The following is a 224,976-nucleotide window of genomic DNA, read 5'->3' as shown; positions in this document are numbered from 1 at the left end:
AAAGACCAGCAAAGTATCTTTAGAACAAGAAACACGATCGGGGGCTGAAGCGACAGCAAGACAGGCTTAAACTGAAGCTATGAAAACCCGAGGAGTCCTGCAGGAAGCAGATCTTTATACTGAGGTCATCCAATGGGAGCAGACATGCAGATTCCCACACAGGTGAATGATAATCAGTCACAAGCTGACAGCAGGGAAAGGCAGACAAAGCTATGCAGCTTGCATGGAAAGAGATCAGAACTGCCTGAGCTGCAGCACTACTACTTCCAGCAAAACCTGCTGCAGCAGCGATCATTACATGCCCAGACTGAGCTCCCATAAGCCCTTGCTACATGGGTCTCAGAGTGCCTAGGCGCTGGAGGAGCTGTGGGTGAGGCTTGTTTAATTTAATAATTTCACTTAACGACCAGCTAACGCCCATAGGCGGCAGTGGGTCGTTAGTGGTATAGCATGGAAACTTTCCATGCCAGTTCACGGAGGGTGTCTCCGTGAACAGCCGGAGAGCCACTGATCGCGGCGCGCCGGGAAAATGTAAACACGCGGGGAAGAAATACCCACTGTTTACATCATACGGCGCTGCGCAGCAGCAGCGCCGTGACGTAGATTGGCGATCCCCGGACTGTGATTGGCCGGGGATCGCCGGCATCTGATAGGCAGAAGCCTATCCTATCAGGCGCAGGACGGATATCCGTCCTGCGCCGCTCTGAGGGTAAGGGAGAGGGAGGGAAAGCCGGGGAGGGCGGAAAGCGCTCCGGAGTGGGGCTTTGAAGAGTCCCCCCGGAAAGTGCGGGCAGCCGGCGGCGATCAGACCCCCCCAGCAGGACATCCCCCTAGTGGGGAAAAAAGGGGGAAGTCTGATCGCCCTGGCTATTTCCTGATCGGTGCTGCGGGCTGGAGAGTCCACGCAGCACCGATCAGAAGAAAATCCCCTGGTCCTTAAAGGAGTACTATCGATTGAAACGACTTTTTTTTTAATACTCTATATTAGTGTACACATTACCACTAGTGCTAGGGGCACTTTATTTATTCACCCAGGTCTCTCTCTCACTATCCCTGCTTAAAAATTCATTTCTCACACAGCTCATAGTAGTTTGGGTCACCCTGAGCTGCTTGGTTACTCTGTCACACAGCTCACAAATAATTTCACTGTGTCACTCACAGCATGCAGGAGACATGAGGAGAAATAGGCTGATCTGAGGTGGTAACAGGTAACTAAATGAGCTGGAATATTGCTGGAATATAACAAGCTATACCAGGAGTCTGTGTTTACACTCAGACTGGCTGCCTGCTTGAGGCATTCACTCCAGGCTGCATCCACTTTACAAGCTGCTGAGAGGGGCAGACCACTGCCTACAATTAGCATTATTAGTATCTTTATCAGTAAAGAGAAGCAAAGATAATAAACACACATTGCTAGAATCTTTAAAGCGGATCCGAGATGAAAAACTAACTATAACAAGTGACTTGTCTATATATCTTATCTAAAGTTTAGATAGTTTACACAGCAAATCTATCTTCAAACAGCTTCAACAGTATATTAATATTTTTTCCTGTGATACAATGGGAGCAGACATGTTTTCTGCTTGTCACTATTAAGGGACCCATACACTCAGCCGATTTTCTGGCCGACCGATCGATCCCGATCGATCGATCGATAGATCGATTGCAAATCAGTTGGCCAATCGACCGATCGATGGCCGATTTCGATCGATTTCGATGGATTTCCATCGAACTGGCAGGGTGGAAAATTTAGGTCGATCTGATGAGATTGCTTATCAGTTTGCATTGGCCTTAATGGAAATCTGATGGCAAAAAAATGCCATCAGATCGAATTTCAATAGATTTCAAACTGAAATCTATTGGAATTCTATCCTGGTAAAAAAAATGTTCTAAAAACGCATCAGATAGATCATCAGATGCATTTCTTATCTATCTGCTGCCAATCTGACGAGTGTATGGGCACCTTAATTACACAATTACACACACAGGCAAGCTTATCTGTATCTAGGCATGCTAATCTGCATATTCTGTGAAAACTCCACTCTTATCTCCTCCATTACACAGGCAACTGATCTGTATCTGCACTGCAGCTCTCAGATTGAGAAAACTCTGCCTCTGAAATCTATAGCTAGTAACACCTTTTTCACCTGCCCAGACTGGAATCCCACAATCCTTTGCAAGCGCCAAGGCACTCTGGAGAAGCTGTGGGTGTGGTTTGTTTAGTTTATAGGAAATTAGGGTATTAAAACAAAACAAAACAAGTATTTGGCTTGAGGAATGCCCTATAAACTATATGTAAGGAACACAATTATGCAAGGAGTAAAAGTTCATCTCGGATCCACTTTAACCCCTTACCACCATATCAACAAGATTCTTTCAGCAAGGTGATAATTAAACTATAAACTGAGGAGTTGATAGCATCTCCCCTTTGCAGAGACATGGTCTAGCCCTCTGGGAGCAGTCAGTATTAGATACATTTTGTATCCAACACTGACGCCAAAACTGACGAGGATTTTACAGCTGAGAGGAACAGCTGTGTGAGGAATCAAATTGCTCCTAGTACTTGCCCTAATGTGTGCTACAACATACAGCATTTAAAAATAAATGCATACATCGATAGTATTCCTTTAAGTGGTTTTTAAAGGGAATGAGTGAATTAAAGGGAACCAAAAAAAGTATTTGGCTTAAGGAATGCCCTATAAACTATATGAAAGGAACACAATTATACAATGAGTAAAAGTTTATCTCGGAACTACTTAACCTTCTGGGGACAGCCTAACGCTGATGGGCGTGGCCACGGCGGCAGCCCCAGGACCGCCTATCTCCGATTGGCGTCAAGTCCTGGGGCTGTAGTTTCCCAGGGAACGGCCGCGCGAATGCGCGATCGTTCTTTGCCACTTCACGGAACGGAGTTCCGTGATTAGCCTGCTAGCCGCCGATCGTGGCTAGCAGGCTGTTTGTAAATGAAAGGGGAAAGAAATCCCCTTTGTTTACAACTGTACAGCGCTGCGGTCCTCTGCATCGCTGTACGAGATCGGCGATCCCCGGCCTCTCATTGGCCGGGGAGCACCGTCCTCTCATAGGCTGATGCCTATGAGAGGCGGAACAGGACGGATCGCCGTCCTGTTCCATAAAGATTACGGAGGGGAGGAGGGAAGGGGAGGGAGAGAGAGCCTCATAGAGGCCTGGGGGAATAAAAAAAAAACACGGCCACAGCGATCGGACACCTCCGGCAGCATGTCCCGTTAGGGACACAAAAAGGAGGTGAGTCCGATTGCCGGGCTCCATAGCTGGGCTGTGCAGGAGGCTGAAAAGCCTGCACAGCCCAGCGTCACAAAAATGAGCCTGGTCATTAGGGGGGGTTAGCACTGCGGTCGTCAAGTGGTTCAAATGATTGGTGGCATGCTCCGTGTACGGCTCCTGGCGTGTCAACTGACCTGCTAGAGCTACAGGAAGGTTAGAAGACACCGCCCAGGGCCTCGGTAAGTATTATATGCCCTACAAACCCTGCAAAGCACTGTCCCCGGTTAGTTGAGACTTCCAGTTACCTGAGTTCCAGATAACAGGGACTTTTTGTATGTTAAAATTTATTGAGGGGACATTCTAAAGGTGTGGTCAGGGTGTGTCTTAGTGTCTCGTTTTTCTTGCCCCAAAAGTTGGGAGGTTTGGCCCAGGCAGGTGCCTGGGGATTAGTGGGTGACAAGGGGACAAACTTCCACAAAGGAGAGCCAAAGTTACTACTATCTTGCCTGGGGCCCCATTTCATTTTCATCAGTCTCTGGCCTCCTCCCCGAGGGTCCTCTGGTCACAGCATTGGCATAGTCTGTTCTGTACGTCGTTTGACTTGATGATTTCCAGGTTGTGATCGCTCAGTCTGTAGATGGGATTTTCCTCTCTTGAGAGTTTTGAAGATTTTCCGAGTAGGGTGCCAACTTTTATTCCCTCTGTAGGGACTGCTATACCAGTGATGGCTAACCTTGGCACTCCAGCTGTGACAAAACTACAAATCCCATCATGCCTCTGCCTCCCCAGATTATGCTTAGAGCTGTCAGACTCAAGAGTATTGCAATGCCTCATGGGACTTGTAGTTTCACCACAGCTGGAGTGCCAAGATTAGCCATCACTGTGCTATACGGTCAGCCTCTGTGACTGTTTTATTTCGATCCTCCATTTATCCACGAGGTCCACTTTGCACTTGGCTGTGGTGTGTATTATATCAGGATGTGATTTATCACTTGCGCTCTCTCTCACTCATTTTTCCTCTCCCTAAAGCAACTACGCCATCTTCTGTTCATAGTTATGTATTACAAGACAATTCATCATTTTGTTGCAGCAATCATCAAGTGACACTGAAGCGAAAAAAAAAAAAAAAAAAACCTTATGATATAATGAATTGTAGGTGTAGTACAGATAATTAATAGAACATTAGTAAAAAAGAAAAGAGTCTCATATTTTTATTTTCCATTCTACAGCTTTTTTTTAATTATGATTAAAGAGAATCTGTATTGTTAAAATCGCACAAAAGTAAACATACCAGTGCGTTAGGGGACATCTCCTATTACCCTCTGTCACAATTTCACCCCTCCCAGCCGCATTAAAAGTAGTCAAAAACTGTTTTAAAAAGTTTGTTTATAAACAAACAAAATGGCCACCAAAACAGGAAGTAGGTTGATGTACAGCATGTCCACACATAGAAAATACATCCATACACAAGCAGGCTGTATACAGCCTTACTTCTGAATCTCAAGAGATCACTTGTGTGTGTTTACCTTCTGTCCCCAGCTTCTCTCATGCACTGAACATTACTGGCTTCCTGCAGACAGCTCTGCCTATGTCGTTAATTCCTTAGTATGTGACAGACCAGCTCCTTTCACAGCCTCCAGAGGAGGATTTTTATCCAGCTCTCTTCTATCACTGATAAGATAGCAGAGAAGCTGCTGGCTTATGTAAATAAAACACACACTGGAGTGTGCATAGAGGAACAGTTCAACACTGAAGAACTTGGCAGCCTTCCAGACACAGGCCGACAAGTCTGACAGGGGAAAGATACATTGATTTATTACAGAGATGGTTATAGTAGAAAGAGCTGCAGCAAGCCAGATCACATTAGAATAGGTTTAGGAACTTGTAGGATGGTAGAAAAAACGTTGTAATTTTTGTTACAGAGTCACTTTAAATTGAATGATTCTGTCATATTTGCAGTTTACCTAATACACTCTGTGTTTTACGCTATAAAGCAAAGCAGAAATAATGACCCTTTGAACTTTCTTGCAGTAAAACCTTATCTCAAGCGGTCTCTCACTGTTTCTTTTGATGTATAAGTGCTTCAGAAAATAGGACTGTCTTACACCCGGTGGGTCGAATAGCTCAGAAAAGCTCTTTTGCATAGATAACAACTGAAGTTTCTTAAAGTGTAACTGTCAGGCATAAAATCAAAATTCGATTCTTTATTTTCATCTGGTAAACAAGTAATAAGGATGCTTGCTAACCAGGCAATCCAAACGTTAAAACCACTAGGAAGCCTCCTTCCCTCCTGTTTTCCCCTCCCACACCTCTCTTCCTCTCTGACTGGCCAATATTTCTCATGCTGAGACAATGCACTTTCTATAGTGAAGCGCGGGCAAATCAGGCAGAGGAGAGTAAGGGAGGAAATGACATCAGGGTTGGCTTCAAAATAGCCACACTTAAAATGGGAAATGCTAAGAAGGATTTTCTCTTTTTTTACTGTATAAAAAGCACTAAAATCAAAACGTAGACAGTGCAATACATATGTGATGTAAGTAGAGCAAGTATTTATCTATTTATATATATGTGTTGTTGTTTTTCTGAGATAGTATGGCTGACAGCTCCTCTTTAACTCTTCCTGTACTGGAAAACCATATGAGACTCTTTTCTTTGCTGCTAATGTTCTATTTCTTAGCTGTTCTACACATACAATTCATTATCTCATAAGTTTATTTTTTCTTGAGGTTTGTCTAACCCAGGCATGGGCAAACGTGGCCCTCCAGCTGTTATGGAACTACAAGTCCCACAATGCATTTGCCTTTATGAGTCATGACTGTGGCTGTCAGACTCCTGCAATGCATTATGGGACTTGTAGTTCTGTAACAGCTGGAGGGCCACGTTTGCCCATGCCTGGTCTAACCCAATGTACATGCTACAATCACATTCTTTGATGCGTTTTACTTTCTTGCACATCTATTACCACATAAAATATATTAGATACACATGTCTGAGAAGAAAAAGCAGTGTACTGTCCCCCCCCCCCCCCTTTTTTTATATTTAGCACAAACACCAAAATGCATTAGATGACAGGGCCATTCATTAACATGGACTGTTGGTGCTAACGCGTTTTAGCACTGCGGAAAAATACACCAAAAAAGCATGTAGGGAAGTGTGAGGTTGTATTGCTGATACAGATCAGTTTCATTATTGGGATGCTGGAAAGATATCTTTAAGTTTTTGCCTACCTTGGAAACTCTGACCTAGAATGAAGGCACTAAATTCAGCACTTACCAAAAGGGGCCACACACAAGAGGATAAAAGGATCCAATTTCACGGCAATTCGATGAAAACGATCAGTTGTCCCAAAAGATTGAAAGCTTTTTGTGTGTGATTGAGAAATCTGATCGGATTTCCAAGTGTTTTCGATATAAGTCAATCGGGGGTGGTGAATTTTTCTGATCAATTTTTATGAATGGTGTAGGGTAGATTGTCAATGTACTAATGTATAGACCCGAGCAATTTTCACTTTTTTTTTTATTATTGGGGAATAATTGAACACATGTGTGCGGTACATTGGTAAGATTTTTTTAAATGTTGCAATCAATACAGAAAAATTTATTGCAATTCTTAAATAGAATTTTTTAAAGAAAATGTATGGTGTTTGGCTACCGTCAGATAAGGTTGTGGAAGAAGAATATAGCTAAAGGTGCCCATACACAGTACAATCAAATAGTTCAATTTTCCTTTTTATTTAAAGGGAACCTAAACTTAGAAGGATATGGATTTTTCCTTTTAAAATAATACCAGTTGCCTGACTCTCCTGTTGATCCTGTGTCTCTAATCCTTTCAGCCACAGCCCCTGAACAAGCATGCAGATCAGGTGCTCTGACTGAAGTCAGACTGGATTAGCTGCATGCTTGTTTCAGGTGTGTGATTCAGCCACTACTGCAGCTAAAGTGATCAGCAGGACTGCCAGGCAACTGGTATTGTTTAAAAGGAAACCTACATATCGCTCTTAATTAAGGTTCCCTTGAGGCTACTTACACACTAAGACGTTGAGTTAGGTGCTACGTTAACCACTTTACCCCCGCCCGTACGGATGTCTCCGTCCCTTTTTCCATCCTTTAACCCCCAGGGACGGAGAAATCCGTACTTTCCGCGTTCCCAACGCTGTCCGCGCTCCCGCTCGTAAACACGCCGCCCGCCGCTAGTAAACACGCCGCCGCCCGCTCGCCCGGAGATCAATGAACGGGAAAATCCATTCCCGTTCGTTGATCTAAGCCCCGCAATGATCCACTGCTCGCTGATGAGCAGCGCGATCATTGTGAAAAAAAACTCACGTGTCCAGCCTCCTTGTACTTCCTCCAAGCTTCCGGCAGGACGCTTGGAGGTCGCATTAACCACCTGGGCGGTATGGACGAGCTCAGCTCGTCCATCACCGCCGGAGGCTGCCGCTCAGGCCCTGCTGGGCCGATTTGCGCCAAATAAAGAGCAGCACACGCAGCCGGCACTTTGCCAGCCGCGTGTGCTGCCCGATCGCCGCCGCTCTGCGGCGATTCGCCGCGAGCAGCGGCGAAAGAGGGTCCCCCCAGCCGCCTGAGCCCTGCGCAGCCGGAACAAAAAGTTCCGGCCAGCACTAAGGGCTGGATCGGAGGCGTCTGACGTCAGGACGTCGGCTGACGTCCATGACGTCACTCCGCTCGTCGCTATGGCGACGGTGTAAGCAAAACAAGGAAGGCCGCTCATTGCGGCCTTCCTTGTTTATTCTGGGCGCCGGAGGCGATCGGAAGAACGCCTCCGGAGCGCCCTCTAGTGGGCTTTCATGCAGCCAACTTTCAGTTGGCTGCATGAAATAGTTTTTTTTTAATTTAAAAAAAACCCTCCCGCAGCCTCCCTGGCGATCTTATCAGAACGCCAGGGTGGTTAAAACAAAAAGTTACTGTGGCCATCTTGTGGCCAAATAGTAAACTACACCCTACACATTTTTCACATACAAATAAATAACTTTTACACAAAAAATTAACTCATTACCTCCCACACTCCCCATTTTTTTTTTTTTTGTAATTAAAAAAAAATTCAAAAATGTACAATTAAAAAAATACATAAATAGTTACCTTAGGGACTGAACTTTTTAAATATTTATGTCAAGAGGGTATAACACTGTTACTTTATAAACTATGGGCTTGTAATTAGGGATGGACGCAAAACTGAAAAAAAATGCACCTTTATTTCCAAATAAAATATTGGCGCATATAGGGACATAATTTAAATGGTTTTATAACCGGGACAAAAGGGCAAATAAATTTCATGGGTTTTAATTACAGTAGCATGCATTATTTAAAAACTATAATGGCCGAAAACTGAAAAAAAATTATTTTTTTCCCCACATTTTTCCTATTTTCCCATTAAAACACATTTAGAAAAAAATAATTGTTGGCATAATGTCCCACCTAAAGAAAGCCTAATTGGTGGCGGAAAAAACAAGATATAGTTCATGTCATTGCGATAAGTAATGATAAAGTTATAGACGAATGAATGGAAGGAGCGCTGAAAGGTGAAAATTGCTCTGGTGCTCAGGGGGTAAAACCCCTCAGTGGTGAAGTGGTTAAGGTCGCATAACGTGCCCCTAACGCAACGCGTGGTGGTGTTGAAGTTGGACGTCAGATTGAGCGTTATGCAGCTCTCAAAGCAGCAGGTTAGTGATAGGAAGTCCGGATCTTTTCAAGGATTCGAATCATTTGAATCGGATCATTGAAAAGATCCGGATCTTTGAACCGAATAATTTGAATCATTTTACTAGGGAAGCAGACTGGGGGTGAAATTACTAGCAGGACAGGACTTTCCTTGCACTGTACATTCTGTATGTTCCTGTTTTTCCAGACAAAGACATCCACTGTGAACTGAATCTTTCATTGTGATGATCCGGATGATTCGACTTCAAAAAAGATCTGGATCAAATGAACGATTCGTTCATAATCCGACAACACTACAGTCCCACCAAGAGTCTCTGCAGTGCAGTGAATATTAATTAGCCATGTGGCTGGCGGAGGAGGAGGGGAGACCTCCTCCTCCAACATTACTGAGCATGTGCAAGCAGTCTAATGCTGCTTAGTCCAGTATGACGTACAGCATGCAGCACTTTCCCAGAACGTGCAGCGTTACAATGTAACGCAATGTGGGCACTGTGAACAGCACAATTGATTTTTCATTGCTGTAAATTAGGCTGCGTTACTGGCTGCTGTAACGTGGGGCTTTAACGTCCCGCTGTGAAACCAGCCTGAAAGGGAACCCGAGGCGAGAAAAAGTTGGAGGCTGCCATATGTATTTCCTTTCAAGCAATACCAGCTGCCTGGCAGCCCTGCTGATCTTCTGCCTCAAATATTTCAACCATAGACCCTGAACAAGCATGCAGCAGATCAGGTGTTTCAGACATTATTGTCAGATCTGACAAGATTAGCTGCATGCTTTTTTTCTGGTGTAATTCAGACACTACTGCAGCCAAATAGATCAGCAGGGCTGCCAGGCAACTAGTATTGTTTAAAAGGAAATAAATATGGCAGCCTCCATATCACTCTCACCCCGGGTTCAATTTAACCAAAACAAGCAAATAAATATTATTGATTATTCAGGTTTTTTTTTACAAAAATGTGTTGGAAAAATCAGGTTGAGTGCTTTGAAAATTGAATGGTGAATGGTAGGTTTGATAGAATTATCTAATAGACCAAATCTTCTACAATTTTTTTTTAAAATTGAATCGTGTATAACCACCTTTAGGGTGGAGACAGAGTCGGTGCTTCAATTGGGTCAAACTAGACAATTATCCAGGCCCCAATCTAGTTAGGGACCTGACAAGTCACGAACTGTAGAGGTCACAAGTTACGTTCATTTTTGCCCATGGGTCCATTTTACCTAAAACTATCCCTGGGTGGAGAGAAATGAATCAACTAAATTAAAGTCATACAAGCATAATACAATGTTAATATCTATAATCAGCAATACGTTGATGGTAGCCTCCTGCTCTGCTCCCCAACCTCCTCTCACTCCGTAATGACTTTTTGTGTCATATAACAAGTGCAGCAATCATAGCCCCCTTTCCTCCATAAGAAATGTTGCTGCCATTTCCCACCCCCATTATAAGTTTTCCCACTCTATTCCAACACCCCCAACAAATGCAGCCACCATATCCCATGTTCCCCCAATAATAAATGTTGGCGTCCCACCCCTAATAACAAATTGGAACACTACCATTTCCTGCATAGTGAGTTTATTCATGTTACCATTACCCCCTCCTACACAAATGTGGCCACTATGACAAAGTGGCCACCATTCCCCTCCCCCACTATGCGCCCCATAATAATTGTGGTCACCAAGAGAGTGCCCTCACCTATGCAGAGCAGGCCAGCAGTGGGGTAGCTAATAACTGCTCCAGCACCAATAGACCCTTTTCAGTGCAGCCACCTGCTGTCAGTTGCTGCTGCACTGCTGTTGAGGCATCTTCATCCTTCAAGTGACAATACGAGGGGGTTTGGATCCCAGAAAGGGGCCATGTGCTAAATTTACTTGGGTCCTGTAGGTTATTGCTCCACCTCAAACTGACAGTGTCACCAATGCTCTCCTTTGGATGGGATGTCAGTGTGCTCTCGTTCTATAGACAAATATATGCGCGCTGCATGTTCCAACCATGACTAAGGCTAATTTCACACCAGGACGTTGCATTAGAGGGGGCGTTAAGGTCGCATAACGTCCCCCTAACGGAACGCCTGGTGGTGTTGGATGTGGACGTCACAGTGAGCCACGTTGTGCAGCTCACTCTGGCGTCCGTGATGCCGTGATGCGCACTCTTGTGCGCATGCGGCATCACGTGGTCCCGCCGGCCAATCGCCGCACAGAGCGGCCGCTCCAGGAAGTAAACACTGCACGTCACAACGTGCAGTGCATATTAATTAGCCATGTGCCTGGCCGCTCTCCGCTCCTCCACAAGATTACTGAGAATGTGCAAGCAGTCTAATGCGGCTCAGCCGGGTCTAAAGTACTGCATGCAGTACGTTGTCCTGTGACGCAGCGTTACAATGTAACGCAACGTGGGCACTGTAAACAGCCCCATTGATTTATCATTACTGTGCGGTGGGCTGCGTTACAGGCTGCTCTAACGTGCGCCTGTAACGTCCCACTGTGAAACCAGCCTAAAGGATATTATGTCCAAAGTGAATCAGTTCTCCAATTCCAGTGTCAGACAATTTAAGGAGGAAAGGTAGCTTCCAGTGCAGCTCTCTCAGCGGTGGGAGTTGACAAATGTCTGTATCAGAAAAAGGAGAGAGAAGAGAGCGCCTCTATGGTGCAAAATCTTCAATTCAGTTTGCAGATTGCAAAAGAAATACATGTACAAGATCGCTCAAATTCGCAAGCACATCTCACATGCCCAATGTTCCACTCTTTGGACGCCGACCGTGGCCAGCGGGGGACACCAACAAGGGTAGGTCTGGAGTCCAGCCAAGCTCCGTGTGTCAGGCAATAATGACGACGTGTTTCGACATGCAAGTGTGTTTTTGTCATGTCAGGAACTCGACGTCCGAGGAGTGGAACATCAGGCATGTGAGATGTGCTTGTGAGTTTGTGCGATCTTGTACGTGCGTGCGTTTCTTTTGCAATTTGCAAACTGAATTGAAAGTATTGCACCATAGAAGTGCTCTCTTCTCTCTCCTTTTTCTGCTCTTGTTCTTTCACTGCTTACAGACTAGTGATGCGCATTTGAGGGCCACATAAAAATGGCCTGATCCGCAGGCCTCGAGTTTGACACCTGTGCCCTAGATAGTCCAGGGCCTACACCAATCCTCCCAAAGCCCACAGATCCAAGACTGGGTTTCAATCTGTAAGCATATTGGGTAAGGGGTTGTTGGCAGCAGGGCCGGGCCGAGGCTGGAGAGGCTCCAGCCTCAGGGTGCACTGTAGGAGGGGGTGCACAATTCATTCAGCTGTTCTTCCCAATTGTGTTTGAAGCAGAAAGAAATAAGAAAAGGGGATACATGGCAGTGACTGCTAGCCAGATAACTAGAGATTAAGGTGTTGGGGAGGTTGGGGGCCCTGGGGCACCTCTTAGTCTAATAGCAATCCGTGTGTGACGGCTGGGGTGGGAGGGATGGAGGGGCGCACTTTGCTGTCTCAGCCTTGGGTGCTGAAGGACCTTGTCGTCCTGGCTCTGGTCGGCAGAGTCCCCAACCGCCCTGTTTTCATCGGGACGGTCCCGATTTGGGGGGCCCCTCCTGCCATCCCGCGCTGCCCCCCTTCTGTCCCGGCCGCTGGGCAAGGGGGGAAAAAACTGATCGAGGCACCAGCCCCGGGGATGCCGTATGCTATGTGGGATGGGTGGCCGCTATTTTTCCCTCCCTCCTAATGTGCCCCCCAGCCTGCAGAGTTAAATGCGCAGAGGAGCTGTCATTAATCTTACCATTGCCTCTCCGTACCCGGATCTGGCTCTTCTAGGCTTCCTGCTTCCTGTGACATCACAGGAAGCCGAGAAGACCAGATGAGATCCCGGTACGGAGAGGCAATGGTAAGATTGATGACAGCCCGCTCCTCTGCGCATTTAACTCTGTAGGCAGGGGGGACACTGGGGGGCACATTAGGAGGGAGGGAGAAATAGCGGCCACCCATCCCCAGGGCCGGATTTAGGCCATGGTCTAGGGCACCACAGGAGTAGGGGCACCAAAGCAGCAGGCTAAACTTATGCAGCATTTGCAAGCTTGCAAATGCTGCAGTGCAGGGAGATCAGGCGAGTGCCTGACTGCAGTACTCTGCTGCCAGCGGCCTGTGCAGCAGCCACCTTGCTCTCTGTGCACGTTTGCATTGTGTTGGGCAGCTATGGACTTGGGCAGCATTGGAGACGGAAAGGAAGAGGAAGCTTCTGCACTGGAGATGAGGTGAAATGAGTGACACTGATGGCTGCTGCAGTGTGAAGGCGAGCTGGCTACCTATACTGAAAGGGGGGGGAGTGAGAAAAGGTTTAGGGAGTCATGTGGCTACCTATACTGGAGGGAAAGAGAGAAGTCATCTGGCTACCTATACTGGGGAAGGGGGGGGGGGGGGGCATCAGGTTACCTATACTGAAGGGGGACGGCTGGGGACAGCGGCCTTGGGCGGTAAAGAGTACAAATCCGGCCCTGCCCATCCCACATAGCATACGGCATCCCCAGGGCTGGTGCCTCGATCACTTTTTTCCTCCCCTCCTCCCCACCCACGGGCACCCTCACGCCCCCCCCCCCCCCCCCCCCTTTTGGGAGTAATATTAATAATATTAAATAAAATAAAAATATATCTTTAAAAAAAAAAAAAAAAAAAAATTGGTGGGCGTGGCTTGGGGGGGGGGTGGTTAGGGGGCATGGCCTAAGTGTCCGGTTTTCAAAAATTAAAATGTTGGGAGGTATGGTTGTCGGATATGCTGCCTTTTGTGTATGAGGCAGGCAGTAACACAAGGCTTCGTGCTACTATGCAGGCGTGGACAATACTTGCGCATGCACAGCACAGCCGCGCTTGTACATGGAAGGGAGCATGGCTGCGAAGAAGAGGGACCTGCACAGCAGCAATTGGGTCACAGAGAACATGGGAAGCCTCTGGAGCACCCAGAGACTTCCCTCTAGGTATAGTATCAAACATTAATGTTTTTTCTACTTGCAGATTGCTTTAAAGCAGTAGGATAAGCCATACTATGCCAGGGAAAAAATGCATATACAGTAAGTAGATAAATACTCAATCTACTTGCATAACACATGTATTGTACTGTCCACATTTTCATTTCAGTGAATGTTATATAGTAAATGAAGAGAATTCTGTTCCTGGAGGGGGCCATGTCTTTTGCCCACAGTTTAGGCAAAATCCTGATGTCATTTCTGCTCTTAACTTTTTTCTTTTCTCCTCCAATCGCCGAGTCACCTCAGCCTTGCTTGTACTGTAAACAGAAGTGAGCAGAGGATTGTGTTTCAGCTAGGCAGGGAAATAAATGGAAGAGGAGGAATATATTATAGATAAAAAGAACCCATAGCATGCAACTGTTTGGCAAAGACTATTAAAGGGCCAGTACTCCTTAAGTATGTGATAACTCCAAATCATAACAGCAGAAAAAGTTTTGCAAGTTTTGATTGCAGGATTAGCATGTTTATCACTTATTACACTCAGACCAGTTGCTGTCGAAATTAGATTTTTATGGTGACAATCCCGCTTTAAAGGAAACCAAGCACCATTGTTTCCCTACAGTTTCTCCTGGTTTCTAATAGCAACAGGAGCTACCAAGTTCCTCCATCCCCTTCTAGCTGCCCTTATCCATCCAGGGGCAGGTGTGAAGATAGCATATGTGACTTCTCTAAACTCTTTGAAGAACATTCCCCCCCCCCCTTCTGATGAAAACTTTTTTATCTCTGCTAATATGTGCAATAAAATAATTACATCATTCTTTATCTGCCAGGCCCTGCTGTCTCCAGTAGGGTAATAAAAGCGCCTGCTAAAGATTTAAATGTTAAAAGAAGAAGAGTTTTTATCAATGAGCCACATTGTTAGCATGCATTTTTAATGTGCTATTCAGATGCACTGGGAGCTAAAAATGGTGCTTGGTTCCCTTTAAAGGATACCTTAGCGCTGTTCAAAATGTAAAAACGGGGAAGTTAGCCGTGAGCATAAGTAGAGCTTCCTTCACATGCCTGCTCCCCTTGTTTTCACATTTTGAACAGTGCTTAGGTATTCTTTAAGATGACCATACACTGATCAAACTACATCTTTTTTTTTTTTTTACTGTCAATCCAACAGTCCAGGAAGTGAGTCATAAAGCCAACCTTTTTCTGTGCTCCACCCAGCCAATGACGCGCATGTTCAGAATTGCTGAATCCATCAAGATATAACCGAAATGAACAATTCTTGAACAGTCGATGGGAATTTTCCATCCTGCTTGAACATGTGGCCACCTTTAAAGTGAACCTAAAGCCGGGGGAAAAAAATGAGCCAGCGAGCACTTCCGGTTTGGCCGTCACCGGCCGACAGGCATGGGAACGAGAGCCCCAGGAGGCCGCAATAGCAGCATAGGGGGCGATATACAGGCTAGGAACGCGAACAATCACTCGCGTTCCCATGCCTGTTGGCCGGTGACGGCCAAACCGGAAGTGTTCGCCGGCGGGTCCTGGAGCGTCAGAGCGGGGCTGCGAGGGCACCGATCGGCTGCAGGGGGCTGAGAGAAGCCCCAGGTGAGTTAATCTCATTTTTTCCCCCAGCTTTAGGTTCACTTTAAAATACACTAACATAATTATAATTATTAACCACTTAACGACCAGCTAACGCCGATAGGCAGCGGCTGGTCGTTTGTGGTTGTACATGGAAACTTCACGGAGGGTGTCTCCGTGAATAGCCTTTGAGCCTCCAATCGCGGCTCGCAGGCTAATTGTAAATACGCGGGGAAGAAATCCCCGCTGTTTACATCAATACGGCGCAGCAGCGCCGTAAAGATAGTCGATCCCTGGCCTCTGATTGGCCGGGGATCGCCGCCGTGTGATAGGCTGAAGCCTATCAGAGGCGGCGCAGGATGCATCGCCGTCCTGTGCCGCCCATGGAGCGAGAGGGAGGGAAGGAGAGGGGGGGGGAGGAATCGCACTGCGGAGGGGGGCTTTGAGGAGCCCCCCCGCTTGGCCACACGGAGCGGCGACGATCAGACCCCCCAGCAGGTCATTCCCCTAGTGGGGAAATAAGGGGGGAAGTCTGATCGCCCTGCCTGATCGCTGGAGAGCCCACGCAGCACAGATCATTCAAAACAGCCCTGGTCCTTAAGTGGTTAATATGATAAAAATCCATTTGAAACTAGGATCACATGATTCTTAGCTGCTTCCTCCTACAAAAAGTTGAACATGGACCTAAACTCTTGCACGGGACAGAAGGAAAACACAGAGAAATTCACAATGTATGTATTTAGAGATTTTAACCTAATTCCCACTCATCTGTGTCAGCTGGCTAAACTGGTAAACACAGGATTGTAACCCTGTGTCTACTTCCATGAAAGCAGGAAGTAGACAATTCAGATTTATTGCAGGATTTGTATCAGCTGTAACAAAGAAATGTTTTTCTTTGAAGGTTATTATACTGTTTCTTATTTTTAAGAGCAGAGAGGAAGTTCTGAGTTCAGGTCCGCTTTAAAGTGGATCCGAGATAAACTTTTACTCATTGCATTGTGTTCCTTACATATGGTTTATAGGGCATTCCTCGAGCCAAATACTTTTTTTAATACCCTGATTCCCTATAAACAAAAACAAGCCTCGCCCACAGCTCCTCCAGTGCCAAGGCATTCTGAGACCCATGTAGCAAGGGCTTATGGGAGCTCAGTCTGGGCAGCAGGAGGAGGAGGTTACTAGCCAGAGATTTCAGAGGCAAAGGGGAGGGAAGGGTGGAGGAGTGGGGAGTGAAGTTTTCATAGGCTGAGGGCTGGAGATGCTAACAACTTGCCTGTGTGTAATGTGACAAACAGAACATGGCTGCTCTCATTGTATCACAGGAAGAAGTAATCATATACTGTTGAAGCTGTTTGCAGCTAGATTTGCTGTGTAAACTATCTAAACTTTAGATAAGATACAGCATATCGACAAGTTACTTGTTATAGTTAGTTTTTCATCTCGGATCCACTTTAAGCTGTGTTTGTTAGTGGTCGTTCCCACAGAGCAGAGCTCACTCAGTGGGGTGGGTGGGGCAGAAATCCAGCTCGCTGTGCTGAAACTTCTTGACTCAGACATGGGTTTCCTACACAGGAATCTCACAGAAAGGATCATATTACCACACTCACATTTTAAAATCTATTTTATGAAACGCTGGTGGTCTTTCTTACAGAGAAAAAAGAATACAGACAACTCATGAAATGTTATTATAATGCTTATTACACAAGGATCATGTATAAAGTTCTGAGGATCATCCTGCTTTGATACCTACATTAGTAGAGTGAAGGCTCTGGATTCTATAAAGCATTCCCGGTACCCCGTCTGGCCTATAGTACCTCCGCTGTCCTCTGCTTTAGCAATGCAACCTGCTGGGTCAAAAAGCTCTGCGGAATTATTCACTTCCCCAAGTAGCTCCGAAGACAAGTGCATCCCCTACTGCCAATGTGCAAGTCCGATCCGCACATGCACTGTAGGGATGTGCTTGTACACGGGACTACTCGGGGACACATGTAATTCCAAAGACCTATTGGCCGAATAGCTACAACGGTGGACAGGACAGATGGAGGAATGAGAGAGCTCCATACTACCAGAGCCTTCCCTCTACTACCTAAAGAGTACCTCCGGTAAAACTGACAGAGCTCTGTCAAAATGATGGAGATTTGGGGGTTGTTAGGGTTAAATACCTACCTGTCCTGGCGTCAATCCCCCAGGCAGGTGATCGCTCTGTCCTACCGCTGAGATGGGCTTAGGCAAGGGTTTTTAAAAATTTCAGCTGACACTCTGCCCACAGCCCGCCCCCAGCTTGGCAGCTGCAGCCTAATTGGTGGCTGCCAAGCTGGGGACGGGCTGTTGCAACGCAGGTGTAGGCCTCTGAAGAGCTTAGTCAGTCTTTAGAAACATGGCCATGATTGCACTGCCGTGGAGGGGGATGGAGCGCCACCTGTGACCTGAAGACATTGGGCCAGGTAAGTGCAGGTGAGTAATGCTGAACCCTTCCCCCGTGACCTGAGGACTTTGGGCCAGGTAAGTACAGGTGAGTAATTAATGTTGAACCCCTCCCCCCGATCCATTCATGTCATTTTTACCGGAGGTACTCTAAGTATTGAACCTAACATGGTTTTGCTTTGAGAAAGGAATGCTGACTGTCTGGCAGACTTATTATCACTTTATGGGCTTGATTCACTAAACCGTGATAACTCAAATATCACACCTTATGAAAGATATCACACCTTATGAAAGATATCACACCTTATGAAAGATATCACACCTTATGAAAGATATCACACCTTGGCCTCGATTCACAAAGCCGTGATAACTGCCATCACCGGGATAGCCCATGTACAGGTTTGCGAGCATTAACTTTCCCCGTTCACTCGCTAACCCATATGTTAGCGCTTGAACGGGAAAGTTAATGCGCGCAAACATTTTACTATTACATGTGCCAACCTTTATGCGCGCTAACCCGCGTGTGCTAAGTTTATCACGGCCGTGATAGCATTTATTATCAAAAATATCACACCTTATCAAAGTTAACACGCCTTATCAGAGTAGCATAGCGAGCGCTACGAACCCGCAGGGGTTCAGGGCAGGACGAGTGCCATTGCCAATTAGCAGGCATAAGTTTGTAGCGCTCGCTATGCTACTCTGATAAGGCGTGTTAACTTTGATAAGGTGTGATATCTTTGATAAGATGTGATATCTTTGGTAAGGTGTGATATTTGAGTTATCACGGTTTGGTGAATCAAGCCCCATGAGTGAACTGCAAACAAAATAGCAGTTATATCACAGCAATCCTGATGTTATATTTATGGAAATAAAATTTAGCCTAAACCAGGCTCACAGGACAGATACATCAGAGACAGGCATGTACGAAGGGTCATCCAGATCTGATGTCATTTGTGCTTTTCAATAACATTGAACTGTCTTCTCCCTATAGGGTGCATCTGGTTCAATCAGCGGCATCAGACCTAAGCTTGTTGTATACGGAAAGTTCCTCTGTGAAGTGCCCAGAAGCATGTATAAATTAAACAAACTAGAAACTAATAATAAATCGAAGAGATCAACAGTTTAATCTATACTCCTACTCCTAAAGAAGACTTACTTGTTGTCCCGTGGTCTTATTTTCTGTATAAAGAACCACTCCAGCTAAAAAAGTAATCAGTTAAAATCTAACAGTGCCGACAGATTGTAGACTAGGCCATCTCCTCATGGAGGATTCTCAGGGTTTTCTTTGTTCTCAAAAGCATTTCCTGAACAGCTCTTATTATTTTGGCAGTTAGACTTCAGCAACTTCCATTCAAGAAATGCTTTTGAAACCAAAGAAAATCTCAAGAATCCCCCATGAGGAGATGGACTAATCCAAAACCTGTTGGTTCTGTCAGATTTTAACTGCTTACTTTTTTTGCTGTAGGGGTCCTTTAAAAGCTAAATACATATGTTTTTTATTGTCTCAGGTGAATAATTACAGTTGTAGATGTTCACAGCTCCAGTCTTGAACTGTTGGTCTTTTTAACAGCCCCCTGCACTCACGTGTGTTTCTGTGCCATACAGGAGCTTTATAGCCTATAATTAGTTATTAGCGAGAGTTTGCTGCAGCCTACAGTCAGTGACCTGTGCTACAGCTAGCTATTTTCTACTGTTACAGGAATGCTGTCATTTCCGCCATCTTTCTGCATGTACAATCAAGCCACCTATTCATATTAGCCAATCGTGGGCTAGCTTAGGTAACATGCACATCTACAGGGATACAGGAGATGCTATCTACTATATACTGTAATATACAGATAGACTACTATGACTAATTTTAGAGAAGAGAAGAATTGCCATATTCTTGTTCACTGCTTTTTAAGTGTCGAACAAAAAAATTGTCTCTCTGATCTTGCAAGACAGCATATGGAGTATAACACAGAAATTTAGAGGCAACATGTGAAACTTGCATTTAAACATAGAATGTAATAAGCAGCACCCAGTGAAAAGGCTTCTGGTTCCATCTCTCTTTTTAACATTGAGAGATGTACAGTATCCAGTATATGAAGAAGAAAACTTGCATTTAACTAGTTAATGCAACATGAACATTTTAAATGAATTGTTCGGCATTAGCTGATGATCACAATATGCCAGTGGGTGCTGCGCACGTATACAAGCATGCGTGCGGATTCTCAGGGTGTTCTTTATTTTTATAAGCATTTAAAGGACCTCTGTCGCGAAAATCTTAAAATTTAAAATACATGTAAACATATACAAATAAGAAGTACGTTTCTTCCAGAGTAAAATAAGCCATAAACTACTTCTCTCCTATGTTGCTGTCACTTACAGTAGGGAGTAGAAATCTGACATTACTGACAGATTTTGGACTAGCCCATCTTTTCATAGGGGGTTCTAAGGGTTTTCTTTATTTTTAAATGCACTTAGTGAATGGCGGTCGCTCCATCCAACTGCCAAAAAAGTGTGCAGTGAGCAGGGAGGCTGGCCAGCATCTTTATGTAAATCTTTGCAGGGAATGTCTTTATAAAGAATAAAGGCCATGCTGAGAATCCCCCAGGAAGAGATGGACTAGCCCAAAACCTGTCGGTAATGTCAGATGTCTACTACCTGCTGTAAGTGACAGCAACATAGGAGAAAAGTAATTTATGGCTCATTTTAATCTGGAGGAAATGTACTTCTTATTCGTATGTGTTTTAAATTTTAAGATTTTCGCAACAGTTCCTCTGTCGCGAAATCGGAAGCTAAAATAATAATTAAAAAAAACACACATAACTATGGAGAGGGAAGGGTCTGGGACCTGTAGAGCCTTAGGGCCTGTTTCCACTACACGCGGATTCTCCATGAAGAAAAACTGACTCCACTGAAAGCCTATGGGCCTGTTTCCACTAAATGCGATTTGCAGATTTATACATTATGCACTGTTTCCCATACAATGAACACGTTAGTGGAAACAGGCCCATAGACATTCATGGGTGTCAGTCTTTCCGCATTCATAATCTGATGCAGAAATCTGCAACATGCCATCCCTAATTTTTCTTCATCAGAAAAATTGTGTTTAGTGGAAACCAGGGGTGTAACTAGAAATCACTGGGCCCCCCTGCAAAACTTTGGATGGGGTCCCCCCCCCCCCTCGCTTTCTGCACAGGTAAACTGAGAACCAATGTTCTTCAATTGGCTACAGACAACAGTGAAGCACTGCATGCATTTTCTCCCAGTCCCAGCTTCTTATTTCACTCACTCTGTCCATCTCTGATGGAGCAAAACGGGCTCTGAAGACTCCAGCATCACTACAGTTCACAGCAATTGGGAAGGGGTGGGGAGGCTGGGGCAGGGCGCTGTTCACAAGACCCTGCTGCATACTGAATCAGGACTATCTACAAATCTTTATCTGCAAAACTTAGTTTGATTCCTTATCAGTGACAGAGCAAATGCTGACATTAGAACAGTTGTGCAGAGAGCAGGAAGCTTTTTATTTTTATGCCCTTAGTTGTCAGTCTTTCAGGACAGGGAAAATAATCTATTCCTCTCATGGGGCCCCCTGCAGCTTCTGGGCCCTCCTGCAGATTAATCCCTTGCAGGGTCTATTGTTACGGTGCTGGTGGAAACAGGTCCATAGGCTTTCATTGCAGTCAGCTTTTCTGCATCCAGAATCCGCGTGTAGGGGAAACAGGACCTTACCGTTCCTCTCCTGGTCCCCTCGTTCCACCGCTGGCTCCTCCGTTCAAATCTCCCGCTACAGGAGGCTTTAGGAGTCCGAGCGCACCTGAAGATGGGTGACTCCGTACTGCGCTCATGCGAGCTCACACATACACTACATGGAGCCACCCGTCATTGGAAGCATTCTGCTCCCGAAGCCTCCGGCGGCGGCAGAAAGCATTATTCAACCTGTAGGTCGAACACTGCTAATAGGGGTGAGCTCTGAGCTCGGGCTAAGCCGCTGCGGTGGGTAGCTCAGGCCCTGGTGGGCCGATTTGCTCACTTTTTACTAGCTGCGTGTTTGTTCCGATTGCCGCCGATTCGCCGCTACCCGCCACGTTAGAGGCCCGCACCAGACCCCTTGCGCAGCCTGGCCAATCACCGCCAGGCTGCGCTATGGGGTGGATCGGGACTCCCTCCGACGCCATACGTGGATGACGTCATCCTGATCGTTGCCATGGCGACGGGGAAGCCAAACAGGAAATCCCGTTCTGAACGGGATTTCCTGTTTGCTCTGATCGCCAAAGGCGATCAGAAGGGGTGGGGGGATGTTGCTGCACAGCGGCTATCATGTAGCTAGAGCTAGGCTAGCTACATGATTTTAAAAAAAAAAAGTGCTGCGCTGCCCCCTGGCGGTTTTAATAGATTGCCAGGGAGGTTAATGAATAAAGAAAACCTTAACCTATTGAGGACCAATGGCATAGATCCTACGCCGCACTTGTTGCCGCATAACTCTGATGCGGCGTAGGATCTACGCCACCCACCAATTCCGCTCCCGACGCGATCATGCGCACCCGAGAGGCGAGAATAAGCTGTCATATGACAGCTGACATCTCCCCTCAGTGATCAGAAGCCATCGTGTATGGATTCTTATCACGATTCCTGGCGGATCGTAATGATCACCATAAGAGCTGCGGCGGTAGGGGGGAAAGAAGAGGATCCACTCACCTCCCTGTCGTTCCCACCACAATCGGCGCCCCTCCTCTGCTCTCGCCAGCATCGCCGCTTGCTCTTACGTAAGTCCCGGGTCGGGGCTTAATGACGTCATCAAGCCGCGACCCGTAACTTAGCGGCAGTACTAGCGGAGATGTCGGCGAGAGCGGAGGTGTCCCCAGCTGCTCAGCGCTGGAGCCTGGGAGGTGAGTATAGGCTGCCAGCTACAGGGGGACACATGGCTACAGGAGGGACGCCAAGTCTACCCGCCCACAGTAGGGATCTGGCTGCCTGACCCCCCCTCCAAATGTGCCCCGTCCCCCCGCATGAAAAACCGCCTGGTCCTTAAAGGGATACTGTAGGGGGGTCGGGGGAAAATGAGCTGAACTTACCCGGGGCTTCTAATGGTCCCCCGCAGACATCCTGTGTCCATGCAGCCAGTCACCGATGCTCCGGACCCGCCTCCAGTTCACCTATGGAATTTCTGACTTTAAAGTCAGAAAACCACTGCGCCTGCGTTGCCGTGTCCTCGCTCCCGCTGATGTCACCAGGAGTGTACTGCGCAGACACAGACCATACTGGGCCTGCGCTGTGCGCTCTTGATGACATCAGTGGGATCGAGGACACGGCAACGCAGGCGCAGTGGTTTTCTGACTTTAAAGTCAGAAATTCCAGAAGTGAACCGGAGGCGGGGCCAGAGCATCGGTGAGTGGCTGCGCGGGCACAGGATGTCTGCGGGGGACCATTAGAAGCCCCGGGTAAGTTCAGCTCATTTTCCCCCGACCCCCCTACAGTATCCCTTTAAGGGGGGGGGGGGATTAGACAGCCGGTCCTCAAAAGGTTAAAGGACACCAGATGCAAACTAAGTAGTAAAAACAGGGGGAGCAGGCATGTATTGGCAGCTGTCCTGATGCACACCTGTCCCCCCATCCTCCTCTCTGCCCATCCGATCCTACCTAAATGCCCCCTGGCAGCCTCTTCTGGGTCACTGCAGTTGGGCGTTAGTGCACGGCACTGGCCTGGCTGCGTGCGTTCTACAGCAGGTGCCCGCGGCTGGGAGCGTTCTGCGCATGCGCATGACGTAGTCGTGACATCATGCGCATGCACTCCCAGCCACAGGTGCGATGTAGGACAAGCGCAACCAGGCCAGCGACTGTGCACTAATACCCGACTCCTGTGACCTGGAAGAGGCTGCCAGGGGGCATTTAGGTAAGATCGGAGGGGCAGAGAGGATAACGAGGGGGAGTGATGGGCATTAGCACAGCTGCCAGTACATCCCTGCTCCTGTAATGTTATGCCTGATACCCACCATGCAATTTACCTGTCGAAGCGATGGGAAAATTGCCATAGTTTGATCATTTCTAGCTTGTCCCAACTACTTCCGGTCGAGTTAGGGATCTATTTTGTGCAGAACTGAACTCAAAATCGATCCTTTTCTTGATCAGAAGTAGATCATGCTGGAAATTATCGAATGACTGGAAATTTCAGAACATTTCAAAAATAACTGTTTTGGGTGTACAACTCTGAAGGTATGCAAGAGCCTTATTCACATGTGTATCTTAGCGCTCATTTACTTGGTAGTTTGCCACACGAGACGGTCACTTTGCTTCTAGGGAAGTAAGGGTCGAGATGAAATGGGCCCCTAATCAAAATAGTAACTTGATAAAGTCCAAATGTTGGAGCTTGTGCTCTATCGTGTGTTCCTGAAATCAAATCCTAAATTAAGTTCCAACATTCGGACTTCATGTTTCTGCAGTCAGTAAGCTGAGATCTTTGGACTGCAAATTAGATGTATTTAGATAAGTGTATAAGCCTAAGGTAATTTGAGGTGGGAGAGTCAGAGAAGGTGGCAACTGAGCCCCTTCACACCAGTTAGGCCCCAGGCACTTGACTAGGTTGCCTGGTGGATAATCCTGCTAAGAGTAAAACACCAATTGCATCTCAGAGGAACGCCTTCTAAATGTGCATGCCATTCATTGAACATGTTTTCGGATTTGGTCTGGCATTCTATATCGTGTTTCACCCTGGCGCCTGTATGGGGTTTCTGAACATCAGGAAAGCGCTAGGACCAAGGCTAAGAAAAGGCAGCAAAACACTTAAAGAAATAGCTTTTGTGCCATAGGTGCAGATGGACCCTGACCTCCCCTTCATCCACCTATTGCCCAAACATTAGCCCTGCTTGGAATGGTTTATGGAATCTTGGAAATGGATTCTGATACAGATGTCATATGTTCCATCCAATGCGTTTTTCTTCCTCCATTTTTTACCACTGCTGTTGGTGATAGATATATGAAGAGGGAGATCCATCCTGTTCATTTCAGTCTGAGAGTTTCTAGTGTGAATATAAATCACCTCTACCTGACGCTTCTCTAGAGTCCCAGGAGGTGGGACAGTGATATCACACAAGTCTGTACAGTCATGTTTGGGCTGTATGCGAACTAAAGAGCCCAGCGCCACATCTGTAGAGTCACATGCCCCATCCCAGGTCCAGTAGGTGGGGCAGTGACACGTGACATCACACAAGTCCGTACAGTCATGTCTGGGCTGTATGCGAACTAAAGAGCCCAGCGCCACATCTGTAGAGTCACATGCCCCATCCCAGGTCCAGGAGGTGGGACAGTGACATCACACAAGTCTGTACAGTCATGTTTGGGCTGTATGCGAACTAAAGAGCCCAGCGCCACATCTGTAGAGTCACATGACCCATCCCAGGCCCAGGAGGCGGGAGAATGACACATGACATCACACAAGTCTGTACAGTCATGTCTGGGCTGTATGCGAACTAAAGAGCCCAGGGCCACATCTGTAGAGTCACATGACCCATCCCAGGCCCAGGAGGCGGGAGAATGACACATGACATCACACAAGTCTGTACAGTCATGACTGGGCTGTATGCGAACTAAAGAGCCCAGCGCCACATCTGTAGAGTCACATGACCCATCCCAAGCCCAGGAGGCGGGAGAATGACACATGACATCACACAAGTCTGTATAGTCATGTTTGGGCTGTATACTAACTAAAGAGCCCAGCGCCACATCTGTAGAGTCACATGACCCATCCCAGGCCCAGGAGGCGGGAGAATGACACATGACATCACACAAGTCTGTGCAGTCATGTTTGGGCTGTATACTAACTGAAGAGCCCAGCGCCACATCTGTAAAGTCACATGACCCATCCCAGGCCCAGGAGGTGGGACACGTGACATCACACAAGTCTGTGCAGTCATGTTTGGGCTGTATACTAACTGAAGAGCCTAGCGCCACCAATAGATCTAATGATGGGAATGTGTGCTCAGCCAGGGCCACGAGTCCTGGAATATGAAATAAGTCTCTTCCGCTTAAATAATATAATTTAACAGATTTTTCATTGTTTTCAAAAGATATAATCAGCTTGTCCTTCTGAGGTTATTGGTTTTCCAAATTCAGCTTGAAGAAAATTCATTCTACCTGTAAAATGAGGAGACAATCATCAGCACAGCGTACTCTACGGGGCATAATGATAAAAAAACGAAACATTAATATCGCCTCTTAACCACTTAAGGACCACAGTGTTAAACCCCCCTAAAGACCAGGCCTATTCACCAAATAGGCCACTTCAGCTTTACAGCCTTGCTGCAAGGCCGCACAACTCAGCACACAAGTGAACAAGTGATTCTCCCCCCCCCCCTTTCTGCCCACCAACAGAGTTCTCTGTTGGTGGGCTCTGATCACTGGTGGGATTTTTTTTTTTATATACAAATATTTATTGTATTTATTTTTTTTTAAAATGTTGCTTTTTTTTATTATTTCCTCCCACCCCTCTCTCCCGCCAGCCAATCACCGTGATCGGCTGTCATAGGCTTCAGCCTATGACAGCGGATCACTTCTGAGTCACCCAGGGGAACAGCCATGTCACATGGATGTTTATATAGAAATCACGCATGTCTTGCTGCCACAAATATTATCTGTGAAGTTCCCACTATGTTCAATTATTTATCGATCGCCATATTCGTGCAACCCTGATCAAACTTATATAACAGCAGTACAAACATTGGTCTATGCACACCTTTTTAAGTGAACAAATTTCGGGAAATTTTATTACACAATTAATCTTGGTGATACAACACACTAGAGGAGTCACAACTCAGTACAAATATTAAAAATATTTTTCTGCGCAGAAAGATAATTAAAACCACTTAGGGGCCAACAATTCACCGCAGTATATTTTTCTGGGCTATACTTGCTTACAGGGGCGGCGGTCATGCAGACTCAATGTCCCTGCAGTCAAGCGGCCACACACTGCTCAAACAAACAGTCACCCATGCTAACTCCATGCATACAGCAGCTGCCTCCCCCTGATGGGGATAGAGTCCATGTGTATTCTCAACTTTGCTTTTGTATATAGCGTTAGCCTATATAACATCCGATATATCCTTGATTTTCAACCTTCCAACTGCAGATGCACAGGAAGCAGAAGCAAGTATGCTGTACAGATCAAGCAGCAAATGCTTGTTACAGCCTAACAGTATGCGAAGCAGCCGTGCCTGGTATGATACATGCACTTCCAACTAGTGATAGTCCAACAATTTGCACTGTGGCCGGACATCAAGTACCTCTTTCACCCGCAGTGAAGACCAGTCATGCAATTGGCTGTTAGCAGCAGCAGCGTTATACTGGCCTGGCAGTGGATACAGCATCATACCTCCCAACATTTTAAAATTAGAAATCGGGACACAGGCCACACCCCTAACAACACCCCCAACACACCCCCTAGTGACGCCTACCATAAAGTTTTTTTGAAGATTTTTTTTTAAATTAATATCAATGCACTTATATTTTTTAATAAATATATCCCTCATATACCCTGCCCTTGGGTGGGGAGGAGGGTGAGGGTGCCCTTGGGTGGGGAGGAGGGTGAGGGTGCCCTTGGGTGGGGAGGAGGGTGAGGGTGCCCTTGGGTGGGGAGGAGGGTGAGGGTACCCGTGGGTGGGGAGAAGGGTGAGGGTGCCCGTGGGTAGGGAGGAGGGTGCCACTGTAGAAGGTAAAAAAAATGATCGAGGCACCAGCCGCGCCTAAGTGCGATGCGGGATGCCGGCAATGCATTACTACCTCCCTTCCTCCCTACCTTGGAATCTGCCCCCCTGTGTCCCCCCCATTACCAGAGTGCACAGCGGAGCGGGCTGTCATCTTACCGGCGTCTATCCATGCATACTGGCATCTGGCTTCCTGTGACGTCACAGGAAGCAGAGTGAAGTCGGATACCGGTACGCATGGATGGACACCGGTAAGATGTCAACCTGCTCCGCTCAGCTGCACACTCTGCTAGCAGGGTAGGGGGAAACAGGGGGGCAGATTCCAAGGGAGGGAGGGAGGTAGTAATGTATTGCCGGCATCCCACATCCCACTTAGGCGTGGCTGGCGCCTTGATCATTTTTTTAACCTGTCTGCCCACTGCCGCCCGGGACTTGGGGGGATCATACCGGGAGAGCCCCCCCAAATCGGGACAGTCCCGACGAAAACGGGACGGTTGGGGGGCATGCAGCATCAAAGCATCATGTGTTTAGCATATACCTGCGATTAATGGCATCGGTTTTATCACGTCACTTGGGCACTGCACTTTATTCCTCCAGTGTAGATGTAGCGATGTCCACTTAGCTGCCCTCCAACATCTCCAGTTTGTGCAGCCCAGATGCATGTGCCCATGGTCTCCGCACGGTGATGGTGTTGGACGGTGGCCGGATCACACTTATTCCGGCATGGATGCGTGGTAGGCCCGGTGGGTCACGTCCTCACTTAAAAAGGTGTGCATAGACCAATTTTTGTACTGTTATATAAATGTCACATGGGTGTCCCCAGTACAGCACTGCCTTAGATCGCAGTGCTGTACAGTCTTAATAGATGGCGTTTTGCCGTCTAACAGACTCCTAGCGGTGATCGCCGATAGGACACTGAAGGCGGAGCAGAGCTCCGTCATTAAAGTGGGGATGCGTGCGCATCGACGCGTGTGATACCCTGCAAACTCCGCCCCCAGGACTGCACGCCGATTGGCGTTAGGCGGTCCTGGGGCTGCTGCTGCGTCCACACTGATTGGCGTGGAGCGGTCGTCTAAAGGTTAAAGGACACTGAAAATGAGAAGGATATGGAGGCTGGCATATTTATTATTTCCTTTTAAACAATGCAAATTGCCTGGCTGTCCTACTGATCCTCTGCTAATACTTGTAGCCATAGCCCCTGAACAAGCATGCAGCTCAGATGTTTCTGACTGAAGTCTGACTGGATTAGTCGCATGCTTGTTTCAGGTGTGTGATTCAGACACCACTGCATGAAAGATCAGCAGGACTGATGAGCAAATGGTATTGTTTAAAGGACAAATGTAGTGAGAGAGATATGGAGGCGGACATATTTATTTGCTTTTAAGCAATACACATTGCCTGGCTATCCTGCTGATCCTCTGCCTCTAATACTTTAGCCATAGATCCTGAACAAGGATGTAGCAGATCAGGTGCTTCTGACATTATGGTCAGATCTGACAAGATTAGCTGCATGCTTGTTTCTAGTGTGACTCAAACACAACTGCAAGGTAATGTACAAAGCCTTAATGCTGCAACCCAAGCTTAACACAGCACCAGGGAGACAACCAGTCCACACCCGTATCCACCAGGGGTGTAGCAACAGTCCAAAGCAAAAAAAAGACTGGGTTTCTACCTGGATTTATAAGCACTTGAAAAAGACCATCAGGTCTAAACGTTGTGCTTTTGCACTGCGGTATTCGCAAAATAAAATTGGCCAATTGGCCTAAAAATCCAGGTAGAGACCCAGTCTTTTTTTGCTTCAAACAAAACTGCAGCCAAATAGACCAGCAGGGCTGCCAATCAACTGGTATTGTTTAAAAGGAAATAAATATGGCAGCCTCCATATTCTTCTCACTACAGTTGTCCTTTAATAGGAAATAAATATGGCAGCCTCTGTATGCCTCCCACTTCATATGTGCAGGGTTCCTATTTCATATATTAGTTTCACCTTTTAAGTCAATTTATAATTGTAATTCCTGTATTGTCATATTGCTGTATGTCACCCCTAAACATTGTCTGTAACCTAACTAATGTCCAGCGCTGCGTAATATGTTGGCGCTTTATAAATACAATAAATAAATAAATAACTTACTGAAATAAATTTATTTTTGCACGATATTCTAATTTTTCCACTTTCACCTGTATGCTTTAAAGAAAACCTGTAACGAGAAAAAGTTCCCCGGGGTGGGGAAGCCTCCGGATCCTATCGAGGCTTCCCCCATCCTCCTGTGTCCTGTGAGTTCACCTCGGGTGGGGAAGCCTCCGGATCCTATCGAGGCTTCCCCCATTCTCCCATGTCCGAAAAAGCTACCGGAACGGCGGGAATGTAAATATTTACCTTCCCGGCTCCAGCGCAGGATCGTCTCTCCGCTCGGAGATAGGAGGAAATAGCCGATCTCTGTCCGTCCGCAACAGCGCCACCCGCCGCAACAACGCCACCCGCTGGAGCCAGGGAAGGTAAGTAAGTGTAGCTTGTCAAGCCAGGATTGCCAGAGACTTTGGGGGAGCCAGCGTTGGATTGCCTGCAGCTACAGGGGAGGGGGAAGCCTCATTGAGACCCTGAGGCCTCCCCCTACCCAGGTGAGTACGCCCCAGGGGAACTTTTTTTTGTTACAGTTCTCTTTAAAGGATACCTAAGCAGTAATTAAATTTTAAAAAGGACACTTAATGTGTGTATGCGGAGTTGTGTGGATGCTTACCGCACCTCCCATGACCCGGCGTCTCCCTCTGTTCTCCAGCAGTGATCCAAGTAATCTTCTTCCTGGTCGATGCCCTCTGACCTGGGCATGCTACGCTGAGCACGCACAGTATGTCCGCTTGGGCGCCTTGCTACCGTGCTTATGTCCTATAGCATGGCTGGGGAGCGCAGTGCTATATGACTGCTCTGCACGGGTTTACTGCTCGGGTTTTATATGTCGGTACTGAAGTGGTTAAGAGCATGTGATCAGTGCTTACCGTGTGCAGCAGCAAATCCCGGACACATCCTCATATTCTCTGTAGGCGCCGGAGGTCGGCAGATCTTTACACTCAGACACAAAGCTGTGAAGTTCCGACTCAGGAAAACCGTCTTTCTGGTAACTCTACAGAGGATAAAAATGTCACATTGTTTTGGTGTTTTGTTGTCAATTTATTGAGTAATAAAGTTTGGTATTTTCAAAGTAATCAGTTCCTAACATAACTTAAAGTGTACCTCTAGACTAAAAATCCACTCAGCAGCACTGAAAAGGCTTGGTGTTTCTTTAACAGTTTCACAGCATCAGAACTTTGTTTTTCTTACATAAGCCTTATTTTTAGCTGCACAAAAGCTTAAAGGAATACTTAAGTCATTTAAAAAAAATGACTTTTACTCACCTGGGGCTCCCCTCAGCCCCCTGCAGCTGAACGGTGCCCTCGCCGTGTCCCTCCGATGCGGCTGGTCTCGCCGGCGGCCACTTCCGGTTTGGCCGTCACCGGCCGACAGGCTGTGAACGCGGCTGATTATCCGCGTCCCCGGACGCAATAGCGCCTTCTACATTGCTATTGCGTCCGGGGACGCGGATAATCAGCCGCGTTCACAGCCTGTCGGCCGGTGACGGCCAAACAGGAAGTGGCCGCCGGCGAGACCAGCCGCATCGGAGGGACACGGCGAGGGCACCGTTCAGCTGCAGGGGGCTGAGGAGAGCCCCAGGTGAGTAAAAGTCATTTTTTTTAAAATGACTTAAGTATTCCTTTAAGCTCCGCCCCATCAAAGAAAACTGCCCGGGCTTTTTTCCCTGATGCTGTGCAAAGCATGATGGGATTTCCTATGTTGTTATTCACGGTGCCTAGCAACTGGGAGGGGTGATCAGCACACAGGACAGTTGGAACTGTGTCTCATGCTTCCTGTCACCTCCTTTCAACCAAAAAGATGGCTGCTTCATGAAATCACAAACATTTGCCTGTTCTTTTAAAACAAGGTGGAGAAGAGATTATATTACCTATCTATTTTAATTAACATAACTAATGTAACTTAATGACTCTATGTTTGTTTAGGCTGAAGTTCCTCTTTAAAGGGGTTCTCTTGGGGGGTTTTAAAATAAAAACAGACACTTACCTGGGGCTTCAACCAGCCCCCTGAAACTGTAATGTCCCCCACCGTCCTCCAACGATCCGCCGTTCTCCGCCGCCGGTCCTGGTCTGATCGGTATCTGAGACCCACTGTGGCTGCGCGGCCGTGCCTGCGCAGTAAGCTCCCGATGACGCGTGGGAGCGAGCATTATTCGTCTTGTTAGGTGAATATATTACCGGGCCCGGCGGCGGGGAACCGAGGATTGTAGGAGGACGACATGAGACATTACAACTTCAGGGGACTGGTAGAAGCCCCAGGTAAGTGTCCGTTTTTATTTAAAAAAACCCCCAAGAGAACCCCTTTAAATTCAGAATAGTCTGAACAAAATACAGATAGTGCGGTTCCACCCCAAAGCAGTACACAATATATGCAAAAGCCCAAACAAGAGAAGTGGGTTTTTTAAAGGAACAGTTTCACTCTTTATTCTTTAGTATGTTGGTAGAAAAAAACAAAGTCTTGTAAAAGTAATACCTTTTAATGGCTTACTGATAAAGTTAAAGTAAGTAAGCTTTCTGGGATCTTGTCCCCTTCTTCAGGCATATTTCCAGATGTTAGCTGAAGTAAAACATTGATGCAGGTAAATAGTAAACACGAAGAGGACAGTTGTGCTGGTTACTGGAAACATATTTACTCTTTATTTTTCAAATCACAAGTCTTCCAGATTGTGGATACAAGGCGTAGACATAATTCAGAAATCCTATTCACAAAAAGACTGCCTAACGTGTTTCACCGCCAAAAGCCGCTTCCTCAGAGGCACACAGTGTATATAACATCAGGTGCAAGTCATAGGAAAAATGACAAACCGCAATCTGTGATGGAATCAAATAAGAGCGATCTGCGACGTATCCGTACTGGCACAGGCACGGAATGAGGATTTCTGAATTATGTCTACGTCTTGTAACTTAAATTCAGCCGCAGCGAATAAATAACAGTGAGGTCTTCCCCCGGGAACAAGGCAGAGAAGATGAAGGACAACGTGTTCCGCCCTTGTGTACGATACAAAGCTGACCTCAGCACAGTCATGTTTATTTAACCGGGGATGTCAGTGATCTGGGTAATCTGGCCATGTGTGTTCCAAGCTCATTTATAGAACAAGTCCAGGATGTTCACCTGGACAGATTTTGTAAGTAAGAGGAATATCAGAATCAGGATCATTTATTTTGCCAAGCATGACTGGATCATGCCCGGAATTGGGTTTGGCGCATACATAGCTCATATGTATACAATATACAATGCAAAACAATAACGATAAGTCTGTGCAGACTACACACCAAAGAGGTAGTGACACAGTAGAGGTACAGTGCATTTACAGTGCTTCGCAGTCAGATTCTCCATAACCTAAAGGAAGGGGGGGAAGAGACACAGGTGGGGGAGGGAGTGCATGGATGGCGTTCAAGAAGTTGACAGCAAAGGGGAAAAAAAGAGTTTCTGTGTCTTACAGTCCAGGTGGAGTTGCCCCGGCCTGATAGGAATGATATACAATCTCTGCTGCGGCTGATTTCCTTTTAGATGATGTGCCAGGAGCAGGAAATTTGGGCACCGGAGTTGCCATGGAAGATTGGGCGCTGCCATAGGTGCCCATAGTAATATTGGCTTCTGCTACTCACCTATTCCCTGTACTCTCCGGGTCCTCTCTTTCCACCACTGTCCCCTGTTCGATTTCCATCCCTTCGGGACTCCTGAGAAGGTTTCAGAAGCAGTTGCATCCGCAAGTGCTTCCGAAGACAGGTGCATCTGTATTGCGCATGCCCGACCGCACTCGGGCATGCACACTGCAGATCCAGTCAACTTAAAGGGGCACTATTGCTAAATTCATCTTTTTTAGACCCTTTAACATACATGTCTTGTTAAAGTAATGTTATGGCACAGTATATAGTCTAATATAAATGTAATTGTTCACTGCCAACAATGATTTATAGCCAGGCAGTCACGTCAGTAGCTTTAGCTTGCCGACGCCAATGCAGACTATTCCATTGTATAGTAGGGAGGCATCTGTTATTGGTGGTAGAGCTGCCGTTATTTGCCTCCCCTCTGGCCAGCTCATTTACCTTGTTCCACCTTGTAACTGCACTAACGTGCAGTTACTCTGCTCACAGCAGCCGCCGTAAAGCGTAGGACGCAGCCTCCTCCGTACAGCGCTGGCTGTGTGCGCTGTGTGTTGATACGCTGCCCGGCCGCCAAGGACCCCTTTCGCTAAGCTGGCAATGAAACGGACACCTATTGTTGTCCGTTTCTATGGCAACCCGGCCGGCTTCTCAACTGCGCAGTCCTTAGCGGCCGGGCAGCGTATCAACACACAGCCAGCGCTGTACGGAGGAGGCTGCGTCCTACGCTTTACGGCGGCTGCTGTGAGCAGAGTAACTGCACGTTAGTGCAGTTACAAGGTGGAACAAGGTAAATGAGCTGGCCAGAGGGGAGGCAAATAACGGCAGCTCTACCACCAATAACAGATGCCTCCCTACTATACAATGGAATAGTCTGCATTGGCGTCGGCAAGCTAAAGCTACTGACGTGACTGCCTGGCTATAAATCATTATTGTCAGTGAACAATTACATTTATATTAGACTATATACTGTGCCATAACATTACTTTAACAAGACATATGTATGTTAAAGGGTCTAAAAAAGATGAATTTAGCAATAGTGCCCCTTTAAGAAGGACACAAGCAGTGGCGTACCTACCACAAGGCTGCAGGTGCTCACAGCCCCAGGTGTAGCCATGGCTAGAGGTGCCGCTGTGGTGCCCAGCCACTGTGTTCTTCCACCTGGGACCTTTTCTCATAGTTTGGGCAACATTCAGAAAGACAGCAGCAGGCAGTGCAGGGGACTGTACTACTTCCTGCACTAGATGTAGCACCCCTCCCCCTTCCTGTCCTGTGGGGGGCAATGTGTCTCCTCACTCTCTACATACAGCCTGCAGTGAGTGAGTGTGCAGAGCAGCAGGGTGAGTAGAGAGAATGATTGCTGTGCTGCAGCTGGGACATTAGCAGGGAAAGGTGGCAGGATAGTTACATAGGTATTTGGGTCTTAATCACTCTAAGGGCCCTTTTCCACCAGCGCGTTTGCGCTGGCTGAATCGCAAAAACGCAAACCGCTAGCGATTTTACAATCGCTACGGTTTGCTTTTTAACATAGGAATCGCGGTAGGTCATTTCCACTACCACGATTCGCTTTTTACGGGAACGCGAACGCGCGGCGGAGCTATATTTGCCGCGATTTTGCTATGCCGTGCATAGCATAGCAAAATCGCGGCCGTGAACGTCGGGGAATCGCCGGTAATTGTGATTCAGCAATCGCTAGCGTTCAGCGTGAACGCTAGCGACTGCAAGTGGAAAAGGGCCCTTACTGTATAGAACCCTTTCCTAAATAGGATGTGTTTAGTGCTTCAGAAGTTGCCTGTCATTAGTAGCCATGTGCACTGGCTGCTGGACTGTTAATTATTTATCCTGATCAGAGTAATTAATCAATAATGCAGGGCAGTCTGTTGTTGCAGAAGCCAGTGATACAGGTACTGACAGCCTATTTCTGTATTGAGCAGAGAAACAAGCTCCAGGCAATTTAGATTAGCTTGATTGCAGGTAATCTTATCTAATCTTTTCTTAGCTTCCCCTCCCACCCTGTTGTCTTCCCCATGACCTTTTACTCTTTTCAGATTCCACTGGCTTCTTTTAACAGCATGTCCCTGCCAAACAGCACTGGTGATGTCTGCAGTCCTGGTGAGAGGTCTTCCTGCCATTTCTCTTCTCCCACCAGGTTCTCTGTCTTGTGCATCTACCTCTTTATCGCCCCTCCTCCCATGTATCCCCCTCTTTTGTATGTCCCTCTTTTCTGACTGTCCTCAGAGGAGCTCACAATCTAATCATAACATTGTCATAGTCTAATGTCCTACCATATTATTATTGTGTGTTTATATAGCACTGACATCTTCTGCAGCACTTACCAGAGTACATAGTCATGTCACTGACTGTTCTCAGAGGAGCTCAAACGCTAATCCAACCATAGTCATAGTGTAATGTCCTACCATATAATTATTGTGTATTTATATAGCACTGACATCTTCTACAGCACTGTATAGAGTACAGAGTTTCATAACGGTTAGCTCCATCCACATCCTGATGACACCTTTTCCCCTAAAATCCCCCAAAATCTGCAGCATGCAAACGCTCGGTGCCCCAACCCATCAACTCTCCCATAAAAAATTGGTTGTTGGGGGGGGGGGGGAGGGGGGGGGGGGTCTGTAAATAATCAGCACCGGGTGTCAAATTTCCTAGGTATGCTACTGGTCACAAGTACTTTTTTTTAAAGAGTTCTGAGGAGACATGAAGGCGTATTCAAACATTCTACTTGGATTATTTCCCCAGGAGGACAGTGGTGGAACGAGCAGACGGAAGGAGGATTGGGGAGCCACTGTGGGATCCAGAGCCTTCCCTATTCTTCGGTGAGTATTTGAAGGTGGCCATACACCGGACATAGCCAGCAGATAGATCCCTGTCTGATCTCTGATTAGAGAGGGATCTATCTGCTAACATCTCCTCACTTGGCGTCATGGGTGGGCCGGGCCTGAAAATACCATACAAGTGGGTATTCTGAACAAGTTACTGCCTTCTGCTATGTGTCACTACAGTGCCTCTATAATTCACCTCTGTAACATGCAGAATACCGCTTACTTTAATGGTATCATAGGTGTCTGTAATGAGTGCGATGAAGAGGCTGAGGACCATGTAGATGAACAGACTGATGAAGGTGTAGAGGTAGATCCGGCTGAACAGCCACACCAGGAAGCTCTTCTGCTGCATGATGGAGAAGGTGGTGTACATGTCATCCCCGTTCATGAGGGAGAAAAGGCATTCAGACACCATATTCAAAGAGCGGAACTGCAGGAGAATAAGAGGGACTGTCATTAGAAAAGCAAAGCCGTACTGGGAGCCAGCCTTGCCTTACCATGCTGCTCGCTCACCTTGGTGTGATACGGTCCCAGGACAATCCAGCCGCAGAAGCAGTAGCCCAAGTAGATCATGGCCACACAGCAGCAGAAGCGCATCACGTTCGGCAGGGCAGCTCTGAGCGTCAGGATCAGGATCTGTGGCAAACAATGGTGTTTAATGTAAAACTAAAGCGAGGGGGGAAAAAAGTCTAATACTTGCTGGAGCATATTGTTTTGTGCACACAGATAGGCACCCGGTATAACAAGTTAGAACTGTTTACTGAAGAAAAAAACATGCAGAGATATATCATACAACACCATCAAGAAGTGCAGCTTGCTTAGAACAGAGAGAATACAAAGTGAATACAGGAAATAACAATCCCATAAAGATTAATATGATGTTTTACACACAGTGACCTATTGTGGTAGTTTTACTATACTGCAGCTTAGGTAGTAATCCTGGTGATACTCCAACAATACTCACCTATGGAGAGGGAAAACTAGATCCTAAGGAGCCTTCCTGGTCATCTTTCGGCCTCTTCAGTACAGTGCTGTCACACCCGTTGAATACATATAACTAAAGAGAAACTCCAACCAAGAATTGAACTTTATCCCAATCAGTAGCTGATACCCCCTTTTACATGAGGAATCTATTCCTTTTCCCAAACAGACCATCAGGGGGGCGCTGTATGACTGATATTGTGGTGAAACCCTTCCCACAAAAAACTCCATGGTACGCCTGGCCGTTTCCTGTCTGTGAACCTTGTTGCATTGTGGGAAATAGCTGTTTACAGATGTTTCCAACTGCCAAAAAAGCATGCAGCAGCTACATCACCTGCCAGCAGTAAAAATGTCACCATGTGATAAATGTCAGAATGTAAATCAGGGATTTAAAATATTTTACATTAGGCAAACACTGACTAAATCATTTATACATAATTATTGTAAAAATGAAGCACTTTTTTTTATTACATTATTTTCACTGGAGTTCCTCTTTACCTAACTGGTCGAATGCGCCTTCGGGGACCCTCGGAATGCTTTGTGAATGCTCCTGAAGACTGGCAGCTCCGTAGAGCGCATGCAAGAGCCTGTACTCGCACGCATGCGCAGTATGGAGATGCCCATCTTCGGAGGCGGCGTAACTTCATCGGGGAACAGCGAGGGAACGACAACATCGAGAGAGGACAGGGAAGGCTCAATAGGAACCAGAGCCTTCCCCCTCCATAGGTAAGCAGCTGACTTTTTTATCACTACAGATTTGCTTTAATTTGGGTGCTTTACATAAAGCAAAAACATACAATAAAGGGGAGCTGTTCAACACACTGTACAATCAGGACATCCAGTGAAACGAGTACATTGATGTGTAGTTTGAACATCTCCAAAACTGAAAGGAAACACAAGGGGGAGGTTCCTGCTCTTATATTGCCCTTTTCTCCTCCTGAATAGGTGAATAGATGCTGACTTAATGAACAATGTGGGGAGGAGAGAGAGAGAGAGAGAGAGAGTGTGCGCAGGGCCGGATTTGTACTCTTTACCGCCCTAGGCCACTGTTACCAGCTGCCCTCCTTCAGTATAGATAGTGGGATGACCCCTCTCCCTTCCCTCTAGTATAGGTAGCCTGATGACCCCCCCCCCCCCCAGTATAGGTAGCCAGATGACTCCTCCCCCTTCCCTCTAGTACAGGTAGCCAGATGACTCCTCCCCCCTTCCCTCTAGTATGTGTAGCCAGATGACTCCTCCCCCCTTTCACTCCAGTATAGGTAGCCAGATGACTCCCTTAATCCCTCCTTTTCCCACACCCCCACCTTTTTGTATAGGTAGCCAGCTGGCCTTCACACCGCAGCAGCCATCAGTGTCACTCATTTCTCCGCTCGTCTCCAGTGCTGAAGCTTCCTCTTCCCCAAGTCCATAGCCGATGGCCACAATGCAAACGAGCACAGAGAGCAGTGTGGTTGCTGCACAGGCGGCTAACAGCAGAGTACCGCGGTAAGGCGCTCATCTGATCTCCCTGCATTGCAGCATTTGCAAGCTTGCAAATGCTGCACCAGTTCAGCCTGCTGCTTTGGTGTCCTTGCTCCTGTGGTGCCTTAGGCCATGGCCTAGGTGGACTTGACCTAAATCCGGCCCTGTGTGTGTGTGTGTGCGTGTGTGTGTCTACACTACCCCATTCATTTCATAAGTGAAACTTGTGAAAACATCCTCATTGCAGAGTGGTGTATATGGCCCAGTCCACTTGTGCTGCTACGGCACTGATACCAATTCCAAAATGATAAAACAGCTGAGCTCACAGAGTTCCAGGTATGTTATATGATGTTTGAAACCCCCAGTGTGCTCCTTTCCCCACCATGGCTACACACAGCACACTGTCAGCCTGGTTAAAGGTGCGAATAGACTACACAACTGTTTTCATAGATTAGACATTTAATAAGCATGGAATCTAATGAAAATCTATTGAAACTAGCATTTCTGATGGAAATCATGAAATTTAGATCGTATATAGATCGGAAATACCAGATCTTTAGCGCATCAATCCCACTGACAATTTGGATTGTTAATAGACACCTTGGGCCTTGTTCACACTATACGCGCTGTTGTGCGCATTTCGGCAACGCATATGTAGTGCGTCCTGCATGATGTCCACACTACATGTGCTGCGCAGCTGTGTGATGCCTTATCGCACTGTTGCATGCATTTTTAAGCAATGCTGACCCATTCACATTTCCGATCGCACGGCCATTTGCGTTTGCAAGTGTGAAGGAGGCCTTAAAGGATACCCGAAGCGACATGTGACATGATGAGATAGACATGTGTATGTACAGTACCTAGCACACAAATGACTAGGCTATGTTCCTTTTTTTCTTTCTCTGCCTGAAAGAGTTAAATATCAGGTATGTAAGTGGCTGACTCAGTCCTGACTCAGACAGGAAGTGACTACAGTGTGACCCTCACTGATAAGAAATTTCCCTTTTTATCTCTTTCCTGCTTTCAGAAGCCATTTTCTGCTAGGAAAGTGTTTTATAGTTGGAATTTCTTATCAGTGAGGGTCACACTGTAGTCACTTCCTGTCTGAGTCAGGACTGAGTCAGCCACTTACATACCTGATATTTAACTCTTTCAGGCAGAGAAAGAAAAAAAGGAACACTGCATAGTTATTTTTGTGCTTGGCACCGTACATACACATGTCTATCTCATTATGTCACATGTCACTTCGGGTATCCTTTAACCACCCTGGCGTTCTGATTAAATCGCCAGGGTGGCTGCGGGAGGGTTTTTTTTAAATAAAAAAAAAACTATTTCATGCAGCCAACTGAAAGTTGGCTGCATGAAAGCCCACTAGAGGGCGCTCCGGAGGCGATCTTCCGATCGCCTCCGGCGCCCAGAATAAACAAGGAAGGCCGCAATGAGCGGCCTTCCTTGTTTTGCTTACATCGTCGCCATAGCGACGAGCGGAGTGACGTCATCGACGTCAGCCGACGTCCTGACGTCAGCCGCCTCCGATCCAGCCCTTAGCGCTGGCCGGAACTTTTTGTTCCGGCTACGCTGGGCTCAGGCGGCTGGGGGGACCCTCTCTCGCCGCTGCTCGCGGCGGATCGCTGCAGAGCGGCGGCGATCAGGCAGCACACGCGGCTGGCAAAGTGCCGGCTGCGTGTGCTGCACTTTATTTGACGAAAATCGGCCCAGCAGGGCCTGAGCGGCAGCCTCTGGCGGTGTTGGACGAGCTGAGCTCGTCCAGACCGCTCAGCAGGTTAACAAAGAGTACTTACGTTGTATTTCCGAAAGAATCCCAAGTAGCGGATAACTCCCAACCAGACCAACATGGTGGAGGTCCCGAGCAGAATGCTGCACACATCATAGCTGGTCAGGCTCTGTTAGAGAGGGAAAGAATGCAGGTAATAAAGATGATCAATTAAAGTGGACCTGAACTCTTGTACAGGACAGAAGGAAAACATAGAAAAATGCACTCTGTGTGTATTTAAAGAGTTTACCCTGTCTAATTTTCCCTCATTTGTGTCTAATCACAAGTCATTTCATCTCTCCCCTGTGTCACCTGACTGCCACGGCACATAAGCTCATTTGAAAGCACAGGATATTAACAATATGTCTGCTTCCATAAAAGTAGGAAGTAGAAACAGAACAAATTTATTTCAGGATTTGTGTCAGCTGTAGCAAAGGAACGTTTTTCTTTAAAGGTTATTATGCTGTTGAGAATCTTTGAGAGTAGCGAGGAAATTCTGAGTTCAGATCCGCTGTAAAAGAAGCTACAAGGAGAATTTGTGGAGAAGCACATGATCGAGTGATCAATGCTAATACTCTGATTGGCTGATCACCGTCACATGGTCCTGTCCAACTTTTGCTTCCTGTGTAAGCTGATCAAGACAAGCCACTTAGAAAAGTCACCTGATAAATCAGTCAAGATCTTCTTGCAGGAAATATTCTCATACATAGACCAGTTTATAAGGTATGCAAACTTATGAGCACAACTGTATATTATATTGTGTCTAACCTACAAATCTGTCCAAGCTACATTTCTGATCTTACTCAGAGGTACACACCTAGCCTCTCACTCCGCTCTTCCAATTAACTTCGCCTGACTCCCCCTCCTCCTCGCATCACCCAATCCCATGCATGCCTCCAAGACTTCTCAAGAGCTGCTCCAACACTATGGAACTTCCTACCTCTCCGCATTAATGCAGCCCCTTCCTTCAACATCTTCAAGAAGGCCCTCAAAACTCACTTTTTCACTCTTGCCTACCCCCCCCCCCCCCCCTCAAAAGTGCTCCGAACCCGCAGCTGAACTCTGGTCCCCTACCTTTCGTGTCCCTACCTCTCCCTCTAGATTGTAAGCCTTTGGCAGGGTCCTCCTCCTTGTGTGTCCTACCTGAACATGCACCTGCATTACTGTGCACCCATGCTATGCATTTGAGTGAACTCGACTTGCCTAATCTCCATGCTCCCCTCCAGTGACTGACTATGCATTACCTTGTACTCTTACTGTGCTGCATGATCTGTTTTTTCTTGTATTCCTATATTGTCATATTGCTGTATGTCACCCATAAATATTGTCTGTAACCTTAACTAATGTCTAGCGCTGCGTAATATGCTGGCGCTTTATAAATACAATACAGTGGGATGCGAAAGTTTGGGCAAACTTTGATTGTTGATTGTTACGATAAAAAATGTCCGTTAAATATATCATATATACACACAGTGATATTTGAGTGAAATGAAGTTTATTGGATTTACAGAAAGTGTGCAATAATTGTGTAAAGAAAATTAGGCAGGTGCATAAATTTGGGCACCACAAAAAAAGAAATGAAATCAATATTTAGTAGATCCTCCTTTTGAAGAAATTACAGCCTGTAAACGCTTCCTGTAGGTTCCAATGAGAGTCTGGATTCTGGTTAAAGGTATGTTGGACCATTCCTCTTTACAAAACATCTCTAGTTCATTCAGGTTTGATGGCTTCTGAGCATGGACAGCTCTCTTTAACTCACACCACAGATTTTCAATTTTATTCTGGTCAGGGGACTGAGATGGCCATTCCAGAACGTTGTACTTGTTCCTCTGCATGAATGCCTTAGTGGATTTTGAGCAGTGTTTCGGCGCAGCTTCAGCTTTGTCACTGATTCCTGGACATTGGTCTCTAGAATCTGCTGATACTGAGTGGAATCCATGCGTCCCGCAACTTTGACAAGATTCCCAGTTCCTGCACTGGCCAAACAGCCCCACAGCATGATGGAATCACCACCATATTTTACTGTAGGTAGCAGGTGTTTTTCTTGGAATGCTGTGTTGTTTTTCCTCCATGCATAACGCCCCTTGTTATGCACAAATATCTCAATTTTAGTTTCATCAGTCCAGCACCTTATTCCAAAATGAAGCTGGCTTGTCCAAATGTGCTTTAGCATACCTCAAGCGGCTCTGTATGTGCTGTGGGTGGAGAAAAGGCTTCCTCTGCATTACTATCACATACAGCATCTCCTTGTGTAAAGTGCACTGAATGGTTGAACGATGCACAGTGACTCCATCTGCAGCAGAATGATGTTGTAGGTCTTTGGTACTGATCTGTGGGTTGACTCTGACTGTTCTCACCATTCATCCTTCTGTCTAGCCGAGATTTTTCTTGGTCTGCCACTTCGAGCCTTAACTTGAACTGAGCCTGTGGTCTTCCATTTCCTCAATATGTTCCTAACTGTGGAAACAGACAGCTGAAATCTCTGAGACAGCTTTCTGTATCCTTCCCCTAAACCATGATGGTGAACAATCTTTGTCTTCAGGTCATTTGAGAGTTGTTTTGAGACCCCGATGTTGCTACTCTTCAGAGAAAATAAAAAGAGGAGGGAAACTTACAATTGACCCCCTTTCTCATAACTGGATTCACCTGTGTATGTAGGTCAGGGGTCACTGAGCTTACCAAGCCAATTTGAGTTCCAATAATTAGTTCTAAAGGTTTTGGAATTTATGCACCGCCCTAATTGTATTTAAACAATTATTGCGCAATTTCTGTAAAACCAATAAACGTAATTTCACTTCTCAAATATCTGTGTCTCCTATATGTTATATTTGACTGACATTTTTTATCCTAACAACCAACCATGTATACCGGAAAATCATGACGATTAACAAAGGTTGCCCAAACTTTCGCATCCCACTGTAAATAAATTCTATTGGTCACTGCGTTTAAAGTGACACTTAAGTCTGAAAAAAAAAGAGTTTTACTCACCTGGGGTTTCTACCAGCCCCATGCAGCTGTCCGGTGCCCTCGCAGTCTCGATCGGATCCTCCTGTCCCCTGCCACCAGCTACTTTCGTTTTCAGCTAAAGGCCCGATAGGCCTGGCCACGCGTCTGCTTCTACACGTTCCTGTCCGCAATAGCGCCCTCTATCCTGCTATTGCGGACAGGAACGCGAAGAAGCAGACGCGTGGCCAGGCCGGAATTCGATCTGAATTCGATTCGATTCAATTCGATTTTGCAATGGCAAATCGAATTGAATCGAATCCCGATCGGACATGTCGGATTTAATCGGATCGTAAATAGAATCGTACAGTGTAGATGGGGCTTTAAGCATCCCTTTAAGTCTGTTTCTAAATTCTTTGTAATCTGTGTGGGTGACTGCTGGTGGTCCTGACCTGGCATGGAGAAGCTGGGAGGCCCATCCAAAGGTTGTGTGGGGAAAGGGGAGGCTCAGCAATTTATAGTTATGCTCCTGATAGCAGATTTCAACAATTGGCCAGTTCAATGCTGTCTCTATTTGGTTAATAAAGCGGGTGCTTATGTGAGTCATGCATGGAAATGACAGCTAGGAACGATAACTAGAGCACATGACAGCAGGAGGCAAGCAGAGTGATGAGACTTATCAAAATGCAATGATACAGGTGGCAGGGGGAACCAGTGACAGTAATGGCAGCTATTATCTGCTATTAGAAGCAGTACAGTGCTTAATCAGTAGTTATATAGCAAGCCATTAGCCGCAAACACCAAGAATAAGGTGTGCTCCATTACTTCTGCATATGTCACTGTACGCAGGAGATATGGGATGGGGAGGTTGGTAAATATCCCAGTTCTAGGGAGAACAAACTTTTATTATATGAAAAGATTCCATGTTTTGTACTAATACAAAAGCCCCATCTGCTTACACAACCTCTTTTGGCCTGAGGTAATATAAAAAAAAAAGTTAAAGAGGAACCCAGGACTGAACTTCATCCCAATCAGTAGTTGATACCCCATTTCCCATGAGAAAGTGTTACCTTTTCTTGAATAGATAATCAGGGGGGTCTGTATGGCTGATTTTGTGGTGAAACCCCTCCCATAGTGTGATGTCAGCACCAGGGTGCTGACATCACACTGTGGGAGCCTTGTTGCAGGTGGGAAACAACAGCTGTTTCCAACTGCCAAAAATGCACCATCTCTTTCCACTGACATCAACTGCCAGCAGTAAAAATGTCACCATGTGATAAATGTCAGAATGTAAATCAGGGAGAGGAAAGATTTTACAATGGGCAAACAATGACTAAATCATTTATACATAATTATTGTAAAAATTAAGCACTTTTTAAAATTACGTTATTTTCACTGAAACTTTCGTTTTTACCAACTCCTAGAAATCTATCTACTCCAGCGATAAAAATTTCCGCTGTCCTCCAGGCTGCCGCTGTCCCCTCCATAAGATTGCCGACCCCGTGGGCTTTTGGACATGCGTGCCTCTCGTGACCAAGCTCCAATAACCGGGATCACTCTTTACTTGCACTGATATTATTTAAAGGGAAACTGTAGCAAGATTGCTATGAAGGCTGACATATTTATTTCCTTTTAACCATTTTGGCCTTTTGGACGTGACTGTCACGTCCATAAGGCTGCTGCTGCGCGCTCCCGCGCACGCCCGCATGCTCCCATGCCACCCCCCGTTAACCCGGTGATCAATGAATGTTCCCATTTATTGATCTAAGTCCCCGGTAGAAAAACCGACAGGCTGCGGTCTTTCTGAACAAAAAAGAAAATCATGTCCTCCTTATACTTCCTGTAAAAAAAATGACTGTGGCCAAATAGTAACTCTATATGTACATACATTTTTTTTATCACAAAACACAAAAAAATTACATTTAAAATTAACTGTTTACCCCCCAGAAAATCATGTCCTCCTTATACTTCCTGTAAAAAAAATGACTGTGGCCAAATAGTAACTCTATATGTACATACATCTTTTTTATCACAAAACACAAAAAAATTACATTTAAAATTAACTGTTTACCCCCCACACCCCAAAAATACCCAAATAAAATTTTTAACTAAAAAAAAAAAAGATTACAATTTTAAAAAAACATAAATAGTTACCTAAGGCCACAAGATCATTACATAGTTATTTGGGTTGAACTTTTTTAATATGCATGTCAAGAGGGTATATTACTAATATTTTTTAAATTATAAGCTTGTAAATAGTGATGGACGCAAAACTGAAAAATGGCACCTTTATTTCCAAATAAAATAATGGCAACATACATTGTGATAGGAACATAATTCAAATAGTGTAATAACCGGGAAAAATGGGCAAATAAAATGTGTGGGTTTTAATTATGGTAGCATGTATTATTTTAAAGCTATAATGGCCAAAATCTGAGAAATAATGATTTTTTTTTCAATTTTTTTGTTAATATTCCTGTTAAAATGTATTTAGAAAAAAATAATTCTTGGCAAAATGTACCACCCAAAGAAAGCCTAAGTGGTGGCGGAAAACATGAGATATAGATCAATTCATTGTGATAATTAGTGATAAAGTTATTGGTGAACGAATGGGAGGGAAAAATTGCTCTGATGCATAAGGAGAAAAACGACTGAAGGCTGAAGAATGCAATACCAGTTGCCTGGCTATCCTGCTGATCCTTTGCTTCTAATACTTTTAGCCATAGCCCCTGAACAAGCATGCAGCAGATCAAATGTTTCTGACATTATTGTCAGATCTGACAAGATTAGCTGCATGCTTGTTTCTGGAGTGATTGAGACACTACTGCAGCCAAATAGACCAGCAGGGCTGCCAGGCAACTGGTATTGTTTAAAAGGAAATACATATAGCAGCCTCCACATTCTTCTCACTTCAGTTGACCTTTAAAGAGGATATAGCTTAAAAGGAACCCTAGGTGGGTTTGTAGAATATTATCTGCATACAGAGGCTGGATCTGCCTATAAAGCCCAGCCTCTGTTGCTATCCCAAACCCCCCTATGGTCCCCCTGCACTCTGCAATCCCTCATAAATCACAGCCACGCTGCTAACAAACAGCTTGTCAGAGCTGGCTGTGTTTATCTCTATAGTGTCAGTCTGCTGCTCTCCCCGCCTCCTGCAGAACTCCGGTCCCCGCCTGCATCCCTTCCCTCCCTGCTGATTGGAGGGAAGGGAGGGGGGCAGGGACCGGAGCTATGCAGGAGGCGGGGGAGCAGCTGAGACTGACACTACAGATGTAAACACAGCCTAACAGCATGGCTGTGATTTATGAGGGATTGCAGGGTGCAAGGGGACCTTAGGGGGGTTTGGGATAGCAACAGAGGCTGGGCTGTATAGGCAGATTGTTATGATCATGTCTGCAGCTTTTACTGCTGGCTGCAGTGGTATTGCAAACCAAGCAGTTCTAATGTCATTACATGCATTTGCTTGCATAGTTTGGTTTGCACTTAAACTAGTTGCTGATTCCATCTGCAGTCGCTCTGAAGTTAATGACAGTTTAATATGCTTTTGTGTAAACAAACATTGTCTGCTGCAATGGAGGGGCAATCCCTTTCCTGCAGGCTGCATATCATTGTCTGCCTTTTCCTGCTATCAGCCTGTGATTAATTACCATTCACTTGTGTGGGAATCTGCAGGTCTGCTCCCATTGGATGACCTCAGTATAAAGAACTGCTTCCTGCAATGCCTCATGGGCTACCATAGTCTCAGATTCTATCTGTTACTCTGCTCGTGCCCCACCTCGTTCCTGGTCCGTGTGGACTGCGCTGACTCCTGCGAAGGGGTCAGCGAGTCCTCCTAGTTCTGCTCTTGTTCTAGAAGTTGTTACTTGCTTGTCTTGTGTCATATATTGGTTCATCGCCAATATATACGCATACTTGCGCATTTTGTTATTTTTCTTGTATTCGTGTTACGTTGATACATCAGTGTCGCTGATATATACGTACACGAACTGTTTATATCCTGTGTTCCGTTAGTCAGCGTTCCAGCACGCTGAGCTAGTTATCCTGTTCCTGGTCCTGTTTGCGGATTGCATTCATCTCTGCGAAGAGATAGCGAATCCTTCTGAGTCCTGTTCCCTGTATTACTCCAGCCTTAGTCAGAGTTCCTGCTTATGTCATATATCGGTTCATTGCCGATATATACATATGTTAGTCAGACGTTACAAATAGTTTCATTGATAGCTGTAATTGTAATACGCTAGGAAATCATACTTATTGTATATTTATCTGTGTTACGTTCATCTATCTTGATCCTGCTATTTCCTGACTATCCTGTCCTGTCTTTGTGAGGCACGCCATTGCTGCAAACGCATTGGCTGCCTCATTCCAGTCTGTTTTATTGTGGACGCTTGCTGTCACTAAGTAGTGGCTAGTTAAGCAAGCGTTCATTCTGTCTACCTGTCCTGATCTCCTCAGTCCTGGTTTATGCGCTCAGCGCTACTTTGCGCTGAGACGTTATTACGAAAGTGTTGTTTGTGGCTGTTCGGATCTGCACCGGCTCTGTGCACCACAATCTCCTATTGGAGTCAGTCCTCTCCTCCACTAAACTGGGGATATCCTGATCCCTTGTGCTGGTGTGTGTACCTCCTTCACGTCAGCTTATGTGTTGCATGCTGACTGTGGAGACTACACCTCCAAGCTTAACACAGATCCAGCCTCTGTATGCAGATAACAATCTTTAAACACACCTCGGGTTCTCTTTAATGAGTAAACTTGCTTATTTAGTTAACTCGTGGCACATATAGCCAGCGCACGGTGTGGGGCTGTGTGTAGTTTCATTCGTTTATCCACACTAGAAGGCCTCCGCACTAGAAGGTATATTAGACAGGGCACTGATGTGTGCATGCATACTAACCTTTGCCTGGATCTCCATCTTCAGAACAGAGCCCACAATGGATAATATATCGCTCACAATGATCAAGATGTACCAGCCGTTGACAAACTCCATCTGATCAGACCATGGGACAGGCTTCGAGTATCGCTGCTGTACATATGTGACATACTCCTGTACATTGAAACCACAAATTGTGAGGAACAAAAACAATATTCAGCTTTTATAAATGTCTCAATTATTAAAGTGAACCTGTATCTTTAGATTGTAAGCCTCTGGCAGGGCCCTCCTCCCTAGTGTTTCCAGCTTGATTATGCAATCTTACTGACAATCACCCCTCTTGTGGACTAGAACAGTCTCTATTTTGACACTGTATTGTTATCAAATCATTTGCAGGAACTTGTTTTGTTGTGAGTTTCCGATGTTCTACCTTGTATGTTAACCCATTTATCTATTGTGCAGCGCTGCGTAATATGTTGGCGCTTTATAAATTCAATAAATAATTAATAATATAATGTATCCAAAAAATTATAAATATATACATACTGTATTTCTAAGATTATTCTATACAAGGCTAACAAAGAACAGTAGTCCCCTTTAAATACCGCACCACTCCATCAATTGTAATCAATTCATCATCTTTATTCAACAAACATAAAAGCACTTAAAACCAATATGAGCAGCCATGTAATAATAATAAGATAACAGTTCATGATTAATGTATAAATAAATCTCCACAAGAGTATCAACAAACAGTAATGCCCCTGAATACATATAAAGTAAAGATACTGATGTAAAAATCTACCCTGCTAAGCAAAAAAGTGATCCAGCAACAAGGACAGTGAAAAACATGCTAAAAAGTGACCATAGTGCTTGAAGAAGAAAGACCAGTACCAACCAGTTATTACGCTGATTATATGCACTGTATCACTTTCAATTTATCTGGTTGGTACTGGTCTTTCTTCTTCAAGCACTATGGTCACTTTTTAGCATGTTTTTCACTGTCCTTGTTGCTGGATCACTTTTTTGCTTAGCAGGGTAGATTTTTACATCAGTATCTTTACTTTATATGTATTCAGGGGCATTACTGTTTGTTGATACTCTTGTGGAGATTTATTTATACATTAATCATGAACTGTTATCTTATTATTATTACATGGCTGCTCATATTGGTTTTAAGTGCTTTTATGTTTGTTGAATAAAGATGATGAATTGATTACAATTGATGGAATGGTGCGGTATTTAAAGGGGACTACTGTACTTTGTTAGCCTTGTATATTAATTTGTTCCTTTCTGCACACTCGTGTAATTTTTCCCTTATTATTGGGAAATGGTTGATGGTGCTTGCCCATTTATGTTTTTATAAGATTATTCTATGTCTGACTTCAGTGTATGTATTTCTATTCTAAAATTGCCTTTTTTTCATCTGTGGATGTGAGTAAGACTCAGGTGTCATAAATTGTACCCACCCTTTCTGCCTTACTAAACTGTACCTTCCCCTTCCTGCCTCATTAAACTATACCCACCCCTTTCTGCCTTACTAAACTGTGCCCGCCCTTCCTGTCTTACTAAACTGTACCCGCCCCTTCCTGCCTCCCTAAATTATACCCACCCCTTCCTGCCTTACTAAACTGCACCCGCCCCTTCCTGCCTCACTAAACTATACCCGCCCCTTCCTGCCTTACTAAACTGTACCCACCCCTTCCTGCCTCCCTAAATTATACCCACCCCTTCCTGCCTTACTAAACGGCACCCGCCCCTTCCTGCCTCACTAAACTATACCCACCGTTTCCTGCATTACTAAACTGCACCCGCCCCTTCCTGCCTCTCTAAACTGTACCCATCCCTTCCTGCCTTACTAAACTGTACCAGCCCCTTCCTGCCCTACTAAACTATACCCGTCCCTTCCTGCCTAACTAAACTGCACTCGCTCCTTCCTGCCTTACTACACTATACCCGCCCTTTCCTGCCTCACTAACCTGCTCCCATTGCCCATCTGGCACAAGTTGTAGTCACTTGACACCGGTGACAGGCTTAGTGGGCACCAGAACAGCATACATGTATAAAAAAAACGCGGTGGTAATTTGAGCTCTGGGAATAGCCGCTAGTAGACTATCTGTAAAATTACTACTATGATACTATTGGGCAATGGTTAACATGATACTAGAATATCGGTAACTTTTGTTTTCAAAAAGTTTTATTGGTTTTAAATATAAAATAACAGTTCAACAGTGTGAATATCAAAGTGCATTTTACAATCAACAGCTTATTGCAAATTTATATGCATCGTAAGGTATAACAGAATCTGCAAAGGCAGATTATATTACATGTGGAAACATTTTGGATGTCAGCAGCTCGAAGGCATCGGTAACTTTTACAGTTAATTTACTATCGCTAAACCTAACCCTATTCTCACACGAGCCCTCCCTCTACCAATACCCTAACCAACACCCCCCTCCCCCCCCCCCCCAGCCAGCTGGTATCTTACTATTTTGGCAGTCTGAGGGCTGGTGCAAACCAAGAGCACTTCTGAGCGCTTTGAAAAGTGCTTGGCTAATGTATTTGAATGTGATGGATCACACCAGAGCGATGTGTTTTTCTCACAAACGCAGGTCCTGCAGCATTCCTGCTGATTTCTGATGCGATTCAGCCTCACTGTTAAGTATAGGAAAGTGGAAAATCACTAGATAGCACTATATCAGAGATTTTCCAAGCGCTTTTGTTACAGAAGCTGTTCAGTTACAGCTCTACTGTAACAAAAAATAAGAAACGCTACAGCAAAACACTCCAAAAATCGCTAGACATGATTAGAAAATCGCTAGGCACATGCCAAGAATCGCCTAGAAAAATCACTTCAAAAAGCGCTAAGCGTTTGCAATTACGCCAGGGCTGTGGAGTCGGAGTTGGAGTCGAGGAGTCGGGGCAATTTTGGGCACCCGGAGTCGGAGCTGGAGTCGAAATCGTTGATTTCATAAACTGAGGAGTCGGAGTCGGGAGTCGGATGATTTCTGTACAAAATCCACAGCCCTGTTAAGTATTAGACTAAGGAGTCGAGGAATCGGAGTCTGAGCCATTTTGGGTACCCGGAGTCGGATTTGGAGTCTGAGTCGTGGTTTCAGAAACTGAGGAGTCGGAGTTGGAGTCGGAAGATTTTTGTGCCGACTCCACAGCCCTGGATTACACTAGCGCTTTTCGGTGTGCACTGGCCCAAACTTAGCAACTGCCATTCAGGAAATGTTTTTGAAAACAAAGAAAAGTCTGAGATCCCCCATGAGAACTAGTCCAAAACCTGTCAGTTCTGTCAGATTTTAGCTGCTTACCGTATATTTTGTTCTTCCTAGTGGTCCTTTAAATCCTGACAAGGTTTCTGCATATTAAGCACATGCCTGACACAGGCTCACCACATTCTATCACACAACTACAACATGAGGGCTACTTTACACAAACTCGGTAAGACAAGACACAGCACATTTATATTGCGCTTTTCTCCAGGCGGACTCAAAGCGCCAGAGTTGCAGCCAATGGGGAAAAGAGGCAGCCAAGGTAGGCAAAACTGGGTGAAAAACACATAAAATAAAAAAATGAGAGGTGGCTTACCTCCAAAGATGACACTAGGGGGTTGATTCACTATCACTATAGCTCCTTATTAGTGTGCCTTATCAGAGTTAGTGTGCCTTATCAGAGTAGCATAGCGAGCGCTACAAACTTATGCCTGCTAATTGGCAATGACCAGAGCTCCATTTGTCCTGCCCTGAACCTCTGCGGGTCCAATCACTTTAAAGGACATTTTTCCTGCACTTTGATTGGCTCAACAGGCTGCCTGTCACTTGACAGGAAACTTGACAAGCAGCCTGTTGGGCCAATCACAGTGCAGGGATAATGTCTTTTAAAGTGATTGGACCTGCAGGGGCTCAGGGCAGGACAAATGAAGCTCTTGTCATTGCCAATGAGCAGGCATAAGTTGGTAGCGCTCGCTATGCTACTCTGCGCTAACTCTGATAAGGACAGCTAACTCTGATAAGACACATCAACTCTGATAAGACACGCTAACTCTGATAAGGTATGGTACTGTTGCTGTAAGGGAAGCTATAGTGATAGTGAATCAACCCCTAAGTAAATTAAGAAAAAATGTTTAATAAACAATGGCAACGCGTTTGTGCGCATGGGCTGTGCGCCTCTTCCGTCGTGCTCCCATGACCAAGAGCGTTCTGCGCAAGTGCAATTACAGTCTTAATGCAGAATGGAGCTAGCTGGGAGCCAGCTACAGTAGGGTGATCGGATGGTGTGTGGCCTGGATGGCGCATGCACGTAATGCATGGACTCTATGGGGCTAAGAGTGGCACAGCTAAGAGGAGCATGAAGACAGCGAGCAAGCAGACCGACTACAGGGGGCTGAAGGAAGCAACAGGTAAGCAAAAATACTTTTCATCAGTTCATCACAGGTACACTTTAAAAAGGTGCATTGCTACAGCTTGAACTTGCAGGCCTTGACTTACTCTTTGCAGGTGGATCCCTTTAACCACAGAGCGTAAGCAGAGGCTTAGAGAACCTATAGAGGTCAGGATGATGATTGAGTCAAAGATCATCAGGTAGTGCGTATTCTTCTCTGCTGTAAATAATCACAAGATCATTACATAGTTATTTGGGTTGAAAAAACATCCATCCATCGAGTTCAACCAGAGAACAAAGTACAACACCAGCCTGCTCCCTCACATATCCCTGTTGATCCAAGGGAAGGCACAACACCAGCCTGCTCCCTCACATATCCCTGTTGATCCAAGGGAAGGCGAAAAACCCTTACAAGGCATGGTCCAATTAGCCCCAAAGGGGAAAAACATTCCTTCCCGACTCCAGATGGCAATCAGATAAAATCCCTGGATCAACATCATTGGGCATTACCTAGTAATTGTAGCCATGGATGTCTTTCAATGCAAGGAAAGCATCTAAGCCCCCTTTAAATGCAGGTATAGAATTTGCCATAACTACTTCCTGTGGCAATGCATTCCACATCTTAATCACTCTTACTGTAAAGAACCCTCTCCTAAATAAATGGCTAAAACGTTTTTTCTCCATGCGCAGATCATGTCCTCTAGTCCTTTGAGAAGGCCTAGGGACAAAAAGCTCATCCGCCAAGCTTTTATATTGCCCTCTGATGTATTTATACATGTTAATTAGATCCCCTCTAATGCTGGGAATACACGGTTAGTTTTGAACCATGTAATCGAGCCGCTGATGACTCGATTGATAATTTCTGACCTGTCCGATACTCCACCGGATCGATTCCCCGCTAGATACCTCGGGCAGGACAATAGTAAAAAACCACCGGAAGATAAGAAGCTGCCCACGGGGATGAGCGGGGACGCGCCGGAATCTATCGAGCGGATCGATACATGGTTCAAAACGAACCGTGTATTCCTAGCATAAGGCGTCTTTTCTCCAGACTAAATAAGTTATCTAACCTTTCTTGGTAAGCGAGACCTTCCATCCCACGTATCAGTTTTGTTGCTCGTCTCTGCACCTGCTCTAAGACTGCAATATCTTTCCTGTAATGTGGTGCCCAGAACTGAATTCCATATTCCAGATGTTGCCTTACTAGAGAGTTAACCTCCTCAGCAGTAATCCCGAGCTGAGCTCGGGCTAAGCCGCCGCAGAGGATTTCTCAGCCCCTGGTGGGCCGATTTGCACGCTTTTTGCTTTGTTACACGCAGCTAGCACTTTGCTAGCTGCGTGTACAATCCGATCGCCGCCGCTCCACGCCTATTCGTCGCGTTAGAGGGCCCCCCCCCCCCACCCACGAGACCCCTTGTGCAGCCTGGCCAATCACCGCCAGGCTGCGCTGAGGGGTGGATCGGGACTCCCCCAGACGCCATGACGTCATCCCGATCGTCGCCATGGCAACAGGGGAAGCCAAACAGGAAATTCCGTTCTCAACGGGATTTCCTGTTTGCTCTGATCGCCGGAGGCAATCGGAAGGGGTGGGGGGATGCTGCTGCACAGCGGCTATCATGTAGCTAGCGCTAGGCTAGCTACATGATTAAAAAAAAAAAAGTGCTGCGCCGCCATCTTGGCGGGTTTAATAGACCGCCAGGGAGGTTAAACAGGGGCAATATTATGCTAGCATCTCGAGTTTTTATTTCCCTTTGAATGCATCCCAGAATTTTGTTAGCTTTAGCTGCAGCGGCTTGGCATTGAGTACGATTATTTAACTTGTTGTCGATGAGTACTCCTAAGTCCTTCTCCAAGTTTGATGTCCCCAACAGTATCCTGTTTATTTTGTATGGTGCTAGACCATTAGTACGTCCAAAATGCATGACTTTTATGTGCCCATATAGCCATCCTATCCAGATCCTGTTGCAGTTAGGGCGCTTTTCCACTTGAGCGAATCGCAAGATCGCAAACTGCTAGTGATTTTTAAATCGCTAGGGTTGTTACTTTATCATAGAAATCCCAAGAAGTATTTTCCACAACAGTGATTCGATTTGGAAATCGCAATCGCCTTCTGGAGCGATTTTTACAATGATAATGCAATGCAAATGAAAATCTCAAATCGCATAACAGAATTAAAAAATCGCAATTGCAAGCATTTGTGATTGCGATTGCTAGTGGAAAAGGGCCCTAAACGCTTTGAGTCCTTTGCGAGAAAAGCACTATAGAAATGTTATTGTATTGCATATGTCACTATCTTCCACTGGTTACTGGGACTCAAGCAGCAATTTAAGTACCCAAGTGGTCTAGTCCAGCAGTCTGCAAACTGTTGAGGAAATACAAGTCCCAAAATGCATTTGCCTTTATGAATCATGACTGTGGCTGTATACTCCTGCAATGTATTGTGGGACTTGTAGTTCCTTAACAGCTGGAGAGCTAAGTTTGCAGATCACTGGTCTAGTCCAAGGCTGGATAACAGAAGTCGTCCAGCTCAGCGGGATTTAATAAAACATATAATCGAGCAATCGACAATTCAATTTGATATTATTAATGAATTGGATGAAAAAAGGGAAATGTCAAATGTATTGATCGGACAGGCTGACAAATCTGGAACTCTGGGTGTTTCAAGTCCTACCCCATATAGCTACATTAATCCACGCCATGCACTGATGAGGATCAGCCAATGCGAAACAGTCTGTATGCATGTTGGATTATTATGGCTCTGTACAAATTCAGAAGCTGACACATCATTGCATTCCAGCGGTTCTGGAGGTGTGTAACTCTCAGGGACAACAAAGGGATAATGTGCATATTCAGCAGTGATTCCATATGGGTAAAGGAGGCAATTTGCCCCAGGGCCATAGCATCTGTAGGGGCCCCCAAGTGGCCCTCACCATTTCATTAGATTATGAGGCAGCCAGCTCCCCGCCCCCGCCCTCCCCCGCAGCGTAACGGAGGCAGCGGGGACTGGCACCCACTCACTTCCTCCAAGTTCCAGGCGGTGCAGCTCCCATCTATCTCCCCTGTAGTGATTCTGTCCTGTACTTCCTGCTGCTCTGTTTAGGCTGAATGGAGAAGCAGGATGTGAAGGACAGAATCCCTACAGGGAAGGGGAGACAGACGACAGGAGCTTTACCGCCTGGAACTTGTAGGAGGTGAGTGAGTGCCTGTCCCCGCTGCCTCTGTTAAACTGCGGGGGGGGGGGGGGGGGGGAAGTGTGCGGGGGGAGGGGGGCTTGGGTAATGAGCGAGGGGGGCACATCATGCTACTACTAGACTGGGGGGAGGGGGGCACATCGAACTGCTATACTGGGGATGGGGGGCGGGGAATTTGGCTAGTTTCTGGGGGGGGGGAATGAGAAGGGGAGCACATTTGGCTGTGTGTGTGGGGGGGTGGGAGGTTGTGTCATTAGGGGCACATCTGACTACTATATGGGGGGGAGGGTCAGGGGGGGGTCCCAGGCTACTCTTGCCACGCGATACCATTGTGGCTAGTACCGGCCCTGCAAATCAGCACTGTGGATGCCCATCAAACAGTGGCTCCAGAAGTAGGTCTACACTGAGAAATCCTGCAGGATTGCCGTCAATGAATTAGTCATAAAATGTACACTTACAGGAGCCAGAAATGTGCCACTCTCTGCATTCCTGGATGCCAACATCGTTATCCAGAGTTATCTTAATCTGCCCACTGTGTGCCTTATTGTCAAATGTTATCTGAAAATAAGAATAAAGTATGTCAGTTATTACAGAAAGGGAGTCATTATCGGACCAGGACCGTACTTAAAGCAGATCTGAACTCTGACCTTCCTCTCTGCTCTAAAAGATAAGCAGCAGCATAATAACCTTTAAAGAAAAACATTTCTTTGTTCTAGCTGATACAAATCCTGCAATAAATCTGCAGTGTTTATACTTCCTGCTTTCGTGAACAAAGGGTTAATATCCCGCATTTACATTTTAACTGTGTCTGCCGAGGACTGCCAAATTTCTGTGCTGACACAGCTGAGATATCAGATTACACTTGTGATTACGTAAAGCAAACCTGAACTGAAAATTAAAAGTCAAAATAACCATACACATGTTATATTTACCTCCTGTGTAGTCCACTCATTAATCTCTTTCTCCTCTCCTGCGTCCTGTTTGTCCACTGTGATCAATGGAATTCTCTGTCCTCCATATTTAAGATAGCCATTACCCCATAACAGCTTTCTGGTCAGCACACTATTAAACTGTAATATCACCCACTTGAGCCATAGGGAAACATGGACATTACCTTACTCATTAGGGGCTTGATTCTCTAAAGAGTGCTAACTGTTAGCATGCCCGTGCTAAACAGTTAGCCAGCGAAGTGCCGTGCGTGCGTCTTTGCGCACGCAAAGGTTTGCACCTGCGCTGTAACTACCGTTTGTGCAATAACGCGGACTTTGCATGCGAAAGGGCGCACGATTGCGCACAAAAGTCCACGTTATCGTGAGCATACGGTAGTTACCACGCGGGAGCGAAACTTTGCGCGCGCACGGCACTTCGCCTGCTAACTGTTTAGCACAGGCGTGCTAACAGTTAGCACTCTTTACAGAATCAAGGCTCAGGTGTCCTTTCAGTTATAGCTGACAGCAACTGATATATAGTACACACACCTGATTTAAATATTTAAAGAAAAGCTGTCAGCCATACTATCTCAGAAAAATAACACAAGTATCAGTAGATAAATACTTGCTCTGCTTACATAACATATGTATTGCACTGTCCACGTTTTGATTTTAGTGATTTTTCCACAGAAAAAAAAAAAGAGAAAATTCTTCTTAGCATTTCCCATTTTAACTGCGGCTATTTTGAAGCCAATCCTGATGTAATTTCCTCCCTTACTCTCCTATGCCTGATTGTGTATGCATTGCCTTCATATTAGTAAGTGCATTGCCTCAGCATGAGAAATATTGGCCAATCAGAGAGGAACAGAGGTGTGGGCAGGGGAAAACAGGAGGGAAAGAGGATGCATTAGTTTAAAGGGATACTGTAGGGGGTCGGGAAAAATGAGTTGAACTTACCTGGGGCTTCTAACGGTCCCCCGCAGACATCCTGTGTTGGTGCAGCCACTCACCGATGCTCCGGCCCCGCCTCCGGTTCACTTCTGGAATTTCTGACTTTAAAGTCTGAAAACCACTGTGCCTGCGTTGCCGTGTCCTCGATCCCGCTGATGTCACCAAGAGCGCACAGCAAAGGCCCAGTATGGTCTGTGTCTGTGCAGCACACTCCTGGTGACATCAGCGGGAGTGAGCACATGGGAACGCAGGCGCAGTGGTTTTCTGACTTTGAAGTCAGAAATTTCAGAAGTGAACTGGAGGCGGGTCCGGAGCATCGGTGAGTGGCTGCGCCAACACAGGATGTCTGCGGGGGACCATTAGAAGCCCCGGGTAAGTTCAATTCATTTCCCCCCGACCCCCCTACAGTATCCCTTTAAAGGATACCACAGCCCAAAGGCTGTGGTAAAATCAAAGTTGCAATGTGGAGGGAAAGAAAGATACATACTTACCGCTTCCCTCGTTCCCTGCCGATGGGTCCCGCTCATCTGTTACAGCTCCCGGTACCGACCCGACTCTCCTGACCCTTCACCCGGACATACTGTGCTGCGCATGCGCAGTATGTCACTATACTCTTCGCTTCTGCCGTCGCATCGTGACGGCAGAAGTACGGACACTCCCCCGCCTCCTCCTCTCCCAGCGTGTGCGCTCCAATCTAAAGCTAGCGTGACATGCTAGCTGGAGTTCGCACTGGGACAATCGATGTGGAGAGAGCGGAGGGGGAATAAGTTAAAAAAACCCACACTGCCGGCTGGAGGGAGGGAGCGAGTGAGGGAGGGAGCGAGTGAGTGGGCGGGCGAGTGGGCGGGCAGGCAGTGAGTGGGCGGCGAGCAGGCAGCGGCAGTACAGCCCAAGCATTCTGTACATAGATGCAATGACATCTATGGTACAGCAAGAAAATTATCCCCACATTTATCTCTGCATATGTGCATGTATACACACATGTATATACATGCACATATGCAGAGATAAATGTGGGGATAATTTTCTTGCTGTACCATAGATGTCATTGCATCTATGTACAGAATGCTTGGGCTGTACTGCCGCTGCCTGCTCGCCGCCCACTCGCTGCCTGCCCGCCCACTCGCCCGCCCACTCACTCGCTCCCTCCCTCCAGCCGGCAGTGTGGTTTTTTTTAACTTATTCCCCCTCCGCTCTCTCCACATCGATTATCCCAGTGCGAACTCCAGCTAGCATGTCACGCTAGCTTTAGATTGGAGCGCACACGCTGGGAGAGGAGGAGGCGGGGGAGTGTCCGTACTTCTGCCGTCACGATGCGACGGCAGAAGCGAAGAGTATAGTGACATACTGCGCATGCGCAGCACAGTATGTCCGGGTGAAGGGTCAGGAGAGTCGGGTCGGTACCGGGAGCTGTAACAGATGAGCGGGACCCATCGGCAGGGAACGAGGGAAGCGGTAAGTATGTATCTTTCTTTCCCTCCACATTGCAACTTTGATTTTACCACAGCCTTTGGGCTGTGGTATCCTTTAAAGAGAACCCGAGGTGGGTCTGAAGAATGTTATCTGCATACAGAGTCTGGATCTGCCTATACAGCCCAGCCTCTGTTGCTATTCCAAACCCCCCTAAGGCCCCCCTGCACTCTGCAATCCCACAGTGTGTCGCAGCGGGCTGTGTTTATCTCTATAGTGTCAGTCTGCTGCTCTCCCCGCCTCCTGCAGAACTCCGGTCCCTGCCTGCCTCCCTTCCCTCCCCACTAAGTAGAGGGAAGGGACGGTGGCAGGGACCAGAGCTAAACACAGTATGCACAGCGCGGCTGTGATCTATGTCTGATTGCAAAGTGCAGGGGGACATTAGGGGGGTTTGGAATAGCAACAGAGGCTGGGCTATATAGGCAGACCCAGCCTCAGTATGCAGATAACATTCTTCAAACACACCTCGGGTTCTCTATAAGGATGCTAACCAGGCAATCGAAAAGTTAAAAGCGCTATTACTTTTTTTGTTGATAAATGATCATTCCCCAGTTTACCTGACTCTTATTTGGTACACACAAAATTTGGTACACACAAAGGAAGTTGCAGGGCATGCTGGGTTGTTCTTTTTTGCTTCTCTACTTTCCCCTCAGACTTATTACTTGTTAACCAGAAAAAAAATAAAGAATTGATTTTTGATTTTCTGCCTGACAATTACACTTTACACATAGATTAGCCTTGAAAGAGGCAGAATAAAAATAAAACATAACTTTTAATGAAAGATCAAAGATAAAAACGTAGCTGCGCTGCTAACACATACTAGTTTAGTGACAAAACAGTGGAAGGTGATACTAATGAATGGTAATATCCTCAGCTTACATTGCAAGGGATAAAATCTCTCTTCTCACTGCACTGATACATACAAAATCCACCCCCCTACATTAACAACCTGGCATGTTTCGGTCCCTCTATAAATGGGGACCTTCCTCAGGTTGGGTTGTTAATGAGGGGGGGGGGGCGGTGATTTTGTATGTATCAGTGCAGTGAGAAGAGTGAATTTATCCCTTGCGATGTTAAAGGGACTCAGAGATGAACAATTAAAAAAGATTTTATAAATACCTGAGGCTTCCTCCCCATCAGCTCCCACGCCGCAGTCCTCCGCTGCCCGCAGCTTCGAAGCGAATGCAGATGGAATCAATGAAAGTCCATGAACCAGACAGTTAATAAAAATACACCTGCACATTTGCTGCTGGCTCCGCCTCTCGGGTCCACTCCACGGGAGAAACGCTGATACACAGATCTGAGCCCCACCAGAAGCATCAGGCTCCCACTGGAATGCAGCAGACAATTAGAATCCTTTCTGGTTTGAGGGAGGATTCCCATTGGTCTGTTACTATCCAACGGGGAGCCTCAATGCTTCTGCTGGAGCTCCGATCTGTATACTGGCACTTCTCCAATGCAGTGGACACAATCCCTGGGCGAGAGCATCCCTGTTGCGGCTTGAAGTCATTTGCACGCTGCTCAGCAATCACTCTGCCCCGTGCATAGCAAGAGAATGTGCCGCTAGCTAGAGGCTAGCGCCATGTCTGTACAGTGACACCGCCTTATCATAGTGTGTACTGGCAGATAGGGATGCAGTGGCTAGCTACAGAATCCATTGAGGCCCCTTTTACACTTGCATTGTGTGTTAACTTACCTTGTTTTACCGCAGGGTAAGCAACGGCAATGCAAGGCATTGGACCCTGGCACACTTGGGGCTTGATTCACTAACGTGATAGCTCATAGCAAGGCCCCGCTAGCGTTTTGCACGCGAAACGCACTCGCAAATTTTCACACACAATCGTAAATTTGCAATTGCGCGTGGAAACACAAAAGCATGCGCCAAAAACGGTAGCGCAGCCGTGTTATGAGTTATCACGGTTTAGTGAATCAAGCCCTTAGCGTATTGCGGCGGAAGTGCCAAATCTGCCGCCGCAAAGTCAACAGTGCGTTACACCCGGATTTTCTCGGCGGAAGTAATGTTAGTCAATGGGCGACGCTTAACTTTTAAACGGGTTGGCCGTGACATTGCTGCGCTCATGTGTTGAACAATGGGAATACGAGGGGGATCCCAGTTGCGTACTTCCTGTCCAGCAGGGAGTACGTCACTGACTGAGGAACTGCAAGGGGCTTGCGGGGGGGGTTGGGGATATTCGGGGTCACATGTTTGTGATTTTGTGCGTTGCGGTAAGATGCTGAGGGGGGGGGGGGTGAGGCTTTGCACCGCAAGCGCACAAATCATGTGTAAAACCGGCCTTAAAGGACTACTGCAGGGGGGGCGGGGGAAAAAGAGTTGAACTTACCTGGGACTTCTAATGGTCCCCTGCAAACGTCCTGTGCCCGCGCGCAGCCACTCACCGATGCTCCAGTCCCTGCCGCCGGTTGCTTACTCTCTTCACTCCCACTGACGTCCCCGGGAGCGTACTGCGCAGTACGGTCCCGCAATGTCAGCAGGAGCAAGGAGAAGGCCGCACAGGCGCAGTGGCAAATTTCAGTGAACCGGCGGCGGGGACCGGAGCATCAGCAAGTGTGCATGGAATGTCTACGGAGGACCATTAGAAGCCCCAGGTAAGTTCAACTCTATTTTCCTCTTTGCCCCCTATAGTAATCTGAACGTGAGACGAGGAGGCATAAAAGTTTTATACATACCTGGGGCTTCCTCCAGCCCCCTCCAAGCAGAATGCACCTGTGGCCTAAAGCTTCATAGATTCCTCGTAGCGGCCCCATCCTTGCGCAGAACACTCCCAGCCGCGGGAGCAAGACGGGGGAGTGCGATTGGCCCCACTGCGTCTGGGCCGATTGGCCCCCAGATAACGGGGGATGCTACGGACGAATCTACAAGGCTTTAGACCGCGGCGAGAGAGTGATCTGCACGGAGGGGGCTGGAGGAATCCCCAGGTATGTATACAACTTTATTGCCCCCTCATATCAAGTACACTGATGCAAAGTCCTCAATAGCATTTACATTTTTATAATACTTGTGAGGGAAATGTGCATAACTGGAATGTGTGCCAACACTGTGCACCTTCATAAAACAGTCCCAAAATGCCCAGCCAGAGGGCGCTCATCCTGTGTACTCACTGTCACTGTGAAGTCATAGCAGTCAGGCAGCTCGTGGTGGCGGATGGTCTGCACATTGATGGCCTTCAGCTTGAACTTGATCTCCACTGTAACGAGTCTACAGGAATAAATAATTCACATGTTTAAAAGCTCCTGGAAAGTGAGAAGGCAGGCGGGCTCAGCCGAGATCGCTCACCGATAGAAGTCCAGCGTCATGTTCCAGAACTTCTCCTGCAGTGCCGGGTCATTGATGGGGGTCATGGGCTTGATGGTAAAACACTCTGCAAGTAGAAACACAGCTTGTTGTCACCCTGGCTGTATTCACATAGAGAATAAAATACCATTCTAAAGGGAAAGGTTACATTTCAAATGACAGCACACAAACTGAAACCTATAACTATAATACCAGTCTACAGATGCCCTGACATGGAAGCTGAAAGATCACTGTGACAACTGTCGTTTTTTATATTACAAGAATTTTGAACAGTATTATTTCAAACTCATCCTATACACTAACCGAAGGTAGTAAATATGCGCAGACCCCGAAGCACCTGTGGGCGGTGGCTTAGAGTGGGTGGTGGCTTAAATGAAAACATGCTACTGTGGATAAAACCCACACATTGTATTTGCCCATTTGTTCCAGTTATTAAAACGTTAAAACTATGCCCATAGCACAATGTACGTCAAAAACGTTTTATTTGGAAATAAAGGTGTATTTTTTCAGATTTGCATTCGTTTATACTATATCGCTAATTACAATCCCTTATTTGCAAAAATAACAGTAATATACCATACATACATATTAAAAAAAAAAAAAGTTGAGTCCCTATTGTTACTATTTATGTAATTTGTTTTTTATGTCACTTTTTTTTTCTGATTCTACACCAATTACCTTCCTTAATCTTTGGATCGATGTCGAAGGTGTCATTCCCAGGGAAGATGCCGCCCTGTTTATAGAACTTCTTACACACGGTCATGCCAGACACTCCTTTTGTCCCCTTATCATAGGCGTGATTGCCCACTGAGATGTCCCTGAGCTCCAAGTACTGCGGAGACAAAGTTTAACCATGACTCAATGACAGAAAAAAACAGCAGATGATTATCAAGATTGCTTCATGTGTAGGAACTGGGATGGAGATAATCGGAAATGAAGGTGCGGACAGACGCACAATTAATGCTGCCGGCAGGAAATGGGATCTGATTAGGAATGTCCGTAAATGTGGATTCCGCAGAATTTCCAATTTTTTTATTTTGTTTTTCTTTTTTTACCATTTCCAATTTTTTTTATCTATTTCTGATTTTCCGGGTTTTTTTGATGACCGATTTTTTTATTTTTTTTTTACTAATTTCCAGAGAGTCTTTTTTTGTAATTTTTTTTGTACTCAGTGATTGATTGTATACCTCCTATCTTGTTCAGCTGCAAAGGGAGGGCTGGTTTACACTCGGGCGATTCTTCAGCACTTTGGTCCAGTTCTCCCGAGCTCTGTGATTAGGCTAAAATTACCGAGTCACAGTAATTAGGAATCTCCTAGCTCCCTTTCACGATCATGCCGATATCTCTACCCCAATGGCTGGGAACAGCCATTGATTGTATACCTCCTATCTTGTTCAGCTGCACAGTGATATGTTTTAGGGCCCGTTTCCACTATAGCGTTGCGGAATCGCCGGCGAATCACCGCAGGCAAATCGCATGCGGGTGCGATTCCGCATGCGTTTTTTGCCGCGATTTCGCATGCGATTTCGCATAGGTTAGGGTGATGCGATTTTAACCATGTCACTGCCTGTGTGAATTAACATGGGTACCTATGCGAAATCGCATGCAAATTCGCGGCAAAAAATGCATGGGGAAAACGCATGCGATTTCCCTATTAAATACATTGCGTGCGATTCGCCTGCATTCCACACGCAGGCGAATTCTGCAGGGTCTACCATGCAGAAAAATCCTGCACAGAAAAACGCAAATGAAAACTGACAAGTGGAAACAGTCCCATCCACTTGTATTGCTTATGCGAATCCGCATGTGTTGTCTGCATGCGGATTCGCGATAGTGGAAACGGGCCCTTAGGGATCAGTAGTGATGTAACATCAGTCATCCAGATAAGATCCCCGCTATGTTTGCTTTTTAAACAATGTTATTTGCTGCTGGCTATACTTCAAAGAACAAAAAAAGGGAGGTGGGGGGGTGGGGAGAGAAGCAGGCACAGATTACTGCCAACACAACATCCTGATAAGATAAGGTTCCAGGAGAGAGTGAAAGTAAAGGTGGGTACACAGGCTATACTAAACTTGGGGGGATATTTATGCTGAGAGTCTAGTGTGTGTACTGCCACCCCAATGCATTGCCAAAAGATCTGGAGTGACGGATTATCTCATAGCAAGCACATTGTTCCCCTTCTTACTCCGCCTCCCAGAAGCCGTTCTGTTGTGCTCTTGTAAGCTGTTTGAAACATTAAGTGGTCTTACGTCGGATGAGGAATGGAATTGAAAAAAACATGTTTATTGGACGCAAATGACAATGCGTTTCACAGGCCTTACCCCCTTCTTCACGTCAATAGAACAGTGTTTTTTGGAGAAACACAATGGACTAGAAGCGCCTGTCTAGGCAAGGCACTACTAGTCTTTAGTGTTTCTCCAGAAAGACACCGTTCTATTAATCAAAACTGAGCTGCTGCGGGTGACCAGAGGATTGTTCCGTGACGGCACGGGCACAGGACGGCTGCAGGTGGCTGGTAGAAGCCCCAGGTAAATTCTTTTTTTTAGGTTCAGTTTAGGTTCCCCTTAAAGCAATCCTGTGACCAGAGGGAGGGTAAGATTTTGATACTTACCTAAGTAATAGAAAGACCAGAGAGCACCGCTGCTTCCCGGGAACCCTTTTCTCCTTCGTGGTCACGCCCCCGTCTGTGTACTAGACCATCGAAACTGAGCATGTATGGGTAAGGTCCGCGGATGCCCAGTAGAGCAAAACACTCATGAATGGAGGAAAAAGCCTTGCATGGGAAGCTGCCTTCTACTGCTGAACATGCACAGACCTTGTTAATGTGTTCTGAAGAACCCAGCACTGGAACCGTAGACACTAGGGAGGATCCAGATACTTTCCACTGCTTAGGTAAGTATCTAATTTTGTCATTAAATATCACATCAGATATGCTTTAGAGTCATGCCAGGCTCTGTCTTAGTGATAGAGGACTGAGGGGGTCTCAGACTTAATACTTACCCAATCAGATGTAATTCCTCCAGGCATGTGATAGCTACAGCCCCCTTGGAATTGCAGCCGTGGCAGGTCAATCCTGTGACCAGAGGGACGGTAAGATTTTGATACTAACCTAAGTAGTAGAAAGTCCAGAGAGCACCGCTGCTGCCCGGGAACCCTTTTCTCCTTCGTGGCAATGCCCCCGTCTGTGTACTAGACACTCCAAACTGAGCATGCATGGGTAAGGTCCGCGGATGCCCAGTAGAGCAAAAGCACTCATGAATGGAGGAAAAAGCCTTGCATGGAAAGCTGCCTTCTACTGCTGAACATGCGCAGACCTTGTTAATGTGTTCAGAAGAACCCAGCACTGGAACCGTAGACACTAGGGAGGATCCAGATACTTTCCACTGCTTAGGTGAGTATCTAATTTTGTCATTAAATATCACATCAGATATGCTTTAGAGTCATGCCAGGCTCTGTCTTAGTGATAGAGGACTGAGGGGGTCTCAGACTTAATACTTACCAAATCAGATGTAATTCCTCCAGGCATGTGATAGCTACAGCCCCCTTGGAATTGCAGCCGTGGCAGGTTTTTTTCAAACCCCTGCAGAGGCTCTGCCCACTCTAACCTGCATTTCCATGGCCTGCTCCAGCTTGACAGCTGTGGCCTAATTTGTGGCTGCCTGGCTGAGGGCAAGCTGCAGCAACCAATGCAGAGAATTGGCAGACTGTGAAGAGCTTCAGCTTTGGAAACACTGCGTTCCTGGGGACACGATATGTCAGATCACGTAAGTATTTAACCCTATGATCCCTCCCCCAATCCTGTGGCCTTTAGGACAGAGCCCATCATAACCATACTTTAGGTAGTCTTTAAGGGAATTGGCTCTTGGTCACATCTTGGCTTTAGAGATACAACCGAAAGGCTTTACCCTTTGGATGGTGAAGGTGATGTGGTTGTAGACATCTTCCTGTCGATACACGGCGTAGGTGTCTTCTCTGGCATCCTTGTAGTCCTTTAGAAACAAGTGTTTGAAGGCCACGGTGTTCTCCTCCTTGAAGGTGACGACCATCTCATTGCTGAGTCCAAACAGCACAAGCTGCAGCAGAGGACACACAGAGAAGAACATTCATGCCGTTATTATTACGGTAATTGCCGTAACACGACAGTGATTCTAAAAAATACACTGCAAAATGGTAGCTTTGTTTAGTGTTGCCTCCTAGCTGCCGGCTTTTTAGAAAATACTAGATCATCCAAGAAGGAAAATTACTATGAAAAGTCAAATAAAGTCTTTGTCTTTTCACTGGTCTGTGACTATTAATACCAACTCCGAGCGATTGCTTTCCTGTTTAGGCACTCAGTGGCAGGAATAGTTTTTATGATGGTAGGTGCTACTTTATTACTTCTGTAAAATGTATAAGCTACAGGCTCCCTATACACCGGCAGTCCTGGATGTGCAGCTTTGCTTTTGAGGGCATAAAGAGATTATTTGCATATTCATGAGTGGTGCATCATGGGAAACCACAGTTGCTCACTTACAACTGAATTATCGCAAATACCTTCTGTTTTAAAGAAAAACCATAACCAAGGATTGAACCTTCATCCCAATCAGTAGCGGATACCCCCTTTTCCATGAGAAATATTTTCCTTTTCACAAACGGATCATCAGGGGGCGCTGTATGACTGATATTGTGGTGAAATCCCTCCCACAGGAAACTGTGAGGACCATGGTCCTGGCAGTTTCCTGTCTCTGAACCTCGTTGCATTGTGAGAAATAGCTGTTTACAGCTGTTTCCAACTGCCAAAAGCTGTTTACAGCTTCTCCTTCCACTGACATCACCTTCCAGCAGTAAAAATGTCACCATGTGATACATGTCAGAATGTAAATCAGGGAGAGGAAAGATTTTTCAATGGGCAAACTCAAACCATTTATACATAATTATTGTAAAAATGAAGCACTTTTTGTTATTACATTATTTTCACTGGAGTATCTCTTTAACCTCCCTTGTGGTATCCCCGAGTCAGGCTTAGGGTGAAAAAAAGCAGCCAGGAGCAGTAATCCCAAGCCTGACTCGGGGTAGCCGCCGGGAGGCTTGTGTAGAGCCTCCAGCGCAGCAGGGGTTTTAACTCCCCTCCTCCGGGATCCAGACACTGGCAGACATTCTCCTTCCTGTCTTCGGAGGCTCTACATCCCTCTGGTGAAATCGTCGTCTGTTGTCATGACGACAGACAGCGATATCACTATAGGGTTACAACACCACACGGAGGATGGAGGGATAATTGTAGCGCTGGATCCCAGGGAGGTGAGTAAATGCTAGGCTGCCGCAGATATTACTGCGGTGTGATTTTTTTTCCCCCCTGATTTGCAGGCTAAAAACCCCTATCCCATAGAGCGATACCGATCCTTGCCATTCACTGAGGAGGATCAGCGCAACACCAGGCCGCCTCTGAATGGCCTCCATCAGAGATGCGCTGAGCCCCCCCAGGAACTACAAACGCACCTGGGGCTTGCACTCTTTTGCAGGTAGGCACTAGTCTGTTTTTAAGTAGCGCTGCTCATTTCCTTGCTGTGTACTAATGTAATTCGTTTTTGGTCAGCTGCTCCCACTTAACAGCCATGCTTTTGGTGTATATGCAGAGCTTCTGTTTGGGTTCAAGGTGCGTTTGTAGTTCCTGGGGGGGCTCAGCGCATCTCTGATGGAGGCCATTCAGAGGCGACCTGGTGTTGCGCTGATCCACCTTTTGCGCAATTTTCAATTTTATTTGATTAGCCGCACCCAGGCTCAGTGGCGTAGCTACAAACCTCTGGGCCCTGATGCGGAATCTGGATGTGGGCCCCCCTCCCAGCAACACTCGACGCACACACATATCCAAATCCCTATAGCCAGCTATAGGTCCCCCCAGTATAGGTAGCCAGGCATAGGTAAGCCAGTATAGTTGCCCCCGGTATAGGTTAGCCAGGTAGGTGCCTCCAGCATAGGTAGCCAGTATAGTTGCCCCCAGTATAGGTAAGATAGGCAGGCGCCCCCGGTATAAGTTAGATGGGTAGGTGCCCCCAGTACAGGTTAGCTAGGTGGGTGCCTCTAATATAGGTAGCCAGAATAGTTGCCCCCATCATAGGTTAGATAGGTAGATGCCCCCAGTATAGGTTAGTTAGGTAGGTGCCTCCAATATAGGTAGCCAGTATAGTTGCCACCTGTATAGGCTAACTAGGTAGGTAGGTGCCCCCAATACAGGTTAGGTAAGTAAGTGCCCCCAGTATAGGTTAGATTGGTAGCTGCCCCCCAGTATAGGTTAGATAGGTAGCTGCCCACCAGTATAGGTTAGATAGGTAGGTGCCCCCAGTATAGGTTAGATAGGTAGGTGCCCCCCAGTATAGGTTAGATTAGGTAGCTGCCCTCCAGTAAAGGTTAGATTAGATAGCTGCCCCCCAGTATAGGTTAGATTAGGTAGCTGCCCCCCAGTATAGGTTAGATTAGGTAGCTGCCCCCCAGTATATAGTTAGATTAGGTAGCTGCCCCCCAGTATAGGTTAGATTAGGTAGCTGCCCCCCAGTATAGGTTAGATTAGGTAGCTGCCCCCAGTATAGGTTAGATAAGGTAGGTGCCCCCCAGGATAGGTTAGATTAGGTAGCTGCCCCCCAGGATAGGTTAGATTAGGTAGCTGCCCCCCAGGATAGGTTAGATTAGGTAGCTGCCCCCCAGGATAGGTTAGATTAGGTAGCTGCCCCCCAGGATAGATTAGATTAGGTAGCTGCCCCCCAGGATAGGTTAGATTAGGTAGCTGCCCCCCAGGATATGTTAGATTAGGTAGCTGCCCCCCAGGATAGATTAGATTAGGTATCTGCCCCCCAGGATAGGTTAGATTAGGTAGCTGCCCCCCAGGATAGGTTAGATTAGGTTGCTGCCCACCAGGATAGGATAGGTAGGTGCCCCCCAGGATAGGTTAGATTAGGTAGCTGCCCCCCAGGATAGGTTAGATTAGGTAGCTGCCCCCCAGGATAGATTAGATTAGGTAGCTGCCCCCCAGGATAGGTTAGATTAGGTAGCTGCCCCCCAGGATAGGTTAGATTAGGTAGCTGCCCCCCAGGATAGATTAGATTAGGTAGCTGCCCCCCAGGATAGGTTAGATTAGGTAGCTGCCCCCCAGGATAGGTTAGATTAGGTTGCTGCCCCCCAGGATAGGATAGGTGCCCCCCAGGATAGGTTAGATTAGGTAGCTGCCCCCCAGGATAGGTTAGATTAGGTAGCTGCCCCCCAGGATAGGATAGGTAGGTGCCCCCCAGGATAGGATAGGTAGGTGCCCCTCAGGATAGGTTAGATTAGGTAGCTGCCCCCCAGTATAGGTTAGATTAGGTAGCTGACTCCCAGTATAGGTTAGATTAGGTAGCTGCCCCCCAGGATATGTTAGGTAGCTGCCCCCCAGGATAGGTTAGGTAGCTGCCCCCAAGGATAGATTAGGTAGCTGCCCCCCCAGGATAGGTTAGGTAGGTGCCCCCCCAGGATAGGTTAGGTAGCTGCCCCCCAGGAAAGGTTAGGTAGGTGCCCCCAGGATAGATTAGGTAGCTGCCCCACAGGATAGATTAGGTAGCTGCCCCCCAGGATAGGTTAGGTAGCTGTCCCCCAGGAAAGGTTAGGTAGGTGCCCCCAGGATAGATTAGGTAGCTGCCCCACAGGATAGATTATGTAGCTGCCCCCCAGGATAGATTAGGTAGCTGCCCCCCAGGATAGGTTAGGTAGCTGCCCCCCAGGATTGGTTAGGTAGCTGCCCCCCAGGATAGATTAGGTAGCTGCCCCCCAGGATAGGTTAGGAAGCTGCCCCCCAAGATAGGTTAGGTAGCTGCCCCCCAGGATAGGTTAGGTAGATGCCCCCCACGATAGGTTAGGTAGCTGCCCCCCAGGATAGGTTAGGTAGCTGCCCCCCACGATAGAATAGGTAGGTGCCCCCCAGGATAGGTTAGGTAGCTGCCCCCCAGGATAGAATAGGTAGGTGCCCCCCAGGATAGGTTAGGTAGCTGCCCGCCAGGATAGGTAGCTGCCCGCCAGGATAGGTAGGTGCCCCCACCCCTATAATGGAGGGGGGAGCCTCAGCCGCGGAGAGGGCAGACCGACCTCTCCCTCCCTTCCTCTCCCCGGGCTCCCCCCTCGAAATTCTGAGTGAGCGTGCAGGGTAGCGGCGCTATACTAAACTACTCACCTCCGTCTCAGGTTCCAATCGTCGCTGGTCTCCTCCCGCTCCGCATAGATGCTGATACACACGCTGCGTACACGCTGACGCAGCGTGTGTATCAGCATCTATGCGGAGCGGGAGGAGACCAGCGACGATTGGAACCTGAGACGGAGGTGAGTAGTTTAGTATAGCGCCGCTACCCTGCACGCTCACTCTGAATTTCGAGGGGGGAGCCCGGGAAGAGGAGGGGAGGGAGAGGTCGGGCTTCCCTCCCCGCGGCTCCGGCTCCCCCCTCCATTACAGCGCACACCCTCATTAGCATTCAGGGCAGCGAGCGGCACAGGCAGCACGGCTCTGGAAACAGGCATGGGCCCCCCCGGGCCCCTCCCCCGCCTCTTCAGGAGCCGGGCCCGGTCGCGAAGGCGACTGCTGCGACCCCAGGCCCTACGCCCATGCCCAGGCTATGCATATACATAGGTTAGGATTTAGTTAGTGTTAGGCCCCTCCCATGGAGGATTGACTTCTTCGCAGTGGGAGGGACGAGTACTTAATAGGTTGCATGCAAGCTGTTAATGGAAACCAACATCCTCCTCTAGTGGTAGACAGGTCATGTGTATGCTCGGTGTGTATTCGACCCCACAAGTGGGGCTTGCACTCTTTTGCAGGTAGGCACTAGTCTGTTTTTAAGTAGCGCTGCTCATTTCCTTGCTGTGTACTAATTCACTGAGGAGGACCAATAATTCTGGAACAAGTTGTACGTGTGTTGGATTGGTGTGGCTCAGTAAAATGTATTAGCTATAGGCTCACTATACACCAGCGGTTCTGGATGTGCAGCCTGGCTTTCAAGGGCATAAAGAAAAGGGCGTTCAGGTCCGCTTTAAGGCACGCCCCATGGGTGACCAGGATCATTAGGGAGCCTTGTCCAAAGACTCCTTACTGTTTTACATACTGGCTTAAAGAGACTCTGAAGTCTCGTAAAAATCATGTTTTTAATTAAAAAATGTGTTTAACATCTTTGCCCTACCTAAAACGCCGCATCTCCGCTGCTGTACACTAACTAAATCCCCCCACACTCCTCGGGGGGCAATCCGGGCAGCGCTTCCGTGAGAGGCAGGGTACTATGAGCCGCAGCTCTGCCTCTCAGCGCGTCTGTCAGCCCGGATTGCCGCCTCTCCCCCGCTCAGTCTTCCTTCACTGAGAGGGGCGGGGAGAGGCGGGGATACGCGGCTGATAGACACGTAAAGAGGCAGAGCTGCGGCTCATAGCTCTGCCTCCAACAGCAGCAAAATCCACGACCAAGAAAGTTGTGGATTTTGCGAGGGAGAGGGAGGGGGGAGTTAGGAGGGATTTAGATAGATTTCAGCGGCGGGGATGCGGCGGTTTAGGTAGGGCAAAGATGTTAAACACATTTTTTTATTTAAAAACATGATTTTTAGGAGACTTCAGTGTCTCTTTCAGCCGAGATTCAAACCCTAGTCAAAGGGCTCAGATTCCTCATCCACTGCAACAGCCTCACCAGTACGCTATCCAGGTACTTTATTACTGTGTACAATAAAGGCAGCCATACACCTGACGATTATGGGCAGAATCGACAAAGAGACAAATTGATCTTTAATCGAATCTGATTAGAGATAAATTTGTCTCTTGTCGATTCTGCCCATACACTACAGGCCGATTCCCGTTTGATTTCAGCATGAAATTTTCAGGGAATCGGCTGAGCCCACTGCGTCCGCCCTGCAGCTGCCCCTGAATGTATAAATGTGCCCCTGTGTGCAATTAGGGCCCGTTTCCACTATAGCGTTGCGGAATCGCCGGCGAATCACCGCAGGAAAATCGCATGCGGGTGCGATTCCGCATGCGTTTTTTGCCGCGATTTCGCATGCGATTTCGCATAGGTAAGGGTGATGCGATTTTAACCATGTCACTGCCTGTGTGAATTAACATGGGTACCTATGCGAAATCGCATGCGAAATCGCGGCAAAAAACGCATGGGAAAAACGCATGCGATTTCCCTATTAAATACATTGCGTGCGATTCGCCTGCATTCCACACGCAGGCGAATTCTGAGGGCACTACCCTGCAGATTTTTTCTGCACAGAAAAACGTGCAGGAAAACGCACAAGTGGAAACAGTCCCATCCACTTGCACTGGCTATGCGAATTCGCATACGGGCACCGCATGCGAATTCGTGATAGTGGAAACGGGCCCTTATACGTTACCTGTCCTGTTGCAGCCTCCGCATTGTGTCCCGTAACCTCCGGGCAGTTTTCCGTAGGCGCTACTGGCACATAGCATCTGACGTCAGACGCTAGGCACCAGTAGCGTGTACAGATAGCCGGAAATCATGCGGAGGCTGCAACAGGACAGGTAATGTATAAATGCACGCTGGGGCACATTTATACCTTGCGGCAAGGGGTTTCGATGTCTCGTCGCTCCTTCCGGAAATCGCCGCCGTACCGCCGCACACCCGACCAACCGACTTTAGCCTGACATCTTGCAGCATCCGCGATAGACAAAGTGACCATTTTTTGTGCCTGAAATTGGTCGCTTTGTCGGTCGGGCATGCACTTGGTGGCAACGATTTTCATCCAATTCAATTATAAAAATCGAATTGAATGGTTGATCGGCCGCCAAGTCGCCTGATGTATGGTCACCTTAAAACTTATGCTTGGTCCTGAGCATATAATACAGAACCAAGCACTATAGCACTGCTATTTGGATGGGCACTATGGCTGACCGTGATGAGGGCCAGGCTGATGCAGTCAGACCAGCAGGGGTAGAAAAAGATAAGAGAAAAGAACGGGCAATAGGGAAGATCACGTCAGGAGTTCAGCTAAGGTGGGAAGCTTCTCTATCTTCATTGCACCACTGGCAGCAGAATACAAAAACTGGCATATGCTTGAGGTAACCTCCATTTCTTAAAGCGGACCTGAACTCAGAACATCCTCTCTGCTCTAAAAGATACACAACAGCATATTAACCTTTAAAGAGAACCCGAGGTGGGTTTTAAGAATGCCATTAGGACACAGAGGCTGGTTCTGCATACTATCACTAGCCTCTGTGTCTGTCCTGTGTCCCCCAAGTCTCACCCCTGCGTTCTGCTGTTCCCCATAAATAAAACCACCACAGTAGCGACATGCACTTTGTCACTAGCAGGCTGTTTACCTCTGAGTGTCTGTCACCGCTGCTCCCCCGCCTCCTCTATATCGCGGCTCCCCGCCTGCGTCCCTTCCCTCCCCGCCTCGGTAAGCTGATTGGAGGGAAGGGATGCAGGCGGGGAGCGGCGCTATAGAGGAGGCGGGTGAACAGCGGTGACAGACACTCAGAGGTAAACAGCCTGCTAGTGACAAGGTGCATGTCGCTAGCATGCCCTCCCATAGGCAGGCACAGGACGCTACTGTGGATGATAATATGTGCAATGATACGTGTGGCAAGTGTTGCGCAGGTGCAGTGGTCTGCAGGCTCCGCGTCGGTGAAAACGAAACTAACCCATGGCGGGGGACCGCAGCATTGGTGAGTGGCTGCGTGGGCACAGGACGGCTGCAGGGGGCTGGTAGAACCCCCTGCTAAGTGAAACCCTTTTTTTTCAGGTCACTTAACCTCCTTAGCGGTAACCCCGTGTGTGACAATGACGTCCCGACGTCGCTGACGTTGGTGACGTCATCCCGCCCCGTCCCCATGGCGACGGGGGAAGCCCTCCAGGAGATCCCGTTCTTTGAACGGGATTTCCTGATCGAAGCGGGCGGGGGGATGCCGCTGCCCTGGGCTTGCTACATGATTTAAAAAAAAAATAAAAATAAAAAAAACTGCTGCGCTGCCCCCTGGCGGAATTTTTCATACCGCCAGGGGGGTTAAGTATCCCTTTAAAGAGGAACTCCAGTGAAAATAATGTAATAAAAAAGTGCTTCATTTTTACAATACGGTAATTATGTATAAATGATTTAGTCAGTGTTTGCCCATTGTAAATGATTTTAAATCCCTGATTTACATTCTGACATTTATTACATGGTGACATTTTTACTGTTGGCAGGTGATGTAGCTGCTGCATGTTTTTTTGGCAGTTGGAAACAGCTATTTCCCACAATGCAGCAAGGTACGTACTTTTCTTGTTTCTTGTGGGAGGGGTTTCACCACAATATCAGCCATGCAGCGCCCCCTGATGGTCTGTTTGTGAAAAGGAATAGATTTATCATGTAAAAGGGGGTATCAGCTACTGATTGGGATAAAGTTCAATTCTTGGTCGGAGTTTCTCTTTAAGAGAAGGAAGCCTCAGGACCCTATTGAGGCTTCCCTCGCTACTCCGTGGTCCCTTCGTGTTGCTGAGCACGGGCCCCCGGAAGATGAGTGACAATGCATTGTCGCTGATCACATCGTTGCCGCGCAGCTCCTCTTCCTGAATCAAGTGGGCGCAATGGCCGACTGAGCCTCCCGCGCATGCGCAGCAGCATTGAGCCGCAGGTTCCGTACTAATGCACATGTGCAGGCGGGTTAGCACGGTCATTGCGCACACTTGATCCAGGAAGAGGAGCTGCCCTATGTAAAGGGGGGGCGACGCTCAACAACGGGGAGCCGCGTTCAGTAACGGGGGGGGGGGGGGCTACAACCGAAGGAGGCCTCATTAGGATCTTGAGGATTTCCTCTCTAAATAGTGAGCTTCAGTTTGGGTTTCGCAAAATTAAAAAAAGGGGTTAGAGTATTTTTGCAGTTAGTATAATGAGAATTATACATGGCTTTTATGAACACCCAGGGAAGGATTAAATGCTTTATTACACAGTGAGAGAAAAAGTACTGAACTGAACAGGAAAAAGGTAAGACTGCTGAGCTGCAGTGCAGGCCGTAAAGAGTTTCTCAGCAGCAGAGGGATGAGGTGGGTGGGGTTAGGTGACAGGAATTGAATGCTGTTCACTAACTGGGGATTATCCATTCTCCTGGCAGCTGTCAGTATTCATGTGTTTTGTGTCCTTTCCTTCTCTCCTTACCTTATTATTATTATATTCGCTCATTAACCTGATTGCTATAAGAATTTGATATGTACAGTTTGGAGTTTGGTTGAGCTTAAAGGGGCACTATGGCGAAAAAATTGTAAACTTTAAAATATGTGCAAACACAGACAAATAAGAAGTACATTTTTCCGCGTACGAGAGAGAACGGCGCCGGAGACTTGTGCGCAGGACACAGCCAGTATATGGCTGATCCTGCTGCCGCACAAGTCCGGGCCGTGTTAATTACTATTCCCCCTCCAGGCCGACATGGATAGTGGGGGAATGAAATAATTCGGCTTCCAGCAATCGCTGGAATCCGAATTATTGTTTTAAAAGCAACTTCAGGTCCGTCTTCTGACGGCGCTGAAGTTACTCCCTGTGCCTGCGATAGCCGTAGTTCCTATTACGGCCTATGGTGGCGCCGGCTGCGCCCAAGTCTCCTGCGCTGCTGCGCCCAAGTCTCCAGCGCTGGATTTACCGTGTTCGCATTTTTCCAGAGTAAAATGAGCCATAAAGTACTTTTCTCCTATGTTGCTTTCACTTACAGTAGGTACTAGAAATCTGACAGAAGCGACAGGTTTTGGACTAGTCCATCTCTTCATAGGGGATTCTTAGCAAGGCTTTTATTCTTTATAAAGATATTCTCTAAAAAGGATTTAAACAATGATGCTAACCAGCTTCCCTGCTCGCTATACAGTTTTTTGGCAGTTGGACAGAGCAACTGCCATTCACTAAGTGCTTTTGAAAATAAATAAATCCCTGAGAATCCCCTATGAAGAGATGGACTAGTCCAAAACTTGTTGCTTCTGTCAGATTTCTACTACCTACTGTAAGTGACAGCAACATAGGAGAAAAGTAATTTATGGCTCATTTTACTCTGGAAAAAAAAGTACGGTACTTCTTATTTGTAGAAAGTATGTTTGCACATATTTTACATTTTTTAATTTTTTGCCATAGTGCCCTTTAAAGAGAACCAGAGATGAAGCACCCTCTTGTATTTTACCTTATAAATCAGTGGGAACATGACAGTAAACACCTAATCTGCCCTTTGTTTCATTGTTCTCTGTGTAATCTGACTCTTATATCACCTCTGATAAGAACCCCCGACTGAGAAGTCAGGCTGCTCCGTCTAGCTTTGCTACAGAAAGATTATAGCTAAATCTGTCTTCTGTGGTGTTATTTCAAGCCCAAGCCTGCCCCCTTGTGGCTTTGCTATAATGACTCAGCAATAATCATTCCCAGCAAAGCCAGATTTAATTGCTCAGTCTGGGATTCTTGTGACTGCTAATAACAGACACTTTTAGCAGTGAGGACGAAACAGACAGCATGGTAAGTGTTTTCTCTAATGTTCTTACTGATATATATGGTAAAATACATGAGGGGGCTTCGTCTCTGGTTCCCTTTAAACAGCAAGGCCCTGTTCACATCACAAACACGGATGGCCATGCGTGCGGAACGCAACGTGTACGAACGCACGCCATCCGCGTTTGTGTGCGTTGCGTGGCTGATCCCATCACTGAAAAGTGAATGGGACAGCCATGCGTTTTACAAAAAATGCGCACAGGTCCGGAACGCATGCAGTGTGAACATCGGACAGTGCACTCTATGCACTGTCTGATGTCGTGCGTGTCGGCCAGCTGCACGCGTTTCCAAAACGCGGCTGGAAACGCCTGCAGTGTGAACGGGGCCTAAGTAGTCGGGATAAGGTGATTGATTCCTGTGTTATTTATTTCTACCCTAAGATCTGCTTTATTATAATCCAGCCCACGTCCCCGACATTGAAAAAACCCACCATTGCAGATATAGTGTCATTTGTGGCTGTAGATCTTACCTGAATTGTCACCAGAGCTATTTTCAGAATTTGAATACACAGCTTCCAGGGCTTGCGGCCTCGGGCCCGGAACTTCTCACAGGGATTCATGAAGAAGAATTTCAGCTTCCTTCGCAGCTGTTCTTCCATGAGAAGTTCTTCTGTCATGGAGCAGCTTCTGCTCAGGTAGGGATCCTCCGGCTCCTCCATGGAGGAACATGCTTTAGCTGCCCAGTCTGGGACGTCCATGTCTGAAAGATGAATAATACATAATCAGAAGGGTTTCTGTTTGACTCCTCCCACAAGACAACAAACCCCCACACCCCCTATCCATTTATGGAATCCCCCACCCCTCCACAACCCCCATAACAAACTGTGGCTTTAACTTCTCTCATTCCAAAAGCATAGAAATCATTTAAAAACAAACACTGTGAGATATACTACAGCAGGTGTGATCCGATTGAACAAAACCAATCAAACAATTTATAGAAAAACATATACAAAATCTTTATTAATCATCATAGTTATGTCAGCAAAAATTCCAAGTCTGCGACCAAGTGTTGCAGTGGTGGGTTTGGGGGTGAAGGGACCCCCGTTTAGCCGCGGGATAGTGGCGGTTTAGCAGGGGCACACATGCCACTGCTAACTATGAGCTCTGAAGCGAGATTTATTCTCGCTTCAGAGTCTCTTTAATTGGCTTCCCCTAAATAGGCCCTAGACTACGATACATAGACTGCATGATACATACATCCATATGACTATGGTAGGGATTAGATTGTGAGCCCCTCTGAGGGACAGTTAAGTGACAAGACACCATGCTCTGTACAGCGCTGCGCTATATGAATACTAAATAATAACAACCAGCAACAGCAATCTGTGGCCAGTTAACCATCGACCCCCCCCCTAACCCCCCCTACCACCTGCGCGGGGCAGCCGTACATCGCATAAAAAAAAACATTGCATCCCAATGGAAAGTGTGCCTAAATGATTTGGTCATTAAAGGACCATTATTGCAAAAATCGTAAAATACATGTACACACATACAAATGAGAAGTACATTTCCTCCAGAGTAAAATGACCTATAAATTACTTTTCTCCTATGTTGCTGTCACTTACAGTAGGGAGTAGAAATCTGACAGAACTGACAGGTTTTGTGTTAGCCCATCTCTCCATAAGGGATTCTCAGCATAACCGTTATTCTTTATAAAGACACTCCCTGAAAAGGCTTTACTCAGAGATGCTGCCCAGCCTCCCTGCTCACCGTACACTTTTTTGGCAGTTGGACAGAACAACTGCCATTCGCTAAGTGATTTTTAAAATAAAGAAAACCCTAAGAAACCCCCATTAGGAGATGGGCTACTCCAAAACCTACTGTAAGCGACAGAAACACAGGTGAAAAGTATTTTATGGCTCATTTTACTGTGGAAGAAACATACTCCTTATTTGAATGTGTTTACATGCATTTAAAATGTTACGATTTTTGCGATAGTGGTCCTTTAAGGGTTGTACCATGTGTGAAAGGGGCCTAAAAGGAAGCTCTTGTGAATGGAGGAAAAATGATACATATAAGCGCTTCCTTGTGCTGGGCTTACGCAGTTATGAACTTGCTAATGTACATTTCAAATACACATGTTCGTGGCAGCAGCCACTTCCAGTGGTTCCCAGTCAGTACGCCAAAGGCTCCTGGAACTGAGAAGTGGGGGAGCCCAAAACTGCTCATCTATAGGAAATAAACAACGAGGGGGCGGGGGGGGGGGGGCCTTAAAGAGGACCTGTAGTCAAAATAACATACAATTGCTTACTTTGTTACAATATTCATTATAGATTATTTAGTCGGCGTTTGCCCATTGCAAAATCTTTCTTCTCCCAAATGACTGTGAAATTAATCACAGGTGGCAACATATTTAATACTGGCAGGTGATCTCTATGGAATGTTCGTTTACCGACAGTACTAAAGCAAGGAGAAAATATGCCTAGTCTCCCAGAATGCTCTGGGGGGATAATTTAGCATAATAAACACCCTAGTTTAACACTCACTGGGAGGGCCGCATACTAATATACAACAATATACAGATAAAGGCAGTGTTCCTGATGCTGATAATTACCGTAAAAGTGGGTAAGTTGGTATCCTAAATAATTAACTGCATTTTACTATATGTCGTTATGGTTCCTTTTTAGTATTGCATTTTTATTAGCAGTTCAGGTACCCTTCAAAGAGGAACAGCCACAAAATGAAATTCCATTTACCCACTGCTCTGTGTTTAATATGCAGCCTGCAACATGATCCTGCATTGCAAGCACTATTCAGAAATGTTTCTGCTGTAATAAATCTTATCTCAGTCAACCCGGCTCTAATCTTGCCATTGCCAATGAGAAGGAAGCTTGCCATCACCCCTCCCACATTCCTGCTCATCAGTGATTGGCTGGGGGCAGCTCAGTGAGCTGCTGAAATCTGCTCTATGCAGTGCTCACATGTGCTTACAAAGCAAGCTAGCTACGACAGTGCAGTTTCTAGGAGGAAAAAAAAGTAAGGGAGGAAATGACATCAGGATTGGCTTCAGTCAGAGGGAATCAAGATGGAAAATGCCAGGAACAGAATCCTCTTTATTTACAATATAAAATTCACTGAAATCAAAACGTGGACAGTACAATACATCTGTTATGTAAGTGGAACAAGTAGTTCTCTACTCCTATATGTGTTCCCCCCCTGGGATAGTATGGCTGTCCCTGCTGCTTTAAGGGATCACGGATCTGGGTTTGAATCAGTTAATGGAAATGGCAAGAGATCTGACTCCTGGTCAACCTTCAAAATAGATTGGTGCCAGCACAATAAGGTCAAAGGTCTTCATTAAATCCACAAGACCTGCATTCCTGCCCATCCTCCGCTATTTGCTCAACTGTGTACAAATATTTCAGGACTCCATGCTACTTTCTGAAGTGTCCTAACGTTTCCCCCCTTAGTCTAGCTCTCCCCTGTATTTACATCTAATCGCAGATCTATGGGATCACACAGCCCAATCATCAGACTGAAAATACTATAATCACATTCTAATTATAGGTGAGGGAAAGAACACTGAAGCCATTGTTGGTTTCATAATGAAATGTCCCAGATAATTAAGTGAAGGGCTAGAGGTTATTAAAGGAAAAAACAGGCTGTGTTTTCAGCTAAATATACCGAAGTCAGGTGAGATATGTGTTCTCTCTGGATTTCACAATCATGCATTCCGTCACTATACAATGGGTTTACAGAGGAACTATATTTAAAGAGAACCTGAACTGAAAATTAAAAGTAAAAATTAACATACACACGTCATACTTACCTCCCGTGTAGCCCCTCATCAACCCCTTTCTCCTCTCCTGCGTCCTGTTTGTTCACTGTCATCAATGAAATTCTCTGTCCTCCATATTGAAAATGGCCATTACCCCATAACAGCTTCCTGGTCAGCACACTGTTAAACTGTTATATAGCACACTTGAGCCATAGGGAAACATGGACATTACCTTGCACATTCAGTTGTAACTGACAGCAGCTGATATATAACTGACAGCAACTGGTATATTTCAGTTCTGAAAAAATATTGTCAGAACTGGAAAGGATCCCTGTAAGAAGAAAGTAGTGAGCTTCTGAGAGGAACTGACGGTGAGGTAAGTATTTAATATTCATTTGCAGCTACGTCATGTGTTAATTTTAAATAATTTTACTCAGTTCAGGTTCCCTGTAACCCTCCCTCTACTGTTACCTAACCTTTTACCTGTCCTCTACTGATGCCCAACCCTTACCCTCTCCTTCTACTGATATCTAATCCCTTAACCCTCCCTATCTATGCCTAACCCTTAAAAAAAGGGTGGGTAGAACCTGAGGTGGGTTTTACAAATCCTATTAGCACACAGAGGCTGGGTCTGCATATACCGGTAATGCCCAGCCTCTGTTACTATACAGTTCTCACCCAGACCCCCCTGCTCTCTGCTGGCCCCCATAAACCAAACACGAAGCATGTCACTAGCAAGCTGTTTACATGTAAACTGTCACTCTTCGCCGTTCCCCCGCTTCCTCTATATCGCTGCTCCCCGCCTGCGTCCCTTCCCTCCAATTAGCGGGGAGGGAAGGGACGCAGACGGGGAGCGGCGATATAGAGGAGGCGGGGGAGCGGCGGAGAGTGACAGTTTACATGTAAACATCTTGCTAGCGACATGCTGCGTGTCGCTAGCACGGCGGTTTGATTTATGGAGGCCAGCAGAGCGCAAGGGGGGCCTGGGTGAGAACTGTATAGTAACAGAGGCTGGACATTATATGCAGACCCAGCCTCTGTGTGCTAATAGGATTTGTGAAACCCACCTCGGGTTCTCTTTAACCTTCCCTCTACCGATATCTAACCCCTAACCCTCCCTCTACCATTACCTAACCCTTCCCCTACCTATGCCTAACCCTCAGCCCTCTCTCTATCGATACCTAACCCTTAAACCTCCCTCTACCGATGCCTAACCTTCAACCCCTCCTGGTGGCACCTGACCCGTAATAATCCCGCCTTCCCCCAATGCGCCTAACCCTTTTACCACCCCCCATATCGCCTAAACCTTAAAAAGACAAAGACAAACACTTATATCGCGCTTTTCACCTGGCGGACTCAAAGCGCCAGAGCTGCAGCCACTAGGACGCTCTCTATAGACAGTAGCAGTGTTAGGGAGACTTGCCTAAGGTCTCCTACTGAATAGGTGCTGGCTTACTGAACAGTCAGAGCCAAGATTCGAACCCAGGTCTCCTGTGTCAGAGGCAGAGCCCTTAACCATTACACTATCTAGCCACCTTTCCCCACGTCGCAGAGCCACGATTTGAGGCAATGTGAGGAAATGTAAGCGCCCGATAAAATAACGGTCACTGAGTCTTACTGCAATGCGAATTGCAGCTTTACATAGCGGGTGCAGATGTAAAACTGCAATATGCATAGCGGGAAGACCATCCTAAATGGGACACATATCTGAATGGACAGAGAGTCCTCAGAGCGTGAGCCCACTTGTCTCTGCCATAAAGACCCATTTACTGCATACTCTAAATTATTTAAGTCATGTGCTCTTGTTTGCCCTGCGGTGCAATGGTTAGTACAATAGTTAGTGCATTTTATCATTCGCACCTAGAGGCAGTCCAGATGAGAGAGAGAAGCCCTGTGTGAGTTTCCACATCAGGACAGTGACTATTGTGTCTTGTCATTACTTGTGCTACAGACAGTACAAAGACAGCCTACAGCCAGGCATAGGCAAATAGTAACATGTGACATTGTTTATACAGAGGAAAACAAAAACACATTTCATAGTTTTGATCAAAAGGAAGGCAAACAAATGTATTTACGTTACTGTGGTCTGGGGGCCAGAGAAGGGGGAGGGGGAGGTCGCCAGGCTTCCAGGAAAGCAGTTAGGGCTGGTTCACACTTGCCGATTCTTCAGTGCTTTGCTGATCGCCGGTGATCAGCAAAGCGCTGCTACTAATGTATCCCTATGGATACATTCACACTGCAGCGTTTGCGATTTCGATCAATCGCAAACGTGCTGCATGCAGCATTTCAGGGGGCGAATCGCGAGATTTTAGCAGCAAATCGCAGAGCCGAACGTGATCGCAGGCTAGTGGCGCTCCAAGCCTCGAGTGTGAAATAGCCCTCAGATCTGTTCCGATCAGCAGAGTGTTATTATACTATATTTCTGGTAGTCTGTTTTCTCCCAAGCCTGTTTCCCTGGTGCTCATTAACTGTATGCATAATCATTAAGACATTAAAACATAAAATAGTTTAAAAGTCCATCACTAAAAATAAAACATGAGGATTCTTCATCAACTCGGATTGCAACTCTTCAGATGTATGGAGGCCACCACCAACACCCTTTGTGTGCCACTCACCGCAAAGTACAGACCAACCAATGGTCTATATGCACGTTGGGACCGTTCCCGGGTCGTCCCCCACCTCTCTGGCACCAATTAGTAACACGATCCTCCCTTTAATCTGACTGTCCTCTTGGTTATACCTCAATAAAAAACTTCATATAGTGATCAACATTTTTTTTTAATTGAGGTATAACCAAGAGGACAGTCGGATTAAAGGGAGGATCGTGTTACTAATTGGTGCCAGAGAGGTGGGGGACGACCCGGGAACGGTCCCAACGTGCATATAGACCATTGGTTGGTCTGTACTTTGCGGTGAGTGGCACACAAAGGGTGTTGGTGGTGGCCTCCATACATCTGAAGAGTTGCAATCCGAGTTGATGAAGAATCCTCATGTTTTATTTTTAGTGATGGACTTTTAAACTATTTTATGTTTTAATGTCTTAATGATTATGCATACAGTTAATGAGCGTCACTGAGCGTTGACAAACACCGTGAGCGCCACCTCTATGATAAGTTTTCATATTATTGGTATAGAGGAGGCGAACTGGTGTTAATTTTTTGAGATAAGAGTATAGGAAGATTTTGCTTGCTGTGAGCGCTAACCTCTTGCTGATTTATCTGTTTCCCTGGTACTGTGCGTCTCATCACTGCGTCGTTAGGGCCTAGCACATTCTTGGATTTGGCCCATCCTCCTCCTACTACTACTGACCTCTCTCAATGTCCACTGTCTGTTGGGGTGCCACAAGGCTCCGTTCTTGGACCTCTTCTCTATCTATACCCATTGCCTGGGACAATGAATATGCTCCTGTGGTTTCCAGTGTCACCTCTACACTGATGACACCTAAATCTTATCTCTCAGCTCCAGACCTCTCTACACTCTTATCTGGACTCTTCCCTCCCATATCTAGGACTTCTCATAAGTATCACCTCTCCTTTGGAACTTTCACCCACAGCCTGTCCGTCATGCCCCGAGCCTGGAAATTTTCGCACCCTCACAACACCTCTTCAGACAAGCTTATCATGTGTTATAACTTACTACCTCATCTGTTAATCCACCACACTACACTCTAGATCAGGGGTCCCCAAACTTTTTCAGTCAAGGGCCGGGTCAACATACTTCAGACTGCTGGGGGGCCGGAACATACATAAAATGATGTTGAAAAACTTTACAGTGAATCTAGGTATTGATTCCCCCAATCATGCCCAGGGAGAACTCCCAGCAGCTGCCATTCAATCATGCGGCACCCGAAGAACATCTTTGTGCACCAGACAGTGAAGCATACCCAGGTGACAACCTGTCGTCCAGTTGGACAGCAGTGTCACCTGATGCAGAATTGTATTGGAAGCCAGCAAATGACTGCTCCCTGGATTCTACAGTATGTGGAAGAGTGGTTCCAGCACTGCTATTCTATATGCGGGGCACCGACATTTAACGGTGCAGGGAGCGGCATCTATAAGTTATACGTGTTGTGCTTGGGGGGCCGGTGAAAAAGCCTCGGCGGGCCGCATTCGGCCCGCAGGCCGTAGTTTGAGGATCACTACTCTGGATTGTAAGCTTGCAAAGGACAGGGACCTCCCCCTTGAGTTTCCTGCTTCTATGTATTATAATAAACTAGCTGATTGCCCGGCGTTGCCCGGGTATGTATTTGGCTGGTGTCGGCTCCACCCACTTTTTCTAACCCTAACACACAATTACTCAATGACCAAGTTTGTGAGCTTTGTGGTCTTTGGCATCAATAATTTGCATTGAAATGAAAAAATCTGATGCGCTGTTGTGGCTCCACTCCCTTTTCTGAATTTGAACCCCAGTCACCCAATGACCAACTGTACCAGGTTTGAGGCTTGTGCCATTAACAGTGGTAGCAATTAAATATTCCCTTGAAAAGGTGAAGCTTTATTCACTTTTGCAGGCTCCACCCACTGTTCTGAATATTAATCCTATTCACTAAGTGACCAACTGTGCAATAGTTTAAGAACCCTGACATTAACAGTGGCTGCAGTTTATATTTTCCCAGTGAAATTTGTATTTGTCTCCGCCCACTGATGACTTGGGTATGTATTTGACTGGTAGGTCACCAGAGGTCTGCGCTCTCAGCAAAAAATATCTATCTTCCTGCAACCTTAAAAGCAAAATCAACACCAGTTCGCCTCCTCCATATAAAAATGTCAACCTTAAAAACAGAGGTGGCGCTCACGGCGAATTTCATGCAACTCAAAGACTGTTTACCTCCCGCTGGGTCGGCGTTCCAGCGACAGTCCGGCGTGTGTACAGTCTGTCTGCAGACTGATACGGCTCTTTCTGAGCGACCCGCCCGGCGGATCGCTCAGAAACAGCCGTATCAGTCCGCCAACAGACTGTACACACGCCGGACTATCGCTGGAACGCCCACCCAGCGGGAGGTGATGACGGACCCGTCGTTGCCTGCAGTCTGGCAAGTGTACGGACCTATAGATAGCATTGTCCTAAAATCAGGGCTAGATAGCACTGTCCTGAAATCAGGGATAGATAGCACTGTCCTGAAATCAGGGCTAGATAGCACTGTCCTGAAATCAGGGCTAGATAGCACTGTCCTGAAATCAGGGATAGATAGCATTGTCCTGAAATCAGGGCTAGATAGCACTGTCCTGAAATCAGGGATAGATAGCATTGTCCTGAAATAAGGGATAGATAGCACTGTCCTGAAATCAGGGATTGATAGCACTGTCCTGAAATAAGGGATAGATTACGTTGTCCTAAAATCAGGTATAACAGTGCTGAACCTGGAAATCAGTAATAGATAGTACTGCCCTGAGATCAGGGGTAGATAGCACTTTCCTAAAATTAGAGAGGATAGCACTGTCCTGTAATAAGGGGTAGATAGTACTGCCCTGAGATCAGGGGTAGATAGCACTTTCCTAAAATCAGAGATATATAGCAATGTCCTGAAATAAGCTGAAATAAGGGATAGATTACATTGTCCTGAAATCAGGGAAAACAGTACTGTGCCTGGAAATCAGTGATAGATAGTACTACCCTGAGATCAGGGATAGCACTTTCCTAAAATCAGAGATAGATAGCACTGTCCTGAAATCAGGGATAGATAGCACTGTCCTGAAATCAGGGATAGATAGCACTCTCCTGAAATCAGGGATAGATAGCACTGTCCTGAAAGCAGGGATAGATAGCACTGTCCTAAAATCCGGGATAGATAGTACTGTTCTGAAATCAGGGATTGATAGCACTGTCCTGAAATAAGGGATCGATTACGTTGTCCTGAAATCAGCGATAACAGTACTGTGCCTGGAAATCAGTGATAGATAGTACTACCCTGAGATCAGGGATAGATAGCACTGTCCTGAAATCAGGGATAGATAGCATTGTCCTGAAATCAGGGATAGATAGCACTGTCCTGAAATCAGGGATAGATAGCACTGTCCTAAAATCCGGGATAGATAGTACTGTTCTGAAATCAGGGATTGATAGCACTGTACTGAAATAAGGGAGAGATTACGTTGTCCTGAAATTAGCGATAACAGTACTGTGCCTGGAAATCAGTGATAGATAGTACTACCCTGAGATCAGGGATAGATAGCACTGTCCTAAAGTCAGGGATAACAGTACTGTGCTTGAGAATCGGGAATAGATTAGCACTGTCCTGAAATCAGGGATAAATAGCACTGTCCTGAAATCAGGGATAGATAGTACTGTTCTGAAATCAGGGATTGATGGCACTGTCCTGAAATAAGGGATAGATTACGTTGTCCTGAAATCAGGGATCAGGGCAGCACAGTGGTGTAGTGGTTAGCACTCTGGCCTTGCAGCATTGGGTCCCTGGTTCGAATCCCAGCCAGGTTAACTTCTGCAAGGAGTTTGTATGTTCTCCCCGTGTCTGTGTGGGTTTCCTCCAGGCACTTGGGGTTTCCTCCCACATCCCACATACAGATAAGTTAATTGACTTCCCCCTAAAACTGGCCCTAGTCTACGATATATACACTATAGATTGCGAGCCCCTCTGAGGGACAGTTAAGTGACAAGATAATATACTCTGTACAGCGCTGTGGAAGATGTCGGCGCTATATAAATACTAAATAATAATAATAGATAGCACTGCCGTGAAATAAGGGTTAACAGCACTGTGCCTGGAAATCAGGGGAAAATGGCACTGTGCTAGAAATTAGCTCCTAGATTAGAAGTGGAAAGTAGAAATGTTCCATACATATAATGAGCTTACATATTAATGAGCTTATTTCAGGTTTCCAGTAAGGTACAATTCACTAAGGGCTCTTTCACACTACAGGCAGCGGTAAAAGGCTAAAACGCTGCGTTTTGGCTGCTGGCGTTTTTAAGGCGTTTTTAAGGCGTTTAACGCCAATACATTAGTATCAATTGTAATGAGAAACGCCGCGGTCAGCCCTAAAAAAGCTCCTGGGAGCGTTGAAACGCAACGCTCCAAAACGCAGCGTTAGATGTGAAAGGTAAAATGAAAGTCTATGGACTTTCATTTTACCTAGGAAAACGCCAACTTCGGCCGAAAAACGCCGAAAAAGCCCTCTGGTGTGAAAGGGCCCCAAGTCTTACAAGACTCTTAATTAGCACTTTCAAATAATAATTGATTATTATAGATCATCATCTTTTACTCATGTGTAGCCTTCTGAATTGAATACATAAATTTACGCACTGAATAAATGTTTATAAATTGAATCTGTGATCCATATGAAATCCTCAGCACATGCTTATGTAGGCATAACCAGGGCTATGGAGTCGGTACAAAAATCCACCGACTCCGACTCCTCAGGTTAGGTTTCACCGACTCCGACTCCTCTAATTTGGATATTACAATCTTGTTGATGGAAAGTATGTAACATGAAATGCATCTCTTAACTGCCAACGCTTAGGAATTTTAAAAGACAACTGAAGTGAGAGGGATATGGAGGCTGCCATATTTATTCCCTTTTAAACATTACCAGTTACCTGGATATCCGGCGGATCTTCTGCCTCTAATACTTTTAGTCATAGACTAAAACTAGTCCTTGGTAAGAGTACTTGTAGAAGGTACAGACAGGAACAAAGAACATCTATCAGGCCCAAGGCAATGTAACTGTGTGTACATGTAAGAGTGATGTGCAGGTAATCTGCAGGGGAATGAGGGGATTCTTCCTCTATTACACATTCTTCATGCACAATCTGCACAAGGATCAGGCCCTAGGCAATGTAACTGTGTGTACATGTAAGAGTGATGTGCAGGTAATCTGCAGGGGAATGAGGCGATTCTTCCTCTATTACACATTCTTCATGCACAATCCAAATCAAGTTTATGGGTGATAGACAACACCTCTGTGTTCAATGTGCACAACATTCTCAGTGGATTCCCTGCAGCTCTGTGGGGAGTGCATATGTAGAGTATAGTACTACTGTGTAACAAAGTAAACCTGAGACAGATGAAATTAAAGTTTTATACATACCTGGGCTTCCTCCAGCCCCCTTCAGGCTAATGAGTCCCTCGCTGTCCTCGTCCGCAACCTGGATCTTTTGCTGTGGGTCCAGGTACTTGACCCCAGGTACTGCACACACTCCACCGCCGGGAGCGTACTACACCTGTGCATCACTATTGCGCAGGTGCAGGATGCTCCTGGCTGTGGGAGCGGCACACGGCCGGACTGCGCTGATTGGCTGAACTAACAGGACTCATAGCAGAAGATCCATGTGGTGGAGGTGGACAGCGAGGGACTGATTAGCCTGAAGGGGGCAGGAGGAAGCCCCAGGTATGTATAAAACTTTTCTTTTCATCCGTATCAGGTACCCTTTAATTCATAGTCATCAAACCAAATTTTAACAACATATCAAATTATTTTATTTCATGAGCAAAGGGAGTGCATAAATTTGCATAAACCAGCATCAGCGCAGAATTATTTGCATCTCATTAACCATCTCTATTAGTGACACAGCTACACATCAGGCTTTATTCTTACAGCATAGATGTTATTTAGTATATATGTTACGGCCAGAACCCGTAGTGTGGCCACTTCGGGTTCTGGCCGGCCAATGTGCGAAGTGGCCGCAGCGGAGCGGCCAATGTCAGAAATGTAACTACTACACTAAGCTACAATGTATTTTACGGCCGTCTCCCTGCGGCCCAATGTATAACAACTTGCTTAATTTCATTTCGCACTGCCTCCTCTCCTCCTCCCCTGCCTCCTATACGATACGGAGCAGCGAGTCGTTCGTCGCGCCAGGGGAAGCAGAGCACCCGCTCTGCAGGAACGGCAGGATTCCCCTGCCGCGACGAACGACTCTCGGGGACACGCGTGTCACCACCGGCTGCTCCGTATCGTATAGGAGGCAGGGAGAGGCGGGGGGGGGGGGGGGGGAGGAGGAGAGGAGGAGGAGGCAGTGCGAAAGCCGGCGGCTTCATCTATTACATTGCCGCCGGCTATATTTAATGAAATTAAGCAAGTTGTCATACATTTGGCCGCAGCGAGATGGCCGTAAAATACATTGTAGCTTAGTGTAGTAGTTACATTTCTGACATTGGCCGCTCCGCTGCGGCCACTTCGCACATTGGCCGGCCAGAACCCGAAGTGGCTGGCCAGAACGCGAAGTGGCCACACTTCGGGTTCTGGCCGTAACATATATAAGAGATTCCTGTGTACACATCATATATACTGTACAGTCACAATCAGATATGTATATCTGACTTTAAAAATATGGGGACTGCTTTAATTAAGCAGCACAAGTACTAATTTTGATTGGTTTATTTCATTTTTGTGGACTAGGCACAGCTATTACTGTATATATACATTATTTATGATGACTATTATCTGAGAAATAGAACATTTTATCATATTTTCTATTTTAATTACAGTTTAAATTCATTAGGAGTCAGAGTTGGTGCATTTTTCCCCGACTCCGACTATCCAAAAATTGCTCCGACTCCACAGCCCTGGCCAAAATTAAAGACAGGTAGTAGCCAGTGACAAATGAGTATAATCACACATTTCATACAGATTTTAGGATCCTCACCTGTTATTTTGATTCTATCCTGTGCCAGATGTCCAGCAATATTAATCCATGCAGAGGTAGCACTTGGTTTTATTGTCCTGCGGTCCCCATGAAATAACACTTCTTTGTCGTCATTCGGTGTTGGTCTCCAGGAGTCCTGTCAGTGTTCTACTGTTCTGCAAAAAGATAAAGGATCAGTTATCACAGTTTAAATGACCCCCTATAGTCATTGGCTTTCCCTTTCCCCGCCTCTATGCAAAAGTCTCTCTCCTTTCAGCCAGGGACAGTCTCTTTATATATCTCAGTGACAGTACCTGGCAGAGACAGATCATTGAAGCACACTCATTACTATCCTTGACAGTCTATGCAGCTCAGTCACAATTTCTTGAAGCTAGCTTCTGTGTTTTGGCCACGGTTTTGTGACTGTCTGTAATTCAGCCTCATTGTACACATCCCTCAGCCAATTTCTCATCTCTATGTGACAGTCCTGGTCTGTAAGTAACAGTCTCTTCTTCCTTCAGTGACAGTCCAGAATCTGTCAGGTCTCTCCACAAGTCTTTTCATCCTCAGAGAGACAATCTGTTTTGTCCCAAAGTGACTTATTAAACCTGTAGTGTGTCTCTGTCTCTCTAGGAACAGGTTTCCTGCGGACGCCACTGTCTCCTCTGTGTGTGTGACTCTTTACTGTCTGTATCACAGTATGTAACCACTGGACATGTCTCTCACTAGTCCTCTGAGTCACTCAGCCTGAGCCCTAGCTTGTCTCTCTCTCATACTCATTATATACTCTGCTTGTGTAGGCTGCACTCTCTCCTCTCTCTGTATATTCCACACCTGTCTCTCTCTGCTTGCCTCTTAGGTTCACTCTCTCCTTACTGACTGTCTACTCCATACCTCAGTATGTCTCTCAGCCTCTCACTCCCTCTATTTACTCCTCTCTTTCTCTCAGTGTGTACTGCATGTGTTAGGCTGTCTCGTAGTATGTGCCTGGCTATCTCTCAGTCTGTAACCCATGCCTGGCTGTCTCTCAGTATATACCCCATATGTTAGGGTGTCTCTCAGTATGTACCCCATGCAAGTCTGTCTTTCAGTATGTACCCCATGCAAGTCTGTCTCTTAGTACGTACCCCATATGCCTGGCACTCTCTCAGTCAGTACCCCATACCTGGCTGTCTCTCAGTCTGTACCCCATGCAAGGCTGCCTCTTAGTATATACCCCATGCCTGGCTGTTTCTCAGTATATACCCCATATGTTAGGGTGTCTCTTAGTATATACCCCATGCAAGTTTTGTCCCTAAGTCTGTACCCCATGCATGGCTGTCTCTCAGTATATATCCTAAATGTTAGGGTGTCTCCCAGTATGTACCCCATGCAAGTCTGTCTCTCAGTCTGTACCCCATGCCTGGCTGTCTCTCAGTATGTACCCCATGCAAGTCTGTCTCTCAGTCTGTACCCAATGTAAATCTGTCTCTCAGTCTGTACCCCATGCAAGTCTGTTTCTCAGTAATGTACCCCATGCCTGGCTGTCTCTCAGTATGTACCCCATGCAAGTCTGTCTCTCAGTAATGTACCCCATATGCCTGGCTGTCTCTCAGTATGTGCCCTATGCCTGGCTGTCTCTCAGTAAGTCTCCCATGAAAGGCACTCAGTCTGTACCCCATGTCTGGCTGTCTCTCAGTCCGTACCCCATGCCTGCCTGTCTCTCAGTAATGTACCCCATATGCCTGGCTGTCTCTCAGTATGCACCCCATGCATGGCTGTCTATAAGTATGTACCCCATACAAGGCAACCAGTCTGTACCCCATGTCTGGCTGTCTCTCAGTATGTGCCCCATACCTAGCTGTCTCTCAGTCCGTACCCCAAGCAAGGCTGCCTCTTAGTATGTACCCCATACCTGCCTGTCTTTCAGTATGTACTCCATGCTAGTCTGTCTCTCAGTAATGTACCCCATATGCCTGGCTGTCTCGCAGTCTATACCCCATGCAAGGCTGTCTCTAGGTATATACCTCATTGGAAGGCTTTCTCTCTGTAACCCATGCCTGGTTGTCTCTCAGTATGAACCCCATGCCTGACTGTTTCTCACTATGAACCCCATGTTAGGCTGTCTCTCAGTCTGTACCTCATGCCTGGCTGTCTCTCAGCCTGTACCCCATATGCCTGGCTTTATCTCAGTAGCCCATGCCTTGCACGCTCTCAGTCTGTACCCCATGCAAGGCTGTCTCTCTGTACCCCATGCCTGACTGTCTCTCAGTCAGTACCCGATGCAAGGCTGTCTCTCAGTCTGTACCACGTTAGGATGTCTCTCAGTCAGTACCCCATGCCTGTCACTCTCTTGGTCAGTACCCCATGCCTGTCTGTCTCTCAGTCTGTACCACATACTTGGCTGTCTCTCAGTCTGTACCCCATGCAAGGCTGTCTCTCAGGATTTACCCCATGCCTGGCTGTCTCTCAGTCTGTACCCCATGTATGGCTGTCTCTCAGTATGTACCCCAAACCTGGATGTCTCTCAGTCAGTACCCCATGCCTGGCAGTATCTCGGTACCCCATGCCTGGCACTCTCACAGTCTGTGCCCCATGCAAGGCTGTCTCTCAGTCAGTAAGTACCCCATGCCTGTCTGTATCTCAGTACCCCATGCCTTGCACTCTCTCGGTCAGAACCCCATGCAAGGCTGTCTCTCAGTCTGTACCCCATGCATGGCTGTCGCTCAGTCTGTACCTCATGCATGGCTGTCTCTCAGTCTGTACCTCATGCCTGGCTGTCTCTCAGTCTGTACCTCATGCCTTGCTGTCTCTCAGTCTGTACCTCATGCCTTGCTGTCTCTCAGTATGTACCTATGCCTGACTGTTTCTCAGTATGTACCCCATGCAAGGCTGTCTCTTAGTCTGTACCCCATATGCCTGGCTGTCTCTCAGTCTGTACCTCATGCCTGGCTGTCTCTCAGTATGTACCTATGCCTGACTGTTTCTCAGTATATACCCCCTGCAAGGCACTCAGCCTGTACCCCATGCAAGGCTATCTCTCAGTATGTGCCTGGCAGTCTCGCAGTCTGTACCCCATGCAAGGCTGTCTCTCAGTAATGTACCCCATGCCTGGCTGTCTCTCAGGCTGTACCCCATGCCTGGCTGTCTCTCAGTATGCATCCCATATGCACGGCTGTCTCTCAGTCTGTACCCCATGCAAGGCAGTCTCTCAGTATGTGCCTGGCAGTCTCGCAGTCTGTACCCCATGCAAGGCTGTCTCTCAGTAATGTACCCCATGCCTGGCTGTCTCTCAGGCTGTACCCCATGCCTGGCTGTCTCTCAGTATGCATCCCATATGCACGGCTGTCTCTCAGTCTGTACCCCATGCCTGGCTGTCTCTCAGTCTGTACCCCATGCCTAGCTGTCTCTCTGTCAGTATCCCATATGCCTGGATGTCTCTCAGTACCCCATGCCTGGCACTCTCTCAGTCTGTGCCCCATTCAAGGCTGTCTCTCAGTCAGTAGGTACCCCATGCCTGTCTGTATCTCAGTATTTACCACATGCCTGGCTGTCTCTCAATATGTACCCCATGCATGGCTGTCTCTTAGTCTGTGCCCCATGCCAGGCTGTCTCTCAGTATGTACCCCATGCCTGGCTGTCTCTCAGTATGTACCCCATGCCTGGCTGTCTCTCAGTATGTATCCCATGCCTGGCTGTCTCTCAGTATATACCACCAAGGCACTCAGTCTGTACCCCATGCAAGGCTGTCAGTGTCTCTCAGTATATACCCCTTGCAAGACACTCTCTCAGCCCATGCATAGCTGTCTCTCAGTCAGTACCCCATTTCGCCTGGCAGTCTCTCAGTATGTACCCCATGCAAGGCTGTCTCTCAGTCAGTCTGTACCCCATAAGCCTGGCTCACTGTCTCTCAGCATCATTGCTTGTTTCTCTCAGGTTGCGCATCTCTCTGTCAGATTCTCCACCACGTGACCAACTCTGCAGAAACCATGGAGACGTGTGAAGACGGCCAGCTCTCTGATTGGCTCCCGCTGCTGCCAGTCACCACATGTCCCCGCCCATGGCTGTGCTCTGCTCTGATGGGGAGTAGAGATGGGAAGTTCGGATCTTTTCAATGATCCGGATGATTCGAATCGGATCATTGAAGAGATCCGGATCTTTGATCCGAATCTCGGATCATTTTACTACTGAAGCATTCGGGGTTGAAATGAACAGCAGGACAGGTCTGTGGACAGGAGAAGGGGAGGGAGTGGACACACAGAGAAGGGGAGAAGATGGACAGAGGGCAGGGAGTGGACAGAGAAGGGAGGAGGGACGAGCAGAGAGCAGAAATGTTTGCACGTAATACCCACATGCTGAAGTCATATGCTTTACATATATTTCACCTATATGTTCATCTGTACACTTTGAAAGAAAAGGTCGCACAGTGAAAGAAAGCATTCCCAGAAGATAAGTGCAGCTGTTTAGTGCCGAGTGCAGGAGGATTATATTGCCTTTCAATCACACTGTCTGCAAAGTTACTGAGCTGTGCTGAGCCAAAAACTTCCAATGTGATCACTGTGCAGCACTACGGAACAGACAGCCTATAATGGGCAGCACGTTATAGCCAGTATGTGTGCTCTACACATATCTGGCAGTGGCACCGATGTCCCCTCGCTCTCATCTACCTGTCTCCCTGCAAGGCTGCCTCCTCTCCAACTCAGCAATCCATCCCTGCTCTGCTTCCCGAACCCCGCTGCCCGCTGAGAGGGGGCGTGTCGCTCCTGGCCCCGCCCATTTTGCGATCCGAATCACTCATTTTGATGATTCGGATGATCGACTCATAAAATAGATTCGGATCAAAGATCCGAATCGTTCATGATCCAGGCTGCGAGTCTCTGACTCTCTCTCAGATCAGGTGCCTGGATAGTAAAGTTATTTAGCAAGGGGCTGCTCTGACCCAACCAAGTCTCTCCTCAGTAGCCTGACCAGGGGCTGCTCACTCTAGAGGGCAACACTGGCAAGCAAGGCATGCTGGTACTTGTAGTTCTGACACAGTTTAAAAAAGTTTAGCCTTAGCAGTCTGGGGTTTGTGGTACAGCATTATTATTATTATTATTATTTAGTATTTATATAGCGCCGACATATTACGCAGCGCTGTACAGTGTATATATATATATATATATCTTGTCACTAACTGTCCCTCAAAGGAGCTCACAATCTAATCCCTACCATTGCCATATGTCTATATTATGTAGTGCAAGTACTGTAGTTTAGGGCCAATTTTAGGGGGAGTCAATTAACTTATCCATATGTTTTTGGAATGTGGGAGGAAACCGGAGTGCCCGGAGGAAACCCACGCAGACACGGAGAGAACATACAAACTCTTTGCAGATAGTGCCCTGGCTGGGACTCGAACCAGGGACCCAGCGCTGCAAGGCGAGAGCGCTAACCACTACACCACCGTGCAGCATGCACTAAAAGAAAAACCTACAGGATTATCCTATGCTTATAAAGCACCAATATATTATAGTACTCTGTGGATGCATAGATACATTAATCAGCCACCCTTTGTGTGTCTTGTATAGTACCACTAATCCCCCGATTGTTCTGAAGAATCCGGCGCGCCCTAGTCCCCCGCACTCGCCCGCTGGCCACATGCGCACGCCGCACACCCACTTCTCTGCTTCTCTACACCGCAAGCGCAGTAGGTCACTAGGTGACAGTTGTAATATGCGCGACAGGGGCAAACCCAGGATTTTAAAGGATAATAATGAGGACAGCCGACATCTGTGATGAAGGGGAAAGTGAAGCATTCACCCAGCAGAGCACAGGGCTGTGCTCATACCTAACTCTGTTAAAGAGACACTGTAACATCAAAAAGATCCCCTGGGGGGTACTCACCTCGGGAGGGGGAAGCCTCAGTGTCCCAATGAGGCTTCCCAAGCCGTCCTCTGACCCACGGGGGTCTCGCTGCAGCCCTCCGAACAGCGTCCCAACAGATCCGACAGCTTGTTCAATATTTACAGTTCCAGGCTCCAGCGGAGCCGCTGTTGCGGCTTTCGGCTCCGAAGTAGACGGAAATACCTGATCTCAGTCAAGTCCGTCTGCTCTACTGCGCAGGAGCCGGAGACTTGCGTCTGCGCAGTAAAGCACACCCGACGGCGATCAGGTATTTCCGCCTATTTCGGAGCCGAGAGCCGCCACAGCGCCTGTGCAGGAGCCGGGAAGGTAAATATTTGCATCGTCGCTGTTCGGAGGGCTGCAGCGAGACCCCCGAGGGACGGAGGACGGTGTGGGAAGCCTCATTGGGACCCTGAGGCTTCCCTCTCCCGAGGTGAGTACCCCCCAGGGGAACTTTTTGATGTTACAGGTTTCCCAGAGCTGCTCCAAGCTCTATACGCATGCTGCTGCTCCATGCTCTGTACACATGCTGCTGCTCCATGTTCTGTACACATGCTACTGCTCCAAGCTTTGTACACACGCTGCTGCTCCATGCTCTGTACACATGCTGCTGCTCCATGCTCTGTACACACGCTGCTGCTCTATGCTCTGTACACCTGCTTCTGCTCCATGCTCTGTACACACGCTGCTGCTCCATCCAAAGTCAACTGTAGCAGGGAAAGAAAGGGAGCAGTGCTGTGAGCTGCAGGGTGCCTGCATATATTCTGGTGTCTCAACTCGTGCCTGTCCCCAGACACTGCACCGGCCCTCGTTTGAGGGGGGATTCTGGGCAGCTGTAATCCTCCCCTCCATTTGCCTATATGTGTGCAGCACTGCGTCCACCCCGTGCATGTTACAAATGCATTTTAATGCATTGGAGCAGTAAAAATCTGAGGCTCTGCACACTCCAAGCGCCGAAGAGCCCCCTCCCCCAGCCCAACACCACAACCACCACAGAGCTCTCTTCTCCCAAAGCCTGAGCATGCACCACTACTGCCCGAAGCCTGCGTGCTCGCACAGCACAACTGTCGCACTCAACACTCACCCACACTAAGCCGCTGCCCACAAATGCATCACCTACACTAAGCCACCACCCACAACTGCGCTAGGCACACTAAGCCACCGCCCACAATTGTGCTGCGCACACTTCGCCACCGCTCAGGGTCCCTGCATACTTACAACCTTTGCTTTTATATACGATCCCTGGCAGATTGGCTATTGAATAAACAGTTGCTGCTTGCTAACTGCAGTTTAACTGGCAACTGGCCTCAGTGTGTCCACGCCGTGCATAATTACAACAGTTTTTTAGTTATACAGCTAGACCAGAACTCCTTGTGCCATCAAACCCATACTGACTTCACCAGACTTCTGAAGCTGTCCTGTGGCCAAGCAGGTAATCTGGGTGGCGAGGGAGTTTTAGCACCTCGATAGCTGCTATTAGTGGCTCTAATTTTGTATCCGCAGTTTGTAAAGCGAGTGGCCCTGGTCCCCGCTGTTTTATTGGTTGACTCCATTGCCCAAATTGCTTTTATAGCCACTGATTGCAGCTGTTAAGAAAAGCGATTATGGTGGCGCTCAAACTTCCCAAAGCAGGTGGTTTCGGCACACAGAGCTCACCGCCGGGCGCCGAAACCAGGCACCCCATAGCAGCAATGCGCATAAGGTTACTTCAGGGCTCTGGTGGCTGTCGGATCCCAAATTACATCTCCCTCCCAGTTACGACGACTTGGAGGGGGGAATAGTATTTAACGATGTTGGGAATTTGAGTGGCACCGCCGCTCCCCCGCCTCCTGTATAGCGCGGCTCCCCGCCTGTGTCCCTTCCCTCCCCGCTTCTGTAAGCCGATTGGATGTAGCCTATGGAGGTGGGGAGGGAAAGGACACAGGTGGAGAGCCGCGCTATACAGGAGGCGGGGGAGTGGTGGATGAATGACAGGCAGAGGTAAATAGCAGGCTAGCAACAATCTGCGTTTTGCTAGCCTGGTGCTTTTTTAATGGGGGACAGGAGAGCCGGGGGAGGGGGGGGGGGGGTGGACACAGAGGCTGGTCATTGTATAGAGAACGTGCCTCTGTGTCCTAATATGATTTGACAAACCCACCTCGGGTTCTCTTTAACATTTTAAAATAAGAACTATATTAATTTAAGTCATGGGAACAATGGCGTAACAAGCGCGTAGCAATAGCCATAGCGGGGCCCTGGAGCATAGGGGCAGGGATGGTCGTAGTCAGCCAACTTCGCTACGCTGGAACTACGCGTAGTTTTACGCAATTATGCTTCGCCAAACTATGGCTTCGAAATCAAATATTCGCTTCGTATGCATTTCGTAGAATACGCGTTAAAATACGCAATTACGCGTAGTGCGAAGCGTAGTATATGCGATGCTTATGCCTGTATGCAGAAAATTGTACGCATTAATTCCTCTTTAGATGCTTATCCCGGTAACTCTTCTATGCGTACATTCCCCTTTCCAATGCATAAATTTGTAAGCATACAATCGTACGCGGAAAAATAGACGCGAGTAATGCATACGTAGTTCACTACACAATACACATATTAACTACGCATAGTAAGCGTAAGCTACGCGTAGCGGTACTTCGCTACGCGTAAATTCGTAAGCGTAGTTCTGCAACTTCACCTACGAACTACGATGCGTAGATGCAAACTACGATGCGTAAATTCGCACTGGCGTAGTTTCCCTGCATAGGGGACCCAGTGGATACTTAATTTATTCACCATTACCTTTTTTGTGTTTCTCTCTGACTTTGTCTCAGTGCCCATGAACTATGTGCTGTGTTGATTGCATGAGAATGTAAATTGCCCAATAACTCATATCCGTAGGGTAGGGGCAGGTGGCATTGGTTAAGAGCCTACACCTGAGGGCCCATGAAAGTTTTGCTATGGGGCCCCCATGATCTCTAGTTACGCCACTGCATGTGAATAAAGTTTAGAGTCAATTAACCACTTGCCGACCGCACGCTTATACCGTGCGTCGGCAAAGTGGCAGCTGCAGGACCAGCAACGCAGTACTGCGTCACCAGCTGCAGGCTGATTAATCAGGAAGCAGCCGCTCGCGCGAGCGGCTGCTTCCTGTCAAATCACAGCGGGGGGCTCCGTGAATAGCCTGCGGGCCGCCGATGGAGGCTTGCAGGCTAAATGTAAACACAAGCTGAAATAATCCGCTTTGTTTACATTGTACGGCGCTGCTGCGCAGCAGCGCCGTAAGGCAGATCGGCGATCCCCGGCCAATCAGCGGCCGGGGATTGCCGCCATGTGACAGGGGACGTCCTGTCACAGACTGCACAGGACGGATAGCGTCCTGTGCAGCCCCGATCACCGGGGGGACAGGTAGGAGAGGGAGGGGGGTGAATGTCGCCGCGGAGGGGGGCTTTGAGGTGCCCCCCCCCCGCCAGCCACACGCAGGCAGGAGAGATCGGACCCCCCCAGCACATCATAGTGGGGAAAAAAGGGGGGTGATCTGATCTCTCTGCCTGCACCCTGATCTGTGCTGGGGGCTGTAGAGCCCACCCAGCACAGATCACATAATTCAATGCTGGTCCTTAAGGGGGGGTAAAGGGTGGGTCCTCAAGTGGTTAAACACATTTTCAGTAAGAAAATACACATATTTACATAGATCTGTACATCAGTCCTGAAAGAGGGACAAATGAGAAAGGGAGGGATTGGATCCCCAAAGAGAGACAATTGGGAGATACAGTATAAGTGCCTTGCTGAAAAGAGGTTATTTACTGAGAAGATGTTACTGTGGCTTGTAACCTGGACATTAGCTTATTAGTGAGCCATTATTAGGATGGCAGCGGGTAGGTCCAGCTGCGGGCATGACGAGTAATTTCCATCTCCGGCAGGCTGTGGCTGCAGCACAATTATCATGAGTCACAATCTCGTGAGTGTTCATCTCTCTAATCATAGATCTGTTACTTCTCCATAGGAACTCATGCCTGGAATACAAGGTCTCTAGAGGGACTCCATACAGCAGTGGTGCTCATGTCATCCAGGAAGCACTGGGAATCACTACACATCTATTCTCAGAAAGCTTATTCAGTTTAAAGTGGGCCTGAACTCTTGCACAGGACACAAGGAAAACATAACAGAAATGCACCCTGTATGTGTTTAAAGAGGAACTGAAGAGAGAGGTATATGGCGGCTGCCATGTTTATTTCCTTTTAAGCAATACCAGTTGCCTGGCAGCCCTGCCTCTAATACTATTAGCCATAGCCCCTGAACAAGCAGGCGGCAGATCAGGTGTTTCAGACTTTAAAGTCTGATCTGACAAGACTAGCTGCATGCTTGTTTCTGGTGTTATTCAGATACTACTGCAGAGAAATAGACCAGCAGGGCTGCCAGGCAACTGGTATTGATTAAAAGGAAATAAATATGGCAGCCTCTGTATACCTCTTACTTCAGTTCCCCTTTAAAGAGGAACTGTAACATAAAAAGATCCCCTGGGGGGTACTCACCTCGGGTGGGGGAAGCCTCCGGATCCTAATGAGGCTTCCCACGCCGTCCTCCATCCGTCAGGGGTCTCGCTGCAGCCCTCCGTGGAGTCCGGGCAGCGGTGACGTCAATATTTACCTTCCTGGCTCCTGCGCAGGCGCTCTGACGGCTGTCGGCTCCGAACTACACGGAAATACCCGATCGCCGTCGGGTCCGCTCTACTGCGCAGGCGCAAGTTTCCTGCGCCTGCGCAGTAGAGCGGACCCGAATGAGATCGGGTATTTCCGTGTAGTTCGGAATGGAAAGCCGCCACAGCGCCCCCGCTGGAGCCAGCAAAGGTAAATATTGAAATGACAGTCGGCACAGTCGCCGGCTGTTCGGAGGGCTGCGGAGAGACCCCCGTGGGACAGAGGACGGCGTGGGAAGCCTCATTAGGATCCGGAGGCTTCCCCCACCCGAGGTGAGTACCCCTGAGGGGATCTTTTGAATGTTACAGAGTCTCTTTAAAGTGACTGAAAATTTACTCAGCAGCACTGAAAAGGCTTGGTGTTTCTTTAAAAGTTTCACAGCATCAGAACTTTGTTTTTCTTACCCAAGCCTCATTTTTAGCTGCACAGAAAAAAACTGCCCGGGCATTTTTCCCCTGATGCTGTGCAAAGCATGATGGGATTTCTGATGTTGTTGTTGTTCTCTTTCTGTTGTTTTGGAGCAAATTTTTTTATTTTTTATTTTGAATTTGAGATTTGAAGCCTAGCGTGTGCAGCTGGGAGGGGTGATCCGGACACAGGACAGTTGGAACTGTCTCATGCTCCCTGTCACCTCCTTTCAACCAAAATGATGGCTGCCCCAATGACAAAGATGGCAGCCCCCATGAAATCACAAACCTTTGCCTGTTCTTTTAAAACAGGGTGTGTAAGAGATTATATTACCTATCTATTTTAATTATCATAACTAATGTAATTAACATAACTAATGTAACTTAATGTTTTTTTGTTTAAAGGTTATTATGCTGTTGTGTATCTTTTAGAGCAGAGAGGAAGTTCTGAGTTCAGGTGCGCTTTAAAGGCTAATAATAAAACACAAACATCAAATCAACTCTAAAGGCTCATACACACATCAGACCATAGTCTTTGGAAAATGAAAGATCACAGGCCAATTTTACCCCCTTCCATGTAGTATGAGAGCCATACCTTCTCAGTCTTTTCTATGGAGCTGAACTCTCCATCAGACAGAAATCTTTGCAGGATGCTGCACACATTCAACAGATCAATATCTGCAAAAGATCCGTTCCTGCAAAATGCATTCATAGTCTATGATATCTGCAGATCATCATACACACCTTGTTTAACAGACATTCATCTGCAGATCAGATCCACCAGGATGGATTTTCAGATCTGCAGATGATTGTCAGTTAAACAAGGTGTAAGTGTATGAGGATTTGCAGATATCATAGACTATGAATGCAATTTGCAGGAACGGATCTTTTGCAGCTACAGATCTTTTGTGTCTGTACAGCATCTCTGTGTGCAGCATCTTGCAAAGATTTTTTTCTGATGGGGAGTTCAGCTCCATAGAAAAGACTGTGTAGGTATGGCTCTCATACTACATGAAGGGTGGTAAGATTGGTCTGTGATCTTTCATTTTCCAAAGACTATGGTCTGATGTGTGTATGAGCCTTAAGCTGCTTCCAGATCAGTAATACAATATACAGTAAAGTCCCCATTATACAGCACCCATGGGTATGGGATGCCGGATAAGTGGGTAGTTTCTGGTTGCTTGTGCAATTGAGGTCAGGTAAGCCTTAAAAATAGGCTTAGCTAAAAATCAGAACTATACCCCCCCAGGCCTGGCTTTACATCACAGGAGCCTATAGGCACAGATGTCCTGGCAACTTAGACTTCACCTTCCGCAAACCCACAAACCCCACCGAGCAGCACCACAAGTGTGCTGGCTGTCCCAACTGTCACTTATCCCTTACTTCCCCTGTCTAGCATAGCTATACGTGTCCTTTAGCATCAGGTAGCCAGGGGTACCCTCATTTTTAAGTACAGCAGCTAGAGGTGCCCACAACTGAAGGGAGATACAGTCAGTAGAATGCTGAGAGCTGGGTGAGTGACTTCCCATTTACGTTTTTCTCAGGACTCTGCATAGGTAAGGTGGGAGGGAGGCACTTGGGGAGGAGAGTAAGTCGTCTTTCCTTCATCAGGCGCCTGTAGGCACTTGCCTACAGTGCCTTATGGTAAATCCGGCCCTGTACTTATCATAAACTTTGCAATGTTGAAATGCAGTAGTTAAAAACAAATTAATACAATGGACAGACAACTTATTGTAACAGAGGTTTATTACTGTATAAGGAAGTGTAAAAGTTGTTTTATACATCCTGCAATGCCAGGTTTTTGGTGTTTTTACTGGTTGCTTGAGAATTCTGGTTGAGTGCCCTTTTCCACTGGGAGCGATTTGCTTCTAAACCCCAAAACAGTGGCTGGATAGTGTACTGGTTAAAGGGACTCCGAGCACCTCTCATGGGCATGCCTTTAAGACTCCGACTAGTACTGCAAAGTACTTAAAGATACATACCTTTCTGTAGCTTGTGCTCTCCACTTTCATTTTAATCGCCGTTCTACCCCAAATAGTTTTCGTTCAATTTCTGTTTAAAATACGTGGCTGCCTACTTGGCTATGTTATAACTTCCAAGTCACCCCTGTCTTCTCTGTTAGAGAAGTGCATCACTGAATGAAGCAGGAAGAGGAAGCGACATGCATGGCCATTGCAAGAGGCTCCTCCAGAGGGGTCATAGCACGACTTTGTTGGAAGTCGTCTGTCTTAAAGGCATTCCCATGAGAGGTGCTCGGAGTCCCTTTAATGGCTCTGCCTCTGACACAGGAGACCAGGGTTCGAATCTTGGCTCTGCCCGTTCAGTGTGCTAACACCTATTCAGGAGAAGACCTTAGGCAAGTCTCCCTAACACTGCTACGCTTTGAATCTGCCAGGAGAAAAACGTGATATAAATGTTATTTGTCTTGTCAAAACGCTAGCAATTTTTAAATCGCTAGTGTTGCTACTATAACATAGGAATCGTGAAAAGTATTTTCCACTATCGTGATTTAGTTACTAGTATCTGTAAAGCGCAATCGCTTTTTGGAGTGATTTTACCTGCGATTGTGCTTCAGTGCTAAAAGATAAGTGCAAAATGTCAATCGCATAACAAAATAGATGAAAAATCGCAATCGCTTGCGTTTGTGTTTTCCTTTTGCAATTGCTAGTGGCAAAGGGCCCTAACTGAGTTGGGGATAACAGGGGTTTTACTGTAATCCACTGCTGATTTGGCTACCCTGAACAGATTAGAGGATCACCTGCCCGCCTTTTGTTTACATGTGTGCCCATTTACCCCCCTGGCGGCATACCCGAGCTGAGCTCGGGCTGAGTCACAGGAGCTGAAAGCAGTAAGCCCAGCTCCTGCTGTTCTCCTTGGTCCTGCACACGATCAGAGCTGGCCAGCGGGACCCAGGCTTCTCTCCCCCTTACCTCGCTCTTGTTCCGGGATCCCGGCGGCCAATCATGATATCCGAGCAGCGTGTCGTGGAGCAGCGTGACGTCATGGGGTTTGGGGGGGGGGGGGGGGGGTGCAGCACAAGTGGACCTGAACTTTTGCACAGGGAACAAGGAAAGCAGAGAAATGCGCTCTGTATAAATATAGCGAGTTTAGCCTGTCTAATGCCCCATCTAGACCCCTCGATCTGCTGCACAAAACAGAAGACAACAGAGAGAAATTCAGCCTGCATGTATTTTGAGAGTTTAGCCTGGCTAGTTCCCCCTCTGCACCCGATCTCAGACGCAGCACAGAAGGTAAACAGAAAGAAATGCAGCCTGCATATCAAGAGTTTAGCCTGTCTAATTCGCCCTCATTTGTGTCTAATCACAAGCTGTAATTTGATTTCTCCCCTGTGTCACATGACTGCCATGGCAGAGATGACAGATAAGTTCATTTGAAAGCAGTAGGATCAGCCATACTATGCCAGGGGAAAAAAACACATATATAAGTAAATAAACACTTGATCTACTTACATAACACATGTATTGTACAGTCCACGGTTTGATTTCAGTGAATATTATATAGTAAATGATGAGAATTCTGTTCCAGGTGGGGGCCATGTCTTTTGCCCACAGTTAAGGCTAACTCGTGATGTCATTTCTGCCCTTTACTTTTTTTCTTGTCTCCTCCAATCACTGAGTCGCGTCAGCCTTGCTTGTAAACACAAGTGAGTAGGGGATTAGGTTTCAGATAAGCAGCTGGCAGGGAAATAAAGGGAAGAGGAGGAATAGATTATAGATAAAAAGAACCCCCAGCATGCAATTCTTTGGCATGACTACTAAAGTGCCAGTGCTCCTTAAAGAGACTCTGTAACACATTTTTCAGCCTTAGTTCTTCTATCCTATAAGTTCCTATGCCTGATCTAATGTGCTCTGGCTTACTGCAGCCTTTCCTAATTGCACTGTCTCTGTAATAAATCTTGTCTCCTTTCCTCTGTTCTCTGTCAGGCTAAGGCTTGAATGTGTGGAATGTGCAGGGCTGCTTGTGATTGGTAGAAGCTATACACACCCCCTGAACACTCTGTATGACTCACACACTCTGTTTATGTGAGCCTATTACAAGCTGGTTAGTTTGTTTGTAAACACTGCCTAAAACTGTTAATTACAAGCCAGGATTGCAGCAGAGAGTGGCAGAAACAGCACAGAGGGGCACAGGAGAAAATAAGGAATAGAATGGTATGCTTTTTAGTGTAAGAATATTAGAGTACAGATTCTCTTTAAGTATGTAATAACTCCAAATCATAACAGAAAAAAAGTTTTGAAAGTTTTGAATGCAGGATTAGCGTCTTTATCACGTAATACACTCAGACCAGTTGCTGTTGAAATTAGAGTTTTATGGTGACGATACCGCTTGAAAGCACAGGCTGTTAACAATATGTTTGCTTCCATGAATCAGGAACTAGAAACAGTCCAGATTTATATTATTATGTTGTAGCGTTTCTTTGAAAGCAGAGAGGACTTCTGAGTTCAGGTCCGCTGTAATAGTCATGGTTAGTAGATTTTTGAGACTTCCTCGATGATAAATAGGTTTAAAACAATTGCATTTCCTTTTCTGTGCTTTCATGTATAGACCTTCTTGTTTTCCCTCATTATGTAGCACATGATTGCTCCTTTGCAGGGACTTCCATGGGTGAACACACTGTCCCTGATTACTCTAACTGTACAGAGCTGTTTTTTCCACAGCACACGCCATGTTCTTGTATGTTATTATTTGCACGTGAGTTTGGCTGAGTCACGAGCTCTGGGGCGGCCTGAGGAGCTCTTGTATTTTTATTAAAGCAGACCTGAACTTAGAAATTCCTCTCTGCTCTAAAAGATAAGCAACAGCATAATAACCTTTAAAGAAAAACATTTCTTTGTTACAGCTGATACAAGTCCTGCAATAAATCTGCTGCATGTCTACTTCCTGCCTTCATAATAGCAGACATAGGGTTAACGTCCTGTGTTTACAAATGAGCTGCTCTGCCGAGGCAGCCAGCTGACACAGCTGAGAGATCAAATTACAGTTATGATTAGTCACAGATGACGGGGAATTAGACAGACTAAACTCTCTAAATACATACAGGGTGTATTTCTCTGTTTTCCTTCTGTCCTGTGCAAGAGTTCAGGTCCACTCTAAAGAAAACCTGAACTGAAAATTAAAAGTCAAAATAAACATACACAGGTCATTCTTACCTCCTGCGTAGTCTACTCATCAATCTCTTTCTTCCCTCCTGTGTCCCATTTGTCCACTGTGATCAATGGAATTCTCCATCCTCCATTTTGAAAATGGCCATTACCCCATAACAGCTTCCTGGTCAGCACACTGTTAAACTGTAACATCGCCCACTTGAGCCATAGGGAAACATGGACATTACTTGGCACACCAGTTGTCCTCTCAGCTATAACTGACAGCAACTGATATATATAACTGACAGCAACTGATATATTTCAGTTCTGACAAAATGTTGTCAGAACTGGAAGGGATTGTTGTCAGAAGAAAATGATGAGTTTCTGAGAGGAACTGATGGCAAGGTAACTATGTAATGTTCATTTGAAGTTACCTTGTGTTTATTTTAAATAATTTTACTCAGTTCAGGTTCCCTTTAAAGAGGAACCCCCCTGCTTCACATGGTGTGCAGCGAGTGGAGATTGTTGGGTTGATCATGAGTCATTCTGGTTGGCATGCAGATTGTATGCAGCTTGGAGCTGGGCTAATCAAATGCACTATTTGGTTAATCTGATTGGTCCAGCTCAGGGGCATATCACTGATTTGCTGGGCGACCCAAGCAAAACTCTGTTGGCCACTTCCTTTTATTATTATTATTATAATACAGCACTTGACTGTGCGATATCATGGCTATTTTGTTTTCCTTGCAGTTTTGTTAACCTTTTCCATGCAGCAAGTCCCTAGTGTTAACGAGGCCAGGTGGTGTTTATATTTTCTTTTAACGCTCCTTTGTTAGCTCTTGGCGGAGTTCTTCATTTTCCCTCCACTCTAAACTCTGGTACGCAGTTACGCACCTTCAATTTTGATTGGCCAACCACTGTAGTATGAGGGCTAAAAGATTTTGAATACTATGAACAGATTGTGTAGCATTTGTGATCGCCATGTCACTTCTCTTCATGCACAACTGCAGCCACACTGTGCATGCAGTTCAGCCCTGCTTGCACAGTAAGCAAGAGCCACTCATGGCGTGGCGGGACTCGTGGTGGTGTAGCACAGTCACACTGCAATGGTCTCCAAGAGGCAGTGGCGTAGCTAAGGCGCTGTGGGCCCTGATGCAAGTTTTACAATGGGGCCCCCCAAGCACTCTATACATAACAATTGATACGGCGCACCAAAACCTGCCAATAGCAACTACAGTGTCTGAGGTACAAGAAGGGGATGGGGAACAGTTTAATGATTACCACTATTCAAAGTATCTATAGAAGTGGTTATTATGAGCACAGGACCAATACAGAGCTAATACTGTAGTTGAATAAGGGCCCTTCGGGGCCCCTCTGTCCCAAGGGCCCCGATGCGGTCGCAACCTCTGCAACCCCTATTGCTAAGCCCCTGCCAAGAGGACAGGGGAAGCCTCCAGAGTTCCATGGGAGAGGGGAGGGGGGACATTGTCGGGAGATGTTTCTGAGCAGAGGAAAACATCCCCACACTGCTTCCAGCTCCACATTGTTCAGCTCTCTGGATCATGTGACTAACTAATGCAAAAGGAATTTCTCAGAACAGCTGCATCAAATATAAATACTGTGTGAGTAATTACATAAGCCCCTATTCTCCTTTACAAGCAATGAAAAATCTGAGAGGATGAAAAAGAGCTATGTTATCTTACCTTTTTTTCGTGACACGCATTTTGTGCAACCTTTGGGCATGTTCGCTTTTTAGCCAAGCATTTATTGAGTAGGTGGTTTATTTACAAGCTGGGATGACTAGATAACTTTCCCCTTCATACTCCAACTTACCTTGTTACTCTCCTGATGAAGCGGACTTTGATCTGTAAAACGTGTTGAGAACAAGTTGCCAAGTTCTGGGTGACTGTTTAGAGTGCACTACTGATTACTTCAAAAAAAGGCTGCACACAACAGAATTCTAGAAAAACACTCCACTCAACAGACAATGAAATAACTCAAAGCATAAACTAATCCTCTGCCTCTAATGCTTTTAGCCATAGACCCTGAACAAGCATGCAGCAGATCAGATGTTGCTGACATTATTGTCAGATCTGACAAGATTAGCTGCATGCTTATTTCTGGTGTGATTCAGACACTACTGCTGCCAAATAAATCAGCAGGGCTTCCAGACAACTGGTGTTGTTTAAAAGGAAATAAATATGGCAAATATCCCAAAATCGGCAAATCGCAATTGCTCCTGTAGAATCCCTGCCATAGGCTTTCATTAGTCCAAGCTTTTAGAAATGCCGGGGGTTCCAAGAAAGCACAAATTGCTACTGAAACAGATCTAATGGGCCCCAGGTCTGAGACCTGAAAGAGGGAATTTGGTACAAAAATAGGGACTGTCTGCGAAACATAAAACTATTAGGGGGTCCTGTAGTGATTCTAAATTAAAGAGTACCTCCGGGGAACAAAAAGTATTGTGGTTGTGACAATTTTTTTTTCAAAATTTCTGCTGATGCTCTGGCTACGCTCATCTGTGTTGCTGTGGCCCACCCTGAGCTTGGCAGCCACCACCTTGTTGTTGGCTGCAGAGCTGGGGGTAGGCCACAGCAACAAAAACAGAGGTTTGCAAAATGCTTCAGCAGACTTCGGAAACAAAGCCACAACTGCGTCCTTATAATTTATAGAGCTAATTGACCTACAAAGGAACTCACAATTTAATATCCTTCCCATTTTCCAGAGACAGTTTTTAGATTTTTTTTTTTTTTTAGGGATAAAATAAGATAACTTATCAGTATGTTTTTAGGTTGTTGGAAGAAACTAGAATAGCAGCAGGAGCAAAACAGCTAATTTCGGTACAGCAATGTACTGACTTTTTTGGCAATGTCATAAGCCATAAAGAGAGTTACAGCTATAGCGGTGCTTGGTGACTAGTTTGCGCACTGGCTCAAATGAGCAAACAGTGAGGTAATTTGGCCATCGGCAATAGCACAGTAGCGTAGCGGTTAGCGCTCTCACCTTGCCATGCTGGGTCCTCGGTTCGAATCCCAGCCAGGTCAACATCTGCAAGGAGTTTGTATGTTCTCCCCGTGTCTGCATGTGTTTCCTCTGGGTACTCTGGTTTCCTCCCACATTACAAAGACATACAGAAAAGTTGGCTTCCCCCTAAATTATGGTGTAATGGTTAAGGGCTCTGCCTCTGACACAGGAGACCAGGGTTCGAATCTTGGCTCTGCCTGTTCAGTAAGCCAGCACTAATTCAGTAGGAGACCTTTGGCAAGTCTCCCTTACACTGCTACTGCCAATAGAGCGCGCCCTTGTGGCTGCTGCTCTGCTCTGGCGCTTTGAGTCCGCAAGGAGAAAGGCGCAATATAAATGTTATTTGTCTTGTCTTGTCTAAATTGGCCCTACTACAATATATACACTACACAATACATACATAGGACTACAGTAGGGATTAGATTGTGAGCCCCTCAGAGGGACAGTTATGTGACAAGACAATATATACTCTGTACAGCGCTAGGAAGATCTTAGTGCTATATAAATACTAAATAATAATAACATACCTCCCAACTTTTTGAGATGAGAAAAAGGGACACTTAAGCCACACCCCTGGCCACGCCCTCACCACGCCTCTAGTCACGCATACCATAAAGATTTCATAAGAAACATGTTTTATAATTCAAACCACACTGGTCCTTTCTATCCTGGTTCATTTTCCTTCACATTTTTAAATTAGTAATATATCAATTTAAAGGATGGGAATAAAGTTTAGAGTCAATCAAACACATTTTTAGTAGAGAAATATATATATTTACATAGAAAGAGGGACAAAGTCCTGAAAGAGGGACAAATGAGGGTGAAAGAGGGACAGAGGGACAGGGCTCCCAAAAAGGGACTGTCCCTCTGATAAAGGGACAATTGGGAGCTATGTAATAATAGCCCCTGAGTTGCTACAGCTCAGACTGGGAATAGTATTTAGCACAGGCAGGATTTTGGCTACAGCAGGGTGAGCTGTCTTTCAGCTTCATCCTACGCTCAATTTTCCGGCGCCATTTTTTTGATGTATGCCTGCAGGTGACCCACATATGGGGAATGCATACAAACTCCATATACACATCTATGTATTTTTTTACACTTGGAGTTTCTGTATATTTTAATCCAAATTTTATGTAGCAGATTTTTAAAATTATCATAAAAGAACATCAGCAGAATATGTAAATGTCATGTGATTTGTTTAGATTTGAACTATGATGTTCCCTTTAATAATTTAGTAAAAAAAAATTGTGAAAAAAATCACATTAAATCACTTATAATTTATTGCTGTAGTTGTTTTTTAAAGACTACAATTCATAATCGAACACTTCATCCTAACATTGCTTAGCATGCTACAAAATCCATCATAGAAACACACATGTTGCTCTTCTCTCTCCTCTTTCTTTCACCCTCCCTTCCCTTCTGTTTACAGGAGGTCACATGATTTGGTCACATGATTGCAATGTCACATCCTCTTCCTTCACACAGCTCCACTCAGCGTAGTCCTCTGTTCCCAGGTTGCCTAGCAACGGAGCTCCCGCCCTATTAGCTGTGCAGACAGGAGCACGCATGCTTGCTTGAAGTCTGGTTTCCATGGTGATGGGACGCTCTATGTAGCTGCAGATTCTGACTCCATTGTCGTTGAGTTTTGGTGAGTCCTCTGTGGTATGTGCTGGGTTTTATTTGATCAGGACAATAATGTTTTGATTGCTTAATTCATTCTTATTCTGAATATTTTTATTTTTTACTTTGAATGCCTATAATAGTGAATAAAATCCTGTTGGCACTTGTGTGCCCCCAACACTTCCTATATCTGGCTGCATTTCTTTTTGAAGTGTTTATGGTGCTAGTCCAGTTGAGGGGACCCACAGCCACTTTCTGCTCCTGTCAATGGTTGCGTCCACTAGTTTTTAAAGGAAACCAGAAATGTTAAAATAAGAAGCTTTTATACTTACCTGGGACTTCCTCCAGCCCTATGCCAGTGTGGTGAGAATTTTGCAACTTTATAATATTTTGCAACCGGTTGCTTATAGCTATCAGAAAGTGCAACCTAATAATTGATTTCAATGCATTTGTATCAGAAAATGCAACCCAACTTAACCCTATTCTCACACAGAACCCTCTTCTACTGACTACTGGGCAATTAATAACCCTTCCTGGAGGGAATAAAGAACCCCCTGGTGGAAAACTAATATCCCTCCCTGGAGGGAAGTAATAATCTCTCCCCCAACACCCCTACTGTGCCTGCGCAGTTAGTACCGTGCAGGCGCAGAATGACTTGGGCAAAGGGAGCATGACAGGGGTGTGCATGCACGTGAACCACAACTGCAGAGGAAGCCCTAGGTATGTATAAAAGTTGCTTATTTAAACAACTCTGGTACACTTTAAAGGGGTTCTGCGGAGGGGTAAAAAAACCAAAAAGCTGACACTTACCTGGTGCTTCTATTGGCCCCCTGCAGCTGTCATGTCCCACGCCATTTTCCTACGATCCTCCTTTCTCCACTGTCTGCACCAGTTTAATTTTCATCTAACTAGACGGATAGTGCTCGCTCCCACGCGTCATCGGGAGCTTACTGCGCAGACGCAGTACGAAGTTTTCTTGTACTGCGCCTGTGCAGTAAGCGCCCGGTGACACGCCACCCACGGCCTTGCAGGCGCAGTCTAGTTAGACGCATAATTAGACAGGGACCGACGGCGGGAAACGGAGCATCATAGGAGGACGGCGTGGAACATGACAGCTGCAGGGGGCCGATAGAAGCACCAGTTTTTGTTTTTTTTAACCCCTCCACAGAACTCTTTCAAGAAATAGGTGACATAGCAGGAAACTTTTTTTACGCCACCAACCAAATAGGTTGTGTAAGGTTGCATCCTTTGTATGAGGTTTCCTTCTGGGTCCTCTCGACTAGAGCTTTGTTTATATACCTATAATAATTTTCAAGCAGTATGCATATCCTTACGGTCTACACACACCCCTCCTGCCCCGCTCTGATTGGCTGTGGTGCTGTGTTCGTCCTGCTAACGCCACCTCCTGCACCCTTCGTGATTGTCCGTGATTAGCTGCAGTGCTGATTGGATCGGGTGTGGCTGGATGGTGCATGTGCACATGAGGTGGGATGGCGCGTGTGCCGCTAAAAGGCATGCACGACGTCCGCAGAGATGATATGCACCCTTCTGCCCCTCAGCATTGCGTGTGCGACCAGCTATTAAATAAATAAAATGAGGTTATTTTCTATTGCAGATTTATGTACGGCTACGTTCAGTGTTCTCCCCAGGCTCTTTTAGCCGGGTGCTCCACCCGGCTAGATTTGGTGACCACCCAGCTGTCATCAGCTCACCTCCTCACATCCTCCTATGCTGTAAGCAGACTTGCCCTGCATTTTCATCTCAACCCACCCGGCTACTTTTTCATGCCACCCGGCTACTTTTTCATGCCACCCAGCTGGAAAAAAATTCTGGGGAGAACACTGACGTTTATAGTGGGGCATTGCATTGCATATCCTGCAAAAGCAGGATTTCAGCACAATGAAGGGGAAAAGTCGCATTGCACATTATGCGTGAGGTGGGACGCACACGGTAAGGCATACAGTACATACAAAGTATGCTTCACTGCACCTGTTAATGCAATAATTGTGCATTATGGTACTGCGTGCACCACGCTATGCTGACTGATTACAACGCATTTAACTGCTAACACTAATGTACACATAGTATTACAATATAACTGCATCACATTACCAATGCGATTATATTGTCTGCCGCAATTTTTCTCTGTGAATGTAGCCTAGGGTCACTTTTACACTTAGTGCATTGCATTAGCACATGCATTAGTACGCGTTAGTGCGTGTTTTTCCCCGAAATGTAAAGAAAACCTATTTGTTACAATCCCGACCCGCTGGATGCCTCAAAAAAGAGTGCAGCACTCTTTTTTGCGGATGCCAGCATGTGGGGATTGTAACAAATAGGTTTTTGTTACATTTCAGGGAAAAAAACACGCACTAACGCGTACTAACGCAAACACATGCGCTAACGAAATGCATTAAGTGTAACAGGACCCTTAGTGTTTATTTTTGCAACTCTTGCTACTGTAGCTCTCACTGTGCTGTATTGCTGCATGTGAACGCACTGTCCATGCGATTGTATGAGCATGTTCACATATCTGTGTTGCAAGATACTATGTTATCCAAACACACTTTTCTGGATAGCATGTGATAATGGTCATGTCGCTTCACAATTCTGTATTCTAAGAAAAATAACATGCAGAGGGTGCATTGTGTTATGCATGTGTTTTAGCACGGCATTATGCAATGCACTTAGTGTGAACTTAACCTAAATGACTATTGAAGAGCCGCCGTGGTGTCGGTATGCCCTAGATTACATAGCAATCAGGCGTCATCATGCTAGGGGCCACGTTACTCATGCACATGTACAATAGAATTTTCTGTCTCTGAAACAGCTGATGGACTGCTGATTTTGAAGGCATGCAGAGTTCCCCTATAATAGTGCCCTGCCCAGCCCAGAAGCAGTGTCGGACTCTCCCAAAAGGACTGCACCATTCTCCATATGGGGTGCACCATTCTCCACACGGACTGCACCATTACTTTAGTACTGCAACAAGCAATAGCCGAGTGATGTATCACCTCCTCCTGCCTTTTGGCTATTGCTTGCTGCAGTACTAAAGTATTGGTGCAGTCAGTATGGAGAATGGTGCAGTCCTTTTGGGAGCTTCTGACTCAGAAACAGAAAGTTCTATTGCTACGCCATGACGTTTAGGGCACGGCAACAATCTAGGGCATACCGACACCACACACCGGGCACGGCATAACCGATCAATATTTATCAGCACATCTGATAAATATTGGTCTCTTCAAATGGGATTGTCAGTCACAAAATCAAATTCCATTTACCCACTGCTCTGTGTTTATTATGCAGCCTGCAACCAACCCTGCACTGCAAGCATTCCAATATAATCATACATGTTTCTGCTGTAATAAATCTTATCTCATTCAGCCTGGCTCTATTTAGTACATCGCCACGAGGAGGAAGCTCATCATCTCTCCTCCCACACTCCTGCTCCTTACTGATTGGCTGAGGGCAGGTCAGTGTGACAGACTGAGGCTGAGAAGCTGCTGAAATACGATCTATACTGTGCCCACATGTGTCTACAAAGGAAGCTAGATATGACAGTGCAGTGCAGGATTTACCAAATGGCACTGTAGGCATTTGCCTACAGGTACCTGACTAACTCCCTCCCCGAGCGCCTCCCTCCCTCCTTCTCTATGCTGAGTCCCAGGCAGTGTGTAAATGAATGGTTACGCACCCTACTATCAGCATTCCACTGATGAGATCTCCCTTCAGTCAGGGGCACCTCTAGCTACTTAATACTGATGTTCCTCTAGCTACCTAATACTTGGGGGCACCTCTAGCTACTTAATATTGAGAGTACTTCTGACTACATAATACTAAGGGACATCTGTAGTTGCATATAATGGGCAAGGGAAGTAAGGGACACAGCTGGGTCAGCCAGCACACTTGCAGTGCAGTTTGGCGGGGGTTTGTAGGTTCGTGGAGGGTGAAGTCTAGGGTGCCGGGACATCTGTGCCTATATAGGCTCCTGTGAGGTAAATCTGGGCCTGACTCGGTGCAGGCTGATTGACTAGTGTCCTTTTCTCTTCCTGTGTTATAATTGTTGTGTAGGTACAACTGCAGTTTCTCAACCTCTATTATTTATTATACAGTGATGGTTAATTTGTTGGGACTTTACTGTACTGTGCATGTGCAAGAGAACATATGATGACATAGCTGGATAAAAAGGCTCCAACTGCGCATGCGCGTGAGAAAATGCAATGACTTAATAGCAAGACGTGATGGCCAGTACAGAGTGTCATTACACCTGTCTGTACGAATTCACAGGAGCAAAATGATGTGCTATCAGATTTGTCCACAAGGTGGCGATAAACACTTAATTAAAACCTGACTTTACTGTTGAAAGCAGTTTTGAGGATGATACCATTTATTGGCTAACTGAGATGTAAATAAAAAGGTAAGCTTTTGACTAATATGCCTTCTTCAGACTTTTATCTTAAAGAAAACCTGAACTTAAAATTAAAAGTCAAAATAAACATACACAAGTCATACTTACCTCCCGTGTAGTCTACTCCTCAATCTTTTTCTCCTGTATGGTGTCCTGTTTGTCCACTATGATCAAGGGAATTCTCCGTCCTCCATTTTTAAAATGACCATTACCCCATAACAGCTTCCTGGTCAGCACCATGTTAAACTGTAACATCGCCCACTTAAGCCAAAGGGAACCATAGACATTACCTGGCACATCAGTTTTTCTCTCAGCTATAACTGAGAGCAACTGATATATTTCACTTCTGACAAAATGTTGTCAGAACTGGAAGGGATCATTGTCAGAAGAAAATGGTGAGCTTCTGAGAGGAACTGATGGCAAGGTAACTATGTAATGCTCATTTGAAGTTACCTCATGTGTTTATTTTAAATAATTGTAACAGTTCAGGTTTCCTTTAATGGAAAGAATGGAGTTTTTGCTGAGTTCTCCAGATAAAATCGTGAGAATCTGCCGAGTATTGAACTGCCAAATCGATAGCCACCTGTATACACACACACACCATGCAATTTACCATCAGATAGATAGGTTGAATGGATAATTTCTGACAAGTCCGATCTGATTTCCGATCATTTTTCTGATGAATTTTGTATAGAAGTGAAAGGAAAATCGATCAGAAATCAGATTGGACCTATTAGAAATTATCTATCCAACCCAAAATCTCACTGGCAATTGCATGGTGTGTACCAGGCATTACAGCTTTCATATAAGTCATCCAGATAAGATCCCTGTTTTGTTTACTTTTAAGTACCGGTAGCCTCATCTCCTACTACCTCCAGATCAGAGTTCAATCTCCAGCAGAGAGGAGAGCAGATGCTGGCTCAGTTTCCTGCTCGCCCAATCATGTGAGGGTGCTTTCACTAAACCGTGATAACTCAAATATCACACCTTATCAAAGATGTCACACCTTATCAAGGACATCACACCTTATCAAAGAAATTACACCTTGTCAAAGATATTACACCTTGTCAAAGATTTTACACCTTGTCAAAGATATCACGCCTTATCAAAGATATCACACCTTATCAAATATATCACACCTTATCAAAGATATCACACCTTATCAAGGACATCACACCTTATCAAAGAAATTACACCTTGTCAAAGATATTACACCTTGTCAAAGATATTACACCTTGTCAAAGATATCACACCTTATCAAATATATCACACCTTATCAAATATATCACACCTTATCAAAGATCACACCTTATCAAAGATCACACCTTATTAAAGATATCACACCTTATCAAAGTTAACACGCCTTTTCAGAGTAGTATAGCGAGCGCTATGAATGCTAATTGGCAATGGCACTCGTCCTGCCCTGAGCCCCTGCGTGTACGTAGCGCTCGCTGTGCCACTCTGATAAGGCGTGTTAACTCTGATAAGGTGTGATATCTTTTATAAGGTGTGATCTTTGATAAGGTGTAATATTTGAGGTATCACAGTTTAGTGAATTAAGCCCATGGTGCAGTGCAGTTTTCTTGCGCCACCGCAATTAATTACATGGCACTATTACCTGTAATTTGTTCCCTGCGGCAGACTGCACTGACAGGGAAATTGTCGTGACCCGGCCCCTGAATGTCTAGGCTAGTTACACCAGAAACCTCTGACTCTCTCAGTCTGAGGCGCTAAACCCACTACTGCTGAAATTCTGTTGTCCCCACTTTTTTGCCTGATGGAGCAGGCGTGGCCTGCGAAATGCGTTTCACTTTTTGGAGTATCGTATAATAAATCTGTTTTTGATTATTAAGACAGTATTTCGTGTCTGCTTTCTGGAGGTAAGCCCACCACTTCCTCCGAGCAATTTTTAAAAATGTTATCTAATTTTATCCTGCTGGCGCCTCTGTTCTACATACTAAAACCCTTGGAGTCATGCACCACTCAATACCACACGCAACACTCGCCAATGCGCTGCAGCGTCAGCCGGACCACTTTCGTTGCGTCACACTGTAGGGACTGTGGTTTGTCTCATAGAAAGTAATGGCCACTGCCACTGTGACAAACTGCGGCTGGGGGAGCGTGATGCGCTAAGTGTGCAAGGGCCCTAAGGCTCAAGGGGGTTGTCTAAAGTCTTATTAACCAGGCACCTTTTTTGTTTAGAAAACAGGATTATTCGCGTAGTAGAAAGCAATGATCAGTTCAGACCAGATGTGCAGATAACTGATGACAGATCTGTGAGCATTTCTGTCACATACAGCCAAAGGTAGCAGTAGTAGAGAGGCCAGGGGAGATGCTGGGAAGCTGTCAGTCAGGCTATAGCTGGTGTATATGTAAAAGAAAGAAGACAAAGACAAACACTTATATAGCGTTTTTCTCCTGGCGGACTCAAAGCGCCAGAGCTGCAGCCACTAGGACGCGCTCTATAGGCAGTAGCAGTGTTAGGGAGACTTGCCTAAGGTCTCCAACTGAATAGGTGCTGGCTTACTGAACAGGCAGAGTCGAGATTCAAACCCTGGTCTCCCGTGTCAGAGGCAGAGCCCTTAACCATTAGACTATCCAGACTGCTAGTAAAGGCGTGCGTGGAGTGAGTCTAAGATATATTCTTTATGTGGTGTAAAGCATTGTTTCACTTGTAGCAAAACTACATAAGTTAGTTTAAGACACACAGTGATATTATAATTAGTGATGTTAGCCACGAGTCACTACGAGTATGTAGCTACTCGTAATAGACATTTAAATTAGATATCGTTGCCTGCGGCAGAGGGGGTTAGCTTACCTATGCCGCCCATAGCTGATGCGTTCCACCCGTGGTCCACGTAACGCCACTACTTCCTCCTTACAGGTTTGAAAGAGGAAGTAGTGGAGTTATGCGGAATGGCAGCAGCATAGGTAAGTTAACACCCCCTGCCGCATGCAGCGCTAATTTAAATATCTATTACGAGTAGCTAAGTACTTGTAGCTAACATCACTAATTATAATTTCCAATATGTTTTTAGTCACACTTTAGTCACGCTTAGGTGTGCTACAATCAGTTGCTGTTTTCCTATATTAAGCATTCTTGTGTGTTTTCAGCAATGTCTACTCGAGATTCATCCAGCTCTCCCTCTCGAGGGTCTCGGGGATCTTCACGAAGACCCAAGAGCAAGGAGAAGAAGGCCGGAAGTGCAACCCGGAAGCGCAAAAACTCAGGTAGCCCTTGTTGCATGGTGTTTGCAGATGTCAGTGTGTATCCCATAAAGCTGGCATATTATGCTGGTGTCCTCTGAGCTTCACATATCACATATAGTATTCCACCTTCCGTGTACTTTATCTGGCAGTATGAATGGTGGCCGGTTCTTCAGTGCCGGATCCCGTGTCACTGACAGCATCAGCATACCTAATCTGCCAGTGTAGAGATTGTTGGTGCAACCACTATTCCTCAGCACCCCCTCCACTCTGATAGCAGCACGGGAAACATACAGCAGAGTCCCTAGTGTTCAGCACCTGCGAGGATCACCTGATGTCAATCAGATCCATGTGCTTGCTGGTTGCTTGCTGCCAGCTGAAAAATCACCCCCCCCAAATACTCACGAGCCTCCAAGACATGGCTGGAGGCTCGGTGAGTATTTTAATGCCTGCAGACACCCCTGAAAAGCCCCAAAACTAAGTCCCTTCGAACTTATCTCCTCAGGCATGCCGGTTAGTTGAGACTTCCGGTTGCCTAAGTTCCGGGTAACGGGGACTTTGCTGTACTGAGGTTATAAAAGGAGATCTAGTCATACAAGGAAAAAAGTGAAAAAAAACTTGGCTTGCTGGTTTTGCAATGCCGTCTTCCTGAGTGAATATCAGTCGCAGCTTGGCCAGACTCCTTCCCCTATCCCATCATCACCCACCTGAGGTAGTCAGGGAAGAGCTGGGAGAGGAGACTAGCCAGTCTTTCACTGTTAAGAGAGCTGATCCTCCCCACTTCGTCTGTGCTGCTGAAAAATGAACTCTTTGTGACCAGCACTAAAGCTCCGCAGAGTCTCGTCATCAGTTCCTATCTAATGCCTCCCTGCTCTGTGTGTATTGGAGTATTTACCCTTCCCACGTTCTCCCCAGTGTGATTATAAAAAAGAACATTCAAGATAGCAGTGAGACTAGGCTGTGTGATGGGAGATACACATGCATTTTAGAAACACCTTTGTGTGAAGAATTAATTCTTCATTGCTTATGAAGCAGGTAGGCACTCCAGAGCTATGCATACCTCCCAACTTTTTGAGATAAGAAAGAGGAACTCTTAAGCCATGCCCCTGATCACGCCCCTGACACACCCTACTAATGCATTCCATAAATATTTCATAAGAAAAATATGTTGTTTTATAATTCAAACCACACTGGTCCTTTCTATCCTGGTTCATTTTCCTTCATAGTAACATTTGAAAATAAGAAATATATCAATTTAAAGGATGGGAATAGAGTTTCTAGTCAATAAAAACACTTTTTTTTTTTTCAGTAGAAAAGTACATATATTTACATAGATCTGTACATGATTCCTGAAAGAGGGACAAATGACGGAGAAAGAGGGACAGGGTTCCCAAAGAGGGACTGTCCCTCCAAGAGAGGGACAGTTGGGAGCTATGCTATGTCGTGGAGGAGCTGGGCTGGGGCAGGTGATCTGCTTTGCCTTGATCCACAAACAAGGTTAGAGAAAGCCCAGTTCTCTGCACCCCAGCCTCCCACACTGTGGGGGAGATTTATCAACGCATTAACGACAGTTTTTTCTTCTTAATCTGTTCTAACCAGCAGGGAGAACAGTTCTGCATGATAATAAGAACCTTCTTAAATCCTAGGTGATACCCGCAATTTAGCATGGATTTCTAGAGCTGCACTACAGTTAAGAAAAGTGCAAATCTATCGCTAAACTGGTGCAGATTAAGAAGTGCTTATTAGCAGTTCTACAGGTGTAGAACTGCAGGCTAGACATGATTTGTGATGAGCTTCCCCCCCTGCTGAATTCCTCCTCAGAGCCTGCTGCTATCAATACAGCAGGTGTGTTGGTTACCTCAGCAACAGCAATTCCCCTCACACACTGCACTGTCTGAGAGACCTTCCTAGCCCCTCCTATTCTACAACCGTTTTAGAGGGAATCTGCACTATCGAGTGATTTCTTAAGAGACGGTTTTGCATGGATTTCTAAAAACCTACCAATATTTTGTCTCAGGCACTCTTGATAAATCTGGCCCAGAGACTCCTGTTATCACAGCCACATGCACTACCCTGATTTGCAGGGCCAGCCCGCTCATGAGGCGGGGTGAAACATTTGCCTCAGGCGGCACATCTGGGGGTGGGGGGCCGCCCGCCGAGCTGGAGGAGTAGCGGGCAGAAAGGGGGTATTGGGCCTTGCGGTGGGTTAAAGAGAACCTGTATTGAGTAAAATTATTTAAAATAAACACATGAAGTAACTTCAAATGAACATTACATAGTTACCTTGCCATCAGTTCCTCTCAGAAGCTCACCATTTTCTTCTTGCAGTGATCCCTTCCAATTCAGACAACATTTTGTCAGAACTGAAATATATCAGATGCTGTCAGTTATAAATCAGTTGCTGTCAGTTACAGCTGAGAGGAGAACTGATGTGTCCATGTTTCCCTATGGCTCAAGTGGGCGATGTTACAGTTTAACAGTTTGCTGACCAGAAAGCTATTATGAGGTAATAGCCATTTTCAAAATGGAGGACGGAGAATTCCATTGATCATTGTGGACAAACAGGACGCAGGAGAGGAAAAATAGATTGAGGAGTAGATTACACAGGAGGTAAGTATGACTTGTGTGTGTTTATTTTGACTTTTAATTTTCAGTTTCGGTTTTCTTTAAGTACCAGCGTATAGATTAAGAGGCAACGGGCAGGGATCACTTACCTCTTCCGCGTTCCAGCGAGCGCTCCACTGACGTCACTTCCGGCAACGCCGCCCACTGTATTGTAAGTGGACGGCGTTGCAGGAAGTGACGTCAGTGGAGCGCACTTTGGAACGCGGAAAAGGTGAGTGATTCCCGCCCGTTGCCTCTTAATCTATACGCTGGTACTTAACTATTTAGAGCTGGAGGGGAGCGCAGATCGAGGGACCCAGGCGAGGGAGGGGGGGTCCGACCCCCCCCCCCCCCCCTCCCCACTGCTAGGCCCAATACCCCCTTCCTGCCCGCTACCCCTCCAGCTCGGTGCCCCCCCCCCCCCCCCCCACCCACGGGGTAAACAGTATTAAGGTGCCCATACACTCGTCAGATTGGCAGCAGACAGATAAGAAATGCATCTGATGATCTATCTGATGCGTTTTTAGAACATTTTTTACCAGGATAGAATTCCAATAGATTTCAGTTTGAAATCTGTTGAAATTCGATCTGATGGCATTTTTTTGCCATCAGATTTCCATTAAGGCCAATGCAAACTGATAAGCAATCTCATCAGATCGACCTAAATTTTCCACCCTGCTAGTTCGATGGAAATCCATCGAAATCGATCGAAATCGGCCGTCGATCGGTCGATTGGCCAACCGATTTGCGATCGATCGATCGATCGATCGATCGCGATCGATCGATCGGCCAGAAAATCGGCTGAGTGTATGGGCTGCTTTAAGGTGCCCATACACTCGTCAGATTGGCAGCAGACAGATAAGAAATGCATCTGATGATCTATCTGATGCGTTTTTAGAACATTTTTTACCAGGATAGAATTCCAACAGATTTCAGTTTGAAATCTGTTGAAATTCGATCTGATGGCATTTTTTTGCCATCAGATTTCCATTAAGGCCAATGCAAACTGATAAGCAATCTCATCAGATCGACCTAAATTTTCCACCCTGCTAGTTCGACGGAAATCCATCGAAATCGATCGAAATCGGCCGTCGATCGGTCGATCGGCCAACCGATTTGCGATCGATCGATCGATCGATCGACCGCGATCGATCGATCGGCCAGAAAATCGGCTGAGTGTATGGGCTGCTTTACGTGACGCCGTTATGATGATGTCATCACATCAGCCACAATGGTGTCACTATACCTCAGTAGTGTAATGCCTACATACAGTAATATATCTTCCGGGCTAACTTTCATTTTTATTTTCCAGGTAAAAAACATGAAGATTCTGCAGCCTCTGTAAGCTCAGGTAAGTGGCTCAGCATATTTCTGATGGAACTAAATTCTCAAAATCATTTTTTTCCCCTGGTGGTCAGAAGGCAAAGAGAAAAAGGATTCTGCTAGTTTTCCTGGGTAAAGCCTTACACACATTATATGGTTGTCGGCTGAGCTGAGGCAGGCCATCTCTGCCAAGAATCTAGTGTGTACAGCAGCCCCCGATACGCTCTTGATGTGGTAGTTAGTGATCTGCTTGGCTTGGCTACTCTTTGTGGGGTTGGATCTGTCTACGTGTGGCATCCCAACGCACTGCATGCAGTGTGTTACCACAAAACGTGCACGATAACCATGACATGGAAGCATACTATTCATTGACTATATGGATCACTGTTGTAAGAATCTGTGAGGTTCTTGCAATATAAAATCCTCATTTACTTTAAAGGGGTCCTTTGGTGGTTTTAAAAAAACAAAAACCGACACTTACCTGGGGCTTCTATCAGCCCCCTGCAGCTGTCATGTCCCGCACCGTCCTCCTCTGATCATCCGTTCCCTGCTGCCGGTCCCGGTCTAATATTTGTCTAACTAGATCAGGCTTTCTCAGCCAGGGTTCCTTGAGTACTCTACAGCGGGTTCTTGGCATTTTCCCCCATCGCGGGGGAATTATGATAGAAAACATTATAATAGGGGGTAATGTAAAAAGCAGCACTAAACTGAGGGCAGTGGCGTACCTAGGGTATTTGGCACCCGGTGCTGATTATCCACAGACACCCCCCCCCCCCCCCCCCAATCAGGAAGACAACGTGCGGCGCGCTTAGCTGAAAAAATGGGGCTATATTGTGCGGCTGCGCTGAGAAATGGGTGTGGTCATGGACAAAAATGTGGGTGTGGTCACGGGTGGAGACAAATTTACATGACCCTAGCAATGGTGGGACATTAGATTAGGACAGTGGTGGCGAACCTTTTGGAGGCCGAGTGCCCAAACTGCAACCCAAAAGTCACTTATCTAACGCAAAGTGGCAACAGCAATTTAAACTAAATACAAACATTTTAACTCATATGTGAACATTATGGAAAATCCAAGTTAAAAATAAACTGTGAAGATAAACAACTCATCCATCCTACTCCTGAAAAATGAATTGTTTTAGAAACCCCTTCCCCCCAGTTTTAATTTTCTGTTTTAAAAGGCTAAAAAAGTAGGTTTAAGGCTATTGTCTCATATGATTATGATTCAGCTTTTCTCATAGTCTCACAGTTAGCAATCATGAGGTCCCCAACAAGACAAATTCAGCAATCATCAGGCCCCCAACAAGACAAATTCAGAAATCTTGAGGCACCCAACAAATCATGAGGCCACCAACAAGACAAATTCAGCAATCATGAGGCACATAAATAGACAGCATTTCACATAAATGGGAAGAATGCCCCCTTAATATGGTAGACACCTCTCACCTGGCTTCTGAGTTCTCCTCTACTGGCTGCTGTGCCTGGCTGGCAATACTGTTTTTGGCTGGATTGGGGATGATGTGTGGACTGAAAGGCCTGCCAGTGATGCTGTGGCCTGGCTGGCGGTGATGCTGTGGCCTGGCTGGCGGTGATGCTGTGGCCTGGCTGGTGGTGATGCTGTGGCCTGGCTGGCGGTTGATGCTGTGGCCTGACTGGCGGTAATGCTGTGGCCTGACTGGCTGTGATGCTGTGGCTGGGCTGGCTGGCGGTGATGCTGTGGTTGGGCTGGCTGGTGGTGATGCTGTGGCTGGGCTGGCTGGCGGTGATGCTGGGCTGTGCCTGGCTGGTTGAAGTAAATGCTGGCCTGACTGGTGGTGATGCTGTGGCCTTTTTGCCAGTGATTCTGGGCTGGTTGGCTGGTGGTGATGTTGGGCTGGCTGGCCTAGATAGTTTACGTAGTGAGAGGTGCCCCCTAGTTTAGGTAGCGCCAGGAGCCAGTGTAGGTAGTATTGTAGTCCCCAGTACAGCTAGTATAGTGGCCCCCAGTATAGGTAGTATAGTTGCCCCCAGTATAGCTAGTATAGTTGCCCCCAGTATAGCTAGTATAGTTGCCCCCAGTATAGCCAGTATAGTTGCCCCCAGCCAGTAGTTGCCCCCAGTAAGGCGCTATATCTGGCTCTTGACCCGACTTTGCTCCCTCCAAAAATTGTTTGCCTGAAGAAGCGGGACTGTTACCCGTGAAACGCGTTGCACTTTAGGAGCTCATAATAAATGTTACTTTAAACGTGAAGTAACCTGCCCGTTGTCTGGCCATTTTTTCAGAAGGGAGGTGAGTCCACCCACTTCCCCCTTTTTAACAATTTTAACTAATTTTACTCTACTTGGCGCCTCTGTTGTTATTCCACATAACTGTTTAGTCCATCCTTGGTGGAGGGGTGTATCCCCATTTCCTTCTATCTACAGAGAGCGACTTCTTAACCCTGAGCGGGGTCAGGTTACAATTCTCCCCGCCTGCTTATCCAGTGGTTGCCTTGGAGGCGACCCGTCCTTGTGAGTATAACCGTTGTGCGTGTTTGCATCAGACATCACCTCATTAACATACTACACCATATTGGGCTCTCGGTTCTCCCCCTTTCTTTCAAGCCCAGTAAGTATAGCTAGTTTAGTTGCCCCCAGCCAGTATAGTTGCCCCCAGCCAGTATAGTTGCCCCCAGCCAGTATAGCTAGTATAGTTGCCCCCAGTAAGTATAGCTAGTTTAGTTGCCCCCAGTATAGCTAGTTTAGTAGCCCCCAGTATATAAATGCCCCAGGAGGGGGGAAGCAGCGCTAGAAGGAGGGGCAGTGGAGGCAGCGGTGGGGAGGGGGGAAATATCCCCCCCCCCCTCCCTCACCTGGCATCCCTCCTTCTGCCTCTCTCCCCCCTCCATAGCTTACTGTCGGGAAGTGTGGGGCGGCCGGAGGCGTGCTGAGACTTACTCACCTCATTTCCGCGATCCAAGCGTGGCAGCGTCATGTCGTCACAGATCTCCGCCTTCAATGCTGCCCACTGTGCTTCCACTAATCAGGAAGCACAGTGAGCGGCATTGAAGACAGAGACCTGTGACGACATAACGCTGCGCTCCATGCTTGGAACGCGGAAATGAGGTGAGTAAGTCTCAGCACGCCTCCGGCCGCCCCTGCACTTCCCGAAAGTTATCTATGGAGGGGAAGAGAGGCAGAAGGAGGGATGCCAGGTGAGGGAGGGGGGAATATTTCCCCCCTCCCCACCGCTGCCTCCACAGCCCCTCCTTCTAGCGCTGCTTTCACCCTCCTGCTGTGCTGCTGTGGGGGGTCGTGGTGACACCCCCCTGGGTGTCTGTCACCCGGTGCGCCCCGCCCCCCTGCGCTCTATGGTAGGGACGACACTGACTGAGGGTCAGAATAATAATGAGCACATTAATAAAATGCACTAGGTTAAGAAGACAGTTTAATGAGTGGCATTGTAATAGATGGTAGAGAAATAAACAGCCACACCTACTTTTATAGACCATGCCTCCCTCAAGATAATCAAAAAATTGTTTGCACGGGTTCCTTGGGATCCAAAAGTTGTTTGTAGGGTTCCTCCAGGGTAAAAGGTTGAGAAAGGTTGAACTAGACGAATAGTGCTCGCACACGCGCACGTCATCGGGAGCTTACAGCGCATGCACAGTAAGTTCCCGATGCCGCGCGTGGGAGCAAGCAAGTACGCACGCACGCACGCACGCACGCACGCACGCATGCATGTGGCTACGGCTGTGCAGCTGCAGTCTACTTAGACGCGTAATTAAACCGGGACCGGCGGGGGGGAACAGAGGATCGTAGGAAGACGGCGCGAGACATGACAGCTGCAGGGGGCTGATAGAAGCCCCAGGTAAGTGTCTGTTTTTGTTTTTTTAAACCACCAAAGAACTCCTTTAAGAACCAATGCTTCAGCAGAAGACTAAATTCAGAGTTCTCCCTTAAGATTATAGAGAATATAATTCTATTAAAGCATTGGAACATCATGCTTTGTCGAAGGCCATTTAGTTCCTAATCTAACTGGATGTGCCGTCTGAAAGACGCCAGGGCTCCTTCAGAACCATAACAGTTCTAAGGAAATCAGGGAAAGGTCGCCGGAACAATTCCATTTGTAGCCTGGGGTTTCATGTCCTGCGCAGTCTATCAGCTGTCACAGTCATTCAATCATAGAAGCCAATAGAAATCTCCTAATACGATTGACATCTAGCATCCACCCACAGCCCACCTACTGAGGGATGTGACTAAGTAACCCTTGGTAGACTGAAGGTTTTTGTGTGTATCAGGGCTCTTTTACACTAGCGGCAGCAGTAGAAAAGGCTAAAACGCTGCATTTTGCTGTCAACGTTTTGGTGATTTTTGAAGGCATTTTTATGCTTTTCAACACCAATACATAGCTTTTCCATAGCGTTTTCAAAGCGTTTTACAGCTCTGAAAACGTCTTTTTTTTTCTTTTTATTAAATTCTGGGGATTTTTTTCAGCGGTGAAACGTTTTAAAAAAGCTGTAGTTTGCGTTTTCTATTGACTATCATTGAAATGCGAAACTCCGCGATCGGCCCTAAAAATGCACCAGGGAGCTTCAAAACGCAACGCTCAAAAACGTGGCGTTAAGTTTGAAAGGTAAAATGAAGGTCTATGGACTTTTATTTTACCATGGAAAACGCCAACTATGGCCATGGCGGTAAAACGCTGGAAAAGGCCTCTAGTGTGAAAGAGCCCTAAGGGAGATCCCTAGTTTTATAGGTACTTAACTTCGGTGGAAATACTGTAGCTGGGCCCCTTCGGGTCTGCTCTACTGCGCAGGCGGCTCGTGCTTGCGCAGTAGAGCAGACTCAATCAGGCCTGGCTATTTCTGCTGCAGCCTGATCAGAAAGCTTCCATTGCGCCTGCGCAGGAGCCCTGAAGGTAAATATTGCCGCCCGCTGCTGCGCCTGTGCAGTGCTTGTCGGGGGAATTTTGGCTGAGGCTAAAGAGTATGGGGAAGACTCATTCGGATTCTGAGGCTTCCCCCTCCCGAGGTTAGTACTTTATAGGGGCTGGATGTTTTGTTACAGGTATACTTTACACTGCTTGAGCGCCCATGGTCTACATCAATCTACTACAGCTGTGTGTGAATGTACAAGCTGATGAGAGACATTTGATCTCTGGCGCCGATGGTAACCAAGGGCAACAGCCTGTTACAACTGTAAGCAACGCAACATGCGGATAACGTGCAGTGTGACTTTTCCTCTCTGTTTTACAGGGAATGCAATTATTGTAACATTTATTTATAAAGCGCCAAAATATTCCGTGGCGCAGTACAAAGTAGGAAAACAAACAAGGGATACATAATGATACAGACAATGATATACATCAAATATGGACAGTGGTACAAAATACAGAGCTGGTGATTACAATAGCAGATGTAACATGATGACTAAAATGTATGACACAAGCTATGAAATGAATAACCTTCTAAGACACAAAAGGGGGAGGGAGCCCTGCCCTTGCGAGCTTACAATCTAAAGGAATGGGGGAAACGAGAGGGGGGGGGGGGGGGAGTATACAGTACCAATCAGTTTGAACCTGGGTTTAAATTGATTGGTCCATTTTCAAACTTCAGACATTTGCATCAAAATTTGCATAATTTTGGAAGCATTTGCATCTCATTGATCATCCCTACTCTCTGTCACCTACAGAGCAGGATCATGCACCAGGCAACCTAGGCAGGTGCTTGGGGCCTAGTGGGTGTCAAGGGGCCCACCTGTCTCCTTCTTTGACCTCTCTCCACTTCAGCTTACCAAAATGTGGCCCCAAATCAACTACCTTGTCCATGGCCCCATTACATCTTAAAGGGGAACTTCAGCCTAAACAAACATACTGTCATCAAGTTACATTAGTTATGTTAATTAGAATAGATAGGTAATATAATCTCTTACCCTCCCTGTTTTAAAAGAACAGGCAAATGTTTGTGATTCATGGGGGCTGCCATCTTTGTCATGGGGGCAGCCATCTTTTTGGTTAAAAGGAGGTGACAAGGAGCAGGAGACACAGTTCCAACTGTCCTGTGTCCTGATCACCCCTCCCAGCTGCACACGCTAGGCTCCAAATGTCAAACTCAAAATGTAAAAAAAAGAAAAATTGCACCAAAACAGCAGAACGAGAACAACAAAATCAGAAATCCCATCATGCATTTGCACAGCATCAGGGGAAAAAAGCCCAGGCAGTTTTCTTGTGTGCAGCTAAAAATGAGGCTTGTGTAAGAGAAACAAAGTTTTAATGCTGTGAAACTGTTAAAGAAACACAAAGCCTTTTCAGTGCTGCTGAGTAAATTTTTAGTCCGGAGGTTCACTTTAATCCATCTCTGGTCACATGGCTCCAGTGCTGGCATGGTGCTGGCTGGGATGAGGGGCCTAAGCATCAGGTAAAAGATAGGTGTGGGTGGGGTGGCGGGGCTCGTGGGCCACAGAGGGGGCTTCAGGCTCTATTGCTCTACCGACATTTCTAGTCCAATACACTATACTCGTCTCCATTCATTAAACGCCATTTTATTTCCGCTATCAGGTCCTCTAAAGACACCAGCGTGAAAGATCCACATTTAACGGAGTATTTTGTTTCAGCGGTTTGCGAACATTCACCTCCCAGTCACCCTGCGACTGTCACACATCACACAGAGTTCCCATACAGGAAATAATACAGATTACATTGTATGGCGGGGGGGGGAAGCCAGGCGTTAGATGAAGCTTCTCACTCTCCTCCATGGCCCAGAGCTATCCTGATCAAAAGGGATACATTGTATCACACGCCCATGTATGGGGGGCACAGGGGGGATCTGTAGAATGATTTCATTCATCTCTGACCCTATACAGACCTCCGACACACTGCTGATAGCCTGGTTTTGTGTCTGTGAAGCCAGACATTAGAGTAGGGGGATTGCCTTACATGGCGGCATCCGGAGCAGAGTATGAAGACCTAAGATGTCAGATTACTTATGCTAAAGTGCATATAAAATAATAGAAAATGAAGCCCTGCTCCAAGTTGCTATGAGAGCTATACAAATAAAGCATGAACAATCTAGTGATGGCCCCTAGTACTCTCCTAGTTGTTCTGGGTCACCAGGAGCTATCTGAGTACCCTGTAGTGCTGTTCCAAGCCCTCTCCCATAGAGCAGTGATGGCAAAACCTTTAGAGGCTGAGCGTCCAAACTGCAATTCAAACCCCGCCTTATTGCAAAGTGGTAACACTGCAATTTATCCTGAATGCTATAACCAGCATAGGTGGCCAGATCGAAGCAGATATAAATGGCGCAGGACGAGCACCTATAAAAATGGCCATAGGCTGAGATAGTAAAAGCTGTGATAAGGGGACAATTAGGGCACCTGATAAATAGCGGGCACCTAGCACTATTTAACGAGCACCCCCCCTTGCCGCTAATCGTGGATTTTACTATTGCTGCTTATGGTGGCAGGGAAAACGTGCACTTAGGCAGGGGTGTTAGGGTTAGGCAGCAATGGTGGAGTGGTTAGGGTTAGGCAGCAGTAGTGGAGAGGTTGGGGTAAGGCAGCGGGGGTGGAGTGGTTAATGTTAAGCAGCAGAGGTGGAATGGTTAGGGTTAGGCAGCATTAGTGGAGAGGATAGGTTTAGGCAGCGGAGATGGAGTGGTTAAAGAGGAACTTCAGCCTAAACAAACATACTGTCATTAAGTTACATTAGTTATGTTAATTAAAATAGATAGGGCAGCCATCTTTTTGGTTGAAAGGAGGTGACAGGGAGCATGAGACACAGTTCCAACTGTCCTGTGTGCTGATCACCCCTCCCAGTTGCTAGGCAACGTAAATAACAACATAGGAAATCCCATCATGCTCTGCACAGCATCAGGGAAAAAAGCTTGGGCAGTTTTCTTTGATGAGTGGAGCTTAGCTAAAAATGCAGCAAAAATGATGCTTTGGTAAGAAAAACAAAGTTCTGATGCTGTGACACTGTTAAAGAAACACCAAACCTTTTCAGTTCTGCTGAGTAGATTTTTAGTCCGGAGGTTCACTTTAAGGTTAGGCAGCAGACATGGAGGGGTTAGGGTTAGGCAGCGGGGGTGGAGTGGTTAGGGTTAGGCAGCAGGGGGTGGATTAGTCCAGCGTTAAGCAGCGGGGGTGTAGTGGTTAGGGTACCAGTGGGGTCTTAGGGTTAGGCACAAGTAGAGGGAGGGATCAGTGTGAGAGTAGGCAGGAGTGTAGATATGCATTACCTAGTACTGGGAAATCGAGTCTCCTCCACTTCCTAGTTAGCTTGCAGCTGTCCTGCAGCCAGCCAATCACCATGCAGCTTCAGTCCCCGCTTGGTGATTGGCTGGCTGCAGGACTACTGCAAACTAACCAAGAAGTGGAGGAGACGCGATCGCTGGGACCAGGTTATGTTAGCTAGATGCCGGTAATGACATCTTGTTACTAACGTTATTTAATCTTTAAGGACTTTTCTAAACTGTTAAACAACCTTAGTAGCAAGAGTTCATTAACGCCTTCACCATGTGCCATTTTTTTTTTTGGCACAATTTTTAAATGTAAGCTTCCATATGACCCCCCCCCCCCCCCCCCCCCCCCCCCCAGTATAGCAGTAGGCATGACAGCACTGGCATCATAGAGATGGAACGCTTAGGAGGAGGAAAACAGGTTGCGTTCATCCTCTGTGGATCCTGGAGAGGTACATTACTTCATCCTTCTGCTCTGCACTTGGCATGTGCACATCTCCCCTCTGCAACTTCGCCCCGGGTGGTGATCCTCCCCTTAAAACGGCCCTGCACAGCTGCTCTCTGGTAGAAATTGCCACGCATGCCCACTGTCATAAAGCCATATTAATCCATGCCATGCACAGATGAGGTGCAAAACTCCAAAGCAGACTGCATGCATGTTGGAAAATGTATAAGCTCTAGGCTCGTTATACACCAGTGGTTCTGTATGTGAGCCTTGCTTCAGGGGCATAAAGAGATGATTTGCATATTCAGGAGTGATGCATCATGGGAAACCACACTTGCTTAATGATTGCTGAATTATTGCACTAACACTTGTGGCAAAGACATGTGGCCCAGGACACCTCCCCGGGCTGCTGCGAGATCACACACTGGCTCTGTCTTTGAAGAGTGGAAATGATTTATGGTGAATAGATGATCTATGTGTTTGTGGTGGAATGTCTATAAGAGCAGGGCCGGAGCTACCATAGGAAAAAATAGGCAGCTGCCCCAGGGCCCCAGAGCCTGTAGGGGCCCCCAAGATGTCCCTCCCCATCTTAACTGTTGCTCCCCAGGGACTCTGCAAAGTCTGTTAAGCTGGGAGGTGATTGGGGGAGGGTCAGCAGCCAGCTCAGGGGCCCAGGGGAGAAGTTTGGCTGCAACAAAGGGCCTCTAATGACGCTTTTTGGTCAGGGGGGTGTCTGTTGGGGGGCCCCCGGGCTAATTTTGCCCTAGGGCCCCATTGTTACTTGAGCCGGCCCTGTATAAGAGGACCTCATACTTCCCAGTTTATGGGCTATATTGTAATGTGAATGTTTGTTACTTCTGTTAAAGAGAACCCGAGGCGGGTATTTTAAATCTTAAGAGGACACAGAGGCATGTTCTGTGCATAATTACATGCCTCCGTGTTGGATTTAGATCTGAACTTTGGCTGGGCCATTCTAAAGGTGGCCATACATGGTACAATTTTTCATTTTTTTTCGATTAGATAATTTAGTTCGGTTATTCAGTTAGATCGAAATATAAAGATTTTTCCAGCATGTCCGATCATATTTTTCTCGAAATAACGGGATAATCGTTCGAACTTCTTGATCGAAAAAAAAAATATTTTTTTTCGACTTGCATTCAATTCGATCATTTAGATCGAAAAAACGGGATAATCGAACGGTTTTATTGTACTGTGTATGGCCACCATTACACATAGATATGTTTTGTTTTAAACCATTCCATTGTTGCCCTGTCTTTATGTTTAGGGTCATTGTCCTGCTGGAAGGTGAACCTCCACCCCAGTCTCAAGTCTTTTGCAGACTCCAAGAGGTTTTCTTCCAAGATTGCCCTGTATTTGGCTCCATCCATCTTCCCATCAACTCTGACCAGCTTTCCTGTCCCTGCTGAAGAGAAGCAGCCCCTGAGCATGTTGCTGCCACCACCATATTTGGCAGTGGGGATGGTGTGTTCAGAGTGATGTGCAGTGTTACTTTTCCGCCACACATAGCGTTTTGCATTTTGACCAAAGAGTTCTATTTTAGTCTCATCTGACCAGAGCACCTTCTTCCACATGTTTGCTGTGTCCCCCACATGGCTTGTGACAAACTGCAAACGGGACTTCTTATGCTTTCTGCTAACAATGCCTTTCTTCTTGCCACTCTTCCATAAAGGCCAACTTTGTACAATGCATGACTAATAGTTGTCCAATGGACAGATACCCCCACCTGAGCTGTAGATCTCTGCAGTTCGTCCAGAGTCACCATGGGCCTCTTGACTGCATTTCTGATCAGTGCTCTCCTTGTTCGGCCTGTGAGTTTAGGTGGATGGCCTTGTCTTGGTAGGTGTACAGTTGTGCCATACTCCTTCCATTTCTGAATAATCGCTTGAACAGTGCTCCGTGGGATGTTCAAGGCTTTGGAAATCTTTTTGTAGCCTAAGCCTGTTTTAAATTTCTCAATAACTTTATCCCTGACCCGTCTGGTGTGTTATTTGGACTTCATGGTGTTATTGCACCCAAGATTCTCTTAGACAACTTCTGAGGCCGTCACAGAGCAGCTGTATTTGTACTGACATTGGATTACACACAGGTGCAATCTATTTAGTCATTAGCACTCATCAGGCAATGTCTATGGGCAACTGACTGCACTCAGACCAAAGGGGGCTGAATAATTACGCACACCCCACTTTGCAGTTATTTATTTGTAAAAAAAAGTTTGGAATAATGTATGATTTTCGTTCCACTTCTCACGTGTGCACCACTTTGTGTTGGTCTTTCACGTGGAATCCCAATAAAATGTATTCATGTTTGTGGCAGTAATATGACAAAATGTGGAAGACTTCAAGGGGACCGAATACTTTTGCAAACCACTGTAAATACATAGTAATATGGTAAGACATTAGACTGTGAGCTCCTCTGAGGACAGTCAGTGACATGACTATGTACTCTGTACAGTGCTGCAGAAGATGTGCTATATACAACTGCACTATTTATATTTTTGTGTAAACCGGATAGTTGGTTATGAAGATGTAAGTCTGTTGCCCTCCATATATATTCCCCACTGATGTTTATCTCCATTTTCCTTTCCTTACTTTCCTCTTTTCTTGCTCTTGTATTTTGTCAGTGACCTCCAGCACAAAATATCATTCTGCTAAATTGGGATTGGTTTGTCCTTCATCTTATTTTCAGCCACCTCTTCCTTCCTCCTGCACGCTATCCTATGTTTACACGTGATAACCGCGCTCCGCTGCTGAACGCCTTCTCTCAGGCGCAGTCTGTAATCAGGTGCCGTTTCTGTACCGGGATTCTGTTTCTTGACTGAAGTGGAAGTAGCACAGCAGGAATAAAACAAGCCTTTACTCAAATTAGAACGTTCTATTTAAAAGGGTCACTCCGACAAAAACAGATATTCCTGTGATGTGTGGAGGTCAGTGAGATAATCACAGCCTAGCGAGGTTTAGAAGAGTTCAACAATCTACAAGCTGAGCTGCCTAACAATTTTATACTATGTGGAGTTTGGAACTGACAAATCTAATGAACTTTCCATCGATTCTGACTGGGCCACTGCAGCATACAATCTGCATGACATTAGGAAAACAAGTTTGGAATTGGCTTCTCACTAAATTGGCCCTACATTATGATAGAGATAGGACTGTGGTAAGGATTAGATTATGAGCCCCTCTGAGGGACAGTTAAATACACGGTTCGTTTTTGCCTTCGTTTAAACCTTCGATTCGTTCGGTAAACGAATCGAGTGTTGAAAACGTATGTGAAAATAGTCATAATCTCATTATAGTTTCGATTAATAGACCCCAAAAACGAACGACTAGTGATCGAACATGTTTGATATTATCTCTCTTTATCCATCTAATCGAGCCATTGGTAGGCTTGATGGCTGTTCAGATCGATTATATATTCGTTTATGCTATTCCGTCCCTGTAAAAAGGGATTTTCGTTTCGTTTCTTTGCAGCCTTCGATCATTGGAAAAACGAAACCATCAGAATCGAAAAAAAAAACGAAACCGTGGGTGGTGATATTAACCGTATGACCGATTATTTCGGGATCGAAAAGGACAAAAGGCACAATCGAAACGAAGGTTTAAACGAAGGCAAAAACGAACCGTGTATTCCCAGCATTAGTGATAAGACCAGAGCCAGAACATGGTCCTCCAGCACCCAAGGCTGAGACACCAAAGTACCCCCCTCCATCCCTCCCACCCCAGCCCTCACACACCTATTGCTAATGCTGGGAATACACGGCTCGATTTTGAGCCATTAAGATGGCTCAATAGATAATTTCCGACATTGTCCGATCACTGTTTTTTTTTGCTGCTCGATTCACCATTGACGTTAATTGAAAAAAAGATAAGAGAATCGAGCAGGCAAAACGATCGAGCAGAATTGAGCAGGCAAAACGATCGGGCGCAGAATCAAGCGCCAGAATCGACCCGTGTATTCCCAGCATACGAGGCCCCCCGAACACCTTAATCTCTAGATATCTGGCATGCAGTCACTGTCATGTATCACCTTTTCTTATTTCTGAGTGAGTTGTATGCCCCCTCCTACACTGCGCCCTGAGGCTGGAGCCTCTCGCCTCTGCCTCGGCCCCGCCCTGTGCCCCCTCCTACACTGCGCCCTGAGGCTGGAGCCTCTCTTGCCTCTGCCTCGGCCCCGCCCTGTGCCCCCTCCTACACTGCGCCCTGAGGCTGGAGCCTCTCTCGCCTCTGCCTCGGCCCCGCCCTGCGCCCCCTCCTACACTGCGCCCTGAGGCTGGAGCCTCTCGCCTCTGCCTCGGCCCCGCCCTGCGCCCCCTCCTATACTGCGCCCTGAGGCTGGAGCCTCTCGCCTCGGCCCTGCCCTGCGCCCCCTCCTACACTGCGCCCTGAGGCTGGAGCCTCTCTCGCCTCTGCCTCGGCCCCGCCCTGCGCCCCCTCTACACTGTGCCCTGAGGCTGGAGCCTCTTTGCCTCGGCCCGCCCTGCGCCCCCTCCTACACTGCGCCCTGAGGCTGGAGCCTCTCTCGCCTCGGCCCCGCCCTGAGCCCCCTCCTACACTGCGCCCTGAGGCTGGAGCCTCTCGCCTCTGCCTCGGCCCCGCCCTGCGCCCCCTCCTACACTGCGATCTGAGGCTGGAGCCTCTCTCGCCTCGGCCCCGCCCTGCGCCCCCTCTACACTGCGCCCTGAGGCTGGTGCCTCTCTCGCCTCTGCCTCGGCCCTGCCCTGCGCCCCCTCCTACACTGCGCCCTGAGGCTGGAGCCTCTCTCGCCTCTGCCTCGGCCCCGCCCTGCGCCCCCTCCTACACTGCGCCCTGAGGCTGGAGCCTCTCTCGCCTCTGCCTCGGCCCCGCCCTGCGCCCCCTCCTACACTGCGCCCTGAGGCTGGAGCCTCTGCCTCGGCCCCGCCCTGTGCCCCCTCCTATACTGCGCCCTGAGGCTGGAGGAGCCTCTGCCTCGGCCCTGCCCTGCGCCCCCTCCTACACTGCGCCCTGAGGCTGGAGCCTCTCTGCCTCGGCCCCGCCCTGCGCCCCCTCTACACTGTGCCCTGAGGCTGGAGCCTCTCTCGCCTCTGCCTCGGCCCCGCCCTGCGCCCCCTCCTACACTGCGCCCTGAGGCTGGAGCCTCTCTCGCCTCTGCCTCGGCCCCGCCCTGCGCCCCCTCCTACACTGCGCCCTGAGGCTGGAGCCTCTCTCGCCTCTGCCTCGGCCCCACCCTGCGCCCCCTCCTACACTGCGCCCTGAGGCTGGAGCCTCTCGCCTTTGCCTCGGCCCCGCCCTGAGCCCCCTCCTACACTGCGCTCTGAGGCTGGAGCCTCTCTCGCCTTGGCCCAGCCCTGCGCCCCCACCTACACTGCGCTCTGAGGCTGGAGCCTCTCTCGCCTCTGCCTCGGCCCCGCCCTGCGCCCCCTCCTACACTGCGCCCTGAGGCTGGAGCCTCTCTCGCCTCTGCCTCGACCCCGCCCTGTGCCCCCTCCTACACTGCGCCCTGAGGCTGGAGCCTCTCTCGCCTCGACCCCGCCCTGCGCCCCCTCCTACACTGCGCCCTGAGGCTGGAGCCTCTCTTGCCTCTGCCCCGCCCTGCGCCCCCTCCTACACTGCGCCCTGAGGCTGGAGCCTCTCTCGCCTCGGCCCCGCCCTGCGCCCCCTCTACACTGCGCCCTGAGGCTGGAGCCTCTCTATCTTCTGCCTCAGCCCCGCCGTGCGCCTCCTCCTACACTGCGCCCTGAGGCTGGAGCCTCTCTCGCCTCTGCCTCGGCCCCGCCCTGCGCCCCCTCCTACACTGCGCCCTGACGCTGCAGCCTCTCTCGCCTCGGCCCCGCCCTGAGCCCCCTCCTACACTGCGCCCTGAGGCTGGAGCCTCTCTTGCCTCTGCCCCGCCCTGTGCCCCCTCTACACTGCGCCCTGAGGCTGGAGCCTCTCTCGCCTCTGCCTCGGCCCCGCCCTGCGCCCCCTCCTACACTGCGCCCTGAGGCTGTAGCCTCTCGCCTCTGCCTCGGCCCCGCCCTGTGCCCCCTCCTATACTGCGCCCTGAGGCTGGAGGAGCCTCTGCCTCGGCCCCGCCCTGCGCCCCCTCCTACACTGCGCCCTGAGGCTGGAGCCTCTCTCGCCTCGGCCCCGCCCTGCACCCCCCCCCAAACACTGTGCCCTGAGGCTGGAGCCTCTCTCGCCTCTGCCTCGGCCCCGCCCTGCGCCCCCTCCTACACTGCGCCCTGAGGCTGGAGCCTCTCGCCTCTGCCTCGGCCCCACCCTGCGCCCCCTCCTACACTGCGCCCTGAGGCTGGAGCCTCTCTCGCCTCTGCCTCGGCCCCGCCCTGCGCCCCCTCTACACTACGCCCTGAGGCTGGAGCCTCTCTCGCCTCTGCCTCGGCCCCGCCCTGCGCCCCCTCCTACACTGCGCCCTGAGGCTGGAGCCTCTCTCGCCTCTGCCCCGCCCTGAGCCCCCTCCTACACTGCGCTCTGAGGCTGGAGCCTCTCTCGCCTTGGCCCCGCCCTGCGCCCCCTCCTACACTGCGCTCTGAGGCTGGAGCCTCTCTCGCCTCTGCCTCGGCCCCGCCCTGCGCCCCCTCCTACACTGCGCCCTGAGGCTGGAGCCTCTCTCGCTTCTGCCTCGGCCCCGCCCTGAGCCCCCTCCTACACTGCGCTCTGAGGCTGGAGCCTCTCTCGCCTTGGCCCCGTCCTGCGCCCCCTCCTACACTGCGCTCTGAGGCTGGAGCCTCTCTCGCCTCTGCCTCGACCCCGCCCTGTGCCCCCTCCTACACTGCGCCCTGAGGCTGGAGCCTCTCTCGCCTCTGCCTCGGCCCCGCCCTGTGCCCCCTCCTACACTGCGCCCTGAGGCTGGAGCCTCTCTTGCCTCTGCCTCTGCCCCGCCCTGCGCCCCCTCCTACACTGCGCCCTGAGGCTGGAGCCTCTCTCGCCTCGGCCCCGCCCTGCGCCCCCTCTACACTGCGCCCTGAGGCTGGAGCCTCTCTATCTTCTGCCTCAGCCCCGCCGTGCGCCTCCTCCTACACTGCGCCCTGAGGCTGGAGCCTCTCTCGCCTCTGCCTTGGCCCCGCCCTGCGCCCCCTCCTACACTGCGCCCTGACGCTGCAGCCTCTCTCGCCTCGGCCCCGCCCTGAGCCCCCTCCTACACTGCGCCCTGAGGCTGGAGCCTCTCTTGCCTCTGCCTCTGCCCCGCCCTGTGCCCCCTCTACACTGCGCCCTGAGGCTGGAGCCTCTCTCGCCTCTGACTCGGCCCCGCCCTGCGCCCCCTCCTACACTGCGCCCTGAGGCTGGAGCCTCTCGCCTCTGCCTCGGCCCCGCCCTGTGCCCCCTCCTATACTGCGCCCTGAGGCTGGAGGAGCCTCTGCCTCGGCCCCGCCCTGCGCCCCCTCCTACACTGCGCCCTGAGGCTGGAGCCTCTCTCGCCTCTGCCTTGGCCCCGCCCTGCACCCCCCCCAAACACTGTGCCCTGAGGCTGGAGCCTCTCTCGCCTCTGCCTCGGCCCCGCCCTGCGCCCCCTCCTACACTGCGCCCTGAGGCTGGAGCCTCTCGCCTCTGCCTCGGCCCCGCCCTGCGCCCCCTCCTACACTGCGCCCTGAGGCTGGAGCCTCTCTCGCCTCTGCCTCGGCCCCGCCCTGCGCCCCCTCTACACTACGCCCTGAGGCTGGAGCCTCTCTCGCCTCTGCCTCGGCCCCGCCCTGCGCCCCCTCCTACACTGCGCCCTGAGGCTGGAGCCTCTCTCGCCTCTGCCCCGCCCTGAGCCCCCTCCTACACTGCGCTCTGAGGCTGGAGCCTCTCTCGCCTTGGCCCCGCCCTGCGCCCCCTCCTACACTGCGCTCTGAGGCTGGAGCCTCTCTCGCCTCTGCCTCGGCCCCGCCCTGCGCCCCCTCCTACACTGCGCCCTGAGGCTGGAGCCTCTCTCGCCTCTGCCTCGGCCCCGCCCTGAGCCCCCTCCTACACTGCGCTCTGAGGCTGGAGCCTCTCTCGCCTTGGCCCCGTCCTGCACCCCCTCCTACACTGCGCTCTGAGGCTGGAGCCTCTCTCGCCTCTGCCTCAGCCCCGCCCTGCGCCCCCTCCTACACTGCGCCCTGAGGCTGGAGCCTCTCTCGCCTCTGCCTCGACCCCGCCCTGTGCCCCCTCCTACACTGCGCCCTGAGGCTGGAGCCTCTCTCGCCTCTGCCTCGGCCCCGCCCTGTGCCCCCTCCTACACTGCGCCCTGAGGCTGGAGCCTCTCTCGCCTCGGCCCCGCCCTGCGCCCCCTCTACACTGCGCCCTGAGGCTGGAGCCTCTCTATCTTCTGCCTCAGCCCCGCCGTGCGCCTCCTCCTACACTGCGCCCTGAGGCTGGAACCTCTCTCGCCTCTGCCTTGGCCCCGCCCTGCGCCCCCTCCTACACTGCGCCCTGACGCTGCAGCCTCTCTCGCCTCGGCCCCGCCCTGAGCCCCCTCCTACACTGCGCCCTGAGGCTGGAGCCTCTCTTGCCTCTGCCTCTGCCCCGCCCTGTGCCCCCTTTACACTGCGCCGTGAGGCTGGAGCCTCTCTCGCCTCTTCCTCGACCCCACCCTGTGCCCCCTCCTACACTGCGCCCTGAGGCTGGAGCCTCTCTCGCCTCTGCCTCAGAGCCGCCCTGGATAAGACTATATACCATTCTCTGTACAGCGCTGTGGAAGAGGTCAGCGCTATATAAATACTAAATAATAATTATTACAACTATATGGTGGAGGCACACCATAGAGGTATTGTTGGCTTACCTCTCTTGAAGAATACACCAGCCTCTTTACTGGACAAATTTCACTTTTATTTGCACACAAAAAAAGACGGGTTTTACTGGTTTATCGCACCTCTTCAGGTCTATAACGACAGTGAGCCTAGTGGCCGGGGTTCACTATCCTGAGCACTTCTAGTTAGAGGCACTTATGATGGAGGCAGTGGCGTATCCAGAGGGGTGCAGACATTGCTTATGCCATGGGCGGCATGCCTGCCCCCTCATCCTTCATGCTGCGCTGCCATACTGGAGGATGCCTCACTACCTATACTGGAGGGACTATTTATACTGGTAACACCTCTCATTATCTTAACTGGGAGAACACCTCTTACTACCTATACTGGGGGGCTTCTTATATTGGGGGACACCTCTCACCACCTAAACTAAAAGGCTACTTATACTGGGGGACATATCTCAATACCTACAGTATACTGGCGAGACACCTCTCAATACCTATACTGGGGGGCTAATTATACTGGGGGGACCTGTAACCTATTTGTGATTCTAGTAACATATTTAGTACTGGCAGGTGATCTCTGCGGAATATTCGCTTACTGAGAGTTCTAAAGCAAGTAAAAAAGATCTCTGGTCTCCCAGAATGCTCTGGGATAGGGATCATTTTGCACAATAGACAGCCTAGGCTAAGCCTCAGTAGGAGGGCGGGGCTACATGCCAATATACAGCAATATATAGCCGCAGGAAGTATTTCTAATGCGGGAACTAAATTATTTAATGTAAAAGTGGGTATCCTGAATAATTTATTTCTCTCTACTATACGACATTACGGTTCCTCTGTAACTGGAAAGACGTGTTTGTCTGCGCAGGTCACCCGGATTATATCACTCCTCTGGTTCTAACGTCCAAAACCCAGGAAATCTTCCAGTGCCGAGTGGATGAGGACGTCACACCAGACAACCCCTACAAGCTGCTGAAGAAAGAGGAGATTCTCAGCGATCTGAAGACCAGAGCCGCCGTGTCTGACTTCAGCCCCTTTAAATCTGTGATAACGGTACCTGCGTGACGCCTCTGTCCCCTCCTCCTCTGATCAGCTGACATTTTATAGCAGATATTAGGGCTATTCACTAATGCTGGATCCACACCATACAATTTTTAGGCAGATTTACTTGTCAGATTGATTATTTCCAGCATGTCCGATCTGAGGATTAACTTTTTTTTTTTTTGCGATTTTCTGATCGATTTCCCTTAGTTTCTATGGAAATCGATCAGAAAAAAACGATCGATCCTCAGACTGGACATGCTGGAAATAATCAATCTGGCAGGTAAATCTTCCGAAAAATTGTATGGTGTGGATCCAGCGTAAAGCTGGCCATACACAGATCATTATCAGAGCAGAGAGGGATCTATCTGATCCAATCCCTCCACATGTTGTAAATAGATTATTAGTAGTTCTCAGCATGAAAGATAGTGAAAATCTGTGTGCAGTGCCTTCTGTGTCCCCCGGTCTCCTCCCCTACACCCCCCCCCCCCCCCCCCCTCCCGGGACATACAGAGTGTAGGGGCAGCAAACCTTCTCACACCTGTCCGCCGGTGCTTCCTCCTGTGTCTTCTCCTCTTAGCTGTACTACACATACAATTCATTATCTACCTGCGGACCGACGCAGTATAAATCTACGGCGGGCAGGGGGCGCTGCGGTTCTGACCTGACGTAAACTCTACGTCCCATTCACCGCGCGTCCCCGCCGCTCTGTCCGCTCTGCCCCCGCCGCAATGTGATGCCCTGCCGCCTCTATGACGGCAGAGCACTGTGAGCCAGGCAGGAGCCGTTTTCATTGGCTCCTGGCCCTGTCATTCATGTAAGCCGTTCCCATTGGCTTACATGGAGTGACAGGGTCAGGAGCTAATGAAAGCGGCTCCTGACCGGCGCACAGCGCTCTGCCGTCATAGCGACGGCAGAGAGAGCAGCCTGCGGCGGGGACAGATCGGCGTGACCGTCGGGAGCGGCAGATTTTAGCGGCGATTCGTCGGAAAGCGGCGGCTCACTGGACCAGCACCCTCTGGTCCTTAAGGGGGCAGAGGGTGCTGTTCCCGAAGTGGTTAAATCATAAGTTTATTTTCACTTCAGATTCCCTTTAACTTCATATAATCATTCTTAAAATAGCCCAGCACTGCAGATTTCTATGACTGAGAAGGATAGGTCCAGCAACTTCTTAAAGGGAACCCGAGGTGGGTTTCTGACATGGATATTAGGACACAGAGGCTGGTTCTGCATACTATCACCAGCCTCTGTGTATTGACGCTCTCCGCCTGCGTCCCTTCCCTCCCTGCCTCCGTATTTTCCTCCAATCGGCTTACGGAGGAAAGGGACGCAGGCGGGGAGCGTCTATATGCAGGAGGTGGGGGAGCGGCGATAAATGACAGCACAAAGAGAAAGAGCCAGCTAGCGGCAAGCTGCATGTCGCTAGCATGGCGGTTTTTATATTGGGGGACAGCAGAGCGCAGGGGGGGCCTGGGGGAACACTATACGGACACAGAGGCTGGGCGTTATATGCAGAACCAACCTCTGTGTCCTAATATTCATGTCAGAAACCCACCTTGTGTTCTCTTTAAAGGGAATCTGAAGTGAAAATAAACTTATGATATAATGAATTGTATGTGTAGTACTGCTAAGAAATAGAACATTAGTAGCAAATATATGAGTCTCATATTGTTTCCAGTACAGGAAGAGTTAAGAAACTTCACTTGTTATCTAGGTAAAAGAGCTTCTCTGACCTCTCTGATTAATTTAGTCAGAGAGTAATGCTATTTTTTGAAGCTCCTATACATCAAAGAAACAGTGAAAGGAAGCTTCAGATAAGATTTTTACTGCAGGGGAGGTCAAATACTGTGCTTTGCTTCATAGTTATGCAGATTTGTGTATTATGCAGACTTTCTGTGTATTTCAGGAGTATCCGGGGGAGGAGTTGCTGCTGGTCCTCGATGCAGAGTTCAGATACGGACAGAATTTTTACCTGGTCACAACAGAGGAAGCCAAGGAAAGTCTCCTGCATGTAAGGACATTTATGTACTCTTGTGTTTCTTAAAGCGGGATTGTCACCATAACAATCAAATTTCAACAGCAACTGGTCTGAGTGTATTAAGTGATAAAGATGCTAATCCTGCATTCAGAACTTTCAAAACTTTTTCTGCTGTTATGGTTTGGAGTTATCACATACCTTAGGAGCACTGGCCCTTTAATAGCCATTGCCATTCAGTTGCATGCTGGGGGTTATTTTTATCTACAATATATTCCTCCTCTTCCCTTTATTTCCCTGCCTAGCTGAAACCTGATCATCTGCTCACTTGTGTTTACAAGCAAGGCTGAGGTGACTCAGCGATTGGAGGAGAAAAAAAAAGGTTAAGGGAAGAAATTACATCAGTATTTATTCTCAAACTGTGGGCAAAAGACATGATTCCCACCAGGAACAGAATTCTCTTCATTTACAATATAAAATTCACTGAAATCAAAATGTGGACAGTACAATACATGTGTTATGTAAGTAGATCAAGTATTTACTTATATATGTGTTTTTTCCTGGTATAGTATGGCTAATCCTCCTGCTTTAAAGGGAAAATGAAGCAAGAGGTATATGGAGGCTGCTGTTTGTTTCCATTTAAACAATACCAGTTGCCTGGCTGCCCTGCTGATCCTCTGCCTCCAATACTTTTAGCCACAGCCCCTGAACAAGCATGCAGCACATCAGGTGTTTCTGACATTATTGTTAGATCTGACAAGATTAGCTGCAAGCTTGTTTCTGGTGTTATTCAGATACTGCTGCAGCCAAAGAGATCAGCAGGACTGCTAGGCAACTGGTATTGTTTAGAGGGAAATAAATATGGCAGCCTCCATATCCCTCTCACTTCAGTTGTCCTTTAAATATGCAATTATTTTCTTTTTCACAAACGGATCATCAGGGGGCTCTGTATGGCTGATATTGTGGTGAAACCCCTCCCACAGGAAACTGGTAGGACCATGGTCCTGGCAGTTTCCGGTCTATGAACCTCGTTGCATTGTGGGAAATAGCTGTTTACAGCTGTTTCCAACTGGCAAAAAAGCAAGCAGCAGCTACTTCCACTGACATCACCTGCCAGCAGTAAAAATGTCACCATGTGATAAATGCCAGAATGTAAATCAGGGAGAGAAAAGATTTTACAATGGGCAAATACTGACTAAATCATTTATACATAATTATTGTAAAAATTAAGCACTTTTTTTATTACATTATTTTCACTGGAGTTTCTCTTTAATGTTTCAGATAGGGTATTAATATTTTACATTCTAATTGGAGACCAGATGTCAACTGCTTAAAGGGAACCTAAACTGTGAGGGATATGGATGTTTCCTTTTAAACAATACCAGTTGCCTGTCATCCTGCTGATCTCTTTAGCTGCAGCAGTGTCTGAATCACACACCTGAAACAAGCATACAGCTAATCCAGTCTGACTCCAGTCAGAGCACCTGATCTGCATGCTTGTTCAGGGGCTGTGGCTGAAAGTATTAGAGACACAGGATCAGCAGGAGTCAGGTAACTGGTATTATTTTAAAAGCAAAAACCCATATCCTTCTCGGTTTAGGTTCCCTTTAGGCTAGTTACACACCAGGACGTTGCGTTTAGGGGACGTTATAGGGCACATAACGTGCCCCTAATGCAACGCCTGGTGCTCTCTGGTGTGGACGTCAGCGTGAGCCGCGTTGTGCAGCTCACTCTGGCGTCCGTGATGCCATGATGCGTACTCTTGGACGCATGCGGCATCACGTGGTCCCGCCGGCCAATCACCGCACAGAGCGGCCGCTCCAGGAAGTAAACACTGCACGTCACTGAGTGCAGTGAATATTAATTAACATGACTGAGCATGTGCAAACAGTCTAACGCGGCTTAGCCGCGTAGAACGCACAGCATGCATCACTTTGCTGCGTTACAATGTGACGCAACGTGGGCAGTGTGAACAGCCCACTTGTGTTACATTGCTGTGCGTTGGGGGAGCGTTACAGGCTGCACTAACGTGTGCCTGTAACGTCCCTGTGTGCAAGAAGACTTAATGCAAAGCAGGATCATCCACAATGCAACCTAGGCAGGTGCATAGGGCATGGTGACTGTCTTAGTGTCTCTCTGCCATCTCCTCTGTATAATTTCACTGAAAAAGGCAGACAGTAAGCAGGAGAAGCCCAGTGCTATATTGTCTTTGTCCCAATATTGCCTTAACCCATCTCTGAAGTAAACCTCATACACAAATACGTTGACTATCATCCGCAGGGATGGAGACTCAATCACTCAGATGACAGTTTGGGGCTGAGTGCTGTACAGACGCATCACTAGCCTAGATATTAGCCTGCGGACGGCTCGGCAGGTGGCGATTTTTGATAGATTTCATGCTTAAATCTATTGGAAAACGCTGTGCAGTTTGTGGCCAGGCAATAGATCCTTCTCTGATCATATTCAATCAGAGAGGGGTCTCTCTAATTATTATAAATATTATTAATAATATTATTATTAATTATAGAGACACTGAAGCGGAAAAAAATTATGATATAATGATTTGTATGTGTAGCACAGCTAAGAAATAAAACATTAGGAGAAGAGACATAAGTCTAATATTGTTTCCAGTACAGGAAGAGTAAAGAGAAACTCCAGTTGTTATCTATGCAAAAGAGCCATTGAGCTCCACAGCTTTCAAAGTCGCAGAGAGCTCTGTCTTCCGAAGCTTGTTATCTCAACTGTCAGTCACTCTATTTTCTTTTTCTCTCCAGAGGACAGGTCAAAAGTTCACTTGCCTGCTCTGTAAAATCTTTTAGAATGCGGAGTAGTGTATAAACTGCAAATATTAGAGAATGATAGTGTTATAAAAAAAACACGATATAACTGAAAATAAAAATATGAGAATATTTTCTCTCCTTCTAATGTTCTAGTAATAATTATCTGTACTACACAACCAATTCATTATATCATAATTTTTTTTCTCGCTTCAGTGTCTCTTAATTTATAAAGCACCGACGTATTCCAACATAATTGTGATTACTACTGACATGATAGAGAACAGACTTACAACCACCCCCCCTATGTGTCTCCCCCACCCCTTAGATTCTAAGCCTACTTGGCAGGGGCTTCCTCCCCATGTGCTCTTCTCTGCCACCATATGGACTCAGTGACTCATCTGCTATACCTATCCCTACATTGTTACTTTGCTATTTTATGTACTATTGTTGAACGTTAGAAGGTCCCTGTGTGATAATGGTAGATGCTGTAATGTCTCCCCTCCCCTATCTATTGTACTGCACTGTGCAATATGTTAGCGCCTTGTAAATAAAGATGAATGATAATGTAAAAGTCTCTCTTATTCATGTTACCTTGTAGCCTCCAGACGCAGTCACTGATGAGGATGTGCAGGAGGAAGACCCAGAGGAATTTACCTATCATCCCCCGGTCCCCAAGCCCTGGGTTTCCCTGGGCAGCGAGAAGGAAATAGAAGAGGAAATGGTGAAAGAATCCAGAGGAAAGGTGACAGTAACTGCAGATATGTCACAAACATAGATTATTCAGTTTGGTATTTATTAAGGCATGAAAACATTTATTGTAAGGCACAAATACAGTCTGACATTGACAGTGAAGACCAATTTTCTAGCTTCTTATCACCCATATAGTATAGTTATCCTACCTGCATTAGTCGCAAAGTGATGTCATCACTGTAAAAATCATAATCTCCTCCCCATGCCGGTTTACAGCACAAGAGTCATTGTCAAGGTGGTATCAAACTCTGACATAACAGTCAATAAAAACATGTTTTACTACGTTTTATTACCCATACAGTTACCATATTTTCTTTTGTGCACAAGTATTATTGTAACATTCACAAATTCACACAGTACAGTTTATCTGCTCTAAAAGCTGCCATTTTAATTTATTGCATAGCTTAGAGTATATATTATATTGTATCCAGTGAGAATTTGTCTTCTGTGTGCACTTTCTGCTTTCAGCTGAAACACTGCCAGGAATGTTTACTCATAGTGTCTGATAAGGAAACATAAACAAGATAATGTAATCACTTTCTCAACTTCGTATTTGGATTTAAGCTTCCAACTAAATAAGAAAGCGCTGTGCTTAAAGTGTACCTGAGATGGCCCAAAATAAAAGTTTTATACATACCTGGGGCTTCCTCCAGCCCCCTTCAGGCTTATTGGTCGCTTGCCATCGTCCTCTACCTTCTGGTATTTCCACAGGTTGGCCCGGTAATTTGGCAGGCATAGTCCACCTGCATGCACACCCCCGTCGTGCCTCTGTTGTCGGGAGCATTCTGCGCCTGCGCAGTAGTAGCACATTACTCTCCTGGCGACGGAGGTGCGTGCGAAGCCGGGCCACACATGTGCCGTAATTAGCGGGACGAATTGCCAATGAACCAGGAGGCGGATGAGGACGGGAGGGGACCAATAAGATTGAACGGGAATGGAGGAAGCCCCAGCTATGTCTAAACTGTTTATTTTGGGCCGTCTCAGGTTCTCTTTAACTGTTTGAATGCTTGCCTGCTACCAATTTTTTTCTGGTAGTATATTTTATGCTGTGAAGAAATGTTGAATTTAATACAACTTTAACGTTGAATAGTGTTCTGCTATGTTTGTTTCCTGAATTGGCCGAATGCTATTGTCATCTCATTGGACAATAGTTATTACCGTTTGGCACCTTTTGCTTTCTCCCCCTTCCCCCTCTCTCCATAGAACAGAAAAACAAAAGTTTGCTTTCCTAAAACAGAAAGAATTTGCGATAATTCAGGTTAGAGTGAGCTTGAGATGTCTCCCAGTGCATCACTGCTGAATATATGCAAATTACAGAACAGACTGCTTGGCAGAGTCTCCTTTTGTAATAGTATTCTCTCAGTATTCCCGCGGGCAGGAAAATGGATAGCTGAATGCTGGTTGTCAGCAGACGTCAATGTGTTCCATCTATCCTGCGTCGCTAAGGTGATTACTAACCTTAAAGAGAAGCCATAACCAAGAATTCTACTTTATCCCAATCAGTAGCTGATACCCCCTTTCCCATGAGAAATCTATTCCTTTTCTCAAACGATCATCAGGGGGCTTCTGTATGGCTGATTTTGTGGTGAAACCCCTCCCACAAAGGTACACACTGAGGTACTAACATCACTCTGTGGGAGCCTTATTGCATTGTGGGAAATAACTGCTATTTACAGCTGGTTCCAACTGCCAAAAAAGCAAGTTGACATCACTGACATCACCTGCCAGCAGTAAAAATGTCAGCATGTGATAAATGTCAGAATGTAAATTAGGGAGAGGAAAGATTTTACAATGGACAAACACTTATACATAATTATTTCATTATTTTCACTGAAGTTCCTCTTTAAGACTTCCTCCTAACTTTAGTTGAGCAAAGTGCCACCTCAAGCTCACTTACCTATGCTATCTTCTCTTGTACCTACTGCAGACTATCAGAGGGCGAGTTAAAAACATCTTGCGCATGCTATGCACGGCCGTGCTGGGTAGCGTGCGGCCCTCAATTACGCAGGTTGTTTACTTGGTGATACACGCTCGTTCATCTGCTGCGCACTGTGACGTATCGCAACCATGATATTTTGCTGGTGTGGCCACTACTACATTAATTAACATAGTAGCGGCCGCGCTAGTGAAGTATTGCTGTTTCGATACTTCACAGTGCTCCGCAGATGAACGAGCGTGTATTACTAAGTAAACAACCTGCGTAACCAAGGACCCCACCCTACGCAGCACGGCTGCACGTAGTGTGCATAGCGCGCGCAAGATGTGATAAATCAATATGTATGTTCTCTAACCTCCTAGAGTGTAACCTCAATAGGGCAAGCCCTGTCCTCCTTGCCTGTCATAGTTTGCACTTGTCACGTATGATGGTATGATGTCATCAGCCTCCCATATGTTTTGTACAGCTCTGTGTAAGGCCCGGTTCACATCTACGTTTTGTTGGGGATCGGGCCATACAGATCCAGACATCTGGATCTGGGAAAACGGTCCGTTTTTACAGCCAGCGTGCTGTAATTCCATAGGTTCCTATTGTGCTGCAAAAACATTCTATTTCCGTTCCACTGAGCGAAACGGTCTGGAAAATTAGGTCCTGCAGCATTTTTTTGTCCGTTCAGCGAAACGGAACCGGAACCGTACGGCCGGATCCGCAGCTAGAAGCTGATGTGAACCAGGCCTAACATGTTGCCGCTTGATAAATAAAAACAATAAAGTTTGCACTGGAATACTTCTTCTGTGTCACAGATGTTTTCTTGCTGTTCTGCAGATTAAGTTTATGATTTGTAGAGCCCATCGTGAGTTTGGAGCTGAGGTCAGTTTCAGTGACTGCAATGCGTCCGACGTGAAAGACGGTTACATGGAATGCACGTCCTATCAGGACAAACGTTTCAGCATCAAACCTAAGGAACGAGACACCGGGATACAGGTGGTGCCAGTCATCCAGGAGAGGAGCACCCAGACTCAGTGGTAAGATCACCACCCAATCTTTACATGGTCTGTTTTGGGATCCATTACAAAAGTTTTAATCAAACCATAGAAGCAGAAAAGATCCGGGCACCCGCTCAAGTTGCTTGCAAACAATTCACACCTTCATTCCATCCCCATTATCCCGACATACAGAGCAGTATAAATAGCCTGACAGCCGTTTCGCAGGCAGCAAACACCTGCTTCCTCAGAGGCAAGATACTATAGGTTTAATACCTCTATGGTTTAATATATTCATCTTTAATCTGGAGGCACAGCTACCTGCACCAGATACCCCCATTGCCACCGTGCATTCTAGTGCCAATCCACAACTACTCTACTGTACCACAAGAGTTTTAATGTAAGTAATGAACAAGAGCATACATTTTGTTTTTTTATGCACACATCACTGTTGCCTCCTGCAGTACTTTACTGAGTTTCTGGAGCTCTTTATCATACCCACCACCACCTTTAAGTCCCTTTTACACTTGCCCTACAAACCTGTGTTGTGTTACCCCGTTGTACCGAGGGCACTATGCATATGACTCTGGTGGCGCACTCTGCCGTAGGCGCACTCTGCCACACTGCAAATGTACATGCCAGGTGTAAAGCCGGCCTATAGGGAACCTGAACTGAGAGGTATACGGAGGTTTTCATATTTATTTCCCTTTAAACCAGGGGTAGGGAACCTATGGCTCGGGAGGCAGATGTGGCTCTTTTGATGGCTACATCTGGCTCACAGACAAATCAGTAGGGGGTGATTCACTAAGCTACACTGCTCAAGCAGCGCAGCTTAGTGTGGCAGTGCAAGTAACATTTTTAAAGTAGGTATGCTACTGCTGAAGTGTGCACTACTAACTTACACACGATCCCCCGAAAACTAATGGCTGCATCAATTGTCCCACCCTGGATCCTGTCAGGTCCAGTGACTTTGTAGGACGAGATCCCCACACTTTGATTGGTCCAATAGGCTGCCTGTCACTTGGCAGGCAGCTTATTGGACCAAAGTGCTGGGGATCTCGTCCTACAAAGTGAATCGACCTCCACGTCAGCTAGCTAATTGTACAAGCTGTTAGTCGGTATTTCTCCTGACTGGCTCTCTGGGAAATTGCTGACGTTGCTGAAACCCAAGAGAAGCTGGACACTTCTGCTGTCCGGCGTATAAACTGTACACACATCACCATAGCAACAGGGACGTGAGCCCTCTGCCGCGCATGCGCACTGTCCCAGGTTCATTCTGAAACCTCTGATCAGCATGCTTGTTCAGGATCTATAGCTAAAAGTACTAGAGGCAGAGGATCAGCACAGCTGCCCGGGCAACTGGTATTAACATGAATGTGATGAAATAAATGCATCAGCCTACACAGCACTCTTAATTCAAGTTCCAGGCATCTCAGATATGCAAATTACAGTTTCTCTCTAGTCAGGACCTAATTGGACTATAATTAACCCTCACTGGTAACTAATTACAGCCACAAAACTCTTTCCTGGCAGAGAACAGCTTCCGAGTGCAGGACATAGATAAAAAGGTCAGTAGTTCATAGATTGTAGCTCTTAAAGAAAACCTGTAACTTTAAAAACTTCCCCTGGGGGATACTCACCTCGGGTGGGGGAAGCCTCCGGATCCTATTGAGGCTTCCCCCATCCTCCTCGGTCCCACGGCAGCGGCGAAAAAGCTCCGGGAACGGCGGGGATGTAAATACAGTATTTACCTCTCCTGGCTCCAGCGCAGGCACAGTATCGGCTCTCCGTCTCGGAGAAAGGCGGAAATAGCCGATCGCTGTCAGGTCGCTCTACTGCGCAGGCGCAGTAGAGCGGACCTGACAGAGATCGGCTATTTTCGCCTATCTCCGTGCGGAGAGCCACAACAGCGCCCCCACTGGAGCCAGGAGAGGTAAATAGAAGGAAAGGTAAATAAAGGTAAATAAATTAAAGATTGCCGGACCCTTCGGGGGAGCCAGCGCTGGACTGCCTGCAGCTATAGGGGAGGGGGAAGCCTCATTGGGACCCTGAGGCTTCCCCGTCCCGAGGCGAGTACCCCCCAGGGGAACTTTTTCGTTATAGGTTCTCTGTAAGGTGCTCATACATCTAGCGATGATGGGCAGATTCGGCCAAGAGACAAATCTCTCTCTAATCAAATCTGATTAGGTTTAGAGAGATCTGTCGGATTCCCACACACCACAGGCCATTTTCCGATCAATTCAATGCTGAAATTGATCCGGAATTGGCCTTGTGCTCAGCATCCGCTGCCTCGCCAGCCCCCCCTCAATGCTCAATACATTACCTGTCTGCTGTTTGTCCTCTGCTGGCCCCTGGCGCACTCAATGCTGCATACATGCGCCGCACGTGGCTGTTGGCGTACACGTGAGTGTGTATGGGACATTCAAATTCAATTCAAACACTGATATATTTGAACTTGTGGTGCTCCTCCTTAGCATCTTTTTGCATCAGATGTCAAGTCATCATCACGTCACCACCGCGTGATGACACCTGATGTCCTGTAGCGGTACTGCAGGCTGTTAGTGCGCGGCGCCCATGGAGGAGTTGGCTTTCCGGGCTCTCTTCACATGTGTGTTTTCCTGGTCTCTGCTTCCTTCTGGATGAGCGGCTGGTCACTAGTAAGTAGGCAGATCTACTTGTGGCTGTGGCTGCGTGACTGTCCCTAAAGAGTAAGGGTTCGCGAGTCCACGGGGAATGGGGCAAAATTTTTACACACTCGCCCTGGGTGCAATTTAGCCTAGAAACTGCCGTGGTACAGCCTATCACCTTGAGGCTCCTGATGCATGTCACATGACATGATGCAGAGATGGGAGCCGCAAGGAGATTGGCTACACAGCTCGGAGCATCACTGAAGAGAGGTGTGATGAACTGTTCTGCAGGTAAAGTATCACGACCCACTGTATTGGGGAGAGGGGTTTGCAGTGCACACAGGCTAACTAACAGCATTATTATTATGGGGAGAGGGACACGGCCTGCTGGGTTTCCACTCGAGGGTCCGGCATGTCCAAGTCACGCCCCTCATAGAGTGTTTATCTCATCAGTTCATTTTCCCAGCACCTCTACTGACTGTGTGCTCTCTTTCTGTCTGTCTGTAGGACCTATCCTCGCAATGCCTGTACTCAGTACCAGCCAAGAGAATTCTCAGAAGAGGAGAAGCAAGCTTGTCTAAATTCTAAAGAACTAAAGGATTTTATCAATTCTGTATCTGTAAGGTGAGCCTGTGATACAATAAGTATTACTTATTATCAGCATGTCTTATTATCAGCTATTACATATTATCCTTATTATCAGCTGGTCTCCTATTCACTGTAGAACCTCATACAGACTTTATGGTTCCTCACAGAGCCAGGACACGGTCCTCCAGCACCCAAGGCTGAGACACCAAAGTGCGCCCCTCCATGCCTCCCACCCCAGCCGTCGCACACCAATTACTATTAGACTAAGGGGCGCGCCAAGGCCCCCAACAACTTGTCTCACGGTGGTCTCGCTCTGCCCCTCCGAACAGCGGGGATGTAAATATTTACCTTCCCAACCCCAGCGCAGGCGCAGTATCGGCTCTCCGCTCTGAGATAGGCGGAAATAGCAGATCGCTGTTGGGCCGCTCTACTGCGCAGGCTCAAGTCTCCTGCATCTGCGTAGTAGAGTGGTCCTGACAGAGATCGGCTATTTCCGCCTATCTCCGAGCAGAGAGCCGATACTGCGCCAGGGAAGGTAAATATATCAAGCCTTGTCAGGCTTGTTGAGCCAGGATTGCGGAACACTTCGGGGGAGCCAGCACTGGACATCCTGCAGCTACAGGGGAGGGGGAAGCCTCATTGGGACCCTGAGGCCTCCCCCTCCCGAGGTAAGTAACCCCAGGGACTATTTTAGTTACTCTTTAATCTCTAGTTATCTGGCTTGTAGTCACTGCCATGTATCCCCCTTTTTTTTCTCTCTGCTTCAAACACAGTAGGGGGATGATAGCTGAGTGAGTTGTGCACCCCTCCTACACTGTGCCCTGAGGCTGGAGCCTCTCTCGCCTCGGCCCGGCCCTGGTTCCTCGGGTGAAATAATTGTTCTTTATTACTTTGGTTAACATTATCCCAGCATCCGTATGACTGTTGATCTTGCAAAGCTTTCAGAGATGGGGGAAGAAGCCAGAGGCACCCTATTGCCTACAGGAGGCAAACCAATGGGCCAAAACATTTCACTGTGACTGACTGAGCCTGAGAAGACAGGAGCGTCTGTACAGATATAACAATGTCAGCTGAACACGGAACACAGAGGAGCTTTACCTAAAGATAGTAGTTGGAGGAGTAAATCAATATGTTGCAAAGTGAGAAGTTAATAAATAGAAGAAATGATAAAAACTCGCCATGTCATTTGTTCATGTTGTTTGATCCTCCGTGAGCCTGCAAGTCAGTATCTTTACTACTGCTGTCAGACAGGAACAAAAACCGACAGCACCCACTGCCCTAAAAGGTAAACACACCCACTAACAATGTGATAGGCTAGACCAGGCTTTCTCAACCAGGGTTCCTTGAGTACTGCAGGAGTTCCTTGAGTACTGCAGGAGTTCCTTGGCATTCTCCCCCCACCTTAGGGGAAGTATGATAGAGCACATTATAATAGGTGGTTACTTTAACAAGAAGCACTAAATTGAGGGTTCAGCAGACAGTATAATAAGTGGCAGTGTAATAGGAGGTAGTGAAATAAACAGCCACACCTACTTTTAAAGACCACGCCTCCTCCACAATAAATGCAGGGGTTTCTCGAGATCAAAAAATTGTTTGCAGGGGTTCCCTGATATCCCAAAGTTATTTGCAGCGTTCCTCCTAAAAAGGTAAAGAGTCCATGGGCTAGAAGGTTGAAGGAGTTGCTTGGACAAGTCTCCCTAACACTGCTACTGCCTACTGAGTGCGCTGTAGTGGCTACCTCACAAACGCTTTGAGTCAGACAGGAGAAAAACGCCATACAAATATAGGAATTATATATATGTACAGTATATATATATATATATATATATATATATATATATATATATATATGCACATAGGGAGATACTGCTTGCTTGGCAGTAGGAAGCAGAGCCGTTATATTACCGCAGTACAACAGGGTTCAGAACTCAGAGGCTTTTGAGCAGAGCAGCTTGGCCAAATGATGGTGCTATTACAAAAGAAAAGTTACCTACAGATGTACTTAGCTAGTTGGCTGGCATGCTTTAATCCTTACTTGCACGCAAGCGGCTCCTGTGTGGACAGATCACAGACAAATCATTCCAGCCTGTGTCTGAGGACTCTGCATGCAAGGGGATGGGGAAGAGGCAGGAGGGAGAGAAACACCGTATGAGTAATTCTTTATCTTAGTAGCTAAGCATTGCTGCAGACTAGAGCTTGTATTTTACAGACAGGAAGTTTGGAATCAGAATAATACCATTTATTGGCTAATTTTAAAGAAAACAAAACAAAACAGTAAGCTTTCATCTAGTAAGCATTCTTCAGACACTATTCCTGTTGACTGAAGGAAGTAGAAAGATTTTTTTGCAAATATAAGTGTCATCCAGATACATTAATTACAAGGGATCTTGCAAGGATTGTGAGTTATTTATGGAAAATAGATAAGACCCTTGGTTTACCTAATTCCTACATAGACTCGCTTGGCTGACTTGGAGAGTTTTTTACAGACCCTATCTTGTTCACTGTATGCTGATGGAGCCTGGAAACAGTTAACTGTATGTTACTGAGTCGGGGGCAATCAGGGGGGCACAGTGATTCCGGGGAGGGGGGGGGCAGTGCCCCAGTGTAGAGTCACCACTGATGCTGAAACCAGGAAAATTGGATGTCCTGAATAATTTAATGCATTCTACGTTGTCTTTACAGTACTTCTTTAATGTCTTCAGTAATTACTGGTACTCCCACTCTTTCAAACAGGTTGGAATTAGCACTACAACAGAACGAGATTGTGAACGCCTTTGTGGATGACTGGAAAGCCCTGTCTGATCAGGAGAACACCTTTGGTGGCCGGTCTGACTGTCACCTGAAAGAGTACCAGTCCTTCACCGACCACCAGTATGGTACAGACAAAACCATCAGCTGCATAGACTGGCACCCAACACTTAATGGTAAATACTGCTGGCAGTGTCTGCTGATGATGCGTGACTGATACTTTATACCATTTTATTTATCAAGGTATTAGGACTGAGGCCTTCCTGACTGGAGATTCTCCATTGAATAATATCACCTGAGATTGGAGTTTGATGAAGTCCAGATTACTCCTCACCACATGGCCATTTCTATAAGCAGTCTTCATTTGAAGACTGGTTAATTTGCATATATTCAGCAGTGGTGCCTGGGAGACATCTCGAGCTCACTCCAACCTGAATTATCGCAAATTCTTTCTGTTTTAGGAAAGCAAATTTTTGTTTTCATTTGAAAGAAATGACACAGGAATATATTTAATTTAAGATTTACAGTTCTGGGAGACACTTTGATCTCTGTAGGAGTTAGTGGGCACGTGCCTTTCAGAAATTAATATTACCATAGCTCCAACCTTAAAGGATACCCGAAGTGACATGTGACATGATGAGATAGACATGGGTATGCACCGTGCCTAGCACACAAATAACTATGCTGTGTTCCTTTTTTTCTTTCTCTGTCTGAAAGAGTTAAATATCAGGTATGTAAGTGGCTGACTCAGTCCTGACTCAGACAGGAAGTGACTACAGTGTGACCCTCACTGATAAGAAATTCCAAATATAAAACACTTCCCTAGCAGAAAATGGATTCTGAGAGCAATAAAGAGATAAAAAGGGGAATTTCTTATCAGTGCTTGCTCGGCTGTTGGAAAAAGCTGTTATTTCCCACAATGCAACGAGGTTCACAAACAGGAAACTGTAAAGACCAGGGCCATGACATCACACTGTGGGAGGGGTTTCACTACAATATCAGCCACACAGACCCCCCCTGATGATCTATTTGAGAAAAGGTAAAGCTTTCTGGTGGGAAAGGGGGTATCAGCTACTTATTGGGATGAAGTTCAATACAGGGTTCTTCTTTAAGTGGATCTGAACTCTTGCACAGGACAGAAGGAAAACATAGAGAAAGGCACCCTGTGTGTATTTAGAGAGTGTAGCCTGTCTAATCCCCCTCATCTGTGACTAATCACCGGTGTAATTTGATCTCTCAGCTGTGTCAGCTCAGGAATCTCCTCTGCCACTGCAGAGCAGCTAATCTGTAAACGCATGATGTTAAGCCTATGTCTGCTTGCCTGAAAGCAGGAAATAGACACACTGCAGATTTATTTCAGGGTCTTTATCACTTGTAACAAAGAAGTATTGAAATATTTTTCTTTAAATGGTTGTTATGCTGTTGCTTATCTTTTAGATTAGAGCGTTAGTTCTGAGTGCAGGCCCGCTTTATGGCACCTTTTAACCTTCATGGTACACAAGTAGATGCAGAGAAATACAGCTATGTCTCTGTGTGTTGCAGGCTTAGTGGCAGTTTCACTAACTGAGCGACTTTCGCTGGAGGATCGAGTGAACTTATCTTCCAAACTTGTCTTGAGCCCGTCACTTATTCTCATCTGGAGCTTAAATGACCCCATCCACCCCCAGGTAAGTCAGGAATTCTAGACTTTTTTGCTGTGTTTGCAGCTGATTTCTTCTATGCCAGCCAGGGTCGGACTGGGGCACTGAGGGCCCACCAGAGAAATGTCAGCTTGGGGCCCACGGTCCCATGCTACTGGCTGTAGCATCCAGGATGGCGCATCCTTGCCCTCTCCCCACTCTTTGCAATGTTTACCATCCTTGTGGCAGAGGCTCAGCTCTTCTTATAGATGGTAGACACTCAGACTGCGACTGACGTGACGTCATCAGGTGGTGACATAAGCGCATGGCGCACTCAGTAGGGATGCAGTGGCTGCAGACAGTTTGCCCATCAACCACAGAATGGCACCATGGGTGGGCACAGTTACATAGAGTTGCACCTGCTGCTGCAACATCACTGCGGGCGGGCCAATCAGGTGCTGGGCACGATCACTGGAGGGAAGAGGCATAACAATAGACTCGTTCAGAGTCTTGGAAGTTGGATGTCATATGGAATTTAAATTCTGTGCCTACAGAAGGGCCCACCAGAGGTGCCTACAGAAGGGCCCACAGGAGGTTTCCCCCATCCCTCTGGTGGCCCAGTCCGACCCTGATGCCAGCCATCAGTCAGATGCCGGGTTGTGTCTGGTTGGAACAGCAGATGCCCCTATATATTTATAGTCTTCTAGACTGTGCATGTATTGTTGTAAAGATATTCTTTATGCTTTGTAAAGGCCTGACGAAGGATCAATAACCCGAAACGGACTAGTGTCATTGCCTGAATTATAATACCTGAAATATACTGTTTCATCCAACAAAGCACACAGTGTCTATGATCTGTTTGACATGTTGATCTTCTATTTTTTGTATTATGAAAATTTTTTTACTGTTGATTACAAAAAACATTTGACCTTTTTGAAGAAAAAGATTTTTTGACTGGATTAAAGTACGATTCTAAACCTTGGAACCAAATTACTGGTTTGTGACCACTTTATTAATACAGATCCTCCTATACAGAAACCTGATGTTATCCCGAGCTTAGTGGTGTGCTCAAGTGTGGATCGTGATAGATATACATTTTTGAGAGTCCTTTTGTTTGGTACTCATTTCCAATAATATTGAAAGACTTTTTTTATAGACAGGAAAACATTCACTCACAGGGGGCCAGGCAATACACTCACTGCAATGTCTCATCCTCCCCTCCTGTCATTTGGTGGTACTACATGTCCATTGTCTGGCTGCCTCTGTGATCTCTGACTTAAAGGGAACCAGAGACGAGGCACCCTCATGTATTTTACCATATATATCAGTGGGGACATTAGAGAAAACACCTACCCTGCTCTCTGTTTCATTATTTACTGTTCAGCCTGCTTCTAATAGGCCCTGATAAAATACCCGACTGAGCATTCAGTCTGGCTTTGCTCAGGAGTCATTATAGCTGAGTCAGTCTTCTGTGATGTCTTTTCAAGCCCAAGCCTGCCCCCTTCTGGCTCTGCTCAGGAATCATTATAGCTGAGTCATAGCAAAGCCAGACTGAATGCTCAGTCAGGGATTTTATCAGGGCTGATAAGAAGCAGGCTGTGCAGTGCAGAATGAAACAGAGAGCAAGGTAGGTGTTTTCTGCAATGTTCCCACTGATATATATGGTAAAATACATGAGGATGCTTCGTCTCTTGTTCACTTTAAGCATTGGCTGCCTTGACGTATCCATCCGCTCCCGCTGGCCAGACCTGGTCCAGCTGCAAGTGGAACTTAGCCTCACTCTATCAGTACTCTCCTGTTTTGATTTCTGTTTTGGTGACACAGCCGTGAAATGTTCCCTACAAGTCTCTATAAGAAGTTCCACCAGTAAAGATTGTTATTGAATTGGTATAGAATAAAAATTCAGGCTTATTGAATCAGGTGATGTACAGTGAGATACGGTACTAGCCAATCAAAATTCACCTCTCACTGATTGCAGCATTTAGCTCTGTATTACATCTTCACACATGGCCACATACTGTTCCGTTCATCAGATAGGCAAACACTTATCTATTTGCAAAAATGCAGCACAATGTCACTTGTTTTAACACCCACATAAAAAGGCAGAGATGTGAATGGCCCCGATGGTCAACATGAGATTTCAAGTGTAATGTGTTTTTGCTTTGAGTTTAAACAAACAGCACCGCTTACAGTGTATAAAATGCATACCTCCCAAACTTTTGAGATGAGAAAAAGGGACACTTAAGCCACGCCCCTGATCACACCCCTGATCATGCCCCTGTCACATCCGTAGTCACACATATCATAAAGATTCTTAAAGGGACTCTGAGCACCTCTCATGGGCATGCCTAAGACTCTGACCAGTTCTGCAAAGTACTTAAAGAGGATCTGTAACGTCAAAAGATCCCCTGGGGGGTACTCACCTCGGGTGGGGGAAGCCTCCGGATCCTAATGAGGCTTCCCACGCCGTCCTCCATCCCTCAGGGGTCTCGCTGCAGCCCTCCGAGAAAGATGACATCAATATTTACCTTCCTGGCTCCTGCGCAGGCGCTCTGACGGCTGTCGGCTCCGAAGTAGGCAGAAATACCCGATCGCCGTCGGGTCTGCTCTACTGCGCAGGCGCAAGTTTCCGGCGCCTGCGCAGTAGAGCGGACCCAACTGAGATTGGGTATTTCCGTGTAGTTCGGAGCCGAGAGCAGCCACAGCGCCCCCGCTGGAGCCTGCAAAGGTAAATATTGAACTGGCAGTCGGGTCTGTCGCCGGCTGTTCGGAGGGCTGCAGCGAGACCCCCGTGGGACAGAGGACGGCGTGGGAAGCCTCATTAGGATCCGGAGGCTTCCCCCACCCGAGGTGAGTACCCCCCAGGGGATCTTTTTGATGTTACAGAGTCTCTTTAAAGATGCATACTATTCTGTAGCTTGTGCTCTCCTCTTTCATATGATGCCTGAATCGCCATTCTACACCAAATAGTTTTCATTCGATTTCAATTTAAAAATTTGCGGCTGCCATCTTGGCTATGTTATAACTTCCAGGTCACCCCTGTTTTCTCTGTTAGAGAAGTGCATCACTGAATGAAGCAGGAAGAGGTTAGTGACACGCATGGCCATTGCAAGAGGCTCCTCCAGAGGGGTCATAGCAAAACTTGGTTGGAAGTCGTCTGTCTTAAAGGCATGCCCATGAGAGGTGCTCGGAGTCCCTTTAAGAAAAAAATGTTTTATATTTCAAACCACACTGGTCCTTTCTATCCTGGTGCACTGTCCTTCATATGAACATTTGAAAATAAGAAATATATCAATTTAAAGGATGGGAATAAAGTTTAGAGGCAATTAAACACATTTTTAAGTAGAGAAATATATATATTTACATAGAAAAAGGGACAAAGTCCAGGAAAGAGGGACAAATGAGGAGGAAAGAGGGACTGTCCCTCCAAAAGAGGGCCAGTTGGGAGCTTTGAAAACCCTTAAGGTAATGAATGGTATTTGCTACATTTTACATTATGTGAAATACACAATGTTGTGCATATATATTGTTCTTGTGTAAGTAACCTATATCTTCTTCTGATCTCTCCTGTAGTTGATGCTGGAATGCCCAGATGACATCTTTTGCTTTTCCTTTTGTCCCAGTGATCCCAGTGTCATCGCTGGAGGCTGTATTAATGGCCAGGTACCGCCCACCCTGCTCTCCGCCGCACACTGATGACCTCAGAGAGGATTATTATTATTATTTAGTATTTAAATAGTGCTGACATCTTCCACAGCGCTGTATATTATATTGTCTTGTCACTTTACTGTCCCTCAGAGGGCTCACAATCTAATCCCTACGATAGCCATATGTCTATGTGTGGTATAGTGTATGTATCATAGTCTAGGGCAAATTTTAAGGGGGGAGCCAATTAAATTATCTGTGTGTTTTTGGGATGTGGGGGGAAATTGGAGTGTCCGGAGGAAACCCACACAGACACGGGGAGAACGTACAAACTCCATGCAGCATTGCTCTTCCTTTCCAGGCAAAGCCAGCACCATGATCAGTGGATACCAGTCTCGCCTTGTAGTTATAGGGTTCCAGATTCACATTTCACCAGGAGGACACTCTCTGCATGGAGTTTGTATGTTCTTCCTGTGCGTTTGTGTGGTTTTCCCCCAGGTGCTCTAGTTTCCTCCTAGACCAGAGGTTCCCAACCGGTGTGCCGCGTATTTTGCAATTGTGACTCATGTGAGAGTGCAGAGACACATCTCGGCACTAGCCAGCAGCAACAGCAGCATATTGTCCCTGTACCACCTTTTAGTAATAGCATACTGCCCCTTATTGTGCCAGCAGCAGCATATTATTTCTGCAGCCTTTCGCTCTTTGCAGCAGCAGGATTGTGTCCCTCTAACCCTCCTCCCCCTACCATTGTGTAAGCTGGCAAAAGTACATCATTTCTGAGCCCCTCATTGTGCCTGCAGCATCAGCCTATTGTCACTGAGCCCCTCATTGTGCCTGCAGCATCAGCAGATTGTCACTGAGCCCCTCATTGTGCCTGCAGCATCAGCATATTGTCACTGAGCCCCTCATTGTGCCTGCAGCATCAGCAGATTGTCACTGAGCCCCCTCATTGTGCCTGCAGCATCAGCAGATTGTCACTGAGCCCCTCATTGTGCCTGCAGCATCAGCAGATTGTTACTGAGCCCCTTAATGCGCCTGCAGCGTCACCAGATTGTTCCTAAGCTCCTCATTGTGTCTGCAGCATCAGCAGAGTAATTCTGAGCCCTCCATTGTGCCTGCCGCATCAGCCGATTGTTACTGAGCCCCTCATTGTGCAAGCAGCATCAGCAGATTGTCACTGAGCCCCTCATTGTGCCTGAAGCATCTCAGATTGTTACTGAGCCCCTCATTGTGCCTGCAGCATCAGCAGATTGTCACACTGAGCCCCTCGTTGTGCCTGCAGCATCAGCAGATTGTTACTGAGCCCCTCATTGTGCCTGCAGCATCAGCAGATTGTTACTGAGCCCCTTAATGCGCCTGCAGCGTCACCAGATTGTTCCTAAGCTCCTCATTGTGTCTGCAGCATCAGCAGAGTAATTCTGAGCCCTCCATTGTGCCTGCCGCATCAGCCGATTGTTACTGAGCCCCTCATTGTGCAAGCAGCATCAGCAGATTGTCACTGAGCCCCTCATTGTGCCTGAAGCATCTCAGATAGTTAATGAGCCCCTCATTGTGCCTGCAGCATCAGCATATTGTCACTGAGCCCCTCGTTGTGCCTGCAGCATCAGCAGATTGTTACTGAGCCCCTCATTGTGCCTGCAGCATCAGCAGATTGTTACTGAGCCCCTCATTGTGCCTGCAGCATCAGAAGATTGTTACTGAGGCCCTCATTGTGCCTGCAGCATCAGCAGATTGTTACTGAGCCCCTCATTGTGCCTGCAGCATCAGAAGATTGTTACTGAGCCCCTCAATGTGCCTGCAGCATCAGCAGATTGTTACTGAACCCCTCAATGTGCAAGCAGCATCAGCAGATTGTTCCTGAGCTCCATATTGTGCCTGCAGCATCAGTATATTGTTACTGAGCCCCTAATTGTGCCTGCAGCATCAGCAGATTGTTACTGAGCCCCTCATTGTGCCTGCAGCATCAGCAGATTGTCACTGAGCCCCTCATTGTGCCTGCAGCATCAGCAGATAGTTAATGAGACCCTCATTGTGCCTCCAGCACCAGCAGATTGTTTCTAAGCCCCTAATTGTGCCTCCAGCATCAGTAGATTGTTACTGAGCCCCTCATTGTACAAGCAGCATCAGCAGATTGTTACTGAGCCCCTCATTGTGCCTGCTGCATCAGCACATTGTTACTGAGCCCCTAATTGTGCCTGCAGCATCAGCATATTGTCACTGAGCCCCTCATTGTGCCTGCAGCATCTCAGATTGTTACTGAGCCCCTCATTGTGCCTGCAGCATCAGCAGATTGTCACTGAGCCCCTCATTGTGCCTGCAGCATCAGCAGATAGTTAATGAGCCCCTCATTGTGCCTGCAGCATCAGCAGATTGTTACTGAGCCCCTCATTGTGCCTGCAGCATCAGCAGATTGTCACTGAGCCCCTCATTGTGCCTGCAGCATCAGCATATTGTCACTGAGCCCCTCATTGTGCCTGCAGCATCAGCAGATTGTTCCTGAGCCTCTCATTGTGCCTGCAGCATCAGCAGATTGTCACTGAGCCCCTCATTGTGCCTGCAGCATCTCAGATTGTTACTGAGACCCTCATTGTGCCTGCAGCATCAGCAGATTGTCACTGAGCCCCTCATTGTGCCTGCAACATCAGCAGATAGTTAATGAGCCCCTCATTGTGCCTGCAGCATCAGCATATTGTCACTGAGCCCCTCATTGTGCCTGCAGCATCTCAGATTGTTACTGAGCCCCTCATTGTGCCTGCAGCATCAGCAGATTGTCACACTGAGCCCCTCATTGTGCCTGCAGCATCAGCAGATAGTTAATGAGCCCCTCATTGTGCCTGCAGCATCAGCAGATTGTTACTGAGCCCCTCATTGTGCCTGCAGCATCAGCAGATTGTTACTGAGCCCCTCATTGTGCCTGCAGCATCAGCAGATTGTTACTGAGCCCCTCATTGTGCCTGCAGCATCAGCAGATTGTTACTGAGCCCCTCATTGTGCCTGCAGCATCAGAAGATTGTTACTGAGCCCCTCATTGTGCCTGCAGCATCAGCAGATTGTTACTGAGCCCCTCATTGTGCCTGCAGCATCAGAAGATTGTTACTGAGCCCCTCATTGTGCCTGCAGCATCAGAAGATTGTTACTGAGCCCCTCATTGTGCCTGCAGCATCAGAAGATTGTTACTGAGCCCCTCAATGTGCCTGCAGCATCAGCAGATTGTTACTGAGCCCCTCATTGTGCCTGCAGCATCAGCAGATTGTTACTGAGCCCCTCATTGTGCCTGCAGCATCAGCAGATTGTTACTGAGCCCCTCATTGTGCCTGCAGCATCAGCAGATTGTCACTGAGCCCCTAATTGTGCCTGCAGCATCAGCAGATTGTTACTGAGCCCCTCATTGTGCCTGCAGCATCAGCAGATTGTTACTGAGCCCCTCTTTTCGATCATAGGGGATGTGTCATGTATATCTGAATGTTTGTTGTGATGTGTCACGACCTGGAAAAGTTTGGGAACCACTGTCCTAGACACATGTAGGCATTGGGTTCCATGATGGTGTTCACTCTGATGATGGATGTTGGCGTTGGATTGAGTGCAGCATCATTGTGCCATTTTCCAAGATTTCCATGGTTCCTTGCAAAAGAGATGTGGCACTACTACCGCTCTACGGATTGGTGTTATTCTCTGCCCGGGACCTTCAGATGAGAGTTGGATCAATGGGTAAATGGGGGCCTTCCTATTGCATGAGATGCTCTGCATTGGATCCTGTACAGTGAGTTTAGTAATGAAGACAGAGGCGGCATATCACAAGCTTATGGTGAAAAATTCAACATGGTAGCTGCTGTAGTATTTACTTTCCTGATCCACGCTTCCTTGCTCCAGTGTTGTAGCAGTTAAACAGAAGCAAGTGTAGTAGCTTTGGCAAACAGTAGGTGGCACTGTTCATGTTTCTCAGTCATGTAGTTCCTACTTGAAAGGTATTTCATGATTATTGTGGCTTTCCATTCTTCAGTTCAGATACAGTATTTCCACTTCCTGTCTGTAAACTTCATGCCAGTCTACAGGCAGGAAATGGGAATATCTGAAGAATGGGACTTCACGGAGACAAAGTAAAGGTACTTGGCTAATTATGTTTCAGATTAGACCACCCAAAAGCCTTTAATTAAGAAAAAAAAAACACTGGGAGATCAGGTACATTTTAAAGCTATGTACCCATGGCCAGATGGATCTGGGATCTCTGCCGACAAACGATCATTCCCCAACCCATCTGGCCAAATCTGCAAGTTGGCAACTGCGGAAATGAACAATCGTGGAATGTTTTAAGAAAGCAAATTTTTGTTTTCCATAGCATTTTAGTAAGAGGGCTTTTTGGTCCTTTGTAGCCCCTTACACACTCCTAGGAGTTGTGGTTCACCATGAGCTTTCTGGGTAGTCTGTGGCTCGGGCAGTTAACACAAAAGTCAATAGGGATCGGAACAATATGATCCAATATGGTGGTCATTTAAAAACAAGTGATCGCCGCGGGTGGCCTCCATCCGCAAACATTGTTTAGTGAATTTTTTGTTAAACTATCTAATGCGATATCATAAAAATATAGTTTGCAGTAAAAATATTCTGAAAAATCGCATCGTGGCTATGGACCTTTATAAGGTAAAACACTTCATTGTTTGGTTCCGTTTCTGTTGATATCTCTTTTTTGTATTTCAGGTTGTGCTGTGGGATATCTCTGCATACAGTGAACGCCTCACAGCTAAAACAGGAATAACCAAGAGCTCCACCACAAAGGTATGTGTGGTCTATATTACATATACACTAAGGCAATATTAAACTCAATACAGTATGTGTACAAATGTGCCATTAGTGTCGCCCACCAGGATCCAGCTCTAACCTGCGAGCGGTATTGGGGAAATCAGTACTGTACAGGCGCATTGCTCTGATATAAAGAATGTATCTTAAAGCGGAATGTAACCCAGAATTTCTTCTTTGCTCTAAAAGATTATTTACAGCATACAATATACTAACACAATGGTTTTTTTTTTGTAAAACAGCATTCAAAGGGTTACATCACAGGGCTGACTCTTTCTTCTGCAGGGAGAACCCGCATCCCAACTGCTTATAATCTTATCTTGTGTACACATTCTTTACTTGATACATTTATGTAAACATTCTCTGGCTGTGCAACTGATGAGTATTGAAGTGAAAAACAGATCAGAAATCACCGCTGGCAGAATTTACAACAGAATGACAACAGTTATAAATAAAATGCACCAGCAGCTTTCAAAGTAAATGAACTGAACTTTGGGAAGTTATAATATCTAAATGAATATTAATACTTGTGCACAAAAGCAAATATGATAATTGTATGGGTTAACTGCTTGAAATGCACTCCTAAACCTTATTAACTCCCGGTCCCCTAAGCAGGCTTGTCCCCCCCCCCAAAAAAAAGGAGACACAAGGTGGGGCTCAACGCTCTAGGCAATTTCATGCCACAGGGTAACATTTGGGGCTACTCTTTGAATAGGGTGGGTTTCTATATTCCACCAATAATCACCCACTCTGTGAACACGGTCTCTAGCGTGCTCACGCATGCGCTGTACGGAACCACCCGCCTTTGGAGAGCACTCGGGCTCCCGAAGACTTCCGAAGCCTCCTGTAGCAGCACATAGCAGTATTCGGTCGGATACTGCTACCATGGGTGACAGCGCTGAAACGAGGTGACCGTCAGAAGTACGGAAAGGCTTCATTGGGCCCAGAGCCTTCCCTCTCCATAGGTAAGTATCTGTTTTGGGTTCTTTTTCTGCTTAAAGGCCCGTACACACGCCGGACTGGAGGCAACGACGGGTCCGTCGTCACCTCCCTCTGGGTGGGCGTTCCAACGACAGTCCGGCGTGTGAACGCACTGTCGGCGGACTGATACGGCTGTTTCTGAGCGATCCGCCCGGCGGATCGCTCAGAAACAGCTGTATCAGTCTGCAGACAGACTGTACACACGCCGGACTGTCGTTGGAATGCCCACCCAGCGAGAGGTGACGACGGACCCGTCGTTGCCTCCAGTCCGGCGTGTGTACGGGCCTTAACACTCACTGTAAAAGTCATTTTATTGATAAGGTGTGAAAATGTAACCTAGGAGAAAACTCAGGAGAAGAAAGTGAATTGAATAAGGGCCCAGTGTGTTTTCTAGTACAACAAAACGGTCTAAAATGCCCTCAGTGCGCTTTACATAACCTGAGGAATGTACTAACCTGTCCATATTTCATCTACAGACAACACTGGAACCCAAGCAGTCCAATGAGCCCCATTTGGTGAGATATTGTGCCGTCTCCTCCATAGAGCACGGGCATAAAGCTGTGATTACAGACATTCACTGGCTGCCGGACATCTTTGAGGTAAATGCCGGCAGGATCAGTAATCTTCCTGCTTGTTCTTATTTCTCTTTTCTAGCAGCAACGATTCAGTGCCAAACATACGTCCTTACATAGGCAACAGCAAAAAAGGCGACTTGTCCTCCTCAGCAGTGATGGGCGAACATAACATTTTCACGCGTTACAGCGAAAATTCACAAACCCAAGGTTCGCGACGAGCTCCATAGACTTTAATGGCAGGCGAATTTCAAAACTTTCAGGACATCTCTGCAGCCACACTTTCTTTAAAGGAGACATCAGGGCTTTTTAAAGAAAATAAATGCTACTTACCGGGTGCTTCCTCCAGCCCCAAGCTCCCAGGACCTACCTCGCCGCAGCTCTGCCCGCAGCCGTTCGCCGGAGCTCCGACCCGGTCCCCGGAGATGACGTCAGAGCGACCTAGATGTCGCTCTGTACTGCGCCTGCGCGAGCGGCGCTGTCAATCACCGCCACATGGGCTGGAGCGGACTGCGCAGGTGGTAGTAGTTCTGCGCCTACGCAGTCCGCTCCGGCCCACGTGGTGGTGATTGACAGCGCCGCTCGCGCAGGCGCAGTACAGAGCGACATCCAGGTCGCTCTGACGTCATCTCCGGGGACCGGGACGGACCTGCGGCGAACGGCTGCGGGCAGAGGTGCGGCGAGGGAGGTCCTGGGAGCTTGGGGCTGGAGGAAGCCCCCGGTAAGTAGCATTTATTTTCTTTAAAAATCCTTGATGACTCCTTTAAAAAAGGTGTAAAAAGTGTACCAAAACCCGGACAGTGGCGGAAGAGGATCAACTGCAAAATATTCACCAGAAAATACTTATTTTGCATAAACACTTTTTAATGGATATTTTTAAAGTTTAATGGCCGCCGACTTGCAACTCATACGTGCTAGAAACACCAAATTTGCAGGGTATGTAAAGAGGACAGTGGCAACAAGAGGAAAATATTTTTTCCAAAAAGACCTTTTCCAAAAAGGCATTTAAAAAAAAAAATGACGCGGGGTCCTCCCTCCCGAGCCTCTGTAACCCCTTGTCTCCCATGCAGGCTGGGATAGCCAGAATGCGGAGCCCCGGTCGACTGGGGCTTCGCACCCTGAGCTATACCAGCCCATGCGGGCTTGTAGACCTTGTAGTTTTTGAGAAAATTGATGTTAATTTTAAAGGAAAAAAAGTCTATATTTAAGTGCGGTAAAATGACAGATAATGTATTAACATGTATATAAATGTATTTTTTAAAAAAAATTCTATATGTTCAGAGTGTGGGAAATAAAATAATGACATAGGGTCCTCCCTCCCGAACCTCTTTAACCCCTCGTCTCCCATGCAGGCTGGGATAGACAGAATGCAGAGGCCCAGTTGCGTGGGGCTGCGCACCTTGAGCTATACCAGTTCACATGGTCCATGGTTTAGGACGGCTCTGGAGGAGAGGGGCGGCCAAGCCTCCCCCTCTCCCCCAGAGCCCTTGTCCAATCCATGGACAAGAGGCTCTAACCCACCACCAGTGCTCCAGGAGGAGGTGGGGCCAACGATGCCCGGTGTGGGTTCATGGTGGCATCTGGTAGTCCCCCTTAATGTTTTTAATTAGGGAGAAAAAAACTGTGGTGGGGAAGTGGATAAATGTCAGTTTTCTAATGAAAATTGAATTTGCCTTTAGCAATTACCCGGATGTGTCTTTGTTATGTAAACTTATATAAATAATTCCTTAAAAAATTTCCTTGTTTTCTAGATCACCCGAATGGGTTACCCATACGAGAACAAGAGTGGATCCTGCGTGCAGCTGGTCACCTGCTCCCCAGACTGGTATGGAGAATATAGGGTAGTAATACATATGCCATGTATGCCATGTATGCAGTCACACTGGAGATGTGAGGAGTGAAAAAGTTGAAAAAAAAATAGTTTTAAAACAAAATGTGCTTTTGTAGATAAAACCCATTGGGCTTGATTCACAAAAGCGTGCTAACTGTTAGCACGCTTGTGAATAGCCCCTTATCACGCCTAAACTTGGTTTAGGCGTGATAAATTCTGATCGCGCGCAATGTCCCGCATGTAATGTTTTACGCGCACAGAGCGCTGTGCGCTGCTTGGTGCGCGCGAAGTGCTCATTCAGCGATATGCGGCGTTTTGCGCGCACCGGACTTAGCGTGCGTAAAACTTTACACGCAGGACATTGCGCACGATCTGATTTTAGAAACGGTGCTAACCTACTTAGTGCACTGGTTATCACGCCCAAAAGTCTTTAGGCGTGCTAAGTAGGTTAGCACCGCTTTGTGAATCAAGCCCATTGTATTTGCCCATTTGTCCTGGTTATTACAGCAATTATGTCCCTTGTAGTAACATATGGTACATATGCCATGTATGCAGTTTTATACGCTGGAATATACGGTACATATGCCATGTATGCAGTCACTCTGGAGAAGTGAGGAGTGAGGGCCTTTTTCAGCAGCATATGCTTCCATCTTATTTTTGGAGCACAAATGTTTTGCAAGTCGCAATAATATTGCCAGGATAATTAAAATCGCAGTGACCCTTTGCCGCTAATGTGGTTTGATTTTACCCAAAACACAAACGCTGTCCCTGTTGCATTTTACGCGCGTGTTAAGTTAGAGGAAGCATAAAAAAATTGCATACAAAAGCAGCGCTATGCAATTTTCTTGCAATTTCCCTAACCAATCAAAACAGATATGACAGACGCAACAGCAAATTAACTAATCACACAAACATGCACAAAAAAACTGCAAAGTGATATTGGCAAAAAAAATCACTGAACTGATTCGATGTGTGATTTGCGGTGGAAATAAGGCCTGAGGTGTATTTATGATTGGAATCTCATTCTTCTGGGTCACCGAAAAAATTCTTATTTCCTGGCGCAGCTCGGTCATGTTCTGGGACATCCGATCGCACAAGCCCACACAGACCGCCGCTGACAAGAAATCTGACATGAAGCAGCCAGAGCTGCCCCTCGGGGTGCCCGACACCTTCAAACACATCGACCTGGTCTGGAAGCCCCTCATTAAGGTACCGCTAACATTAAGTTTCCAAAATAATCAATCTTTTGTTGTCCATCTCAAGAAAAGGGCTTTTTTTTTTTTTTTTGCAAAAAAATAATGTTTACTTGTAACAGTATAAACATGTGGAATATAAAGTTAGTATTATGAAAACAGCCCATTGCCTGACCACACGCACAACTGCCGCATGCATGCAACCCACCTCAGTGCAAATCCAGGGAACCACTTTAAGTTGACATTGGCAGTTCTCAATCAACCCTAAAGAGTAAAAGTTAGGCATAAAATACAAAATCAGTTCTCTATTGCAGGCTGTTACATGGGTAAAAAGGATGCTAACCAGGCAATTCAAAAGTTCGATCTTGCTTTTTTTCCAAATAGCTTTTCTCTCCCCGTGCCCCCAGGATCTAACTTTATGCACAGACACAAAAGAGAAGTGACATGGCAAGCTGGATCAGCCTGATTGGCTGAAGCCTCTGTCACTCAACTATCTGTTCTGTGATTGGCCGCCTGATCGCCCCTTTACTGTGGTGGTCGCAGCGGCTGCTAGAGCGCAGGGAAGGGGGGCCAGAGGCTGTCACTGTCCTCGGCCCCCATCCTCTAGTGGCATGCCCGCACTCCTGCCGCATCTGCCGCCGCCGCATTTGCCCTCCTCCCCGCACTGCACATTGGGGAAGGATAAAGACGGTGCACACAGACTCACCTAATAATGGTTCCAGGCGCTGCAGGTCCCTTCAATACTCTCTGCACTGCCGCCGGCGGTAGTGCAGAGAATAGATGGTAACGGCAGCGCTTGGATCCATTAGTAGGTGAGTCTGTGCCAGCTCCATTTATACCTCCCCACTGTGCACAGAATCAGTGAGGAGGGGGATGAATCTAGCCACATCTGATGAAAAAATTGCACTGTTAATGGGCATCCAACCTTGACTGCCCAATTTTATCATTGCCATAAAGTATGAGAGCATACTTACACAGTCTGTTAAAAGTATTTAAAATCTGTTGTCCCATTCTTTATGGAGGTGGTGAAATTAGCCACCTAAGGGTACGGACACACATACAATTTTGATTGGCCAATGACTGCCAATTTTACCTCTTCCATTTAGTATAAGAGCTTACCTACACAATGGGCTTGATTCACTAAGACAAATAGCATGCCTTATCGGAGTTAACACTCCTTATCAGAGATAACACGCCTTATCAGTTTAGCATAGCGAGCGCTACAAACCAGCAAGGGCTCAGGACAGGACGAGTGGATCTCTCGTCATTGCCAATTAGCAGGCATAAGTTTGTAGCGCTCAATATGCTAATCTGATAAGGCGTGTTAACTCTTATAAGGCGTGTTAACTTTGATAAGGTGTGTTATCTCTGATAAGGCGTGTTAACTCGGATAAGGCATGCTATTTGTCTTAGTGAATCAAGCCCATTCTGCTCATCTCACTAATATTATAAACTAGCTGATTGCCCGGCGTTGCCCGGGAATGTATTTGGCTAGTGTTGGCTCTGCCCGCTTTTTCTAACCCTAACACACAATTACTCAATGACCAAGTTTGTGAGCTTTGCGGTCTTTGGAATCAATCATTTGCATTGAAATGAAAAAAATCTGATTGGCTGTTTGTGGCTCCACCCCCTTTTCTGAATTTGAACCCCAGTCACCCAATGACCAACTGTAGCATGTTTGAGGCCTGTGCCATTAACAGTGCAAGAATGGCAGCAATTAAATATTCCCCTTGAGAAGCAATAGGTGAAGTTTGATTCACTTTTGTAGGCTCCACCCACTTTTCTGAATATTAAACCCAGTCACCCAGTGACCAACTGTGCAAAGTTTGAGAACCCTGCCATTAACAGTGTAAGAATGGCTGCAGTATACATTTTCCCAGTGAAATTTGTATTTGTCTGCGCCCACTAATGACCTAGAACTGCCCGCCCGTGTATGTATTTAACCAGTTTTGGCTCCACCCACTTTTTCTAACCCTAATGCACGAACACTCAATGACCAAGTTTGTGAGCTTTGGGGTCTTTGGCATCAATAATTTGTATATGCCCATAGAAATTAAACAAATCAGATTGGCTGTTTGTGGCTGCACCCCTCTCCAAAATTTGAACCCCAGTCACCCAATGACCAACTATAGCAGGTTTGAGGCATCTGCTATTACCAGTGTAAAAATGGCAGCAATTTAAATATTCCCCTTAAAAATCAACAGGTGAATTTTGATTGGCTATTATAGGCTCCACCCACTTCCCTAAATATTAATCTCAGTCACTCTGTGACCATCTTGGCAAAGTTTGAGATCCCTGCCATTAACAGTGATGAAGGGCTGCTGTTTACATTTTCCAAGTGAAATGTGTTTGGCTCCGCCCACTTCTTGTAACCTGGACACGCAGTCACTAAATTACCATGTTTGTGAGCTTTGGGTCCTTGGCATCAATAATTTGTATTTTCCCAGTGAAATGAAACACATCTGATTGGCTGTTTGTGGCTCTATCCCAGGCATGGGCAAACTTGGCCCTCCAACTGTTAAGGAACTACAAATCCCACAATGCATTTGTGGGACTTGCAGTTCCTCAACAGCTGGAGGGCCAAGTTTGCCCATGCCTCCTCTATCCCCTTTTCTGAATTTGAACCCCAGTGGCCCAATGACCAACTGTATCAGGTTTGAGGCTTGTGCCCTTAACAGTGCAAGAATGGCAGCAATATTAATATTCCCCTTGAAAATCAACAGGTGAATTTTGATTGGCTTTTTTAGGCTCCACCCACTTATCTGTATAATAATCTGTGCCAATTACAGTGCAAGAATGGCAGCAATGTAAATATTCCCCTTGAAAATCAAAAGATGAATTTTGATTGGCTGCTGTACGCTCCACCCACTTTCCTGAATATTAATCCCAGTCACTCAGTGGCCAACTGTGTCAAGATTGAGAACCCTGCCAATAACAGAATGGCTGAAATCAATCTAACAAATCTGATTGGCTGTTTGTGGCTCCACCCCCTTTAGTGAATTTGGTCCCCAGTCACCCAATTACTGACTGTATCAGGTTTGAGGCCTCTGCCATTCACAGTGTAAGAATGGTAGAAATCCCCAGGAAAATCAATAGGTGAATTTTGATTGGTTGTTGTAGACTCCACCCACATTTCTGAATAATAATCACAGGCACCCAGTGGCCAATTGTGTCAAGTTTGGGAACCCTGCCATGTAAAAAATTAAGTTTCTGGCACCGCCCACTTTTTGTAACCTTGACATATAGTCACTCAATTACCAAGTTTATCAGCTTTGGGGTCCTTGGTATCAATACTTTGTATATCTGATTGGCTGTTTGTGGCTCCGCCCCTTTCTGAATTTTAACCCCAGTCACCCAGTGACCAACTGTATCAGGTTTGAGGCATCTGCTATTAACAGTATAAGAATGGTAGCAGTTTAAATATTCCCTTTGAAAATCAAAAGTTGAATTTTGATTGGCTGTTGTAGGCTCCACCCACTTTCCAAAATCTTAATCTCATTCACCCAATGACTAACTGTGCAAAGTTTGACAACCCTGCCATTAACCGTGTAAGAATGGCTGCAGTTTATATTTTCCCAGTAAAATTTGTTTTTGGCTCCGCCCACTTTGTGTAACCTTGTCACACAGTCACTCAATGACCAAGTTTGTGAACTTTCAGGTTCCTGGCATCAAAAATGTGTGAATGGAAGCAGTTTATCCAGAAAATAAATCTGATTGGCTGTTTGTGGCCCCGCCCCTTTAGTGAATTTGGACCCCAGTCACCCAATGACTGACTGCAGCAAGTCTGAAGCCTCTGCCATAAACAGTGTAAGAATGGCAGCAGTTTAAATATTCCCCTTTAAACTCAATAGGTGCATTTTGACTGGCTGTTGTAGGCTCCACCCACTTTCCTAAATCTTAATCTTATTCACCCAGTGATCAAGTGTAACAAGTTTGAGAACCCTGCGATTAACAGTGTAAAAATGTCTGCAGTTCACATTTTCCCATTTAAAATGAATGGCTGAATTTTGATTGGCTGTTTTATGCTCCGCCTGCTTTTCCTGGATTTGTAACCTCGGTCACCAGGTGACCAACTGTGCCAAGTGTGGGGACTCTGGCTTGATTACTGTGAGAATGAGAGCCTTTTACATTTTTTCCATTGACTTGAATGGGTGAAATCTGATTTGCTGTTTGTAGCTCCGCCCAGGTGTGCAGGGGGGCCACGAGACCCCCAGAACCTATCATCCAAGGTAGTAAGGGGTCTGTATACCAAGTTTCGTTCAAATCGGTCAAGGGGTTTTCGAGTGATCACGGCACATACACACATACACACACACATACATACATACATACATACGATTTTATACAGTGGTGTGAAAAACTATTTGCCCCCTTCCTGATTTCTTATTCTTTTGCATGTTTGTCACACTTAAATCTTTCTGCTCATCAAAAACTATTAGTCAAAGATAACATAATTGAACACAAAATGCAGTTTTAAATGATGGTTTTTATTATTTAGTGAGAAAAAAAAAAACTCCAAATCTACATGGCCCTGTGTGAAAAAGTGATTGCCCCCCTTGTTGAAAAATAACTTGACTGTGGTTTATCACACCTGAGTTCAATTTCTGTAGTCACCCCCAGACCTGATTACTGCCACATCTGTTTCAATCAAGAAATCACTTAAATAGGAGCTATCTGACACAGAGAAGTAGACCAAAAGCACTTTAAAAGCTAGACATCATGCCAAGATCCAAAGAAATTCAGGAACAAATGAGAACAAAAGTACTGTAATTGAGATCTATCAGTCTGGTAAAGGTTATAAAGCCATTTCTAAAGCTTTGGGACTTCAGCGAACCACAGTGAGACCCATTATCCACAAATGGCAAAAACATGGAACAGTGATGAACCTTCCCAGGAGTGGCCGGCCGACCAAAATTACCCCAAGAGCGCAGAGAAAACTCATCCGAGAGGCCACAAAAGACCCCAGGACAACATCTAAAGAACTGCAGGCCTCACTTGCCTCAATTAAGGTCATTGCTCATGACTCCACCATAAGAAAGAGACTGGGCAAAAACGGTCTGCATGGCAGATATCCAAGGCGCAAACCACTTTTAAGCAAAAAGAACATTAAGGCTCATCTCAATTTTGCTAAAAAAAAAACATCTCAATGATTGGCAAGACTTTTGGGAAAATACCTTGTGGACCAAAGAGACAAAAGTTGAACTTTTTGGAAGGTGCGTGTCCCGTTACATCTGGCGTAGAAGTAACACAGCATTTCAGCAAAAGAACATCATACCAGGGCTGTGGAGTCGGAGTCGTGGAGTCGGAGTCGTGGAGTCGGGCAATTTTGGGTGCCTGGAGTCGGAGTCGGGAAAAAATGCACCGACTCCGACTCCTAATGAATTTGTAACTGTAATTAAAATAGAAAATATGAGAAAATGTTCTATTTCTCAGATAATAGTCATTAAAAATAATGTATATATACAGTATATATACAGTAATAGCTGTGCTTAGTATACAAAAATGAAATAAACCAATCAAAATTAGTTACTTGTGCTGCTTCAATAAAGCAGTCCCCGTATTTTTAAGGTCAGATATACATATCTGATTGTGACTGTATATATGATGTGTACACAGGAATCTCATATATATGCTAAATAACATCTATGCTGTAAGAATAAAGCCTGATGTGTAGCTGTGTCACTAATAGAGATGGTCAACAAGATGGAAATAATTCTGCATTGATGCTGATTTATGCAAATGTATGCACTCCCTTTGCTGATGAAATAAAATAATTTGATATGTTATTAAAATTTGGTTTGGTGACTACAAATTAAAGGGTAACTGAGACGGATGAAAAGTAAAGTTTTATACATACCTGGGGCTTCCTCCAGCCCCCTTCAGGCTAATCAGTCCCTCACTGTCCTCCACCATCCGGATCTTCTGCTATGAGTCCCGGTAATTCAGTCAGTCAGCGCTGTCCGGCCGCATGCCGCTCCCACAGCCAGGAACATTCTGCACCTGCGCAATAGTGCTGCACAGGTGTAGTATGCTCCTGGCGGCGGAGTGTGTGCATGCGCACCACGCCTGACTGGCTCAAGTACCTGGACTCATAACAGAAGATCCAGGTGGTGGAGGAGGACAACGAGGGACTGATTAGCCTGAAGGGGGCTGGAGGTTACCCCAGGTATGTATAAAACTTTAATTTCATCTGTCTCAGGTTTACTTTGTTACACAGTAGTACTATACTCTACATATGCACTCCCCACAGAGCTGCAGGAAATCCACTGAGAATGCTGTGCACATTGAACACAGAGGTGTTGTCTGTTTACAATCTCCTCATTCCCCTGCAGAGTACCTGCACATCATTCTTACATGTACCCACACTTACATTGCCTAGGGCCTGATAGATGTTCTTTGTTCCGGTTTGTACCTTTTACAAGTACTCTTACCAAGGACTAGTTTTAGTCTAAAGGGAATAAATATAGTAGTCTACATATCCTTCTCACTTCAGTTGTCTTGTAAAATTCCTAAGCGTTGGCAGTTATGAAACGAATTTCATGTTACATACTTTTAATCAACAAAATTGTAATATGCAAATTAGAGGAGTCGGAGTCGTGGAGTCGGAGGAATCCTAAACTGAGGAGTCGGAGTCGGTGGATTTTTGGACCGACTCCACAGCCCTGCATCATACCAACAGTAAAATATGGTGGTGGTAGTGTGATGGTCTGGGGTTGTTTTGCTGCTTCAGGACCTGGAAGGCTTGCTGTGATAGATGGAACCATGAATTCTACTGTCTACCAAAAAATCCTGAAGGAGAATGTCCGGCCATCTGTTTGTCAACTCAAGCTGAAGCGATCTTGGATGCTGCAGCAGGACAATGACCCAAAACACACCAGCAAATCCACCTCTGAATGGCTGAAGAAAAACAAAATGAAGACTTTGGAGTGGCCTAGTCAAAGTCCTGACCTGAATCCTATTGAGATGTTGTGGCATGACCTTAAAAAGGCGGTTCATGCTAGAAAACCCTCAAATAAAGCTGAATTACAACAATTCTGCAAAGATGAGTGGGCCAAAATTCCTCCATAGCGCTGTAAAAGACTCGTTGCAAGTTATCGCAAACGCTTGATTGCAGTTATTGCTGCTAAGGGTGGCCCAACCAGTTATTAGGTTCAGGGGGCAATTTCTTTTTCACACAGGGCCATGTAGGTTTTGAGTTATTTTTCTCACTAAATAATAAAAACCATCATTTAAAACTGCATTTTGTGTTCAATTATGTTATCTTTGACTAATAGTTAACGTTTTTTGATGAGCAGAAACATTTAAGTGTGACAAACATGCAAAACAATAAGAAATCAGGAAGGGGGCAAATAGTTTTTCACACCACTGTATATATAGATGTGGAAGTGTGGATGTTTGGATGTTTGTTACTCAATCACGCAACAATGGCTGAACGGATGTGAATGAAATTTGGCACACACATAGTACATTACCTGGAATAACATTTAGGATACTTTTTATCCCCATAACCAAAAAGTGGGCGGAGACAAATACAAATTTCACTGGGAGGATGTAAACAGCAGCCATTCTTACACTGTAAATGGTAGGGTTCTCAAACTTTGCATAGTTGGTCACTGGGTGACTGGGATTCATATTCAGAAAAGTGGGTGGAGCCTACAATCAAAATTCACCTACTGATTTTCAAGTGGAATATTTAATTGCTGCCATTCTAGCATTGTTAATGGCACAAGCCTTAAACCTGGTACAGTTAGTCATTGGGTGACTGGGGTTCATATTCAGAAAAGGGGGTGGAGCCACAGCCAATCAGATACCCGGGCAACGCCAGGCCATCAGCTAGTAGTATTAGAAATCTGTTGGCCTTCATACTAGATGGAAGTGGTAATAGTGGCTAATCATGGCAAATCAAACTTGGATGTGTGTATGCACCCATAAGCCTGGTACACACCTTCAATTTTAATTGGCCAAGGACTGGCCAATTTTACCACCTCCATGTAGTATGAGGACCAACAGATATTGAATACTATGAGCAGATTGTGTAGGTAAGCCCTAATACTACAAACCGTATAATTAGCCAATGTAAACTGGATGTGTAACTCTTGGCCGAGTGTTCCCTAGTGTGTGTGCTGGAAGCAGGAAATGTGGGCACTTGCAGCTGATGGACTATTTGGGCGCCCCATAGACCCGAATGCAAAACATCTGCTATTGGGTGCTAAAAGCATAACTTTGGGCATCCGATAAATAGCGGGCGACGGGATAGTCCAACTGAAATTATTCATTTTGAGAGTTATTGTTTTACAAATTATAGTTATCATTTTGTAAATCATTGTTTTGATTTTTTTTTATCATTTTGAAATTCGTTTTTGAGAATTATCTTTTCATAAATTATCATTTTGAAATGTATTGTCTTAGAAATGAATATATACCTGTGTGTGTGTATGTATATATATATATATATATATATATATATATATATATATATATATATATATATATATATATATATATATATATATATATGTGTGTATTTATATATATATTACATTATTTGTGGCAGATGGAGGAGGTTCTAAGGTTTGACGTCAGGAAGTGGGATTTAAAGGGAACGTTCAGGTACAGCCCAGCGGACGTCCGATGACGTCAGCGCGGCTGCGTGGGACGCAGAAGTGCCAGGCCTTGGAGCGCAGAAGAGCCCGACCTGGCAGGCGGGTCGGCCAGCGGAGACCACCGGGAGCCTGCGGAGCGGCGGCGAGTGCACCTCCTGCCTGCCACGGGCTGGAGGAAGCCCCAGGTAAGTGGATATTGATTTTTTATTTTTTTTACCTCTCTCCCTGAACCTTCCCTTTAAGGATTAGGCATCAGGAAGGGGGGGGGGGGGGGGTTTAGAGTCAGGCACCACAAGAGAGGTCTTAAAGAGACACTGAAGCGAAAAAAAAAATGATGATATTATGATTTGTATGTGTAGTACAGCTAAGAAATAAAACATTAAGATCAGATACATCAGTCTAATTGTTTCCAGTGCAGGAAGAGTTGAGAAACTCCAGTTGTTATCTCTATGCAAACAAGCCATTAAGCTCTCCGACTAAGTTAGTCGTGGAGAGGGCTGTTATCTGACTTTTATTATCTCAACTGTAAGTGAACTGTTTACTTTTTCTCTACTAGAGGAGAGGTCATTACTTCACAGACTGCTCTGAAAGACTCATTTTGAATGCTGAGTGTTGTGTAATCTGCACATATTATAGAATGGTGCAATGTTAGAAAAAACACTATATACCTGAAAATAAAAGTATGAGAATATTTTCTTTGCTGCTAATCTTTTAGTAATTATTCATAGTACACAACCAATTCATTATATCATATATTTTTTTTTCGCTTCAGTGTCCAGGTACCACCGGGAGGGGGAGGTTGGCTAGGGTTGGCTAGGGTTAGGCATGGGAGGGTTCTGTGTGAGAGTAGGATTAAGTTTAGTTGTAGTAAAATATCAATAATATTTACCAATGTTTTACTAACCTCATTACGACTGTAAATATTTCTTCCTTTTCATTATTATAGATATTTTGCAATTTCGGCTTCACCCTGCACCCTTTTTAATACCATCATTTTAACATATTTATTATTTTAACAGATAAAGATGAAGAAATTATTTAAAAAAACCATTGTATAGACAATATTTTACAATTTCAGCTTTACCCCGCACCCACTTTTCCCTGGCGCCCTTATGTAATGTATGCTGTGTATGTGTGTGTGTGTGTGTTTGTGCAGCTGTCGTGTGCGTGCGTGCGTTTGTGTGTGTGCGTGCGTTTGTGTGCGTGTGTGTGTGTGTGTGTGTGTGTGTGCGTTTGTGTGCGTGTGTGTGTTTGTGTGTGCGTGTGTTTGTGTGTGTGCGTGTTTGTATATGTGTGTGTGTGTGCGTGTGTGTGTGTGTGTGTGTGTGTGTGTGTGTGTGTGTGTGTGTGTGTGTGTGTGTGCGTGCGTTTGTGTGTGTGTGTGTGTTTGTGTGTGCGTGTGTTTGTATATGTGTGTGTGTGTGTGTGTGCACTCATTATATAGGGGTAATAAAATTATTTGTTTTGGCTTTATAAATGTTAGCAAATTTGCCGGGGGTGGGTCCTTGCAGAGGCGTAGGCATCCGTGCGTATCATTTTGGAATCTGAACATAGACTTTACATTTCCCCACGGTTGGTGCGGTGTGCCCACTTCCCATTTCCTCCATGATCTGGCCAGTAGAGTATTTCCATCAGCCATGTGGGCTCAGCACCGGGTGCAGCTGACATTGGCAGACACCCCGCACTGTGTGCTCAAAGGGCTGAGCTGATTAATAGCGAGCAAGACGGAGAAAACATTCCACAAATTCAGCAGAAATTCTACCGTGCAGAATGGAGATTATCAGATCGTCAGAGATCCAGCGAGCGGAACGTGTAACACAGTCACTATTTCACCAGCTCCCCTACATACAGTATAACATGCGGGGGAAATGCCATGTATCACTGGATTCTGTGCTGCACAGCCCTGTCATCGCTGCCCTGACACCATTTAATATACAAGGTGTGATAATGACTCCCATAACACAATTCCGACATCTCTCCCTAGTTCCTGTACAAGCATGACAGACGTGGGATTTGAAATGTTTATGGCAGGGTGTCAAACTCAGTCACTTAAAGGGGAACTGAAGAGAGAGGTATATGGAGGCTGTCATGTTTATTTCCTTTTAATCAATACCAGTTGCCTGGCAGCCCTGCTGGTCTATTTCTCTGCAGTAGTATCTGATTAAAACCAGAAACAAGCATGCAGCTAGTCTTGTCAGATCAGACTTATAAGTCTGAACCACTGAAACACCTGATCTGCTGCATGCTTGTTCAGGGGCTATGGCTAATAGTATTAGAGGCAGAGGATCAGCAGGGCTGCCAGGCAACTGGTATTGTCTAAAAGGAAATAAACATGACAGCCTCCATATACCTCTCTCTTCAGTTCCCCTTTAAGGGGCCAAAATCTAAAGGCTAGTCTAAGTCACGGGCCAAATTGTTTATTTAGATTTAAAGGGACCCTGTGCAGTGGCAAAAAAAAAGAAAACTGGACTTACCTGGGGCTCCTTCCATCCCCTGCAGCCTGTGAGGACCTCGGCATCCTCCTGGCCCCTTCCGCGGTCCCGCTGGAGGCTGCGGTAATGCGGCGACTTCGAGTGAAGTCGTGCATGCGCAGGGGCCCTGGCGCACAACCGTTGTGTCATCACCAGGGAAGCTCAACTTCGAATTCGAGTGAAACCCAGATAGTTGTTATCCGGATGTCACCCTCCTAATTACAATCACCTGGGCGGGGGTCAATCTTACCTAGCTGACGTCTTTTTCAGTCCGTCCCTCAGCGCCTCCCACGATGCGGTCCACGCGGCGGTCACGTGAGTATAAACACTTCCTCCTTCCGGGTTGAAGGAGGAAGTGTATAGTCACGTGACGCCAGATTGGAGCGCATCGGGGGAGGCGCCGAGGGATGGACCGAAGAAGACATCAGCTAGGTAAGATTGACCCGCCCCGCTCGCCCAGGTGATTGTAAATAGGAGGGTGACATCCGGATGATAACAACTATCCGGGTTTCACTCGAATTCGAAGTTGAGCATCCTTGGTTATCACGCCGGTCGCCAGAAGACTATAAAGACTGAACCGCGCATGCACAGGACTCTTATGGCGACCGGCGTGATAACACAACGGGTGCACAGCGGGGGCACGCATGTGCGACTTCACCTAAAGTTGCCACATTACCAGAGCCCCCAGCGGGACTACGAAAGGGGCCAGGAGGATGCCGGGGGCCCTAGCGGGCTACGGTGGGCTGGCAGAAGCCCCAGGTAAGTCCAGTTCTCTTTTTTTTCCACCTCTCAGGGTCCCTTTAACATTTATTGAACAGCCTCAAACTAAGTGGTGTAATTATAGCGACTGTAGAGTGTGGCAGTGGAGCAGTTTAGTGTTTACCTGTTCCAATGCTGCTTAGGGACTCCTCTGATCTTCCTGACAAACACTAATGTCTCCTTCACATTACACGGGTTGCCATCTGGATTTCGGCAACACATGCAGGAGGCAGACTCGCACGAACATCAGAAGTGCATAGATTGCATTGTCTGATGTTCACACTGCATGCGTTCCGTACCAGTGCGGTGCGCAAACGCATGCTACAAGCATTTTTTAGCAAAACGCGTGGCGTCGCGTCACTACAGTGAATGGGATCAGCCATGCATCGCATGCAAACCCAGATGGCGTGCGATCGTACGCATTGCGTTAAGATCACACGGCTATCTGCGTGTGATAATGTGAACAAGGCCTAATAGCACTATGTTGCTTAACTCTGGCTGCTGAGGCATGTCATGTGATCAGGGCCGGATTTGTAGTCATTACCACCCAAGGCCACTGTCAGCCGCTGCCCCTCTCCAGTATAGGTAGCCAGATAACCCTTCCCCTCCCTCCAGTATAGACAGCCAGATAACCCATCCATCCCCCCCTCCCCCACCCCAAGTATAGGTAGCCAGATAACTCTTCCCCCCTCCTCCAGTCTAGATAGCTTGATGACTCCCCCTTTCCTCCAGTATAGGTAGTCTGATGACTCCTCCCCCTTCCCTCTAGTATAAGAACCCAGATGACCCTCCCCTCTTCCGTATAGATAGCCTGATGATCCCCCTCCCTCCAGTATAGGTAGCCAGGTGACCCTTCCTTCCACCCCAGTATACCCTGCTGCTCACCCGCCCTTGATCCTGTGGTGCCCTAGGCCATGGCCTATGTGGCTTGGCTTAAATCCGGCCCTGCATGTGATCAAGAGAAGGTGGTTTAAAAGCACAGAGCATGCGACTGCTAGGAAGAACAGAAGAGACACAATTTATCGCTGGAGCAGGTAAACAGTACACTGCTCCACTACTTTACAATATGGGGGTGAGTTTGGATCCAAGGTAGAGACACCATCCTAATTTCTTTGGGGGACAGGATGTCCCGTGGGTTGTTGCTGTACTCCAGCTCAAACTGACAATGTTTCAATTAGAAACACTGTAACCGGTGTACTTATTTGGACGTTAAAGGGAAGATCCGCGGTGGGGGGGAAAAAAATAAAAATGCACATCCACTTACCTAGGGCTTCCTCCAGCCCGTGGCAGGCAGGACGTGCCCTCGCCGCCGCTCCGCAGGCTCCCGGTCGCCTCCGGTGGCGCACCCGACCTGGCCAGGCCGGCTGCCAGGTCGGGCTCTTCATTGCTCCAAAATGCGCTTCACGCGGGTGCGCCGACGTCATCGGACGTCTTTCGGGCTGTTCTGCGCAGGCGCAGAACTACTGGCCGTGTGTTGTCTTTCTTTTGATGCTTACAGTGATGGGCATTGCTAATTCTGGAGGGCCGCACAAAATTGCCTTGAGTTTGACACCTGTGGTTTATAAAGTCCAGATGTAATGCCAGAAATCTGCTGCAGGGGGCGCTGTAGACAAAGTCAGAAATTGTTCCCATGGAATGAGACGTGTGTAAGAAGGACGCTCATGCTTAGAGACCTTCAAAAAGATGATTTTGTGCAAATTGCAGGCAGTTGGCTAATAAAGATACATAGGGAATTAATTTGATTGGCCCAGTTGGAAGCTGCAGACAATTTTAATAAAACATGCATGCCAATATTATTAGCTTCTTATCTCTATCATTGTTACCTAATGGAGGTGGCAGTATTTTGGACATCGAGTCTGATCGACATTATTAAAGTGTGCAGCTCCATAGATTGGATTTCCTTTATGTGTGTTAAGGTGCGTACATCAGGGCCAGATTTACCATAAGGCACTGAAGGCACATGCCTATAGGCACCTGATGAAGGCAGCTCACTTCCCTCCCCGAGTGCATCTCTTGTTCCGTATGCAGAGTCCGGAGCAGAGCGTAAATAAGAGGTTACTCACCCAGCTCTCTGCATTCCACTGACGAGATCTCCCTTCAGTCGGGGGCATCTCTAGCTACTTAATACTTGGGGGCAGCTGTAGCTACCTATGACGGGCAAGGGAAGTAAGGGAGAAGTGACAGTTGGGACAGCCAGCACATTTGCAGTGCGGTTTGGGGGGGCGGGGGGGTTGTAGGTTCATGGAGGGTGAAGTCTAGGGTGCCGGGACATCTGTGCCTATAGGCTCCAGTGATGTAAATCCGGGTGTGACGTACACACCTAACAGCTGATATTGCCGTCAGGAATTGGTACCCGATCACTGGGGCAGCCTGTACAGACATGGGTCAGCTATGTAGCTGACAACACGTCCTGTTACTATGCGGGGGGCGCAGGGACATCACATGGTGAGTGGGGGAGCCGCATCGTCAAAGTTGGCCACCACCCAGCAAAGTTCATCCTCCGGACGGATCGCTTGCCGATCAGCCATCGCTGGTCGGGGCTTCTGTACACATGCCTGACTAACGGCTGAGTCTTTATCAGCCACCTTGGACAACTTTAGTCAGACGTGTGGAGCTTTAGTGGTCTCTCCTGGTAGTGGCCCCATGATTGGTGGATCCCTGCTTATTGGAGTGGAAGGTTCCTTCATTATGTTTGGCTGGATAGTGTAATGGTTAAGGGCTCTGCCTCTGACACAGGAGACCAGGGTTCGAATCTTGGCTCTGCCTATTCAGTAAGCCAGCACCTATTCAGCAGGAGACCTTAGGCAAGTCTCCCTAATATTGCTACTGCCTATAGAGCGCGTCCTAGTGGCTGCAGCTCTGGCGCTTTGAGTCCGCCAGGAGAAAAGCGCGATATAAATGTTCTTTGTTTGTTTGGATGCAAGTTGGCTGTAACCTTGAACACAGAATATGACACAACGTGCCATAAGGTAAACAAGGTTTAGATACAATCCTGGCTTTACTGGGGACAGATGTGAGGCTGGAGAGGCCCAGCTTTCCACATTGCTGGAGGAATGTCCGTCACGTGCTGTGTCTCCGCCGTCCCTGGAGAGTTCTGATCTGTCCCAGCTGTACACACAGGAAGAGCAGAGCCAGACTGCTGACCCTTACCAAACGCCAGTCATATACAGTACACTGTGCAGGCAACCAGGAGCATAGCAATAGGGGGTGCAGAGGTAGCCACCGCATCGGGGCCCTTGGGCCAGAGGGGCCCCGAAGGGCCCTCCCTCAACTACAGTATTAGCTTCCTATTGGCCCTGTGCTCTTAATAATCACTTTTATAGATACTTTGAATAGTAGTAATCAGTAACAAGCTGTTCCCCATCCTCTTCTTGCACCTCTGACACTGTAGTTGCCATTGGCAGGTTTTGGTGCGCCGTATTAATTGTAATGTATAGAGTGCTTGGGGGGCCCCATGTAAACCTTGCATCGGGGCCCACAGCTCCTTAGCTACGCCACTGCAGGCAACGCTTTTCTAGGCTAGGTGCATGTGTACAGGTGTGGGTTCAGTATGCTTGGGATACAGTTTTGGGCACCACGCTATAGAAAGGACATTGACCTTCAAGGAGCGGGTACAAAGTCAGGCAACTAAATGAACCAGAGGGATGGAAGGTCTCACCGGGAAAGGTTGGACAAACTGGGCTTATTTAGCTTGGAAAAGAGGCAACTGAGAGGTGACCTGATAAATACCTCACATGGAAATACAAAAGCTCGGCAGGTGAGATTTTTGTCCTTTGGTTGTGCAAAGGACAAGGGGACATTATCTGCGTGTGAAGGAAAAAAGGTTTTGCCATCGACTTAGGAAAGGGTTCTTTCTACTAAGATTGGTTCAGATCCATGGCTATAACTACTAGATAATGCCCGGCAGAGTTGGTTCAGGGATATATATACACAGTATATTTGTGATTGTTGTGGGTGATTACTATTGAGCATGTGTACAAGGCTCCAGACATCCCCAAAGCCCTGTAAGGCTCTCCAGTAGGGATACCACACATGGTCCAGAAAGAATGACACTAAAGCCTTCTACATGCACTTGATGGAACATAGCCATTCGCGGCCATCTTGGCTAGAAATCCAGCGTGTGCCCAACTGTCCCCAAGTGTGTTAAAGAGAACCCGAGGTGGGTTTGAAGAATATTATCTGCATACGGAGGCTGGATCTGCCTATACAGCCCAGCCTCTGTTGCTATCCCAAACCCCCCTAAGGTCCCCCTGCACTCTGCAATCCCTCATAAATCACAGCCACGCTGCTGACAAACAGCTTGTCAGAGCTGGCTGTGTTTATCTCTATAGTGTCAGTCTGCTGCTCTCCCCGCCTCCTGCAGAACTCCAGTCCCCGCCTGCATCCCTTCCCTCCCTGCTGATTGGAGGGAAGGGACGGGGGCAGGGACCGGAGCTATGCAGGAGGCGGGGGAGCAGCTGAGACTGACACTACAGATGTAAACACAGCCTCACAGCATGGCTGTGATTTATGAGGGATTGCAGAGTGCAGGGGGACCTTAGTGGGGTTTGGGATAGCAACAGAGGCTGGGCTGTATAGGCAGATCCAGCCTCTGTATGCAGATAACATTCTTTAAACACACCTCGGGTTCTCTTTAAAGGACAACCGAGGTGACATGTGACATGATGAGATAGACATGTGTATGTACAGTGCCGAGCACACAAATAACTATGCTATGTACCCTTTTTTCTTTCTATGCCTACAAAAGTTAAAAATCAGGTATACAAGTGACAGTTTCTGTCTGGGCCCGGGAGCGGGTTGGACAATAGCTCAGCCCTCACTGATAAGGAATTACAGCCATAAAATACTTTCCTGGCAGTAAATGGTTCCTGAGAGCGGGAAAGAGATAAAAAGGGTCAATCATTCATAGATTTGAGCTCTGGCATAGTTCAATGAAGGTGTCATTGAGCAGAGACAAGGAAACAGTAAAAACTTAAAAACTAGATTTAAATATAAAATAAAACTGTGGGGTAACTAAAAAGTAATTTTTAGGAGAAGGAGGATAGATACTGTTGTTTATCTCATCAGTTTATTTTCACCTCGGATGTCCTTTAATTCCACATAGCTAAACAGCCTAGGCTGAGCATCAATGGGAGGGCGGGTTACAAACCAATATACAGAAATATATATATACTAGCCAACCCGCGTCGTAGCATACGCCGCATCTATCTATCTAATAGAGTAAGTGCCTCAACCTTGAAGCAAGAAGAAGTAGGCTTTCCATGAGAAAATGTATGCGTGCTCAAACACCAAGTTTAACCCTAGCTAGTCTGGCTTTGCAAATCCGGCCTAATTGGCTATTCATGAGGCAATGCTCATGCAAATATGCATTTGCTTTCGCATGCCAAACTATGCAGGGTCAAAAAACCAATACTGCAAAGTGCTCTCTCGCTGCTGCCTGGGAACCACAGCGGCACCCCGGAGTGGGAGGCTGGGTGGCGCAGCTGCCCCCCCCCAAGCGTGGCCAGCGCTGGGGAGAGCCGTCCGCACCCACCTCCTAATATTAAAAACAGCCACTTACCTTAACGTCCATTGCGTTCTGCTACATGCGCATTAATTTTCTCATGGAAAGCATTTCGTGCAGTTTGTATCCTTTGGAGGCAGGTTGTGGATGGCTTGCTCCGGTGGTGTGAACCCTGGAGTGAGTGCGCCTGTCCTCCCCGCCCCCCCCCCCCTCTGGAGTGCTGTATGTGAGCCAGCCCTGAGCTCTAAAGCTCGGGGTGACTCATGCTTCTCTCCTTTCTCATGTGGTGCCCCCAAATTAATGCGCATGTAGCAGAACGCAATGGACGTTAAGGTAAGTGCCTGTTTTTAATATTGGGAGGTGGGTGCAGACGGCTCTCCCCGGCGCTGGCCACACTTGGGGGGGTCGTCCACGCCACCCAGCCTCCCCCTCCGGGGTGCCGCTGTGGTTTCCAGGCAGTGAGAGAGCCTGGGACCCTGCGGTCCCCCCAGTTGTATAAAAAGGGGGCATTGGGAATCCTCCCCGTGGCGCTCCTGGAGGCCTGGAGCACACCAAAAACTGCTAGCAGATCCGCAAAATGCTAGCAGATTTTGAAACGCTTTTTCTTATTTTTCTGTAGCATTTCACTTAGCATTTTGCGGTTTTGTAAAGCGTTTTTGGTGTAGTAGATTTCATATATTGTTACAGTAAAGCTGTTACTGAACAGCTTCTGTAACAAAAACGCCTGCAAAACCGCTCTGAACTTCCGTTTTTCAGAGCGGTTTGCGTTTTTCCTATACTTTACATTGGAGGCAGAAACGCCTCCGCAATCCAAAAAATGCCTCACCTCGGGATTATGCGTTTCAGCAAAACGCCTCCCGCTCTGGTGTGCACCAGCCCATTGAAATACATTACCCAAGCGTATCCGCAGCCGCAAGTGGATCGCAAAACGCTGCCGAACCGCTCTGGTGTGCACTAAGCCGGATAGTGCTAATGTAGCATGTAGCAGGGTGACTGCTTTGTGGTATTGGTTTGTGCATGCATTTGCATGAGCATTGCCTCATGAATAGCCAATTAGGCCAGATTTGCAATGTCAGACTTGCTAGGGTAAGGCCTCTTTTCCATGGACTGTGAATAGGCAGTGAAATGGCTCTCAAACTCTCACAACTGCTCACTGCTGCCTGGTAACTGCTTGCTGCTGCCTGGTAACTGCTTGCTGCTGCCTGGTAACTGCTTGCTGCTGCCTGGTAACTGCTTGCTGCTGCCTGGTAACTGCTTGCTGCTGCCTGGTATCTGCTCACTGATGCCTGGTATCTGCTCACTGATGCCTGGTAACTGCTCGTTGCTGCCTGGTAACTGCTTGTTGCTGCCTGGTAACTGCTTGTTGCTGCCTGGTATCTGCTTGCTGCTGCCTGGTATCTGCTCACTGCTGCCTGGTAACTGCTTGCTGCTGCCTGGTAATTGCTTGTTGCTGCCTGGTATCTGCTCACTGCTGCCTGGTAACTGCTTGCTGAGCACACAGCTCAACAGTCCGTGGAAAAGAGGCCTTAAACTTGGTGTTTGAGCACGCATAAATTTTCTCATGCAAAGTACTTCTTCTTCTTGTTTGAAGGTTGAGGCACTTAGTCTATTATATGTATATAGAAGATAGATATAGGAAGTGTTTTTGATGCTGAATTCAGGAAAATGACCATAACCAGGGTTTCCTGAATAATGTACCACATTCCACTATATGTTGTTACAGTGCCCCTTTAGCAGGTATTCATGTATGTATGTAAAGTATACATATGTGGATCTAAATCTACATACTGTACTCATTTTGTCATTTTGGATGCATGTTATCTGAAACACTCTTTCATGATTGCTTTAGGTGACAGTTTATACATGACTGGTTACAGATCTAGTTTGTGTAGGATAAGGGGAAGTTGTAATATTCCTGTGGCTATTTTATAGTTAGTTTACTGTGAGAAGCAGTGCTGTTGGGCCTTTCTACTGCCGTCATGCCTCGTACAACCACTAGAGGGAGCTCAGCTGAGTGGCAGCTGTTGGCCCCTCCTCCATCAAAATATGTGTAAGTGATTTCTATCTTTGTTTCTTTCCAGACGTCAATCCCCAAGGTGGAGTCAGGAGGAGAGTTCAGCCCTATAAAGATCAGCCTGAGAGAGGAGCATCATCACCTGAGGACAATAGGTAATAGCTAAGTCACATGACATGGTGGGGTAGTTATTGTCCAATGTCCATAAATGTATCATTGAACCTGCCTACTGTAGTCATTATACTCTGACGGGGAACTTGCCTTTGACTCTCCTCCACAGTAATTTACTGAGGTCCAGAATACAGGCGCTCATACACACATCAATTTTACAAGTCTTGGTGTCATGTGGTTGACTTTTTCCAGAGGGAATTTCTATGGAACAGCTGCATCAAATCTGATGATTGTGTTCATAATGGTCTCCAAATTTTTAATTTGTAAAATGTGCCCATATACGTGTCAATTTTCCCCATCATTTGGATGATTGAATCTTTCTGAGATCAATTTCCAACTGAAATTGATCAAAATTATCAATCGCTCCAGATGGAAAGATCTCGCTTGAAAGGGTGCAGTTGGGTATGTGGTGGCAGGTTTCTAAATGTACAAGGGACCCAGCCCCCGCCCTAATAGGTCTCCCCACCATGTAAAATGTGCTCCCCTGGGGCCGGTGCAGAGTGTTGGCAGTGGAGCTCACTCATATCTCCGTCAGCAAGCTCCTCTCTGTGTTCTCTCTCCATCCCCGCTTAGGGCGCCTGTGCTCCGCTGCCAATACTCTGCCCCGCGGGCAGAGCCTTTTTTAGGCATGGGCAAACCAGGCAGATGCCTGGAGTGACAACTGTAGAAGAGGGCACCACACAGCTAGTCTTAGCACACTGTACTTTATGGATTCCTTATAGCCAACTGCTAGTTAAAGCGGAATATAACCCTGCATTTCATCTTTGCTCTAAAACATTATTTACAGCATATTATATGCAACCAGCATTTTTTTTTTTTTTTTACTAGACCAGCATTCGAAGGGTTACACACAGAGCTTGAAAGTTCAGTGCAGTGAAATGTGGATGCATCTGAAGTTGTAGATTGTTATCTTGTGTTTACTTAAATGTATCAAGTGAGGAATGTGACACATTCTCTGACTGCGGAGAAGCAGCTCAACACAGACAGAGAGTCAAAGCATTTCTGCCTTCAATACATAATGAATAAAAGCAGTTATTAATAAAATGCAAAGTCAGCTCACAAAGCAAAAAACTGTACTTTTGCGAAGCTATAACTTCTAAATGAATAATAATACTTATGCACAAATGCAAATATGATAACCGTATAGCATATAAAAAGTAGGAAAACATGTTTTTATTGAATATTATGTCAGGGTTTTATACCGCTTCAAACTTGATTGGTGGTAATTTAACACCTAAAATGGGCACTACTGTGTTGATTGTTGAAACTCCGAATTTCCAGGAAAATATTCGTATCTGTAAAAACCCAGGTTGTACACGAACAGTATACCATACCTCCCAACTTTTTGAGATGAGAAAGAGGGACACTTAAGCCACACCCCTGATCACGCCCCGTCACACCCCTAGTCATGCATACCATAAAGATTTTATAAGAAAAATATGTTGTTTTATAAGTCAAACCACACTGGTCCTTTCTATCCTGGTTCATTTTCCTTCAAAGTAACATTTTAAAATTAGTAATATATCAATTTAAAGGATGGGAGTAAAAATATATATATTTACATAGAAAGAGGGACAAAGTCCTGAAAGAGGGACAAATGAGGAGGAAAGAGGGACAGAGGGACAGGGATCCCAAAGAGGGACAGTTGGGAGCTATGGTATAAAGTTTTAAAAGTGGATACACACCCCTCAAAAAAGTGAGACAAACGGTACTTTGCTTGGGGGACCAAAATGTCCAGAAACAGCCCTGCCTGGGGGAGGAGCACATTTTAGATGGGGGGAGTTTTTTGTAAAGTTTCCCATCACGAAGCTGTACTGTCAGCATTGTGTGTGAGATTTGTAGATTCTCTCTCACTTCTATGCTTCTTCCCTTGCTGATAGCTGGCATTGTACAGTGCTTCTAGCTGGACCCAGCACAGTATACCGTACAGGAAGTGTGACAGGCCTTAGTGCCATTAGATGAGGAGAGTTTGCAGCCAGGGCATGAGTGCCATATATGGACTGTGCAGGGCTCACATTTATAGGAGGAGTCAGTGAAGCAGTTTGCAGCCAGGCAATATTATTGTAGAGCCTCAGCCAGCTCTTCCCCTGGCACACAACACCCCTTCCTGATTCTATTACCATTACGCTGCTCCTCCACATTCTGTCCTCAGGATATCAGAATACAGGAACCCGCAGCTTCTGCCCGTGGCCCGTGTGTATTATCTGACCTGCTAGTCCATTAAAGAGTAACCCTAACCAAGAATTGAACTTCATCCCAATCAGTAGCTGATACCCCAATTCCCATGAGAAATCTTTTAACAAACGGATCATCAGGGGGCTCTCTATGGCTGATATTGTGATGAAACGCCTCCCACAGGAGGACCATGGTTCTGACATCACACTGTGGGAGCCTTGTTGCATTGTGGGAAATAACAGCTGTTTACAGCTGTTTCCAACTGCTAAAAAAACAAGCAGTATCTCCTTTCACTGACATCACCTGCTAGCAGTAAAAATGTCACCATGTGATTAATGTCAGAATGTAAATCAGGGAGAGGAAGGATTTTACAATGTGCAAACACTGACTAAATCATTTATACATAATTATTGTAAAAATGAGGCACTTTTTCTTATTACATCATTTTCGCTGAAGTTCCTCTTCAAATGCCGGCTACTGTCACAGGGAATGCTATACAGCAGGCAGGGGTGCCCACACTTTTCAACTCCCAAGCTACTTTAAAAATGTCCGAGTCGAAGTGATCTACCATGCTACTGCCCCCCCCCAAAAAAAAACCAACGCATATATGGGCAGACCCCCTTTCACCCCAACTCCAAGTATAATTACTGCACACAGCCCTGTCCCTCAGTCCCTTGTCAGAGTGTGACAGCCACCTACAGTACTTGCTGTCACACCTTATTCACTGACAACTCCCTGCTCCAAGTGTCTGCCCCATCCTAAATAGAGGCAGCAGTGGAGCCATTACCTGGCAGCCTGGCTGGCTTGCTGGCCCCAGTCAGTCACTGCCGCAGTGTAGACGTGCCATTGCAGTAGCTAGTAGCTGTAGGACTGCATCCAGGCCCCCTGATACATTAATTGGTGCCATGCAAGAAACAGGCACAGGGCGAAAGCCATTGCCCCCAGGGCCAGGGAGTAGCAACCAGGGGATAAGGGAGGGTTGGGTTGCTTCTGGCTGGCTACAACACGCGAGCAGCTCCTCCTCCTCTCAAGCCCAAGTCAACTGATGATGGAGGGGAGGGGCAACAGACACACTGGCAGTCCTCATTCGCTGCCTGTGAGCTGCTGGGAGGGGCCACAATGAGGCTGACATTGTGCTCTCAGCTGTGAGTGCCCAGCACCGGATGCTGACAGTGCAGGGCCAGCCAGTCATAGCGCGAGAGCACAATGTTAGTCTCTGTAGCTTCACTATTTTCAGTGTCTAATGGTGCCCATACATGGTACAATTTTTTCATTTTTTTTCGATTAGAGAATTTTATTTGATTATTCCATTAGATCAACCAAACAGACAGACAATTGACAGCGCTCAAGGTTGCACCTGGAATGTAGACCAACAGAGGCAATGCAGAGCCCCCCTGGGACTAAATACATGCCTTGAATGCAAAACAGATGCAAATTATGTGCTAATTCTATACAGAGTAACACTAGGAGATCAGTCACCTAAATGATCTGGTGTAATAAGTAATAAGGTTCCCTCAGGCTGGGGAACACTGGAGATGACTATTAGTAGTTACATAGTTATTTTAGTTGAAAAAAGACATACGTCCATCGAGTTCAACCAGTACAAAGTACAACTCCAGCCCGTCCCTCACCTACCCCTGTTGATCCAGAGGAAGGCGAAAAAACCCCCACAAGGCATGGTCCAATTAGCCCCAAAAGGGAAAAATTCCTTCCTGACTCCAGATGGCAATCAGATAAAATCCCTGGATCAACATCATTAGGCATAACCTAGTAATTGTAGCCATGGATGTCTTTCAACGCAAGGAAAGCATCTAAGCCCCCTTTAAATGCAGGTATAGAGTTTGCCATAACTACTTCCTGTGGCAATGCATTCCACATCTTAATCACTCTTACTGTAAAGAACCCTTTCCTAAATAAATGGCTAAAACGTTTTTCCTCCATGCGCAGATCATGTCCTCTAGTCCTTTGAGAAGGCCTAGGGACAAAAAGCTCATCCGCCAAGCTATTATATTGCCCTCTGATGTATTTATACATGTTAATTAGATCTCCTCTAAGGCGTCTTTTCTCTAGACTAAATAAACCCAGTTTATCTAACCTTTCTTGGTAAGCGAGACCTTCCATCCCACGTATCAATTTTGTAGCTCGTCTCTGCACCTGCTCTAAAACTGCAATATCTATGGATTCTACTAACACAGCCTGATGAACTCAACAAATATACAGTATAGCCTCGAATATAAGTCGACCTTGTGTACAAGCGACTCCAATATTTGACCCTCTTAAGCTGGAATTTTTTATTGACTCAAGTATAAGTCTACCCAGCAAAGTTAATGGCTGCACTTTGGGACCAGGAAGAATGAATAGCTGCATTTGGGGACCAGGAGGGGTTAATGACAGCACTGCATACAGTATTGCAGGCATTAACCCCTCCTGTCCCTTAAGTGCAGCCAATACCTCCTCCAGGCGCCCCAAGCGCAGCAGTTATTCACCCCCCCCCCCCTTCCTCCATCCCAGTATCCCCCCTCACCTTCCTTGTTAATTGTTCAGACCTGTTTTCTTGGCATTTCCTTTATCAAGAAAGTATCACTTACCCTTGTGTACATTGCTGCAAATGGGAATGTCACTAATAGTACACACATTACTCAGTGCACTCAGTGTTGCTCGTGACTCGTGTATAAGCCGGCCCCTATTTTTATTTAGTGAGTCTGACCTACATTTCTAGACTTGTAGTTGAGTATATACAGGATTCCTTGTTCTCTGTAGGTTCTCTGTGGCTGATCGTGTTTTCAAACATGTAGAAACTGCTTTGGCAAGTGTATGTAAAATAAATCACTTTCAAAGTGTCTGATGTGGGTCCAGTGACGTAGCAATAGGGTTTGCAGAGGTAGTAACTGCATCGGGGCCCCGAGGGGCCCCCCCTTAAGCACAATATTAGCTCTCTATTAGTCCTGTGCTGGTAATAATCATTTCTATAGATGCTTTAAGTAGTAGTAATCATTAACATGCCGTTTCCCAATCCTCTTCTTGTACCTCTGACACTGTGGAAATCGTTGGCAGGTTTTGGTGTGCCATATCAATTGTTATGTATAGAGTGCTTGGGGGGCCCCATGTAAAACTTGCACTGGGCCCATAGCTCCTTAGCTACACCACTGTGTGGGTCCCAGACACCAGCTACTTCCTGTTCCATGGACTGTCTGTGCTCAGTTGTCATCTCCTCAAAGAGATTCAGTCTATGCCCACTGCTTTGCACTCACTGTTCTACCACTTTGCATCATTAAACACTAGTCAAGATTTCAGTATAAATCTTGTCTAATATCGATCTCACTTCTTCAGCTGCTACCTTTGTACTGTACAACACAGTACAAAGCTATGCGATGCGGAGCTGTAATCGTACACTACTGCTGCCTGTGGCTCCCCAGCACCCCCCCAGGACCTCCAACATGTTGGTGGTGTGTGACAAATCTGAACAAATATCGCAATTTCACTTGTGATATTTATTTTGTTTTCCATGTTTAAAGAGCGGAAACAAGAGTCAGGGAGGATATGATGTCAGCATTAGCTTGGCAAGATGGCCACTGCCTAGAATAGGATTTTCTGCTTTTCCTTTATAAAATTCACAGGAATCATTACGTGGATAGCACAATACACCTGTTATGTAAGTAGAGGTAGTATTTATCTACTTATATATGTGTTTTTTATTAATAGGTTAGCATGGGTGTCGCTTGTTCTGTAAAAGGAAATACATACGGCTGCCTCCATTAAAGCAGGTGGTTTTGGCGCACGGCACTCAGCGCCAGGTGCTGAAACCAGGTGACCCATAGCAGCAATGTAATGCTAGCCTCCACATCCCCATGGCTAGATTTGAGGCAAGGCCACAAAGGCCATAGCCTAGGGCACCAGGAAGCAAGGGGCGGGAAGTGGGCTGCACACTCAGGCAGTTAAACTGCCAAACATGTAAACCACAGCAGTCACAGTCCCGGTCCGTGGCTGCCCTGCTTCCACAGGGCAGAGCAATCGAGCACAGCACAGGATGGGGAAGCACAGGACAGGGTAGCATAGGACGGGGGTGCTCAAGACTGGGGGAGACATAGTGGGCAGGGTAAGGTTGACAGTGGGCCTTGGGTGGTAAAATGTACAAATCCAGCCCTGCACATGCCACTCACTTCAGGTTCTCTTTAAAAGTATATATTTAGAAACATTTTCTGTACTAATCCTGACAAAATTAATAATAACAAAAGCAAAATCATGATGCATTCCATTGACGTAAGCCCAGCAGTGAATCTGACCGCTGAGTAAAAGAAACACTCGTGTTGGAAGAAATGAAGTCATTTCTCGTTTTGGCTGATAGAAGGATTTGTGGTAATTTGCTTCCAGCGCCTGGCTGTCTGTACGTATTCCGCGCACATCTGCAATATAACTTTATTCCCATCTCTCTCTCCGCCATGTGCAGACAAGCTGCAGATACCAGCTAGAGAGGAGAAGTCTGAGGGAAGAATTCAGTACAGCAGCCTGCGAGCCACGTCAGCCAAGAACACCAAAGTCCTGGAAGATATCAGCACCAATTATTTCGCTGCCACTGAAGTAAGTCCTCTGCGATACGCACAGTAGCGCTCCTTCAGGCCGTGCCAAACGCACAAAAAATAAATATCTTCCCTTGAAATTGAGCAGAGCCGCCTCAGCCAGACTGTACTGCAAACACTCCTTATCTGCAAAGGGAAATAAAATATACATTTCACAAGAGACAGGTGTTTCTTTCCAGCATGACTCGCTGGAGTCATGCTGGAAAGTCAGAGTAACTGTCGGGCATAAAATCAAAAATTAATTCTTTATTTTTATCTGGTAAACAAATAATAAGGATGCTAATCAGGCAATCCAAAAAGTTAAAATCACTTTTACTTTTCTTGTTGATAAATTATCATTCCCCAGTTTACCTGACTCTTATTTGGTACACATAAAATTTAGTACACAAAAGAGAAGTTGCAGGGCATGCTGGGTTGTCTTTTTTTTGCTTCCCTACTTCCCCTCAGACTTAACTAATGCAGCCTGATTGGCTGAAGCTTCTTCCCCTCCCACACCTCTGTTCCTCTCTGATTGGCCAAAATTTCTCAGGCTGAAACAATGCACTTTCTATAGTGAAGGGCGGGCAAATCAGGCAGAGGAGACTAAGGGCGGATATTACATCACAACTGGCTTCAAAATAGCCACAGTAAATATGGAAACTGTCTAGAATAGGATTCTCTACTTTTCCTTTATAAAATTCACAGGGATCATAACGTGGACAGCGCAATATATGTGTTATGTAAGTAGAGCAAGTATTTATCTACTTATATACAGTGGTGTGAAAAAGTATTTGCCCCCTTCCTGATTTCTTATTCTTTTGCATGTTTGTCACACTTAAATGTTTCTGCTTATCAAAAACCATTAACTATTAGTCAAAGATAACACAATTGAACACAAAATGCAGTTTTAAATGATGGTTTTTATTATTTAGTGAGAAAAATAACTCAAAACCTACATGGCCCTGTGTGAAAAAGAAATTGCCCCCTGAACCTAATAACTGGTTGGGCCACCCTTAGCAGTAATAACTGCAATCAAGCGTTTGCGATAACTTGCAACGAGTCTTTTACAGCACTCTGGAGGAATTTTGGCCCACTCATCTTTGCAGAATTGTTGTAATTCAGCTTTATTTGAGGGTTTTCTAGCATGCACTGCCTTTTTAAGGTCATGCCACAACATCTCAATAGGATTCAGGTCAGGACTTTGACTCGGCCACTCCAAAGTCTTCATTTTGTTTTTCTTCAGCCATTCAGAGGTGGATTTGCTGGTGTGTTTTGGGTCATTGTCCTGCTGCAGCACCCAAGATCGCTTCAGCTTGAGTTGACGAACAGATGGCCGGACATTCTCCTTCAGGATTTTTTGGTAGACAGTAGAATTCATGGTTCCATCTATCACAGCAAGCCTTCCAGGTCCTGAAGCAGCAAAACAACCCCAGACCATCACACTACCACCACTATATTTTACTGTTGGTATGATGTTCTTTTGCTGAAATGCTGTGTTACTTCTATGCCAGATGTAACGGGACACGCACCTTCCAAAAAGTTCAACTTTTGTCTCGTCGGTCCACAAGGTACTTTCCCAAAAGTCTTGGCAATCATTGAGATGTTTTTTAGCAAAATTGAGACGAGCCTTAATGTTCTTTTTGCTTAAAAGTGGTTTGTGCCTTGGATATCTGCCATGCAGGCCGTTTTTGCCCAGTCTCTTTCTTATGGTGGAGTCATTAACAATGACCTTAATTGAGGCAAGTGAGGCCTGCAGTTCTTTAGATGTTGTCCTGGGGTCTTTTGTGGCCTCTCGGATGAGTTTTCTCTGCGCTCTTGGGGTAATTTTGGTCGGCCAGCCACTCCTGGGAAGGTTCATCACTGTTCCATGTTTTTGCCATTTGTGGATAATTGCTCTCACTGTGGTTTGCTGGAGTCCCAAAGCTTTAGAAATGGCTTTATAACCTTTACCAGAATGATAGATCTCAATTACAGTACTTTTGTTCTCATTTGTTCCTGAATTTCTTTGGATCTTGGCATGATGTCTAGCTTTTGAGGTGCTTTTGGTCTACTTCTCTGTGTCAGATAGCTTCTATTTAAGTGATTTCTCAATTGAAACAGGTGTGGCAGTAATCAGGCCTAGGGGTGACTACAGAAATTGAACTCAGGTGTGATAAACCACAGTTAAGTTATTTTTTAACAAGGGGGGCAATCACTTTTTCACACAGGGCCATGTAGATTTTGAGTTTTTTTTCTCACTAAATAATAAAAACCATCATTTAAAACTGCATTCTGTGTTCAATGATGTTATCTTTGACTAATAGTTAACGGTTTTTGATGAGCAGAAACATTTAAGTGTGACAAACATGCAAAAGAATAAGAAATCAGGAAGGGGGCAAATACTTTTTCACACCACTGTATTTGTTTTTTTTTTCCTGAGATAGTATGGCTTACAGCTCCTCTTTAAAGCTAAAACCTGCATTGTCTGTACCAGCAGCGGACGTCATAGTAGAGCAGGGATGAGCTCTTGGAATCAGAACAGTTTCAAGTTACTATTATCGCTTTGGAATTCAGCCGTTCTGAGTAAAATCACGAAAACTGGAAATTGAAATTTCGAGTACCGCATTCCATTCTGCCGATGCAAAAAAATTGGCTTTGAAGACTGGCTTTTGGAGTTTTCAGCAAACACGGCGTTAACACAATGGCGGGAAAAGTGAAAATCGGCTTCTTAAAATCGGCTTCTAAATTCTCCTCCCAGAGTGATGTCAACAAAATTGTCCCCGGGGAATCCCTGCTCCCGGAGGCCACACTAAAGTGGCAGAATAAGCGTTTTTTTTTTCACATGAATGTGGGGACCGGGGCATCCCCTGACCCGGCCCCCTGGAACCCCCAATCCAAGTGGAAAACTGCTTGTTCTGCCACTCTAACATGGCCTCCGATTACTGGAATATTCCTCAGCGACTATGTTGCATAATTTGATGAAAATTCTTGTTCTTCAGAAGCCAATTTTCACTTTCCATTGTGATAATGGCGTGTTTGCTGAAAATTCTTGTTTCCAGTCCAATTTTTGCATCGGCAGAACTATTGACCGCATTGACTTCAATAAAAAATGCTTTCAAAACATGAAATTCGGTATTTGCCTGCGGAATGCTGTATTTCGATGGACTCGGGAGTTGTTCCGAACAACCCTGTATTAGAGTAGTATGAATGAGTGTTCACAAATTGAACTTCTGTGCCACGAAATCAAGGCTTCCTTAGATAGCCTCCAGCAGCACTGCCTTGGCAGTGTGTTTTGCCCTTGCTAGGTCCTGCTGGAAAATTGTATCTAGGTGAGCGTAGGTTTTCTCTTAGGACAGATCAGAAGGCGTGGCCTGAGAAGTACGGTGTTTATGCCTTTGCCTCTGAGTCAGCCTATCACAGAGTAGAGGGATGGAGAAAGGCGGCGGGTGGAGCACCAGCCATTATTTTTTCAGTGCAAATCTCAGTAGTAGGACTTAAACGCAGAGGAGCACTTTTAAGTACAGGGACTAGATAAATAAGTCAATAGTCAAGATTGGAGCCATGTAACACAGAGACACTGGAAATGTAAAACTTTTAGGGAACTCTAGGAAAGTTCTATTCAGTCTTAGGACTATAGAAACACTTATAGGCACGGTTCACATCTGCGTTTCTGAGCCAAACGGATCCGGTGAGTGGATCCGGTCTCCGCTTCACCGGATCCGGATGGCACACTGCCAAATGGAAAGTGAAAACTGATCTGATCAATGATTGATCGGATCAGTTTACACTCAGTTTGCCGGCAAATACATACAATGCTCTTTTGCAGCCGGCGGTAGAGGCTTCCTCTTCTTCCGCTGTGTAGTCACATGACGCGGAAGAAGACGGAAGCCTCTACCGCCGGCTGCAAGAGAGCATTAGGTATGTATTTTACCCGCCCGGCTTCTGCACCCTCCTGCCGCTCAGGTTAGTGTCCCCACATCCCCCTATCCCCCATGGAACGGTCCGTTTCTTCACTAGTGTGAAGAAACGTTCCGTTTTCCATTGCCCCAATGCTGCTGCATTTTTTGTCCGGATCTGTTCCGCTGAGCAGAACGGTCCGGAAAATTAGGGCCTGCAGCAATTTTTTGACCCGGGGACCGGAGCGGGACGTATCCGTACCAACGAACGCATGTGAACGGTCAGATAGGTTAACATTGGATCCTTTCACATCCATTCTATTTGTAAGATATACGTTCCAGTTATGTTACGCTAAAAAGCGCAGATGTGAACTGGGCCATAGACTTCAGGCTATTTTCAATTCAAGTATCCTTTAAATTACCTTTCCAGGAACACAACAAGGTTGAGGGTTGTAGGGCTTTGAGGGGGAGTTTAAAGTATGCCAGAGATGGGAAAAGTTGACTTTTACTCCTCTGGGATTTCTTCCAGACTCCCTCCCCCTTTGTTCACCATGTGTCCTCCGGGTCACCTCCGTTTTGCTGCTGTCAGCCCAATTAATGTCCCTGACTGGATGAGTCGCAGATTACGGAGCATACGCTGTCTCGACTTGTAACTGCGCATGTGTAGATCGCTCCTGACCTACGGGGCTGCGATCGAGTAGGTGTGTGGCAGGGACAGAGCATGCGCCATAGCGCGACCCAGCCAGGGGGTGGACTTTATTTTGGCTGACAGCAGCACACCGGAGGGGACCCAGAATACACCTAGGGACCTGAAAGACTAAGGGGGGCTGGGAGATGCCCACATAAGTAAAAGTCAACTTCCCCCACACATCTCAGGTTTACATAAAGACACCTGGACTGGCTGTGTGATCAGTATGTAACACATTGATCTTAGTGCACTAACAATGCCATTAGTGTTAGTGAGGTAAGGAAGTGGGGTATGGAGAAAAGCACAGGCAAGAATTTCTGCTGCAGTATGCCAGCAGAAGCGACAGGTTTTGGACTAGTCCATCTCTTCATAGGGGATTCTCAGCAAGGCTTTTATTCTTTATAAAGATATTCCCTAAAACGGATTTAAACAATGATGCTGGCCAGCTTCCCTGCTCTCTACACAGTTTTTTGGCAGTTGGACAGAGCAACTGCCATTCACTAAGTGCTTTTGAAAATAAATAAATCCCTGAGAATCCCCCCATGAAGAGATGGATTAGTCCAAAACCTGTTGCTTCTTTTCAGATTTCTACTACCTACTGTAAGTGACAGCAATATAGGAGAAAAGTAATTTTACTCTGGAAAAAACATACTTCTTATTTGTTTATGTTTGCACATATTTTAAATGTTACAATTTTTCGCCATAGTGCCTCTTTATTAAAGGGAAGGTTCAGGGAAACCTGTAAAAAAATAAAAATCCCTATCCACTTACCTGGGGCTTCCTCCAGCCCGTGGCAGGCAGGAGGTGCCCTCGCCGCCGCTCCAGAGGCTTCCGGTCGTCTTCGGTGGCCGACCCGACCTGGCCAGGCCGGCTGCCAGGTCGGGCTCTTCTGCGCTCCAAGGACGGGCTCTTCTGCGTCCCACGCGGGCGCGCTGACGTCATCGGACGTCCTCCGGGCTGTACTGCGCATGCGCAGAACTACTGCGCCTGCGCAGTACAGCCCGGCGGACGTCCGATGACGTCAGCGCGCCTGCGTGGGACGCAGAAGAGCCCGTCCTTGGAGCGCAGAAGAGCCCGACCTGGCAGCCGGCCTGGCCAGGTCGGGTCGGCCACCGAAGACGACCGGAAGCCTCTGGAGCGGCGGCGAGGGCACCTCCTGCCTGCCACGGGCTGGAGGAAGCCCCAGGTAAGTGGATAGGGATTTTTATTTTTTTACAGGTTTCCCTGAACCTTTCCTTTAACCACTTTCCTACCCTGTTCATTTTCACAGTTCAGCTCAGCTCTGATTACTTTGGCAATAACCTTATCAATAATTATCACAACTAAATGATCTATATATTGTTTTATTCAGGACAAATTAGGCTTTTTGTGGCTGATATTTGTTTTTATTAATTACCTTATTTTCTATGTATTTTAAAAGGAAAATTAGGAAAACAGTGAAAAATACACAAGTTATCCACTTTCAAAAATTATAGCTTTAATGTAAATAGCTTCTATTGTACATTTAAACCCACACATTTTATTTGTCTATCTCTCCTGTTTATTTAAACAGTTCATTAGTTTTAATATGTATTAGTAACACATTGTATATACCGTACTCTCTTGTTACATCTGTATGCTCCTGGAATGTTTGTTTTACACTTGTTTACACATTACTCTGGCCATTGAATTTCCTGGGAGGAAGAGAGATGTTTGCTGTCATTCCTTTACAACTGTGTAGCATTGTTATCAGCTCAGAGATAAATAAACAGTGTTATCTAAGATTTTGTAGGGAGGGAAGTGCAGACTTATTTTCACGTCATGGGGCAGGAAGTGGTTAATGATCAGGAACTACTTTTAAGGCTTCCTTTAAAGACATCCATTTCTGTGCACTGTTACTGCAGGATGGGGAATTGGTGTACACAGACTGGAAAATGGAGAAGGATGGAGACACAGGAAGGTTCATTAGTAAGTATGAGATATTGTATTTCTATATCGTCATGTCCCTCTCTACCACTCACTAATCCTCGCTATCTTTCCCCCAGTGCCATACTGCCACTCTCATTGCTATCATTTCCTCACTTGTTTCCAGTCACCAACAAAACCGACATCTCAGATCTGCACATGAGCGTCTTTTGTCCTCCTCTAGAATCACCTCCTAGCATTCACATATACAAGACTTATCATGTGCCTCACCCCTCCTCTGGAATGCCCTTCCACAGCACATCAGTCACTCTCCAACCTTTGAAATCTTTAAACACTTCCTCAAAACTCACTTTTTCTGACAAGCATACGCTCTACCTTAGACTATTCCCCCTTCAACCTCTCGTCAAGTTTTACTCCTTATTAGATAACCTAAACACACACTGCCTGTATGTATACTGCATACTTTCCCAACTCTTGTCCCCCCCCCCCCATTTCCTTTCGATTGTAAGCTCACAAAGGCGGGACTCTATCACCCTTTTGTGCCTTGGATTTTGTTATTATTTTCATAGCTTGCACTCTGTTATACATTTTATTCGTCATGTTACATCTATCATTGTAATCACCAGTTCTGTATTTTGTACCATCGTCCATATTTGATGTATATCATTGTCTGTATCATTATGTTCCCCTTGTTTATTTTTCTACTTTGTACAGCGCCACGGAATGTGTTGGCGCTTTATAAATCATTAATATCAATAATAATATCACTCCTCAGTATCACAACCCAATCTCTGGAAATCTCAACCCAATCTTGGAAATGTAATCAGTGCCGTCTCTAATCTCTCTGCTTGGTCCCTTCACTCGGCTCCCCCTCCCCTCCTCTGCTGAATAGACACATTTCTGTGGCAATGGCTGAGTAACTTCAGACTAGGAGGGAGTGAGGAAGAAGAGTGAGGAGACCAGGAATAGTAGTGGGCAGGATGGAGGCGCCCAATGTGCATTCTATTTTAGTATTTTTAAATACAAATAAAAAAATTATATAATAAAAAGAGAGCTTACCTCTTTAGAAGATTTAGACACCAGTTCAACTGCAAAAAAGGTTTTTACTCAAAAAGCAATCTGACAAACGGGTTTCACAGGTCATGGCCCACTTGACATTAAAGGTGTCTGCACTCTATCCCCTATGCTATTACGGCATTTTGTATTGACCTGAGGAAGCGGGCCATGGCCTGTGAAACGCGTTGTCAGATTGCTTTTTGAATAAAAACTTTTTCCAGTTGAACTGGTGTCTTTATCTTTTGGAGAGGTAAGCAATTACCTCTATTTTTATTATGTAAAATATTTTTATTTGTATTTAAAAATACTAAAATAGAACACACATTGGGTGCCTCCATCCTACCCACTACCAGTCAGACCTCCTTTGGAGGTTATAGCTTTGCAGTTTTTCTGGAAAGTCTATTGTACTACAGGAGAGCGACCATCCAGTATCCAGCAGGATCTGCAGTACCGAGCAGGGACGTTAATTCCCTGCAGGACTATAAGGTGGTTGCAGGAACTGCAACCCACCTTTGTTAGTATATATTTATGAGTTTATCCTCCCTATACCTGACGATACTGCACCATTGGGCTCCCGGCCCCTCCCTACGTCTTACCTAGGTATTCTGGGCCCTTACAAGAATCACCAAAGAGAAAAACCCTATAGACCAGGAAAAGAGTTCTCCTGACCTGCAATGATTAAATTTGCCGATCAGCAGAGCAGCAGTACATAGTTTTACTGCTCTCTGCCTAGAAAGTTAATGTTTTTTCACACAGAGAATGCTTTCAAATGTTCTTTTATGTAACTAAGAGAGTGAGTACTTACATTTTATTTTAACTGAGTTTATTCTTATTTTAACCAGTTAAGCATCGAGGTAGGGAAACAAAACAGTGTGGGGTTTGTCACTAGAGCTTTACTAGACCTCACAATCCAACCATAGAAATTGGTGAGCATGTGGGTCCCCCTCAGTTCTAGTTACCAGCCTGCTATGCCTGTAAGCAGTAGGAAGATGCCTTGCAAGGGATGTGTGGCAAATTTTCCCTTACTTACTAGGCCACAGAGCGTGCTCTGTCCTGTCCACACACCTACTCGATTGCTGTTCCGAGTGACTGTGTATGGCAGCTGTGGCTGTAGAGCATGCTGGGCATGTACAGAATGCTCCCAGCCTTAAGAGCTTAATAGAGGAGTTATAAGGACAGGACAGAGCATGTGCCATGGCTGTGACTGAGCCCAGTTTTAGCTGTTGAATGAAGCAAAGATCCTGATTGGTTACTCAGGCCTCCTGCTTCATGTGTGTTCCTGTAAAGCTTGCTGGGCAATCTGTGTGTTTCAAGTCCTACCCCATAGAACCACATTAAGCCATGCCATACACTGATGAGGACCAGCCAGTCTGAAACAGTCTGTTAGCATGCTGGATTATTGTGGCTCTGTACAATTAACAAACTGACACATCTTTGCATTCCAGCGGTTATGGAGGTGTGGCTAGCATCAAGGACATAACATGGATGATTTGCATATTCAGCAGTGATGCATTGTGGGAGACATCATATGCTCACTCCAACCTGAATAATCACAAATACCTTCATTAAAGAGACTCTGTAACAAAATTTTCAGCCTTATTTCTTCTATCCTATAAGTTCCTATACCTGTTCTAATGTGGTCTGTCTAACTGCAGCCTTTCCTAGTTGCACAGTGGCTGTATTATCTCTGTTATATGATCTAATCTCCTCTCCTCTGTCGGGCTGAGGCAGTCAGGCTGGAATGTGCTGTGCTGCTTGTAATTGGATAGAAGCTATACACACCCTCTCCAGGCCCCCTGCACACTCTGTATGACTCACACACTGAGCTACTCTCAGCGTATCTCTTGCCATGTCTTTTGTTTGTAAACACTGCATAAAACTGGCAATTACAAGCCAGGATTGCAGCAGGGAGTGGCAGAAACAGCACAGAGGGGCCCAGGAGAACATAAGGAATAGAATGGTATGCTTTTTATTGAAAGAATTTTAGAATACAGATTCTCTTTAAGAAGGCAAATTTCTGCTTTACATAGCATGTTAGTAAGGAGGCTTTTTGATCCCTTTCAGCCCCTTACACACTCCTAGGAGTTCTGGTTCACCATGAGCTTGCTGGGTACTCTGTAATGTTTGTATCAGATGTCACTTTTGTTAACTTCAGCCTCTTTGTGTTCTGATATCACCAGGCTCTAAGCCCAGCCAGGCACACATTACCCATGACGGCCTGGTGCACACTGTGCAGAGGTCCCCGTTCCTGAAGGACATTGTGCTCTCTGTTGGCAAGTGGAACTTTGCTCTATGGAAGGAAGGTGTAACTGTAAGTATTAAAATAACCTGCACATATTAGAATTATTTTCACAGTGCAAATAGTACACATTACATATACAGGTAGTCCCCGACTTATGAACACCCGACTTACGAACGTCCCACCGATACGTACGGCATGGATTCTGTGTTTCCATGGTAACAAGTCACAAATGTTTTTTCAAATTGGACTTGTAGGTTTTGAGAAAATTAAAAGAAAAAATGGCTTTTAAACTTGTATAAGCAGGTACAGGGGGCAGAGGTGACACTGGAGGCACAGAGGAGGTACAGGGGACAGAGATGGCACAATGTTCCGACTTAACCTCTTGACGACCAGCTAACGCCGATTGGCGTAAACTGGTCGTCTGCGGGTTACCATGGAAACGGCCGCTCGATCAACCGGCCTTTCCATGTCAGTTCACGGAGGGTGTCTCCGTGAACAGCCGGAGAGCCGCCGATCGCGGCTCGCCCGGCAAAATGTAAACAGGCGGGGAAGAAATCCCCGCTGTTTACATCATATGGCGCTGCTGCGCAGCAGCGCCGTAAGGCAGATCAGCGATCCCCGGCCTCTGATTGGCCGGGGATCGCCGGCATATGATAGGCTGAAGCCTATCCTTCAATGCGCAGGACGGAAATCCGTCCTGCGCAGCTCACAGGGGGAGGGAGAGGGAGGAAGCGGGAGAGACGGCGGAGAACGCTGCGGAGGGGGGCTTTGAAGAGCCCCCCCCCCGCTAAGCAACTGCAGCCGGCGGCGATCAGACCCCCCCAGCAGGACATCCCCCTAGTGGGGAAAAAAGGGGGGTAGTCTGATCGCCCTGGCTCACTCCTGATCGGTGCTGCGGGCTGGAGAGCCCACGCAGCACCGATCAGTGCAGAAAGCCCTGGTCGGCAAGTGGTTAAGAACAGATTCAGGTTAAGAACGAACCTACAGTCCCAATCTCGTTCGTTAACCGGGGACTACCTGTATACCGAATGACGTAATTGGAATTATTACTGGGTAGAAAAGGGTTAACTACCCCGAGGTGATCGCCCTATAACAAATGTGACTTTGGAAAATGATTGGCTGTTGTTAGGCCTATGAATTGGACCAATCAACTATACTTTTTGACAATTCTGATTGGCCTTGTTACAAGTTGCATACATTTGTATGGATTGGAAGTCAGAATGCTTAGATCTCATTGACCTCCTCTGGTAATTCGTTTCTTTGATACATTTTAAAATTTCCAGTTGTTTAGTTCTCTATAACAATATATATGGTACGTTCCAGTGGGAGGACACATTATATACGCTGTGTATCTGCGAATGGAATGGCGGTTGTGGGACTTGTATATAAGTCACGGTTTCCTCAGCAGAGCATGTTGTCCCCTCAGAGTGGCCCCATCCTGCAGTCCTGCTGCTCAGGCAAGAGATACACGTCAGCGCACTGGTCTCTCTCCAGGCCGGGGGTCTTCTTCATCGGGAAGGAGGATGGCAACGTGGAGATATGGGACATTCTGGAGAAGACACACGAGCCGTCCCAGACCCAGAACATCTCAGCGGCAGCCATTACTTACATCAGACCCTGGATAGCTTCTGGTAAGGGGTTCTGAGGAGTCGAGGCTACAGAGAGGACAACACTAAAAATATCTACTATTGTAGAGGTGGGGCGGTTCTTTAACCTTGTGGCCTGAGACCCACTACTCGCACCGCCTGCATACTCTGCCCCCTGCACACACCCTGCACATTCTGCCCTGTGCATACTCTGTCCCATGCACACTCCACCCCTGCACACTCTGCCCCTGCAAAGTCCGCCCACTGCACACTCTGCCCCCCCACCCTTCTGCACACTCTGCCCCTGCAAACCCCGCCCTCTGCACACTCTGCTCTCTGCACACTCTGCCCCCTGCATACTCCTTGTACACTCCACCCCTGCACACTCTGCCCCTGCAAAGTCCGCCCACTGCACACTCTGCCCCCTCACCCTTCTGCACACTCTGCCCCTGCAAACTCCGCCCTCTGCACACTCTGCTCTCTGCACACTCTGCCCCCTGCACACTCTGCCCCCTGCATACTCCTTGCACACTCTGCCCCTGCACATTCCGCTCTCTGCACACTCTGCCCCCTGCACAGGACCTTCCTGGACATAGCTGAGCCATCACATGAGACGAGGAAGATCACGTTGTGTAACTTATATGTGGCATGAGGTATGTTTTATATGAGAAAATCGTATACATAGAAGTATTTTGCTCAAACCCGTTAGATAGTTGTTAGGCTGCTGTTGACAATTACTGTAAAATTACTTTTCTTGGAGTGATGATCTCTGAATGACATTGCAGCAATAATACGTTCCACGCTTATCTTTTATTATGTCTGCCATTCTCAGTGTTATTGTTCCTATTGCAGCCAAGCAGCACTTTCTGGCCTTGTCTGATGACAGCGGGACGCTTCACGTTCTGGAGATCCCGTGGACCCTCCGCCACCCCTCTGGGAACGAGGTTGGTGCAGGGACAGGCGGGCTGGGAGGTTTGATTTGTAATATTGCACAATATTTGGTGTTCAGCATTCCCGGTTCTCTCTCTAGTTCAGCCTGGAGACAGGAAGGACTGTGGGGGAGATTTGGGGCCCATTCACACTACTGCGATTAGCGGGTGTTTACCTCTAAACACCGAATCGCCAGTGCTTTTTTTTAAGCGCTAGTGTAATATAAAGTATATGGGAGTGATCTCACTGTGGCGATCGCCGTCAATTCGCGGTAAACGCAAAATCGGTGCATGAATCTCTTTCATGAATTGAGAGCGATCGCAATATTAAAAAAGTGCTGACTCCTTTCCCACTACAGCCGCCGCGCTCCATCTCAATGGACAAAGTAATCCCAACGTTAACATCAGCGTTACGCAAATGTGCACGAGAGCGCGCTCACGCATGTGCAGTACGGAGCGGCCATCTTCCGCAGCACTCGTTCAGTAACCAGCTAATATGGCTATGAATAGCAGTGTGGTGCCCCTTCCTGCAGGTGTCACCCTATGCAACTGCCTGCTTTGCCTATGCCTAAAAACTACCCCGAGATGAGAAATCAAATCACCGAAAAAAGGTGTTTTGCTAAGGCAACAGTAGTATTGAGCTATAAGGAATTTTTTTTCCCCATAAAGCATTACTCACTTGGTTGCAAAATACTAAAAGTGCCCAGGAAGTACCGTGGTCCATTTAGAGGACCACTACAGCGAAAAAAAATGAGCATTTAAAATCTGACAGAACAGACAAGTTTTGGAATAGTCCATCTTCCCATGGGGATTCTCAGGGTTTTCTTTTGTTTTCAAAAGCATTTCCTGAACAGAAGTTGCTAAGTCAAAATAATGAGCAGGGGGGCTGGTTGGTATCTGACTATTTTGGGAGTTAGACTTCGCAACTGCCATTCAGGAAATGCTTTTGAAAACAAATAAATCCCTGAGAATCCCCCATGAGGATATGGACTAGTCCAAAACCTGTCAGTTATGTCAGATTTTAACTGCTTACTTTTTTTTCGCTGTAGTGGTCCTATTATGCAAGCTGTTGGAATATCAGATGTACTGCACCCAGCGCTGCATAATATGTTGGTGCTTTATAAATACAATACATAAATAATACTGACCAATCAGAAGTGTCCATGTAAAGCAGTCCTCTCCTCCTCCCTTACAGAAGAGCAGCGTGCAGCATTACTTTGAGAGAGAAGTAAAGCATCTGGAGTACTACGGACAGAGGCAAATCTTCCGAGCGGCGGAGAAGAGGTCGCTGGAGCTGAAGGAAATCAGCAAGAAAACTGTAAGCTGGATTTCCCCAAGTAACCTCCACTGTCTGATCGCTCGTTCTCAGATGCTAGTGTGGGCGTAGTTTACTACAACTTACTGTATCTGAAACCTAAAAGTGCTGTCCACCCAACCACATTTAAACAGTTTCTGATTAAGTTATTAGCTTTAACTGAATACATATTAAAAGAGTACAAAAAAATATTAAATAGTAGGCCTTCAATGATAAAGATCCTTATTATGGCAGCTTAAAGCGGGTGCGTCAACATAAAAATCAAATTTCAACAGCAACTGGTCTGAGTGTATTAAGTGATAAAGATGCTAATCCTGCATTCAAAGCTTTTTCTGCTGTTATGATTTGGAGTTATCACATACCTTAGGAGCACTGGCCCTTTAGTAGTCAGAGCCAAACAGTTGCATGTTGGGAGTTCTTTATATCTATAATATATTCCTCCTCTTCCCTTTATTTCCCTGCCAGCTGCTTATCTGAAACACGATCCCCTACACACTTGTGTTTACAAGCAAGGCTGAGGTGACTTAATCAATTGAAGGAGAAAAGAAAAAAGTAAAGGGCAGAAATGACATCAGGATTTAGCCTAAACTGTGGGCAAAAAGACATGCCGCCCACCAGGAACAGAATTCTCTTCATTTACTATATAACATTCACTAAAATCAAAACGTGGACAGTAGATAAATACTTGATCTACTTACATAACATGTACGGTAAGTAGATCAAGTACAGTATTTATCTACTTATATATGTGTTTATTTTTCATTGGCATAGTAAGCCTAATCCTACTGATTTAATGGTGCCCATACACCAGTAATGGCTAACCTTGGCACTCCAGCTGTGACAAAACTACAAATCCCATCATGCCTCTGCCTCCCTGAGTTATGCTTAGAGCTGTCAGAGTATTGCAATGCCTCATGAGACTTGTAGTTCCACTACAGCTGGAGTGCCAAGGTTAGCTATCACTGCCATACACGGTACAATAAAATATTTTTATTTTCCAGTTGTTGTTTTTTTTCGATCAACAAAATGAACAATTATCTGTTTTTTTTTCTCTATAAAAATCTGATCGGACGTGTAGGAATAATCTTTATATTCAATCTAAAGGAATAATCGAACAAAATCATCTAATCGATGAATTCGATAAAAATGGTACTATGTATAGGCACCATTAGACTGATCTGGCAGAGGCAATTATAGTTTGTAGGCCAAACAGGTGGCTGTATCAAAATGTACCCACCTAGAGTGTGCCCTCTGAGCCACTATTTGCTATTACTAACACATCACCCCACCACAACCCAACATGTTTCACCCCCCTAAAAATGGGGGCTTCATCAGGGAAATCAAAGTGCATGGGTACATACAGTGCTATACAATATTAATAGTATGGCGTACATGTCAGAAAAATAACAAAAACTGCATCATACCCTCATGGCTATCTTTGCAGGCCCATTTATTATTTTTTTGTACTCTTAACTTCCTTATGTACTCTTTTAACCTCCAATATCACTGGACATTACCTAGTAATTTTAGCCATGGATGTCTTTCAACGCAAGGAAAGTATCTAAGCCCCCTTTAAATGCAGGTATAGAGTTTGCCATAACTACTTCCTGTGGCAATGCATTCCACATCTTAATCACTGTTACTGTAAAGAACCCTTTTCTAAATAAATGGCTAAAACGTTTTTCCTCCATGCGCAGATCATGTCCTCTAGTCCTTTGAGAAGCCCTAGGGACAAAAAGCTCATCCGCCAAGCTTTTATATTGCCCTCTGATGTATTTATACATGTTAATTAGATCCCCTCTAAGGCGTCTTTTCTCTAGACTAAATAAACCCAGTTTATCTAACCTTTCTTGGTAAGCGAGACCTTCCATCCCACGTATCAATTTTGTTGCTCGTCTCTACACCTGCTCTAAGACTGCAATATCTTTCCTGTAATGTGGTGCACAGAACTGAATTCCATATTTCAGATGTAAGTGGAGGAGACGGGGCAGTGGAAGTACCCCAGATGCGATCAGGCCACCCGCTTGTCGCTCGGCTGCTCCCAAATGCCACTGAGGAAAACAAGAGGAAAAAGAGGGGCGCTCTCAGCTTCAAGATGCAATGTTAGATGTAAGTCTAGGACAGGTCTCACCTGTTTAGAGTGTGGCCAGTACAGCGTACATGGCCGCGATAGGCGTCTGTCCCTCTCTGCCGAGCCGGGGACCGGGCTCTCCAATAACGATAGGGCGGATGTGACGTCACTCCCTCCTGCTAGATGGTAGCCACGGAAACCAGGATGCACGCTCGCTTCTTACAGTTCTACTGCGAGCGGCTCCTGGGCACTGGGAATTAAAAACTGGGTAATAATAATAAAAAGGCAGCCACCATAGGAGTGAATGGGGCTAGTATTTATTAAAATTGACAACGCGTTTCACGGAGGATCAACCTCCGCTTTTTCAAGTCTGTTACACTTACACTTACTTTGGTTATTGGTTGCTGCTTTTGATGATACTTGTATAAAATGGCTCCCCTCCCTTCTTGTGTAAGTGTAACAGACTTGAAAAAGCGGAGGTTGATCCTCCGTGAAACGCGTCCCCGGCTCGGCAGAGAGGGACAGACGCCTATCGCGGCCATGTACGCTGTACTGGCCACACTCTAAACAGGTGAGACCTGTCCTAGACTTACATCTAACATTGCATCTTGAAGCTGAGAGCGCCCCTCTTTTTCCTCTTATATTCCAGATGTGGCCTTACTAGAGAGCTAAACAGGGGCAATATTATGCTAGCATCTCGAGTTTTTATTTCCCTTTTAATGCATCCCAAAATTTTATTTGCTTTAGCTGCAGCGGCTTGGCATTGAGTACGATTATTTAACTTGGGATTGCAAAAAAAAAAAAGGAAAAAAAAAATGGCTTGGAAATATTGGTATCCCATTCATCATCCCTACTGACGAAGTTTCCATCTTACGGAAAATAAAGAAGACCTTGAAACTTTCCCATGAGGAGATGGACTAGTCTGCAATCTTACAGCAACATACCGTAGGAAAAAGGGAATTTATAGTGCATTTTAATCCAGGAGAAATGTACTAATAAGTGTATGTGCACATGTATTTAACCACTTGAGGATCGCAGTGTTAAAGGGAACCTAAACTAAGAGGGATATGGATGTTTCCTTTTAAACAATACCAGTTGCCTGGCAGTCCCCCTGATGTCTTTGGCTGCAGTGGTGGTCGAGTCACACACCTGAAACAAGCATGCAGCTAATCCAGTCTGACTTCAGTCAGGGCACCAGATCTGCATGCTTGTTCAGGGGCTGTGGCTAAAAGTATTAGCGACACAGGATCAGCAGGAGAGTCAGAGAACTGGTATTATTTTAAAAGGAAGAATCCATATCCTTCTCAGTTTAGGTTCTCTTTAAACCCCCCTAAAAACCCGGCCATTTTTCAAGAAATAGGCCACTGCAGCTTTAAGGCCTCGCTGCATGGCTTCACATGTCAGCACACAAGTGATCCCCCCACCTTTTCTCCTCCCCAGCAGAGATTTCTGTTGTTGGGGTCTGATCGCCCCCAAGATTGTTTTTTATTTATTGTAAATAAAATGTTTTATTAAATTTCACTATTTTTGTATTCCCCTTCCAGCCAATCCCCATGATCAGCTGTCATAGGCTTCAGCCTATGACAGCCGATCACCCCTGAGCCTCTGGAGGGGACAGCCGTGTCACACGACTGTCCCCAGTACAGCGCTGCCTTAGTGCTGTACGGGGTAATCAGACGGCGGTTTTGGCATCTGACAGTATGCTAACGGCGATCGCTGCTGAGACTGAAGGTGGGGTGGTGCACCGCCTACCAAGCGGAGATGCGCGTCTGATCTCCTGCAAAATAGGCTCACTGGACCTTACGCCGATCGGCGGGCCTGGGGCTGCCGCCGCGGCCACTCCCATCAGCGTGACGCGGTTGGCAACAGGTTAAAGAGAACGTCCGAGGAACTATTAAAAAAAAAGAAATCCACTTACCTGAGGCTTCTTCCAGCTCCTGGCAGCTGACATGTGCCTCCGGTGGCTCCCGCTGTCCTTTGCTGCAGAAGCCGACCTCGCCAGGTAGATCTGCCTGCATTTTCTTGCGTTCCACGGTGCAGCTCACTGAGTCACACTGACGTCATCAGGGCTGTACTGTGCAGGTGTAGAACTAGTGCAACTGCGCAGTACAGTCTGGATGACATTAGCGCAACTCTGAGAGCCGCTTGCACAGGCACAGTCGGCATCTTGCGCCAGAGGGGACCCCGGACCACCAGCGGAACTGTGGATGTCTGGCAGTGGCTGAAGGAGTCCCCAAGTAAGTGGAATTTATTTTTAATCTTCTCGGATGTGTCCTTCAACCACTTGACGACCACAGTGTTAACCCCCCCTCCTAACGACCAGCCTGTTTTTAGCTCAGCTGGGCTGTGCAGTTTCTTCAGCCTCCTGCACAGCCCAGCGATCGGACTCACCTCTTTTTTTTTTTGTCCCTAAAGGGAGATGCCACCAGAGGGGTCTGATCGCTGTAGCCGTGGTTTGTTTTTTTTCCCTCAGGCTGTATAGGCTGCTTATCCCTCCCTCCCCTTCTGTCACTTGAATTGGAACAGGACAGCGATCTGCCAATCACAGGCCGGGGATCGGCGATCTTGTACAGATCTGCCAGGGACCGCAGCGCTGAACAGTTGTAAACAAGGGGGATTTCTTTTCCCTTTCATTTACAAACAGCCTGCTAGCTGCGATCGGAGACTAGCAGGCTAATCACGGAGATCCGCTCCGTGAACTGGCAGGGAACGATAGCACATGCGCGCGGCCATTTCCTGTCAAACTGCAGCTCCAGGACTTGACACCAATTGGCGTTAGGCGATCTTGAAGTAGTTAATCAGTACTTTTTTAATGGATTACTTAAAGAGACACTGAAGCAAAAAAAAAAAAATTATATAGTGAATTGGTTGTGTACTATGAATAATTACTAGAAGGTTAGCAGCAAAGAAAATATCCTCATATTTTTATTTTCAGGTATACAGTGTTTTTTCTAACATTGCATCATTCTCTAATATGTGCAGATTACACAACACTCAGCATTCAAAATGATTCTTTCAGAGTAGTCTGTGAACTAATGACCTCTCCTCTGGCAGAGAAAAAGTAATTAGTTCACTTACAGTTGAGATAATAAAAGTCAGATAACAGCCCTCTCCAGGACTGTAGAGATTAATGGCTTTTTTGCATAGAGATAACTAGTTTCTTAACTCTTCCTGTACTGGAAACAATTAGACTGATATATCTGATCTTAATATTTTATTTCTTAGCTGTACTACACATACAAATCATATCATCATTTTTTTTTTCACTTCAGTGTCTCTTTAAAGTGAACCTAAAGCCGATAAAAAAAAAATGAGATTAACTCACCTGGGGCCTCCCTCAGCCCCCTGCAGCCGATCGGTGCCCTCGCAGCTCCGCTCCGATGTCCCAGGACCCGCCGGTGAGCACTTCCGGTTTCGCCGTCACCGGCCGACAGGCATGGGAACGCGAGTGATTGTTCGCGTTCCCAGCCTGTATATCGCCCCCTATGCTGCTATTGCGGCCAGGAGGCCGCAATAGCAGCATAGGGGACGATATACAGGCTGGGAACGCGAACAATCACTCGCGTTCCCATGCCTGTCGGCCGGTGACGGCGAGTGACGGCGAAACCGGAAGTGCTCGCCGGCGGGTCCTGGGACATCGGAGCGGAGCTGCGAGGGCACCGATCGGCTGCAGGGGGCTGAGGGAGGCCCCAGGTGAGTTAATCTCATTTTTTTTTATCGGCTTTAGGTTCACTTTAAGTCTACAAAAAAAGCAGTTCAATTTAACTGGACTTCTTGAAGCCTCCCTGCAGACATCCTGTGGTTGTGCCATCCTTCAGCTCACAGCGGTGACCCCCTCAAAGCTGGCCAGTCACAGGCTACTGCACATGCACGGGCCTAAGCCACGCACACCCTGATCATGCTCCTGTTGCCGGGATCATCCTGCGCATGCACAGTAGCGATTTTGCGCAGTACACCGAGGTGCACAGGGATGCGGTGAGGAGGAGCATGGCTGGCCAGCTTTGAGTAGTGTTGGGCGAACATCTAGATGTTCGGGTTCGGGCCGAACAGGCCGAACATGGCCGCGATATTCGGGTGTTCGACCCGAACTCCGAACATAATGGAAGTCAATGGGGACCCGAACTTTTGTGCTTTGTAAAGCCTCCTTACATGCTACATACCCCAAATTTACAGGGTATGTGCACCTTGGGAGTGGGTACAAGAGGAAAAATTTTTTTAGCAAAAAGAGCTTATAGTTTTTGAGAAAATCGATTTTAAAGTTTCAAAGGGAAAACTGTCTTTTAAATGCGGGAAATGTCTGTTTTCTTTGCACAGGTAACATGCTTTTTGTCGGCATGCAGTCATAAATGTAATACATATAAGAGGTTCCAGGAAAAGGGACCGGTAACGCTAACCCAGCAGCAGCACACGTGATGGAACAGGAGGAGGGTGGCGCAGGAGGAGAAGGCCACGCTTTGAGACACAACAACCCAGGCCTTGCATGAGGACAAGAAGCGTGCGGATAGCAATTTGCATTTTGTCGCCATGCAGTCATAAATGTAATACAGATGAGAGGTTCAATAAACAGGGACCAGAAACGCTAACCCATCACAGATGTTCATTGTTCATGTTACTTGGTTGGGGTCCGGGAGTGTTGCGTAGTCGTTTCCAATCCAGGATTGATTCATTTTAATTTGAGTCAGACGGTCTGCATTTTCTGTGGAGAGGCGGATACGCCGCCGATCTGTGACGATGCCTCCGGCAGCACTGAAACAGCGTTCCGACATAACCCTGGCTGCTGGGCAAGCCAGCACCTCTATTGCGTACATTGCCAGTTTGCGCCAGGTGTCTAGCTTCGATACCCAATAGTTGAAGGGTGCAGATGGATTGTTCAACACAGCAACGCCATCTGACATGTAGTCCTTGACCATCTTCTCCAGGCGATCGGTGTTGGAGGTGGATCTGCACGCTTGCTGTTCTGTGTGCTGCTGCATGGGTGTCAGAAAATTTTCCCACTCCAAGGACACTGCCGATACCATTCCCTTTTGGGCACTAGCTGCGGCTTGTGTTGTTTGCTGCCCTCCTGGTCGTCCTGGGTTTGCGGAAGTCAGTCTGTCGGCGTACAACTGGCTAGAGGAGGGGGAGGATGTCAATCTCCTCTCTAAAGTCTCCACAAGGGCCTGCTGGTATTCTTCCATTTTGACCTGTCTGGCTTTTTCAAGCAGTTTTGGAACATTGTGTTTGTACCGTGGATCCAGAAGGGTATAAACCCAGTAATTGGTGTTGTCCAGAATGCGCACAATGCGTGGGTCGCGTTCAATGCAGTCCTAGGCCGAAGAGGTCATAGCCTAGGGTCACAAAACCTGTTTATTTGGGCAATTTCAATGGTGGCGAGTCTGACGTACATAAATCGCAGCAATGGCCGTTAGCAACGTCTGAATCTCACGAAATGTCTCATGCAGGTAGAAGACATATTGTTAGACTTGGGCTCCAAAGATGGGTTCCCTACATCTCTGCAAACCAGAGTTACAGGGCTCCAAATTTGGTAATATCCCCCATAGGCTTTCATTGGGCCTCCTATTTACAGTTCCAAAATCTCACATCTTTTCAAAGGGCAATTACTCAGCAGTGGCAAATTTTCTAGCATTGTAGGGACCCTTAGGGGGAACATGACTGGTGAGTTTCGGGCCCCTAGGCCAAAGAGGTCATAGCCTAGGGTCACAAAAACCTGTTTATTTGGGCTATTTCAATGGTAGTGATGGTGACGTACATAAATCGCAGTAATGGCCGTTAGCAAAGTCTGAATCTCACGAAATGTCTCATGCAGGTAGAAGACATATTGTTAGACTTGGATTCCAAAGATGGGGTCCCTACATCTCTGCAAACCAGAGTTACACGGGTCCAAAATTGGTAAAATCCCCCATAGGATTTCATTGCCTCCCTGTTTCACTTTCCAAAATCTCACATCTTTTCAAAGGGCAATGGCTCAGCAGTACCAAATTTTCTAGCATTGTAGGGACCCTTAGGGGGAACATGACTGGTGAGTTTCGGGCCCCTAGGCCGAAGAGGTCATAGCCTAGGGTCACAAAAACCTGTTTATTTGGGCTATTTCAATGGTAGTGATGGTGACGTACATAAATCGCAGCAATGGCCGTTAGCAAAGTCTGAATCTCACGAAATGTCTCATGCAGGTAGAAGACATATTGTTAGACTTGGATTCCAAAGATGGGGTCCCTACATCTCTGCAAACCAGAGTTACAGGGGTCCAAAATTGGTAAAATCCCCCATAGGCTTTCATTGGGCCTCCTATTTACCGTTCCAAAATCTCACACCATTTCAAAGGGCAATGGCTCAGCAGTTGCAAAACTCACCAGTCATGATCCCCCTAAGGGTCCCTACAATGCTAGAAAATTTGGTACTGCTGAGCCATTGCCCTTTGAAAAGATGTGAGATTTTGGAAAGTGAAATAGGGAGGCAATAAAATCCTATGGGGGATTTTACCAATTTTGGACCCCTGTAACTCTGGTTTGCAGAGATGTAGGGACCCCATCTTTGGAATCCAAGTCTAACAATATGTCTTCTACCTGCATGAGACATTTCGTGAGATTCAGACGTTGCTAACGGCCATTGCTGCGATTTATGTACGTCACCATCACTACCATTGAAATAGCCCAAATAAACAGGTTTTTGTGACCCTAGGCTATGACCTCTTCGGCTTAGGGGCCCGAAACTCACCAGTCATGTTCCCCCTAAGGGTCCCTACAATGCTAGAAAATTTGCCACTGCTGAGTAATTGCCCTTTGAAAAGATGTGAGATTTTGGAACTGTAAATAGGAGGCCCAATGAAAGCCTATGGGGGATTTTACCAAATTTGGAGCCCTGTAACTCTGGTTTGCAGAGATGTAGGGAACCCATCTTTGGAGCCCAAGTCTAACAATAGGTCTTCTACCTGCATGAGACATTTCGTGAGATTCAGACGTTGCTAACGGCCATTGCTGCGATTTATGTACGTCAGACTCGCCACCATTGAAATTGCCCAAATAAACAGGTTTTGTGACCCTAGGCTATGACCTCTTCGGCCTAGGACTGCATTGAACGCGACCCACGCATTGTGCGCATTCTGGACAACACCAATTACTGGGTTTATACCCTTCTGGATCCACGGTACAAACACAATGTTCCAAAACTGCTTGAAGAAAGAGCCAGACAGGTCAAAATGGAAGAATACCAGCAGGCCCTTGTGGAGACTTTAGAGAGGAGATTGACATCCTCCCCCTCCTCTAGCCAGTTGTACGCCGACAGACTGACTTCCGCAAACCCAGGACGACCAGGAGGGCAGCAAACAACACAAGCCGCAGCTAGTGCCCAAAAGGGAATGGTATCGGCAGTGTCCTTGGAGTGGGAAAATTTTCTGACACCCATGCAGCAGCACACAGAACAGCAAGCGTGCAGATCCACCTCCAACACCGATCGCCTGGAGAAGATGGTCAAGGACTACATGTCAGATGGCGTAGCTGTGTTGAACAATCCATCTGCACCCTTCAACTATTGGGTATCGAAGCTAGACACCTGGCGCAAACTGGCAATGTACGCAATAGAGGTGCTGGCTTGCCCGGCAGCCAGCGTTATGTCGGAACGCTGTTTCAGTGCTGCCGGAGGCATCGTCACAGATCGGCGGCGTATCCGCCTCTCCACAGAAAATGCAGACCGTCTGACTCAAATTAAAATGAATCAATCCTGGATTGGAAACGACTACGCAACACTCCCGGACCCCAACCAAGTAACATGAACAATGAACATCTGTGATGGGTTAGCGTTTCTGGTCCCTGTTTATTGAACCTCTCATCTGTATTACATTTATGACTGCATGGCGACAAAATGCAAATTGCTATCCGCACGCTTCTTGTCCTCATGCAAGGCCTGGGTTGTTGTGTCTCAAAGCGTGGCCTTCTCCTCCTGCGCCACCCTCCTCCTGTTCCATCACGTGTGCTGCTGCTGGGTTAGCGTTACCGGTCCCTTTTCCTGGAACCTCTTATATGTATTACATTTATGACTGCATGCCGACAAAAAGCATGTTACCTGTGCAAAGAAAACAGACATTTCCCGCATTTAAAAGACAGTTTTCCCTTTGAAACTTTAAAATCGATTTTCTCAAAAACTATAAGCTCTTTTTGCTAAATTTTTTTTCCTCTTGTACCCACTCCCAAGGTGCACATACCCTGTAAATTTGGGGTATGTAGCATATAAGGAGGCTTTACAAAGCACGAAAGTTCGGGTCCCCATTGACTTCCATTATGTTCGGAGTTCGGCCATGTTCGGCCCGAACCCGAACATCTAGATGTTCGCCCAACACTACACGTGACCCGTTCGGCCAATCACAGCGCTAGCCGGACGTTCGGGTAACGTTCGGCCATGCGCTCTTAGTTCGGCCATATGGCCGAACAGTTTGGCCGAACACCATCAGGTGTTCGGCCGAACCCGAACAGGGTGATGTTCTGCAGAACCCGAACAGTGGCGAACACTGTTCGCCCAACACTAGCTTTGAGAGGGTCACCACTGCTGGCTGGAGCGGACACAGGATGACTGCAGGGGGCTGCAAGAAACCCCAGGTAAGTTTTGGAGTTTCAGAGCTTTAATGATTTACATGCAGCAGTAGAGATACAGCTTTACATTAAAGGATTTAAAGAAATAGTAGAAAAGGTACATTTTCTTTTTTGATGATAGTGGTGCTTTAAGCTTATAAATGTGCTGACCTCCCTAGTGTGAGTTTGGCCACGCAGGCTTACCGAGCAGTGCATAGAGCGGGATCAGGCAGCCTTGTACAGTGTTGTAACTGGCACAGTGCCGGTTGCAGCCGCAGGCACCTTTCCTGTTAGAACTCACATTCTTCAGATAGGAATAAAGGCCCTCCTGTCATCCAGTCCGGCTTCTGTTTGTTTTACACGTGAATCATACGCAACGTGCTGATTGCGATGCGAATAACCTGTTATTTGGATTTGAAGGAAACTGTTCCAGCAGCCAAGCCGAAGGAGCAGCTCGAGGACGAGGTAACCAAAGATTATGAGGCGTACCTAGCGCTGGAGAAAACGATCCTCGCCGGGCTGGGGGCAAAAAACCAAGCTGAAGACGTTGCGGTGAGATCCTGATGGACGAGGGTTACGTTGTGCTGCTGCAAACTGATTATTGTAGACGATCTTTTATATGCCTCTCGCATGGAAAATTAAAAGTGGAGATTTTCATGACTGACTGTATTTATATATGCAGGAGACAGGCGCCTGTTCATGAATAGTTAAAGGGGCACTATGGCGAAAATCATAACATTATAAATATATGTAAACGTACAAAAAAGAAGTACGTTTCTTCCAGAGTTAAATGAGTCAAATTATTTTTCTCCTATGCTGCTGTCCCTTACCGTAGTAGAAATCTGACAGGTTTTGAACTAGCTCATCTTTTCATGGGGGATTCTCAGGGTTTTTTTAAAATTCATTTTCAAAAGCACTCAGGGCTTGTCCACACTGCGGGCGATTTTTCAAAATCACCCTGAAAGCGCTTACACAATGATGCTGTACGAGATCGTTCATGTCTAAGCAGTTCGTTCCCGATCCGTTTAGATAAGAGGTGCTTTAGCCATTTTGAGGAGATTCAGCCTCAATAGAAGGTATAGGAAAAATGCAAAACGCTCACAAAACCGCTTTGTGGAGCTATTGCGTTCGCGTTTTTAAGAATAAATACAGTGTATTCATTCTTTTCCGGATCAAAGAGTTCACTTCCTGACTTGCGTCAGGGAGTGAATTACCAAAATGCTCGGGAAAAAGGCGTCGGAAACCGCTAACCACAAAAAAGAATAGCCCACTCAAGGGACAGGAATCTGAAAGAAAAGATGCCTCAAAATAAGCCCACCGCAAACGGACACGCGAGCCGAACGCAATGTGAACGAGGCCTCTGGCTTTTTCCAGTACACAGCTGAATCGCAAAATTGCAAATTAGTAGCGATTTTTGAATGGCTGGGGTTGCTACTTTATCATAGAAATCATGAGAAGTATTTTCCACTATAGTGATTTGATTTGTAAATCGCAATCTGTTTCTGGAGCGATTTTATAAAGGAAAATGCAATGCAAATGAAAAATCGCATTTGCATAGTAAAATGAATGAGCAATCGCTGGCATTTATGATTGCTAGTGGAAAAGGGTCCTTAGTGAATGGTAGTTGCTCTGTCCAACTGCCAAAAAAAAAAGTGTACGGTGAGCAGGCAGGCTGGCTAGAACCTTTGTATAATTTTTTTCTCTTTTCAGAGTGTCTTTATAAACAATAAATTCCAAGCTGAGAGACCCCCATGAAGAGATGGACTAGTCCAAAACATGCCGGTTCTGTCAGGTTTCTACTACCTACTGTAAGTGACAGCAACATAGGAGAAAAGTAATTATGGGATAACAAGGATAATAGAGGCGCCAAACAAGTATAAAATAGGTTAAAACACGTCTAAAATTATGAAAGGGGTGGATTCACCTCCCCCAGATACACAAATGACCTCCTTGAGAAGAGGATGACAGCATTGCTTTCCGCTGTTGCCATCATTGCTGTCCGTCATCATCACACCACTAGCCGGACTATAGGCCAGTTTCCGAGATCCTGAGAATCCAGTGACTTTGTGTTGGTTTCCAGCAAGTGTTATCCTTGTTATATTGCCTGATCATAATCTACTGTTTTCTACGTCTATGAACCTATACCATACTCTATCTTCGTGGGTATACATATAAAAAAGATTCTGATCAATATAGATGTGAGACATCAATCTATCATTTAGAAAAGTGTCATCATCTTGTTACCACCACACGGTATATAATGCATAAGGTAACATATTTAAGAAACCAATCAACCAAAAACCAATATATCAATATAGGGTCTAACAATGCAGAGGTGTGAAAGTAACAGCAGCTCTTAACCTTACCTATTTTCTTGTGGTAAGGGGATTTCTTGTGGACAGTTTGTCTCATCAGAGGGATATGGGAAGGGAAGGAGAGTATGGGGGAGGAGCACCAGGGGGGAGGTGTTATATCCATTACGTAGAATAGGGCGATACCACTAACAATCTGTGTTGGTAGGGAATACTTCATATCTCATTGTACTAAGGGAGAACTAGTATAAAGCCGCATCTACACGAGTAGATGCGGCCGCGATGCTCCTTATCAATCGAGCCGCTGATGCGGCTCGATTGATAAGATCAGACAGGACGGATCTCCGCACCGCCGATTCCCTGCTCGCTCCCCGCAAGGGGACAATGGCAGGGAATCGTGCGGGAGATAAGCGGCGCCGGCGGGGACGAGCAGGGAATCGAATGCGGGGCACGCGGAAGAGGCGATCCGGCGGCTAATCGAGCCGCCGGATTGCTTCAATGTCCCATGGTGTAGATGGGGCTTTAGAGGTGGAGACTTCAAGAGAATGTAATATTTCTTTCCAATTTATAGATTGGACAGGAGGCTATAGTAGGGGGTTGGGATTTAATCGGAGACTGTGTTCCATAGTTAGGTTACATTGCGTGGTCTGAATTATGGAAGGCAGGGAAGGGATATGTTCAGATGCCCATTCTCCTAAAATAGCTTGTCTTGTGGAGCATAACAAGTGCGCCACTAGCATTTCGAAATTAATAGGAAATGTTTTAAGGCCTATAAGAAACAGGGCTAGTTCTGGACTTCCTGTTATCGGTGAGCCTGTTATTGTCGTAATTATTTGGAAAATAGCTTGCCATAAGGGCTTGATCTTGGGGCAGTCCCATAATAGGTAAAAAGCTGTACCTATCATATCACACCCTTTCCAGCAATAGGGGGAATGATCAGTAGAAAAGCTGGCTAACAAGTGTGGAGAGGTATAGAATTTATAGAAGATCTTCCTTGAGGTCTCAGGGTGAGTGGCACATTTAGATACCTTTTTAAGGTCCTTATGGGCCCTGATAAAGATATTAGTTGTTATTGGGGTCTGCATTTCCGAGGACCAGTTAATAGCATATTTATCCAATAAACTGACTCGTTTATTCATCATAGTTTGGTACCAGGCAGAGATGCTTCCTCTAAGCTGGATTTGGCTGTATATTGCCTGATAAAGCGGGATGTTTGCCCGTGAAACGCGTTGCATCACTATTGGAGAATTGTTTTAATAAACATATTTATAGATCTTACAGCTATATCAGCCTGGTCATTTGTGTATCTGGGGGAGGTAAATCCACCCATTTCCCTCCTTTTAGACGGGTTTTAACCTATTTTATACTTGTTTGGTGTCTCTATTATCCTTGTTATCCAATATCTTAGTCCACCCTTGGTGGAGGGGTGTATCCCCATTTTTCCTATCTATAGAGAGCGACTTTTTAAACCTGAGTGGGGTCAGGTGACAATTCTCCCCACCTGCTGCATCAGTGGTTGCCTATGTGGTAACCCTGACTTGTGAGTATAACTTTGATTTTACTATAATCCCATTTTTGCAAAATTACTACACCAGATTTGGCTCTCGGTTTCTTTCACCCTCGTCTTTGAAAAGTAATTATGGTTCATTATACTCTGGAAGAAACATGCTTCTTATTTGGATGTGTTTACATGTATTTTAAATTGTATCATTTTTTCACGATAGTGTTGCATTAAATAATGAAAACGTACTGATTCAAAAAGCCTGAAACAGCTGTCTGCAAACTGATTTACATCAGGCGGTGTATGGGACAGATCTCGCTCTGATCACATCTAACCTGTTGCCTGCCCATACACCACATTTCAGCATGAAATGTATCAGAAATTAGCCTTGCACCGCCGACTGTAAGCTGGAAATCTTTGGGGGGATTTGAAGGTTATTGAAAAACCAAACCCCCTTCCAAGAAGCGGTCATGAGCAGAAGTGGGCGGTGTTATAACCATGCCGCCTCCCAGAAATGGAGACTGGGCCTCCCTAATAACACAATGCAGCAGTGCGCCTCCATAAATCCATGGATTTGTTGATAGATCATTTGTTTGAAGGCACAAGGGAATTACAGTATAATATCACTTTAGTAAACTAATATACAGTAGTAAAACTTTGGGTAAAGTAAACTAAATGTGCTGGTGCTGGCCAAGTACCATAAATATATGGGAGTAGCACCTGGTATAGCAAACCCACATATAATAGAACTTCTGTTCTAGTAAACCTGTGTTTGGCACAGGTGGTATTCTGTATCTGGCTGTAGTGGAAAGTAGGTGCATGTGTCATACGTCAGTCAGAGACCCATGAGCCTTGGTCTATAGGTGGCCTGGAAGCCACTTGTAGCCT

The 224,976-nt window shown here is 46.6% G+C and overlaps 2 protein-coding genes across 7 annotated transcripts; one reads left to right on the top strand and one right to left on the bottom strand.

Moving 5' to 3' along the window:
* Nucleotides 1–25,859: 25,859 nt before the first annotated feature.
* LOC137520777 (mucolipin-3-like) lies at nucleotides 25,860–97,309 on the bottom strand. Of its 5 annotated transcripts, none has more exons than XM_068239124.1 (15): nucleotides 97,228–97,309; nucleotides 90,169–90,323; nucleotides 77,321–77,550; nucleotides 66,270–66,437; nucleotides 63,043–63,196; nucleotides 62,347–62,431; nucleotides 62,172–62,268; nucleotides 56,160–56,259; nucleotides 52,618–52,730; nucleotides 48,146–48,295; nucleotides 40,340–40,441; nucleotides 36,609–36,731; nucleotides 36,319–36,525; nucleotides 30,520–30,644; nucleotides 25,860–25,960 (listed from the first exon to the last, which is right to left on the bottom strand). In XM_068239124.1, exons 3-15 carry the CDS (start codon nucleotides 77,546–77,548, stop codon nucleotides 25,957–25,959), a joined length of 1,656 nt encoding a protein of 551 aa, XP_068095225.1. In that variant the 5' UTR covers nucleotides 77,549–77,550; nucleotides 90,169–90,323; nucleotides 97,228–97,309; the 3' UTR covers nucleotides 25,860–25,956. The 5 variants fall into 5 exon arrangements, with proteins under 5 accessions (XP_068095225.1, XP_068095224.1, XP_068095223.1 ...); XM_068239123.1 differs by lacking the exon at nucleotides 97,228–97,309 and adding an exon at nucleotides 94,031–94,133; XM_068239122.1 differs by lacking the exon at nucleotides 97,228–97,309 and adding an exon at nucleotides 94,013–94,115.
* A 36-nt stretch (nucleotides 97,310–97,345) lies between these two features.
* On the top strand, nucleotides 97,346–220,935 carry DNAI3 (dynein axonemal intermediate chain 3). Of its 2 annotated transcripts, none has more exons than XM_068239121.1 (23): nucleotides 97,346–97,441; nucleotides 118,364–118,480; nucleotides 122,373–122,411; nucleotides 140,601–140,785; nucleotides 142,680–142,784; nucleotides 146,127–146,270; nucleotides 149,040–149,239; nucleotides 152,332–152,448; nucleotides 155,146–155,336; nucleotides 156,703–156,827; nucleotides 160,353–160,442; nucleotides 165,120–165,197; nucleotides 166,676–166,798; nucleotides 168,523–168,596; nucleotides 169,667–169,811; nucleotides 189,213–189,300; nucleotides 195,939–196,069; nucleotides 202,494–202,557; nucleotides 205,752–205,882; nucleotides 207,240–207,444; nucleotides 208,252–208,343; nucleotides 209,524–209,646; nucleotides 220,696–220,935. In XM_068239121.1, the coding sequence occupies exons 2-23, from the start codon at nucleotides 118,366–118,368 to the stop codon at nucleotides 220,837–220,839; spliced, it is 2,709 nt and encodes a 902-aa protein (XP_068095222.1). In that variant the 5' UTR covers nucleotides 97,346–97,441; nucleotides 118,364–118,365; the 3' UTR covers nucleotides 220,840–220,935. The 2 variants fall into 2 exon arrangements, with proteins under 2 accessions (XP_068095222.1, XP_068095221.1); XM_068239120.1 differs by lacking the exon at nucleotides 97,346–97,441 and adding an exon at nucleotides 110,757–110,869.
* Nucleotides 220,936–224,976: the final 4,041 nt, after the last annotated feature.

The sequence above is a fragment of the Hyperolius riggenbachi genome, chromosome 6 (genome assembly GCF_040937935.1).
Source record: "Hyperolius riggenbachi isolate aHypRig1 chromosome 6, aHypRig1.pri, whole genome shotgun sequence".
NCBI classification, from domain to species: Eukaryota; Metazoa; Chordata; class Amphibia; order Anura; family Hyperoliidae; genus Hyperolius; species Hyperolius riggenbachi.
Note: the sequence above shows the minus strand (reverse complement) of the source record. Positions and strands in the feature narration are given on the sequence as shown.

Excerpts from the sequence above, each read along its gene's own strand:
- DNAI3 (XM_068239121.1), top strand. The coding sequence starts at position 118,366 with ATGTCTACTCGAGATTCATCCAGCTCTCCCTCTCGAGGGTCTCGGGGA. Across the intron at positions 168,597-169,666 it reads GTCACCTGCTCCCCAGACTG|CTCGGTCATGTTCTGGGACA; the intron begins GTATGGAGAATA and ends TTCCTGGCGCAG. Across the intron at positions 169,812-189,212 it reads TCTGGAAGCCCCTCATTAAG|ACGTCAATCCCCAAGGTGGA; the intron begins GTACCGCTAACA and ends GTTTCTTTCCAG.
- LOC137520777 (XM_068239124.1), bottom strand. The coding sequence starts at position 77,548 with ATGGACGTCCCAGACTGGGCAGCTAAAGCATGTTCCTCCATGGAGGAG. Across the intron at positions 62,432-63,042 it reads CGATCCAAAGATTAAGGAAG|AGTGTTTTACCATCAAGCCC; the intron begins GTAATTGGTGTA and ends TTCTACTTGCAG. Across the intron at positions 52,731-56,159 it reads GTGGCACATTTCTGGCTCCT|CAGAGAAGAATACGCACTAC; the intron begins GTAAGTGTACAT and ends GATTATTTACAG.